The 288358-nt window shown below is 43.5% G+C and overlaps 1 protein-coding gene and 1 non-coding gene across 2 annotated transcripts; both read right to left on the reverse strand.

Annotated features, from left to right (window-relative positions):
- Positions 1-3212: 3212 nt before the first annotated feature.
- On the reverse strand, positions 3213-216813 carry LOC126191413 (uncharacterized). The gene is made up of 10 exons (XM_049932282.1): positions 216678-216813; positions 46568-46821; positions 32061-32217; positions 31859-31991; positions 26887-27081; positions 25392-25614; positions 18649-19414; positions 16992-17563; positions 13893-14025; positions 3213-3811 (listed from the first exon to the last, which is right to left on the reverse strand). The coding sequence occupies exons 1-10, from the start codon at positions 216764-216766 to the stop codon at positions 3763-3765; spliced, it is 2571 nt and encodes an 856-aa protein (XP_049788239.1). The 5' UTR covers positions 216767-216813; the 3' UTR covers positions 3213-3762.
- Positions 216814-234109: 17296 nt separating this feature from the next.
- On the reverse strand, positions 234110-234182 carry Trnat-agu (transfer RNA threonine (anticodon AGU)). The gene has a single exon. It is a non-coding gene; the product is annotated as a tRNA-Thr (tRNA).
- Positions 234183-288358: the final 54176 nt, after the last annotated feature.

Genomic DNA, 288358 nt, shown 5'->3' on the forward strand with positions numbered 1-288358 from the left:
GCTTTGAGGGATGAAGTAGTGAAGGCAGCAGAGGATCAAGTAGGTAAAAAGACAAGGGCTAGTAGAAATCCTTGGGTAACAGAAGAAATAGAGAATTTAATTGATGAAAGGAGAAAATATAAAAATGCAGTAAATGAAGCAGGCAAAAAGGAATACAAACGTGTCAAAAATGAGATCGACAGGAAGTGCAAAATGGCTAAGCAGGGATGGCTAGAGGACAAATGTAAGGATGTAGAGGCTTATCTCTCTAGGCGTGAGATAGATACTGCCTACAGGAAAATTAAAGAGACCTTTGAAGAAAAGAGAACCACTTGTATGAATATCAAGAGCTCGGATGGAAGCCCAGTTCTAAGCAAAGAAGGGAAAGCAGAAAGATGGAAGGAGTATATAGAGGGTCTATACAAGGGCAATATTCTTGAGGACAATATTATGAAAATGGAAGAGGATGTACATGAAGAGAAAATGAGGGTTATGATACTGTGTGAAGAGTCTCACAGAGCCCTGAAAGACCTGAGTCAAAACAAGGCCCCGGGAGTAGACAACATTCCATTAGAACTACTGACAGCCTTGGGAGAGCCAGGCCTAACTAAACTCTACCATCTAGTGAGCAAGATGTATGAGACAGGTGAAATACCCTCAGACTTCAAGAAGAATATAATAATTCCAATCCCAAAGAAAGCAGGTGTTGACAGATGTGAAAATTACCGAACTATCAGTTTAATAAGTCACGACTGCAAAATACTAACGCAAATTCTTTACAGACGAATTGAAAAACTGGGGAAGATTAGTTTGGATTCCGTAGAAATATTGGAACACGTGAGGCAATACTGCCCCTACGACTTATCTTAGAAGCTAGATTAAGGAAAGGCAAACCTACGTTTCTAGCATTTGTAGACTTAAAGAAAGCTTTTGACAGTGTGAGTGGAATACTCTCTTTCAAATTCTGAAGGTGGCAGGGGTAAAATACAGGGAGCAAAAGGCTATTTACAATTTATACAGAAACCAGATGGCAGTTATAAGAGTCGAGGGAAATGAAAGGGGGGAAGCAGTGATTGGGAAGGGAGTGAGACAGGGCTATAGCCCCTCCCCGAAGTTATTCAATCTGTATATTGAGCAAGCAGTAAAGGAAACAAAAGAAAAATTCGGAGTAGGTATCAAAATCCATGGAGTAGAAATAAAAACTTTGAGGTTCACCGATGACATTGTAATTCTGTCAGAGACAGCGCAGGACTTGGAAGAGCAGTTGAATGGAATGGATGGTGTCGTGAAAGGAGGATATAAGATGAACATCAACAAAAGCAAAACAAGGATAATGGAATGTAGTCAAATTAAGTCGGGTGATGCTGAGGGAATTAGATTAGGAAATAAGATGCTTAAAGTAGTAAATGAGTTTTGCTATTTGGGGCGCAAAATAACTGATGATGGTCGAAGTAGAGAGGATATAAAATGTAGACTGGCAGTGGTAAGGAAAGCATTTCTGAAGAAGAGAAATTTGTTAACATAGAGTATAGATTTAAGTGTCAGGAAGTCGTTTCTGAAAGTATTTGTATGGAGTGTAGCCATATATGGAAGTGAAACATGGCCGGTAAATAGTTTGGACAAGAAGAGAATAGAAGCTTTCGAAATGTGATGCTACAGAAGAATGCTGAAGATTAGATGGGTAGATCACATAACAAATGAGGAGGTATTGAATAGAATTGGGGAGGAGTTTGTGGCACAACTTGACTAGAAGAAGGGATCGGTTGGTAGGACATGTTCTGAGGCATCAAGGGATCATCAATTTAGTATTGGAGGGCAGTGTGGAGGGTAAAAATCGCAGAGGGAGACCAAGAGATGAATACACTAAGCAGATTCAGAAGGATGTAGGTTGCAGTAGGTACTGGGAGATGAAGAAGCTTGCACAGAATAGAATGGAGAGCTGCATCAAACCAGTCTCAGGAATGAAGACCACAACAACAACAACAACAACAACAACAACAACAACATCATGTAATCTCATGCAAATTTAAGACAGAAATAACCTGGATCTCTTCCTCAAGTGGTGCTGTTCCAAGTGTCCAAAGGCAAGAGTTTCTGTTTCAGTTATGGCATTGATTAAGTTGTGGTCATGCAGTAAAAAGGTTTCTGTGAAAGGTGTTGAGGCTGTCAATTAAAGTTCGAGCTTGGATTGTGTAATTATGAAGGACCAGATTGCCGAGGGTGAGAGCCTAAATGGATTTCAAATGGTGAAGGTTCTTGTGGTAGAAAGCCCAAGCTGACAGTTTTAATGCTAAGTCCACTCAGTAGGATACCACACGCCAGACAAGATTACAGAAAAATTATGCAAGACTGGCGTTCTGCTAGGGCAAATAAGCTTTTTAGAATTGGGAGAGGTAGAATGAGCAGGAGTTCATGCTTGGATGGTCGAGAGACAATACGAGTGACTGAAAAACTATTTCAAAAGAATCTGAAAATGTATGGTCTAAGTGTTACGACAGAAATAAATGATACGTGTCATAGAGAGAGCTGTTTAGGATGCTACAAGAAAGGTCAGGAAATGTTTCAAAGAATCAGGAAGTAGTTGGCTTGATCATACATAAATATTTTCAATTGCCATCTGCTTTAGTTGAGAGTTTTCCTTTCCCTTATGTTACTTGGTGTTTGTGTGCCAGCGATGAGACGTCAAGCCCCCAGGAAATATCATTGTTTAACTTTTAGTCTGTATTTGTTTCATCCATAATACATTTAGTTTGGAGTGTAGCACACTTTGACTCACCACTCTCATCCTTGTGTGATGGTGAGCAGCCCAGCAACATTCATTCTCCATAAACTGAGTCATAATTATTGTTGCCTTATAGGTATTAAGATCTACCTTGTGTGAATGGACATCAAGATCTACTCTGCTTGGTTTCCTTAATCCTCTTTAGATGCAGTTAAGGGCTTGACATACTTTTCTTACTCTGAGCTTCATGTAACCCAAGTTTCTTTTATACACTTGAAACATAATTATCCTTTTCTTTAGCATATTGACACTGGTAAAAGAAAAATAATTATTGTAAACCCGAATTTTCAAAACAGAAACTTGAAAAAATCTGTTTGTTCTACAAGTAAACACACCTGTCATCTTCAGGAAAGATCAATGAGAACTCAATTCCAGTAATAAACATCATATGGGTTATGTAATGAGGAGTAATAAAACATCACATACTACTCCATTTACTTTTTATTGGAAGTAAATTATTTTTCACTTTTACTGAAAGACAAAATTCAAACTATCACTTGCGCAGTTTGTAATACATAGTAATTACATAGTGTGCTTTTCTTTTATGCCCATTAACAGTTTATCATGACAGTGACTCTGGTACATTCCTGCTACAATATACAGAGAATTCTAATTGGTATCTTTTTGTCTTCTCCAGCCACAAAATTAAATATTTAAAATGTTACATTTGTTTTATTTGGTATAATGCCTATATATAATACACCTTATTTTCATTAAAATGTTAAAACCTATGTACAACAGTCTACTATTTTCAAATAGAAAAACTTTTTACATAATTACAAAAACTTAACAGAATTAAAGGACACACAAAAAGTCATTTAAAGCTACAGAATTATCTGTTATTTTGTCTAACTCGTTAAATATTTGGCAGCATTTGCATTATATATTTCACACATGAATGCAAAAGGTCAAGCTTCTCTTTAGGATATCACACTTGCTAGTAACTATGTTTCATGGTGTGATTAATCAGATCGTCTTTGTGGAGTACTGAGATCTTTTTGTCAGCCATTGAATTTGTCCAGATCATCACAAGATTTTGATTTGTTGGCTCTGTAAAAGAAGAAAATCACTCAGCTGCATAAACTTTTAAATACTACAAGATAAAATGCTTTGTAAGATGAAAATAGAGGACCAAAGACTTCGACACTGGATTTGGTTAAAACTTGTTGAGAAGGTAATGCAACACAAGATAAAATAATTATTCACTCACCTTACATTTAATCGTACACTTAAAACATAGCAAAATGGTTCTGACCCACTTGCTACCATTCTACTACTTTTAATAATATTCTTTTCCAAATGTATGTACTAATTTAATCATTGTCAATTTCCATGATGATATTAGTTTTACAGAAAAATTCTTTATTTGAAATAAATCAGTAATTGAACTTGCCCCAAATTTTATTTGAAAGTAGGGAATGTACCATGTAGGTATACAGTGTATCATACAAATAGCACCTTCAGCTTTAATCTTGGGTGGTTGTAAATTATGTGCAGCTGCTCAGGGAGGTCCATTGTGAGCTATAGCTATCATATGACAATGAAACTTGGTAGTTATGCTAATGCACTAATATGGAACCAATTTATGCTGGAAAAAACTGTTCCAATTGTGGTCTCCAGGTGCAAATCAGGTGCTGTACACTGTTTGTATGATAGTATGACAACCACGTTGTCATTTGACAAACCGTAACATGAATGAACAAAATGGCTATTGAAAAGGAAGACTGTGTGCTGATAGTGAAACTCTTATGTTAACAGCAGTAATTACCATAATTTGGGTACTGTTGGACTATGTGCTGTGCATGAAGAGCCACTACACTCATTCATTGTGACTGGTGTGGATTCACAAGCACCTTTATTCTCTGTCTGTTCGTCTTTGAAGTCAGGTGTAACGTGAAGTCTGCACGTTATTGAAACGTCCTTGTGCAGCACCTGATTCATACTTTGGAAGAGTGCAACTGTGCAACCACTGTTTTCATGGAATATGGGACAACACCTCATGTTGTGTGCCCGGTAAAAAATCTGCTCAACACAACCTTCCACAAACCTGTTATTTCCAGAGGTTTTCCAAATGCATAGCCAGCAAGATCACCTGATTTGAAACCATGTGACTTTTGGCTCTGGGGATATCTGAAACAACACACTTACCGTGGACACATTTGGTCTCTAACCGATATAAACGTCAGTGTACAGGAGCTCAGATTCTACTGGAATTGCTGGGAGCAACTGTTGGTAATTTCGTTTTATGGATGCAGCATGCTGTTGATGTCTTCAGTGCTTTTCCCAATGCATGAGATGTGGAAACAATCACAGAGCTGGAATAACATGTGGTGACCAAAAATTTGAACTAATTTTTTTTTCAGCATAAATTGATTCCATATTAATGCACTAGAATATCTACAAAGTTTCACTGCCATATGGGACTTCTGTGAGTAGCTGCTCTTTAATTATAACCACCTGTTATTTTTCTAATCATCTAAAATACATTTAAAACAAATTATTGTTGGACTGAAAAGATTGACAACACTATAAACATTCACCGTGCACTATTATGAACCAAAATGTAATTATCGAACTCACAAAATATAATTATACCAGACACTGTATACTACACCACGAGCACATATAGATGTTGACTCTGAAATTATTGGTGTATCTGAACACTTCTTAAATAAGGAGATAATTCAGAGGCTTCCTTTACCAGGATACAGGTTGGCTGGCAGCTTTTCGAGGAGCTCTTTGCACTTTGGGGGAGTAGCCATGTATGTGAAAAACGGCATCCCATTTGAGTAAATTGATGTTTCAAAGTACTGCACTGAAAAGGTGTTTGCATGTTGTGCAGGTGTGGTAAAATTTAATGGAGTTAAACTTCTAACTGTTGTTATTTATAGATCCCCAGACTCTGATTTCACAACATTTTTGCTAAAGCTACAGGAGGTTCTTGGTTCACTTTATAGGAAATACAAAAAGTTAGTTATATGTGGTGACTTCAATATTAATTGTATAAGTGATTGTGCAAGGAAGAGAATGCTGGTAGACCTCCTTAATTCATATAATCTTGTGCAAACCGTATTCTTTCCAACGAGAGTGCAAGGGAACAGTAGAACAACCACAGACAACATTTTTGTTCATTCCTCATTACTAGAAGGGCATTCCGTTAGTAAAAAGGTGAATGGCCTTTCAGATTATGATGCACAAATTTTAACTCTAAAAGATTTTTGTGCTGCAACACATGTTAAATATAGTTATCAACTTTTTAGGAAAGCTGATCCAGTTGCTGTAGAGACCTTTGTAAACCTTATCAAGGAACAAGAGTGGCAAGATGTTTATAGCGCTGATACAGTAGACGATAAATATAACGCTTTTCTCAAGACTTTTCTCATGCTCTTTGAAAGTTGCTTTCTGTTATAATGCTCAAAACAGGGTACTACCACAAACAGGCAGCCTGGGTGGCTGACTAGAGGGATAAGAATATCTTGTAGAACAATGTGGCAATTATATCAAAACGTTAGAAACAGTCAAAATCTAAATGCAGCAGACCATTACAAACAGTATTGTAAGGTGCTTAAAAATGTTATTAGGAAGGCAAAAAGTATGTTGTATGCAGATAGAATAGCTAAGTCTCAGGATAAAATTAAATCCATATGGTCAGTCGTAAAGGAAGTTGCTGGTCTGCAGAGACAGGTCAAGGATATAGAATCAGTGCGTAGTGGGAATGTCCATGTTACTGATAAGTTGCATATATGTACAGTATTTAATAATCACTTTCTGAATATAGCAGGTGAACTAAATAGAAACCTAGTCCCAACAGGGAATCATATAGCGCTCTTAGAAAAAAGTGTTCTGAGACTGTTACCTGAAATGCTCCTCCATGATACTGATAAGAGGGAGATTGAGTTAATAATTAAATCACTAAAGACCAAGAACTCTCATGGATGTGACGGGGTACCTAGGAGGATACTGAAGTGTTGTTCTATGTATGTTAGCCCAGTTCTTAGCCATATCTGTAACTTTTCCTTTAGGAGTGGTCGGTTTCCTGAGCGATTAAAGTACTCAGTAGTGAAGCCACTTTATAAAAAGGGAGACATTGATAACGTTGACAATTTTAGACCTATATCTATGCCATCGGTGTTTGCTAAAGTTATCGAGAAGGTTGTATATACAAGGTTACTGAATCATTTAAATTCACATAATTTGCTGTCAAATGTTCAGTTTGGTTTTAGAAATGGTTTAACAACTGAAAATGCTATATTCTCTTCTCTTTGATTTAACGGAGGCTTTTGACTGTGTTGACCACAAAATATTACTGCAGAAGTTGGACCATTATGGAGTAAGGGGAGTAGCTTTCAATTGGTTCGCCTCTTACTTTAAGAACAGAAAGCACAAGGTAATTCTCCGCAATATCGAGAGTGGTAGTGATGTTCAGTCCCAATGGGGCACTGTTAAGTGGGGAGTTCCCCAAGGGTCGGTGCTTGGGCCACTGCTGTTTCTTATTTATATAAATGATGTGCCTTCTAGTATTACAGGTGATCCAAAAATATTTCTGTTTGCTGATGACACCAGCTTGATAGTGAAGGATCTTGTGTGTAATATTGAAACATTATCAAATAATGTAGTTCATGAAATAAGTTCGTGGCTTGTGGAAAATAATTTGATGCTTAATCACAGTAAGACTCAGTTTTTACATTTCTAAGTCACAATTCAACAAGAACCGATATTTTGATCAGACAGAATGGGCATATTATAAGCGAGACAGAACAGTTCAAGTTCCTAGGCATTCGGATAGATAGTAAGCTGTTGTGGAAAGCCCATGTCCAGGATCTTGTTCAGAAACTAAATGCTGCTTTATTTACCATTAGAACAGTATCTGAAATAAGTGACACTTCAACACGAAAAGTAGTCTACTTCACATATTTTCATACGCTTATGTCGTATGGTATTATTTTTTTGAGGTAATTCTTCCGATTCAAAAAGGGCATTTTTGGCTCAAAAACGGGCTGTTCGAGCTATATGTGGTGTAAGTTCGAGAACCTCTTGTCGACCCCTATTCAATAGTCTGGGAATTCTGACATTGCCCTCACAGTATATATTTTCTTTAATGTCGTTTGTTGTTAGCAATATTAGCCTATTCCCAAGAGTTAGCAGCTTTCACTCAATTAATACTAGGCAGAAATCCAGTCTACATGTGGAATGCACTTCCTTGACTCTTGTGCAGAAAGGAGTGCAGTATTATGCTGCATCCATTTTCAATAAGCTACCACAAGAGCTCAAAAATCTTAGCAGTAGCCCAAACTCTTTTAAGTCTAAACTGAAGAGTTTCCTCATGGCTCACTCCTTCTATTCTGTCGAGGAGCTCCTGGAAGAGCTAAAAAATTAAGCAAATTCCAGTGTTGCATTGTTGATTTTCTTTATTTAAACTTACGACTTGTCACCTGAATATGTTTTTTTTTTTTTATATTTCATTTTATCTGTTTCTAATATCGTGTTATAATTTCATGTATTGACTGGTTCCATGACCATGGAGACTTCTCCTTAATTTGGTCCCACGGAACAATAAATAAAGAAATAAATAAATAGTCGTGTCCAGTATGCATACAGTTTACATCTCTTGAAAGTTGGCAAGTAGAATTCAACCAGTCAACACCTACATTTAGCCATTCACTCTGGTAGTGAATGCTTATGCGAGTGAATTATTATGCTGATAGTTATAAGCTCATGAACTGTGACAATCAAATATTTCTGCGAACTTTGCGCAGTTTGAACTCCGAACATGCAATTAGTGTTATGTGAAAGTAATATGACAAGGGACACTAGTAATGAACTTCTTCCAGAGCTAGCACTTAATGATTGTATTACTGTCTGACATGAGTTATTAGAATTGTTAACTGATAATTGTATGCGGGACATTACGAAGAAGTGGTCATAGCTCAGTGGTGATTAAAATCATAACAAGTATGTCCCCTAAGTAACTTAGAACCCATGGTCTTGTGTTTGTTGTTTCTTATTGTTTTTCAGTGAAGTTAATAAACTGTCTGAACAGTTTTTAGCAAGAAATTGCAAGATTTAAGGTACTGCCAACGAAGAATCTACACTCACGCATGTAAATATCCTTACACACTTTGTCGTGTAGAACCTATCAAAGGACAATATTAATGGATGTGGAACAGGCCAAGGTGTACATTAATAGGAAATAAGGATGTGTCAATGGTCTATTATAGAATGGATTCACAATTAACCATCACTAATTTTGATACTAAATTTAGCAGGAAGATTGCAACTTTGAAAGGGAAATAAATTAGTTGCTGCTTTCACAGTCATTTTAAGTAGTAACTGTTCCTCCAAGTTCTTCCTACGCCATATTTATCCAAGTACAAGTACATATACCTAAAAACAAAGATGATGAGACTTACTAAACAAAAGCGCTGGCAGGTCGATAGACACACAAACAAACACAAACATACACACAACATCTCTGCCCAAACTCTTTGCCTTTACATATGTCTGCTTGTGTCTGTGTATATGCGGATGGATATGTGTGTGTGTGTGTGTGTGTGTGTGTGTGTGTGTGTGTGTGTGTGTGTGTGTGTGTGTGTGTGTGTGTGTGTGTGTGTGCGCGCGCGAGTGTATACCTGTCCTTTTTTCCCCCCAAGGTAAGTCTTTCCGCTCCCGGGATTGGAGTGACAAGTACAAGTACATTTATAATTGCCAAAGGATAGGCATTTTATACATACTGTACGAATGGGGGCTAGGTCATAAACCTGTGCAATGAGAGATTTTTTGATCTGTGCTGTGACTCTTACATATTTCTCATCTACGAGCTACAAGAACACACAGCTACACAGATTATAACAACAGAATGTTTGCTCCATGTTAAAAACAAAATCAATTCCCACAAAGAGCGGGGGGGGGGGGGGGGTGTCTGACATAAGTATCTGAATGAGCCATTACAGTTTCTATGATATTCAGGTAGAGTAAGACCTAAGAATAACAATACTATCTTCATCCACTCCTTGCCAGACATTTCCATAATGAAGGTGTACGCATACATCCACTTTTATGGGAATTCCCTTTGTCTGCCACCAATATTAGCTACAGCAGAATGGTGTCACACCAGTAATGGATTCAGTGTACTATCATGTGGTGTTTAAAAATCACTTTCTCTTTTTCCTAGGTGGAGTTTAGCAGTAAATCCATGTCTGGGGGTTGCTGGTTATCATTCGGCAACGGAGTTTCTTATTTTTGTTTACACTACCAAAAGATGAAGTTGTATGCTATACAAGGAAGATGAGTGGTTTACTATCTCTACTACACTAAAGTCTTTAGATATTCCACACTAAATGTACTGTGGAACGGAATCAGCTCAAAATTTTTTAAAGGACCGATTCCGATATTTTCTCGAAGTGAATTAGGGAAATCACAGAAAAACTAAACCTAGATGAATGGTTTAGAAATCAACGCCCAGCTCTCTTCAAGGCAAAATCAGTCTCTTATGATGTGAACCACTTCATCCAATAGAAGTGATGTAGAGAATGAACTTTTACCACATGTAGTTTGAAATGCATATAGTGAGACAAGTCCCCCTACAATGTCACTACAAATATCATCACAATATTGTTCTTCAGCTTCTCTGAGAAAAATTCATGTCAAAATATGAGGGACATTGAATAAGTACGGCAATAATTTTTTTTATGAAAGCAGGTTGCCTTTGTCAGGAGTACAGTACACCACACTATTCCCCACACTTTTGGCTATAAAGTCCTGTTTACTGACATAATCTCCATTCAGTGTGATGACCTCATGCCTCCTTTGGGAGGACCTGTATGCCCACATGGTACTACTCTATTGGCTAGCGTCTTGCTGCATCAATAATCTCTCCACCACCCATGTACTGCTTCCCATGGAGCACGTCCTTCACTGAGCCAAACCGATGGGAGTCAGAAGGTGGGAGATCTTGGCTCTATGGTGAATGAGAAAGTGCAGTTAAATGAAGCTTTGTGACCTCCCCTCAGGTGTGCAGACTTGTATAAGGCCTTGCATTGTCATGGAGAAGGAGAAGTTCGTTCACTTTTTCATGATGATAAACATGATGGAAGTCGTTTCTTCAACTTCCTGAGGGTAGCACATTATACTTCAGAGTTGAACATTGCTTCATGAGGCAGGAAATCAAACATAATAACCCTTCCAGAGTCCTGGAAGACCATGCCACTACTTTACCATCAGAGGGTGTGGCTTTGAACTTTTTCTTAGGAGGAGATGGATTGCTGTTTTGATTCCAGTTTGAAGTGATGAACCCATATTTCATCACCTGTGCCAATGTTTGACAAAAAAGTTTCATGATCAGCCTTGTAACACAAGCTATTCTGCATGTATGGTCCTTCGTTGCTGTTCATGGTCCTTTGGTAGGTGACAAGGAACCCAGCAAGCAAACACCTTTGAGTATGCCAAGTGGTGGATGAGTGTGTCAGCACCACCAACAGACACATCCATTTCAGCAGTGTCTCTGTTTGTGATCCATCAGTCACCTCAAATTAGACTGTCTGCATGCTTCAACACTGCATGAGTCACTACTGAGTGCAGCCAGCCAGCTTGCGGGAAATAGGAGAGATTTGCGTGACCTTGTCGCAGTGATGACAGACGTCTCGCCCAATGACTCAACATGCTTTTATTCACTGCCATGACTCTGCAGACATTCTACAAGCACCTATGAATATCCACAATGCTCTGTTTTTCTGCCAAAAAGAAATTAAATGACAGCTCTCTGCTTGGAATGCACCTCCATTACAGATGTCATCGTGAAGACTACATGTAGTGCCACCACCTGTTGGAACTTCATAAAGCTGTAGAGGCTGAAACAGGAATATTCCAAGAGGCTGAGAAAAAAAAAAAAAATGTGTTACGTTACTTATTGAATGACCTTTTTAAATCCTTGGTGAGTGGCTGGATGTCAGTGTCCAACAGGTACACTATTGTGGCGACTATGTTGCCACGTCAGGTGCACTGATGAACCGTTGCTGTGGAGCTGCTGTGACACTTTTATGTCCCCCCACCCTTCAAGATCTGCTTCTATAACCTTGGTTCACACCCTGGGCTGGGGGCGCATCCAGAATCTTGTCCCTCCTCGCCAAGTTCCTCCATCTGCACTGCACAACCAGGAATCCATGCTGGCAGTATTTCTGCTATTGCTCCTCGTACCCTCAAAGATAGTTCATAGTTGAACATGCCTCAAATGCCCATTTTGAGATTGGTCTTATCCTCATGATGATGATTTTCAATGAAGTCTTATGATTTCTGGTATGAAAATAAGGTTCCATACATTCAGGAAGGGAGCCAGTAATACTATAATATTTTACTTTTACAAACAGAATTTTATTTTCCAGGCAATCAAAGGTAAGATCCTATTATACATCAAGAAAATGGTTTTTGCTGCTCAGCTCTGCCACAGATTTTTTGTCAGGTCATATAGGACTGACTTTATAAAGAAAATTGACACTAATTACAGATGTGATTTTCTTATTTCTGTATTTATAAACAGATGTCAGTACTCTGTATTCCTCTATCACAGAAGATGCCACGTATCACTAATGTATTACAAAGGTAGCTTGAGAGTAATCCTCTTTAGTTCGCATGTAACACGGCAGACTGGGATATCACATCTCAATATCACTGATACCAGGACTAATGACTCTTTTGATCCTATAGTCACAAATTTTTCTTACACATTCTGAGTGACTGTCAATCTGTCTAGTTATATTTTCACTTGGTTATGAACTTTATCTTTACTTTGGAATTGTGTAGACATAATTTTCTTCCTCAAATTCATTTTTTTATAATGTAGATTTACTTTCCTTAGAACATTCAAGATATGTCCTGTTGTCAATAATTCCTGGGGTCAGAAATAATTCTTTATTTGCATCAGAGGTTTTACATACAACGGAATCCTCAGCACACAAAATCATCACAAATATGTTAGTGATAAACTCTGTAGGTTAATTAGTAAGTACTCATAATTAGAAAATTAGAACAGTCACTGTTTCAAGTACACTATTTCATTTAATTCCAGATGAAAACTTGGCACAACTTCAATTGTTTTAATGACAAACAATTTATTTCAGTTCTTAACATTATACCATGTGAAAGACCTGTTATGAAATGGAAAATTGTTTGGGTAATGAAGTTTAGTAAATATATTGTTGTTGTGCTATGTAGCTTAATGTGGCATAAACCGTACCGATTTGTCTTTGTGTGAAGTTTTCTGAACCAAGTTCTGCAGAGAGGTATGCAGGCAGTACAGAACGATTCAGTCTTTGTAGAGAATGATAATTAGACACTTTTTTGGAATAATGAAGGTAAGTGCTTTGTTCTAATGGTTTACTATGTCAAGATCAGTGCAGTTGTATGGAATTTGTTAATACAGTGAAAATGAATGTGTGTGTATGCCATTTCAGTAATTACAGTGTTATCCGCATATTCCTACACATATAATGAATCCATTAGAAAAATGCGATGCAACAAAGCAAAATCACTGTTTCCCCTATAACAATGGGCAGAATGTAAGAAAAGCAGCGTTTTACTGCAAAGAGCTCTAACTTTTGTAATATACTTTGAAGATCAGTTAGTGTCAAAAACATTTTTTTAATCTTTCATGAATTTAAAATTTTAGTGGGATGTTGTAAGTGTAAGATCATATTGCTCTGCTATAAGCATTATCATAGCCAGAAGAATTACAACTTCTTAGTGGCGAAATTATTTTTATAATTTATTTTGTGACTTTTTTTTCAACTAAAATAAGTCAGAGGGGTAAATTTAATGCCTATTTATTTTACTGTTCATACCAAGTGTAATATTTGCTGTTACTGTGTCATTAATGACTAAATTTTGTGGACAATGATTTTAATGTGTAATTATTTTGCCCAAAATTATTATCTGGGAACCTAATTTCATTTTTGTCACTATTTTTATTTGTTTGTACTTCTTATCACAGAAAACAATTTTTCTTTGGCATGCAAAGAAATTTTGTCTTTGTTGTTGTTGCAAGCTTATTTTACCTATATTTTGCAAAGATATGATACAAAGAAATGAAACAAGATCTGACTAGACAAACAAGTAGTTAGACGAAATAAATATGTCATACCTGCGTTGTTGAGGATCCCTGCGACCAACATGCAATACCACCTCTCCAGACTTGATGTTTTTGAACACGTTAATAGCTTCTGCATGTGTCAAGCCCTGCAGTGGGTTTCCATTTACAGCAAGAATTTCATCTCCTGAAAATCAAAAAATGAAAATGATAAGTATCTCATCACACTACACCATCACACTACTGAAGAATGCCTTAAGTTCAGATGAGCTATGGTGAAATATAACACAATATTTTTAAAGACAATATTTTTAATCACAATGTCTAAACAATAAAGTTTCCATTTCTGTCATAGTACGGAATCGTGCATAAGTTGCCTCATTCCATTTTCTAGGATGTATTCGGTTAAGTAACAACACTATTTTTAAAATAATTATGGTATGTCCTTTACCATATTAAATATATGAAAAAGTAATATTACAAGGCAAGTTGCAGGTAATTATGAACAGAAAGGAAACATTTATATTCAGAAATAAATGAACTTTGGAAAAGGTATCATTCATTTCCACATCTTTATCATTTTTCTCTGCAAGGAGCAAATTATTGCAGATTCTGCAATTTGCTAAGCAGTAATGTGTGAAATTGACCACACATAAATGAGACGAAATGTGCAATCTCTCTTGCTTTTAATGAGGGCAGGTAGTTGGAGTGCTGGTACTTCAAGGAAATTGCTCAAAACTGCCAGCATATCAAATGTATTCACAGAAATAGTCTCCGATTTGAAAACAGTGAAAAAAATCAGAAGAAAATAACACTGAACATAGGTCAGATTTTGATTAATCTGGAAATCTGTGCATTGTAATAATCTTTCATACTACTGGAGCAACACAATCTGGTGTTCTGTCATAATGTGTTTATGATTCTGTGTGAGCTGTATGTGACTCATGTTCTTTTAGTCATGTTTTAATAGGGAATCCATTCCCCTCAAAATCAGCTAATATACGGCTGCAACTGACCTCAAATTCCTCCATGTAGATATCTTTCACTTCGGCACATCTAGTGCCTCTATCAACTTAACAACCAAAGTGTCATTAGTACCTTGAATTGGCCCTGAGTCTAGCGCATCTTTGATGGACCCTGGCCAGTTTCTAATTTTGCTAGGATAGACTAGTTATTATAATCAGACTGATGACACAGGAGTGAGATTCCCATCTTCACTATTCACATTACACCTCTTCATGGAAATGTCTGGCGAAGTGGCACTTCATTTTGTATGGATAAAACCAAAATGTTCTGTGTTCATGATGCATTCATTATTTGGCCTTTTTGGAAACCCAACTCTCAGATTCCACCAGTATCTCAATATGCAGCAATGAAACAGAGTATTTCCCCGAGAAGTAGAAAAGAAGAGAGTGCTGCTAATTCTTGACACAGAAGTGTACAGGTCACTAGAAGATACACTTGAGTGCATGGTCCACATCAATCCGTCAGTCAGGCAGTCAAGCGGAAGTTGTGTGCCACTTCGTGGGCTAATGGATACAATATAGGACGATCATTAAAAACAACCATCCAATGTTCTTGTAACACATATGTAATCATTGACCAAGTGGGGAAAATACTCCCTCTGGTAGGCATTAAACCAGTCTATCAGAACAACAACAAAAGTAGAGGTTTGTTGGGTCCACCAATGATGCTGCTGACACAGTGCACACATTGGGAGTTGCATGTGTGGATTAATTGCCACTGGACAGACATGGTCCCTGTTCAGAACATCGCTAAAAGAACAAGTGTCACATACAGTGCTAACAACATGATGAATAAATGTGATGAACAGAAACATTGTGAATGAATTCATGTTCTGGGTAGACAGTCATTTGCCTTCAAAAGGAAGAGAGAAGTAGCACTTAAAATACTCAAGTGACCTGCCAATGTAAACCTCAGTGATGATTGTCAGATTCTATCATTTTGTCTACTGCCAGCAGAAAACAACATATGGTTGGACTGCATTCACAATGCTACCCCAACATGCACAGCCATAAGCCCTTTTGCAAAAGGCACATAATGCACTGACGCATCATAACTACCACCAGACACCACACGAGCAGCATTATATGATGGTTCCTGTTTATGCTCATTTTAATGGATTACAGGGGTTAGAGTGAAGAATGTAGAGAGAGAGATAGAGAGAGAGAGAGAGAGAGAGAGAGAGAGAGAGAGAGAGATAGAGAGAGAGATAGAGAGAGAGAGAGAGAGAGAGAGAGAGAGCTAGCTTTGTTTGACAGTCTTTTTGGTGTTCCTATCTGCAGCTAAGCATCTTACCTATATGGTGAGTAGAAACTATGCTAACTATCCTTTTCATTATACTGTCATTATTCCATCCTATATTTTCCAGTTTTTGAAGAAATTTTCACAATCAAACAAAACATTATGGCTCTGAGCACTATGGGACTTAACTTCTGAGGTCATCAGTCCCCTAGAACTTAGAACTACTTAAACCTAACTAACCTAAGGACATCACACACATCCATGCCTGAGGCAGGATTAGAACCTGCGACCGTAGTGGTCACGTGGTTCCAGACTGTAACACCTAGAACCGCTCGGCCACAGTGGCCGCCTAACAAAACATTAGATCACAATGTTTCATTTACTATCACCTGCATTTGTCCTGTTCCCTGCTGTTTTCATTAGTTTTCTTGGAAACTTTTAAGAGCAGAACATATGCGCCTATGAGTTTTTGTTCAGAATCACAATATTATCACCCCTCAAAACATATATCTTTCCTCCTGACTCATCCTGTATAAGAATTAAGTTGGACTGTCCAGCAGTATTACATACCCTGACGAATGCTCACTTATAGTAGTGGTCAAAACATTGCTCTGACGTTTTACAGGGCAACACAATCTAGAAACCAGGGAAATTTCCAATAATTTTATATATCTGAGATAAGACACAGAAAGAAATTTGCTATTTAGGAGTTTGATGGCAGCTGATAATGGTGTACTGATCAATTTTAGTGCTTCAGTGGAACACTGTATATGGAACAAGATTAATTATAAGCAGCAGTAGACAAACTATGAAGCAGTTTTATCTAAGTGCTGTTTTATTATTCATTTCTCAATCTTAGGCCAAGAAGTAATAAATGGTAATTCTAACCTTCTCTTAGAGTGCCCTCTTCTGCAGCTTGTCCAGTCAAGAACACAGTCTTCACAAATATTCCCATGCTACCTTTCGGAGAATCCTGTCCACCAACCACACTGAATCCCAGAGATTTCTTCCCAGGACCTTTCTGAAATGTGACAGTGAAGAGTTGCATGGAAAGTGATTTTGGTCTTCGTGGCAATGTACCACCACCACCACTGCTGTTGCCACCACTAACAGCGGAACCCCCTATAGTCCTCCTACTGTCAGTAGAACCTTGTGGAGCTCCTGCGGTAGGTCTTCTTGGGCGTGGATTAGCATCAAAATGCTGTGAGAACTTTTTCATTCCAGTTAACTGCTGTGCTGAGGAGAGAGGAACTCTTGATTCTGATTTGGGCACCTCAGCTGTAGGTGGTTCTGCAGGACTAGATACACATTCAGATCCAGGAGAAACTTTACGTGCTACAACTATATCTACATCTTTTGGCGTATTCTTTAATGTGGCACGAGCTTCTACCAGTGTGAGACCACGGAGCCTACGACCATTGACTTTTACAAGTTCATCACCAATTTGAAATCTTCCATCCCTGAAAGCAGAAATATAGGTTATTCATATTGCTTAATGTTTCAATTACATTGTTTAGTATTACTAGTCATGAAAGTTAATTAAGTGGAATAAATAATTTAAAATATTCCTACTTAAGGACATCAACATTATATTTTCTACATAAAAATCATTATAGCTGTAGGAAAAAATGATTGATGTGTAAATTTTAATGTAAAGCAAAATTTTCACAATGTTTAATGAAATTTTACATTGGCAAGCAGGAGCATGTGATCCATTGAAATACTCACTTTCATTCTCAAATATCTTTACTGCGTTTGGCAGATTTACTGCAGTTAAATGGTTTCACATTCTAATATGTCATTACCACAACTAAAACATACATAAGATAAAAATATAAAATTACTATTAAATATAAATACTTATAAAATATTGACCAGTGCTGCCAGCTGTACCGAACTTGTTGCCATTTAACTTTACCTTTCTCATTGTATGGTCCTTTTCTGGTAAGATCCTGTACCTTTAACTGTAATGTTTTTACTCATGTCTGGTTTCTGTGTTCTTTTTTATTTTATGTTTTTCTTAGTTACTGTAATTAAATACTATGTTCATTTCATTTTATCAGATTATTTATCCCCATTCATTGGCCTGTCTTCTGATACATTAAATTATTGTTGTTTATATTTTTGTAACATGGAAAATAATGTTTATCTTATAAATTTTTAAAACATAAATAATTTTTTACATTTGACTTCTCACACATTTAAATGTAGCCTGCTCGTGTACCTTCTATGAACTATATCCCAGTTTTAGGGTGTGACGCATGAGAAGGCGTAAAGCATAGTAAGATACTGGGTATTAGACCGCACTTATTAACATTTTACTACAGTTCATATTTAATAGTAATTTTGCATTATTTCTAAATGTTTAGTTTTGATGATGACGCAGAGATGAAACCATATTTGTCTGATACATTGAAGACATTTGTACATACAAGGATGTATTTTCATAAAGAATTACAATTATTTTGAGATTTTTATTCCATATTCTAATTCTGCAGTGAGGGTAATTGCTTGTAAGGCTAATCAGCAGTATTTTGTAATGTACCTGTCAATGGGTCCTCCTGGTTCAATATGGGAAATTATGTAACATGTTGACCTCGCACTAGGATCTTTCTTCTCAATGTAAACTCCTAGCTCACCAGAATCATCCTTGGCGAATCGAATACACTTAAATTCTCTTTCTTGTGTGTGTTGGGAATTCTGCATTGGTTGTTGCTGTTTTTGTGGTTTGCATCGGTCACAGAGGAGTGACTGTTGTTCAGTGTCATTTACATTACCACCACCAACACTTCCAGTCTTACGGCCACCGAGTGTCTTCACGTCACCTCGGCGAATTCCCATATTAATCCGAGCATTTCTCTGTCGAGAGAATGACAACTTCTCATCTGTCCCATTTTCAACTATATTAACATTATCACAATGTTCCTCTTCCTCTTCAAAAACATCATCTGGAATAGCAGCATCATCATCACAGTTCATAGACTTTGTAGTTTTAGTCTCATCATCTTGTTCGGCTAAAGACGATGCATTTGATCGCTGATGTTGCAATGGCTGCCTAGGTTGTACACTACCAAATATTGCTTGTATATGATTTCCATTAATCATTGAAGGAAAATCTGATGCAGCAGACTTTATGGAACCTCGAGGAGAATCTGAACCAGCTCGCGTTGAATCACTTTCATAACCACTCTCATCAGATTTTACAGCAAGTAAATTACTCAGGAATGCACACAGTTCATCAACTGACAGCTGTTGCCCATTTGCTGTTGTGATTGACAGATTGTTACCGTTTACTGCAGTAGGCAACACACCTGAAATATAAAATATTCTGAATAAGTAAATTGACTATACACAATAAAATGAATGTTATGTATAAAAAAATTGACTGTAACTATTGAATTTTGTAGAATTCAGTGTCATCTACTAACACATCCATATGTTAGTTTTTAGGGGCAGTTGGGGTCAAGACCTGGAGGTATGGAGTATTTTTAATATTCCAGAAGATGAATGGTGACTTAGCCACAGAAAGCACCAGTTATGACCCTGTTAAAACCTGCATAACACTGACTTTTAAATCATTTCTTGAAAGACAATCACCTGACTACATTATATTTTTTCCTTTTCTGGGAGAGCTGGGAGGAGGGGGAGGGCTGTCTCCCCCTTGCCTCCAGATATGGGCACCCTTGCTAACCACTGAGAGAGCACATATAAATAATGCCTACAGTAACAAATGAACCATGTCAAATACTTGCTGTGGCTGGTGGGTAACAATCTGATTCAATGCATCTATGAAGTTTAATTAATTAATCACAAACTTTTATTGACTCCTGCTTTCCCTCAAGAGAACTACATTTGCGCAAATAAATTTTAATACATGTCACAGATAATATTTCATCTAATATATTTCTTTTACACGGAGAAAAGGAGAAGTCTCATTGCATGCTGTAGTGTAAAGTTAAATTAATGAACAAATATCACAATTCTATGCAGAAATGCTGCAGACTGTTACCTAGCATCAAAAGTGTAAGTAATAACAATGTATTTTATTCTTATTTCATAGTATTGCAATTTCTGCTGATCACAATGGCGTTACAGATGCTAGAATATGGAACAAGCTACTATTTTAGGATACTAATGGATTTTTCATAAAATTTACTATTGTGTATACAATACAGTAGATTCATGACAGTACTCATATCGATTGATTTTAAACCATAATACACAAAAATAAATAAGGTTGACAGTAGCAGCTCAAAATTTAGTGTTATCTTCAACGTGAGATGCTTTTAATAGTTTTCACAATGAAACTTTGTCTCAAAACCTAGCAGGAAATCCCAATAGATCCTGGTCATATGTAAAGTACACCAGTGGCAAGATGCAATCAATACCTCCACTGAGCAAATATTATAGTGCTGTTACTGGGGACAGTGTCATTAAAGCAGAGTCATTAAACTTCATTTTCCAAAATTCATCCACCAAAGAAGACAAAGTTAATTTCTAAAATTTGATCAATAACTGCTACTAACTTAGAAGTCTTCAGTGTAGTATTGCAGCTTAAATCACTTAATAAAGGCAAGACCTCTGGACCAGATTCTATACAAGTTAGGTTCCTTTCAGAATATTCTGATACAATAGCTCCTTACTTAGCAATTGCATAGAACTGCTAGCGCAACGAAAGATCTGTATGTGTAAAATTGAGTTGGACATGTCACAGCAACACCCAAGAAAGGAAATATGAGAGATCCAATGAATTACAGACCCTTATCACCGACTTCTACTTTCAACAAGAATTTGGAACACACAAGCTGTTCAAATATTACGAACTGCCTTGAAGAAAACAATTTATTGACACATGGACAAGACAGATTCAGAAAATATTGTTCTTTTGAAATACAACTAGCTCTTTATTCTCACTAAGTAATGAGTTCTATCAACAGGGAATGTCAAACTGATCCTATATTTTTAGATTTCCAGAAGACATTCAAAACTGTTCTTCACAACAGACTTCTAATGAAATTCCATGCCCACAGACTGTGGTCTCAGTTGTGTGACTGGAGTGATGATTTCCTTTCAAAAAGATCACAGTTCATAGTAACTGATGGAAAGTCATCAAGTAAGACACAAGTAATATCCAGCATTCCTGAAGGAAGTGATATAGGTCCTCTGCTATCCTGATCTACATGAATGATTTATGAGACAATCTAAACAGCCTTCCTAGATTGATTGCAGGTGCTGCTGCTGCTGCCGCCGCCATTTACCATCTTTTACAGTCATCAGATGATCAAAACCAATTCCAAAATGATTTAGACAAGATAACTGTATGGTGCAAAAAGTGGAAACTGACTCTAAAAAATGAAAAGTGTGAATTAATCCTCATGAATACTAATAGGAATCCACTAAATTTTGGCTACACAACAAATCACATAAATCTAAAGACTGCCAATTCAACTAAAACTTAGGGCAATAGTCATCAAACTACTGCCCATGATACTTCGCTGTATTTTATAATAATATGCATATAGCAACTAACAGCCAAATCCATGAACATTAACTAATGTGAAGAGCTGCTTGAGAGAGTAGTTTTCCTGCTCAGTAATGAACAAAAATATTTACTGAGACCAGTAACATTTTAAAATGTGATTAGTACTCAATTTTAATGGAAGCTGGTGAATTTGGCTATGAACCAAGTATAGTTGGTCAATTACCTCTAGGACAGAGGGCTAAGTAGGCAGCCACTGTGAGGTTAGAGGACGCAACAGAGGCATGCTTTATTGTGGGTCTTTCAGTATTCATAACTGGTGGGCATGTGTGACTAGTATCAAGAAGCTACTATGTATAAATTTTGACATTGTAGAAACATGGATTCATGATTGTGCATTATACAGTTGCTCATCTTCAAAAGTGGCACACATTTCTGGCAAGCAGTGAGAAATTAAGTTAAGGTATCATAATAAAGTGCAGTGAGAAGAAGGTAAGCTACATTCAGTTACATCGAATTACATAAATACTTGTTCCATAGATCATGAATATGATGTTTTGTAATGATGTGGAATGTGCCAGTTTAACATAAGTTTTCTGTACACCATATAATTACTTTTCTTTTTACAGCTATTACTTCCTATCAAAAAATTCACGTGTTGAGTAGAAGTAGTTGTCATTCAGAAATTCTTTTGATTTGTTTTTAAATGATGATTGGTCGGACTTCTAATGCTATTTGGCAAATGACAAAAGATTTTTGTCATGGAATAACTCACCCTTTTCTGTGCCAAAGTCATATTTAACCCAGAATAGTGAAGATCATCCTTTCTTCTAGTGGTTGTAGCTATTCACTTCACTATTATTTTTGAATTGGTATGGGTTATTAATAACAAATTTTGGAAGTAAATATGCAGAGTTCCTTAAATAATGTCTGCAAGGTGATATTGGGTGGGCTCCAACCATTATTCTGATTACATTCTTTTATGCAATGAATACTTTTTCTCTTAATGATAATCACCCCAAAATATGATGCCATATGAAAGCAGTGAATGAAGATAGGCACAGTAGGTTAATTTACTGATCTGTTTATCACCAAAATTTGTAATAACACTAATAGCATAAGTAATTGAATATAACTGTTTCAGCACATCATCAATGTGTTTCTTCCAATTTAATTTCTCACCTACACACACATGCCCAGAAATTTTGAATATTCTGCCTTCGCAACAGACTTGTGTTCAAAGTCTATGTTTATCAATGGTGTTGTGCAATTTACTGTACAGAATTGTATATACTGTGTTTTATCAAAATTTAATTAGAGTTCATTTGCAGAGAACCACTTAATAAATTTCTGAAAGAAATTATTTATGATATCCTCAGCTGATTCTTGTTTGTTGTATGTGAGTGCTATCATGAGCAATAAGAACTAGCTTTGGATCTTCACGAATACAGTGGCAAGCCATTAATATATATTAAGAGCAATAAGGGACCCATGACTGAACAATGTGAGACTCCATTCTTGATACCTCCCCAGTTAGAGGACTCTGCTGATTTTTTGCAGACTGACTGTACTGTTAATTTCAACCCTCTGCATGCAAAACATTTAGTAACCAGTTGTGCCCCTGTCTCATATTGTATAATGCATTTAAATATAAATGTAGTTAATGTTAGTAATCCATTACTCATCTGTTCACATGGACAACACAGAAATACTTCATAATGCAATTACAGAATCATAACTTTGGGATCACTGAGGTGGCAGTGCTTTAAAGCAGTGAAAACTTGACATGAAGTGTTCTAAATGTTGTGAACTTTTAATAATCAGAACTTTGGGGCTTGCGGTCAACTTAGTATAGCTAGTCTATTGGGAACCCTTAACACACCTCATTTACGTAGGTTACCAACTAATTGTAAGAACAGTACTTATGCAGCTTGAGGTACTGCCCTGTGACGTCAGTATTGGCTCCTGAGATTTAGTGGTGGAACAATTAGAGAATGCAACAGGCCTACTAAAGAGACTGCTTACACTACGCTTGTACATCCTCTCTGGGAGTATTATTATGTGGTATGAGATCTGCATCAGATAGGATTGACGAAGGACAACGAAAAATTTCAATGAGAGGCTGCTCTTTTTGTATTACTGTGAAATAGGGGAAAGTGTGCTATGAATATGATACTTGAGTTGTGTTGGCAATCATTAAAACAAAGCCATTTTTCATTGGAGCAGTATCTTCTCATGAAATTCCAATAACCAATTTTCTCTTCAGGATGAGAAAATATGTAGAGAGAAATGCCATCATAATAAAATAAGAGAAATCAGAGCTTGCATCGAAAGATTATGTTTGTTTTCCCCATGCGCTGTTTGAGACTGGAACAGTAGAGAAATAGTTTAAGGTGGTTCCATGAGTCCTTTACCAGGCATTTAATTGTGAACTGAAGAGTAATCATGTAGATGAAGATGCAGAACAAGAATCAGAATTGATATTTACCAGTACACTATAATACACTGTTATCAGCAGTATCTTAATGCTTTAAAATCAATATAATAATTTTTTATGCTTGCACTAATGATATAGATAATATATACAACAAAACTACACCCAAGCATGATTAGTTATGCTACAAAATTTACTTACTGAGTAGAATTAATTTTGTAACAGCTACTTTGTCAATTTGCTCCTGAATTCAGGATCCAAGTATGAGACTTTTGGTGTCTGTAGGTAGATCAATGAAAACTTTCATTCCAGATTAGTACGTACTGTTTCAACACTCTATTGTCTTTACAATAACGTGAGAAGTTTTCAGTCTGGCTTGCAAAGAGTGTTAACAATAGTATTTTTTGTTAATGAATACTAACAAGTAACAACAATTGCCAACTTTATTTTTGGATTCAATTTTTATAATGCTTTCTAAAGCAGTTTTGTTGTTTGCTTTGTATAAACAATTGTATTAGAATTTTGTCCCATCAAGGAACTGCTCATTTTGGATAGTTTATCCCAATCAAAATTAATCTGAAGCCTGTAAAACTTTCCAAGCATTGTGCTGCTTCATTTTTAATAGTCATGAAATGATTATCTGAATTCAATTGTTACCCAGCTTCCCTTGAAGATGATTCATGTGACTGCAACTACAAAAGACCAACAATGTGTTGTTGGACTATGAGTGATTCAAAGTGTATGAAACAGGTAATGTCATATTCGTATCAGAAGTAAAAGTATGGTGTATTTTGCAAGGGGAATAACTATGAGTAATCCATGCATAAAGTGGGTACTGCATCTATTGAGTGCTGAGAGAAAGTGAATGCAGAACAGATTTCTCAACAATATCAGAATAATTTTGAAACTGATCTAATGGAGTTTGTGCACTGATTCGTTGTTGAGGGTGTTACATGGCATTCATCACTTCATGTTTGAAATGTGTCCAATCTGCTGGACTAATATGTAAAGAACACAAGTTCTTATGACACAAACTCTCATTTAAAATATCTATTTGAAATCTCTCAAATAAATATTCAAAAGTATGTATCAGTTTGAAAATGGTGGTGGTCCACTGGGTAGAGCATTTTTTTTTATTTACCAGTGTTGCAATGGTTAGTGAAACTGAAGTATAACATGAGTGGGTCACATTGTTTATCAACAGAGTTCTTTGAATATTTAGAGAGAACTTAATAATAAATTGGCAAAGCAAGAGCAAGTTAAAAATCATTAGCAGTTTTAGAGGGAAATTGTTTCAACATTTGAAACAGCAATCCATAACATATGACAAATTCTTTTGAAATGCAGATATAATTGTAAGAGCTGTTTTAGTTACCATTTGCTACAGGTTGTGTAGGAGGATTTGTGAGAGAGACAGTACGACCAGCACGAAATCCTGATGGCTTATTCCTTTGCCTCCTTGGCTCTGGATCATCACATCCAGCAGCCAGCAGATCATCACAGCTATTCCCCCTTCGTCGTACACGAGGAGAGCTAACTGTTGTCTCCTCTGTTAGCACAGCCAACTTACGACCAGCATTTGAAGCTGGTGCTGCAGGCTGCAACACAATATTTATTGGTGTGACAGGTTAATAAATCATTAATGAGTGACTGAATTTATTGTAACTGCAGTCAGGTTGGTGTTGAGTTAACAAATGTATAGTTACTGGAGTACACTGTTTTCAGATGATGCTAATTCTAAATGATAGTCATTGCAGCAAGCCACAAGTAAGTACTGGGAATATTATAGATGACATTTACATTTATAGAATCTCTGTCGAAGTCCATTGTAGATCATTAACACAAACCAACTTTCCTGTTGCAGAACTTCCCTTTAAAATATTGTATTACACAATGAAAGATGATTGTGGGAGAAAGTTACACTTCCAAACAGGAAACTCGTGTAGCTCAAATGTGTTATATTCATGTACATGCTTTTGTCATTTCTTAACATCGATAGCGTGCCTGGGAAATTCCCACACCCCTCTTAATTTTGAACAGTAGGGGAAACAGTTGTTTTATAGAACACACTGCTTGGATGCCAACAAAACTATTTGAAATTCAAACGATTTAGACTGATGTTTGTGGATGAACTGATAACAGGGACCAGCGAGTCGCAGTGTGCTGTGCTTTTTTGGTATAATTTGCAGATTCTTTCTGTCACCCAAGAGCTATTTTCTGATGTATATGTGATATATCACAGTTTACATAGGAGGACTGTGATTTTCTAGTCTCAGAGAAATGACCGTTATGTGCAACAGTTGAAACAGAACCCACTTCATGTCATGAAAGGAGCTGGAATGCTTTTACAATTTACATTCAGGTGTTATTTTTTGAAGGGTATGTGTATAGAAATTGTAATCTGAATATGATACAAATCATGCTAATAACTCAATTTCAATGCAAGGACTTATGGACATGTGGTTACAGGAGAATGGAGCTCAGTAGACTTTGCTTCTCATATACGTGAGTTCCTTTATGAACAATTTTGAGGTACTTGGATTAGGCATGTTTCATCAACATATCCAGCCCTGATTAAAGTAACTTTTAGAGTGATTTTTCAGTGAGATGGGTGATAGGCATCAACCAAGTGCAAACTAATTCTGGATTCCCCATGATTGCTATGTTGTCTCTTCTGAAGACAGAGCATTGCGAACTGAGTCAGTTTACATGGAACATGGGGAATGATGGGTGAGTGAGAGGGTTAGCCATGTCACTCCCCATCACTGATATCTGTCACTCAGAAACTAATTTTATTTGAGCTATACTACAGTGAGTAAGATTATGTATTTAATTTGTAGCAGGCAGTTTTAATGATCATAACTTCATACCTGTGAAGGTGGAACAGGGCAGCCACCATTTGCCATTGCCTTGTGTTGCTGCAAGGTGGCTAGCAGGTCCTCACAACTCAATGTGCGGCCAGAGCCACCAGCAGCTGCCAAATAGTCCAACACCTGTTGCTCATCCAGCAAAAGAGCATTCAGCTGGTAAAGATCTGCCAGTCCACGCCTACATTCCTCCTTAACCTGTATAATAAACAAACTTTATTATAACTTTAAAGTTTTGCGATTTGACTACAATAAAAGCAAATCAATTGCAAAAGGAAGACCACAGTGCGTGTTTCATGGAAAGGAACACTTACGAAAAAGAACTTGCTGTACATGGAATTACTGAAGCCAGTAACATTGTTAAGTAAAGATGCCACCAATCAAGTAGTTGCTTTTAATATCAGAATACCTTAGTAGGCAAGTTTCTTTGAAATTTTCCTTTTATTTAATTTAGGCCACCACAGGTCAGTTATGTACAGTTCAATACTCCATTTTTCACTATCAGGTTTAGCAACAACTACAACAATGCACCCACAATAATAACATCAAAACAAAATGTATACATTATAATAAAAATGCTAATATATTTGGGAAGATGCAAAATTCATCTTGTACAGTGATGTCACCTGTGTTTATTTTTAGCTGCCTATCTTAACTGTTGTTTCATTGCCTGTTCAAGGTATTTTTTCAACAACATGTAGCACTGCAGACTAAGGGTTTATGCAATTATTTGATGCAGGTGACATTGCCTGGTCTCTCTCAATGTAACAATTGAGAAAAACAATACAGGGTGTATATAAATGAATATTGGGGGTTTTAACACTTTATAATATTTATTACATTAAACTTAGAGTTATAAATGATATCTCATATGAAAGAGCAACTCAAACAGTTGTGTTTGGCACTAGTGCACATGCGCAGCGCACACTGTTTCCACCTCAATCCGTTAGACAGGAGTAGTAGTGAAGATGGCAGCTAGTGAACAGAAAGCATTTTGTGTTTTGCAGTTTGCAAAGACCGAATCTTTAGTTACTGTGCAACGTGCGTTCAGGCTGAAGTTGGAAGAAGATTAGCCAGAGAACTTCATTTTCCAGCAAGATAGTGTGCCACCTCACTGGCATAGCGAAGTACGTGATTGGTTGAACTTCACTGTACCAAAGTGCTGCATAGGCCGCGAGGGGCCCAATGACAGGGCTAGCTTTGCATGTCCTCCATGTTCACTCAACCTAAGGCCATATGATTTTTTCCTTTAGCGCTTCATCAAGGATCGAGTGTATGTGTCTCCACTACCAGCAGACCTCCCTGAATTAAGAAACCGGATTGAAGCAACTGTTGCTACAATCACTGAAGACACACTTATCAAAGTTTGGGAAGAACTCGGCTATAGACATGATGCGTGCCATGTGACAAATGGTGCTCACATTTAACATTTATAAGGTTCTTGGTAAAACTGCTCGAGTTGCTCTTTCATTTGACATATCATTTATAGCTGTAAGTTTAATATAAAAAATATTATAAAGCATTGAAACCCTGATGTTCATTTATAAACACCCTGTATATGTAGTAATATAGCAGTGAGCGCCCTCTCTAACTTCCTATGACTGTATGTCTAGCCAGATCCGTAACTGGAATTAAATTATTGATAGAACCCAGGTCTGTGTCATCCATAGAAACAGAAATAACTCTGGATGTATGTCAGTCACAAGTGAGTGGGGCTATCATCATGTGACGCTATTTTATTGACATATGGTATGGATGTGGGGCTGTATCTAAAAGTAAGTTGTGAAAGAGCTACTGGAAAATTGAAGGACAATAAATAATTTAAACATGTCATCAGTTTAGTGGTTATTAGCTGTTTTCACAACATATTTTACCATCATTTGAAATATAAACTACTTGAAGTCTTTATTTTTTTGCAGATGACTGGATAGCATAATATATGAAAACATGTCATATGTAGAAACCATTACATCAAAGTCTGATAATTTCTGAAGGACTGACAATGGGCCTACATTTGAAATAGGCAGGATGTTTAATGCCAATGTCCTTTCATAACAACAGAAAGAATTGTAAATCCCCACTTTTCACAAAATTGTAAACATAGTTATTTTTTTGTTAATAGCTATATAATGTCACACAAATACTTGGAAACAACAGCAACAATTACAACAAGGAATATGAAAATGAAACTGTGTGTCAGTTTCAGTTGGGGAAGAATCATGTGTCTCAACTGTACGACCTGTACTGTAATTTTACTCTATTGTGTGGAGTCATTCTTTGAACAACAGGAGATAAGGCATACATGTGTCTCAGAATAGCACAAATATTCACATGGTCGTTTGTTTCATGGAAAAAGTCTCACAAAGTTAAAAAACCTGAACCAGCAGATTCTCCAAAAATGCTGAGTAGCTCACAAAAACATATGCAGAGAACTCAAAACATCCCAGTTCTCAGGGGAAATTGACAGTATTCTGCAGCCTCCCTGTAGTAATAATCATAGGAAGCATGAAAATTAAATCATCCATGCTATGCACCATCCACAAATATTACAATGTCCATAGAATTATCCCCAGAAAAACATTGACAATCATAACAAGTTAGTTTGCATGGCCACCCTCTGCAGGAAGCCCAGAAATTTGTTTTGTAAATAAAACCCCATTTTCCTGGTGCCACTTAATTTGTTTCTCCCAGACGCATTTCACCATTTTCTTGCTCTAAGGCATCATCAGTGGGACGATTTGCGGTGATCTACGTTTCAATGAAGTTGCAATATTTACATTGTAAGAGGCACTGTGTTCGATGAAATAGTTATATCGAGTGGCAAAAGAATAATAGTACACTACAAAAAGGAGGAGAAACATTGAGAACAGTGTGAGAAAGGTCGGAACTCAAAATTGTGCCTGTATGTCGGTAATAAAGAGGTAGTGCAACCTCCAAACTCGATGAGAGGAGAAACAGATCACAGCAAATCATCCCACTATAGATGCTTTAGAGCAAGAAAAAGCTGAAATACTTCTGGGAAAAGTAAGTTAAATGGCTGCGGAAAAAGACCGTTTTATTTACAAAACAAGTATTAGTGGAAATCGTGCATCATCATGTGTCTGAAGGATGCAGTAGATGAACAACAAACACGTGAACAATTGATCGCATTTGAGTATCAGACAACATATAATGGCCAGTACACACAGGCTCTGTAAAGACTGTGGGTACCCACTGACCAAATTTAAATGCCAGAAAGTCCTCTCACTATACTAACAAAAATTCTGGTCATATGTGAATGGTAATCAGTAGCACTGGAGTGAGCGTCCATGCACTGGCAGATGAGTCAGAAACAAATTGAAGGTAGCAAAGCAAAAACAGAAAAGCTTAACTTCATTTTCAAATATTCCTATACTAAGAAAATATAGCAGGTCCCAGTCTAATGACTGCATCACTGCTAACATTAGTGTCGATGGGTGAAAAATATCTGAAATCGTTAACAAGACTCCAGGGTCTGACAGAAATGATGTCAAATTCCATAAAGAATTTGTGGTACACAATTCTTCCCATGTCCAGACAGCTGTGATAATCTCTCTGTACTGAAATGAGAAGCGACTTGCACTTATTGTAGGGGAGCTTCCATTTATTGGTTCACATCAAATATGAATTCAGAATTACTGACAATCCTGATACTACCACGCTTGTTTGGAAAGACTCTGCAATGTGCGTTTTCCTCACTGTGATGTGAGAAAGTCACGATGTAGCAAACTTACATCTGAATTTATGGTCGGTCTCTTTTCGGATTAAATGTCAGTCAGTAACAATTGTGAACTAACTACTGTAGATGGATAACTGTGTTACAACAACAGAAAGGGCCTTGCTTCCGACAATGAAAAGTGACTTGCTTACGATGATTAAAAGGGCCTCAAGCCGCCCTCACAAGTGGTTGAATGATATGGCCTCCATTGCAATAAGTGATGCTCACAAACAATCCTGGGGTTGATACAGTATGTGCAGTGGATTGGATCAAATTGACAACAGCCCGCTCCAGTGGCAGTTGGTGGCTACATGTGACGTGCACGTACTCCATAGGATTTATGCAAATGGATGATGATAACAATGATGATGATGATGATGATGATGATGATGATGATTGGTTTGTGGGGCGCTCAACTACGTGATCATCAGTGCCCTTAGAAAGTCCCAATTTCCACACAGTCCAGTCTTTCTGTCCCACACAGCCCAGTCTTTCCCACACAGTCCAGTCTTTCCCACAATATAATCGAACCACTGTCACGAATGATGATGATGATGATGATGATGATGATGACTATGATGATGATGACGATGATGATACAAAACCCAGTACCTGGAAGAGAAAGTCCCCAAGCCGGCTGGGAATCGAACCCAAGATCCCGTGATTCAGAGGCAGCTACGCTAGTCTCTAGACCACAAACTGCAGACTTATGCAAATGGAAGAGCTTAAACTAGTTTTTCATTTTGTCAAAGACACACAACAATGTTTATTACGTAAATTTGCATCTTTAACAGTTGTTCTTTACATGCATGTAATACACACAACACACCATTTTACCTGTGCCCAGTAGCCACAACGCTCTGACTGCAACGATGCGAGAAGCTACCTACGGGTGACAGAGGTGGCGTTCTTCCAATGCGTTAGTCAGCCTCTGAATGCACGTTCAAAACGTCTGGGTTCGTCGATAGTGCTCTGCACTTTCAGTAAGCCTCTGTCGTACATTTTCCACACTTCGACATCGGAAACTTTTCACGTAGAAAGTTGACGTTCGAGTTAATGGCCTCGTGATGGCAACTTAATTGTCGACCAGAAAACAATAGTTAACCGAGAACTGTAGACCAAAAAGTGCATTGCTACAACGGAAAGTGAATTTTTGAGATAGTGATCGGCTTTCGGTCCTGGGAGGAGCACACTCCAGCTTGCGACTGTTGACCCATGAATGAAACAGGCAAAACGTACCCATTCGGCGTCCTTCCTCGAGTCGGCGGCGGCAGCGGCAGGAGCCACACGTTGCTGCTGCTGCTGCTGCTTGGATCGCTCGTCGCGCACGAAGAGGCTGCGCAGCGACTCGACCCTGGAGATGCGGCGGCCGCTGCGGGCGGCAGACGCGCTGGCTGCGGCGGTGCCGGTGGCGGCCCCCACCCCCGCGGCCGGCGGCGGCGTGGCGGCCGCGGAGCCGGGGGCAGCGCCGGCGGCCGGCGCCTTGCCCGGGGACCAGTGGCGCCTGCGGCCGGGCGCCACCGCCAGCAGCTCCGACGAGTCGCTGCGCTTCAGCTGCTCCCACTTGCGGCCCACCTTCTTGCCCCACGTCGCCAGGCCTGCGCGTTACCACAGACATCAGTCACCAGTCAAATTATTCACTGTTGTTCTACTCGTAAATTTACACTACACCCAAAAAAAAAACCTAAACTGTTATTTCCCGTGGTATACAACGTGAACCTAAAGCACTTAATTCATTAAATAACAAATTACAAGCAGCAGGTATTTTCTGAGTTTTGTCAAAGGCATTTGATTGTGTGAACCACAACATCCTTTTAAATAAATTAGAATCCTATGGTGTCACGGGCAGTGCTGCAAAACGGTCCAAGTCATACCTTGCGAACAGGAAACTAAGGGTGTCATTGCAAGGGACTTGTGAATTAAGTCACCAGTCATCATCAGAATGGGAAGAAATTACATGTGGTGTCCCACAAGGATCCATCTTAGGGCCATTGCTTTTTCTTGTGGACATTAATGAGGTCTCATCAGTTGCACTGCCAGAGGCAGAGTTCGTTTTATTTGCAGATAACACAAGTATTGCAATAAATAGTACGTCGAGTGTAGTTCTAGAAAGATCTGCTAATCATATTTCCATGGATATTAATAAATGGTTTAAAGCCAACTCACTGACATTAAACTTCGAAAAGACTCGCTATATGCAATTCAGAACTTGTAAGAGGTTTCCACCCAGCATATGCATAAAGTATGAAGAAGAGCAGATAGAAGAGCAGATAGAAGAGATTGTCGGTCTTAAATTCCTGGGATTACAACTTGATAATAAATTCAGTTGGCAGGAGCACACCACAGAACTGCAGAAACGCCTGAACAAATCTGTATTTGCAATTCGAGTGTTAGCTGACAGGCGACATAAAAATGAAAAAGCTTGCATACTTTGCCTACTTTCATTCCATATTGTCAAGTGAAACAAAAGTTTTCAGAGTCCAAAAGCGTGTATTACGTATTATTTGTGGAGTAAATTCACGGACGTCCTGTAGAAACCTGTTCAAAGAACTGGGTATACTAACTACTGCCTCTCAGTATATTTACTCCTTAATGAAATTAGTCCTAAATAATATATCTCTTTTTCCAACAAACTGCTCAGTGTATATATACAATACGAGGAACAAAAATGATCTGCACAAGGACTTGAAAGCACCTACTTTAGTTCAAAAAGAGGTCCACTACTCAGGAACACTCATCTTCAATAACTTGCCAGCAAACATAAAAAATTTAGTTACAAATAAAGATCAGTTTATAAGGACCCTGAAAGGCTTCCTAGTAGCCAACTCCTTCTACTCCATTAACGAATTTTTTAAATAGAAACCAATGATGTATTGTATATAATCATACTATTAGTATTATTATTTCAGCTTTCAAAAAAATTGACGTTTTCCACATCCACGAGGATCTCCTCAGCACGGATCTACGGAACGAAAAACTAATCTAATCTAAAGTGGTTCCTAACATAGGGGGATTTACCTCCTGAGGGATAAAATGAAATTTTCGTAGGGGTAAAAACCAAACAATTCCATTCTGTTGCAGCCACGAAATTAAATTATTTTCAAAATATCATTACTATTATCACAATTTTGTAAATACCATATATTGATTTTAGAAGACATCAATAATTACTTTTTCTTAATTAATAGCCTTATGCGATGGATGTTACAGGTTCCTCACATAGTCTACCCACTACACACATGTCGTGCTTTGTCCCGTACGTCACTGATGATAAAAGCGAGACATATGATAAAAGTGAGACAAATGCTAAATAGGCCAAGAAAACGTGTTCTCAAAGTTGTAGGTAGCAACTTCGGTAGTCAAGAAATTGCGTTATTTCCCTCTTCGAAACATATAAATGAATTAATTGACGCCACTACACAGCAGTAACTACATAAGAGCTACTACAGTGCTGTACACAGTATTATTATTATTATTATTATTATTATTATTATTATTTCTTTCTTTTCTCAGATGTTATGTCTGGTCAAAAATGGAAGTGACGCGGACCTTGATCAAGTGTGACTTCCTCTTAACTGTACGGCATATGTTATATTACATTTAGGAACTTTCGGGTGATTGAACATGTATCAATAATTACGGATTTCTGTAGTTGTATGTATAAGTTTGGATGTAGCTGTATTGCATTGATGTACTGGTGGATATTGTGTGGTATGACTCCTGTAGTTGATAGTATAATTGGTATAATGTCAACTTTATCCTGATGCCACGTGTCCTTGACTTCCTCACCCAGTTGGATGTATTTTTCAATTTTTTCTCCTGTTTTCTTTTGTATATTTGTTGTATTGGGTATGGATATTTCGATTAGCTGTGTTAATTTCTCCTTTTTATTGGTGAGTATGATGTCAGGTTTGTTATGTGGTGGTGTTTTATCTGTTATAATGGTTCTGTTCCAGTATAATTTGTATTCATCATTCTCCAGTACATTTTGTGGTGCATACTTGTATGTGGGAACGTGTTGTTTTATAAGTTTATGTTGTAAGGCAAGCTGTTGATGTATTATTTTTGCTACATTGTCATGTCTTCTGGGGTATTCTGTATTTGCTAATATTGTACATCCGCTTGTGATGTGATCTACTGTTTCTATTTGTTGTTTGCAAAGTCTGCATTTATCTGTTGTGGTATTGGGATCTTTAATAATATGCTTGCTGTAATATCTGGTGTTTATTGTTTGATCCTGTATTGCAATCATGAATCCTTCCGTCTCACTGTATATATTGCCTTTTCTTAGCCATGTGTTGGAAGCGTCTTGATCTATGTGTCGCTGTGTTAGATGATACAGGTGCTTGCCATGTAGTGTTTTCTTTTTCCAATTTACTTTCTTCGTATCTGTTGATGTTATGTGATCTAGAGGGTTGTAGAAGTGATTATGAAATTGCAGTGGTGTAGCCGATGTATTTATATGAGTGATTGCTTTCTGTATTTTGCTAGTTTCTGCTCGTTCTAGAAAGAATTTTCTTAAATTGTCTACCTGTCCATAATGTAGGTTTTTTATGTCGATGAATCCCCTTCCTCCCTCCTTTCTGCTTAATGTGAATCTTTCTGTTGCTGAATGTATGTGATGTATTCCATGTTTGTGGCATTGTGATCGTGTAAGTGTATTGAGTGCTTCTAGGTCTGTGTTACTCCATTGCACTACTCCAAATGAGTAGGTCAATATTGGTATAGCATAAGTATTTATAGCTTTTGTCTTGTTTCTTGCTGTCAATTATGTTTTCAGTATTTTTGTTAGTCTTTGTCTATATTTTTCTTTTAGTTCTTCTTTAATATTTGTATTATCTATTCCTATTTTTTGTCTGTATCCTAGATATTTATAGGCATCTGTTTTTTCCATCGCTTCTATGCAGTCGCTGTGGTTATCCAATATGTAATCTTCTTGTTTAGTGTGTTTTCCCTTGACTATGCTATTTTTCTTACATTTGTCTGTTCCAAAAGCCATATTTATATCATTGCTGAATACTTCTGTTATCTTTAGTAATTGGTTGAGTTGTTGATTTGTTGCTGCCAGTAGTTTTAGATCATCCATGTATAGTAAATGTGTGATTTTGTGTGGATATGTTCCAGTAATATTGTATCCATAATTCGTATTATTTAGCATGTTGGATAGTGGGTTCAGAGCAAGGCAGAACCAGAAAGGACTTAATGAGTCTCCTTGGTATATTCCACGTTTAATCTGTATTGGCTGTGATGTGATATTATTAGAATATGTTTGGATATTAAGTGTGGTTTTCCAGTTTTTCATTACTATGTTTAGAAACTGTATCAATTTAGGATCTACTTTGTATATTTCCAATATTTGTAGTAACCATGAGTGGGGTACACTATCAAAAGCTTTTTGGTAATCCATGTATGCGTAGTGTAGCGACCTTTGTTTAGTTTTAGCTTGATATGTCACCTCTGTATCTATTATCAGTTGCTCTTTACATCCTCGTGCTCCTTTGCAACAGCCTTTTTGTTCTTCATTTATAATTTTGTTCTGTGTTGTATGTGTCATTAATTTCTGTGTAATGACTGAAGTTAATATTTTGTATATTGTTGGTAGGCATGTTATGGGGCGATATTGTGCTGGGTTTTCTGTGTCTACTTGATCTTTAGGTTTCAGATAGGTTATTCCATGTGTAAGTGTATCAGGGAATGTGTATGGGTCTGCAATGTAACTTAAATAATTTTGTTAGATGTGAATGTGTTGAGGTGAACTTCTTTAGCCAGAAATTTGCTATTTTATCTTTTCCAGGGGCTTTCCAACTGTGAGTAGAATTAATTGCTTGGGTGACGTCATGTTGCAAAATTATCATTTCAGGCATTTGTGGTATCATCTTGTATGTGTCTGTTTCTGCTTGTATCCACCGTGCATGCCTGTTATGTTGTACCGGGTTTGACCATATGTTGCTCCAGAAGTGTTCCATGTCTGTTATGTTTGGTAGATTGTCTATTTTAATGTGTGTGTTATCTATTGTCTGGTAAAATTTCTTTTGGTTTGTGTTGAATGTTTGGTTTTGTTTCCTTCTATTTTCACTTTTTTTGTATCTTCTAAGTCGTTTGGCCAATGCTTTTAATTTCTGCTTCGTTTCATCTAATTGCTCCATCGCTTCTTGTTGTGAGATTTTACCTAACCTTTTTCGTTTTTTTTTCTGACATTTCATTTCTTATAAATTGTGTTAGCTGTCCGATGTCTTTTCTCAGTTTTTCTATTCTGATCTGTAGCCTGTGTTGCCATGCTGGTTTTGTGGGTTTCTTCTGTGTGTTGGTTGGTTCTGATCTCTGCCTAGTATGTATATTTAGTGTAGTGAGTGCTCCTATATAAACCAGTAGTTGTAACTCTTCCATAGTTGTGTTTCCATTTATTTTGTTGTGTATGATTGTGTTGATAGTTTTTATTGTTGTTTCGACTTGGTGGTTATTTGGCGGTCTATGCAAGAATGGTCTAATGTCTGTATTTGTGTCTTTGTATTCTATATATGTCAGCTGAAATTTTTTTCTATATCTAACATGTGTGTCACTTCGTGTTCTATTTGTGCTTGTTCTGGTGGGTGTCTTAAGATTTCGTTTTCCTCTGGTTGTTTAATTGATGCGTGTTGGTCTTTGTTTGTTTGCTCTGGGATGTTTGAGTCCATTACTGTATTTTCTTCTTCTTCTTCTTCTGATTGCACATTATTTTGTTCCAGTATTTGTTGTACTTGCTGTTTGATGTTTTCTCATTCTGACTGGGGTATCCTGTTATTTTTGATTATTACACGGATCTGATCAGCTAGTCGTTGTTCTGTTAAAAATTTTAATTCTGGGTATCTGGTAATAAATGTTGTGTATACTTGTGATCTGTATCCAGTTGTGTTGGTTCCTAGGTTTGTTGCTTGGTAATAACAGAACATGAGGTGTCGATTAACTTCATCTGACCATCTCATCCTCTGTCTTTGTTTTCCTTCTAGGGTGGTTGCAGGAAGTATATCCTGCAAAACACCTCTATTTGGTTTTAAACCATTTTCCAGTTGGCTAGCAGTGTCGTTACCATTGTGGACGGGCATAGGGTTCAAGCGTCGTCCCCGACCATGACGGCGCTTGTCCGAGGCTTCTTTAGTTCTGTCCTGAACCAAGTAATCACACTAAAAGGGGAATTAGCCCTATTAGTGGTTTGTTCTTTTCGTCGCCTTTTACGACTGGCAGAACATACCGGAGGCCTGTTCTTTTCCCGGACTCCCACGGGGTTTATTATTACTACCAGAAGTAAGCAGTCCAGCAATCTAGTGATTTACGAACAATAGGTATAATGTAAAATTTTTAATTTGGTTGATTTTCAATGAGGTTGCAGTGTGTTGGTCAAGCAAATGTTGCAATGGAGAGGAGTAATGCAGGGGAAGTATGTTTTGTAGGAAGTGTCTACCCTCGCAGTGGACAGTTAGCTTTCTTATTTGAGGAGTTGGGGGTAGCACTTGCGATGCTCCACGAATTCCCATACGAAGATAAGTCCTTTCTACAGTATAGTCAGGTGTTGAATTTGATGATAATGTGGGGGCGTGGGGTTGGGAGGTGGGGTCCTAACTAATGTGTGATTGCAATATGGCGTGGTCTAAGAAAGGTTGGGAATCACTGTCGTAGAGTAACTCTACTTAAAAGCCATTTTGCATCTGAGATGTGAAATATTAATTACAATGTACATTGGTGTGTAGAATACGAATCTACCTTTCAAAATTTTCTAGCACGTAAGATTTGTTAATTTTTTTGGGGTTTTTATTGTTTATTATGTATTTTCTGTATTTTGATGTTTGTCGTACTTTTGCTCAGATGTCTTTCTTTTCGTTTTTTTGTGCAGGAGTGCTCAAAGATCTACATATCATCAATAGACTGGAGGAGTGGCTCTGAGCACTATGGGACTTAACATCTATGGTCATCAGTCCCCTAGAACTTAGAACTACTTAAACCTAACTAACCTAAGGACATCATACAACACCCAGTCATCATAAGGCAGAGAAAATCCCTGACCCCGCCGGGAACTGAACCCGGGAACCCAGGCGCGGGAAGCGAGAACGCTACCGCACGACAACGAGCTGCGGACATTGGAGGAGTGATAAGGACTGTCAACTCTCCTCACCTGATGACAAGATAATCCACAGTGCCCCATGATCTAGTTCTTATTGAAACACGCATGCGCGCATGGTGCAATTCTTGTCATACATATATCGGCCTACCAGTGTACAGCGAGTTTTTGTTACCTCACTGAGTTTCTTGTGGGAAGTACTGGAATGTTGCGAAATTGAAAACTTACACGTGGTAAAACTGCCAACTGCCTAATGTCGTCGTTGTCTAAACACCGCTATAACTATTTCAATGATCGATTTCAAACACACCTGGTGCACATAACACTTTATCCGGAAAAAGTACTTTTTGGGGTAAGGACCACCTAACACTGGTCTGGGAGTGAAAAACGGAGTGACATAAAACGTGGGCGGTGAGAGCGAGGAGGTAGAAGTGGTCAGTGATTTTGGGGGTGGGGGAGGGGGATAGGACAAGGAGATGTGTGCGATTTATGTGAAATACGCGCACGCAGGAGAAGCCACTCGTAGAGAGTTAATGTGGTGTGAAACTGTATGATGAACTTACAAAGGAGACGGGCGTCTTTAGGAAGACAAAGTAGTGATACACCTGGGAAAATGTTGAGTACTTGGTGCAGGCAGTATTGGAGAGCGCGTGGGAGAAGGGAATTTCTGTGGAAAAGGGTAGTAAGAAATGAGGCGACGTGCAGTTGAATGGTTGAGGTGGTAGGAAAATTCTGCTCCTTGACCATTTAGCCACGATTGTCACAGAGCAACAGTGAGAGTTGTTCTCTCTCAATGTTTTTTTGTAGTATTATTAGTGTTACACATGCACGGTTGAAACCAGTTTCGGTTGAAACCAGTTTCGCCAGAAACAAACACTGTCACTTTGCTCTAATACACACAAAGAAAAAGGTTTTGCGTCACCTCGGTTACGAGAGTTCCGGAACCTCTACAGAAAATTGGAATAGAGATCAACATAACCATCATTTACGCAGTTTTTATTGCTCATGAAATCCACACATTGCATGTTGTACCACTATACAGCGATATCTTCAAAGGTGGTGGTCCAGATTGCTGTACACACCGGTATCTCTAATACCCAGTAGCACGTCCTCTTGCATTGATGCATGCCTGTATTCTTCGTGGCATCAAGGCACTGTTGGTTCAGATTGTTCCACTCCTCAACGACGATTCGGCGTAGATCCCTCAGAGTGGTTGGTGGGTTACGTCGTCCAGAAACAGTCCTTTTCAATCTATCACAGGCATGTTCGATAGGGTTCATGTCTGGAGAACATGCTGGCCACTCTAGTCGGGCCATGTCGTTATCCTGAAGGAAGTCATTCACAAAATGTGCACGATGGGGGGCGTGAATTGTCCTCCATGAAGACGAATGTCTCGCCAATATGCTGCCGATATGGTTGCACTATGGGTGAGAGGATGGCATTCACGTATCGTACAGCCGTTGCGGCGCCTTCCATGACCACCAGCGACGTACGTCGTCCCCACATAATGCCAACCCAAAACAGCAGGGAACCTCCACCTTGCTGCACTCGCTAGACAGTGTGTCTAAAGGCGGTCAGCCTCACCGGGTTGCCTCCAAACACGTCTCCGACGATTTTCTGGTTAAAGGCATATAAGACACTCATTGGTGAAGAGAACGTGATGCAAGTCCCGAGCGGTCGATCTGGCATGCTGTTGGGCCCATTTTACCGCGCTGAATGATAACGTGGTTGCAAAGATGGACCTCGCCATGGACGTCGGGAGTGAAGTTGCGCATCATGCAGCCTATTGCGCATAGTTTGAGTCGTAACACGACGTCCTGTGGCTGCACAAAAAGCATTTTTCAACATGGTGACGTTGCTGTCAGGGTTCCTTCGAGCCATAATCCGTAGGTAGCTGTCTTCACTGCAGAAGTAGCTCTTGGGCGTTCTGAGCGAGGCATGTCATCGACAGTTCGTGTCCATATCCGAACAACATCGCTTTGGTTCACTTCGAGACGCCTGGACACTTCCCTTGTTGAGAGCCCTTCCTGGCACGAAGTAACAAAGCGCGGACGCGATCGAACCGCGGTACTGACTGTCTAGGCATGGTTGAACTACAGACAACACGAGCCGTGTACCTCCTTCCTGGTGGAATGACAAACTGATCGGCTGTCGGACCCCCTCCGTCTAATATGCGCTGCTCATGCATGGTTGTTTACATCTTTCGGCGGGTTTAGTGACATCTCTGAACAGTCAAAGCGACTGTGTCTGTGATACAATATCCACAGTCAACGTCTATCTTCAGGAGTTCTGGGAACCGGGGTGGTTCAAAGCTTTTTTTGATGGGTGTACTATTTCTTGACTGACATGGCCGCTACACGTCACGCTGGATGTCGTCTTCTCACTATCTGTCACCTGGTAGAACTCCTGAGTTGCACTCACCTGTGTCAGTAAGGCTAAGAACTTTGAAGTGCTAGCAATGGAATAATATCAAGAGAGAGATCTTTCTGTTGTGAGGGCTCTCCATAGGAAGCTTCATACATACTCTAATTACGAGTTGACAAAGAAAATTAAATCCTAAGGGCATTTTTAATGAAGATGAAGTGTTAATTGTCGTAATACGATTACGTTAATATTCCTATCTCATTTTGTCCTAATACTGTATTTAATAGTAAAATACCCATCTATGAATTTTTTAGCATTTTACAAAGAAAGAAGTCTCTTTAAAGGAAGGAGATAAAAATAAGCGCTATAATATTCATCAACAACTATAACTACTACTACTACTACTACTACTACTACTACTACTACTACTACTACTACTCGCGTGTAGCTTCCAGGCTGTATCGTGTTCCATGAAACCTTTTCTTTGCTGTCTTTTCTTCCAGAGCTGCGTTGGACATCTTCAGAGGTGCTGAGACTTGCTACCGGACGGGAAGGGCTTTTACACATGTGAATTTCTGCCCGCTTTTCACGGTACTGATATAGCAACGTTGAGCTCCTCTGAAGATTTCCACCGCAGCTCTGGACGAAAGTTTCATGGCCCGCGATCATACATCCCGGAAGATTCGCTGTATTCTCGCATGGTAACATAAACAACGCTGCCAACTTCTGCTTCAGCATTTCTGAAGAGCATTCTGGACACCGAAGTTACCAGCAGTGGATCGGAGCAGTCCAAGTTTGCTGTCCCTCACGAGTACGCGTCGTTTGTTTATCCGCGCAGAGCGTGAACCCTGAGCAGCCATCGGTCTGCTCAGCAGCCTTGGGGATCCCTTTCACCGACGCCATTTCGATGCGACCTACTAGCCAAGTGATCTTTCGCCAGATCCCGACGTACAATTACTCCTCGAGCCGAGCAGGGTTGTAACAACATAAACCGACAAGAAATTTTACTTAAGCGTATTGTGAGCTTGAACGCTGCGTATACCTAGACCAGGGGTGTCCAACACGCGGGCCGCTTGCGGCCCACGAAGTGAACGTCTATCACATGATCGGTTACAAAAAATAAATAAATAAAAATAAAAAATCCGTTTACGTAAAATAATAATACTTTTTCAATCTGAAACTCTCGCCACACGATGATTGTTTTTCACTGACCCAACCGTAATTTTTCCTTCCTCGGTGGTTATTGTTAAGTATATTATGTATGGCCCCACAAATACCCGTGTCTTCGAAAGTGTTCCAAGTAAACTGAAGGGTTGGTCACCCCTACGCTAGAAACACTGGGATACGGAACGGAAAGGCGTGGGAGGGGTTGGGGATGGGGTGGGGTAGCGCTAAGCGAGGCGCTTGGCCCCTATATAATCTGCGGATGTACACTTCTTTTTCCATCACAAAATACTAGAGTATTTCTAGCGACACTTGTTTGTAGTTCTGTTGCACCTCAGAGTTAACGTTTGCGAGCGCGGCTACGAACACCTGTTGGTATGGCTGTTCAATGAAGTCTCCGACTGAGATTCAGACGTAAGTCTGTTAAAAGCCGTTTCTACAGGCCAATTTGAGGGCTATTCCGCGAGATTTCCGTAATTTATACAGGTAATGCTAGTTCTAGGGTACGCTTTACTCAAAAAACCAAAAGATGTAACTGTCGAAGCACATTTTGTTTGACTTTAAATATTCCAACATTACGTAAGAGAAGGCATGAAAATACTGCAGTAAATCCATTAACACGGTTACGTGAGTCGTTCTGTATGAAAACCAAATGTTTTCGATGACATCAAACTTGAATAAGCCTTTTTAATCTTTATTTCCTGTTTCTCTAGCTCGTGGGGTATTGATGTGGCGTTTTGCTGATTATGTTTGTTGTAATCCAACAGGATTTAGTCACTAGTTCTTATTGTTTCTACAATATCAGTTTTTAATTTTCAGTGTGAACTAAACATCAATGGCCTATGAAAAAAAAAACATTTTTGTTAGTAAATAATTGCACGGATTTAAGCACAAGAAGGATGTAACTGCACATTGATTTGTCAAATAGGTAGCATGTAATAACAGAAATATATGTGCTTTATGAGGAGTGCCATTGCCATCTTGAAAATAACAGTGATTCAATGTTTGAGAATCAGCGAAAACCAAAACGTTCTAGAATCGCAGTTTTGCTTTATTCACTGGCCAGTTTCGATCGTTATGGTCATAGTCAGGTAGATCTGTCTCCATCAATTTAATAAGAGAAGCAAATAAATTTATAGCCATGGCTGATGTCACAAAATATAATAAACACGATAAAATTGTAATAAATACTCAGGACCCGCGACGGAGGGCCCACGGTAACACGACACTGCATCACGGGCCTTGAGTGTTTATTACAATTTTTTTTTACTGTATTATGTGACGATAACAATCCTGGTTATAAATTTTATTTGCCTCTCTTATAACCTTTAAGGAGGCAGATCAATCTCATTATCGTAACGATAGAAACCGGCCACTGAATAAAACAAAACTCGATCACAAAATGTTTTCGTTTCCAGACCTGCTTTGGATTTACTAATGAAATATGCTTACCATTAGGTATGAAAATAATGTACCTACCTTTAAAACTTTGAGAGGGTAGCTGCTAAGAGTTTCGTGTAGAGTAAGGTTTGTACGCTCCCTGGCGCAGTGGTAAGACACTGGTCTTTCACTCAAGACAATGGTATTTTGTATTTACGGTCTGCGATCCAGGTTTAGTATCTGTGTGACGGTTACTCTCAAAGGGCACGGTCGATTTCCTTCCACATTATTCCCCAACCCGGATGTCCCCAATGACCTTCTCGCCAGTGGGACATAAGACCCTCGAGTTCGTTCGTTCCTTCGTTCCTTCCAGGAACATGGGAATTTGTGCAAGTGACAAGTTTTCACATATGGTGAATGTACCAACATCTTTTACTTTAAATCCCTCGGTTTGAGTTAAGTAGACAGTTTCTAAAATATGGAAAATGAATTCGCTCACGTCAGCATGGGTATCGAAAAAAAAAAAAAAAAAAAAAAATATGTACGCAAGAGCTGGTCAGACTACCGCCTAGCAAAATAACGGGATAGATTCTATTCGTACGTAAGAATTAATGATCACTCAGTCTATTTAAGGAAATCAGTCAACAAATTCGTCACCGCCGGGAGAAAGTAAGTTAGTACCAGTGTAACTATGTCTAGCATTGATAATGGCCTCGATTTGGCGAGCGGGATATGCCACGAACTTCTTTAGACATGCATATCTAGCTGAAGCCCCAGAGCCACCAAGCTGCGGGGTTGTGATTACTACGTTTCACCTGACGTACGAAGAGCCCCAGACATTTTCTACGGGATTTAGTTCATGTGGTTTAGCAGGGCAGTCGAGGTGCGAGAAGTTGTCTGAACGTTCGTTAAACCTGGAACACATGCGTGCAACTTTATGAGCACGGCTGTCGTCATTTTGGAATATTAGATCCATAGCGTACTCATTGTTAAGATCTAGAACAAAGGGCAACACTTGGCACCGAGGATGCTGAAACAACGTCCTGGTTCATACTCACGGCAACTCATTCCGCCAATTATTCTGATCACACTACTCGCCTCCAGTCAGCTATTATCCAGGATCTGTTTAGTTTGGCACACTGAAGACATGTAACTTTGTGTGTCGCTCTAAGCAAAGGTATTTTGAGAGATACCGATGTCCATTGTACGTAGTTCCCGTCGCATTATTCGTTCTGAAACTGGTTGACGCTGACGTGGGTTCACTGGCTGGAGCAATTCCAGTTGGGTTTGAAACCAGTTAACATTGGCACGGTGTGACACGCTTCTCCTGTCCCTGTAGCTTAAGATATTTCTACGTCCACTGGTCTTATGATGTGTAACGTGCCTGTCAATGACACAGCACTTCTTGACACACGCTGGACACTCCATGTTGATCAACAAATCGAGCAGTTTCATTTACGGTATTGTCATGGACATGTCCCAAGACGATAGACCCATTCTGCCATTTTATCTTGTCTCCGCGTCGACCAATTTTCCTGCACTGATTCCACACACACACACACACACACACACACACACACAATTCATTAGCCTGACATGTTCGGGGATGGAGGATCGCCGGCCGTTGTTGCCGAGCGGTTCTAGGCGCTTCAGTTCGGAACCGCGCTGCTGCTACGGTCGCAGGTTCGAATCCTGCCTCGGGCATGGATGTGTGTGATGTCCTTAGGTTATTTAGGTTTAAGTAGTTCTAAGCTAGGGGGCTGATGACCTCAGATGTTAAGTCCCATAGTGCTTAGAGCCATTTGAACCAATTTGATGGAGTATCAAATGGTAGCAGTTACACACCTACAGCGCTCAAATGCGACCAGTGTACTGTTTTAAGAGAATGACTATTATTTTCTCCTGTGACGTTACACGCTCCACAAGCCGTTGTGCTGTGTATGATGGATGATATTTCGCACTAATATTACTGATTTTCTGTCCTATTCCATTTGCATACTGAGGGAGGGAAAAAGGTCTTATGAATCCTTGGACGCCCCAATCTCGTGCTCTATTCTGATGACCTCATCGCGAGATATGCGATAGTGGTGAAACAGTCTTCCTCGCATACAGGACCTCTAAAATCGGTCAACAGGGTTTCACGAGAACTATTTCGACCTTCTTCAAAGGATTCTCTAACACTATCCTAGCAGCGCGTCTCTGCATTTGGTCGGTGTCTGTTGTCTCGCTTCGCAGGATAAATCTCTAAACTCTGAAATAATACTATATTCCACAGCATCACTGGCACACTGCAATGTCAAGCAGTGAATGTCCTCATCTAAGCGAGAGAATATGCGTATGAAGTTTTGCGTCCTTGAGCATAACTTTCTCATACGACAGTAACAAAAACCCGTCCGTCAAACACTGCAGCACCAATATGATAACTGAGTGTTGTTTAGCTTCTGATTTGTCGATTATTTTAAATGATAATGGCACGAGTGTGATGTGGGTCTACAGGTTGTGTGTGTTGTCAGGCACCCTCTGCAAAGTATCTGGAGGGAGGCTGTAGTGTTTCAGAGCGGGTCAATCATTACTATTAAATGGTTACTCAGCAAGAGTAAGTCGACAATTATTCTGATCATATTTGCCACCTGTACTTCGTTTTCCTATTTTTTATTATCTTTAGATCATTGTGGTATTTCACGTCATGTCATTGCGTTCATTCGCATTTTTTATTTGGTTGCACAGTGTATTGTCGTCTTAAGTAGTTTTAAAGACATTTATTACTACTTTATGGTGACAAAGCAGCTTTTTAGTTCATAAGCCTATAGTAATAGTGGTGGTAGTAGTAGTAGTAGTAGTGGAAAAATCTGCCAGCACAGCCACCAACCATCGCCACAGCCACCAAACATCGCCACAGCCACCAAACATCGCCACAGCCACAGCCACCAAACATCGCCATGGCTTACCCTTCCTGGTGGCCTTGGGCGACGGCTGGTCGTGCATGCTGCGCGGCCGCTCGCGCTGGTGCGCGCCGCGGCCGCCCGCGCCGGCGCCCGCCGCCGCCCCTGCCTGGTGCCCCGTGGCGGCGCCCAGCGGCGGCGGCTGGTCCAGCGAGCAGTCGGGAGTCGCCGGCTGCGACTCGCACGCGTCCTGGCTGAGCGGGCTCAGCGACACCAGCTGCGGGCTCGGGTCCGAGCAGCGCCGCTTGAACAGCCGCATCCTGCAACATCCGGTCGCCACATCAAGTCCTCTGCCGGTACCTCGAACTACACAGTTGGCAGCAATTCACAATACAGCAACAGAGTTAACTCTACAGGCTCGTCTAGCTCCTGCGAAGGAACCATGTCCACTTAGAGTTTTGATACGTACCAACAGATCGCGCCGCCTGCGGAACGAGAGGTGTGGATGAAACAATATGGCAGTGCGTTCAACTATGTGCAGTATAGGAAAGAGAACAGCAATAATTTTGTGGTCAGAGCACTCCCAGAAGAGTTATCTAAAGCAGAAGCCATATCAAGTTTTTCAACGATACTGTGTCGAATTTAGCTAATCCAAGATCTGAGCTGAGGTGGGATGGGGTGAGGAGGGGGGCACAACATGTTACTTTTGCAGGTGACAGAGAAACAGTTTTCAGGTGTCATTTACGTGTTCTGGCTTTCTTTAAATTCATACTGAACTGATGTATCTACAAATTGAAGGTGGTGCGGGGAAGAAAGGAAAGGAGAGGGATCACTGTTCCCCTTTCCTTTGCTTTCTTCCCCGCTCTACCTTCAATTTAGATTTATGTTTAACATCTGCGGATTCTGCGTGGTGTCTGTTCTTTCAGACCTCCGTGGGAATCTCGGACGAGTGAATGTGAAGGAAATAGACAGGGGCTGCGGATAGGTGGCGCTCGATGGAAGTTTGGATCGGTTATGTTGCGAGCCGAGATAGTCCATGCAGTTGCGATAACTCTGTGTCCAGGATGGCCCAGTGGTTACCGCAGTTGCCTGGTAAGCAGGAGATCCCTGGTTCGAGTCCCGGTCCAGTACACATTTTTATTTGTCGCCGTCGATTCCACGCAATTTCTCAATGCAGCTGATAGCAGCGATCCCTCCCCTTTCCTCTCCTTTCTTTCCTTTCCTTCTCCACCTTCAATTTACATATAATGTATAACAGCTGAGGATTCTGCGTTGTGTCCGAAAAAACAGATACCAAACATTCATATGATGTGTGTGTGGTTTGGCCTGGCAGGATGTGCATTCGGCTTGAGACCAATTTGTACATTATGGGAGAGGGAGGAGGTGGTAAACTGCCCTCCATCAGCCCCTCACTACGTACGTTCTTGAGTTTGTCGCTAACAATGAAATAAAACGTTTATTTTAAATAAACAGCCTACGCCATTAATTGACTTCTCTTAAGAAACTGACATCGGCTGTCGCCACGCACATGAGGACGACTACCCTACAAGAGTGTAGCGGAAGTACGGTGGCAACGAATTATTGTACGGGGTGTGCACAAATGCATTTAAAAATGAATTTGCGTGTGACGCACGAGCTGAGCATCGGTCATCCCAGTAAAACCTTATCTTCAGAATGTGGGATTCGTGAGAACTGGCACACTTTTCCAAAATGTTTTAGCCAATGGGTTGCAAGTCAAATTCGGATTCCCTCGTAACTACGGATTACGGAGGTCTTTAAGGATAGTAAACTATCTGTAACGTACGTATTTAGCATGCTCAGAGACGAAACCGACATGTGATACGCCTGCCGAAGCTTCCTGTAAAGTGTCGTCACAGTGCACAAAACACGAATGCGTCATTTAAACCAGAAAGCAGTCTTCAGAAAGGCAGCAAACGTCTCCTGCCGAAAAGAACTTCTCATATGACTACTCAGCCGTTAAAGCCGTCCTCACACGATATTGTGTGAAAACGAACGTTGAGCGCGACGAGATTTGTGGTGCTGCAACGTGGCATTTCATCTTACGAAGCATTTACGAGCAAGAACAACAAAAGAGGTACCGGCGTATTTTCGCATCGCTCTGTGAAATATGATCCCACGCGACGAAGGATCGCTTTCTTCATTACGGGCCGAGTTGAACAGTCATCACTCACTGTAAGGTGCTTTTGCAGAAAACAGATTTAGAAATATTTTGGAAGCTTAAATGACAAGGTTTAAGTATTTCAATTGGTGTTTTTTTAGTTAGAGTTTGCGTGCTTTGAAAATATGCTGTTCCAAAACACCGGCACATCAAAGCATTGTCAGAAACTACTCGTTTTTGGTATGATGTGTTAAAATATCGGAGAGATGTAGGTCCAGATCCAAAGACACGGTTGGGAATATAAGCTTGTCAATCTTTTTCACTCAACGGAAGTCAGTCTGTATCCCCAATGATGCTGCTGAAGTGAAAACTTTGTTCGATGTGAAGTTTGAAGCTTTGGAGGCAAATGAGTCAGAAAGAGAACTTACACGATCGTGACAAGGCACGCACGAACAGCGTATTAGTCACATTCAGTTTCTGCAGTCTGGGGACGTAGGTGAAAAACTTAAGTTTCATTGTTCTAGTACATTGCTAATGGCTTTTGTCCGTCACCATAGCAGAGTTGTCTAATGTACGCGCATGAGGAGGCGCTCGACTCGGATGTAAGCCAGTTCGAATCCTGGCGGTGGGTGAAATTATCACAGCCATTTTTTAACCAGGAAGGGAAGGAGAGGTGGTGTAAATTCCGTGAACACTGATCTTCGTGCCAATGTCTTAGATTAAATTTCAGATCTCTCCATTGTGTCTCGTGAAGTGAGGGCATGTGACACTGTTCATGGTAATCTGTTTGTCGGATGGCGACGCTAAACTAAAAATGTTCAAATGTGTGTGAAATCTTATGGGACTTAACTGCTAAGGTCATCAGTCCCTAAGCTTACACACTACTTAACCTAAATCATCCTAAGGACAAACAAACAGACCCATGCCCAAGGGAGGACTCTAACCTCCATCGGGACCAGCCGCACAGCCCATGACTGCAGCGCGTTAGACCGCTCGGCTAATCCCGGGCGGCGACGTTAAACTCGGCGGGTCCCTAGGTCATATTGGGGAGCAGGAGGCCATGCGTGCCACCTGATTTCTTCTATCATCATCATCATCATCAATATATAAATACCCAATACACGGATCCATTACCTTCACCTAAACGCCACAAATACACATGCGACGCATTCTCATATATCCGCAAGGAAAGGCGCTCATATGTGCGGAAGAAGAACCCCAGTTCCCCTTGGCAGCTGAACCCACCCCGTGGCCTATCTCAAACAACAATGTCAAACAACCCTTAAAATTTTTAATGGCTTATATCTCGGATAAAATTTAATTTTATTAAAGATCTTTAGGTTACTCGAGATTTCCTTATTTCATGTTCGACAGCGGTTAGTGAAGTTAGCAGCTATTGCAAACTGTGTACATTTTCTGAAACAAATTCTGGGAGGCGGGGAGGGAGTGAGGGATGAATCACTGAGGTACACGATGTAATCTTCGTCGTGCTGTAAATACGTAAATTTAGGTGAGATGACGAAGCCAGCCATATATGATCATGACGCCAACAATCTGCGTACAGATATGCCTGCATGTAGGTGGAGAATTTAAGTATTATGTTTCCAGAATGCACCATTCACTCTGTAGATAGGACTATTCTGAAGCTTTCTGGCAGATTGAAACTTGGTGTAGGACTGGAAATCGAAACTGAAACCGTGTTTGTCACAACCAATCCTTTCACCGAATAAGCTATCCAGGTACTTACAATTTTAAATAAGCCTGTGAGACAGACAACTCACATTCTTATACGGTTGCTAACACAGCCAGCCGATCGTAATAAGATTTAGCTTGACCTGGTTTCGACACCGATTATGGGTATCTTCATCAAGAAAAAAAGAAAAACCAAAAACAATTACCTATTAAAGGTTAAAAACTCATTAACAAAGAGGAAAACCCAATAATAGATCGTTATTATATTGAACAAATTTATGAGGTGACTATACTCACATGTAGTACCAGTTGAACATGCGTTTAGGAGCAAGGTGCTCTCGTCATATAAAAACTTCTTAAAATCATATTTAAAACATTATAAGAATTACAGATATTGGAACTGACATAATAATGGTACTTCTCAGTAAAAATTGCTGTGTCAGTTACAATACCTGTAATTTTTATAATGTTTTAAATATGATTTTAATAAGTTTTTTTTATATAACGAGAGCACTTTCCTCGTAAATGTGTTGTCAACTATGACTACCTCTTAGTACAGTCACCTCATAAATTTGTTGAGTATAATAACCGTCCAGTCTTCGTTTTTACTCTATATTGATGGTTTCGTAATCTGTTAAAGATAATTGTTATAGTTTTCTTTTTGTCATGAAGACACCCATAGTCGCTATCGAAACCAAGTGAACTTATATCTTGTTGCAACAGGTTGGCTGTGTTATACAGATACTATTCACGTAAGATGGACTATGTTCGAAAACTCTGTATATATTAATTTTAAATTAACAACAGCCTCAGTTGCAATGTTTACCTAGGTATCAGTTGGGATAAGTACGATTTGTCCATAACCGTAGTTCCTTTTATTCTGAAGAAGGTTGGGTTACCCCAACTGAAACCTAGGTAATTCTAGGTGAACATTGCACCTGAAGCTGTTGTTAATTTAAAATTAATGTTTATACAGTTGCTGACAGGGCCGCGAAATGATGAAAATATTAAAACACTCTACATGTATCCAGACTACGCAACAGGTCTCCTGCATTGCTTGCGGTACTAACACTTTCTGTCGAAAGTAGGAAGACAGTACTGTCGAATTAAAGTAAGTCGGCGAGAGGACTGGTTGTGACAAGCGAGGATCCGGGTTCGATTCCTGGTTCAAAAAATGGTTCAAATGGCTCTGAGCTCTATGGGACTCAACTTCTGAGGTCATTAGTCCCCTAGAACTTAGAACTAGGTAAACCTAACTAACCTAAGGACATCACACACATCCATGCCCGAGGCAGGATTCGAACCTGCGACCGTAGCGGTCTCGCGGTTCCAGACTGCAGCGCCTGGAACCGCACGGCCACTTCGGCCGGCTCGATTCCTGGTCCGGCACAGTTTCAATCTGCCAATAAGTCCCGGTCTGGCACACGGTTCTAACCTGCCAGGAAGTTTCATTGTTACAAGTGCGCAACGACCAAACGCTATGGCTTGTGACGTAAAAATATCTGTCGCTGTTTATAAACGACTATGCCGCAAATGCAACAGGATGAAACGCCCACAAAGGTTGTAGAATTTAGTGCATACGGACTTACCTGTCCCACGAGGCAGCATCGTCAGCTCTTTGTACGTAATAGATATGCATCATCATTCCTGGTACTGTATGTTCCACGAAGTATGTATACGTCATTCCACGGTCGATTCTTTTAACAGGAACACTTTTTACACATTCCGGAAAGTCTGTAGAGGCTACGAATTGTTAGGGAACGCTAATTCTTTAATTTAGATACTAATCAGATGCCGAACTCTTCGGAAGAAATCCTTTCAAAGGAACGAGTAACCTTACATACAAGGAGACTCTCGCGGTAGCGACCTACGAACAGCACATCACGATCTATGTAATACAGCTGCCGCCTAGGACACCTCGTCTCCATGACGAAGCGTCCAGACCGCCCGCCTGCGGGCCTCGGACGGAACAGAACAGAACGTCGGTGCTACACTCCGCGGCGCGGCTCAGGACACAACTAAGGCGGCGGCGGTCTGGGAGAGACGCTGCCGGGAGAAAGCCAACCGTGGCTTTTCACTCTCGACTGAAGCGTCGCCTAGAGCTTCTTCGGTGGTAATTGACGTTCTCCTATGACGCGGCGCTGTCGCTGCCCAGGGCGAGCGTACTCTCTCCGGGAGCGCGGCCGCCTCTCCGGCCATAAATCGAGACAGGGAACCTCGACCTGTCCCGACCTGCTGCCGTGCTCTACCAGACTGACAAAAAACGCATTCTGCGGTCTCCGCATCGGATTTCTGTCGGTCGCCCGACGCAGGAGACTGTTGGCGTGGCGGCCGAAGGACGTTTTGTAACAGAGTACGAGCCGACGAATTCCGATCGTTTGCTGCTGCGGTGACGGTCTGCTCTGTTCTTCCGAGTTTCTTGTTGCCACGAAACGGCTGTCGTCGGCTCCTAAGGAATGCTGTCCGAACAGTGGGCTTACTGACGCCTGCGCGGCACCTTGTCCACAGTGTTTTTACAGCCGTTAGGAGTTGTGCGACTGCATTTAGTCACTACGACTGCTGCTGCACTACTGATTAGTTTCTAACTCTGTGTGTGTGTGTGTGTGTGTGTGTGTGTGTGTGTGTGTGTGTGTGTGTGTGTTGGGGGATAAACAGGACATGGGTGGGGGATGGGATATGTGCATGGTGAACTCTACTTTCACTGACATTTTTCGGAGGTTGTTCAGGGACATATTCTGAGTATTATGCATTACTGCCAACGTTCGCAAACCAAAAATAGGAGGTTCAATTTTGAAAATCAGGAGGGACGAATGATTAAATGGTTCAAATGGCTCAAATGGTTCTGAGCACTATGGGACTTAACTTCTGAGCTCATCAGGCCCCTAGAACTTAGAACTACTTAAACCTAACTAACCTGACATCACACACATCCATGCCCGAGGTAGAATTCGAACCTGCGACAGTAGCGGTCTCACGGTTCCAGACTGTAGCGCCTAGAACCGCTCGGCCACCTACTCCGGCCGGCACGAGTGATTAAAAACCGTGGCTTATTTTCAGTAGAGTCACGAGGCATGCAATTTGACACTCTCCCTATGACGTCAACAAGCTACTCCATGAATGCAATGGGACAAAACGTCCGCAACAGGTTGTAGAACTTAGTGCTTACGGACTCACCTGTCCTATGAGGCAGCATCGTCTGCTCTTTGTACGTAATAGATATGCATCAATCCTGGTAATATGAATTCCACAAGTGAAAACACAACTACCCAAAATGTTGACGCCATGCCCCTTGTCTGTGGTGCAACTTATTGGTAAATCGAGTTTTAAAATGGCAATGTACGTAAGCATTCAGATTTCATCACACCACTACTTTCACTTTTTTAATTTAATTGAAGAAAGGAGAAATTACAAAAATGCAGCAAATGAAGCAGGCGAAAGGGAAAACAAACGTTCAAAAAAATGAGACTGTCATGATCAAAATTGCTAGGCAGGATTGGCTAGAGGACAAATGTCAGGATTTGGAAGCATATTTCACTAGCGGACTTATCTGACAGGAAATTCATACCGCCACGAAGCAAAGAATGTCTCAGTTTGCGAGAGAGATCGGACTGAAAAGGGAAAAAAAGTAGCACCAAATTCAGAACCAGAGTCATTTTGAAGAAGAATACTTCTGTGGACCTGGGATCTTAGATTAACCGTAAGTTGAGAAACAGCGGTTTCTTCTTCTTCTTCTTCTTCTTCTTCTTGCTCCGAACTTCAGACACGTTTTTCTCGAAACAAAACTTTGCAGTGGGCGAAGCTCTGTGGAGCTGAAAGATTAACCGATTTATTTGTTTTTTTTAATGAAAGAATTAAATTTAGTGAGTCTTAGAGCTTTTTTGTATTCAAATTTTAAATATTTCTTTAAACATTTGAACTTAGAAAAACAGGCGTAGAAGTTAACATGTTTTTCAAATAGTTGCCATTTTTGCTTCGAGGTATTTTTCAAAACCCCATCGTGATGGTCCCTGCATTCCTTCTAATTAATGAATTTTCTGTTTTTATGGGTGTCAGAAATAACAACAACGCTTCTCGCAAACCAGGACGTTCTACGAGGCGCATACTTTCACAAGTGCTGCTTCCTTCGTTTTTCATTTGTTACTATACGTATTTTTTCATCCATGAACGCATGTGTAATGAAGAGGTAAATCTCTTCTATGAAAATTTGTAAAATTCACCCGTTTTTTCATTTCTATCGATCAGAACTCTCCTTTACCTTTTGACCACCATCGGGACGAACTCTATGTGATGAAAATATCCGGACACTCCCAAAAACATACGTTTTTCATATTAGGTGCATTGTGCGTCCACCTACTGCCAGGTACTTCATATCAGCGAACTCAGTAGTCATTACACATCGTGAGAGAGCAGAATGGGGCGCTCCGAGGAACTCACGAACTTAGAATGTGGTCAGGTGATTGGGTGGCGCTTGCGTCATTCGTCTGTACGCGAGATTTCCACAGTCCTAAACATCCCTAGGTCCACTGTTTCCGATGCGATAGTGAAGTGGAAACGTGAAGGGACACGTACAGCACGAAAGCGTACAGGCTGACCTCTTCTGTTGACTGACAGACACCGCCGACAGTTGAAGAGGGTCGTAATGTGTAATAGGCAGACATCTATCCAGACCATCACAAAGGAATTACAAACTGCATCAGGATCCACTACAAGTACTATGACAGTTAGGCGGTAGGTGAGAAAACTTGGATTTCATGGTCGAGAGGCTGCTCATAGCCGCACATAACTCTGGTAAATGCCAAACGACGCTTCGCTTAGTCTACGGAGTGTAAATATTGGACAACTGAACAGTGGGAAAACCTTGTGTGGAGTGATGAATCACGGTACACAATGTGGTGATCCGACAGCAGGATGTGGGTATGGCGAATGCCCGGTGAACGTCATCTGCCAGCGTGTGTAGTGCCAACAGTAAAATTAGGAGGCAGTGGTGTTACAGTTTGGTCGTGTTTTTCATGGAGGGGGCTTGCACCACTTGTTTTGCGTGGCACTATCATAGCACAGGGCTACATTGATGTTTTAAGCACCCTCTTGCTTCCCACTGTTGAGAGCAATTCGGAGATGGCGATTGCATCTTTCAACACGATCGAGCACCTGTTCATAATACACGGCCTGTGGCGGAGTGGTTACACGACAACAACATCTTTGTAATGGACTGGCCTGCACAGAGTCCTGACCTGAATCCTATAGAACACCTTTGCGATGTTTTGGAACGCCGACTTCGTGCCAGGCCTCAGCGATCGACATCGATACCTCTCCTCAGTGCAGCACATCGTGAGGAATGGGCTGCCATCCCCCATGAAACCTTCCAGCACCTGACTAAACGTATGCTCGCGAGAGGGGGTGTTGTCATCATGGCTAAGGTTGGATCCACACCATACTGAATTCCAGCATTACTGATGGAGGGCCCCACGAACTTTTAAGTAATTTTCAGCCAGGTGTATACTTTTCATCACATAGTGTTACCACAACAGGTTACGAGAGAACCAACTGGAATTCGTTACATGTTACTGCTATGTGTGTATCCCACTGATAAACGTAAGCCTACTAATGGTTGGCAGAATTCTTATAATTACAGATTGCACCTTTAGGTTGTGCTGTCCTCAGGTTTCATTGCTGACCCTCGTCTCGGCATTGTCACATCGAATTAGTTCGCACCTGCAGATAGGTAATCAGTTGTTAATTTCACAAAGCGGACTGCCTTCGCACCTTCCCGGGCACATCGCGCCAACGACATGCACCCACGAATTGAAACTTGGTTCGTCACAAATGAAGTCCATATTGGGCACCTGTAGAGGGAGTTACAAACTTTGAGAGATGCTCTGTCCATTTATGTGCCTCGTTTTTCAGTATATCTTGTAGATTTTAGGCGGTCGTCTTCTGAAACCCTGGAGGTAATTACGTATAATCCTGTTTGTCCTGTCCCCCGCATCCGAACTCCCTTGGAAAACTAAACGGTGCGAAATAGTGTCTTAATATTAATACTTATGAGTAAGATATTAATTAAAATAACCATACTTTAATGTTTTTGAAATAAAATTTGTAGTCAAAGAGTAAGACTCATTAAGACGTGTGAAGAATGTGGAGATCCATTTTCATGTTGAAGACGTGAACGCCGAGCTATATTGTAGTGGTTGGGTGAAGACAGCCTGACCATACATGAATTTGCAATTCCAAGTTTTCAAACACCCAATTTCGAAGACTCCAGTGAAAGCAGATGTGAATCAGGTACGTGTGTAACTTCGTCATGGGTTCGAGATGTACTTGTTGTGCAACATTTCCAGTTGGTGACACGAACTGCAAGTTCATTCAGTACGATAATTCTGCTCTCTCAAGAAAGTAGTTACGGGAATGGTAACAAATGTTAACTGCTGAAAAATATTTCGTTCTATTCTTACGTTGTCAATATTATAGAATTTTTTTCAGTGTATCAAGGGAAATTTCTGTATATCGTGCCTTTGACACAAAGGTGTAAGTTGCCTAATGACGACGGAGACCACGCATATGGCGACACGCAGTGAGAAACTGCAATATTTCCTTCTGAAGCTGTTCAGACAGAGGGTGGAACTCTGTGTAGAATCACGGTCGAACTTTATTGCAGACATCTTTCTTGTGCGAGACTCATTTCCAGGCGATCAGGAACCCACGTGCCGTTTTCTCCACAAGTTCAATCATTTGGGAAACGAAAAACAGAAGAAATTCCGGGCGTTGTTGAAACTCAGTAAAACAAGACCGGTAACTAACTGCAGATATTACAGTGAAATCATTTTATCACTGCTGTCATATCTTAAGTACTTTAATCATTTTGATTTCCATACATACAAATAAAAATTTGAAAATAAATCTATTTAAGTAGCCCTCGGCGTATTAAGTGCTGAGAATAGAGTGGTATATGGGTAGCTTATTCAACGGTACGTTGTCTGAGAAGAAAATGAAAAAGAAAAAGAAAGAAATAATGTTACTTTGTGCTCAATATTTATCACTATACTCTTGCGGGGTAGTGCGACGATGCATATCTGGAACATGAAATTAATGTTTCAGCCGCATGCGCAATGCACCGAGAGATGGATGGCGGGGATTTCTCCTCTTGCGAGTGTCTGCAGTACAGTTACGGCCAGGACTATATTTACGATGTCCCATACACAAACGACAATTCCTCATCCAGATAATAGCGCGTCCGTAACTCCTGTCAAACAGGTATAAGCCATTTCTCATCAACAGTTAGCCTGTTTCTCACTTCTTCGAAAATTTATGTCACGTTTGACTCTCCTTAACTACGTGTTGGCTAACAGCCAACTACCTATACTATCGAATTGAACCATTTTTTACTTGCATTTTACTAGTTAATTAGGTGGTTTGTACAGTTATACTCAACTTCAGAAAATTTGTTGTGGGAAGTTCCATGTTATATCAATTTCTTAATTATTTGTCAATTACGTCATGATTCACTACGGATTACAAGAGCATTAATATGCGATGTGATGTGAGCGATTGCCCTCATCACGTCTATGATATGCTGAAATATTATCCAGTTAAAGGTACTGTTATGCCACAGAATGCAAAAGGGGAAAAATTAAAATTTTTCTTAAGTTTACGCTAGCAATGCCACCGTCGACATCAGGCAGAGGTGGTGACTTAGGTACACAGCAGAAAGCAACAATTACCTCAAGTCTGCTGCGGAAATGAGCAGACACTGTTACATCGGCACCAATCACCAAGCTCAAGTTACGTATTAAAAGCAAAACGTGCACAGACGGGAGGAGGGGGGGAGAGGGAGAGAGAGAGAGCGCGAGAGAGGGGGAGAGAGAGAGAGAGAGAGAGAGAGAGAGAGAGAGAGAGAGAGAGAGAGAGAGAGAGAGAGAGAGAGAGGGGGAGAGAGAGAGAGAGAGAGAGAGAGAGAGAGAGGGGGGGGAGAGAGAGAGAGCGAGCGAGAGAGGGGGGAGAGAGAGAGAGAGAGAGCGAGAGAGGGGGGGGAGAGAGAGAGAGAGAGAGAGAGGGAGAGAGAGAGAGAGAGAGAGAGAGAGAGAGAGAGAGAGAGAGAGAGAGAGAGAGAGAGGGGGGGGGGGAGAGGGGGGGGAGGGGGAGAGAGAGAGAGAGAGAGAGAGAGAGAGAGAGAGAGAGAGAGAGGAGGGGGGGGAGAGAGAGAGAGAGAGAGAGAGAGAGAGAGAGAGAGAGAGAGAGGGGGGGGGGAGAGAGAGAGAGGGGGGAGAGAGAGAGAGAGAGAGAGAGAGAGAGAGAGAGAGAGAGAGAGAGAGAGAGAGAGAGAGAGAGAGGGGGGGAGAGAGAGAGAGGGGGGAGAGAGAGAGAGAGAGAGAGAGAGAGAGAGAGAGAGAGAGAGAGAGAGAGAGAGAGAGAGCTGGAGAACTGCGAGCTCTCGAAGTGAAAAGCAAACTCGTTTCTACAAAACCAACCAATGCTTCATGAGACTTTGACCACTAGTAGAGAAGCGGGCCACATAGGGTCCTAACGAACAGAATCTCCACGGTATAGCCTCTCATCCGTCTCCAAAAATACAGCGATCCTCCGGCTCTGGAACAGTTCATCATTAGAACCGATGGCGTTCGTAGCGAAGCACTCGATTCAACGATTATTAAGGTGTAGTGACAGCCATGTATTAGATGTTCCAGTACTCTTCATGAACATACTGCTTCTCTAGATGCAACATCCCAGTAACCATGACCTGCCACTCATGGGACTTCGCATTGTCTGCCTACCTCGTTGTTACGTTGTTGATGGGGATACTGAAGGTCTTCCAACAGCAATACATCTCGTGGTGTTTATCGCACTAACATCATCGTTACTGCTGGGTGAGATGGCCAATCGGTGCTCTGTTCCTGATCATCGCTGCAGGCGCTTCCGGATACTAGGGCCTAACTGTACAAGGGGGCCAGGATCAGCCGACTACACAACATCCGATAGTGCGGCACATTCTGACGGGACACCGTGCGCCATCAACATCTTCCGCAACGAGACTGAGTGTGCTGTAAGTCAGTGTGGGGCTAAAATCTAACGCTACGGCAATACTTGAGTATTGCTCATCAGTGTGGGATCCGTACGAGATCGGGTTGACGGAGGAGATAGAGAAGATCCAAAGAAGAGCGGTGCGTTTCGTCACAGGGTTGTTTGGTATCCGTGATAGCGTTACGGAGATGTTTAACAAACTCAAGTGGGAGACTCTGCAAGACAGGCGCTCTGCATCGCGGTGTAGCTTGCTCGCCAGGTTTCGAGAGGGTGCGTTTCTGGATGAGGTATCGAATATATTGCTTCCCCCTACTTATACCTTCCGAGGAGATTACGAATGTAAAATTAGAGAGACTCGAGCGCGCACGGAGGCTTTTCGGCAGTCGTTCTTCTCGCGAACCATACGCGACTGGAACAGGAAAGGGAGGTAATGACAGTGGCACGTAAAGTGCCCCTCCGCCACACACCGTTGGGTGGCTTGCGGAGTATAAATGTAGATGTAGATGTCAACGGTCCCATCGGATTAGGGAAGAGTAGGGATGGAATTCGGTCGTGCCCTTTCAAAAGAACCATCCCGGAATTTGCCTGAAGCGATTTGGGACAATCACGGAAAACGTAAATCAGAATGGCCGGACGCCGGTTTGAACCGTCGTCCTTTCGAATGCGAGTCCAGTGGGCTAACCACTGCGCCACTTTGCTAGGTGCACTGCGTGGGTCGAGTTTGTTTTTGCTACAAGGTCTTATCCAGTATGGCTTCCACGCTACAGTTAATCGGCAATAGGTTGTCGTGTTGATCCAACGTTATCGTAAAATTCTTATTGCAGAGCGCATAGGAATATCTAGGTTGTACGGTGAATCAGTGACATCGTATCACCTGGTAGGATGAATCATGTTTCTTATTACTCCTGGTCACTTCCGGATACGTCATCAACCGTCACAACGACTTCTCGAAACATGCACCGAGACACGGAAGCAGACCAGTGGGGGCAATATTATGCTGTGGCGGACCTTCACCTGGGCTTCCATGAGACCTGTGATGGTGATCAACGGCACCATAACTGAGGACTGCATGGACACACTTGTAGAATACGTGCATCCGTTCACGCTTGATGTCTTCCCTGAAGGCGATGCCACCTCACAGCAAGACAATTGTCCGTATCATAAGGTCAGAATTGTGCTGCAGTGCTTTGAGAAGCGTGACAGTGAACTCACGTTGAAGTCTCTGCCACCAAATACGCCTGATCCGAACCCGAGGCAGACCTGGGATGCAAAAAGGCACCTGCTCCGCACCCTGCTTCGGAAACCATGCATCAGAATCCTTGCTGTATTGCCCCTAAAAGGCGTACCAAAAAGCTACTAAGCAGATGTTCTCTAATTAGTTTGACTCATCGGTGTGTTATTTCCATATCAAATACGTACAATGGTCTTGTAAGATTGCGCTGAGCGCGACGAAAATCTGAGGAAATGGTCTTCAAGGAACAAAACTTCCACAGAAGACGGACAATCGCCGTGGGTTTCAGGCTGCGAGATTGAGCTGGCCACTATGTACTGACTTGATTTCTAATGTTCGTCCTGGTTCATCAGCTGTAGCGCTCTTTAAGATAAAATTATCATGTATTGCTCTGGCATATGAAAATGTACACAAGAATCAAGGAAGTCATCCTTTGAGAGTTTCACAGTCGGAGTTCTATGTTAAAAGATGTGGATATCCGTGCGTGTACCCAAATATGTTCAAATTTACACACTTAACTCTGGTTCGTCAGAACGCTTTCTTCTAAGGTTGTTTGATAGGCAATAAGTGCTGCTCGCTAAATCAGGACGCATGATGTCACTCGGCAGGCTATATCGGAACAGATCCGCGAAGGAAACGGTCACCGACTGATTTTCATCCAGTGCACAACTGTGCGTGACCACTGCGAAGTTCCCTCCAGTGACGGTGCGTGCGTGACTGGTCGCCGCGGCATACAAATATCACGTTCCTGGAGCTTTCCGCGCACAGTACTCGTTGACGTCATTCTTCTGTTTGCTGCAGCAAGGATAGTATCTGGGATGGGTCACCCGCTCTACTCCAGCTGGTAATAGCAAGAGTCGCGGTCCATGCGTAGTCCATAGACTTATGAAGAGAAATTTTGAATGCAATCAAAGTTCAGGGACAAGATTTAAAAACGTCCATGTTTACTAACCATATTGCTGTTAGGAATGTGACAGAAAAGGACATGGAAGATCAGTCGGATTTAATAGATATCTTTGCGAAGAGGTCAGAAGATGTAACTTTAAAATAATGGAATATAGTCGATTGTATCAAATGATGCTATGAGAGTTATATTAAGAAATGAGACACTAAAAATAGATGAATTTTGCTGTTTGTGCAGCAAAATGACTGAAGATGGCCGAAAGAGATATGGAATAACAATTTGTTAACATGTAGCCTTGTATGAAAGTGAAAGGTGGACGATAAACGGTACGCAAAAAGAAGAGAATAGACGCGTCTGAAATACTGTGCTACAGAAGAATGCTGAAGACTATGTGGGTAGTGTTAGCATAGAGAATTTTACTTAATTAAATTCGAGATTTTCTCCACAGGCGTTAGGGTGAGTGAATTTTTCTGTATCCTCGTCATCTATAACTCAGCAGACGTTCGTAATTAATAATAGTATAAATGTTATGAATTGTTGTTGTGGTCTTCAGTTCTGAGACTGGTTTGATGCAGCTCTCCATGCTACTCTATCCTGTGCAAACTGCTTCATCTCGCAGTACCTGCTGCAACCTACATCCATCTGAATGTGTTTAGTGTATTCATCTCTTGGTCTCCCTCTACGATTTTTACCCTCCACGCTGCCCTCCAATACTAAATTTGTGATCCCTTGATGGATTATGATGTTTAAATACCACAAAAATGAGTTTTTTCTGTGTATATGATATATTGTATTAGTTTAGATACTTGTTTTGCATTTTACTTTCATTAATGTATTTTTTACGTGTCCATTATAATTATCCGGGCTGTTATGCCGTCGTCGGTTGATGAATTTTGTCTCAATTCCCAACGCTTCGTCTCCGACTACGGGAGACATCTTCAAGGGGGTTCGTAGATCGATGGAAGGTCCAACACACCCACTGGCTCGCTACTGACACGTTGGGAATTGAGACAAAATTCATCAACCGACCACGGCATAACAGCCCGGATAATTATAATGGACATGCTATTTCCGGCCGTGAAAGTCTACATTTTAGTATTTTTTACGTGCCCCTTGGGCGTCTCGCGGCATAGTTCGTAAGCAGACGTCTCTACGTCACAGCAGATGCTGCTACGCGGAGCTACTAACGCCGCGCGTGGAGCCAAGGATGGTCTCGCAGTTTTGCAGTACGAGAGGTACCTAAGAAGACTAAACGAAACATTGCCTGTTAGGCTGATGCTAAAAATATCAAGAAGACTAAAGTTGGTGTGAGCCTAGCATCGCCTCAGTACACATGCAATTAATCGATGTTGACTGTGGTACGTAACCGTAGAAAATAATTTTGAAAATGTACAAATAGAAGAATACGTAAATAAAAAGTATTCAATGAACTGTGGATGAAGCCCGACCAACAGGCATTACATGCATTGATAAAAAATGATAGTGCATTGAGAACGGCTAGTTTCTAGCTGAAATCTAGATCTCTCAGTAACATTAAAAAGACGACTCAGAGCTGAAATCTATTATTTACATGTCAATGTAACAGTCGCTGTGTGCAACAGCCTTCTGATTGGAAGGTAACCTGAAGAAGAATATGTATTAATTAAGACACTGTGAGGAAACCCAGAAGGTATGGGTTGACAGGACACAGTTGGGCATCAAAGAATTGTCGATTTGGTAACACAAGGGAGAACCGTGGGGGGAAGGAAATGAGGGGGAGGAGGGGGCGATCTGTTTTACTTCGTGAAAACTTTCTACAGCCAATATAACAAGAATATTTCTTTATTTACAACAGCAGGTTTCGACAGACTTACATGAAGATAACAGCAAAGTCATTCGAAACCGGTTGTTGTAAATAAAGAAATTCTTATGCGATCTTCGTTTTACAAAGTTTTTACCGAGGTTTGAATACAGTAAGCAGCTTCCAATGGATGTAGGACGAAGTAGGTGTGAAGAGATGAAGAGTCTGTTACAGGCTAGAGAGCAGCACACCGGTCTTCGGGATGAAAACAAGGTTTGAACAACGAAAGGAAGAACTTTTAATCACCTGGTTATTTATGCGATTAAACAACTGCACATTTCACCGATGACTCAAACGTATTGTGGCGCCATTAATAAACTTTTAGTTGTTTTGTGGAGTACTACAGTGCTTCGGAAACCGAAGCCGCATTCTTACCTTTCAGGAGTGTGTGTTCTTACCGAGTGCAGTATCCATGCACTACATTAATTATCTTTTTTATTTATATCATTTAAGTATGAAGACAGTGCTCCATTCCTTTTCATGGAAACTTACTCTCATTTTCATTTCGCGAGAGGAAATTTTGTCGAAGGATAGCATTTGTAATTTAATAAATAGTGATTAATGTGTAGTTAAATTATAGACGCTAGTCAAAATATTTGAATAATTTCTCTTCCGATTTTATCATACATGTTTCATCGAAACAAATTCACACAGTAGCCTGGAAAAAATATATTGCATCCTCTCAACAATAATGGCCGATACCAAGTCTCTTTCACGTCCTCTCTCATCTAATGGTAGAAATGAAGTGAACGGAACCAACTGTCTTCTTCCCCGTGAGAAAGAAGACAATTGCCAGAAAACAGATGCAGAGATGGATGCAGTAACAGTTCTCTCACCGTAAATATTAAATTAATTTCAGAATTAAAAATTCTTCCAGAGCAGCAAGGAACAGACGCCATCTTGTACGAGGGGGCGAAGAATACATATAGAACCGAATGTTAATAAGAGGTATTTAATCGAGTTGGAGAAAAAAAGAAATTTATGGCACAACTTGAACAAAAGAGCAGTGTCTGCGAAAGCCAAAATCTTGGCTTCGGGTTCTGGTACACAGTCAGGAGCTTTCAGAAGAGAAATTGCATTTCGTGATTGTTGTCGCAAAAAAATTACTTTTCCCTACTTGGTAGTATTCCAAATTATTTTTCATTTTTCCTAGTTGAAGGAAATTATATAATTTTTTTCTAGTTATCCGAAGTATCGCAACTTGAGCTTGTCTTCACTCTCTCTCACTGCAGAAGCAAATCGACAAGCTGACTAATTGGTAATGCCTTAAACGTGCTCTTTCAGTGCGTCTTCGTGCGCAAGAACATGAGCCTAATTTTTCGATAAAACAGTTAGCGCCCGTATTATTCTTAGCTGCGGAATCCCCATTATCGTCGCTCCTATTTGTGTTGATGAAAATGATGATAACCACTGTTCTGGGCTCTCGATGTGATCGCCTCTTGTTGTTTCTGATAACTCATCAAACTGTATACCGAGCGTTCCGGTCATCTGTTACAGATTTTACATTTGGGTCTATTTCGAGTCTGAAGCGTCATCGAGCAGCGGTTTGCTCGCTAGCTGGCGCTCACTGACTCATAAAAGAACACGTTTTCTACGATGGACGTAGAATTTTGATATTGCTTCACTGGTTGCTGAGTGAGTTATCTCAGTGGAATGGACTACTCGACTCTCTCACTGAATCCGTCACTAGGCCGTCACACATTCGCAGTAATACGCTAATCTGGAGTTTAAATTGTCTCACTGAGCATTTTTGTGGTCTTTCTGCGGACACGCTGCGGTAGGTGGATCTAGATCGTGGAAATGGTCAGAGAGTCATTGTCATCGAAAAATACCCCGCTAATACTATCTGAGACAACAAGGGAGAGTAGTGAATTACTAATGTGCACCTGAAGCATGTAATTTTCATTCCGTTTAGGATAATTAAAGTTTTCAGATGAAATGGTGTGCTTAAAGCTTTGAATAAGAATCGGATGCGACTAAATTGCCGGCCGGTGTGGCCGTGCGGTTCTAGGCGCTTGAGTCTGGAGCCGCGTGACCGCTACGGTCGCAGGTTCGAATCCTGCCTCGGGCATGGATGTGTGTGATGTCCTTGGGTTAGTTAGGTTTAAGTAGTTCTAAGTTCTAGGGGACTGATGACCACAGAAGTCAAGTCTCATAGCGCTCAGAGCCATTTGAACCATTTTTTGCGACTATATTATGCATCTTGTAAATTGCAGTTCCCGAGAATCAGAGGGTTACGAAGCTACTTACTGAACCTTGTCAGCTGTGAGCTGGTATATCGAGATGCTCGTCACGGTGCAGACGGACGCAGGCAACAGGTACGAATCATACGCAGTAAATGGCGAGAGCAGTGGGTAAAGAATGATGCAGTCGCTGATGAACACAGCCACTGCAATGAAGTCTGAACAAAGGCAGCGTATCCAGTGTTTAGCGCTTAATAAATGTCTGCCTGTGACAGAGTACAAGCGCAGCTCGTGTTTAATGGATGCTCCATACACATTAAGGCGCTTACTGGTGTAGGACATTTCCCCCTCATTAGTGGCACCGCAAACGCGGTAGCAGCTGCGGCTTTTTCATAACTGATGGAAACAAAACCTGGAACGCGTTTTAGGAGAGAATGGAACCCCGTTCTTGAATTCTGAGAGCTGAACGTCTGAACACGCCAAATAAGGCGAGGAGAGCTTGGGCGTAGCTGCAGAAAGTTTGGTCGAATGCGGTAGGTAAGGAGGTAATTATTGTGCAAAGGTAGTGCATTGTAATTTGCATACATTTTGCGAGGTACTAATACACATTGATGAATATTGGTTAAAATATTGTGAATAAAGATACCTTTCATATTTAAGGTCGGAAAACAACAAACCAGCGTTTCTGTTCCATTAATATTTATTGTTTCGAACCAGTCTTCAGCTTATTGTTCCGTCGTAAAGAAACTATTTCTACGACACGAGACAATAGTGTTTGGGAAACCGAATATTAGTAACAAAAATGCTGTCAACAAACACAGAACTTTTCTTCATGATGTTAGGCGAGAAATGTTAAATCGTCGTGTTACGTCCCCACTATTAAGCTACACATGATTCAACCAACCACCCACATACACACTTAGACCTCATCCTCAATGATCAAATCCATCTCCACAAACGTGTACTACAGTATAATTGTCATTACACCTCACTTTATGTTTCCTTAGTGGTCGAGCGGCTTTAGGCGCTTCAGTCCAAAACCACGCGGCTGCTACGGTCGCAGGTTCGAATCCTGCCTCCGGCATGGATGTATGTAATGTTCTTAGGTTAGTTAGGTTTAAGCAGTTCTACGACTAGGGGACTGATGACCTCAGATGTTAAGTCACATAGTGCTTAGAGCCATTTGAACCCGTCTGAACTATTTTTTGTGTTTCCTTACATCTTTTGGTATTACTATCACACAATTTGTGTAGTTCAATCGTGTGTTCTTTCGTTATCAAATTTGATATTATTCATCTTTTATACTGTAATTTAATATGTTTGGCACACAGCAAGAATGATGTGTACTCGATTTCGCATGTATCACATTAGGTAACACGCGAATATTATGTGATTGCTGGTAGTATTTTTTTTTAACATCTGTTTTCCTACACACGCTTGTGAGTGGTTTTCTGAAACATGGCCCAATAAGACGAAACTCAATTCGAAATAAGTATTAGCGGAACTAAAACGCTGTTTGTTTATCGACATTAAATATGAAATTATTCTACTAGTCCGTAAACATAAGACTTTTCAGTTTAATATTAGCTGTTAACTAAAAGTTCACATGTGTGTTTTTTTTTTTTTTTGTCATCAGACTGGTTTCATTGTGCGGTCCGCCACGCCGTTCTCTACTGTGGTAATATCTTCATCAGAGAACAGCATTCACACCCAGCTTCTTCTCGGTAAGCTGTCAGTGCAGCTATTGTGAAAGAAGGGCAATAGGCAATAGGAACGAGAACCAAGAGGAAACAATAAGAATGAGAGTATATAGAAGCGTTTGATTAAAACGGCACAAGGTGGGGCTGAAGTCTTTCTGTTCTACAGTTAAACTTTTGTAAAAAATAAGAAACGAAGAAAATAAAAGAGACGTTCAGAAGTGGGATTAAAACTTGGAGAGGATATCAGTGACAAGACTCGCTGATGACATTGCTGTCCCATGTCCTGAAGGACCTGCTGAATGGAATAAACGGTCTAAAGCGCACAGAATACAGATGGAGACTAAACCAGGGAAAACAGAGTCTTGTGGAGCAATAGATACTTTATAAACTCAGCGTCGATATTGTGGACCATGCAGTAGCTGAAATGAGTGAATTCTGCCTTGGAAACAAAATAATGCACTGCATGATACTTTTATGAAGGAAAGGGGATATTACGAGTAGAAGCAGCCTGTCACACTCAAAGAGAGCATTCCACTGCGAAAGAAGTGTATTAATAACAAACATTGGCCTTATCTGGAGAAATACGTTGTTAATGATGTACACCGGAACACAGCTTCTTATGGAAGTGAATCATGGACGGTGGGAAAACGGGAACGGAAGAGAATCGAAGTGTGAGATATGATACTACAGAAAAATAATGAAAATAGACGTATTGTTAAGAAATTAGATACTCCGTAGTGTCTATGAGGAAAGGAATATATGAAAATTACTGACAAGAAGAAGAGATGGAGGGATAAAGACGTTTGCTATAGTTTGCCGGTTTTAGTTGTGCTCTATGCCTAACAAGTGCTTTAAAGTGAAGGCATATTTATTCTGGTGTGTTTTTAGGAAGTAGGGATTTCTTAAGTAATTTTGTGTATGAAGAGACATTAACTCCGCGTGGCATATTGAGCAGACCAGTGACCAAAAGCTCGAGTGCATTAGACACCGATAAACGTACAAGTGTGGGGAGCATTTTCATTTAAGAACAATCCGTGTTTAGTAGCTGATCAGATTTCGGGAAATATGTTACCATAAACTTGCTAACGCGAATGAAAGGGTTTGTGCATGACTGTTAGGATTAGCACGGGCTTGACAGTTAACTTTTAATTCAAAACTTCAGAATATACCGAAGTTTTGCCAGTATTTCCACCTTTCATTCAAAATTAAAACCTTTTTCCGATTCTTAGAACAGTTACATTGTATGCAGCCTGGTGCGAGTTGCAGTACGGTAGGTTTCTGCTCGGCTTTCCTACCGGCGATCTGCTGCAACGAGTTCACAGGTAGGTGCTGGAAAATGAACGAAAAGGAAACGCACCGCCACAAGTTTGGTGATTCGACCTGCTGTGCTACCATTCACGAACAGCATTTCAGAGAATGTTTTCCAACAGTATAACTCAAGTGTAACCCAACTTGCTCTACAGATCACCATATCTGTCTCCAGTCGAGCACATATGGGGCATCACCGGACAACTCCAGCGTCATCCACAAACACCATAACCGTCCCTGTACTGACGGACGAAGTGCAAAAGGCATTGAACTCCATCCCATATAATGACATCCGGAACCTATACAACAGAACGCTAGCACGTCTGCATACTTGCATTGAACATTCTGGCGGTTACGCCAACTTGTCATCTTGCAACGTTAATCACTTAAATGTGTCACCTAGACAAATGTATTTCCGAAGTTTCATTAGTCAATATTGTTTATTTTATGGTGTTGTGATTTTTTTTCCCGTCAGTGTATGTATGATCAGTGAAGTTCAGATCTCAAAACATCAACCAACTGAATCCGCTCGATGCAACTCTGAAACATTCTCGAGAAAATCCCATTTGAAGTTTAGCGGCTGCCTTTAATTCGCTAATGTAGCACCTTTTTTTCAATGGCCCACACGGATCTGTGATAGAATGCACACTTGCCGTGTCGGTGGACTGGGTTTCATTACCCGGCGATGCAAATTTTAAAAGAAAGGTGCATATTCCAAGAATATTTCTGTGATGCATAAAATACATATAGACTAAAGAAATCTGTAGCGCTCGAGAGCGGTTATCATTGGTCCGAGTCTTGATTTCGTTACTTTTTCGTTTTTCTCAATTCAGTTCGAATACCTACGTCATTTAAATATACAGTGTATCAAATATACGGTAATTATCACATTTCTAATGGTCATTTTCGTGAAAAATTGACGTCTCCTTATTTCTAGTTACACATTGCCATAAAATTCCAGTTTTTATTTCAAATGCGAACTCTTAACTTCCGATCTTTAATGAAAGACTATCAACAAAGATTGTTTACATTAAGAATACATTACCAACTATTTTTTCATCTTTACGTATTTTGTTTCACGGATATGCTGTTAGAACATAAATCTTTGTTTGGAAGTTTGCGTTGGGCGGGAATCGAAGCCGGGCCACCCACATAATGAGTGAGCAGCCCATCATAGATTCAAGGCACATAAAAACGTCAAAGACGATTTCCTCTGAAGTTTTTGAAATTTACTTCAAACTGCTTTCGCAGAAGTTCTGAAGTTCGTGTACCATAAACATTAAACAATTACCAACGTCCTGTTACCGAGTGGCCTATTTGTTAGATGAACAGGTTGACACAGGTGGGTAAATCGTGGCGGGCCGCATAAAACCTGTAGAAAAACCAGTGAGACAGTCGTCAACCTCTCCGTCCCGCAGACATGCACATAAAGATAAGAAGGTACTCACCAGATTCAGCGAGTACGAGGCAGTAGCAGTATCGATAGTTAGTTTGCTCCGCTGCGGGTCGCTTTACTTGTTACTTGTCGTTTCAGAACTAGGGCGAAACCGTGACGTCACGTACAAAGCCGGGAATTGAGCAGCCGTAAGTGAACAGTGCGCATGTGGCTTTACAGGGGCCACTGCAGACTGATCTCGACAGCTGAAACGCGTCCTCTAAGCTGACTGCAGTACCTGTCTACAACAGCGTTAACGACTTTACACTGAGGTGATAAAAGTCATGAGATACCTCCTAACATCGTGTTGGGCCTCCTTTAACCCAGGTAGCGCAGCAGGTCGACTTGGAATGGACTCAAGTCGTTGGAAGTCCCCTGCAGAAATATTGAGCGTTTCTGCGTCTATAGCCGTCCGTAATTGCGGATGTGTTGCCGGTGCAGGAGTTTGTGCACGAACTGGCCGTTAGATTATGTCCAACAGACGTTTTATGGGATTCATGTCGGGAGATCTAGGTGGCGAAATCATTCGCTTGCGTCGGTGAGCTGCTTTAACGTCTCGTCAGTTATGACAGTGTTTGGGTGTGGGATATTAGCGAGGGAGTGTTTAGACCCTTCTTAAACTGATCCCAGTTCACCTTGCCCAGGTGTCGCCGTCTTTTTTAGGTGGCTCTACCCTAGTAATGTCTACGTCAAAAATCATTCGTAGGTGATGTGAGGGTAGAGTTATTCTACTCGCTGCAGTAGTGAGGTGTCCGACACCCCTCATTATTTCTATGTCGAGCGCGTCTGGGTGGCCAAGTCCGACATCAGGGTAGCATGTGGTGTCATAGGGCCCCAGGGCTACGGCACTGTGCTGCCGAACTACACGTAGAAGGCGGCGATCATTTGTCACCCTGGAATTCCACTAGAGTGTTTGGCATTGAAAACTTCTACGATATTGGTGTTTTTCCTGCTACGGCAATAGTTTCGATCGTAACAAGCAGTGGTAGTTGCACGAAATGGTGTTTGAAAGAGCTTTTTATTTAGAAGGTGCACGAGGTGAATACGTGCGAGCTGCCTGTTGGAGGAGGTGCGAGTGGTGTGGAGTGGAGCAGTTCGGAGGGTGCCGTGCCGTGTCCCGTGCTGGCGGCTGCACCGCCGGTCGGCCTTGACCCCGGCTGCAAGGCTGATGCTGCGGCTGGGCCGGCGCCGCTGGCCACGCCACATACCGCGGACGCCGCTGCGCTCGCGTCGCCGCGCCGGCAGTCTATCTGCACTCCCCGTGATGGGGTCGCTCTCCAGGCCCGCTGACACCTACACTCCTCACTGGCGGCTCCGACGCTAGTTACATCATGCCTAGTCTCGTCGTCACTGTCTTGTGTTCCCCATGTCCGGAGGTAATTACCATTACCTGTTCTAAGTAGTTTTAATCATAGAAGCCTTCTGACAAACTTGATCGGCATTGGCGGGGATAGTGGAGAGGAGGGAGGGTTGGAAACTATTTCAGTCTATTGCTGGGACATTCGCCCATTACCGCAGAAAAAAATTCAATTGTCGTGTGCAAGTGTATTCGCTGATATATTACACACTCCTGGCCATTAAAATTGCTACATCACGAAGATGACGTGCTACACACGCGAAATTTAACCGACAGGAAGAAGATGCTGTCATATGCAAATGACTAGCTTTTCAGAGAATTCACACAGGGTTGGTAACAGTGGCGACACCTACAACGTGCAGACATGAGGAAAGTTTCCAACCGATTTCTCATACACAAACAGCAATTGACCGGCGTTGCCTGGGGAAACGTTGTGCTGCCTCGTGTAAGGAGGAGATTGGTTGGTTTGTGAGATTAAAGGGACCAGGCTGCGATGGTTATCGGTCCCTAAGGAGGAGAAATGCGTACCATCATGTTTCCGACCTCGATAAAGGTCGGATTGTAGCCTATCGCGATTGTGGTTTATCGTATCGCGACATTGCTGCTCGCGTTGGTCGAGATCCAATGACTGTTAGCAGAATATGGAATCGGTGGGTTCAGGAGGGTAATACGGAATGCCGTGCTGGATCCCAACAGCCTCGTATCACTAGCAGTCGAGATGACAGGCATCTTATCCGCCTGGCTGTAACGGATCGTGCAGTGGCAGGCATCTTATCCGCCTGGCTGTAACGGATCGTGCAGCCACGTCTCGATCCCTGAGACAACAGATGGGGACATTTGCAAGACAACAACCATCTGCACGAACAGTTCGACGACGTTTGCAGCAGCATGGACTATCAGCTCGGAGACCATGGCTGCGGTTATCCTTGACGCTGCATCACAGACAGGGGCGCCTGCGATGGTGCACTCAACGATGAACCTGGGTGTACGAATGGCAAAACGTTGTTTTTTCGGATGAATCAAGGTTCTGTTTACAGCATGATGATGGTCGCATCCGTGTTTGGTGACATCGTGGAGAACGCACATTGGAAGCATGTATTCGTCATCGCCATACTTGGGTATAACCCGACATGATGGTCTGGGGTGCCATTTGTTACACGTCTCGGTTATCTGTTGTTCGCATTGACGGCGCTTTGAACAGTGGACGTTACATTTCAGATGTATTACTACTCAGATGTATCACTACTCTTGATGAACTGTGGTATCGTGTTGAAGCTCCATGAGCAGTTGTACCTTGTACAAGCCATCCAAGCTCTGACTCAATGCCCAGGCGTATCAAGGCAGTTATTACGGTAAGAGGTGGTTGTTCTGGGTACTGATTTCTCAGGATCTATGCACCCAAATTGCGTGAAAATGTAATAAAATGACAGTTCTAGTATAATACATTTGTCCAATGAATACCCGTTTTAATATATATATATATATATATATATATATATATATATATATATATATATATATATATATATATATATATACACACAGGGTGAGTCACCTAACGTTACCGCTGGATATACACTCCTGGAAATGGAAAAAAGAACACATTGACACCGGTGTGTCAGACCCACCATACTTGCTCCGGACACTGCGAGAGGGCTGTACAAGCAATGATCACACGCACGGCACAGCGGACACACCAGGAACCGCGGTGTTGGCCGTCGAATGGCGCTAGCTGCGCAGCATTTGTGCACCGCCGCGTCAGTGTCAGCCAGTTTGCCGTGGCATACGGAGCTCCATCGCAGTCTTTAACACTGGTAGCATGCCGCGACAGCGTGGACGTGAACCGTATGTGCAGTTGACGGACTTTGAGCGAGGGCGTATAGTGGGCATGCGGGAGGCCGGGTGGACGTACCGCCGAATTGCACAACACGTGGGGCGTGAGGTCTCCACAGTACATCGATGTTGTCGCCAGTGGTCGGCGGAAGGTGCACGTGCCCGTCGACCTGGGACCGGACCGCAGCGACGCACGGATGCACGCCAAGACCGTAGGATCCTACGCAGTGCCGTAGGGGACCGCACCGCCACTTCCCAGCAAATTAGGGACACTGTTGCTCCTGGGGTATCGGCGAGGACCATTCGCAACCGTCTCCATGAAGCTGGGCTACGGTCCCGCACACCGTTAGGCCGTCTTCCGCTCATGCCCCAACATCGTGCAGCCCGCCTCCAGTGGTGTCGCGACAGGCGTGAATGGAGGGACGAATGGAGACGTGTCGTCTTCAGCGATGAGAGTCGCTTCTGCCTTGGTGCCAATGATGGTCGTATGCGTGTTTGGCGCCGTGCAGGTGAGCGCCACAATCAGGACTGCATACGACCGAGGCACACACGGCCAACACCCGGCATCATGGTGTGGGGAGCGATCTCCTACATTGGCTGTACACCACTGGTGATCGTCGAGGGGACACTGAATAGTGCACGGTACATCCAAACCGTCATCGAACCCATCGTTCTATCATTCCTAGACCGGCAAGGGAACTTGCTGTTCCAACAGGACAATGCACGTCCGCATGTATCCCGTGCCACCCAACGTGCTCTAGAAGGTGTAAGTCAACTACCCTGGCCAGCAAGATCTCCGGATCTGTCCCCCATTGAGCATGTTTGGGCTGGATGAAGCGTCGTCTCACGCGGTCTGCACGTCCAGCACGAACGCTGGTCCAACTGAGGCGCCAGGTGGAAATGGCATGGCAAGCCGTTCCACAGGACTACAACCAGCATCTCTACGATCGTCTCCATGGGAGAATAGCAGCCTGCATTGCTGCGAAAGGTGGATATACACTGTACTAGTGCCGACATTGTGCATGCTCTGTTGCCTGTGTCTATGTGCCTGTGGTTCTGTCAGTGTGATCATGTGATGTATCTGACCCCAGGAATGTGTCAATAAAGTTTCCCCTTCCTGGGACAATGAATTCACGGTGTTCTTATTTCAATTTCCAGGAGTGTATTTCGTGAACCACATCAAATACTGACGAACCGATTCCACATACCGAACGTGAGGAGAGGGGCTAGTGTGATTGTTTAATACAAACCATACAAAAATGCACGGAAGTATGTTTTTTAACACGAACCTCCGTTTTTTTAAATTGAATCACGTTAGTTTTATTAGCACATCTGAACATATAAACAAATACGTAATCAGTGCCGTTTGTTGCATTGTAAAATGTTAATTACATCCGGAGATATTGTAACCTAAAGTTGACGCTTGAGTACCACTCCTCCGCTGTTCGATCGTGTGTATCGGAGAGCACCGAATTACGTAGGGATCCAAAGAGAACGGTGATGGACCTTAGGCACAGAAGAGACTGGAACAGCACATTATGTCCACATGCTAACACCTTTTTATTGGTCTTTTTCACTGACGCACATGTACATTACCATGAGGAGTGAGGTAAACGTACACACGTGGTTTCCGTTTTCAATTACGAAGTGGAATAGAGTGTGTCCCACTGGAAACGCGTCGACGTATGTGGTATCAGCATGATGGTGCACCTGCACATTCCGCAATCAACACTAGGCTGACCCTTGACAGGATGTTAGACGGGCGTTTCATAGGACGTGGAGGACGCATAAATTGGCCAGCCCGTTCTCCTGATCTCTGGACTTCTTTTTGTGGGGTACGTTAAAGGAGAATGTGTACCGCGATGTGCCTACGACCCCAGAGGATAAGAAACAACGTATTGTGGCAGCCTGCGGCGACATTACACCAGATGTACTGCGGCGTGTATGACATTCATTACGCCAGAGATTGAAATTGTATGCAGGATATGATGGCCACCCACACATTGAACATCTATTGGCCTGACATGTCGGGACACACTCTATTCCACTCCGTTATTGGAAACGGAAACCACGTGTGTACGTGTACCTCATCCCTCATGGTAATGTACATGTGCGTCAGTGAAAAAGACCAATAAAAAGGTGTTGGCATGTGGACGTAATGTGCTGTTCCAGTCTCTTCTGTACCTAAGGTCCATCACCGTTCCATTTGGATCCCTACGTAATTCGGTGCTTTCCGATACACACGATCGAACAGCGGAGGAGTGGTACTCAATCGTTAACTTTAGGTTACAATATCTCCGGATGTAATTAACATTTTACAATGCAACAAACGGCACTGATTACGTATTTGTTTATATGTTCAGATGTGCTAACAAAACTAACGGGGTTCCATTAAAAAAAACGTAGGTTTGTGTTAGAAAACATACTTCCGTGCATTTTTTTTATGGTTTGTATTAACCAATTACACTAGCCCCTCTCCTCACGTTTGGTCGGTGGAATCGATTCGTCAGTATTTGATGTTGTTTACGAAATATATCCAGCGGTAACGTTAGGTGACTCACCCTATATATATATATATATATATATATAGAGAGAGAGAGAGAGAGAGAGCTTCACAAATTGAGCAAGTCAATAACATGTTGGTCAAACTTTGGCCATTATGCAAGCATTTACTCGGTTTCATATTTATAGTGTTGTTGGATGTCCTCCCGCGGGATATACTGCCAAGTTATGTCCTACTGGCGCTTTAGATCGTGAAAATTCCGAGCTGGATCGAGGGCCTTGTCCATAATGCTCCGAACATCCTCTGTTTGGGAGAGATCCGGCGAATTTGCTGGAAAGGTTAGGGTTAGGGTGTTTCATGAAGACGAAGACAAGCAGTAGAAATTCTCGCCGTGCGAGGGCGGGTATTATCTTGCTGAAATGTAACGCCGTGATAGTTTGCGAAGAAGTGCGGCAAAACAGGGTGTAGAATATCGTCGACGTACGGCTGTGCTGTAAGAGGGTGAAGCGGTACTGCGACTACCCTTCGTGAATAACCCAGCGTTATTGACATGAGGAAGGCAACTACGTTTTTTTTATTTCTATTAGCTTTTCAATGTGTAACACTTCCTCGTCCTCTCTGTACCTTTCGAGTATGTATGAGAGCATGCATTGTGAATGTGCTGGGCTTAGAAAGGTGAAGGGCTGTTTAAAAGGATTGTCAGTAGATGCAGTAGGCTTCTCAAAAGAGAAACTAGGGAAACTAAACACAGGGATTGCTTCAGTCACTCCGGAAAGATCGGTTCTGAGGAGTGTAGATGGCAGAGGTTAGCCTTCAGCCAACGGGAACTTGTCAGTTCGAACAACGCCCGGGGTGCCTGGTCGTTAGCGTGGCGGAGGAAAGGTAGCCAGGACGTGCTGAGCAGAGGACGGAGGGTGGAGACGCTTCGTTTGGAAGGTGGCAAGATGCGTAATGCAATGTATCATGGTAGATACAGTTCGCGGATCAAATCCGCCACACACCGTCAGGTGACTTGCGGAGTATGGATGTAGATGTAGATGAAATTTCCCTCTTTGGCTCGTCTCACGAGTGTACTTGCAAATTGTGTGTTCAAGCATCTCCGTGGGTAGCTTCCCAGCTCTGTGAGGTCATGCTTGTGCATTAATTTAGGTAGTAGTGGCATTTCCCGCAGTGTTCCGAGGTGTGCTTCAGCGTGGCAGTGCATTGAATGGTTGTGCCCTGGTGCATGACAATGAATTCCCTTCGGCCTACCTATAGTGTGACCACCGATCAGCTGATAATACGAGACCAATTAGCTGTTTCAATACTTTTCAGCACTGATAGTAGTATGGACCAGTGATTCCAGATTATATTCAATTATAAAATCTAAAATTTAATCACCTAAAAAACCAGAGTTGGAATTTTCAAACAATTACCTTCCATCTCTGAAAGCTCAAATCCATAATTGTAAAAGTAAGAACCCCCTAATTACCTTAGTAAATATTGCCAAATCGACTAGCATTCTCCCCTTTGATAACCAGTAAGAATATGGGTGTAGGCCTGAAAAAATGCTAGCGGTTACGACCCTCGTTACTGAATGCGCTGGTTTTGGGTGTGTGTCTTGTCATCTGTTGCGTGTCTTGTTATCTGTTTTATCAGTAATTAAAAATCAGGGTCGTACTCACACGAAATATTATCACGCACATTGAACCACAGTATCCAGTTGGGGGGATAAGAATACTGTGTCATACTAGTGTATGAGAACCAAGTAGGCAAGCAGCACAGGCAATCAACGCAGGCAAGAAAGACGGTTACCGAGCAGTGGCAACCAAAGGGGTCCTGCTATGAACAGAAATGGATCATCACTCCTGGTTGACGGACCTTACGGCGGGCGACAGTAAGGTTGGTATCCCACCACTTTCCTGGACGTCTTCGGCCTGGAATCTCATTGACTGGAGTAGAACTGTCTTCAGTGATAACTTCCACTTGGAACTGAGTACCAACGGCCAGCGAAGACTCGTCTGAAGACGACACGGACAACGAGTAAACTCTGTAACTCGGTCGATGAATGAAGTGTACATGACGTCCTGCAAGTGGACAGTCCCTCTAATAACAGCTGCCGAGGTAAATGACCGTGGCATTGAAAATCAACAAAAATCCTTCAAAGCGCATGAACAGAGGGAGTACTTGTCTAGTTTTGAGGACTACATTCTTTAGAAATCAAGACGCCGCTGTAATGTCAGTGCTTAAATGGCTGCTTCATATCCACTGTTGTCCCGTTAATGTGAGGAGTCTCAGAACAGTGGTTCAACTATCACTTCCTACTCGTCCACTCGTTCTCTCTTACTGGATCCTGCAGGGGTGTAGGCCACATAGTAACTTAGAACTGAAGATGTCTGCAAGATCAACCTACTGTAATGTAGCACAACAGGGCGAAATGACAGATTGTCGGGATCAGATGGACACTGACGAAACTGTGTTTTGTCCGGCTGCGGAGGGTACAAAACGAAAACTACGAATAAGTGATGCAGTGTATACAATAGCAAAAGTGCTCCATTACAGGAAGAGTGATGTCTGGAATACTGTACTTTTCTGGAATACTGTACTTTTCAGACGCAAAACACACAAAATTCATCCAATGCAACAAAATGGTTGTATTCTTGTTTATTCCCTCTCCACTATAAGAAAACGTATGTGCTCCGTCAAACGAATACAGGGTACATAGCGTCACTAACGTGTCCATGCGACCAAAAAGCGGGCTATTGTGTTTGCTTTTACTCCTGGAAATTTGCGTTAATAGGCTAATAGCAAGTTGTGTAGCTGATAGTGGTGGCGAAGTACCCTCCGCCACACCGCGAAGTGAGTCGTGGAGTATAGATGTAGATATACATAAGGCATCAGGTAATGATAAAATCGGGTAGTGTCTGTCTTTTTGAGTTTGTGCACGAGGTCGTCAGTAATGACGAAACGTCCTCCATTTCGTTTATCATCTTGAACATTTTTGCGGCCATCTTTAAATGTTCCACCCCATCTTCTAACAGTTCTAGTGCTCCTTGAGCTGGTTCCATATAATTCAGTGATCTGCCGACGAATGTCGGCAGCTTTCACGTGTCTTGCTTTTAGGAAACGAATAATATCGTGTACTTACAATCGGTGGCATTTTCAATTGGCTGGCCCATTTTGAATATGTATAATTAAAGAAACGTGAGGGAAACCTGCCGTAAAGGTGTTTATGGATAACCAACAGCTGAACGTAATCTGGGAACATGCGCAGTGCGGCGACCACAAAACTATCAGCCGTATTTCGAAATGGTACTTCCTTTAAAAAATGCGCCTCTTCGTCAACGAAGTTAGGTATCTGAAGTCTTTCTCTACAGCTACTGCGATTAGTTTTCTTGATCAGGTGTCACCGCACCCGACTGATCTTTCATTTCAGAATCCTATCATGATCTTTATTCGCACGAAGTAATGGCCGCTATCGACAGGGGATCTCAAATTGATTCCGTATTTCTAGAATTCTGGAAAGATTTTGACACCGTTCCTCACAAGCAACTTCTAATCAAGCTGCGGGCCTATGGGGTATCGTCTCAGTTGTGCGACTGGATTCGTTATTTCCTGTCAGGAAGGTCGCAGTTCGTAGTTATAGACGGCAAATCATCGAGTAAAACTGAAGTGATATCAGGTGTTCCCCAGGGAAGCGTCCTGGGACCACTGCTGTTCCTGATCTATATAAATGACCTGGGTGACAATGTGAACAGTTCTCTTAGGCTGTTCGCAGATGATGCTGTAATTTACCGTCTAGTAAGGTCATCCGAAGACCTGTATCAGTTGCAAAGTGATTTAGAAAAGATTGCTGTATGGTGTGGCAGGTGGCAGGTGGCAGTTAACGCTAAATAACGAAAAGTGTGAAGTGATCCACATGAGTTCCAAAAGAAATCCGTTGAAATTCGATTACTCGATAAATAGTACAATTCTCAAGGTTGTCAATTCGACTAAGTACCTGGGTGTTAAAATTACGAACAACTTCAGTTGGAAAGACCACACAGATAATATTGTGGGGAAGGCGAGCCAAAGGTTGCGTTTCATTGGCAGGACACTTAGAAGATGCAACAAGTCCACTAAAGAGACAGCTACCACTACACTCGTTCGTCCTTTGTTAGAATATTGCTGCGCGGTGTGGAATCCTTACCAGGTGGGATTGACGGAGGACATCGAAAGGGTGCAAAAAAGAGCAGCTCGTTTTGTATTATCACGTAATAGGGGAGAGAGTGTGGCAGATACGATACGCGAGTTGGGATGGAAGTCATTACAGCAAAGACGTTTTTCGTCGCGGCGAGATCTATTTGCGAAATTTCAGTCACCAACTTTCTCTTCCGAATGCGAAAATATTTGGTTGAGCCCAACCTATATAGGTAGGAATGATCATCAAAATAAAATAAGAGAAATCAGAGCTCGAACAGAAAGGTTTAGGTCTCCGTTTTTCCCGCGCGCTGTTCGAGAGTGGACTGGTCGAGAGATAGTATGATTGTGGTTCGATGAACCCTCTACCAAGCACTTAAATGTGAATTGCAGAGTGGTCATGTAGATGTAGAAGTGTGGCAATGAGTACAAATTACCCAACATATTAACGGAACTTTAATCAACATCTTTTTCAAGAGGTATTGGCACAAATAACATGTTATATAGCGTTATCTGTCGATTCTACAAGGAAAGACAGTCATGATCGACTCTGGCACTTTAGTGCAAAGAATGAATGATCAATTCTTCGCAAGACTTAGGAGGAATTTCTGCGGGAATGAAGAAGCAGCTTCTTGTGTCGCTCCACGTCATTGAAACAGAGAGACTGGAGGACAGTTTGTACAACAAGTTGATCAGTTGGTGCCACAGGTCAGACCCGCACACCCTCATCATGATAATGAAGGCTCAGCTGTAGCCGCATCGGCCCGTACACGACCACGGAACACTCCCAGAGGTCTGTCCCATGATCTGCAACTGGACGAACTGTTGTGCCGCCGCATGCTTCACAGTTTCCCGAGACTAAAACATGAACGTTCAGGAAAATACAGTGCAACGATCATGTGTCTGAAATTGATTACATAAGATGGTACAAGCAAGAACGACATTAGAAACTCACTGGCAATCCCGATGGAAGTTGTGGCTTGGCAAATGACTATTTAGAGATATCTTATACCGACGTGTAGGTCCAACTGAACCAAAGTAAGTCCGAAAAATGTTCAAATGTGTGTGAAATCTTATGGGACTTAACTGCTGAGGTCATCAGTCTCTAAGCTTACACACTACGTAACGTAAATTATCCTAAGGACAAACACACACACCCATGCCCGAGGGTGGACTCGAACCTCCGCCGGGACCAGCCTCACAGTCCATGACTGCAGCGCCTAAGACCGCTCGGCTAATCCCGCGCGGCAGTAAGTCCGATATTGTTTCTCTGGAGAACAATGTATGGAAATGGAACTGTCGTCATGGAATCATCACAGTGAGGAAAAAATTTAACCTTTTGCTATGTGATACATCAGAATGACTTTAAAATGTATGAGGACAAATCATGTGCTAATTGAAAAGGCACCAGCACCGGTTAAAAAAAAAGGCCGGAAGGAAAGCAATATGTCGGAACCGTTACCCAAAGAGAGGGGAAACGTTTGGTAGGATTTTGGCTGTATCCAAGCGTCCGTGGCTAGCTACGTTATCGTTGGAGCGAGCAGTAGATGGGAGAATGCGGACAGCTGGAACACGGGTCTGACAAGCCTCAGATGCTGAGTCCCAGATGGGAGGTGACCACGACGCACCGGCAGACGAGTGAAGAGGCGCGTCTGCGCTAGCACAACACGCTCGTGCATACGTAGGCACGCCCGCTATCTCGATCGCCAAGTGCACGCCGACTGCAACTAGTCTTACTGGGAATGCAAGACGCGGACCCGGAATGCTACGACCAAGGCCGCCGGCGCGAGGGAGCGGAGGAAGTTCCTACGAGGAGGAAATGCCAGCGAGGCGCGGTCGCACAGCAGCTACTTTTACTTTTTGCCTCTTTAGCAGTTATTCGCCGAGACGATGTATCTTCGAGATTTTCTCACGCTGTACCAACAACAGTCTGCACAGTTGTCAAAGCTATGACTTACTAGCATCTTGCACTTTCAGTATTTTGCTGTTTTATCAAAAACTGACAGTGTGTGTGTGTGTGTGTGTGTGTGTGTACGAAATCCAAGTTGATTCTTGCAAAGAAGAAGCACCAACGAGCCACTGTTAACACTTTGCCGTCCGGCGACACCACAGTGGTGTCGTGAGCATAGTGTCGCGCAGCGGCTGGTGACAGCGCTTTAGTATCTTTTTCATTCTGTTGGTGTTTTGGTTAGGTAAGAATAAGTTACAGAGGTGAAAAAGTTTTTTTGTTTTTATAAGTGCTTGTGCACTTTCATCATGGCAGACGAAAGAGACCATACGATTATTTACGATGAATGCGCGGACGTCTTGTCTGACGTTCCGGACGACTTGGACGATTGGGAAGAAGACAATGGATATAAAAAAAAAAGAAAGTGAATCGAATCGTAGGAAGATGGTGAAATACGTCCAAGAAGAATTCGGCGAACGCTACGGTTGCCAACTGATTCTGATGAATCAGACGAAGAGGACAGACTATGATTTACTGAGGACCAACAATAAATTTGAAGGATCTCCGGGTCCACAAATATTTCCCGAAGATACACAGAGCGTCGTGGATATCGTAGAATTATATATTGGGAACGATCTATTTGAATATATTAGCAACGAAACCAACAAGTATTACAGTCAAAGTTGGAATGGAAGGAGACTGGATTAAAAAAAAAATGGCAAATCTGTCGACGTTACGGGATCCGAACTTAGAAAATGGTTTGGGCTTGCTATTCTTATGGGAATTGTAAAAAAAAGCGAGGATCGATGATTACTGGTCAACGAATCCGTTGATACACACACCAATATATCGCAAAATGATGTCCCGCAACCGATTCAGACAAATATTATCATTTTTACATTTTTCCGACAACAACAATATACCGGATAATGCCGACCGGCTTTGCAAAGTGCAATTCGTAATTGACTATTTTTCCATAAAGTTTAAAGAAACGTTTAATCTAAGTCAAAACATATCAACTGATGAAGGACTGATACAGTGGCGTGGACAGTTAAAATTTAAAGTTTACAATTCGTCGAAAATTACGAAATATGACATACTCATTCGGATGCTGTGTGATTCGAGTACGGGATACATTTCGTCATTCAAGATATATTTCGGTGCCGGACAACCTGTAACAAAAACAGTAATGGAACTAATGACACCTTCTTATGGAAAGTGGCATCACCTCTACACAGATAATTATTATATCAGCGTAGAACTCGCAGAGAAGTTACATGAAAAGAAAATTCGAGTTTGTGGAACGATACAACGAAATAGAGGAATTCCGGAAAAATTAAAACGTGCAAAAGTCGATGTGTTTGAAGCTTGTCATCAACGGAAAGATGACAAGCGGCCGGCGCAAGCCAAGTAATCCGAATTAGCGCTGCCGGTGCCAAGCGAATAAATTTCTACGAGACGTGCCGACGGCAAAGTAAATTTCCAGCGACTTGAACACTCACGGCTGGTTAAAAACGTGTACCTCATCGAGGCTCTGTTACAGGTTATTAGGGATAAATTACTTTATTTCATTTCAATTCCACCAAGAGCCGATTGCAACAATTTGATCATTATCAAGGGTGCCTACAAGTACCGGTATTCATGTGTATCCTTGTGCTCCGTATACACACGACGTAGCAAAGTATGGAGGGTAAACCTACACTCAGTTGGAACAGTGACTCGAATGCCGCACTGCTTTAATAGGCATGGTAATCTCTGACGTGATGTGCCGTTGCTTTTTGTGGACGTGAGTCGCGGACTGTGAGAAAACAGGAAAAGATGAGAATTTAAGCGTTTAAGATGTGGTTCTGTAGAAGGATCATGAAAATTAGGTGGACGATAAGGAATGGGGTGGTTTTCCACACAGTCGATGAGGAAAGTAGTAGGTGGAAAACACTGACTGGATGAAGGGACAGAACGAGAGGACAATTCAAAGCAACATTTATGGACCTCCAGCACACGCTGAAGGTGAAACAGGACTGCAACATTTTTTATTGAAATAAATGGTTGGAATTTTGTCGGAAGTTGCATTAAGAAGTATCCTTAATTTATTGGTCGTGATTAGTTTCAGACATTGTGTCTGTTCTCAAAACACACAATAAAACAAAGTTATAGTAGATGTTATAATAATTATACCAATGAGGCATGAATATTGGCAGTAGTTTCTGTTACAGTAGGTTATATAGCATCTTCGTAAGTAATTTAAATACAGTCATGGATCAGCCACAGCTGAGAATCCAAAAGGCAATGCACATAGTTTAAAATACAATAAGCTGGTAAAACTCAACAGTACGAACAGAAATGAGAGGGGCAGTTACGACTAATAGGCGGTTCTAATTTATTTTATCGTGTCATTTTGTAACTTTTAACGTCAACATTATAGTATTAGAACTTTTGGATTAGATGAATATTTCCTTCCTATGTGTATACCACTACTAACGGTCTCTGGCACTCATTTGGTAACTGCTGATGTCTTCCAGCATCACTTCTCCTCGTACTGTTTCTATAGAATGGACACGGTGCTCGAAACTGATCACCATTAATACGTAAAAGGTACTTCTTAATGCAACTTAAGACGGAATTCCAACCATTTATTTCAGTTACGCCGTATTAACTGTTAATCGACCTTGGCTGTTTGTATTTTTTTTAAATTCTTTATTCAAATTAATTTACAAGGATCATATTAACTCACCACCTTACTACATTAGTGTGTCCTAATATTACAATCATATTACAACTATTGCAGCTTAATTGTTAACTATAAAGATACGCAGATTCTACTCGTACTATTATTTCTCTACAGTTGTTATTGTTGATGTATATGCTACTATCTATATTTAACTAATCTACACTACCTGCAGCGTTACAAGTGTGCCAGCGTGTAACAAACCTATGTTGTTGGCCTTGCCCACCGAGCTAACCCCAGTGGGTGTGCCCCTAGCACTGAGCTGGCTGGAGACGTTAATCGCTGCAGTACTATCCTAAGGGATTTTCCTAGTTTATCCTACAACTAACATATTTCTTATCTGTACTGTCTTTGTCAGTGCGTGTCATGTTGAGTGAAAAGTGTGCACCTCCCCCCCTAATCCGAGAGATGGCGGATCCCAGCCGTGAAACGGCTTGGCAAGACTATGTCCCGGCAGAACAGGATGGATGCACCGAGTCTAATTCGGGTATGAAATATTATCGATTGTTCCGTAGAAATTCTCTGAGAACTTCACTGGAAACTGCGTCTGAAAGTTTATTCAGGATGTGAAAGGTGTTCTCACGCCTGAGCAGATGGTGCATGTCGTGGTTGGGAAGTAGTTGTCTTCCCCCTTTCTTTTTATTCCAGGCTCATCCCCAACGTATACCTCCATTACTTCCACTATCTTGTCCCTCCTTTGCTTCTTCACCCAGTACCAGGCGGCCTGTTCTCTCATTTTTATGTCAAGGGAACAGAGCCCCATTAGTACTAGCAGTGTTGTGTGATGTCCTTAGGTTGGTTAGGTTTAAATAGTTCTAAGTTCTAGGGGACTGATGACCATAGATGTTAAGTCCCATAGTGTTCAGAGCCATTTGAACCATTTTTACTAGCAGTATTCGCCCCCCCCTTCACCACCACCCCTCCGGAGTTGTTCTGTATGCCCCGTGGCTGTTTCAAAAATATGAAAAGGCTTTTCAGGGACCGCTACCAGTCAAGTTTCTTGACCTCCTTAAATTACTTAAAAAAAATCATATTTCACCTCACAAACTTCATCTTCAGGCTAAAATGGCGTTACAAAAAAACATTTTACGAAACTACACGTAGATGTCAGAGTTATTCTTTACACTCTGTGGCCGTCTTTGTTCAGATGAAATGGCTATTCCTGTGGTGTGTTCTGTTACTTCAATTTCTATGGCTGCTTGGGCCTTGTTAACCATTGTTCACAATACACTTATAGCGGGCACTTAAAACGTAGAAAGAAGGCCTTTTATACGAACATTTGTCACAACTGTAAAAAAGAACTTTGATATCTGTATACAGTTTTGTAAATTATTTTTTGTATTAGCATCGCAGCCTGAAGGTGCGGTTTGTACCTCAAAACATGTTAAATGGCTCTGAGCACTACGGGACTTAACTTCTGAGGTCATCAGTTCCCTAGAACTTAGAACTACTTAAACCTAACTAACCTAAGGACACCACACACATCCATTCCCGAGGCAGGATTCGAACCTGCGACCGTAGCGGTCGCGCGGTTCCAGACTGTAGCGCCTAGAACCACTCGGCCACCCGGGCCGGCACAAAACATGTTATTTTTCTATATTATTTAATTAACTCAAAATTAGCGACCAGTTGTATTCTCTGGAAAACCTTCCCATAGGATGATAAGCTAAATGTAAAGACATAAGAGAGTGACTTACATTGTAGAAGGAGTCATAGAGGGCAGATACTGTAACGGAAGACACAGACAAAAATATAATCCACGACTGATCGAAGCGTCGTGGACTGTGGGGGGAAACTGGAAAAGAAGATAACTGGAACAATTGGTGTTTGGAATTGGTGTAGCCGGCCTCTGTGGCCGAGCGGTTCTAGGCGCTTCAGTCCGGCACCGCGCTGCTGCTACGGTCGCAGGTTCGAATCCTGCCTCGGGCATTGACGTGTGTGATGTCCTTAGGTCAGTTAGGTTTAAGTAGTTCTAAGTCTAGGGGACTGATGATCTGAGATGTTAAGTTCCATCGTGCTTAGAGCCATTTGAACCATTTTTCGAATTGGTGTAAATGCTACTCTGTGATGATGAGGTTGGCACTGAAGAGGAAGCAGAAAGGTCACATCGAACCAATCAGGAGGTTGTTTGAAAAATTTGACCTCGCCTTCCTCTGATCTTCTAACTGATCTACCAAGCCATTTGTAAGGGAGCCTACAGTTCAACACGGGCTGCTAACCATGGTGCAGCTTGGTATTTGTCAGTTTGAACCATCATTGTCAGAGGCGAAAGAAGCATTAAACTGCACATAAAAATCTTAATATTAAGTGGGGACTGAAGTGCTGATGTTTAGATGGGTAATCTGATGCTCGCATACCCACCGACGCATTTAGAAGAATGAACAGCCATACTTCGTAACGTTGGCGTCGCCCTGTGCAGGTGAGGCGAAACACTTGTTTTCTCTATCAAACAAGCAATTATCAATGGGAGAACATGTGGTATAAGATTGCAATTTAACATAAACTAAAAGGAAGGCGCCAAAAGGACACCACTTAGTGCGGCAAACACAGTTGTAATGTTCTTTGGTCGCGACATCGCAGGCTGGAAGAAAGCTGAACTTCAAAGACGAAAGGAATGCGCAGTAATACCAACCCATTGCAGATGAGGTCTCAGACAGCCAAGACGGACGACGGACTAGAAAGATATAGTTATGTATGTTAAGAGGCAATTTGGCAATGACTAGTTTTGTACAGTGAGTCGGAGAAAATACACTTTAAGCTCTTACAGTACACAGCACGATTGTCTTCAGGATTCAGTAAAGTGATTAATGTCGTGTAGCAAGTGTACCACGCAATTCTAGGGGACAGAGTTCGTCGCAACCGAGGCGACACGAGATCGACGTGAGCAACAACTCGATTGAGTAGGTGATGACGTAAGAAATGTTACTGGCACGTCGCTATAAATTATTGAACAGATGGTACACTACAGTCACTAGAGTGAAGACCAACTTTGCATGGCAGAACAGCATGATCTGGTGTGCTCGCGTTAGATAAAACGTGCAGTTTTTTTGATTGTTTAGTTCTTACATTTGACGGAAAGACATCAAAATGACGAGATTTGTTCCAATAACTTCATAATAGTTGTGGGCCGAAATTGCATGAATTGTCAGGTACATGATTTTAGTTAACCTTGATCTTTCTGACAGATCAAGTGCGAATTTCATCCATTCACCAAATCCACCTTCAGAATTCAGATTTCGCACAGTGTCTGCGTTGATCACTGATTGTAGCCGATAGACTCAGGTGAAAGATTACTGCCTACTAAAGGCAACCTCCATGAAGTAAACAATTACTGAAAGTACCTTACAAATACTTATCCTTATTGCTAAATTTCAATAAGCTGTTTGCAAATTCTTTTAGAAATGAATTTCTGTTGATCCCGTGGCAACAAAACACGAATGGAAAATACTGGAAAACGTACAGCCAACATCGAGCACATCAAGAACGTAATACAACCTGTGGTGGCCAAATTGGCCGGATAGATACTGGAACTTTGCGCCGCGCGGGATTAGCCGAGCGGTCTTAGGCGCTGCAGTCATGGAGTGTGCGGCTGGTCCCGGTGGAGGTTCGAGTCCTTCCTCGGGCATGGGTGTGTGTGTTTATCCTTAGGATAATTTAGGTTAAGTAGTGTGTAAGCTTAGGGACTGATGACCTAAGCAGTTAAGTCCCATAAGATTTCACACACATTTGGAACTTCGCTCTTTACCATTGCACAACGTCATCCGGTGATAATACACTGTACTTTCCGAGGAGGTAGTTAGAGACTGAAATTTCGTAAAAAGATCTCGCCGCAAAGAAAAACTGTGTGTTAATGACAGCCACCCCAACTCGCGTATCGTATCCATGACCCTCACTCCTCTGTTTCGCGATATACAAAACGACGAGCCCTGCTTTGAGCTTTTTCAACGTCCTCCGTCAACCCCATCTGGTAAGAATCCATACCATTCAACAATACTCCAGAATAGGACGGACAAGTGTACTGTGATGCAGTGTCCTTAGTAGCCCTGTTGCGTCTTCTAGGTTTCTTCCAATAAAACACAGTCTTGGTAGCCTTCCCACAACAATATCAATGTGGTCATTTCAATGTAAGGTATTCGTGGTAATTCCTTGGTATTTAGTTGAATTGGCAGCTATTAGATTTGTCTGATTTATCCTGTCACAGTCATTAAGTGGATTTTTTAAATACAGAAGGATAGTTTGGTTGCCCAAGACAGGTTTATTTAATTTCAAATGTGACACGTTCGCTTGTCTTCTCGATTGTTTGACGATGTCTAGAAAAGATAAAGCGTATCAAATGTGAAGACTAAATAAACTTAGCTTGTGCAACTAGAAGTGTTTTTTCTGTATCTAAAGATCCATTACGGTTGCTGTACTTGTGCCATCCCCGTAGTCATGGAGTGGAGTGATTGAAATTTAGCGGATTCGTTTTATTACACAAATGGATGACTTCACACTTTTCATTTTTAGAGTCGCAATACAAATATCGTGTCTGAATAATTTTACAATTGGTTTTGATAATGTGACGATTTTACAAGATGGTAAATGACAGTATCATCCGCCAACCATCTAAGTGGCCTGCTCGAATTGTCTCCTAAATATAGATCAGAAACAGCGGGGGCCTGTAGCACACTTCCTTGGGACACGCCAGATATTACTTACGTTTTACTCGATGACGTGCCGTCAATTACTACGAACTGCGACCTTTCCGACAGTAAATCACGAATCCAGTGGCAGAAGTGAGACTTCGTTGGCACGCAATTTGATTAGAACCTCCTGTGAGCAACGATGGCAAAAGCCTTCTGGAAATCTAGAAAAACGGAATCGATCTGAGATACCCTGTAGATAGCACTCATTACTTTGTGCGCATAAAGAGCTATCTGTGTTTCACAAGAACGATAATCCGATCGGATTACTCCTCTGTGTGTGACCTGTTCAACTTTTCAGTCTTTTGGTATGGATCTTCCGTTGAGCGAGTGGTTGTATAGAATTGCTAAATTAGAGATATTGTTTCGGAATACTCAGAAAGGAACTTAATTGATGTAGTGTCTCCTATCTTGAGTACTAGTGCGTCTGTTGTGCTTATTATGTTCAGCCACACTGAAAATATTATTGAGTTTATACTGCTTAATTTGCGTTGTTGACCCAAAAACGGCGTGCGTGGTGAGTGTAACACTGCCAGTAGTATGCTTCTCTAGTACCAGTCGATTATGTACCACGAGTGTTTCAGTACACCGTTAACACCTGGATGAGCTATTATAGGATGTCTAATCACCCTGCGTATTGCGAAAGGCGTTTGCTGTTGTTACCAGAACGTGAGGCTTCAGTGTACATCATACCGGCATCGGTCGGGAGAGCAGCGTTGGTGGTGGGGTGTTACATCGTTTGCCAGCTTTGGGACCCGTGCACGGTTGCGGCTCCATAGCGGGTAGAGGCAGCAGCAGCAGCAGCAGCAGCAGCAACAGGTGGGTAACGAGGTTGCGGCGGGTCGCACAGTTAGCCGCCGCTGGATGGCATACCTCGCCTCGCCCGGGATGCGGGTCACAGGTTCGCCGAGCCGGCACACTTCGCAGCGTGCCGCTCCGCCCAGTTACACCACACTCCTCCGACAGCCAGTGATCTTATTAGTTCTCCTCGGCCAATGGGTAAGGTAAATGTTGTATTGTTGCTAACTCCAAATGGAAAATGGTTTCACGGGCCAGCGTTGGAAGTTTTAGATTATTGGAAGAAATTGAAGTTGTAAGATTTAGGAGCCTGTTCAAGGAGGAGATTAGTGTTTAACGTCCCGCAACAACGAGGTCATTAGAGACGGAGCACAAGCTCGGATTAGGGAAGGAAATCGGCAGTGCCCTTTCAAAGGAATCGTCCCAGCATTTGCCAGAAGCGATTTAGGGACGTCACGAAAAACTTGTGTCAGGGTGGCTGGACGCGGGTTTGAACCGCCGTCCTCACGAATGCGGGTCGAGCCTGTTCAGTGTCATATGTGAGCGCCGATCGTCCAGCAGCTTCGTTAAGGCGACAGGCTATGGTGGGACACTACGAGAGCGTGCTGCGAAGTAACGCCTGAGAATGTTTTATTCTGTTCTCAGTATCGGTTGTGGCATTACATGTTATGCACATTACTTGCCAGACTTTCACCACTTCGCTGACGCAAGATTCCAACCCCCTGTCGCTAGACAGCTCTGAATTGTAGCGTGTAACATGGCTATGTGTAACGTAACTGTGCTGGTGCTTGAGTAACAGCAGGCTGTAATCCAATCTCTAGCTGCAGAACACGTGCCTCCACTTGAAATCCACAGAAGAATGAAAGCTGTGTATCGTGGTGATTATATAGACATCAGAAATTTGTGACAATATGGTGTCCGTGCTCATAACCAATGCATCACAATTATCTCATTATTTATTCCTATACTAGTCTTTTCCCCATGGCATCGCCCATGTATGCATCTGACATATTGAACACACTTCCCTCTCGCCCCCTCTGTGTTTTCCACCTCTTCCTCCCTCTGTCTATCTCTATCTCTCTCCATACCTTCCTCCCCTTCCCTCTGAGCAAATTCTCCTTCCCCTCTCTCTTTCCATCTCTGCCTCCCCCTCTTCCTTTTCCACCTCCCACTATCCCTCTGCACCTTCCACCTTCCTCATCCATCTTCCATTCCTCTCTGTGTCCACTTCCTCCTCCACCTCGTTCTGTCCATCCCATCCTCCACCAAGTTTAAACTATTCACAGCCATCCTCCTCAACATGTGTAGTCCCTGCATTATCATTCAATAAACTGGGCATATACTACTTCCACTATAGGTCAGTCATGCATGAAGGCTACCCATCAGGGGCTTGAAAATCAATTATTTACCCCTTACGTAAAGGCTGCCATACACATCAGGTCGATAAAGTGTGCCAATACTACTGAAACACAACACTCCTGTCATGCATGACAGCCTACATATTGGAGCCTGAAATACTTATTCTTGCACCTGACTTGTAGACTGCCCTGCAAAGCAGGTTGCTTTGGTAGGCCGATACTGTTCCACACACAAAATGCCTGTTTGCAGGGCAGCCTATACTCCAGGGGCTGGAAAAACACGTTTCTGTTCTTATCTCCCACAGGAGCTAGATAGTTATAAGCCCTGCAGTGCTGATACTTGTCAGGCTTGTTGTTTCTGAGCCAAATTAGGTTGAAATCGATTCAGGAGTTTCGGAGTAGATCCCAAACATACAAACAATCTGCTTTTTTTATATATATAAAAAGAACAGTTAATAGTGAAATCAGATCACTATGGTGAATTCCATATTTTCACTATCTGGACACTTCCCATGCATTTCTTCTCCATCCAGAATTTCTTCACTCTTTCGCTGAGGTGGTTCCTCCTTCATTCAGAAAACCTCTTTACCCCAGATCTCTCTCCGATTACAATATCCTCCATGACCTTTCTTATTTCCTCATCCCATTTTGTGGTCGCCTTTCGTTTGGTGATGCAGTTGAATATTTTCTTTGTTAGTCTGCAGTCGCTCATTCTGAAGAGGTGCCAATAAAACTCTAGCCTTCTCTTGCGTATAGCGTCTGTGATCCTCTCCATCTGTTTACACATACTCTGATTTTTTCTTCTTTTTTGCGGTCTGAGGGCCTTCCGTAAAATTATTCTTATTACCTTTTTATTACCTTCTTTTCGAAGAGACATGACACGCTGTAGTGATACAAGTATTTGGTTGAAGTTTAGCACAAATACAAAATAAACGAGATTGGACTGAAGTACAGGCGAATACCTATTTTGCTTGCCACCTTCGATAGTTGCGCTAAAGCCGTTGCTCGACAGACAGCAGTCCCGCATGGGATTCAGCAGGCTCGTACGATTTTGTAAAATTTTGATTCTCGATTTCTCGAAAACATAGTTAAGTCGGTGACTGGCAGGAGTATTCTATTTTAAGTCCAGTAAGTTCAGCTAATGACAATACCAGGTGCTTCTGAACTCCATAATTTCTGTATGGGTTGCACAACTGACAACTATATGGATCAGATTGGTCCTCACTAAGAGCTCTCGTTTTTTGTGAGCAGTTAGCGTGCAGCATTGCCCCACACGGTGTTTGCTCCGACTTCTTGTCAGTAATCACGATTTCAAACATTTGTCCTTAAATTCGGCACTTGCATCAACCACTTGTGATACTTTAACTGAAATTTATTTTCGAACTCTCCCTGATAACGCAAACATTTGTGCGAAGTTTTTCAGTGTTATGGCCACTCCACATGGCGTATGAGAAGTTACTCATTTACAAACATTGAAAAATAAACTCAATTTATCTATTTACGTAATTATAGCTGTATCTTTACTTCGTACTGTTTGTGAACGCTATTTTCTTCAGTCTCTAGTTTGTTACCAAACCTTAGACACGTTTTAACTTCCTATTTCCATATTTACTTTTGTTAAGTCTTGTCGTTAATTTTGATGTTACGTTAATAATTGTTGCGACATAAATCGATAACTTTTTGCCATGCATTGCTTTCAATGTTATGTAAAAGAAGATGCGTTTATATTGAGGACTCTAAAGGCTGTACATGTTGCAAGAAGCGGCCTGGAGACCCTAATATAGGAAGCATTACAACTAACTAAATAACTGTATTAAGTATGCAGTGGTTCTGTTGCGCTGAAGGACCATCAGTTATCAGGAAGAGACACGAGAACATATTCAGGTATAGTGAGGGACCTGAGGAAGCCTACTTACAGAAATCTGTAATTGTTCACATTGTATTCGCCGAACAGCGGCTATTTGACAGTCGTTTATAGCTTCCTGGACCTCTTACAATATACTTCTGCCTTGTAAGGGTTCTTATAACCGTTTTCATGTCATGGCAATTTTCATCGGATATATACATTCCATTCGTTCTGTCCTACTTTCTCTTCTTGCTGTTGGGATATAGTGACAAGTTCTTTGTGCTCTCTTTCTTTGAATGAACGTCTTATGTAACCACAGTTACTTTCTCTCTGTTGAATCAGTGAGCGGTATCTTAACACTCCATCTCCTCCTAGTACTGTAGTTCCTTGCTTTAACTTCGCTGTGACACTACAGTACTGCTTACAGACGATGCTCTCGGAGCCTGTTTTCTTTTAATTTAAGATTTATTTTCAATTTCGAAACTTCTGATTTCTCATACTGATCTTAGTCCTCTTTCCTGCGTTACTGCTCCACAAAATGGAGTCCAATTCTTCTGAAGAAGTAGATGTTAGAAAACCTACAACCACGATCTCTCTCCAATTGTTTCTGACTCTAGTGACAGCTTTCAGTTTGTAATACTGAAATTGGTTCCAGAATCTGAAATACAGCTGTGGTAGATTTTATTGGCATTATTCAGCAGTGAAATACAAATTAATCAAAATATCGCACAAAATATTTTCTGGAGAATCATTTATATCTTGATTATACGAGGAGCGATCAGTATATACTGCAACACTTTTCTTTCTAAAAGCAGGCTGGTTTTATTAGAGATTCCAGTACACCATATTATTCCCCAATTCCTAGCTACATAACCCTATTTTCTCAACGATCTCCGTTCAATGCGGCGACCTTTCGCCACCTTACTGTGAGGGCCTGCGTGCCTGCGTGGTACCACTCTAACGGTAAACATCGGAGCCGACATCTTGCTACAGCAAGGACCTTCCCATCATCTACTGTATGAGGGTACGTCAATTATTATCCGCAATTTAGTTATATTTTTGTTTATTTTGGTAGTACTTTCGTTTTACGTTGATGACACATGCTTTGTTTATTTGTTATATTTTTGCAGTTTTCAAGCTGCTAGGTTAGTTTCGTTATTACTGCCGTGCTGTTAATCATGGCTGCTCCGCTATCTATTTGCCCCAAAGAAGAGCAACGTTCAGTGATCTGTTTTTTGTGGGCGGAAGGCGTATCAGGGACCGAAATTTATGGAAGACTTTCGGTATAGTACGGGAACAGCGTTTTGCCACAACAGAGTATCTACAAATGGATTGAAAAATTCCGAAATGGTCGTACAAGTGTTATGCACCATGAAGAGCCGGACGACCGTTTACCGCCACAAATGAAGAAACCGTTGAGCGTTCACGTGAAATGACAGACGATGAACTATTCACAAAGTGGCACATCGTCCGCAAATTAGTCACGGTTCTGCCTACGAAATCATCCACAACGGACTTGGGTTTCACAAAGTTTGTGCAAGATGGGTCCCAAAACAAACCACACTGTTTCATAAACAAACGCGCTTGGACATCTGTAAAAAACATTTGGATCGTTATGGTAACGAAGGGGACAACTTCTTAGACAGGATCATTACTGGTGACGAAACATGGATCCGTCATTACGAGTTGGAGAGTAAACGGCAGAGTATGGAATGGAAACATCCAAATTCGTCGTGCAAGAAAATGTTTAAGACCCAAGCGTCCGCAGGAAAACTGATGCTTACGATTTTTTTTCAGATGCACAAGGTCCAGTACTGGAACATTATGGGGAAAGGGGCACAACAATAAACAGTGTACTTTACTGTGAGATGCTTACTGCCAGGATAAAGCCTGCAATTCGAAGCAAACGCCGAGGATTGCTGTCAAAATGTGGTGTGTTGTTGCACAACAATGCCCATCCGCATACTGCTGCTCACACTGCTGAAACGCCACAGGAAATCATATTTGAAGTGCTGGAACATCCTCATTAAAGTCCCGATCTTGCCCCCTTCTGACTATCACTTGTTTGATCAACTCAAACAGGCATTAAGGGGCCGCGATTTGCCTCGGACGAAGCAGTTGAAGAAACGGTGCATTCCTGGCTCGCAGCAAAACCGAGAACCTTCTTTTACGAGGACATCAGGAAGTTTGTACAACGATGGACCAACTGCGTTGAAACGAAAGGAGACTATGTCGAAAAATGATGTTCTTATAAGTTTCCTATTTGATGACAAAATTTTATAATAACTTTGCGGATAATAATTGACTTATCCTCGTATGTATTGCTTCCTGCGGAGTGCATCCGCCGGCCGCTGTGGCCGAGTGGTTCTAGGCGCTTCATTCCGGAACCACGCGGCTGCTACAGTCGCAGGTTAGAATCCTGCCTAGGGCATGAATGTGTGTGATATCCTTAGGTTATTAAGGTTTAAGTAGTTCTAAGTCTAGGGGACTGATGACTTTAGATGTTAAGTCCAATAGTGGTTAGAGCCATTTGAACCATTTGGACTCCATCCTTCATTGGGCCTAACAAATGGAAAACGGAAGACGCGAGATCCGGCCTGTTGTGTAGATGAGGAAGAACAGTCCAATGAAATTTTCTGAAGTCCAGTCGGATGCGCAGACTTGCGTGGGGCCTTGTTTTGTCGTGAAGGAGGAGGAGTTTGTGGCAACGAATACGCTGTAGTCGTTTCTTCAATTTCGCTAGGGTAGCACAATACACTTTACAACCCACAGTTGCATCGTGAGGCAAGATATCGAACAGAATAACCCTTTCAGATTCCCAGAACATCGTCGCCATCATTTCACCGGCATAGGGTTCGGCTTTCAGCTTTTTCTTCGGCGGGATGGTGGTGTGGCGCCAGTCCACGGATTGAAGTTTTGTTTCAGTTTGGAAGTGATGAGCCCACGTCACATCTCCTCTGATGATGTTCGACGAAAAACTGTCACGATCAGCCTTGTAACGCTCAAATGATTCCCCGCAGATGGTTCTTCGTTGTTTTTTATGGCCTTGTGTTAGGCGGCGAGGAACCCCATTCGAATATTCCAACTGGTGGAAGAGTGTGTCAGTACTAACAACAGGCGTTCAGTCGTACAGCGAGGTGTTCGATTGTGAACCGTCTGTCACCTGAAACGGCAGTGTCCGAACGTTCCAACATTGCAGGACTCTCAGCTGTCTCCCGTTTGCCGGCACGCGGGACATCGGAGAGGTTTGCGCGACCTTGTTGCTAATGTCGGATGCCTCGCCCAATGATTCACCGTGGTTTTGGATCTCCGTAGACATTCTACACGCGCCTATGAATATCTATGATGCTCTGGTTTTCCGTCAAAAGAAACTCTGCTCAGAACAGACGTGAGTTAAAGACGGCATTTTGGAGGCTACGTATAGAGCCTCCATCAATGGGAACTTCATGAAATTACAGGGACTAAAGCGGGAACAATCCACGATATTCCACAACAAATTTTGCATTTTTTTTCCACCGAAACTGGTCGAAAACAAAATGTGTTGCATTACTTATTGAGCGCCTCTTCTCTTAAAACCACAACTGACGTCCTGTATTTGCCTATCCTAACCCCACCGAACATTTTGTATTACTACTTGTCGATGCATGTGGATAAGTTGAGAGCTTATTTTCAGTACAGCAAGAAGATATTCTTATAGATGAATTTTATAGATGATGGTTACTGGGTGTGCATGTTGATGAGACTTTTCAGTTGGAGATCGTAATCCAACACGCCCGGAGGATGTACACGTGCTGCTTTTCTCCATCTTTCCAATTTTGAACAAGGTCGAATTATTGACATGAGGGACATGGGAGCATCTCATCGACTGATTCTCTAGACAGTTGGCTGTGGTGCAATGATTGCAGAACGAGCGATGAGAAGATTGAGTCTTGAGGACGCTGTGGCAAGAGGACTATGCTAGGATCCTTTCAGGACTACAGCATGAGAAGATCGTGGGTTTTTAAACTGGATCTGAACTCTCCGGAATAGATTATTGGAAGCAGAGTTGGGATTTTGAGTTGCCATGCTTCGTTTGACGCTGAAAATATACCGCAGAAAACAGAGTTTTGCCTTCAGTACAGCCAGCGGCTACTGGGACACAGACTGGCATACTGCGATGCTCAGCAATGAGCCGTAGTTCCGTTTGTGATGGACAGGTCGATGCCACGGTGCCCATAATGACCACAGGAAACACTGACTCTCGAGACTCATACACGAAGTCATGGGACATATACAGACGGCTGTAGTATCGCATACGCAAGATATAAAAGGGCAGTGCATTGGCGGAGCAGTCTTTTGTACTCTGATGATTCATGTGAAAAGGTTTCCGATCGTGATTATGACCCGAACGCAAAAGGATGGTTGGAGCTGGATGCATGGGACATTCCATATCGAAAATCGTTCGGAGATTCAATATTCCGAGAGCCACAGTGCCAAGAGTACGCCGACAACACCAAATTTTAGGCATTACGTATCTCCACGGATATCGCAGTGTCCGACGGCCTTCACTTAACGACCGACGCCAGCAATATCTACGTAGAGTTGTCAATGCTAACAGACAAGCACTACTGCGTGAAATTACCGCAGACATCAATGTGGACATGCCAAGAATGTAACTATTAGGCGAAATATGGCGTTAATGGGCTATGGCAGCTGACGACCGACGCGAGTGCCTTTGCTGACAGCACGATATCGCCTGCAGCGCCTCTCCTGGACTCCTGACCTTATCGGTTGGATCCCAGAATACTGGAAAACCGTGGCTTGGTCAGGTGAGTCCCGATTTAAGATGGTAAGAGCTGACGGTTAGCCATGACCCAAGTTTTCAATAAGACACTGTGCAAGCTGATGGCGGCTCCGTAATGATGTGGGCTGTTTGTACAGAATGGAGGGGGTCATCTGGTCCAACTGAAGCGATCGTGCTTGGGGACCACTTACAACAGTTGACGGTCTTCATGTTTCCAAACAACGATGGAATTTTTGTGGATGACAATTTGCCTTGTCACGGGGCGACAGTTGTTCGCTATTGGTGAGAAGGACATTCTGGACAATTCGAACGAATGATTTGGGCACCCAGATCGCCCGACATGAATCCCATCGATCTTTTATGAGATGTAAACGAGACATCAGTTCGCGATCAAAACCATGCACCGGCAATATTTTCGCAGTCTGGGACGGCTGTAGTGACAGCATGAGTCAATTATTCTACAGAGGACTTCTAACGACTTGATGAGTCCATGCCAAGTCGAACTGCTGCACTACGGCCGGCAAAAGGAGGTCTGTCACGATACTAGGAGGTATCCCATGACTTTTCTCACATCAGTGTATTTAAACGATGTGACTGTCAAGCAGGACACTGCTAAAGCTGTATCCGAACATTACGGGTTTGTTTTTCCAACTCATCCGCGTTAACTTACATTTTTGTACAGTTAGAGGTGCCTGCCATTCATCACACCAACTATAAATTTTGTCTACGTTACCTTGTATCCCCCTCCTGTCACTCAACTTCGACATCTTCCCTAGACAACAATCAGCAGCAAGTAGCCGCTGATTGCTGCCCATCCTGTCCGCCAAATCATGTATCTATACAGAAACTATAAATAATATATAATTCAGACACCGTTATACTAAAAATATGTTGAACAATTTGTCCTTCCTTCTTCCCCCTCATTCTTCCTTGGATTTTTAATTCTGAGATAACGGAATGACGATTTTGTATTTATTTTTGCAGTTATTCGACGTGGTCATTTTATGTGATCCCTCTTTAGATTGTCAACCAACATTTGGCTCTGAGCACTATGGGACTTAACGTCTGAGGTCATCAGTCTCCTAGAACGTAGAACTACTTAAACCTAACTAATCTAAGGACATCTCACACATCCATGCCCGAGGCAGGATTCGAACCTGCGACTGTAGCGGTAGCGCGGTTCCTAGAACTGCTCGGCCACCTCGGCCGGCTCAACCAACATTTCTCGAAATTTTTTCGGGAGACACCTCAGTACTAGATCGTCCAATCAACAAGGCTAAACTCTTCCCTGAAAGGTTCATAGAAGTGAACCCTGAGTATGCTGTACGGCCACCTACCTGTCCACTAGTGTCATGAGACTGTTTTTTCGGCGAAGTGGCGTCCCATTCTCAATCCCAGGGCTGTTGGAAAGCTCTGCAGCGTCTGGTAACGAAGCCCCCGGTTTCCTTCCAAAGTTGCGCCACACGCTGCGGCGGTAATTGCGAGAAGAGCAACCAGCTGTAATCTGTGTTGCAAATGCGAGTAAAAGCGAAAACTCGGCAGAGCTCACTGCTCCGTGAGAGAACGGGGCGCGTTCGCTCCGCGCGTGACTGTAAACAAAACACGGCGAGACTTGCAGGCGTCAAGGACGGACGCTGAACTGGTTGCGGTGGCCGGACTCTGGAAGCTCTTTCGACTCTGCGCTCTCGTTCCGCCGTCGATCCGTCGCAGTGCCCGTGGGTCGAGATTAATGCCACTGCACGCCGGCCCACACTCTCTGTGTGAAGCTTGTCAGTGAGCGAGGGAGATTAGGGTGTACGTACTGTCAAACACGAGGCCATCACAGACAGCATAAGCTGGGGATGGAAATCCGCTTTACCCTTTCGAGTGAACCATGGCGACATTTGGCTTAAGCTCCTTAGGTAATGCAAGGGAAACCTAAATGTGAATAGCTGGACAGAGATTTGAACTGCTGTCTACCCGAATGCGCGCCCATTGTGTTACCAGTGCACCATCTCGGGTAGTCGCTTTGTGATTCGCTAGTCCTAAGAAAATGAATATATTAAATCACAAGTTCCTTAGGCTCGGTGAGAAATGTCTCCGTTACACAGGGTGTCTCAAACCATGATCAAAATTATAAACGATTAAATACTTAGAGATAAAAAAAGTCGAAAATAAAATTTTAATTTGCTATTCAACGGAACAATTTACATTTTATAACAACTTACGCTTGTAGCAGCTATTCAGTGTTAGGACCACCAGTCGCAATACACAAATTACAACGTAATTGTTTGACTGAAATGAGTTCTGGATTCCGAATCATTTGACATCTACACCGACATCTAGAAGATTAATGTGCAATTCATACTTAAAGTGTTTGGAACTACTTTCAGACTTCTCGACCGTTCCACTCTTGAATAGCGCTAGGGGAACTAATACCTTAACCTTTCCGTGCCAGCTCTGATTTGTCTTATTTTATTACGATGGTCATTTCTCCGTATGTAGGTGATAATCAACGAAGTGTTTTGGTATTCCGAGGAGAAATTTGGTGACGAATTTCGTGAAGAGACACCACCACAACGAGTTCGCCTTTGTTTTAATTCAAATAAAGCTCTAAATTCCAAAGTATTGCTTTAAATAACAGCTGAATGTTAACAGCTGTATTTACATAACATGGCTGTAAGGAACAACTTTAAGCAAGGGGAATCTTTTCTTCCTATCAGAGCAATGCATAGAACAATCCTATCTGAGCTTTGATACTACAGTCTCAATAATAATAAAAAAAAGAAAAACAACGCTGCTGCCTTACTTACTTACAAAGTTCCCTCACAATCGCAGAAAAACTCGCAAATAACCTCCTTAGCTTCTCTCTCCTAAGTGCATAAAAAATTTCATACTCCAATTCCACCCATCTCATATGACACTTACAAACAAAATTTTCTAACCATTTTTCAAACGACACTACTCCATTTAGAATGCGTGTAACTTTACTGGCGCTCTCAGGCGAAGGCGGTTGAACAGCAGAAAGCTATTGTAGCAATAGTATAACGGTGACTGTTGGCTTTCTCGGCGTAAACTGTTGAAGGAGGTTTCTCGGGCCTGCAGCCGGGTGGTAGCGTTGATATCTCGCCAGAGATTCTGGCGAAGATGGGTAGTATGACACTTCCCGAAACGTCGCGAGATATCAACGGTATCACCCGGCTGGACACCCGAGAATCCATCAATAGTATAATCATTTTGCTCTGTGAGAGCTATGCATATCGATATTCATGTAAGAAACAGAAATTACCGAGTGATCAAAATAATATGTATACCTCATAAGTGTACATTACAGAAAGGAAACTAACTATATTTCGAGTGGTAACAAGAATTTAGAGCGGCGTTCACGGAAGATGATGATGTGGGTATACGTTTAAGTTGTTGCGAGTACTAAATACTACAGTAGGGTCTCTGTAATAACTTTGTTCTCATGAAATTTTACGTCAACCGTGTATTCGAGGTAGAGGATATTTCTGATGTTTAAAAATTTTACTGTAGACGTAAGACACCACCTACTGAAACTCTCATGGGTGCAGAAAGAAAAAGGAACAGCCTTCTATAAACAATATACTGAGATTAAATTCTTGACCAATAATAAATTTTTCTCCCGTATTCGATCGGTTATCCCGTGTACTGATCTAATCTTTAGCTATTCTTCTGAAGCGTCACATTTTGGAACTTCTATGCATTTCGTCTCTGGACTGCTTACCGTCCACTTTCCACTTCGTACAATGCCACATTGAAGACAAATGCTTTCAGAGGAGACTTCACAATACTTATAATTGCTTTTGGGTTGGGGCTAGGAAATTTCTCTTCTTGAGAGACTTTTTCTTGCTGTTACCAGTATGCATGTTATATCCTTTCTACTTTGGCTAGCGTTAATTATTCTGCTGTCCAAAAAGCGAAACACATTAACTAATATTGGTTTCATTTCCTGGTCTAACTCCATCAGCACCACCCGATTATTTCGACTATACCCCTTTATACATTTTTCTTTCTTTTTTCTTCGTGTTCACCTAATAGCCTCTTTTGAAGACAATATCCATACAATTCAACTGGTCTTCAAATTCCCATGCTGTCTCTCACAGTTTCACTGTCATCATGAAACTTCTTATTTTTATCCCTGAGCTTTAATTCCCTTTCCAAATTTTATCTTCGTTTCCTGCTTGCTCCACGTGCGAACTGAGAAACATCTGTGGCAGGCTACAACCATGCTTCACTCCCTTCCGATTTCGGCTTCAATTTCATGTCTTTCGGAAGCGCGTAACTACATTGGTGGTTGCTGTACAGTTTAAGATAACCTGTCGCTCCCTGTATTTTATCCCTGCTGCTTACAGAATTGCAAATATTATGTTCCAGTCAACACAGTCAAAAGCTTTGTCTGAATCTATAAATGCAATAAATGTAGTTTCCCATCGTGTTCGTTCTATCTTCTGAGATAATTCGTAGTGTCACCATAGCCTCGAATGTTCCTACATTTCTCCGGAACCACCATGTACTCCAAGAGGATGGCATATGAACACTGACAAAAAAATAAATTCGAAGTGATATAATACTAGCAAAAAATCGTTTTTCCATTCTGAGGTGGTTTGCTTCTGCCGTCCAGTGGCAAATTAACAACCCGATTTCACGTTCTACACGTTTTTACTTGACAATTTCTTGTCAGGTCTAGAAAGAAGCTATTTCACTGAATACGCCTCATACAGAGCTAATGCTATTCTGGAGCAAAAAATTCCGTAATGCCTTTAAAAAAGACGTTCGTATTCTATCCCGAGTGAGCATATTGTTTTAGAGAAATACAATGGCCATCTCGTAGAAGATTTTTTTTATTATATCTTTCATCCTCAGGCACAAATGGTGTCAAAAGTGGTTTTGACTTCTTCGCAAGTCATCTGATCTTTTGAATACCTTACACAGTAGTTAGCAGAGAATATTTGCCTAGAAATCTGAAGGTTTGAATTGTCATTTGTGTGATCTGAGGCTGAAAGATAAGAATTCGGAGGTCATCAGTCCCCTAGAACTTAGAACTACTTAAACTTAACTAACCAAAGGACATCACACACATCCATGCCCGAGGCAGGATTCGAACCTGCGACGGTAGCAGTCGCGCGGTTCCGGACTGAAGCGCCTAGAACCGCTCGGCCATCGCGGACGGTACACACACCGTATCTAGACATTTTGTGTTACCGTAAATAAACACCGACATAAAAGATAAATTGTAGCAATTAACAGTTGCAGTCACTCACTTTCTCGTACGACGCGTTTCAAGGGCTTAGACTCTCACATTCAAGTGGACCAGTGGATGCAATGAACTTTTTGTTTGCTGGATGCAGCCAGCTGTTCGTTTTGAACTTCATTTCGATACAAGTATGGTATAATACGCACTTGTCATCGTAATGTGGTACTGGAATTACAAATTTTGAATAATAATGAAGGTTATTACAAAATTTTACCAGCAGAAAGAGCCCTGAAGTGTTATGAATATACATTATCGTCCTTTGATGCCACACGAAAACGAGAAAACAACACAAGGCTAGAAATATGGAATGATGGTATGACATTAATTGCCGGGAGACCCTATCGGGGTTGTTCGGCCGCCGAGTGTAAGTATTTTATTGTATTGTATTACTTACGGTGACTCGCTTATTGACGATTATGAAATGATGATCACAACACAGTGGGTATGATGAAAATTAATGTAGTCCTTGCAGGTGTGGATCCAATAACGTCTTGGTGTACCCCATTACCAGCTTTTCTGTGAGAGGAAGTGCTAAGACTGCTGGTGCCACGAGAAGGCTGTGGCACCAGCGAAGCGGGCAGCGGCTTCGAGGCGGCGGCGTGGTTCGCTCTGTGTCTGCCCGCTGCTTGCCGCCTGCTGCCTGCTGCGGCGTGCAGACTGGCAACGCCAGCCAGACACCTGCAAGGGTCAGCGCCGTGCCGTGAGAACTGTGGCCCGCCGCCGAGCACAGCCTCGATTCATTCCAGCCCAGCACTCCAGCTAATCAAGTTCTCTCTGGCAGCTGTCTGCGACCACTTCCACCAACACTTTCAATGCTCTGTTGCAAAAAATTCCGTCCCTGCTAAGCTACAGACGGTTCCCTCTGCTTCCTGCCTCACCCACATCGACAGACACTGCCTACTCCCTCGACACAATTAGCTAGTTGCGTGTGGTCAATTTCTCCGTAGTACTGTGATATCGTTTTACTTCATAGTACAGTACGATACCGAAGAACAAGGGCCTGGACGTATTATACAATCTAAAAACGTATTCTTTCGAGAAAGTTATAATTTTATGGGTTTTCATACCGCATCATTCTTTCCAGAATCTTCGGACCCAACGTTTCGGTCCTCTCGCTAGCGCTTCTTCTGGGAATAAACTGCGGCAAGATTCCCGAAAGGTAGGATTCGAAGATTCTGGAAAGAATCGATACGAAAACGCATTTCAACTTTATGGCATATAATTGTTTTAGAAGTTTCACTTTATACTGTGGCATTACGAACGGACTTCACCTTTGTATTTTGTTCTTCTATGGTTCTACTATATTGCAGTTGCCTGCTTGTTTCATCAAGGGATTTTGGTATTTACAGTGATATGTACAAAGATACGTAGTCTGTAATAGCCGGAACTATTTTCGGAAGCTACAGGATATTATTCCTCTTATTAAGGATACGAACCGTCGAGGTAAGCTATGTGGTATGTGACATCATGGTGAGCTCTATTACGAATAAGTCGCATTCCTTGGTGGCACGACAGAATAGTAGTCTATCACACGCTACCAAAATTAAGTATTTTGTTGACACCTTTCACACTGGAAGTTTCTGCGAGATCAAACAGAACACAGTTTCATTTGCGTGTCTTTCATAATTATATTGGCAAAATTATTCGTCATCTTACATAATTTAAATTTTTATCTTTAAAGAATTTTACGTTTTAATGTTAAAATATACACTGCACAATTTGTAAATCTTGTGAATGTTCCACTTTTTTTTCAGATTACTTTTATTGATGCATGGGTTTCAACAGGTCGCAGCAAGAAATCGTTTAACGCTTGTGTTTTGTAACACTAGGTTTTAATCTTTTTCGTAACTAGTAGCTAAGACTTTCCGTTATGAAAATGTTGCACGATTTTATAGGCGAAACAGACCAACATCTCTGACTTTAATATTTGAAATTTTCGCTAAGTTGTGTTGATATAACCACCACCACCACAACCAGTCAACTTACTCATTGCTGGGCGTAGTGGTTACATATGCTTATTAGCTTCTGTGGTGTCACTGCCAGACAGGTGGTAGCCTTTAAATCGGCCGCGGTCCGGTAGTATACGTCGGACCCGCGTGTTACCATTATCAGTGACTGCAGACCGAGCGCCGCCACACGGCAGGTCTAGAGAGCTTTCTTAGCACTCGCCCTAGTTGTACAGCCGACTTTGCTAGCGATAGTTCACTGCCTACTTACGTTCTCAATTGCCGAGACGATAGTTTAGCATAGCCTTCAACTACGTCATTTGCTACGACCTAGCAAGGCGCCATTATCAGTTACTATTGATATTGTGAATCATGTACCGTCAAAACCGACGTTCATCATTAATGGATTAAAGTTAAGTATTCCAACAGCTACGTCCGTTTTTATAAATTCTAATTTCCTTGTCATGTTCTAGACCTCACGCCAGCCTGCGTGAGCTAAAACGCGTGCATTTCGGCCTCCTTTAGTAAAACGGTGTTGGCTCTCTTGCCAACCACAACAGCTTCTCTCAAAGCCTGATTAACAGTAGACAGGAGAGCACTTAATTTGATCTGTGCACCTGTTCGTTGCTCTCTCTCTCTCTCTCTCTCTCTCTCTCTCTCTCTCTCTCTCTCTCTCTCTCTCTCTCTCCCCCTCCCCCTCCCCCTCCCCCCCTCTCTCCCCCCTCCCCCCCGTACTCTTTCCCTCGATATTTCCATCTACAATTTTTTTCAGATTTTCTTCATCTCATCTCACAATGTGGCCAAAGAACTAGAGAATTTTTGGTGTACACATAAAGAAAGACTTCTAGAGTTATGAAGTTGCTGAATAATGGATACGTCGCATTCTCTTTCGGTCCATTTTAACCGGAACGTCCTGCGCCAGCACCAGATACACTGCTTGTCTCTGGCCTTGAGGATCCGTGTTTCGTAAGCGTAAAAGAAGGCGGAAAACAAGAGTGTTTCAACAAGCAGATCTTTGTACTGTTCATTATCGTTCTGTTCTGACATATCTTGGTGAGCGTCTGCATACCAACTCGCCCTGGCGCGATCTACCTCTAACTTCACATTTTCCGTATTGCATCTGATTGCCCCAAGACAGATGTAAGATCGCACGTCTTTCAGTTCCTTCACTCAGTCTTGAACTTCTGCTCTAACATTTATCACGAGTGTGGACTTTAGGAGATTGATATCTAATCCGTATGATAGACTAATGTAGTTTACTTTTAGCCGGCCGCTGGGGCCGAACGGTTCAGAGCGCTTCAGTCCGGAACCGCGCTGCTGCTACGGTCGCAGGTTCGAATCCTGCCTCGGGCATGGATGTGTGTTATGTCCTTACGTTAGTTACGTTTAAGTAGTTCTAAGTCTAGTGGACTGATGACCTCAGATGTTAACTCTCATAGTGGTTAGAGCCATTTGAACCGTTTTTTTCGTTTACTTTTGTCAGTAGCTCAGCAGTTTATCCTCCCTGCTGGCTATCTACATGGGATCATCGCAAAATCCACCAGATCAGAGACTGTTGATAGTGCTTCCACTAATTGAGACGCCTTTACTCCAACAATCGCGAGCTTTCCTAATGACAGTTTAGTCACAGATCATATATAGTTGGCGCGGGGGTGGAGAAAGGACAACTTTAAACACATTGAAGAAATCGGACGTGTTAGCACTTCTCTTCACAACTGTGATTATTGTATCAGTGCATTCAAGTGTGGTGATACACCGAACTAAGCTGGGACCTGACAACTTTTCCCAGACGACAGGCTCAAAGGCTTTCCTATAGTCAAATAAGCAGATGAAATAGCCACAAAAAAGCTCTGACAATTTCTCAATTACTTGTATGTTGGGGGTATGTTTACGAGTTCCTTTAGCTTCAAGAAAGTCTTGCTTGTTCTATGGATACGTGAGGCTGAATGTGCACCATCAAACAGTGGTTCAAGATACACACCAAAATTTTATTTGCGTAGTATAGTTCGGTAGGCGGAGCAGTTCTCGACTGACCCTTTCTTGTGTAAGGGGATGAAAATAGAGAATTCCACCAGTCTTCCGGCCAGTCACCAGCTTCAAATAATTTCTTACGCAATGAATGCAGCGGATCAGCACTTTCCTGCCGGATTTCTTTGATAGTCTTCCCAGATATACCGAATACACGACTAGACTTACAGCTCAGGTGCAGAAATGCGTCCTCTGTTTCGCTCCGTAGGCAGGTGAAGTTACATTTATGTAGTGGCTTTCATGACAAGCACTATACTTTGTCGGAAAGTCTCAACAAAGCGGAAATTTTTGACCAAATGATTTTCAGCTCATGGCGCGAAATGCTTGTTGCATCCCCTTTACGACATTGTAGTCTATGTAATGTCGGACCGATGTGGGAAGCAGTAATTACTTGGTTGATGCCAGCCGTTGTGGCCGAGCGGTTCTAGGCGCTTCAGTCTCGAACCGCGAGACCGCTACGGTCGCAGGTTCGAATCTTGCCTCGGGCATGGTTGTGTGTGATGTCCTTAGGTTAGTTAGGTTTAAGTAATTCTAAGTTCTAGGGGACTGATGGCCTCAGATGTTAAGTCCCATAGTGTTCAGAGCCATTTGAACCATTTTTGAACTTTGTTGATACAGTCCTCGTCTATCACGCGGTGTGGACGATACGAGCCAGATTCATCTCTCCCTGTTTCTACTAGCGGCCACTATGTCGCTCACAGACAGCCACCTCTATTACCGTGCTGCTTCTGTTCCATTGTTCCACTTCAGTGACGCCCGCCATGAACTTATCTTGCCCTCTGCTTTTACACTCAAAGCGTACAGCCACGGCTGTAACGCACCATGGGCCCACATCACACTCACACACATTATATATATATATATATATATATATATATATATATATATATATATAAAACAAGGGGAAGAGGGATCACATGTACAAACCCAGTTACGAGAAAATACGGGAAGCGGAACAGGATAGCAGGACGTATGCTAAGTCACGTATGGCCAAGAAATATTGGAGGGAGAGGGAGGTGGGGTGATGTGTTGTGGCATGCTAATACCCAGCGTAAGGCAAAGAAAATAAATCTCTAACTATTCTACATCTACCACTACCACATTCTGAAATTGATTCAGCAATAAACAGTGCTGCTAAATAAATTCTTTTCAGTTACGTCATCGTAATTTGCAGAGGTCACATACAGACGTGAATAAAGTCAACGGGTTCGCTGCAGGCAGCCACCGATAGCCCGGAAAGACAAGGAGCGGGCGTGGCCGGTAGGCATTCACACAGTCGTTACGCAAGGACAGCACGGAGCGGCGTATAGCATAGGCCGGTGAGAAAGCTGGGGCCAGGCGCGGTGCCGCCGGCTGATCGGCGGCCGTGTCCCGACGTAAATCTCGGCCCTGTCCGCCATCACTGCCTGTCTCCACAATCTGCATTCCGCAATGCAATTATAGGGTCACTTTTTCGAGCCCTCATACTTTTCCCCCATTGCGAAGCAAAAGTTTGATATTTGGCTCAAAGATGCCTACAAACATCCTCTGTAACGGTGCAAAACCGAGGTGCCCTACAGCATCACCCCTGGGCTCGGAAACTCTTCAAATAACAAGGTGTTGACACCTGCATAAGAAGGCCATAGCTCAGACGTTCGCGTGAGGTGTAAGGTGGGTTAATTCAGCCAAACACCGCCGTGCACGTGTCGTACGATTGCAAGGTTGTTACACCCCCTCTTACCCCCGCCGAGAAAAACCTTTCACACATATCGCCGCTCAAAATCGACACAAAAATGCTTCACGGGTTGGCACGAAGGGCTTTAATGAAATCAAAAATCCTTTGGGACGTTGATTCCCATACAGTGCAATGAGCAACACGATGACGGTCTCGGCAACCTTTGACATTGCTCACAACTCCCCAGACTACTCAACCATTCTCGAAGGACCTTTTCTGGGGCCTGCAGCTCCACTGAACGCGATCACATCCCTTTTGGAGAACAGCGCGATCGCAATTTTTTCTCTGGTGTGCAGGGTGAAACTGCTAGGGACAGTTCAAAACCAATCGAGCAAATCTGGATGTTTTACAAAGAAGGAAAGGCCGTTTATGGTTTTTCAGCCTTCTTGTTTCGGCACTCCTGTATCGTGATCACGGTGGCGGGCTGTGACATTGACACATGCGTTAGTAGTACGACAAACCGTTCCTCTAAGACCCCCGAAGTTTAGCAAACCCTCATGCTACCCGTGCTTCTTTGTTCAACGCTTTAAAAATGAACCTGAACAGAGAGAACTCATGACAGATTCCTAGGTGTGCGCAGGCAGGCAACCCCCTCGACACCCTTCAGCTGAGTGGCGCTACGCTGCTGCTCTAGCGGCTGCTTGCAAGCATTCAGAATCTTTAGAACATGCCTGCATCTTCGTAAGAATTTGTCAAGGACTTTCTCTACACAGGAACATTTTTAAAGTGCTCAACAAAGTCGTGTGGGTGGCTCCGAGGCTGTTGTCGACCTGAGGGTACGGGGGGTTGAGTGACTTTTTTTTGCTGTTTTATTTACATGTGTGTCAATGGCGCACTCCCTCCTTCCCTCCTTCCCCCGCCCCCTACCCTTCTCTACGAAATAGGAGGAGTGAAAGGGAAGGGGTGAAAAAGCACGACACTCCTTTCTGCTTTGGAAAATCCCGGAAAACCTAAATCAGGATGGCCGGACGCGGGATTGAACTGTACACAAGAACAAATATTGCTGTCGCACTACATTCCAAAGGGGTGCGAACACGATCAGTGGAACTGCAGGCCCACGACGTCCTTAGGGAAGAGAGAAATCGTCCGGGGGCGTCAGCAGTATCAAAGGGTGACACGGGCGTCGTCCTGTGGCTCCTCTCACTACAAACTGTCGTTTCCGACCACGGAATGTGCGGAAATCAACGCTCAAAGGGAAGGGATAGTTTCATTGACTCCTAGTATTCCACCTTGTCAGGCGTTTGTGTGTCAGTTCTGAGCCGCTGTGTTTCTGGAATGTTTTCCTCGGCCACCCACCAAAACCCGTGTAAGTTATGTGCTGGGCGTCGCGGTTCAAGAGAAGGGTCAGAATGGGGTAAGGGGTAGTGTGCCGGTCTTCCCGTCGTGCCCCATATCCCCGGTAATGTTGAGCAGGATTGTGGCGAAATTTGGTGCCACTGTGACAACTAACACACTTTATAAATCACATGTACTTGTCGACTCTTACCCTTTTTAACAGGTTTTTTTCAAGATCGCTTTCTTGTCTGTTCTCCGTTCGGCGATTTATTTTAAAATAGCTTATGTAGTGTCTTGAAACTTTAAACATAGCTCAAAACTCGATGAGAATGCGATGTTAACTCGCTTTGTGCCAAGTGTGTTGCGGAGGATACTTTCTGTACCACTGTTATTACCGTTTGCGCAAAGAACGATTGCTGGGGGACGTCCGTGTGAGCTCGACGTTTTTTAAGTAAACTTTTTTATCTTCACTGTCTTTTCACGAGATGTACGTAGAAGGAAGCGATGTATTGTTTGACTCGGATGAAAAGAAACTGAAATAAACCGTAAATTTACCACAAGAGGTTGTTGTAATTTCGCCAAAGTGTTTCAAATCGACTGAAAAATTTCGCACAAACAAGACTAAAAAGCAGGAAATAATAACTAAAACAAAAAGAACTTTTTAATATACACGTTTTTAAAATGGAATAACAACTAGAAAGTAATTTCTCCTAGATCCATAAAGATGATTAAACCCATACAGACAGTCCCAGAATTTGTGGTTGTGAATTTTTAATACCTATGACAATAGTTGTAAAATTTAAAACGAAAAACGTGGAGCTATGTAATGTATAATAGTATGGAGTGTAGGGAGCAGCGGTCGTTGAGAATAATCACGCAACACTTCATATCATTTGCACAGTAATAAAATTGTTAGAGTCTTAGGTGAACTATTCATGCATCCGTTATCTGCTGCATGGGCCCAGGTTTTTCGTTTTACGTTTTACAAATACTGTCACCGCTATCAAAAACTCAGAAGTAAAAATTTTCAGGGCTATCCGTATTGGTTTAAGAATCTGTATGGATCTACGAGGAATCATTTTATGCTTCTCAGTCCGTATTAAAAACGTTTTATATTAAAATACTTTTGGCTTAAGTAATTATTTTGCTTGCGTCGACACGTTGCTGTTTGAAACATCGTTGGGCCCGATGACGACGTCGCATGGCGCCACCCTTTTCCAACACTACAGAGAATGGCATCTTCGAGCCAAATTTCAAACTGGCAACGTAGTCAGAGAGAATTATGGGGTTTCGTTAAAGTGAGTCTTTAATTGTGTTGGGTAGTGTCACAGAACCCACAGCTGCCATACTTCTATGACTGGTTTTATGCTGTTAGCGAAATACCCGAGGAATGTTTATATACCAAACTGGATGTTCTTTATTTTGCAGTAAACAAAGTAATTGTTACATTTCATGTCGTTATTAGTTCTACTGGTCTGATGTACTAATTATCTGCTCCCATCTTGCGCTACCCTGTCCATTCCCCATATTTGTGTTATTCATTATTTAACAAATTTCCTGGCCGCCCCCGCGACCCCGTCCTGATCGCAGTTGTAAACGCCAGTGCTAGTTTTCTGTTTCGAGGGTGAAAGGGGACTTGCAAAGAGTTAACCCTGAAGATGAGAGTTTTTCGTGTTCATAAATTCTTAGTAGTCTGGGGATATCACGCTGATCTCGACAGATACTGATTTTCCAATGATGATAAGTGTTTTCGAACACATGGTAGAAATCCTGACAGGAACAAGCACTTTCAAAAACAAGTTCTGATAATGGGAGCGGTAACTGGTACTCAAAGTGCGCATATTCTGATCTGAAGGCTTGATTGGCTGGCTGAACGTTTAATAAATTCGTGCAGCGGTCTAGAGCTCGCGAAGCGGAGGATTCGGTCGATGGCCTGCTCTTGGTTAGAGCCAAGTCTTGTGCCCTCTAGGGGCACAGCTGGTATTTTAAAATGTTCACCTCTGTGAAGTCGGTAGCGAGTGATCCCTCGTGATCAACAAAGCTATTCCTCAAATACGAAAAGACCACAAGAATCAGATATGCTTTTTACATATTTTTGCTAGCCGGACCTCTGTGTTCTTCCTTCAGCTATTCTACGACAGAGTCAGGTTCTGGCGGAAGGAGATTTTCTTCGGCCTGCAGCTGACTGGCCGGTCTTTCCAATATTCGCCTAGTCGGATGTAGGAAACGCCCTAAAATTCACATCCAGGTTGACCAGCACACCTGCCTTGTGAAAACGTAGGGCGGATTCCAATCGGGGCCACTTCCCGCTTTTCACTGGCTGTCTCAAACCACCAACGTGACGAGCACTCATGGATCACCAAATTCCCTGCTGTCCTCCTGTGTCTCTTGTTGCTCCCAGATCAATGTCCCGGAAGGGGTACGCTAATGCGCGTGAACGAAGCTGACTTTGCGAGATTTCACTGAAGGAAAAACAAATTATGTTTCTTCCAGTGGAATTTTTAGTTTGGTGTTTGTAACTTTTCCCCCACTGACTTTTAGCTATATATCTCTTGTGTTGTTGCGGAGATTTACCGGCGAAGTTTGCTAGGTGCCAGATGGAGGCGGTGCATGAACTGTCAGCAGCTATCTATTTCCAGTCGAGTGGTCCGATCTCTTATCTGCCTCGAAGTAGATAGTTACAAGGCTTTAATTACAAAGCTTTGAAACAGCCAGAATTTTAATCGTGACGCAGAATAAAAGCGAGGATGGCACCAATTAGACTGATTTAATGGTGTAGCACGGCAGAGGATTAATCCGGGTCCGCTGGAAACTTTTCCAAGTAAAGCTACGGAACAGTGAGTCGTTTAACTTGTCTCGCGCACCGCGATTGTGAGCTCAGTCGACCCGACGGTAGTTCAGAGTACGGTAGAAACGAACATCATCCTCTTTCAATGTCCCCTCCCTTAAATGCTGTACTCCAGCAAGTTATTGCTATAGGCAACCTTTAATACCAATCTTTCAACACCCATAACTAATTATTTTGGGTCGCCAGCCGCACTATAGAAGGTTCACCTCGCAAGACAAGGGAAATGATTCTAAAAGGAAACCATTGGCCCATTTGACAGTTCAGACGCTGTGTCCGTCCATACAGATCGTCGAACTGTACAGAAACTAATTCAGAAATACAGACGCTATACATATAAACATACCCTAACATCACACAAAGATTAAAGCGGACCCTTAAGAGAAGTAACGACACACAGGACATGTAGCACATACAAACGGAGAGATCGACTGTTGAAGGACTTGGCAATATAAGTTAAAAGACAAGAGTGTTTTAATCACATCCTTTAACTACGATTTCCATTCTTCTACGCTTTTACGATGAAGTCTTTCATCAAATCTGGGTAGTTACAGTGTCTATGACAAATAAGGTTCAATCTAGCCTCTTTTATACCCTTAGACACTTCTAGTCCTCCTTGACAACTGGTAAAAGCGATGAACTACCTGTACTCCAGTCTTTGACCCATCAGTTACTTGGTCCCACCCGTAAATGAAACTACAGGAAGTTTACTACGGCTCTGTATCTTTGACACTGAGCACTGGGCCTCTCCGTTCTCCACCGAATCTTGTCGGAGTGCCCTCTCGTCCTCCGAGTTGCCTCCAGCTCCTCACGCCGCTGTCACCGCTTCCATGCGACACTACCGGCCGCGACCCCTGACCGACACCTACCGCCTCCACTATTCTTTTCGCTCCTGTACTGCGGTACACCACTCTTCGCCACTTCCCTCTTTTCATTGGCTGTCTCAAGCAACCACAGTGACGAGCACTCATTGATCACTCAATTCCCTGCTATCCTGTGTCTCTTGTTCCTTCCAGATCAATTTTCCAATATAACTGTGACCTAGAAACATGGCCTAATTTTCTTTCGTACACTTACATACCATCGCCGGGTGTGTAAATTATTAACTGTACTTCTCTGTGACAGGCGTCTGCAGCTTGTGGTCTTGCGGTGGCGTTCTCGCTTCCCGCGCACGGGGTCCCGGGTTAGATTCCCGGCGGGGTCAGTGATTTTCCCTGCTTCGAGATGGTGTTGTTGCGTCGTCATCATCATCATCATCATCATCATCATCATCATCATCATCATCATCATCATCATCATCTATGACAGGCTGAACGGCCACCACAGTGCATCATGTCGTTTGTGTTTGCTGCTGTTATGTCTGGCAGAGTATATGTAAGGGTCATGAAAAACGCAGATGTCGAATAATCACTGTAAAGCACACGGAGATGTTGCATATTCGTAAAGAGAGAGCGCTGTCAGCATCTGTTAAGAGATCCTCACTGGAGATCTGTTTGACCGGTTGGTCGAACCGTGCAGTATACAGATTTGTGGAACATTCGAACGTGACTGTGGTCTGATGTCTGACTCTATACGAACGTGAGGGCAAGCATACTCGCCGTCGAGATGAGACCACCACAAGGGACTATTGCAGTATTCCGCATCAAGCACATCTGTGCTTGCCACCCGAGAACAAGAAATGGACTCCCTTGAACATTCTGTGTAACTCGCACCATTGGTCGGAGGCTAACAGCAGCCGGACCAGTGTATTAACGTCCAATGCCTAGGTTGCTGTTACAATGCAACACAAACGGCTGCGTTGGGAAATGATGCTGTAAAAGGGAAGATTGCACTGCTGATGCATGGCGTCGCAGTGTGTTCAGCGGTGAATCAAAGCTCTGCACTATCGTGGATAGCCATCGTCGGTGGGGAGCCATTGGGTACGCCTTCAGGTCACGGCTGATAAAGGCTGAGGGAATTCTGAAGGTACAACCGTATGTCATGGACATCCTCCGTTCTCATATGTTACCTCTCACGCTATAGCAGCGTTGTGCCATTTTTCAACAGGACAGTGTTCGTGTAACATATGACACCTGTCTCTATGAACTGTCTTCGTGACATTGAGATATTTCAGTTCCCAAGATGATCCCAAGAACCGTTCCCGATAGAACATGCGTGGATCCAGCTCGGAAGTTAAATCCGTCCAAGTGCTATTGTCGAATATGTGAAGGACCAGTTACAACAGCTGTGAGCCAGCGTCAACACAGGTCAAACGGGATGTAAGCATCTGTAAGTGGGTTCATGCTGCCGAGTTCTTTGTAAATTTGACTCCATTTTGTTATCTCTGAAACAATATCACATACCTTCTTACCTGTGAAGTTTTCTTTTCTCCTTCCCTTTTGAGTATTTCATTTTTTTTTGTCAGGCAGTGCATATTCACTTCTATACAATGGTGTGTTGTTCGTGTACTTTACACCTTTCTTCTTCTCCTGTATTCAGTATTTGATACCAGCGGAAATGTTCTGCTGAAGAAAGCTTCGTTACTCACCAACTGTAAACTTCTGATGTTCCCTGGCACGACCATTTTTCGGATGTTTGTATCAGCCTCATGGGATTTCCTACGCACGGTCCTATTGGGCACGTCATCACCTGTGCTAAAAATGGTTCTCTCTTCTAAATGTGTTCTTTTTTAACGTGTTGCTCTCTTTGCTAGGCATCATCATATTGGTTATAGCGGCGTCGTTGATTCCGTGGCCGTGTATATTGTTATGCAGTTGTTCTTCATGCGAGCCTATGAATTAATTCATACAGCCTAGTACGGGTACACCCATCGTCCAATGCGAGACCTAAATAGTTGTGCAGTTCGGCATCTTTGCATATACTAACCACACCTAGTGATGAATGTAGCTAATTGACATGAAAAGAAAACGGTCAGTAAACACAGACAAAGTTATTTCTATCACTATGACCCATTGTAGCTTAATATCTTAAATCAATGTAAAAAAGTAAATTAAAAAATCTTTTTCAAGTAATTACCATAGATTGCAAATACTTCTCCTTGGTTTTATCTATGAGGTGGGGAGTAAAGAAGGATAAGTTCAAATCCAGGCCCACCCATTTGTAGCGGAAATACAACATGTATTTGACTTTGCTTGCACGTAAGCAGTGTAAGCAGGGAATCAATACTTCAGCGCCTATGTCTGGTTTCTGTAACACCAGGTTCCTTAACAACTCTAGACCATTCAGGAACCCAGTAATTAAAAAGCGAGTTTCACTTAAAGGTCACCCTCTCATTGCTCCTCCATTTCCTGTTCTCGCTGTAGCCGCTTAACAAGGTAACAGCTGCAGGTAATGACGGTAAATGCTCAATTGCGGCGCGTTGCATCACCGACCGCCTGGTATACAGACCGAAAAGCTGGATGCTCGGCTGCACGAAGTCTTTCTCTGGAACGGTTTCGCGCTTCCTACCAATCCGGCGCACTTTCGCCGGTCTGCCTGGGAGATCACAGCGGAACTACAATGAAGATGCAATACGGAAGACCCGTGCTTTCCCAGCCGCGAAGTACGACACGTTAGCGACTTGTGTTTACACGCTACTTGTGGAAGGAGACTGCAACAGCCATTAGTTCGTTATTTATTTGTAAATGGAAAGTAATTATAGATTTGTGGACGAATTCGTAATGCCCCATTATCACAACTCTCGACACAAATTTACTGTTGTAGGGGAATGTATTATTCGGAGCCATCCAAAAGCGTAATACTGAAGACATTTGTTGCTAGTCCTGTTAACGCCAATATCTCTCAAGCAGGTATAGTGTGATGCTCTCGTTGACTGTGGTAACACACCTCCCCATTTCTGTCAACGTTAGTGGAAGTAAACATTGTCTTCGACAACACCAATCGCTGAGTTGCCCAACGACAGAAATCCGCTCCTTGGTCAGGGCCCCATTCCAGAACAGCTGTGTGAACGTCCATGTAGTTCGAAAATCTCTTTCTCCTTAGATGTTCTTCCTGCTTTGTCTGAATATTGTTCTCTGTGGTCAACGTCGATGGCCTTCCTTCCCGAACACTGTCACCAATGTTTGTGCCGCCTCTATCATGTTGTTCATTTTTCACTACGGCTGACGCGGCAATGCGTCTGGTCCATGTATTGCCAAAATTTCGCAATGCATCTGTGACATTTTATCCATAAGAATCGTACTCTCATGCAAAGTTCACCTTGGAAGAACGTTTCCAGTTGGGCACCATTTCGCTACAACGCTATGGTGTCAACACAGTATAATGTCTTTGTAGGAAACCCGAAACCACTGACAACGAACCACTATTGTTGTACAATGGTCATAGCGTGGGAAGACGCGTGTAACTGTCTCTGAAGCACCTACGTACGACACTTCTTGGACGCTCGATTGTTGTTAATGGTATCTCCATGTACGAGGAAAAATTGATCCCGTGCGTCTCATCCTGCGCCATGGGTCATTCCAAAATGAAACATCCTAAAGTATCCATGTACACGCTTCCTGTAGCACATTTCGATGAAAAAGATGACGTAAATTGATACCAAATATTTACAAAAGATTGCCATGATGTCAAGTGGAGATGAATTTATAAAACAATTATTATTCGAGTATTTTTTATTGCAGTCTGTTGTCGATTGCCGGTTTCGTTCAAATTCTGATCGTCATATCTATTAAAAACAAGAGCCACGCTAACGTCGAATCTTAGGTACTCAGTCTTCCTCCTTGACGACAATGTCATTGGGTAACGCTGTGCTCACGAACTGTTGATTTAGACACAGGAATGTAATAACGTATTTCAGTTCCATTTGCGATGTGTCGTGCCATACGTTTGACGAAACAACGTCAATGTTGGGGAGCCATCCTGAACGATGACAAATCCGCCATCCACAACTCAAGGAGATTAGTCGATGCTGTATCGACGGCGTTCCAGATGTGCTCAATGGCACTGAAGTCAGGGTACGTTGGGAGGAAGTACTCTCATTTACTTTGAGTGTTTCTGAAAGCAAACTGACACTATTAAGGGCATGAAAGGGCGATGCATTGCCCTGTTGACCATTAAAATTGCAATACCATGAAGGAGCATACAAACCGGCATGAAGTGTATACTGCATGCTTGGATATGGAAACGATTAGCCTTTCAGGGAACCGCATAAATTACATAGGAGTAAGGCCTTACAAGTTCTGTGTAACTTGAGAGATTATTAGCTAGTGGGTTTCCCATTGAGAAATCTGAAGATAGAGTTATGTTTTATATAAGAAGCACATTTCTGAAATCGAGAGTGGTGGTATTATGACCTACCGAGACTACAGTTTATTGTTCTGGACTATTGCTGCGATCCCACGACTGTCATGTGCATCTGGATTTGATGTTTGCCGAAGGGCCATACTTGATACCAGGCAGGATCTCCAACAGCTCCCGTGACTAGCGCCCGAGAGGACAGGGACACTGTTCGCCTTGCCGAACGAGATTGTACCGCCACGTCATGTACAGGGGAAGTGATCCTGTTTGCATCAATTTAAGAAGCCAAACAAACAGTGGGACGACGTCTGGAGCCAAGCGGACTCTCAACACGGCGACCATTGTTGCAGCTTCCCTTGTCACTGCAGCAGAGGGAGGCGCGACGGTGAAGGAACGTCCAACGACAACACTGGACACAGGTGGGATGCTACGTTGTAATTTCAGGCTAGTCCCGTTTCTTGGACGTAACTCAGTGTGAAGGCTCCGAGAACTTCGAACTTTGCCAGATTGCTTTCGTTACAAGGACTCAGCTCCTGGATCATTGGTATGCGGTGCCTCTGAGTACAGAAAAGATCATATATAGTTCGTACAGTAAGTAATTTGGACAGCAGGTGTTGCGTTTCTAATGTACTAATGAGGTGGCTGTGCCCTATCTTCGTCGTCTACGTGAGGTTATCTTTAAACCAGATAACTTAATACTGCGTTTTGCCCATGCCATTCTGACCACCACAATGTTTTCCTGGCCGGCACGTTCTCCGCATCTCCCAACCATTTAAGACATGCGGACATGGACTGTCGAGAAACTGGCACGCCGGTACTCGACAGCTACTACGACTGATTAATTCTGGATAGAGCTGAAGCAGCATAAAATGGCATACACGTATTTCTGATCCACGCTCAATTTCGCTCTTTGTCCAATGGCGTTAAAGTCATAGTTGCTAACAGAGGTGGTAGCTTCGTGAACTAAACTTTGCATGCTGGTAACCCCAAATCACTTACATATTTTATCTTTTACTCCTCTTAATTGCTATGCTTCCTGGTGTTGCAATTTAAATGTGCAGCAGAACAATGTGAGAATCTCAAATCTTCCTCCTCCCCCCCTCCCCCCCCCCCCGTCCGCCCATTTGATGCTTGAAATTATTCATCACACATTAACATGCCTACTCTGCAGTTACCCCGACCGAGCAGGCTCTGTGCTGAGCACACTGGACTCGCTTTCGATAGGACGACGCGACTGTCCAAATCGCCTTCAGTCCACCGACATTCAAGTTTTGTATGATGTCCCCAATTCGCTTAAGACAAATGCCGATTTGCTATCTCGTCTTTCCATATTTCTGGCTTGTGTGCGTCGCTAATAAACTCTTTGTAGATGAGACGTTAGCCTGTAATTGTCCTTCCTTGCCTCCTTCCTCACTCTGAAATTTACATGGAAGCGCTTGGAAAAGGAGTTAATGAGCCACTTTCAGACACTCTTTTCTACGTGAAATGTATTCACTGTTGTGAATATTTACAACTATAATGGCATGACGACAGTGAATTTTGTGCTGCACCGGGACTCTAAGAAGGATTTCTCGCTTATCGCGAGCGGTCACCGTAAATTTGGCTACCCGAGGACGCTCCACGGCCAGATCTAAACTTCCGTATGTCGTCAGTCATATGTATACACCTGCACTCTTATATCCATTATGTATATTCCGTACACGGGTGATATTTTCATTCAAAGTCTCTTGCCAGGCGTCGGCGGACAAATACAATACTGTAGTGCCTGTCCAAACGAACACTGCATCGTACTTCTGAGCAACACAGGCACTACAGTATCGTGTCTTACACTGGAATAGCATGGAAAAAACGGAAATCTAAATCTTTCCGCGACAGCTCTGGTTTGTCATATTTTATTGCGATGATCATTTTTCCATATGCAGGTGGAAGTCAAATAATTATTTTAGTATTCGGAGGAGAAAGCCAGTGATAGAAATGTCGTCAAAATATATCGCCGCAACGAGAAACCTTTTTTTTTTTTTTAAATGACGGTCACTCGAATTCGAGCATCATGTCCGTAAAACTCTCTTCCCTACTTCTGCGCAGTACAAAACGAGTTGCCTTCTTTAATTTTTTTCCACGTGCTCCGCCAATAATACCTGCTAAGGATACCATAACGTGCTGCAATACACTCCACAAGCGAATGAAGAAGTATAATTGTAGTCCTTTGAAATCGTCTAAGTGTTGTGCCAATAAAACGCAGTCTTCGGTGCTATTTCTCCACAACATTACCTATGTGATCGATCCAGTTTACGTTGCTCGCAATATTGTGATTCCTAGGTCTTTAGTTCAACGGACAGCCTTTAGATTTGTGCGATTTAATGTGTAACCGACATTTAACGGATTCCTTTTTGCACTAATGTGGATGACCTTACAATCTGTACTGTTCAGCGTCAATTGCAACACTTCGCGCCGTAGAGATATCTTGCCTAAATTACTTTGCACTTGCTTTTTACCTTCTGATGACTTTACTAAACGGCAAACATCAGCATCATCTGCAAATAATCCAACAGGGTTGCTCAGATCCTCTCGTAATCCATACATATGTATGTTTCACATCTCCTTCTAAACCACTGGACAGATTACATCCAGATTTGGTACACACAACTCTTGCTGACAGAAAATGGTTCAAATGGCTCTGAGCACTATGGGACTTAACATCTGAGGTCATCAGTCCCCTAGACTTAGAATTACTTAAACCTAACTGACGTAAGGACATCACACACATCCATGCCCGAGGCAGGACTCGAACCTGCGACCGTAGCAGCAGCGCGGTTCCGGACTGAAGCGCTTAGAACTGCTTGGCCACAGCCACCGGCAGGTAACAGTTATTGCTGGGGAAAGAGCCATGTATCATATTTTAGAAAATATGACGTCATAAACACTGAGATGCGTGAAAAACTGACGCATTGTGCATGACGATTAAAATTATTATTTCTTTGCTACTATCTATTCGCAACACATTTCGCAGACAGTATCGACATATACCGCTGGATGTACCAATCTTCTTGTAAACACACGAAAGATCTGTACGTTATGCATATACCTTTGTACGACTGTTTTATTATGTTAAAGATATTGTCACGAATGGACAGAAATGGTATATTTTGGATGTTACACTATAAACGCAGTTCATTTTTTGTTTCTGCTTCTAACAGAAAATTTGCAAAATGAATACCCGGGTAATGCCGGGTTTGTCACTGTTTGTTATAGCCGGCCGGAGTGGCCGAGCGGCTCTAGGCGCACGGTCTGGAACCGCGCGACCGCTACGCTCGCAGGTTCGAATCCTGCCTCGGGCATGGATGTGTGTGATGTCCTTAGATTAGTTAGGTTTAATTAGTTCTAAGTTCTAGGGGACTGATGACCTCAGCAGTTAAGTCCCATTGTGCTCAGAGCCATTTGAACCATTTGTTATACAGATTATGAACAGCAGAGGGCCTGTAAAATTTCATTGAGGATCACCAGACGAAGTCTGTTGCACTGGAGGACTTTCCGTCAATTGCTACAAACTGCAAAGTTTCTGCAGGAAATCACGTAATTTGAGTGGAATCCGCATGTGAGGAACAGTGTCAAAAGCCTTCTGGAAATCTAGAAATGTGTAATGAAGTTCAGATCTTCTGTCAACAGCAGTAATTACTTTATATGAATGGAAGTAACTAACGCATCATCAGGTAGCTGCAAGGTTTTTCTTTATCGTAATACCTAGGTATCTAGGGTGCGAAAATTGGCAATTACCCTGAATAAAGAAAAGTAGGAAGTTATTTACATGAGTACGAAAAGAAATCAGCTAAATTTTGATTACACGATAAGTCACACAAATCTGAGGGCTGTAAATTCAACTAAATATTTAGGGATTACAATTACAAATAATCTAAATTGGAACGATCACATAGATAATATTGTGGGTAGAGCAAACCAAAGGCTGCGATTCATTGGCAGAAAACTTAGAAGGTGCAACAAACAGGTCTACCAAAGAGACTGCTTACACTACGGTTGTCCGCCCTATTCTGGAGTACTGCTGTGGGGTGTGGGATCCGCACTAGGTGGGACTGACGGATGACATCGAAAAAGTAAAAAGAATGGCAGCTCGTTTTGTATTATCGCGAAATAAATGGTTCAAATGGCTCTGAGCACTATGGGACTTAATACCTGTGGTCATCAGTCCCCCAGAACTTAGAACTACTTACACCTAACTAACGTAAGGATATCACACACATCCATGGCCGAGGCAGGATTCGAAGCTGCGACCATAGCGCTCACGCGGTTCCAGACTGAAGCGTCTAGAACCGTACGGCCACACCGGCCGGCTATCGCGAAATAGGGGAGAGTGTCACAGACATGATACTTGAATTGGAGGGGCTATCATTCAAATAAAGGCGATTTTTGTTGCGACGGGATCTTCTTATGAAATTTCAATCACCAGTTTTCTCCTCCGACTGCGAAAACATTCTGTTGGAACCCACCTACATAGGGAGAAATCATAATCACGATAAAATAAGAGAAATCAGGGCTTGCACAGAAAAATTTAAGTGCTCGTTTTTCCCGCGTGCCGTTAAAGAGTAGAACGATAGAGAGAGAGAGCATGAAGGTGGTTCATTGAACCCTCTGCCAGGCACTTTATTGTGAATAGCAGAGTAATCACATAGATGTAGACGTAGTTCAACTGACACCTTTATATCTGTTGTTTGTCGTGTAACCGAAATTTAACAGATACGTTTTGGTACTATGCCGCCTTTGGCATTACAGTATAGCCCGTCGTTTCGAAACCAAACGTCTTCACATGTTTTCTGACTGAATGCGCCACAGCGGAGCGTCTGCTGTTTCCTCCAGATGTACGGACGTTCTTCTGTATCATCCTCAGCTGCCGTTTCGCCTAACTGAGGCCGAACGATCGCGTGTGGCGCTTCTTCATTTTACGGCGTCCAGACGGCGAGGAGAGGCGCTGGGCTCTGCTGTGCGGTGCGGTGCGTGCGGTAATTGCGAGCGCCTTTTACAGCCTGCCGCCACCGCCACCGCCGTCGCGGGAACGTGTTCTTAATGCCGGTCTGGTAAATTTGGCGCGCTTTACGTGCCAGTGCGGTGTGCTCGGGCAGATAGCCCGTCGCTCTCGGCCGGCGATACTGCACGGCTGTGGGCAGCCACTGGCCGGCGCGTACTCAAGTCTCGAAGCTGCGCAATCCACTCGTCCGCGTCGCGAAACTCATCTACGCCCGAGCGCAGTTCATTTCCGTGAAGGTGAGGTCAGCGTTCAACTCAGTGTCCGCTTAGTGGTCATTATAGGTGCGAACGTTGCCATTTCCTCTGCTCTGCTGCAGCCACGAGATTGCGCTGCGACTTACGAGCTTGATTAACAGCTGGAAATGCGGATGCGGACTAGACCCATCTACCACGTGCCGACTAATACGATCCGAGTCTGATATTACCAACTTGTGTATAGTTTTTTTCGGGAAATAACATTTCTACAGCTACAATTCATTTTTTATTTGCCTTTCTTCTTTTCCACGAGTTTCCGGGTCACAGCTCATGTCTCAAAAGCGCGTTCATTGCATCGCACTTCTTAATAACACAGCCCATGCTATTTAGTATTTATTCGTCAATATCAGGACCTCGACTCTCAATAAGTATTTCCTCTCTGGACGGGAATATACGTAACGTACGAGTGCAGTTGGTGTCTTATAGGTGACGACGTATGGAAGTGTGGGTCTGGACGTGCTTAGTGCACGGATATCCGAAGCACTTAAGGCAACTACTCGCGTAAAGCGCGAGATCCGGCACTAATTTTCACAGTCCTTCCAATATACAGCCGATAGTGGTCCATATTCGCAACTGCGAATACCTTTCCTGTATCTAAGTTAAGTAGCTGTATTGAGTACATCCGAGGAGTGTACGGGACGCACTGAGCGACACGTTACTATTACTTCCACAGTAACAGAAGTAAAGTCTACATTTCACGTTAATTAGGCCTCTATTGCTGATATTTATTGTTTTCTGTATACATTTTTCTGTTTCACAAATTTCACTATTGGGGTGGTAAATTTTGTGCTTAAATATGATATGGCTGCCCCACGTTGCCAACATTTTTTGACATCTGGAAACGATAGACTTGGAAAGGTACAAAAATAATCGATGTTAAAATAATCCAGGAAACTGATGACAAACTGTATTGTTTCTCACGTGACTTAAAACAAGTCTCCCAAAAACGTGAATTAAGGATATTCATTGAAAAAACTGTGGCCACTCTGAGCAGCCCTCTTACGTTGTTAGCAGATGATATTGTCGTGCAGAGTCTGGTGAAGTTATCAGAAGGTCAGAATCAATTAGAACACGATACACAACACACCGGCATGGTGTAAAAAGCGACAATCACTCTCAGCAATAAGAAGGACGAGATGCTCCAGACGACTACTACAAAATTCCGTTCAAATCTGGTTAAAAGACAAATCACAGAAATGTAATGGGGTCTAAGGATGGACTAAATACCTAGGGATTACAACTACAAATAACTTAAACTGAAATGATCATACAGAAAATTTTGTGGGGAAGGCGAACCAAACACTCCATTTTACTGATAGAATATACAGAAGATTGAACAGACCTGCTAAAGGGACTGCCTACAGTTGGCTTGTCCATCTTCTGGAATATGTACTGCTTACGATACAGCACAGGCAGAGCACATCGAAAAAGTTCAAAGAAGAGCACTTATCGCGGTATAGGAGAGAGCATGTTACGGATACGCTAAGTGGGCTGGTGTGACAATCATTGAAACAAAGGTGTTTTTCGTTGCGGAGAGATCTTTTCATGGAATGTCCATCACTCTGAACGCGAAAATACTCTGTTGACGCTTACTTACATGGGGAGAAACCGTCATCGTATTACATATTGAATTTAATGTAGGAGAATGGGTCCAAACCAAGGTACTGGATAAAGAGCCAGTCAGAGTACCAGCCAGAAAATTAGACCTTGGTTATAAGTTAGCACAGAGCAGGTGCAACAAACTAGCGATACCGTAAAAAGCCAAAATCAGACACTATAATTCAGTTGTAAAACCAGGAAGACTGTGCTTCGGAATGTCTTATTTTAAATGAAAAGGGGTAGTTGGAAGATATTGAAAAGAAGACGCTCAAGGAAATTTTGGGATCCCAGAAGACTATGATGTGGCGAGGAATAAGAAAAACGAGGAGCTAGGAGTTCACCGAAAAGATCACGTACACAATGAGGAAAAGGTGGTTGAAATTTTATGGACGAAATCTGACTGAGCAAAAAGATGATCTATTATATCACATCATTAAAGTCCGTCTCTAAGTGGGTAGGAGGCGGTCAAATGGCATGCACATGAAACTAGTATTCCATTAAAGCTGATCTACAATAACTTAGACCAGAGAAGAATTAGAAGCAAAGTCAACAGCTTAATGTCATTTGAAGAGAGACCTCTAAAAAGTCACTACGTATCCGAGGACTTTTGAGAGGAGAGGGGAAAAGAAAGGCCTGGATGGCTTAAGTTCTACATACTCTATAACTGGCGAAATTCGGAAGGAAAAAGAAAAGGAAACTGGGTGAACCGTTAGTTCTCCAAGTTAACAGCAAGCTCACTTCTGCAAAACCAGCCAACGCCTTGCACAAGAGCATAACTCTTTACGAGACTTGAGTATTAAGAGTTGGTACCCCTGCTTAAGCTCATTCACTATACGGTACGACTGATGGCTCACAGTGGACCATTTCCCGCGCGTCTGACCGGCCACTTCTGGTCGCGGGCGACGAGTAACCTGAGCCGGCCGCGCTCGCTGGCTCGCTCTTTGGGCAGGAAGGGGCCAGGCGGCGCCCTTTGAGGGGCGGGCAGCTCTCTCTTTCCAAGGAGACTTCCAACTTCGGCGATCGTCGGTCGCTCCGTCCAGACGCTTGTCCTCTTAACCCGCGCTAACCGAGCGCCGTTCGTTATACGAGCTCTGACGCAACACTCTTCTCTCAAGGGACTTTGCGACAACCTTACCCAACTGCTGATGGGTTTTCCGGGCGCTGCTTTCTCCGTCACCAACTAACGACACGCTTCATTCCCAACAATTCACTTGGAAATAATGGACGAAGAAGGAAAATGGGATCGTTGACAGAATGTTCTTTTTGTCATCAGTCATAGACCCTCCATAATTTCATCTCCTGTCCTAACCTCCTCTCACAGTTGCACTTACAATTAACGTCCTCATTTATTTGTTCTGTGTGTTTCAAACCGGCCCTCCCTTACAGTTTTTGTCCCCTATGGCTCCTTCTGGTATCGTGAAAGCTGTTCCCTGACATGGTGCGTCCTTCCGTTCTTTATTCTACATTTCTGTCCGTTAAAACTACATTAGAAAGGACCATAAATGGCGAAATTTTACTCGTTGCGCGAATTTAACTCTTAATAGGAAGAGTAATTTTTATTACTTAACTGGAAATGTGTGTGTGACAGACATGGTAATGAAGGAAACCAAATCAATCTACATCTACGTGATTACTCTGCTATTCACAATATTCACAATGAAGTACCTGGCAGAGGGTTCAATGAACCACCTTCAAGCTCTCTCTCAACCGTCGCACTATCGAACGGGATGCGGAAAAAACGAGCACTTACATTTTTCTGTGCGAGCCCTGATTTATTTTATAGTGATGATCATTTCTTCCTATGTAGTTGGGTGCCAACAGAATCTTTTGCTTTTCTCGCAAAGTTATATATATATATATATATATATATATATATATATATATATATATAATGTGTGTGTGTGTGTGTGTGTGTGTGTGTAATCTTATGGGACTTTACTGCTAAGGTCATCAGCCCCTAAGCTTACACACTACTTAACATAAATCATCCTAAGGACAAACACACACACACACACACACACACACACACACACACACACACGTGCCCTAGGGAGGACTCGAACCTCCGCCGGGACTAGCCGCACAGTCCATGACTGCAGCGCAAAGTAGTACTTTAATCTGTTTGTACAATGAAGAAACTGAATACTAACTCACTAAACACCCTTAACAAGTAACAATTCCAGTATGTACTACTTTAATGAACACTCATATAATGGAACTCTACAAAAATAAATGAACGTGCAAAGAAATGCCAGGAACAAGCTTCAAATTCATAATAACTTTTGTCTGATTAACTCATTAAACATTTAACACACTTTTTTCTGAAACGTTCCTGGCGATCGATCACAATTCACGTATTTATATGCAGATGGAAGACAGCATACAAGGGGCCGTAAGTGCTTTTATTTCACGCAGATCAGTAGATTCGTCTTTACTTTGCTGATGGACTTCAATCCTGTTTCTGTACTGTTCCAGTTTAACGTGTGCCCATTTCACAATTACTTCTATGAGTTCATTATCAAATATCAAGGACCAAATATTTTCTATCTTAGGATTATCACCTGAATTTTTAATAGCCCTTGTTATACCCGGTATTCGTCAGATTATGTTAGCACAAGATACCCGTCTAGCTTTAGTTAGTTCTTTTGATTTCCAACAAAATACGTTTTTGCCTTTGAAAATAAAAGGCACTGACCTATCGTTATTTGCTTGCTCGCCTGTGCAGGGAAAGTCAGCGCCTGCAACGGAGTCTTGTTCATCAGAGGAAGACCTGGACGTTGCTTTTTTGGTTAAAAGGATCACAATCGGAATAGTCAGAAAATAAATCTTCTACATCTATGTCAATCGGAATCGTCAGAAAATATGTCCCCTCCATCTATTTCTTCTCACATCCTTTTAAGCTTCTCTCCAAAATTTGGATCACCCACTCTCAATACTTCTGTCTGTCTTCTTTTTCGTGACGTAGGTGGAACATGCTGCATTTTTCCCACATGTACAATGTATTACAAAAATGGTGGAACTTTTAACTTAACAGAATGTCTAAAAGAAAAAGCAGTTAGCTGCATGTAGGTGATCAACAGAAGTAAACGTACAGATTTTGCAAATACGTGTCTAATAGACACGCAACAAAACTTGCGTTAAAGGAAGTATGTATCACATACATTGTAGCATTTGAGAAAACAACAATTACTTCACGTGTAACCATTGCCGTCAACAATCAATCACACCACAAGACCGACAAAGAAATTGTGAGAAGCTACAGAGCGTTCATGCCAGTAGCGCAAACAGTCTTGCCAATCAAAATGGTTCAAATGGCTCTGAGCACCATGGGACTTAACATCTGAGGTCATCAGTCCCCTGTACTTAGAACTACGTAAACCTAACTAACCTAAGGCCATCACACACATCCATGCCCGAGGCAGGATTTCAACCTGTCACCGCAGCAGCCGCTTTGTTCCGGACGGAAGCGCCTAGAACCGCTCGGTCACAAGGCCGGTAGTCTTGCCACTCCAACAAAATAAAAATGCATGCGTGTCCCTCAGACACATACTTCCTTTTTCAAGGGTTAATAGAGTGCGAATAATATACGATTAAATATCTGGGCGATTTTGAGGTAAACAGGGTGCGGAATATAGAACACAGAGACGTCATCTCTGGCAGCAATAATGGCTTTATCTCGGCTGGGGATCGAGCTTGGATTCCATGTTGCTTCAATTCTACGCCATAACTCACCAATAGTAGTGACTGGAGAGTGATGGCATGCCATTCTCTCTGCAACCCCTGAGCATATATGTTCAGTGGGAGAGAGATTTGTGAAATATGTTGGCCAGGATAAGAGTGGAACACCCTCTGTGTAGAGGTGGGTCAGAACACAGCGGGCAACGAACTGTCTTGCGTTATATTGTTGGAAGACAACGCTGCAGCTACCACAAAGGAAGGACATAGCCACATTCACAAACGTAACGGCTCCTTTTCTAATTACCAGGTATGCGAACCAAAGGACATCGCCCTGTGTAATCATTAGCACACTATACCGTAACGCCAGGTGATCGCCCCTTTACGACGATAACAAATTTAATACGGCAACATTCGTTCTCCTCGCAGCCTCCACACACAAATACTCCACAATCTTGATGTAGACAGAACTGCCTATCGTCTGAAAAGATTATGTGATGCTCCTCCTGTTTTCAGTACTGTTGTTTCTCGCCGCAAGTGGTGCTCCGGAGGCCGTCGCTTTGTTTATGTGGACGACTGTCTTCTTACCAACATACCACTTCCTGAAGCAAGTTACGTGTATTACGATCCTATACGGCCGCTAGAAGATTATGTATGCCCTTTCGGGCGCTAACCAAATGGGGTCGTTGACATCGTGTGTAGCGTCACACCTGAATCCATCGATTCCACATTCAAATGACAGTCGAGATAACCGAGCAACACGAGTAGAAATTCGCGAAACGATAAACCGCAGTACCAATAGTCAACGATCCTGTCCCCGTGCTCCTACCGGAATTCAGACACGCCATGGTAGGCGTTCTTCACTTTCGCAGTTGACAGCTCTGTCATCAGCGTATCTTGTCACCGATATCCTTTCACCTTGTTCCTTACTCCCATTTATTTTGATCTATTTCATTGTCTCGTCGATATAAATATTGCACAGTAGAGTAGACAGACTGCGTCCCTCCCTTAAGGCTTTTTCTCGTTACCTTCCATTGTTAAGAGGGAATATTTCAGTTCTTGCACATATAGTATATTGTATTATCCGTCCTCCCTAATAACACGTACCTATTTTCTGAGAGTTTCAAATGAGTTTTAGTAAAAGGGTGTGAAACGAATAAAGTACTTACACAGTAGCTAAGCACACTGAAGAAATTCTTCCATTACTTGATTACTAATTAATGTGTTCATAGTGACACACTTGTAATTGCAAAGTGATCTATCAAGCCATTCTCCAAAGGCCGTCGTAAATGATAATACAGCTTTTAACCGCATTAACTTGACAGTTTCTTCGATGTGCCAGATGTTATAGTGATGTAAATGCTTCAGATTTTCCCCACCGAGTGACATATTTTGTTAGAATCCTTTCTTTACAATAAACTTCATTTTCAAAATATCAATTACGTTCCTTTTAAGAGTTCTTATTTACAGCAAATGTTTCATTTTTTATTTGTACCGTAATAAGCTCTTATTTGCCATCCGTACATTTCGACAACGGCTATATCGATCGATCCAAGGACTTAGGACCGTACTATGCATGTATGTATCTATCTATACACATCAAAAAACGTTTTGCATCACCTTGATTCCGAGAGTTCCGGAACCTATACAGAAAATTGGAAGAGAGATCAACATAAACATCATTTCCGCCCTTTTTATTGCTCATGAAAACCACACATTGCATGTTGTACTACCATACAGCGAGACCTTCAGAGGTGGTGGTCCGGATTGCTGTACACACCGGTACCTCTAATACCCAGTAGCACGTCCTCTTCCATTGATACATGCTTGTATTCTTCGTGGCATACTATCCACACGTTCATCAAGACACTGTTGGTCCAAATTGTTCCACTTCTCAACGGCGATTCGGCGTAGATCCCTCTGGGTGGTTGGTGGGTCACGTCGTCCATAAACAACCTTTTTCAATCTATCCCAGGAATATTCGATAGGGTCCGTGTCTGGAGAACATACTGGTCACTCTAGTCGAGCGATGTCTCATTCTGAAGGAAGTCATTCACAAGATGTGCACGATGGGGTCGCGAATTTCGTTCATGAAGACGAATGCCTCGCCAATATGATGCCGATATGGTTGCACTGTCCGTCGGAGGATGGCACTCACGTATCGTACAGCCATTATGCCGCCTTCCATGACCACCAGCGGCGTACGTCGGTCCCACATAATGCCACCCCAAAACAGCAGGGAACTTCCACCTTGCTGCACTTGCTGCACAGTGTGTCTAAGGTGTTCAGCTTGACCAGTTGCCTCCAAACATGTCTCGACGATTGCCTGGTTGAGGGCATATGCGACGCCCATCGGTGAAGAGATCCTGAGCGGTCCATTCGACATGTTGTTGGGCCTAACTGTACCGCGCTGCATGGTGTCGTGGTTGCAAAAATGATCCTCGCCATGCACGTGGGGAGTGAAGTTGCGCATCATGCAGACTATTGCGCACTGCTTGAGTCGTAACACTACGTCCTGTGGCTGCACGAAAAGCATTATTAAACACGGTGGCGTTGATGTCAGGGTTTCTCCGAGCCATAATTAGTAGGTAGCTGTCATCCACTGCAGTCGTAGCTCTTCGGCGACCTGAGCGAGGTATGTCATCGAAGTTCCTGTGTCTCTGTATCTCCTCCATGTCCGAACAACATCGCTTTGATTCACTCCGAGACACATGGAAACTTCCCTTGCCGAGAACCCTTCCTGGCAGAAAGTAACAATGCGGTCGCGATCGAACCACAGTATTGACCGTCTGGGCAAGTCTGAACTACAGACAATATGAGCTGTGTACCTACTTCCTGGTGGACCGACTGGAGGCGCTGCTCATGCATGGTTGTTTACATCTTTTGACGGGTTTAGTGACATCTCTGAACAGTCAAAGGGACTGTGTCTGTGATACAATATCCACAGTCAATGTCTATCTTCAGGAATTCTGGAAACCAGGGTGATGCAAAACGGTTTTTGATGTATGTAGGTATGTATGTAAGTATGTATGCATGTCTGTAGAGACGAAAAATCGATGCAGAGTGAAAAAACTTAATTTGAGCGCGTCATCGTTGCAGCAGGAAGACCTATATGATATTATTTACGAAGTCTATGAATATGGGATCTAAAGATTCGCTTGGATCGTCTATGACGTTGTAATTGACGTAATTAGGCGCATGTGGAATTTCTACTGGTCTAGGTACCTCCTCCACGTGTTAACAGCTTCGTGTTTTCTTCTTTGGGCATACCGGCTCGCGAGACCTGCATTTGCAATGTAAACTCGTCTTGCCTTACGTACGACAGCTTGTCGCCGGGAGATATGCAAATGGTAACCGACCACTCGGAAGATGTTGCCCCGAGGACTAAATTTAAATAAAATGCCTGGGTAGCGTCGTTACGCGGCGACCAGCCTTACCGTAAGGATTTGTGACGGAGTGCGAGGGGCTGCTTAGGGAGCCCCTGACACGACGGTGGGGCCCCGAGCTATCTTTGCTGCCGTTGTTAAGTGAGGAAGCACAGCAGTTACATGCAGTTAAACGCTCGCTATTCCCTATGTTTACTGTCTGAGAATAGGTACTCAGCTTACGTTAATTTTTTCTGCACTTTCTGCAGTTAGAAGAGAATCTCCTATACTTCTAATTCAGGCTGACACCAAATACAAAGAAGAACCTTACGAGACACGTAAAGAACATACAGTGTCACGGGACATTTTCTGATCTTACAGTCAGATGCCCTCCATCGAAGTGTCTATCTGATATTCATTTGAAGGCTTCTAACGAAATGTACGAGGGACGTTCAATAATTAATGCAACATTATTTTCTCGGCCAATTTCGATTGAAGAAGTTCTGCAATTTTTTGTGGAACACTGAACTATTCCCTCTTCAGCCACTACAGTTTAATGAAGTTTAAAAAGATGGCGATGCTATACATAGCCTTCAAAATGGTGTCTGTGACGAAATGAGGAAATACACAGTTACGAGCAGTTAAACGCTCGCTATTCTCCATGTTTACTGTCTGAGAATAGGTACTTAGCTTATTCTATTTCTTCTGCCCTTTCTGCAGTAGAAGAAAATATCTTCTATCTCTAATTCATGCTGACAGCATATACTTCGTTATCAGTTAGAAATGAATAGTGTAGCCCCACTGTACAGAAACCAGATAGCAGTTATAAGAATAGAGGGATATGAAAGGGAAACGGTGGTTGAAAAGTGAGTGAGACAGGGCTGTATCCTATCCCAGATGTTACTCAATAGGCGCATAACAAGCAGTAAAGGAAACCAAAGAAATATTTGGAGTAGGAACTTAAGTTTAGGGAGAAGAAATAAAAACTTTGAGGTTCACGGATGACACTGTAATTCTCTCAGAGACAGCAAAGGACTTGGAAGAGCCGTTGAAGGGAATGGACAGTGTCTTGAAAGGAGGATGTAAGACGAACATAAAAAAAATGCAAAATGTGGATAATGGATTGTAGTCCAATTAAATCAGGTGATTCTGAGGGAATTAGATTAGGAAATGAGACACTTAAAGTAGTAGATGAGTTTTGGGCTATTTTCGAAGCAAAATAACTGATGATTGTCGAAGTATGGAGGATATAAAATGTAGACTGGTAATGGCAAGAAAGCGTTTCCGAAGAAGAGAAATTTGTTAACATCGAGTACAGATTTTAGTGACAGGAAGTCTTTTCTGGAAGTATTTGGATGAAGTGTAGTCACGTATGGAAGTGAAACATGGACGATGAACTCTTTAGACAAGAAGAGAATAGAAACTTTTGAAATGTGGTGCTACAGAGGAATGCTGATAACGAAACTAATGAGGAGGCACTAAATGTAATTGGGGGCGAAGAGAAATTTGTGGTGGAACCTGACTACAAGAAAGTATCGGTTGGTGGGACACTTCCGAGGCATCAAGGGATCACCAATTTAGTAATGGAGGCAAGCGTAGGGAGTAAAACTGGAGAGGGAGACCAAGAGATGGACACAGGAAACATATTCAGATGGACGTAGGTGAGTAGTGTGGAGAGCTGCATCAAACCTTTCTTTGGACTGAAGACAACAACACCAACCAAAGGTGGGTTCCAAGAACAAAGCTGCCATTTACTTTCTTTTGATGGAAAACCAGACCGTCGCAGGTACTCAAAAGCGCTTGCAAAATGTCTACGGAGACCTGGCAGTGAACAAGAGCACGGTGAGTCGTTCGGCGAGGCATTTATCATCATCGCAACAAGGTCGTGCAAATCTCTCCGATCTCCCTACAAAACACATCTCGCACCTTCCAACTTCCATCTGTTTGGCCCATGAACGATGCATTTGGCGATAAGCGGTACGTGGACGGTGGGGAGGTTATTGACGAACCAAGACGTTGACCAACAGACTGGTATGCGGCATACACGCCCTCCCACTAAGGTGGCGTAAGGCCGCAGCACTGGAAGGCGATAATGTTGGAGAAAAGGTTAGGCAAAAGAGTGGGGATCCTGAATAAAACCAACCGCTTTCAGAAAAAATATGTTTGATTATCTACTGAACGTCCCCGTAATTCATCCACGAAGGGCCGGCCGCTGTGGCCGAGCGGTTCTAGGCGCTTCAGTCTGGAACCGCGCGACCGCTCCTGTCGCAGGTTCGAATCCTGCCTCGGGCACGGACGCGTGTGATGTCCTTAGGTTAGTTTGGTTTAAGTAGTTCTAAGTTCTAGGGGACTGATGACCTCAGAAGTTAAGTGCCATAGTGCTCAGAGCCATCTGAACCATCATCGAAGGGCATGGCTTACAAAATACTCTCTCTACGAATTCTTCAGTATTTCTGTCAGCGGAAGTTCTTTATCCGGTAAGATTAACAGAAGTGATAGGGAAGATCGAAAGGAGAGCAGCGCGTTTGATCACTTATCCGTTGAATAACAAAGTTACAGGCATTTTCCTCAAACTTCAGTGGTGGACCCTATAAGAAAGGCAGTGTACATCACTGAGAGCTTTACTGTTGCAATTCCGAGAGCGCGCTTTGCAGGAAGAGTCACACGATACGTAACTTCCTGTCAGATACATTTTGTGAAATCAGAGTGGAGCACTCACGAAGCGAAAACGAGAGTCGTTCTTCCCACGACGATTCGCCTTGAATAGACCAGGAAAAGGGGGAAATTACAGTGATGACAGAAGTATCCTCCGTCATCGTCCTACCACCCCGTCACAACCCAGTCACCGTCTGATATGTGGCTCATGTGTATGAGGATTTCATGGTAATAGGGAAATATCAGAAATTGGTTGCCGATTTGCGGCCTTAGTTGATAAACAAAACAAAAACCATCAAACCACCTGTTTATTAAGGCACCTCTTATATAGAAGGTGGTGCATCTTGATACATTTGTCCGCTCGCTGAGCTAGTATTCTGCGCGCAGATCCGATGTCCCACTCGGTGCAGCTAACGCGGTAGCTGAATTGTCAACTGTCGACGATTGTCCCATAGGGACTGCAGTTTTGATTGCTTTGAGTGGTATTGTGATGAATCTGAACGAAAAGAACAGATGCTAAAAAGTAACTAGATTTCGAATAAGATTAGGAGCTACACATTGTTTTCAGGAGATACGTATTGTTAGAGCAGATCCTAAGTATTTGTCCAGTTGCTAACATACAGAGGTAGGCTAAAGTGCGTGCGTATCTTTTTAATCCTTTACAACAATAGTATAAAATAGATAATGACAATTTTTCAATACACGTTCCTGATTTCCAATAGCTCTGTAAGGAAATTTTTCTGCTGAGTATATAGCACATTCTTGCAACCTTCACCCACTGATCGGCGACGAATTTATGTCCTCCTAAACCGTCTTCGGGTGGCCCAAACAGATGGAAATTGATGGGTCGAGATAAAGACTGGATGCACGATGCTAAAACATCTCGAAATTCATTTTCTGAAGTGTTTGAACAGTATGGGCGGTGGTATGTGTGCGCTTTTGATTTCCAAGACTAAGGAACGCCGTTTGACAGTAGATCTCTGTGTTAGTTTTGAATTTCACGTTTCAACTCTCCGCTAGGTGTACCACTGTAATGTTGACTGTTTACTGTTGAGCCTTTTCCAGGCAAAGTTCCACAATATGCCCATGTGCGACCCCAAGTAGCTGAGCATCACTTTTCCTACAAAATGTTTGCTGAAGAATATTTTTTTTTTGTTTGCCTGGAGATCCATGGTTTTTCTATTCCGTGCACTGGAGTTTGTTCTCTGGTTCACAGTGATCATCCCAGACTTCATCTCCAGCTATGATTCGTTTCCAAAACTATTATCCTTCATCAACATGATGGTCCAACATCTGCTGACACCTTCTCACACTTCATTCAGTTATATATGTTTCACACTGCGTCAGTTTGGGGTCGATCTGAAAGATTATATAAAGTTTTCCAAGATCGCTATCAAATTTTTTATTACTATGACCGGTTCCCGCAGTTCTATGTTGCCGTCATCGGATCTTTTAACATTATTAGTTGTACATTACTAGTCACACAGTGATGTTGCGTGAAATAAAACATGGCAGGGAACACCAGCATGTCACAAATAAAGTAACACAGAATTAAATCATACAACATGCTGTGCTGATATACCAGCATACACTATATGGGGACATTAGCCCAACTTCTCATGTTTTAATAATGTGTTATTTTAATTGTGACATCCTGGTGTTATCTGCCTCGTTTTATTTCACACAAAATCACCATGTGGCTTTCAGTATTTTAACAAATATGTGCAACTAATAATGTAGAAAGATCTGTCGAAACCGGTCATAGCAATAAAAGGAATGGCTATCGATGTTGACAAACTTTATTCTTCGAGAATAATATAGCTTCTTTCAGTTGTTTTAGGAACCACATTTTATTATTTTTACGAAAGTTAAGACATTATGGATGATGTCATACGCAGAACCGTTACAGATGTTAATCTGGATAGCCACTACTTCAGTTAGTGTTCGGTTATTCAAAATCATTGTCCTTCAGTCTTTTTCGGCTGCTTTTCAATGCAATGGTAAACATTTCGCTGTTAAAAAGATTGACCCCCGTATAATTCTGGAAGTCTGCTGCTGATTTCAGTTCTTGGCACATCTTCAGACCACAAAAAAAGATTACAGAACGCTGTTCTTCACTGCGCAAGCGTAGAGTGACACACCCAAGTTTAAGTAGCACAATCGTGAATCGATGTGACAAAGCAGAAACCTGCCACATACGAAGATAAAGGTACCATTTAGCGTCTGGTACTAAGCCATGCTCCCAACGTAAAGATGCTTTGAACGAAAGGGGGCAGGAAACAATTTCTTCTATTGGTAGACATCAACATCAGGACAGGAAAGACCTCCCATTTTTCAATAGGGAGTTATAGACAGACAGAAAAATACGGAGAAAATACTTTTATCCGTTAACTACAAATACTAAGATATTTTATGCTCGTTGGTTTTAAAAATTATGTTCGGTAAATGGCGTCCTCCATTGCTGACACATTATTGAAGCCATTCCCAGAAGTTGTCCACACTTTCGTCATTTCCGATGGAATGGCAACCACTTACTGGGTAATTGCCTTCTTATGTGCTTGCACGGTTGTGGAGCGAGGGTTGTACACTTTAGCCTTTAAATGGTCCCACAGAAAGAAAAAAAAAGAGAAGAAGACGTCCAGGAAACAAAACTCTCAAATTTCTAGAAAATACGAAAGGTGTGAGCTGTGGTTCCTTATCGTTGGAACCGAACGTCTCCGTCTTTATGGTCAGGTTTAGCTTAGGTCTCCAAAATGTAACAGTAGTAATTTGAATTAACAGTTATCGTTACTATATCCATTCGAAAATGTTCGGGTTCTAACACCTCATTCAGCAACGGTGCACCGAACTGTCACGAACGTCTGGGAAGTGGTCGTTGGTGAAGTTCCTGAGTGTTTTTTTACTGGCAGTAGCGGAAATTTTGTTTACTTACAGTATCCGACAAGTGGACTTGGGTCTCATCAAAAAGGGATCAAACAGCGGCTACGGGACTGCTCTGCAGAATTTCGTCACACAGAGCCCTGCGACCTTCTCTCATTTCTTTCTTAGGGAACAACAATTTTGTATGTGTGCTTGTGACGATCTCTGTGCAGAAACTTCTTACACTTCTATGGGACAAGCTGCATCTGTAAGTGGTGAGCTTATTAGAAACTGCTGGAAAGACGCTCTCACATGCGCCACATTTTCGTCTTTTCCAAGGTCGACCAGTAGATTTTCTTTTCAGTGCAGAACCCGATGCTCTGAAGTTTGATACCTAAACTCGAATGGTTTTTCTTTCAGGGAAAAGAATCATGCTGGCCAAGTTCGAACCGTAATGCTCGCTGAGTAGTAATCACAGACCCACCATTACAAAACTACTCTTCCGCAACAAATACACGATGCTCACGTAGTCAAGCAATTGCGTCTGCGGAAAATGGCACTTACACTGCTATCGATCGAAACCTCATCCACATCAGTAATCCCACCACAACATACACAGCGGCCTCTCTAAATACGAGATGTCTTTTTGCCGGACCCTTCAACTGAGGAAGAGTTACTCTGATACGAGTACAAAATGAATCTCTTGGTTGTGAAAATAAGGAAAGTTTTAATGTAATTATAATAAACTGTTTGTTTGCAAGAGCCAGCGACCTTGACACAGTGATGACAGCGGATCCGCTCCATCACCGGAGGTAAGTGCCGTCGAGCTTGGCTAGCACTTGGATGGGTGACCGTTCTTCATCTACATGGTTACTCTGCAATTCACACTTAAGTGCCTGGCAGAGCGTTCATCGAACCATTTTCATACTACTTCTCTACCATTCCACTGTCGAATGGCGCGTGGGAAAAAAAACACCTAAATCTTTCCGTTCGAGTTCTGATTTGTCTTATTTTATTATGATGATCATTTCTCCATACGTAGGTGGGTGTCAACAAAATATTTTCGCATTCGGAAGAGAAAGTTGGTGATTGAAATTTCGTAAATAGATCTCGCCGCAAAGAAGACCGCCTTTCTTTCAGTGACTGCCATCCCAACTCGCGTATCATGTCAGTGACACTCTCACCCCTATTGCGCTGTAACACAAAACGAGCTGCCCTTCTTTGCACTTTTTCGATGTCCTCCGTCAATCCTACCTGGTAAGGATCCCAAAATGGTTCAAATGGCTCTGAGCACCATGGGACTCAACATCTTAGGTCATAAGTCCCCTAGAACTTAGAACTACATAAACCTAACTAACCTAAGGACATCACACACACCCATGCCCGAGGCAGGATTCGAACCTGAGACCGTAGCAGTCCCGCGGTTCCGGACTGCAGCGCCAGAACCGCTAGACCACCGCGGCCGGCTAAGGATCCCATACCACGCAGCAATATTCCAGCAGAGGACGGACAAGTGCACTGCCAAATAAGCGCAGTCTTTGTTTCGCCTTCCCCACAATATTACCTATGTGGTCTTTCCAATTTAAGTTGGTCGTAATTGTAATTCCTAGGTATTTAGTCAAATCGACAGCCCTTGGATTTGTGCGATTTATCGTATACCCAGTATTTATCGGATTTCTTTTAGTACCCATGTAGATGACCTCGCTCTTTTCTTTGTTTAGTGCTAATTGCCACTTTTCGCACCATACAGAAATTCTCTATAGATAATTTTGTAATTGGAATTGATCGTCTGATGATTCTACTACACGGTAAATTACGGCGTCATCTGCAAACAATCTAAGGGGGCTGCTGAGATTATCACCTAGATTATTTATATAAATCAGGAACAGCAAAGGGCCTATGACACTACCTTGCGGAATGCCAGATATCACTTTTGTTCTACTCGATGATTTAGCATCTATCACTACGAACTGCCAAGCACTATTGGCAAGCGGGGTGCCCTCAGTCCTCGTGATACCGACTGAATAGCTGCTTGATTCGGAAGTAGCGGTTATCGTCACCGTAACTGTCAACGGCCGTTAGAGCGATGTACTGACCGCATGCCCCTCCAAATTCGCATCCAGTTACGCCGTTCCGCTGAGGATGAGAAGGCGCTCTGTCGGTACTGCTAGGCCTTTCGAGCCCTGTGCGGAAAGAGTTTTGTTTGTATGAGTACACACACGTCAGTTAACATAGTGAAGTCTAATCTTTAAACAGTTTTCCTTTCTTCACAGAATCAGAATTTACGACCAATCGGATGTGTTTTAGATTCATAGTACTGTTTGCCAGGAACGTTTTGTGTAAAAGCCAACGCCACGTCTATCGCGCATTTCTGCACTGAAGTTCTCCGTGTCGCACTGTCACCGTTGTCTCCATGGCCAGAAACGTACAGGAGACCTTTACTTCACTGTATGCTAATGATCAACCGTGAGCAGTGGGCAGAAACAACAGGGCTGTTGACTTCAGTGTGTACCCAAACTGTGTGCGGAGGGCGATAAGCAGTGGCGCACACACGACTGGGACAGCAGGCGGCTGGCTGCGTCCCGTCAGAGGGCTTCCGTCTGACTCTGCGTAAAGCGACTAGCGGCGAGCTCACTTGACAAGTTACGTAGCGGCTACAGAGGGTCGAACGATCTGCTGTGTCATTTGAAAGGCTTGAAGTTCTATGTAAAGCGAATAACTTCACCCATCTGCATCTGAAACAAGTTTACAGAGAAAGCGGCATCGTTCGTTACTCGTATTCCTGACCGCAAAATCGATCGTGTCGGTGTTCAAATGGTTCAAATGGCTCTGAGCACTATGGGACTTAACATCTATGGTCATCAGTCCCCTAGAACTTAGAACTACTTAAACCTAACTAACCGAAGGACATCACACAACACCCAGTCATCACGAAGCAGAGAAAATCCCTGACCCCGCCGGGAATCGAACCCGGGAACCCGGGCGTGGGAAGCGAGAACGCTACCGCACGACCACGAGATGCGGGCGATCGTGTCGGTGTTTCAGTGACCTTGACAGCATCAGTATCAGCCTCGTTCTCAGTATGACCTCAGGTAATGAACAAGACAACGTGACGCCATCGTCCATACAGCAGGTTGTGAATGAACCAGTGAGTATTTACTGGAAAGAACGTCAGATTTAAACGCATCTTTCGTCCGTCCCTTGGAGCTTCCGTGACGTCGCACAAAGTCACAGCCGTTGACAGACGCCACGCCGCGGGAACGAAACTACACTCCTGGAAATTGAAATAAGAACACCGTGAATTCATTGTCCCAGGAAGGGGAAACTTTATTGACACATTCCTGGGGTCAGATACATCACATGATCACACTGACAGAACCACAGGCACATAGACACAGGCAACAGAGCATGCACAATGTCGGCACTAGTACAGTGTATATCCACCTTTCGCAGCAATGCAGGCTGCTATTCTCCCATGGAGACGATCGTAGAGATGCTGGATGTAGTCCTGTGGAACGGCTTGCCATGCCATTTCCACCTGGCGCCTCAGTTGGACCAGCGATCGTGCTGGACGTGCAGACCGCGTGAGACGACGCTTCATCCAGTCCCAAACATGCTCAATGGGGGACAGATCCGGAGATCTTGCTGGCCAGGGTAGTTGACTTACACCTTCTAGAGCACGTTGGGTGGCACGGGATACATGCGGACGTGCATTGTCCTGTTGGAACAGCAAGTTCCCTTGCCGGTCTAGGAATGGTAGAACGATGGGTTCGATGACGGTTTGGATGTACCGTGCACTATTCAGTGTCCCCTCGACGATCACCAGTGGTGTACGGCCAGTGTAGGAGATCGCTCCCCACACCATGATGCCGGGTGTTGGCCCTGTGTGCCTCGGTCGTATGCAGTCCTGATTGTGGCGCTCACCTGCACGGCGCCAAACACCCATACGACCATCATTGGCACCAAGGCAGAAGCGACTCTCATCGCTGAAGACGACACGTCTCCATTCGTCCCTCCATTCACGCCTGTCGCGACACCACTGGAGTCGGGCTGCACGATGTTGGGGCGTGAGCGGAAGACGGCCTAACGGTGTGCGGGACCGTAGCCCAGCTTCATGGAGACGGTTGCGAATGGTCCTCGCCGATACCCCAGGAGCAACAGTGTCCCTAATTTGCTGGGAAGTGGCGGTGCGGTCCCCTACGGCGCTGCGTAGGTTCCTACGGTCTTGGCGTGCATCCGTGCGTCGCTGCGGTCCGGTCCCAGGTCGACGGGCACGTGCACCTTCCGCCGACCACTGGCGACAACATCGATGTACTGTGGAGACCTCACGCCCCACGTGTTGAGCAATTCGGCGGTACGTCCACCCGGCCTCCCGCATGCCCACTATACGCCCTCGCTCAAAGTCCGTCAACTGCACATACGGTTCACGTCCACGCTGTCGCGGCATGCTACCAGTGTTAAAGACTGCGATGGAGCTCCGTATGCCACGGCAAACTGGCTGACACTGACGGCGGCGGTGCACAAATGCTGCGCAGCTAGCGCCATTCGACGGCCAACACCGCGGTTCTTGGTGTGTCCGCTGTGCCGTGCGTGTGATCATTGCTTGTACAGCCCTCTCGCAGTGTCCGGAGCAAGTATGGTGGGTCTGACACACCGGTGTCAATGTGTTCTTTTTTCCATTTCCAGGAGTGTATATGGCGTACTGCTTCATGGATTTCACTGGAAACGTTATTTTGGCGGTCTCCGATGAATTATCTGCTCCAGAACACAACCTATAATTCTACATAATGGTCCAACCTCTTTGACCCGCGGGACAGAGTTAAGCTTTTCACAACTCCGAAGCGAATAATTAAAACCCCTGTAGCTATTTATTTTATTTATCTATCTATTTATTTACGCTACCGTTTTACATCACATTTACCTAAGAACTTAAAATATGACAAATAGTATTAAAATTATTTTAGTATCTACAGTGACAATGTGAGTAAATTATACTGGCTATGAACTAACAAAGTTAATACTACCAGTACCTCTCCAACTACTGCTACTTCTGTAATAATGACAATCATAACAATGCTTGTGGCAGATATTAAAAGACGTAGTAATTGTAGAAAATAATTGTTTTGTGAGGAAAGGAAATTTAAGGAGTCAGCACGAGCTAAAAATTCTGGGAAATGGAAAAGATCTGGTTGGAAAGAAAGAGGTACAAGGGTGACGAGCATGTACAAGGACAATGGTAATCATTATTGTGGTTTAGTAGATATGTCAAAACAGTCTTCTGCAGCCGGAGATAATGTTCAGTTCTCTAACATACTGCGAGAGTTATTCCAGAGTCTAGTTCCTGCTACGGAGAAGGGCTTCAGAAAGTGGCTGAACGATGGAGTGCGACAGAAAGGATTTTTCTGTGATGGGAACGGGTGGTGTTCAGCCAAGAGCGTTAAAGTCGAGGAGAGATATGGGAGACACTGTACGTTGATAAGACAGTAGAGAAGGTGGAGGGTATGGAAATCTGCGCTTGTCTGCAGAACGCCAGTACAGCTGTGCATAGAATGGTGTAATCTAATCAGAGTCCAACGTCACAGATGTAAGGAACATAGGCATTGGTAACTAGTTCCGAGCGCCGTGAGCTTTCCTATGAAAGGCGCCACAGGATAACATCGCTGTATACTATAACTGGAAGTTTTGTGCGAGTTTCTTTTGCAGGTCAAGAGGGAAGAACTTTTTGCATTTTGAATGGCATGGAGAGATGCTGATGCCTTCTAGCACATTGCAGTTACGTGCTCAGTCTAATTTAGATTTTTATTTGTTATCACTCCTTGACTCTTTCCTGAGGAAGAGAAGTTAATACTTGTCCCATTTAGGGTTAAAATTGATATGAATTCCCGATACTTCGGGCTAATGAGACTAGAGTGACAAACCTTTAATGCTTAGGTTTAGGATGGGTTGACAGTGTGATTCGCCATGGCTATATTGGTTTTCACCTTGCGTATAAATGGTTCAAATGGCTCTGAGCACTATGGGACTTAACATCTGAGGTCATCAGTCCCCTAGAACTTAGAACTACTTAAACCTAACTAACCTAAGGGCATCACACACATCCATACCCGAGGCAGGATTCGAACCTGCGACCGTAGCGGTCGCGCGGTTCCAGACTGAAGCGCCTAGAATCGCTCGGGCATACCGGCTGGCACCTTACGTATAACTGCTTTCAAGAAAAATTTCGAGATCCGACCAGTCGTCTGGGAGAGATACACCACTAACAGTTCAATGCACCGCTTAAAACTGACCACTAATTCCTATCGCCAATAATCGCCACAACAACAAAACCGGAATACGACTCACAGTCAATAGGGAAAGGGTCACATAAAAATACCTCTGAGATTTGCACTGGAACTAATGACATTTACTCGCACGAGTTTGGTTTAGACAAGGCCGTCACTTATCTACCACGACGTCTAGTCAGCTAATGGCTTCACGCTCAGCTCCGAGGCTTTTTACAGGACAAGTCCCAGCTCACTGAACCACAGTACTCGCTGACAAAAAGCAAGAAAGTGCCAATGCAGAATTCGATGCCGCGCACGGGAATGCACTTTAAGAATGCTTTAACGCCTTTCTGTACTGGAAACGTAATCTCGTTAATCACGGAGGATCATTGACTAGAACCCTGAGATGTTGACCACTGTAGAATACAAACGTCACCCCAGAGGGCTCACGACCCGCCACGTCAGTCCCACGAGAGCTGCCGGCCGACTCCTCGATTTCGCGAGTTCCAAACCGCTCCAGGAAATTATTCAATATGTACGGCTTTTAGGCTGTGTGAACCTGGAGCACAAAGTACTCACTCTCATTAGCCGTTTCCTACTCCTGCTCACAGCGCTGCTGTAAGGTGCTGCCTCCTCGCAGGACTTTAATATTTTCTGCAGACGAAGTCTGAAACACTGACTGTCACGAAGAAAATACTCGCCCTATTAGACAGCCTATTCGGTTCCGACTATCACCATTTAAGAGGATTATGGAAGCCCAGCGCATCGTCTTCAGTAGAACAAACAATCCCTTCACCCTGAAAACGAAAACTGGCTCAGACGATTGCAATATCTAAACAGGATGGCAGTAAAGGATATGTTACAAGATCTACCTACGTTTATTTCAAACTGCTTTTATTAGTGGCGGCGCACTTAAATGTGGAGTCCCAAATCCCTAATTCCTGTGGGTATATTTATCTTATAGTCGTTGGTTGTCCACGGTCGCAGGTCCACGGCTTCGTATTACGTTTGACGTGATGTTAACTTAAAGAAAACAAAAAAAAAGTGTAACATTGCTTTATTATTGTTCACTATCGAAATAATATTTCGCCGCATCACTGTTGTCATCTTCACACTGAACAAAAACATTACAGCGCCATCTTGCAATATATGCCCACCAGCAGGTGTCGCAGCGCCTGCTTACTGCACTCGTCGGCATCATGCGAAGACTTCCCACAACCGCTCGTCTTCAGTTCAGGCTGCTGGTGGTTAGCGACTCATTCCCATTGGGGCCAAACAAGCCCTACGTCAGAATTAAGACGTGTCTTATGAATCCAATTTTATTTCATTTAATTTTAATTTATACTGATGGCCACTTGTACCTAAATGACATTCGGAGTCGCTCGCAAATCGTCAGTTCTGTTAGCTTTCACATCATATCTATAACATACTAGATAACGCGGCACAGTTTCGCAATTTTCAAAAATATGTATGGGAATTGAATGTGAGTCCTAATTTAATTTTAATTTATACTGATGGCCACTTGTACCTAAATGACATTCGGAGTCGCTCGCAAATCGTCAGTTCTGTTAGCTTTCACATCATATCTATAACATACTAGATAACGCGGCACAGTTTCGCAATTTTCAAAAATATGTATGGGAATTGAATGTGAGTCCTAATCTCCCCCCCCCCCCCTCTCTCTGTCTGTCTGTCCGTCCGTCCTTCCAATTTCTTTCTCCATCTCATTCCCTTCTGTCCGTTCCCTCCTCCCACCATCTTTCTGACCTTTGGCCTTGTTTAGCGTCATGACAAATAAACGTTAACTGTAATACATATTCCACAGATACGCGATAAATACAAAGTCTATATTAAAACTGACTGCAAGAAAGAAAATTTTACAGCACACTTCTCAGTATACAGTTTTTGTTTAATATTTTATATATAAGGAAAAAAATATGTTGAAGAAACAATTTGTTGGGTATAACTTGTCGGAGTAAATCCAATTACGGGAACTTGCACCACATGAAGGAAACTGATAAAACAAGCGCAAGTAAAAATTTCGGTATTCGATGTCAAAATAGAGGAATAATTTCAACCAATTTTATGTAGTGAGCGAAACTTTCTCTTATATTACATCAGAACCTCTTTCTATTGCATAAAAGTTTAGAATATACCTTATGTAAATGAGTTATCATCTGAAGCAATCTATTAGGAATAAATCGAGTGCTCACGATCGATGGTAGGTTTCTGAAAAGCGAGCCGAATTCAATGGAATTATTCTGCAGAACGAACACCCCGGAGATGATACGAACCTACCAGGTGCACATGCCGAAGTGTCTGAACCAGGACACCCATTTACATTTGCATACGAAGCACTAGCTGCAACATCTGGAGCACATAGCTCAATTCCATAGGGTGAACATCTTTAAGATGCTTTTACGTGATAAAGTGAGCGACTGGCAAATAGTACACCGGAACGACCGAAGTGAAACGTCAACTGAGATACTTTTTGTCTTAAGCACTGGTTCTAGAGAACTGTCAACTTAGTATGTTCAATCAGCGTTATCGGCAGTATTTCTTGACAGCAATTGATGATTGTTACATGTACCTTAAAATGACAGTCGACATTACATTCTGACAAGTCAGTGGATAGTTGGATTGCGTGACTGTGGAAGGGTGGCTGAATTGTACGGTGGGCTCTTCTAGCAAGCAACTGGCAGGCAACAGGCAGGCAACGGAGACTCTACAGTAGTCACACAGGAGCGTATCTACTGAGCAAACGCAGCGCAGTACTCTGGTGGCCGGTAACTTTTATTTGTCAACCTGGGTATTGAAGAGCTGCTGGCAGGCGAACACAAACGGCCTGTATGATTCGGGGAAAAGGCCGTGGGAACTTATAGCCATTCCCTTTCATATAACTGAGTCGCTGAAACTTAACACCACCGAAAAACTTTCAGAGCCTGTTCAGGGGTATCTTCTGAATATTTTGATATAAGGGACTCTTTGTCTCTGACGGTTCGTTACAGATTTATTGCATTTCGGTTCGTTTCTTGTCCTAATTAGGTTTGTATCTGTATAGCACTGAGTACAGTGCATAACAGTGCAAATGTCGACGGTATGCGCTGTGTTTCTTCTGTTTATTCGCTCATGGTACATGCTGTTGACAATAGTGATGCCCTTTTAGAGTTTTGTTGTCTGGCAGCGTAGTTACCAGTTGACAGCAGTATGGATACGTTTATTGATGAAGAGTTGGCCGTTACGCACCTCGTGTATGATTTCACTGAATGCAGTGGAAGAGCGGCATAAACGATGCTATGGTGAGTTGTTTCCGAACCAAAGCTACCGCATCACTGTACATTTGCGTCTATACACAGGCGGCTACCAGAAAATGGATCCTTCCGTATTAGAATAAAAGATATTAGCTATGTGAGGTATCCTACAACACCGAGGTAGAAGAGAATGTGTTACACGCTGTTGGAGACAATCCTATCTCTAGTAGTGGGTTCGTTGCACGAACTCTTAATACAAGTCCCTTAACTCCTCTCACACTCTTGATGTCAACGATTTTCTGATTGGACCTTACGTAATTCCTGATGCACTAAACGTACCGAGCGAAGTGGTACAGCGGTTAGTACATTGGACTCGCATTCAGGAGAACGACGATTAAACCGGCGTCCGTCAATCGTGATTTAGGTCTTCCGTCATGTTCCTAAATAGCTTCAGGAAAATGCCGGGACGGTTCCTCTGGGACTGATAACCTCGCGAATCGAACAACCAGTAAACGTACACTATGTGATCAAAATTATCCGGACACCTGGCTGAAAATGAGTTACAAATTAGTGGCGCCCTCCATCGGTAATGCTGGAATTCAACACGGTGTTGGGCCACCCTTAGCCTTGATGACAGCTTCCGCTCTGGCAGGCATAAGTTCAATCAGGTGCCAGAAGGTTTCTTGGGGAATGGCAACCCATTCTTCACGGAGTGCTGCACTGAGGAGAGGTATCGACGTCGGTCGGTGAGGCCTGGCACGAAGTCGGCGTTCAAAAACATCCCAAAGGTGTTCTATAGGATTCAGGTCAGGACTCTCTGGAGGCCTGTCCATTACAGGGATCTTATTGTGTTACCACTCCACCATAGGTCGTGCATTATGAACAGGTGCTCGATCGTGTTGAAAGATGTAATCGCCATCCCCGAATTGCTCTTCAACTGCGGGGAGCAAAAAGGTGCTTGAAACATCAATGTAGGCCTGTGCTGTGATAGTGTCACGCATAACATATGGGGGTGCAAGCTCCCTCCATGAAAAACACGAGCACACCGTAACACCACAGCCTCCAAATTTTACTGTTGGCACTACACACGCTGGCATATAATGTTCACCAGGCATTCACCATACCCACACCCTGCCATCGGATCGCCAATTTGTGTACCGTGATTCGTCACTCCACACAATGTTTTCCACTGTTCAATCGCCCAATATTTACGCTCCTTACAACAAGCGAGGCGTCGTTTGGCATTTAGCGCCGTGGTGTTGGCTTATGAGCAGCCGCTCGACCAGGAAATGCTAATTTTCTCATCTCCCGCGTAACTGTCGCAGTACTTGCAGTGGATCCTGGTGCAGTTTGGAATTCCTGTGTCATAGTCTGGATAGATCTTTGCCTATTACACATTACTACCCTCTTCAACTGTCGGCGGTCTCTGTGAGTGAACAGACGAGGTCGGCCTGTACGCTTTGGTGCTGTACGTGTCCCTTCACGTTTCCACTTCACTATCACATAGGAAATAGTGGACTAAGGTATCTTTAGGAGTGTGGAAATCTCGCGTGCAGATTTATGGCACAAACGACAACCAATCACCTGACCACGTTCTAAGTTTGTGAGTTCCGCGGAGCGCCCCATCCTGCTCTCTCACGATGCCTAATGACTACTGAGGTCGCTGATATGGAGGACCTGGCAGTAGGTGGCCGCACAATGCACCTAACATAAAAACGCATTTTTTTTGGGGGGGGGGGGGTCCCGATACTTTTGATCACATTCCTTCAACGTGTCATCTCACAGCTCCTAGAAGATTTGTCACTGACAATTCGTCGTCTTATGTGGTTTCACTATGACGGGGCGTCGGCCTACTTTCACTGTTCGTGTGGGACCGTATGGAAATACAGTTTGGACGGCAATGGCTTGGTCGCGGTAGTCCTGTTCCACGGGCAGATCGGACATCAGACATGACGCCAACGGACTGGCCTGAGAAGAGTCTAGTTTTCGAGACTCCAGTCTATGCTCTCGTTGCTAGGATTCTTAGCCGCGCATTTACTACGCCTAACTCCTGTAATTCTTGAGCCTGTAAGGTAGTGTGTGGCGCGTCACTGTGATCACGGTGGTCGGAATTTTGAACAATACCTGCAGGAGTACAGCTCTGTACTTGTTGCATGCGGTGCTCTGTACATTGACAGAACAGACTGAACACAATGCCATAAGAGCGTAAGTGTTTCGTCTGAGGGTTAAGTGCTTAAAGTCTCGGTTATTGCATATTACAGGCTGCTTCACTTTTGTTAAGGTATTTTCACAAAAAACTAGTGTGACTGCAGTAACAGACATACTAAATCATAGTTACATTGTTGATCTGTAGCGAGCCGCCGGAAACTGTGGATCCCTTATACCATAATACTCAGAAAGTATTCCTCTACAACATCTGAAAGTTTATCGGTGGAGTTCTGGTTCTCCCTGTATATTGGAGGAACACAGCAGTTTACTTACCCTGAAGAGGAATGCTGCAAACACGGGCGAAACGTCGGCTCTGTAGCTGTTTTGGTGTTCACATTAACACAGCTTAACGCACAGAACGAGTTGATTCAAACAGCTATGGAATTGTATGACAGAGTTGCGTAATCTTATGATCGCTCCGAAAATCTGCGCGAGAAGAATCACTAAGTACATTCACAGGATATGCAGCTAATGTTGAGAGGATGAACTAACCTTAAACAGTGGATGAACCGAATGCAGCGGTATTCCTGTGCGTATTGTTATTGGTAATCTGGCCAGAGAGGCATTGTGCTGGCGGAGAGGCGAGGACATTAGCATACAGCGTGGGCAGGCAGCGGCGCCCGGCGGCCTGCAAGCAAAAGCGGAAGAGGCGGCTGCACAGGCAACGAGTTACCCGGGGGGGCGCCCACCGGATTCCCAGTAAATTTACGGTCTCAGGATTTCGTAAGCGCCGCGGAGCTCCTGGGCGGACGCGTGGGGAGCAGCAGCACCACACGCCCCGTCGTGCCGTGAAATTGCCAGATTTTCTATTAGCCACACTACGCCTCCGTTCGCACGCAATAGCAGCGTCACTGTAGCGCCTTATAGAGCTGCAGTAATGCGGCCCGCAACACGCTGCTAACTACACGTGTTCATTCACACGTTTCTACAGTGAAGCTATAGCATCTACATATACATCTACGTGATTACTCTGTTATTCACAATAAAGTGCCTGGCGGAGGTTTCAATGAACCACCTGTTCCACTCTCAAACGGCGCGCGGGAAAAACGAGCACTTAAATTTTTCTGTGCGAGCCCTGATTTCTCTTATTTTATCGTGATGATCATTTCTCCCTGCCGGCTGGTGTGGCCGTGCGGTTCTAGACGCTTCAGTCTGGAACCGCGTGACCGCTACGGTCGCAGGTTCGACTCCTGCCTGGGGCATGGATATGTCCTTAGTTAGGTTTAAGCAGTTCTAAGTTCTAGGGGACTGATGAATGTTTTCGCAATTGGAGGAGAAAACTGGTGATTGAAATTTCATGAGAAGATCCCGTCGCAACGAAAAACGCCTTTGTTTTAATAATTGCCACTCCAATTCATGTATCATGTCTCTCACACTATCTCCCCTATTTCGCGATAATACAAAACGAGCTGCCTTTCTTCGTACTTTTTCGATGTCATCCGTCGTCCGACCTGATGCGGACCCCACACCGCACAGCAATACTCCAGAATAGTAGACCTGTTGCACCTAAGTGTTCTGCCAATGAATCGCAGTTTTTGTTTTACTCTACCCAAAATATTATCTATGTGATCGTTCCAATTTAGGTTATTTGTAATTGTAATCCCTAAGTATTTAGTTGAATTTACAGCCCTCAGATTTGTTTGACTTATCGCGTAATCGAAATTTAGCTGATTTCTTTTAGCACTCATGTGAGTAACTTTATACTTTTCTTTATTCAGGGTAAATTGCCACTTTTCGCACAATACAGATATCTTATCTAAATCATTTTGCAAGTCGTTTTGATCATCTGATGACTTTACAAAATAACAGTGAAATCTCTTCAAATGGTTTTGGTGGTGGCCGTAGTGGTAGTGGCAGCGGCAGCAGCAGAAGATTAATAGCAAACAGTTTAAGGGCACTTCGAAAAAACCAGCAAAAAAGAGTTTTTGATCGTACGTTTACGGAAAAAAGTATCTCAGCACGAAATTTCGCGCCAGTCGCAAAAGAGTGCCGCTGGCAGCGCTACTACGAGGATACAAATTACGTTTGGTTTAAATAAGCGCGTTAACGGTCCTGAGCGTTATCTGCCTTGAGATATGACGTAGTGCCTTGATGTTAGTCAAGAATGCCTTTAAGACAGACGACGAAGACGCCATTTTTCAACACCTCATTGGGTTCGAAGAAGGTCGTGTAATTAGGTTACGAGGAGCTGGATGTTCCTTCCGCAGTATTGCAGGAAGACTTGGCAGGAATGTAACGTCCGCACATGTTTGCTTGCAGTTGTCTCGGGAAGGTACGGTCGCAATAAGATCGGTCTCCAGACGGCCACGTAGCACTACCGAAAGGGAAGACTATCGTGTTCAGTGTTTGGCCCTAGCGCATCGTACTGCATCTGTAGCAGCAATTTGAGCAGCAAGTGGCACCGCAGTGAAACAAGAAACTGTTACACCTCTGTTACTCCGAGGACAGCTCTGAGCCAGGCACCCTGGAGCGGAAAGTCCACTGATCTCAAAACACCACGATCTGCGAGTTTAGGGGTGTCAAGCGAGAGCTCACTGGCGGGCAGGGTGGAGGCCTACTGTTTTTTTCTGATGAAAGCTTGTTTCTGCCTCGGTGCCAATGGTGGCCTTGTGTTGGTTAGCAGGCCAGTTGGTTGCCTGCATCCAATCTGTCTGTGTGGCACCTGTAGTTATGGTCTGGGGTGCGATTTCGTATGACAGCAGGAGAAATCTCGTGGTTACCCCACGTACCGTGACTGCAAATTTGTACGTCAATCTGGTGATTCGACATGTTGCGCTGCCATTCATGAACAGCATTCCAGGGGGTGTTTTCCGAAAGGATAACGCACCCCCGCATACCGCTGTTGTAAGCCAACATACTCAACATTGTGTCGAGACGTTGCCTTGGCCTGCTCGACCACCAGATCTGTGTCCAATGAAGCATGGATGGGACATCATCGGACGTCAATCCCAGCGTCATCCATGATCAGTATTAACCCGTTCCTGTGTTACCGACCAAGTGCAACAGGTATGAAACTCTATCCCCACTTGTACGAAACATTTCATTTCACGCACTTTTGCGTTCCGGTATTAACATTGTGGCGGTTAAATAGGTTATTAAAGTGCCAGCATTTCCCATTTATACGCCTTTTCTCGCGCTTACATTAACCTGTGATCTTGCAATGTTAATCGCTTAACTATGTTACCTAGGCAAACTACTCCCGAAATTTTATTACTCTACGTTAATTATTTCTTAGTGTTGGGATTTTTTTCAGTGTAAATAAACCCACAGGGTGTTCTTAAGTCTTTGCAACAAACGTCCACGAGTGACAGACCCAGGTGGGGAACAACTTTATCAAAAGACAAAATGTTTGTCACTCAGAGATGGCACGGTGTAGACACACTGCGGCGTTCGTATGCGGTGTTTGTTGCCTATCGTCCAGTCACCTGCTCCGTGTGGAAGGCCAGCAAAATGGATAATTCTGATTCGCTTCTAAAATCTCTTTCTTCGCCTGGAGGCGCTTATACTTGAAGTTTTCTTGTTGAAAATCACTATCGCATGTGTAATAGATCCTGCTAATTCAGTGAAATCTCATGGTCCCTGAACCACGGAATACTAAAGGACACACACAGCTTCGGTCGGAAGCGTCAGTAAATGTTCTGTCTCCAACATAACTTGTCCGACCATGGCGTGATCTATCACTGCGTGTAAAAATTTGAGTAGTTATTAGACGAGATAAAAATAAAAACTTTAGTTACATGACAGGAATGTAACTGTGCACCGTTTCTCAGCTAGGTTTCTTAGAAGAGTCTGACTTCGGACTTCCCACAGTTGTTTCGATTGCTTCGCATGCATCTCATTGACATGGAATGTGATTTTCAACTCAACTGCATCTTATTACTACGAAGGGCAAGATTACATTAACAATGCCCACCTCCCTGGATAAACGATAGTTCTACTGATGATTAATTTTTTTGTGATGACACATTAAGCGAGTTAGCTGACAGGCACCTCAGTTACGGGGAGGCAGGGTCCAACATTCGGGTAGCAAGGCACCTGTACGCAGAACTATTTCCATGGAGCAAGTTCCTATCAGATTATTGCACATTTCAAAGACGTCATGCTCGTCTTCGTGAAACAGGACCCCTTAGAGTAACGCGACAGGAAGCTGGAAGACCTCGCAGTGTGCGAACTGTTCAGTTTGAGAAAGCTGTGTTACAGTGAGCCGAGGACGGCCCCACTACTAGTACACGATCCACAGCCGAAGAACTAAATACAAAATACTTGCAAAAGATGGGCATGCATCCACTCAAGTATCCTAAGGTGCAGAACCAATCAGGGACGACTTTCCCAGTGGGTGGAATCTGTCAGTGGTATCTATACTAAACTGCAAACATCCCTGACTTTCGAACTTGTGTTTTGTTTACTGACGCGACTGCTTCCACAAGGGAAAGGGTATTCAACAGCCACAGTGGCCATGTCTGGGAGCTCAAAATCCTAAGGCTATTCGTGTGTTCCTGTATCAGCAGAGATTTCCCATAAATATGTGGGCTGGTATTTTTCACGACCACGTCATTAGACCGTGTCTCCTCTATACCACGCTCTGTGGAGGAAATTACCGTATCTTTCTCCGGGAAGTACTGCCAGGAATTTTGTAGAATGTCCCGCAAACTTTCAGACAATGATTCAGCACGACGGGATGCCGAAGCACACACGGAGTACATTTCAACAAGGCTTCTCCGATTATGGATTGGGAGGGGTTCGCCCGTACCGTGTCCACCAAGTTCTCGGCACATCCCTTGTATTGATTTCCATTTGCGAGAGCAGAAGCAGCATTTGGTGACCGAGACACCGACAAACACCACAAAAAACTGGCCGCCCGTTAGGCTGATAATGCAGCCATTATTAATGAAGCACTTTGTTACTTTCAGCGTGTTAGATAAGAATTAGCACGCAAATACCAATTGTGCGTTAATGTAAACGGAGGACATTTTTCAGCAACATCTCTCAAGCAATATTCATAACACGGCTGTTTGAAAACCGTTTCTCAATTTCGCTTGCGGCAAAACCTTCATGGACATCTTGCGTCATTTTTTCACATAAAAAAACATTTTTATCTCCCCTAAACATACTAAAATTTTGCCTATGACGTTTTTTATACGCTATATGTAATTGGCAGCAGAAAACCGAAGGAAAAAGTAAGTAAACTGTTTATTATTTCAAAAGTAATCGTCGTAACTGCTAACAATATATAGCACGCCTTCGTGGAAAAATGTTTGCTATTGCCTACAGAACCACGATTGTACCCAGGCGTGCATCTCTTCGTACGCAGCAAATCTACGGCTACGAATGAGTTTTTCAGGGCTCTAAAGATATTGAAATCGCATGGGGAGAGATTGGGAATGAATAGAAGATTTGTAAGAACTCCGCAGCGAAACTACTTCAGAAGGGAGAGGACGACATGCATACAGGAAACAAATGGGAGGGAGATTAACAAGGTGAGAGGCAGGATGAGGTGTACAGAGAGGGATGAGGAGATGGAGAGAGGAAAGAACAAGATGGAGGGGGAGGGGGGTAGAGAGAGAAAAAAGGGGGGAATGAGGAGATGGACTAATAGAACTTGAAATAAATACGTATCCGGCCAACGCTGAGTATTCAGCTAGGAAGTAAATAAAAGCATTTAAATCATTTAGATGGAATATTCTGCATCGTACCAAGTGACTTTCATACCATTACTTCTGCTGTCACAGAGCCGTAGTTTACACTGACAATGTTGACCTGATAGAACAATTAAGATTACAGAGGTGGTGTGCACATAGCACCAAAAGCGTTTGGTCTCCATTAACTGGGAAGTTCAGTATTAGGTGGACAACATGTTTGAAAACCGCCGAATGAGGTCTCCACACGAATATGAGTGCCAGTATGCCTCGTGAAGTAAGAAAGGGAGCAATATTTGCATGCAAATGGAATTTAATTGGGTATACTGCTCAGTCTATGGGAAATGGAAACATAATTCCATGTCTTAAGGTTCGCACAGAATTTGCTATTGACAAACTAAGGCCACGACGTTCCGACCACGGATTTTACTTCGAACTTTGTGCACTTAATAGCCCATTAGGGCTACATATTGCTCAAGAGAAGTTTTGCGTGTCGACCATGAGAACGAGATGTCGTTAGCGTAAGAACTCCGTAATCCCTGGGACACTGGATGGCCTGCCACTCATTTTTTTAAATTTACTTTTTCAGCAGTAGTCATAATAGATTATACAATCTCCTAACGCGAAGACAAGTGTATTTGCATTAACTTCCACTCAATTTCCAATGTTATTTGGCTGCTTTCTTATTTTTCTTACTACAAGAAATATTACTCGACTTTTACTTTTATAGGCAAGTTAAAAACTTTATCAAGCGCCTTCAAACTTGATCATATCTGACTGAAAACGAATGAGACATTGCTTCTCGTGAAGACGCTATTAAAATACATTCTATTGTACATTGCCAATTTTCAGCACCGATATTTACGAAAATGTTTCGTTACGAATGCTTTGCATCCAAATAGTCAGAAGCAAGAGAAGTTTTAAAAAGTGTCAATGAGCTTTGTTTTTCCTTAGAAACCCTACAGTTTCCTTGCGCAAGTGGAAAAACTGCATTTATTCGATGTAGTAGATGCCATTTCAATGTTTTTCGTATCTTTGAAATATATCGTTCCGAGATTTGTACTGTCGAAAACACTTTTGATAATTAATCGTACATTATCCTCATATTCTGGCACATTATAGCTCATTGTATTATTTAGTTAAGGTATGTACTCCTTTATTTATCGATTTTTGACTTGGGTTCCCAAAGCGTTTCCCTCGTCCTTGAAACTGTGTCTGCAGATATAAGGGTCCAGGTGCGAACCAATTCCCGGTACCGTACCTTAGCCGATGGCTGGTATAAGCAATAACTTTATCTTGGAACTCTTCCATTTGGTCCGTGTTTGCATGGAAAAATAACAATAAGGGAATTGTGAGTTCGCCTTGATGCAAAACAATTTGTAATTTTTTTACTTTATTACCCAAACTACACTCATGCTCATAAATAAAGGATGATGCTGATACATAGTGAAACAACGGTCTAGTGGGCGGTTTGCCGATTTAAATCACCTCGGGGTATGACCACGCGGTGCATTTCGCATTCGGACCTCGCACGGTGGCGCTGGCAGCAGTCCACATACGCAGAGGTGTGTTGGTGCATATCAGAATACGGTGCAGCGAGTAACTATGCAGACGTTTTCAGACGTGCTAATGGTGACTGTGTGTTGGAAATGGCTCAAAGAACACATATTGATGACGTTTTGAGGGGTAGAATACGAGGGCGACTGGAGGGCGGTCAAACGCAGCAGGTCGTAGCATGGGCCCTCCGTGTGCCACAACGTGTGATCTTAAGATTATGGCAACGATTCCAGCAGACAGGAAACGTGCCCAGGCGCTACAGTACGGGACGTCCACAGTGTGCAACACCATAAGAAGGCCGATATCTCATCAGTGCCCGCAGACGGCCACGGAGTACTGCAGGTAGCCTTGCTCGGGATCTTACCGCAGCCACTGGAACAGTTGCCTCCAGACACACAGTCTACAGACGGCTGATCAGACATGGTTTATTCGCCCGGAGACCTGCAAGGTGCATTCCACTGACCCCTGGTCACAGGAAATCCCGTAAAGCCAGTAAAGCCTGGTGTCAAGAACTCAGTACATGTTCATTGGAACAGTGGTTCAAATGGTCTGAGCACTATGCGACTTAACTTCTGAGGTCATCAGTCGCCTAGAACTTAGAACCAATTAAAGCTAACCTAACTAACCTAAGGACATCACACACATCCATGCCCGAGGGAGGATTCGAATCTGCGACCGTAGCGGTCGCTCGGCTCCAGACTGTAGCGCCTAGAACCGCACGGCCACTCAGGCCGGCGGAACAGTGGTCCCAGGTTATGTTCACGGATTACTTCAGGTACATCCGAACACTGATTCTCGCCGGGTTTTTATCTGACGTGAACCAGGAACCAGATACCAACCCCTTGATGTCCTTGAAAGGGACCTTTATGGAGGTCGTAGTTTGATGGTGAGGGGTGCGATTATGATTGGTGCACGTACATGCCTGTATGTCTTCGACAGATGAACTGTAACAGGTCAGGTGTATTGGGACGTCATTTTGCAACAGTATGTCCGCCTTTTCAGGAGTGCAGTGGGTCCCACCTTCCTCCTGGTGGATGATAACGCACGGCCCCATCGAGCTGCCATCGTGGAGGAGTACCTTGAAACAGAAGATATCAGGCGAATGGAGTGGCCTGCCTGTTCTCCAGACCTAAACCCCATCGAGCACGTCTGGGATGCTCTCGGTCGACGTATCGCTGCACGTCTTTTCAAACCCTTAGGACACTTCAGGAGCTCCGACAGGCACTGGTGCGTGGTGATCATATCCCATATTGATGTCGGGGTACATGCGCCGGAAACAGTGTCGTTTTGTACCATGTGTGTTTCGGGACGATTTTTTCAACTTATCACCGATGCCATGGACTTACAGATCTGTGTCGTGTGTGTCCCCTTGTGGCTATGTTATTAGCGCCAGTTTTGTGCAGTGCCACGTTGTGTGGCGCCACATTCTGCAATTGTCCTTAATTTATGAGCATGAGTGTAGTTTCAGCGACAAATATCAGTCATCAGTGGTTTTTTTAAATCTAAAATATTCAGAAAATATCGTAGTTACACAAAACACAGTAACACAATGTCACATTTCTACTATTAGTTTTTTGAAATATAGTTTTCTATGGATACTTTCAGTCTACCTTATTTATTGTATGTTATGGCATGTTTTTAAGAATTACTCTCGCTGTTTGCGGCATATTTTCTATGCTTTTTTCTGTTGCCGTTTTTTCTCAGGGTACATCATGTGATCTGCATCTGTGTGAGCGGCTGTTAGTAAACAAATACTGAAAGGTGAACTTAGTATGTCAGCAATATACACTATGCTATTTAAGTAGTGTTGTTGAATCCAGATTTGCTGTGTACTGGGCTGTTAAGCCGGCCGGTGTGGCCGTGCGGTTCTAGGCGCTTCAGTCTGGAACTGCGTGGCCACTAAGGTCGCAAGTTCGAATCCTGCCTCGGGCACGGATTTGTGTGATGTTCTTACGTTAGTTAGGTTTAAGTAGTTCTAAGTTCTAGGGGACTGATGACCACAGATGTTAAGTCCCATAGTGCTCAGTGCCATTTGAACCATTTTTTGGGCTGTTAATGTTATTCGTGTACTCACGTTTGTTGGACGGCATGTAGCTGATTCTCTAGGCAGAAAAACAAAATTCTCGCACTTTTTGATGATCAAGAACATTAAGCCATCTTGCTGTTGGCGTGTGTCGCGAGAGGTGTGTATCGCATGTTGCGAGAAGGCTATGAAAACTAGAGCGGGAATTACGACGACTTCTGAACCTTATTTGTCTCTGTGTGTGATGGGGAAGTGGTTCTTGTGTGTGTGTGTGTGTGTGTGTGTGTGTGTGTGTGTGTGTGTGTGTGCGCGCGCGCGCGCTTTCTGTTCTGTGTCCTGGGTCAGTTCTCTCAGAGCCGTAGAGTGTGTGATGTGTTTTCGTTTAGAGCATTTTGGCCTTCCACTATAGCCTTTTGCACGTAGTAATTTTCTTCTATCGTTGGTTGTCGGTATATAGTGTTGCTGAGTTTCAGAATGTGGAGATCGCTACTTGCACGTTATGTTGTCCTAATGATTCGAAAGTCACGGTGCTCAAGTGGAACATTAGTCCGTCCGCAGCTCGTGGTCGTGCGGTAACGTTCTCGCTTCCCACGCCCGGGTTCCCGGGTTCGATTCCCGGCGGGGTCAGGGATTTTCTCTGCCTCGTGATGACTGGGTGTTGTGTGATGTCCTTAGGTTAGTTATGTTTAAGTAGTTCTAAGTTCTAGGGGACTGATGACCATAGATGTTAAGTCTCACAGTGCTCAGAACCATTTGAACATTAGTCCATAACGGTGGCCCAGAAACGGCGGTGCTACCGAGGGTTCTGACGCGGACGGCGCCACGACTGCAGCGCTAACGGTGCGCCCAGACCTGAGCAGCTGTTTGACAAAGACACGGCGGCCCGCGGCCGGAGCAGCGGCGTCCGCCACGGCAGGCAAGCTGTCTGCGGCGCGTTACGGTACTGCACTGGACGGAGCGCGCCGGGGTCGCCTTCCAGCTGGCCCGTTACCGCAGACCGCCCGCCAAATCGGAAACGATGCGCCCCACTGCGTAGGCGACCGATCCCGGCTCCTCCGGCCAACGTCTTCCGCTGAACCGTTAGGCTCTGGGACTGGGAGGTACAGTGGATGGCAAGAACGCACGTAACAAAAAAACGGGATCTGGAGCGAAGTCTACTTTCTAAGTCATCCAAAGGTGTTCAGTTGGGTTCAGGTTGCGACTCGGTATCCCAGTCCATTTCATTTCAAGAACGTTACTCTCCACAAACCATTGCTTTAAAATTTTTACTTTACGACTGATTTAACTGATATTTTGATACACACAATCGTCGTCTACGAATTTTCCTCTACTTTGCGCATTACACAACGCTGTAATACGTGTTAATATCTTTCCGCATTTAGAGTTTTCTAAAGCGAAACAAGGGACCGCACCCTAGCCAAGAGAAACTCCCCCATACCCTACCACCATCTCGTCCGTAATAAACGGCTGGAGCTATAGGCATGTAACCCAAACCATTCCCTCGCCAAAACCAAACTCTTCCGTCGGAGTGCCACAGGGTATGGTGTTTTCAGTCATCCATTTTCCAGTGGCGTCGATGTTCACGCCACCTCAAGTGTCGGTTAGCATGAACTACAGAAATAAATGAATTGTGTGTAGCTGCTCTAATACTGTACGCCATTCTTTTTAAATCCCTACACACTTATCTTTGTGGTAGTTGGATTACTGGTAGCACTGTGGCACTCACGAGAGATTCCTTCCGCTGACCTCATGTGATTTTTTACAGGCGCGCTCCGTAATACTCGACGGTCCCCGTCCACTAGAACGTGAGGTCAGCCTGATCTTTGTTTAGGTGTCGTCGTCCCTTTGCATTTCCACGTCACAGTCACATCACTAACATTTGACGTGGGGTGCTTTAGAAAATTTTAAAGGTCCCTGATCGATTTGTTTCTCAGTTGGCATCCAACGACCGGTCTACGATCGAAGTCACTGAGCTCTCCTGATCAGCCCAATCTGCTCTTACTGCTTGTCTACTGACAACACTATACTTTCCGCCTCTCGTGACGTCTAATCGTCAGTACCTCATTAGGTGGTGGTGTACTGATACTTCTGATAGGCCGGCCGTAGTGGCCGAGCGGTTCTAGGCGCTACAGTGTGGAACCGCGCGACCGCTACGTCGCAGGTTCGAATCCTGCCTCGGGCATGGATGTGTGTCATGTCCTTAGATTAGTTAGGTTTAAGTAGTTCTAAGTTCTGGGGACTGATGACCTCAGAAGTTAAGTCCCATAATGCTCGGAGCGATTTTTTTAACTTCTGGTAGCTACGGAATCATTTTATAGACAACTGATGATTGCTATACAATTGATTAAAAATGATTGGTTGATAAAATAAACGTTCAGTTGCAAAATACACAATGTTTATTCTTACCTACATGATAAAAATACTTTACTAAATTCTTTGACCCACTTTCGTACAGCTTTGCTTATCTGCAGATGTAAGCTATGCGGAAAGATACGTAATAAATACATTTAGTATAGTACCCAAGAGAGAATCAAATTGATGGTACTCGAGGAGAGAAGTGATGGGATTAAAAACAAGGTGCAAGGAGGAGATACTATTGTCTAATTGTTTATTGGAGGCACAATGACGGAAATGAGTGAAAGATGAAGGAGTGGCATTCAGATTATGCGTGGAGGAATACCAATTATAAGATTTGAGGAACTTTCTACCTCAGTGAAAGTGAGGAAGAATTACAGGTCCTGTTAAATGTAATTAACAGTCTAATGAGTACAGAATATGGATTGAGTGCAGACTGAAGAAACATGAAAGCAAGAAAGAGTAGCAGAAATTATATTAGCGATGAAATTATCGAAAATGGCTAACACGTTCCTGATGAAATGAAGGAATCATGTCACCTTCCAAGCAAAATCACGCATCTCGGACGAAACGAAGGTATTATGAACAGGCTAGCACAAGCAAACAGGACGTTCCTCGCTATGAAAGTCTTCTATTATCGACCACTTACCCTACTCCGAGGAAAAAATTTATGAGAATGTACGTGCTGAGAGGCATCCGTCGTCAGCTGCAATGAATTAGACACTGCATTTTGTTACATTACGATACAAGATCGCTGTTGTTGTAGTAGTTGTTGTGGTCTTCAGTCCTGAGACTGGTTTGATGCAGGTCTCCATGCTACTCCATCCTGTGCAAGCTTCTTCATCTCCCAGTACCTACTGCAACCTACATTCTTCTGAATCTGTTTAGTATATTCATCTCTTCGTCTCCCTCTCCGATTTTTACCCTCCACGCTGCCCTCCAATACTAAATTGGTGATCCCTTGATGCCTCAGAATATGTCCAAGCAACCGATCCCTTCTTCTAGTCAAGTTGTGCCACAAATTTCTCTTCTCCCCAATTCCATGCACTACCTCCTCATTAGTTACGTGATCTACCCATATAATCTTCAGCATTCTTCTATAGCACCACATTTCGAAAGCTTCTATTGTCTTCTTGTCTAAACTATGTATCGTCCATGTTTCACTTCCATACATGGCTACACTCCATACAGATACTTTCAGAAACGACTTCCTGACACTTAAATCTATACTCGATATTAACAAATTTCTCTTCTTCAGAAACGCTTTCCTTGCTATTGCCAGTCTACATTTTATATCCCCTCTGCTTCGACCATCATCAGTTCTTTTGCTCCCCAAATAGCAAAACTCATTTACTACTTTAAGGGTCTCATTTCCTAATCTAATTCCCTCAGCATCGCCTGATTTATTTTCCACTACATTCCGTTATCCTCGTTTTGCTTTTGTTGATGTTTATCTTCTATCCTTTCAAGCCACTGCCCATTCCGTTCAGCTGCACTTCCAGGTCCTTTGCTGTCTCTGACAGAATTACAATGTCATCGGCAAACCTCAAAGTTTTTATTTCTTCTCCATGGATTTTAATGACCGTTCTAGTTATGACTTCAAAATTATTCGAAATTCCTTGTACTTCATTCTGAACGACAGTGCGGGATATGGACAGGACGCTGTAGATTCTCCCAGCGAACGTTATCTGGTGTGATACCAGATGAAAGCCTTTGGACACGTCTGAATTGGAATGTAGTATAATACGACAGTTGTCTACGACGAAGTACAGCCTGAACGAAGCTGTGCAAATATTCAGTCAGAACTTGATAAAGTTTCAAAGTGGTGCAATGATTGGCAACTTGCTTTAAATGTTCAAAAATGTAAAACTGTGAACCTACAAAACGAAAAGGCGTAGTATTCTATGATTACAATAATAGTGAGTCACAGTTGGAATCTGTAACCTGGTCAAGTACTTTGGTGTAACACTAAGTACGGATATGAAGTGGAAGCCTCACATAGACTCAGTCATGGGTAAAGCAGGTAACAGACTTCGGTTTATTGATAGAATACTAGGAAAATGCTATCAATCTACAAAAGAGATTGCTCAAAAATCACTCGTGTGAGCCATCCTAGAATATTGCTCAGGTGTGTGGGACCCGTACCGAATAGAAATAGCAGGCGATATTTGTAGCAGCACACATGGTGTCACAGGCTTGTTTGACCCGCGGGAGTGTGTCACTAAGATGTTGAAAGGGCTGAAGTGGCAGACACTTTGAGACAGACGGAAACTAATCCGGGAAAATCTATTGACAAAATTTCAAGAACCGGCTTTAGATTTTTAGTCTAGCGATGTACTTCAACCCTGTACATATCGCTCCCACAGGGATCGCGAGGACAAAAATTAATTACAGCAGGCGCAGAGGCATTTAAACAATCATTTTATCCCGTCCTCCATACGTGAATGGAATGGGAAAAGGCCCTAACACCTAGTACAGTGGGACGTACCCCTCTCCTACGCTCTTTACAGTGTTTCGCTGAATATATAGACGTAGATGTAGATATAGATTTAGCATGCGTGCGCTTTCATTTGTCGGCAACTAGCTTGCGACACTAAACCAGTATGAAATTTCATTAATCAGGTCTACTATATTCATTCAATTCCTGTTTGTTTCTACTTCATGACTCTGAATTTCACTCAGTACTGGTTTTAAGCGTACAGACTGCTTTACTGCTCTGTAATTTTTTTTTCCAAATATCTCTCTCGGACATTCGAAGACCAGCTGTCAGTTCCCCACAGTCGTTTAATGAACAAAGTAAGAGCATATGGACTATCAGACCAATTGTGTGATTGGATTGAGGAGTTCCTAGATAACAGGACGCAGCATGTCATTCTCAATGGAGAGAAGTCTTCCGAAGTAAGAGTGATTTCAGGTGTGCCGCAGGGGAGTGTCATAGGACCGTTGCTATTCACAATATACATAAATGACCCGGTGGATGACATCGGAAGTTCACTGAGGCTTTTTGCAGATGATGCTGTGGTGTATCGAGAGGTTGTAACAATGGAAAATTGTACTGAAATGCAGGAGGATCTGCAGTGAATTGACGCATGGTGCAGGGAATGGCAACTGAATCTCAATGTAGACAAGTGTAATGTGCTGCGAATACACAGAAAGATAGATCCTTTATCATTTAGCTACAAAATAGCAGGTCAGCAACTGGAAGCAATTAATACCATAAATTATCTGGGAGTACGCATTAGGAGTGATTTAAAATGGAATGATCATATAATGTTGATCGTCGGTAAAGCAGATGCCAGACTGAGATTCACTGGAAGAATCCTAAGGAAATGCAATCCGAATACAAAGGAAGTAGGTTACAGTACGCTTGTTCGCCCACTGCTTGAATACTGCTCAGCAGTGTGGGATCCGTACCAGATAGGGTTGATAGAAGATATAGAGAAGATCCAACGGAGAGCAGCGCGCTTCGTTACAGGATCATTTAGTGATCGCGAAAGCGTTACGGAGATGATAGATGAACTCCAGTGGAAGACTCTGCAAGAGAGACGCTCAGTAGCTCGGTACGGGCTTTTGTCAAAGTTTCGGGAACATACCTTCACCGAAGAGTCAAGCAGTATATTGCTCCCTCCTACGTATATCTCGCGAAGAGACCATGAGGATAAAATCAGACAGATTAGAGGCCACACAGAGACTTACCGACAATCCTTCTTTCCACGAACAATACGAGACTGGAATAGAAGGGAGAACCGATAGAGGTACTCAAGGTACCCTCCGCCACACACCGTCAGGTGGCTTGCGGAGTATGGATGTAGATGTGAATTTCGACGATTCCTCCATTGTGTTGCTATTTGCAAATACTCTGTACTCTGTTGATATTTGTAGCGCATGCAGAAATCATGGAAGGATATGAACAGTAACAATTCTTTCTTTTATTCGAATTGAACGTTCGTGGTGTCTGTTTTGTCCGGAGTTTACGCTAGCAATGAAGCCGTACCTACGCTGAACGAAATGGGCAGCGCCTGATGCGGAACCCGTCCGGTTTAATGAGACACGAAGTAGACGAATCGAGCCAGCTAGCACTACACATCAAGCCGTCCTCTTGGAGAACCGGAGCTTTAACTCCTACACTCCCGCGCGAGTAATTAAGTCTGCGCCAGGCCAAGACAATGGGAGCAGCACCTGGGTAGACGTTATCTTTCAGGCAGTGAAGCAACGATAGGCGAGGAACACTAAGGGGGCGAGGGTGCCCATTTAGTGGGATGCGAGCTAAGTGGTGTAACACACACTGAATCTCTCTCTCTCTCTCTCTCTCTCTCTCTCTCTCTCTCTCACTCACTCACTCACTCACTCACTCACTCCTCTAACAATAGTATTGTGCAGTATAGAAGTGACGCACCTAACTTCGATACGATGATGTTTAAATTTCCAAATGAAAGGTTGATGTGTTGCCACGGGCTGATAACGTTTATTATTTCTTGGAGTGTTCGCAGTCTTAAATCGAAAGGAAAGTATCAAACAGGAGAAATGTTTTAGTTTGGGAGAGTTTTGATGATTAGTTTATGCAAATCTTAATCGGAAGGTTTAACTTCACATCGATCGTTCTTTAGTTACAGGCCAATGTGGAAAACCTGCTACGGACATGGTGAAGCCGGAAGGCAGGTTCACCTACGCGCTAGGGTACTCTGACCTAGGCGATGTAAACCCATGGCAATGCTTACTAGGAAGATTGTGCAATACCTGTAGTCATTAAGGAAACAGCCGGCACGGTAGCTCAGCGTGTTCGGTCAGAGAGCCGGTTGGCCTTTGTAATAAAAAACTGAGTGGAAGGATCAATCACCGAACTTGTACAGGATGTCTTGTGACGTCCGCAACGACCAAACACAACGATAAATAACGAACAAAATGCAAAAAAAGGTGGTCAGCGCGACAGACTGTCAATCCTAAGGGCCCGGGTTCGATTCCCGACTGGGTCGGAGATTTTCTCCGCTCAGGGACTGGGTGTTGTGTTGTCCTAATTATCATCATTTGATCCCCATCGACGCGCAAGTCGCCGAAGTGGCGTCAAATCGAAAGACTTGCACCCGGCGAACGGTCTGCCCGACGGGGGGCCCCTAATCACACGACATTTTTTTATTACGGAAACAGAGCAGCTCCGGGAAGTCATACTGTTTGTGAAGAAGAGACGAGGGCTCTCATCTGCTTTCTTTTTGTAAAGTAATATTTGTGATTTCCGGACGAGTGTATCGTAAATTCCATCTTCGAGCACATAGCATGACAATGTGCTAGGCGACGAGGGAACCGAGTGGCCAATGGGGCTCACTTTTATGGACTGAGCTGGTACAACCTGTGGAAAGAACAATAAGGAGACAACCGCGTTGGGGTGTAGGAAAATGGGTGTAGCGTAGGCATTCTGGTGAAGGTGGCGTTGAGTGCGGACTGCGGCGAGAGGCGATGTTAGTAATCTGCACGAAGTAATTGGGTAGGAGTTCTACTTGGGGCAGTGGAGAGACGCACTGTGTGCAGTGAAACCGTGTGCCGAATGTGATTCACTGTAGTTTGTTTACGGGTGGTGGTGGTGGTGGTGGTGGTGGTGAAGGGGAGGAGGGGGAAGAAATTATGCTAGGAAGAAGGCTGGAGGAAACGAAGTTTTCTGTTACTATAACTAACATCCAGGAGGTACTTTGAGTTTCTAAGGATGTTACTACGTTTACGCTAAGCTTCACGTTTCTATGGTCAAAACGAAGCTGCCGATTATTTTTTTTTAATTCTTTGACTTATTGAACAATTTGCAGCGATGCAGATTAAGCGGCGTCCGCCACTAAACGTCTTCCGAGCAATTCGCCATAGGAATATGTCGGGTAATTTGTCTCGCGCGCCTTGCATTGTAAAGAGAGAATAGATTATGGCCGTGTGTATGCCGTCGCTTGGCAACACGGAAGCTCCAGTAGGAAAGTTTCAGGCTTAACAGATGTCTCCGCCTGCAGAAGCCTACGTATTTACTCAATGACATCGTTCAGGCAACTATGGCTCAGCGCAAAACCTCCAGTATACTGTCTGATGAAAAGTGTACGGACACTAATTACAGGACGCCTTTATGGCGGGTTGAACTCTGCTGGGGACACTTCCAATTGGGGTGTCTAAATGTGTGAAGTAATGGTAGACCATTCTTCCTCAAGAACCAAAACCAGGGAAGTTAGTGATGTTGGGGCTGGGGCCTGGAGAAAAGTATAAGCTCTAACTCGTCTCGAAAGTGTTCCAGTTCTTTCTGGTCTGAACTCTGGGCAGGCCAGTCCACGTCAAGAAAGTTGTTGTCTACAAACCATTACCTCACTAATGCTGCTTTATGGCAGAGTGCATTGTCACCCTACTATGAACAGTCGTCGTCTCTTTACTGTTCCTCTACTGTACGCAGTACACAATGCTGCGGAAAGTGTTCATATCCTTTCGCATTTAACGTTTCGTTAAGCGCATTTAAGGGTTTCACACCCTAAACACGAAAAACACACCCATACTGCATCACCACCTCCTGTGTACTTCACTGTTGGCACCGCACGTGATGACAGGTAACATTCTGTAGGCATTCACCAAACCCAAAACCTTCCAAACGGTACAGTACGATTCATCTCTCCATATGACTAGACTCCAGCCATCCATTGTACAGTGGCCTCGCTCTTTACACCACCTTAAGACTAGCTTTGCACTGACTAAAATCTGCGGCTTAAGAGGAGCTACTCAGCCATTGTACCCTATTTATTTAATCTCCTACTCGGAGTCATTGCACTAGCTGGATTCCTGGTAGCACTTTAGATCTCACGAGCGATTCCTACCGCTGATTTAATGCGATTTTTATTTTTCTTACAACCACCCTCTGCAATGCTCGACGGTCCCTGTCCATCTGTACCGGAGGTCTGTCGGGTCTTGGTTTAATTGTGATTATTCTTTCGTGTTTCCACTTCACGGTCACACCAACAACATCCGACCTCAGCAGCTTTAGGAGGGTTCGTTACTGAGGTGACATCTTACGACAAGTCCACAAAGGAAGTCACAGAGCTCTCGTAACGAACCATTCTGCTCTTATTGCTGTACTGACAACGCAATATTCTCTGCCCCATTTTATACTGGCAGGCCCGCTTCTCGTGACATGTAGTGGTCAAAACTCCATTACATAGCGATCTCCGTATACGTATCCACATCCAAATCCAAATGCAAATCACACTTAAGTGCCTGGCAGAGGTTCATCGCATCACCTTCACAATAGTCGGCAGATCGTGGTCTAGTGACCAGCGTTGCTGCCTCTGGCCCACTGGGTTCCGGGTTCGATTCCCGGCCGTGTTGGGAATTTTCTGCCCGCGGACTGGATGTTTGTGCTATCATCATCATCATCATCTTTCGTGACAGTTGCAAGATTGGGTTGACTTAAACATTGGACTGCGCAAAAATTCGGACTTTGTACGGGCGCTGATGACCGCGCAGTTGAGCTTTCCACAAACCAAACATCAACACCTTCACAATAATTCTCTATTGTTCCACTCTCGAACACCTACATCAATAGTATTTCCCTTATTTTGTTACGATGATCGTTTCCCCCTATGTAGGTCGGCGTCAACAAAATATTTTCGAATTCGTAGGAGAAAGTTGGTTAAAAAATGGTTCAAATGGCTCTGAGCACTATGGGACTAACTTCTGAGATCATCAGTCCCCTAGAACTTAGAACTACTTAAACCTAACTAACCTAAGGGCATCACACACATCCATGCCCGAGGCGGTCGCGCGGTTCCAGACTAGCGCCTAGAACCGCTTGGCCACCACGGCCGCCAGAGAGTTCGTGTTTGAAATTTCATGTGAAGATTCCTCCACAAGGACAAGTGCCATTGTTTTAATGGCGTCCACCGCAAATCTCGTATTATGTCCGTGACACTTTCCCCTATTTGGCGATAGTACGAAAGTGCTGCTCTTCTTCGAAGTTTCTTAATGTACTCCGTTAATCGAATCTGCTAAGGATCCCAGACCGCGCAGCAGTACTGCAAAAATAGATCTGTTGCATCTTCTAAGTGTTCTGCCAATAAAACAGTCTTTCTTACGCCTGCCCCACAACATTTTTTGTGTGTTATTTTCAAATTGCATTGTTCGTAACTGTAATTCCTAGGTATTTACCGTGTAACCGAAGTTTAGCGGATTCCTTTTAGTTCTCATGCATATGACCTCAAACTCTTAGTTATTTAGGATCAATTGCCAATTTTCGCACTATTTAGATATCATTTCTAAATCGTTTTGCAATTTCTTTTGATCTTCTGATGTTTTTACTAGGCAATGAACGACAGCATCATCTGCAAACAACCTAAGACGGCTGCTCAGTTTGTCTCCTAAATTGTTTATGTAGGTAACGAACAGCAGAGGGCCTATCACACTACCTTGGGGAACGCCAGAAATCACTTCTGTTATACTGGATGAGTTCCAATCATAAAAAAAAGAGCCGGAGGCATAATTACAGAAACCAGTACTTGTATGTTAGAAGTATTGACCCTGGGTGTTGAGACATTTGTTCCACTGTGAAGCGAGGCGGTGAATGGCTGTCTCATAAAATTCCCGGAGCTGCGATGTTAACCCGTTCCGCACGTACAGCTGGACGTCGTCGTCCGAGGTGAATCGTTTGCCCCTCAGAGCCTTTTTAAGGGGGACCAAAAATGGCGTAAACTTCTCATTCACTTCCTGCAGCACCTGACAACAGTGAATGCCCAGCGTTACTCGCAAACCTTTACCACCCTTTGCCAAGCGATCAAATCAAAACGACCAGGCAATCTCTGCTCCACGACAATGCAAAGGCTCATACGGCCAATAAGTCGCGGCACTCTTGCAGAAATTCAAATGGGAGGTTCTCGGCCACCACCCATACAGCCCGGACCTCTCTCCCTGTGATTACGCCATTCTTAGTGCTCTTAAAAAGGCTCCGAGTGGCAAGCGATTCACCTCGGACGACGACGTCGAGCTGTACGTGCGAAAGTGGCTAACATCGCAGCCGCGGGAACTTTACGAGACAGCCATTCGCCGCCTTGTGTCACAGTGGGACAAATGTCTCAACAGACAGGATCAATACTTCTAACATACAGCTACTGGTTTCTGTAATTATGCCTCCAGCTCTTTTCTTTTTGAACGCCCCTTATACTTTTGATCAGCTAGCGCAGTTGCTGTATTAGTAGGTGAGGAAGTAACAGGCTAGTCTGTGCGTGGTTCTCTTCGGCATGGGCAGCGCCTGTCGCAACGGTACCGGCGCGCACCAAGTCACTCGTGGCGACAAGCGAGGCTCGGCAGTCAAGGCGAGCAGGCTCGTTCCACGCCACGCCACGCCACGGCAAAGCACAGCACGCGGGGGAACACGCCCCGAGAGGCACTGCCGAGAAAAGAAAGCAAAAGGCGGCCGTTCCGTTATTATTTCTCTGCGCGGGACTCTTGAGTCCGCGACGCGGACTGGACTTCGCGTTAGGCACGCCGGCTGCGCGGCGAATGTGCTCACTTAATGCTCGATAGCCGCCGTCGCGAAGGCGAAAGTGTGGCCGATCGAGAGGCGCCGTGGACGCGGTGTGACACGGCGAAAGTATGCCCCGGGGCGTCCGGCGCACACTGTCTCCGCACTGCGACGGGTCGATTCTCGTGCCTTATGACACACCACACATGGCGGAGATTTTTCCTTCCGCTTTTATAAGCGGGTGGTGAACACACGGAGAACATATATTGTGAAACATCCTGGCAGATCAAAACTGTGTGCCGGACCGAGACTCGAACTCGGGACCTTTTCCTTTCGCGGCGGGCAAGTGCTCTACCAACTGAGCTACCCAAGCACGACTCACGCCCCGTCCTCACAGATTTACTTCTGCCAGTACCTCGTCTCCTACCTTCCAAACTTTACAGAAGCACTCCTGAAAGAAAGGATATTGCGGAGACATGGCTTAGCCACAGCCTGGGAGATGTTTCTAGAATGAAATTTTCACTCTATAGCGGAGTGTGCGTTGATATGAAACTTCCTGGCAGATTAAAACTGCGTGCCGGACCGAGACTCGAACTTGGGACCTTTGCCTATCGCGGGCAAGTGCTCTTCTTTCAGGAGTGCTAGTTCTGCAAGGTTCGCAGGAGAGCTTCTGTAAAGTTTGGAAGGTAGGAGACGAGGTACTGGCAGAAGTAAAGCTGTGAGGACGGGGCGTGAGTATCTCGCTCTACAGCGGAGTGTGCGTTGATATGGAACTTCCTGGCAGATTAAAACTGCGTGCCGGACCGAGACTCGAACTTGGGACCTTTGCCTATCGCGGGCAAGTGCTCTTCTTTCAGGAGTGCTAGTTCTGCAAGGTTCGCAGGAGAGCTTCTGTAAAGTTTGGAAGGTAGGAGACGAGGTACTGGCAGAAGTAAAGCTGTGAGGACGGGGCGTGAGTCGTGCTTGGGTAGCTCAGTTGGTAGAGCACTTGCCCGCTAAAGGCATCTGCATCTACATCCATACTCAGCAAGCCACCTGATGGTGTGTGGCGGAGGGTACCTTGAGTACCTCTATCGGTTCTCCCTTCTATTCCAGTCTCGTATTGTTCGTAGAAAGAAGGATTGTCGGTATGCCTCTGTGTGGGCTCTAATCTCTCTGGTTTTATCCTCATGGCAAAGGTCCCGAGTTAGAGTATCGCTCAGGCACACAGTTTTAATCTGCCAGGAAGTTTCATATCAGCGCACGCTCCGCTGTAGAGCGAAAATTTCATCCTAGAAACGTATATTGTGTTCTAACATTATCAATTACCTCTAAGAGAACGGTCTATTGACACGCAATCAACACGGATTTTTTTTTAAAAAAATCGTTCTTATGAAGCACAACTAGCTCTTTACACACACGAAGTTTTGAATGCTACTTGACAAGGGATTTCAGATTGGTTCTGTATTACTAGATTTCCAAAAGGCTTTTGACCCTGTACAACAAAACTGGCTTGTAGTGAAACCTGCGACACTCGAGTGTTTTCACATTCACAGTGGCGGCGAGCTGAACTCTGCATTCAGGCGGTACTTGTTTACTTTGAACAGTTTGTGAGAGATACTCTGACCCTTAGCAAGATGCACAGAATGACGTGTTTGATGAACAGCTTCTTCTACTGACCTACTGACAACGACTACCTCATAACCGAGATTTTCGCTTTGGGATCCGCACTGGTAAATGAAGAATCCGATCAACAGGACGTGTATAGTGTTCACTGTTGTCGATATAAGCTGTCTTATGCAGTGCGAAGATTAGTTAAATGCAGCAGCTCTCCACGCCAGTCCCTACATCGCTACGTAACTACTTAACTACAGCAACCTCCTTGCTGATGTCAGGTCTTAGTCTCTCCCTACAATTTTTATCCCCCGCACTTCCCTCCATTACCAATTTGACAGTTCCTTAATGTCTCAGTATGTCTGCTGTAAGTATTCACAACTCGAATAAGCAGCTTATTCAAATACTGGCAGTAGGATCAAAACAAATAACTCTTATTACTAATATAGTTTTGGGACTGAAGTTTACAACGTAATGCCACAAAGGCTCTGTATGGAGCCGTATCTGGACGGTAAAATCCTTAGACTCCTTGGAGCAGATGAAGTACGCCTAACAGTCTCAGCAGCGTTTAGTGTGTCAAAAATCATCATTTCATGTCTTCCAAGGGAAGGTTAGATTAACATCCCCTCGATGACGAGGTTGTTAGAGGCAAGTTGCAAGGGTGAGGAAAGGAAACTGACCGTGCCCTTTTCATAGGATCAGTCCTGGAGTTCTCTTAAGTAATTTAAGGAAATTAGGGGCAACCTACGCCAGGATGGTCGGACGGGGATGCGAACACTACTCATTACGAATGCTAATCTAATATCTTAGCTACCTAGTTCGGTTCGCGGTTCCAGTACCAAAAAAATGTTCGTCACTGCCCAGTTCAATGTCGATCAACTGTAACAGTTCCCCATGAAATCTAGTACCTTGCCTAATTACATCATGAAATCCAATGATGTCTGCGGCTGTCTCAAAAGTTGCGTCCGAGGATTCTACTGTACACAAAGTTCCACATGGCTTCTATGTAGCAATACGTGTTCAATGTACAAGGAGCAGAGTGTACCAGTCGTAAAACTGCCTATGTCTCTCTCATATCTGTTGCGGATTTAGCAAGTTTGAGTTAGACGACTTTCGTGCTATGGGCTCGTGATGTGGGTAGAGATCGTGATGGACAGGGGTACAGTGTATATTTTCGTTAGAGGGTTTCAAGTAAAACCGCAGGTACAAAGCTCAGGTTCTTCAACCACACAAGCTAGTCTTCAGAGGTGCAAATGGTACATATTTCTTCTGTGTGAACTATAATGAACAAAAGAAATAAAATGGAGAGAGTGTACCTGTTGTGAAAACGTCTATTTGTGGAACAAATACTTTACAGCTAAGAATCCACCACCTACATTCCTCTTAAAAAGGAGACAATTTTTTTTTCTTTTTTTTTTAAGATAGGAGATCAAACTACGACGTGATGAGTCCCTCGGTCACAAATCAAGCCCAAAAAAGGTAGTGTCGCTGGCTTCTGGGAGCGACCTCCTAATTGAACTGCCGTGGCATGTAGTAACAGTAGAATCGAGGTATTTGGGACATTAACGACGCTTGAGATTAAAGTAGTTGCGTAGGACGTGAATGTCGGACTGATGCGGCTTGAAGGCCAGGAAAAAGATGGGGAGAGGGGGGGGGGGGGGGAGTCTCAGGGTTCATATGCGGTGAGAGGCATCACTCCCACGCCCAATCCCCAGCCTGATTGATGATGAATCTCATTGACTGGAGTAGAACTGGCTTCAAACTGAGCCTCGATGACCTGCGAAGATATGTCTGGAGACACCGCAGACAGCAATGGGATACCAACCTCACTATCGCTCGCAATATGGCCCGACAACCAGAAGTGGTGGTCTGCAGCACTATTTCATTTCATAGCCGGAACCATTTGGTTGCCGTCCTCGGCGCTCTAAGAGCACAGTGTTTCGTCAGCGATATTATACACCCTGCTTTGTTGCACTTCGTGGCAAGTAATCCTGGCCTGACATCTCAGCAAAATATTGCCCGCCAGCACAATGCGAGAGTTTATGCTGCTTGTCTTTGTGCTCGCCCAATTCTACCTTGGAAAACAAGGTCGCTGGATCTCTCTCAAATTGAGAACATTTGGATCATTATCCGCAGGGCCCTCCAACCAGAAAGGGATTTTGACGATCTAACGCGCCGATTGCACAAATCTAGCACGATATCCCTCAGGAGCAGATCCAACAACTCTATCAGTCAATGCCAAGCCGAGAAATGCTTGATTAAGGGCGAGCGGTGGACTAACGTATTATTTACTTGCTCAGTTTGTGAAGCTTTCTCTCTTAAATAAATCATCCGTTTTTACTGAAATTTTACTCATTTGAACATATACATCACATCTACTGATTTCCGTACCATATGGTTGGTTGGTTGGTTGGTTTTGGGGTTTGATAGGGGCTAAACATCGGAGTCATCAGTCCCCAGTTCCAAACAGACATACTTGTAAAAGGCCTACACAGTAAAAGCGTAACCTCTGCAGCCATAGGGAGGGAACACCAAGGGGTACAGAGCTAAAATGAACACCGCCGTAACACAAAATAGAGGACACTTAAAAGGAGCAGAGCAAATACACTCCTGGAAATGGAAAAAAGAACACATTGACACTGGTGTGTCAGACCCACCATACTTGCTCCGGACACTGCGAGAGGGCTGTACAAGCAATGATCACACGCACGGCACAGCGGACACACCAGGAACCGCGGTGTTGGCCGTCGAATGGCGCTAGCTGCGCAGCATTTGTGCACCGCCGCCGTCAGTGTCAGCCAGTTTGCCGTGGCATACGGAGCTCCATCGCAGTCTTTAACACTGGTAGCATGCCGCGACAGCGTGGACGTGAACCGTATGTGCAGTTGACGGACTTTGAGCGAGGGCGCATAGTGGGCATGCGGGAGGCCGGATGGACGTACCGCCGAATTGCTCAACACGTGGGGCGTGAAGTCTCCACAGTACATCGATGTTGTCGCCAGTGGTCGGCGGAAGGTGCACGTGCCCGTCGACCTGGGACCGGACCGCAGCGACGCACGGATGCACGCCAAGACCGTAGGATCCTACGCAGTGCCGTAGGGGACCGCACCGCCACTTCCCAGCAAATTAGGGACACTGTTGCTCCTGGGGTATCGGCGAGGACCATTCGCAACCGTCTCCATGAAGCTGGACTACGGTCCCGCTCACCGTTAGGCCGTCTTCCGCTCACGCCCCAACATCGTGCAGCCCGCCTCCAGTGGTGTCGCGACAGGCGTGAATGGAGGGACGAATGGAGACGTGTCGTCTTCAGCGATGAGAGTCGCTTCTGCCTTGGTGCCAATGATGGTCGTATGCGTGTTTGGCGCCGTGCAGGTGAGCGCCACAATCAGGACTGCATACGACCGAGGCACACAGGGCCAACACCCGGCATCATGGTGTGGGGAGCGATCTCCTACACTGGCCGTACACCACTGGTGATCGTCGAGGGGCACTGAATAGTGCACGGTACATCCAAACCGTCATCGAAACCATCGTTCTACCATTCCTAGACCGGCAAGGGAACTTGCTGTTCCAACAGAACAATGCACGTCCGCATGTATCCCGTGCCACCCAACGTGCTCTAGAAGGTGTAAGTCAACTACCCTGGCCAGCAAGATCTCCGGATCTGTCCCCCATTGAGCATGTTTGGGATTGGATGAAGCGTCGTCTCACGCGGTCTGCACGTCCAGCACGAACGCTGGTCCAACTGAGGCGCCAGGTGGAAATGGCATGGCAAGCCGTTCCACAGGACTACATCCAGCATCTCTACGATCGTCTCCATGGGAGAATAGCAGCCTGCATTGCTGCGAAAGGTGGATATACACTGTACTAGTGCTGACATTGTGCATGCTCTGTTGCCTGTGTCTATGTGCCTGTGGTTCTGTCAGTGTGATCATGTGATGTATCTGACCCCAGGAATGTGTCAATAAAGTTTCCCCTTCCTGGGACAATGAATTCACGGTGTTCTTATTTCAATTTCCAGGAGTGTAGTTGACTACAGTAATACAGACTACAGTGGTTGATGGATCAGGTAAAAGGTCCAACACTGAACGACAAACGAAGAACCTCCAGCTGGAAAACGATGATAGAGGTACCAACACAACTTGTTACCATAAAAGACACTATTTTGGTATCCACGTCACAATTAAAAGTCGCTGGAGTGGGTGTAGCCTGAGAAATCATGTGAGAGCGCCCACACTAGAGCGAGTGATAAAACCCAGCTGCACGGATAAAACGTAAAACTGCGTCAGCTATAGCGGCATCGTCACTGAAAATTAAAGGAAGTGCACCTGGTAAATTCACTGTCAGCCCTGCATCACAGCGACACTTGAGCGGGTTCTCACGACGAAGGAGATAGCTGTGGGTCAACCGTGTATGTCCAATTCGGAGACGGCAGAGAACAACTGAGTCTCTACGCGTGCACCTCAAGGACGAGTTCCATACGACCGTGGACGACTTGACCATGCGGAGCTTATTTGGCGTGTTCAAGACAGACCAAGACAGACCATTCAGAGCTCCAGACATTGCGGACCTTGCGATGTAGGGCTGACCGGAGGTCTCTATCCACGAGACGAAGCTCCAGGGGTGGCGAAATGGTGGCCTGCTTGGCCAACCGATCAACACGTTCGTTTCCTGGAATGCCGATGTGGCCCGAGGTCCACACAAACGTCGCTTAACGACCACACTCGGCCAAAGCAAAAACAGCATCCTGAATACCGAACACCAAAAGGTCCCGAGAAAAACACTGGTCGAGTGCTTGCAATCCATTCAGGGAGTGACTGCATATGACAAATGACTCCCCTGGGAGGTGGAAAGGTGAGCGAGTGCACGATAAAGATCAACCAGCTCCGCAGTGAAAACACTGGTCCCACAAGGCAGGGAATGCTGCTCAACGTAGTCGCCGTGGATGAAAGCATACCCAGTGCGTCCATCGACCACAGAACCATCGGTGTATACATCTGCATCGCCAAACGCGGCAAGAAGAGCCAGAAATTGGTGACGAAGACTGGCAGGTGGAACGGAGGACTTGGAGTCGCAGGAAAAATCCAAGCAAAGCCGCAAGCGAGGGAGGGACCAAGGAGGGCTAGAGGAAGAGGGCCGGAAGGATGGAGGAAGGGGAAAGGACTCCTACCATATGGACAATTCCTACACGGTAGCTTTTGTTTGTGTATTTCGATTAAGCCGTATCTTGTTCTATGCTGTTCGAGAAAAATTAAATAATATCCCGATTTTACAGGACTTTTGGACAGAAGTAATGGACCTGATCAGGTAACTAACTGCGCCTCAATGTCAGCTGAACTGGCGACAAACGCAGAAGAACCTGCTAGCGACTCACTTTCCTCGGCATCTGTGAGGAGCCTTCCAAGTCCAGTCCTGAGAACTGGAGAGTGTGGGCCGTCGCCCACGTGGCCGTCCTGCAGGCGACCTTGACCCTCGGGGCCGGAAGAGGACTAAACAGCTACGTGCGCCTCGCCTCGCCGCCGTCTCGTTGCTCGTGTTGGCAGCCAGCCCCGACCGTCGCCCTGGCGCCGCCACCTCCTCCTCCTCCTCCTCCTCCTCCTCCCCCCCCCCCAGTCCTGTTTGCATAATGAAGGCTCTGCGCGCCCGATAGCGGCGTGGAGGCGTGAGGTGCCACTCCGTGACGAAACGCTCCACTTTGTATTATGCATTTCATGCCCGGCGCTCTCGGCTGTAACGTGTATAACAGCCGGTAGAGGCACCGCCCGCTACAGACAGCGCCTAAAATAATAAATGACATTCTGAAATGTATATTTTACGGCGGGTAGCCGAAATTTTATTTATCACCTCGAAAAAACCAAGTTTACGACTCTGACATTTGGTGATGGTGTCCTCCACGTATTTAGCCTCCAATGCGACATGTTATTCCCATCAATGGATGCCACAAAATCCTCCGTGACATCGAATTGAAGAACGTCTTACAGTATTTCAAAGCATTACGAGTACTTTGTACCAGAGTAAGATAAACAGCACGACTGGCTGTAGCTGAGAAGCTCAAGTAAGATAATCCACCTTTGTTCAGTGGAGAAGACTTCAAGAGAAGGGCGACTTAGGGGTTGGGTTGTTTGGGGAAGGAGACCAGACAGCGAGGTCATCGGTCTCATCGGATTAGGGAAGGACGGGGAAGGAAGACGGTCGTGCCCTTTCAGAGGAACCATCCCGGCATTTGCCTGGAGCGATTTAGGGAAATCACGGACGTGACTTAGGGAGTAACTATTTTGAATCAAGTGGAGTTACACTCTTTAAACATTTCTCGCAACATGGGGATCAAAAAAATGGTTCAAATGGCTCTGAGTACTATGGGACTTAACTTCTGAGGTCATCAGTCCCCTAGAACTTATAAATACTTAAACCTAACTAACCTAAGGACACCACACACACCCATGCCCGAGGCAGGATTCGAACCTGCGACCGTAGCGATAGTGCGGTTCCAGACTGTAGTGCCTAGAACCGATCGGCCACCCCGGCCGGCACATGTGTATCATTTTTAAATACAGGTCTAGGTTTGCTGTGTAGCAACGGTATGAAAAGTAGCAAAGTGCATACCGAACTATGGATGACTTGGTCTTGACTGTTCAACTCAACAGTTTTGGCTGTTCAAGAAGCTTTAAACCTCGCAAATCACACCGTGGTCATTCTTGAAATGGCTGTCACTCAATGGTCTCTTCAATCGAGGAAAGAAGTAGTCAGTGGGCGCCATGTAAGAAGTATACGGTGGTGAGGCAAAATTTGACAACCCAAAGAAGCAGCAAGTGTGATTTCTGTGCAGAATGGGTTGGGATGTTATCGTTGAGCAAAAACATCTCCTTCGACATTTCATCGTGACAGTTTTGATAGCCTCCTGCAGCCTCATCAAGTGATTTCGTGAACATGTTCCTGTGACGATTTGCACCTGAGAAGCGTATGTACAGATGCTGGGAGAGGGAGGCTGTTGCATACCCCAAGTGACGACAGTTGTACAGATGGTCGAGCGGTCAGGACTTATCAGGTGGGCAATCCAGGGCTGATGTGAAATGACAGAACAGGAAATTAAGTTGAATGAAGAGAATATATTTCAATGTACAGGATGTGAGGGGAGCGCCTAGTGTAGGAAGTTGCCAGATGTAGGCCAGTCTTGGAGGTCAGACGAACTGAACAAAGTGGGCAACGGGAGGGGAGGCGGTTCCCGTTAAAATCTGTTGGTGGCCAGTCACGGGGCGCAGAGCTGGAGGCTCCTGCCTCTCGAGGAGACGTCTGTTCTACTCGAGGTATGGATAGCAAGAGAGAGACGCAAATGCGTAGAATCCCTCCAGCGTGCATATGCGCGACCTGCCTCCCACGCACGCTATTAGCCAAACCGATAACATGAATCTGCTAGCAACTTCTGCGGAGCGCTGAAGGGGCGTCTTGTCAGCAGCTTTAACCTGACAGAACCACCTCGGTTCTGAAAGGCAGGCAGCCTGTATCACGAAGTCACAGCCGATGTTACTGTGCAAAAGTCTTTTAAGACTTGACTGGGGCCTTTGAAATAAAATATTTTTAAACCAACGCAGTAAATATTTCTTGATTGGTTGCCACCCCGTACACGCTGTTAGCATCACATAACCCAGTCCCACGGAACACTCAGCATCACCTGGTTTGGTTTTCGCCTTTTCCTTTTGTGATGGATCTACTTGTTTCGAATGCTTGGTCTGCTCATTTGTGTCTGGCTCATACGGAAAACTCAGCACTCCTTCACGTTGAATACGCAGCTGAGGATGAGATCTGGACTGGCCTGACATAGCTGCAGTACTGAAGCTGCTGAATCGCCTTGGCAGGTATTTCGTAAGGGCGTGTACAGTCGCGAACCCAGTGGGTCGTGACCTATTTCATGTTCTGAACGACGTGAAAGATGATGAAAACTTGATCCATCACTGTTTTTCACTTTCTCCACTATCGCTTCGTTTATCCAGATTTAGATATTCTGTGATTTTCCTAAATCGCTCCATGTAAATGTCGGGATAGTACCCTTCCAAGGACACGGCCGTATTCCTTTCCCATCTTCGAAAACAATTCGATTTTGTCATCCGTCTCTAATGACCTCGATGTCGACGGCTCTTAAACCATCAGCTTCCTTCCTTTTCGAACACCAGAACCTCCACTTCTATGGAGAATTCCCACCGTTTGACAGAGAGGTGGTTTGCAACTTCGGTCTTTCTCAATCGGAACTGTTTGATTAAGTAAGAACTTGTGCGCCACCTGAACACTGCATCAAAAAAGTCGTGCATTGTCGCCTTAGAATTCCACGAACTCAAAATGGACTGTTATAGCATTGTTCCCTTTCAAATACAGAAAACGAAGCACCAATATGCTGCCCGTTTGGTTTTGGCTCCACTGCCCGGCGAACTGTCTTACAGTAGTGCGGGGATTTCCATGTGTACCACGTCTGAACATTAGTTACGTAACTATTTATTTCATGCCGATAGTTAAAACTTTACAGCTACCTCTCGTACTGAAGGTTGTACCTTCATCCCTGTTCCTGAATTACTTCTACATCTTTTAACTGCCTACATTAAGTCGCAACTACAGTTATCAAAACAGTTAGGCTATCAGACAAAAATTATACCACTTTTTCTACTTAAAAATTACTGTACTGTGAGGATATATTTGCAGATAAAGTACAGTAAAATGAAGACTTGTGTACTGTTGCAATTCTTGTGTGTATGACATAAGACCAGTTATTGACATCATTGCACTGTTCTGATAGCACATGAGCAACTCAGTCAGCAATATCACCTAAAATGGTGTTCAATGAACACGAAAACCGACCTTGAAACGCACTTGTTTTGTATGTTTTCACTGAGTTTATTGATGGGTTCGTCGAGAATCTTTTCTCACTCCACCAGAAGATGAATCTCCATCTATGTCGTAAGACGTATATGTATTCACAACGTAACCATGGACAGCACCATCTATGTGAGGAGAGCAAGAAGTGTACAGCATTCAGTGCCACCTTCAGTTGAGCTCTAAGGGGAAGATCATCATCCATAGAAGAGAGAATCGCAAATGTAGGTGAAATTAATCATCAAATGGTGGTCAGACATGGTAACCGCGAATCTAGGTGATGGTAAGCATCAAAGGTGGGTCAGACATGGTAACCGGACGCTTCCAGAGACCGCTTGTATCAGGAGCTGTAGTGGCTGAACCCTTCACAGGCGACTTGCAGAATATTTTTATCTCGTTATTGTCATGAGGCGAGACTTCAGTTTCACTGTTACAGAATGGGATCAAAACTTGTGCCAGAAAATTTTTCGTGTGACATTATTCTGAATGTCTTCGAGCACGTAACGTTTTAGGGCTCCGAGAGACAAAGAACCCCGAACCTTTCGAATCAAAGTGGAGGAGTACATCAGTAATGATAAGGGTGTGATGACGTTAGTGAGTACCGGAGTTCTAAGCAACCTTAAGGAGGACACGAAAATGTCCTGTTTAGAAAGAGTAACAGCAGACAAACTGCAGAGTATCTAAGCAGTTAAAATCAAACATCCAGTTCCGAGGACGAAGATCTGGAGCAAAAATGGATGAATTTGAAAAACATCGATATTTTTTAGACAACTAAGTTCCGAGCAGAGTTTTAAGGGATAGGAAAGACCCACCGTCGTCTCATAGCCGTGTTAGGAAGTTTCTTCGGAAGCGAGGAGAGTTTCGTCAAATATTTAAAAGAAGTCTAAACCTAGTTGATACAAAAGCCGAACGAAGCGATAATTAGAGTAAGGATGTGAAAAAGAGAAAGTATGAATGAATTTTAAAGTTAAATTTTGTCAACAGATCTGACTAAAAACCCTAAGAAATTTTGATCTTACGTAAAAATCAATAAACGGGTCGAAATCGTCTATTCATTCATACGTGTCAGTATGCTGACACGGAAACAGAAAATGACACAGCCGAGCCCGAAATACTGAATTCTATTTTCCGAAACTGGTTTACCGCGGAACATCGTAATACGGTCCCACCTTTCAATCAGAGACTATGAGAAACAACTTGTTCCCCTGCTAGCAGCAGATTATTGTAGGTCTCTAGAGCAACGATGGGTCCCTACCGTCTGGAAAGAAGTGCAGGTAATTTCCGTTTTCAAGAAGGGACATGGGCCAGATGCGCTGTATTATTGTCACCTTTTATGTTCAATTATTATGAATTTTTTGTGAACGAAAATCTCCACTGCGAAGTCAAAATGGATTCCGCAAGCAGAGATCTTGCGAAACTCAGCCCGCTCTGTCCGTCGCTGTAATCTAGAGCGTCGTAGATATCGGCGCTCAGGTTCATCCCGTATTCCGTTACTGTAGGAAGGCAGTTGATACGCACCTCTCATTTACTGAAAAAAATACAAGCTTACCGAGTATCGAACCAGATATTGCAGACAGAACGAATCACGCCGCTCTTAACGGAATAAAATCGACAGACGTAAAGGTAATTTCAGGAATGTCCCAAGAAAGTGTGATGGGTCTTTGTCGTTTGCGGGTAAGCTCTTTTACTTCGTAGGTACCCGTATGAGTAATTTATGAAGTGAATAATTTCTCGTGATGTTCTTAGGTAATTGAGCTTTGTGTTACGTAATGGTCTTTGTACTAAATGGATGTAGGACTGTTTTCGTAGCATAGAACTGAGGCATGCTCGCAGATCCTTGCCGTGTGCAGTGTCTGCCGTATTGCATCTAGGGGCAACGTTCCCATCGGTCTACATACTCTGTTATGGGTCGTTCACTTATTTCTGGTTGTGAAGCTTTTGTGATTTACAATAACAATGTCTCAAGCAGCTAAGAGTCAGATTGCACAGTATTTAAGTGCTGTATTAGAAGTCACACGCACATCTAGAGTAATTCCCATCATCACATACTGTAAGCTGCTACTTTTACAGTCACACTTGTCGTTTTGTTTCTGCAAAATTACAACAGAAAATTTAGCGCTCAAGATTTGTATGTTTGCAGTAATTATTCAGGGGTCAATAGCAAATGCTTGTCTGTGTTATTCCCGAATTTCGTTGACTGACAACTTGCACGAGTATACATATGTTGTGGAAATACATGAGATGTAGTGTTCAGAAATGCTGATAATCTTCAAGGTTACTTGATATTTAATGTCCCATTGAAAAAAAGTACATTGTTGCGTTTGCAATAAATGCCTCTGTTACTGAGTTGGAACGAAAGTTCGGAGACAAGTGATAAAGTTGTATGTAAATATTTACTTCGCTTAGATTTAAAAAAAGGGGTCCAGCGCACAGTTCAATATCATTTTATACTTAACGATTACTTGCTTAGTTTATTTGTAATTTTTGTGGGCAGTAGCGGTGGGTCTGAGGAAACAGTGCCAACTTTGTTGAAGAGACGCCTGCATTGTTCACGACGCTTGATTTAACGAATTAAATGTACCTAAAGGTTTGGATGCACAGTACGGTTCGTCAACGACGATGTCACCTGGCGATTGAGCACGATTGCACTCTGGGGAACGGTAGGGAACGATACTGGCCTTGCCTTTTTCAAGGAAACATGGCCTTAAGCGACATTTGGAAATCATGGAAAACTTAACTCTTCGATGTACGATGGGGATTTCAAACGCGACACTCCAGAATGCCAGTCCAGCTCATTCAGACCACGCTACAGTTTGGAAAATGATACATCAGGGAACTCATCAAATTTCGCATTAGTTTTGAAACCACTTTGTTCATCTCCATAAATGTTGAACTTTTTAAATGATTTATTGTGATCTAATGAAGTTATTCAGGGTGTTCGGAAATTCCCATTACAAACTTCAACGACTTGTAGCGGGGAATGAGTACATGGTACGTATTTTGAATAGGAACTCTCATCCGGAAACGTCACCCAACAACGCGAAAGGGTCGAAGTTAAAGGCGTCGGTGCCTGTAAATGTATGTGTGTATGTATGGCGGTGATTCCGTGATGAAGTTACAAACTTTCTAGGGTGATGAAGTATGTATATATTAAACTGATATAAGGGTCCCTGTACCGGAAACAAATGAGTCGAAAGTTATAAGCGAAAACCTTTCTGATACACTATATGATCAAAAGTATCCGGACATCTGGATGAAAATGACTTACAAGTTCGTGGCGCCCACCATCGGTAATGCTGGAACTCAATTTAGTGTTGGCCCACACAGCCTTGATGACAGCTTCCACTCTCGCAGGCATACGTTCAATCAGGTGCTGGAAGATTTCTTGGTGAATTGGCAGTCCATTCTTCACGCAGCGCTTCACTGAGGAGAAACATCGATGTCGGTCGGTGAGGCCTGGCACGAAGTCGGCGTTCCAAAACATCTCAAAGGTGTTCTATAGGAATCAGATCAGGACTCTGTGCAGGCCAGGGATGTTATTGTCGTGAACCACTCCGCCACAGGCCGTGCAATATGAACAGATGCTCGATTGTGTTGAAAGATGCAATCGCCATCCCCGAATTTCTCTTCAACAGTGGGAAGCAAGGAGGTGCTTGAAATATCAAAATAGGCCCGTTCTGTGATAGTACCACGCAAAACAAGGGGTGCAGGCCCCTTCCATGAAAAGCACGACCACACCATAACACCACCGCCTCCGAATCATACTGTTGGCACTACACACGCTGGCAGATGACGTTCACCGGGCATCCGCCATACCCACACCCTCCATCGGATCGCCACATGATGTACCGTGATACGTCACTCCAAACAACGTTTTTCCACCGTTCAGTCACCCAATGTTCACGCTCCTTACACCAAGCGAGGCATCGTTTGGCATTTGGCGGTTTGGTGTGTGGCTTATGAGCAGCAGCTCGACCATGAAGTCGAATTTTTCTCACCTCCCGCCTAACTGCCATAGTACTTACAGTGGATCTTGATGCAGTTTGGAATTCCTGTGCGATGGTCTGGATAGATGTCTGCCTATTACACATGGCGACCCTCTTCAACTGTCGGCGGTCTCTGTCAGTCAACACATGAGGTCGGCCTGTACGCTTTTGGCCTGTACGTGTCCCTTCACGTTTCCATTTCACTATCGCGTCGGAAACAGTGGACCTAGGGATGCTTAGGAGTGTGGAAATCTCGCGTACGGACGTATGACAGTAGTGGCACCAATCGCCTGACCACCTTCGAAGTCCATGAGTTCTGCGGAGCGCCCCATTCTTCTCTCTCACGATGTCTAATGACTTCTGAGGTCGCTGATATGGAGTACCTGGCAGTAGGTGGCAGCATAATGCACCTAAAATGAAAAACTTGAGTTTTTGAGGTGTCCGGATACTTTTGATCACATAGTATACCTCTGACTGTGGAATACGTGTACTGGTTCTTTTGTCGCTAAGACAGTAGGGCAGACAACTTTCAGATGTGGTAGTATGGACCAAAACAAGGAAAAAATGTCCAGTAAAAATGGGCTCTAAAATGCATACCTGATGGGCTATGTGCACTTGTTCATCACGTCTCCTTTATTCAGTAAGTGCTCATAGATCCCGAGGTGAGGATTTTACACTACTGGCCATTACAACTGCTACACCACGAAGATGACGTGCTACAGACGCGAAATTTGACCGACAGAAAGAAGATGCTGTGATATGCAAATGATTAGCTTTTCAGAGCATTCACACAAGGTTGGCGCCGGTGGCGATACCTACAACGTGCCGACATGAGGAAAGTTTTCAACCGATTTCTCTCATACAAACAGCACTTGACCGGCGTTGCCTGGTGAAACGTTGTTGTGATGCCTCGTGTAAGGAGGAGAAATGCGTACCATCACGTTTCCGACCTCGATAAAGGTCGGATTGTAGCTTATCGCGATTGCGGTTTATCGTATCACGACATTGCTGCTCGCGTTGCTCGAGATCCAACGACTGTTAGCAGAATGTGGAATCGGTGGGTTCAGGAGGTAATACGGAACGCCGTGCTGGATCCCAACGGCCTCGTATTACTATATGTCGAGATGACAGGCATCTTATCCGCATGGCTGAAACGGATCGTGCAGCCACGTCTCGATCCCTGAGTCAACAGATGGGGACGTTTGCAAAACAACAACCATCTGCACGAACAGTTCGACGACGTTTGCAGCAACATGGACTATCAGCTCGGAGACCATGGCTGCGGTTACCCTTGACGCTGCATCACAGACAGGAGCGCCTGCGATGGTGTACTCAACGACGAACCTGGGTGCACGAATGGCAAAACATTTTTTCCCGATGAATCCGGATTCTGTTTACAGCATCATGAAGGTCACATCTGTGTTTGGAGACATCGCGGTGAACGCACATTGGAAGCGTGTATTCGTCATCGCCATACTGGCGTATCACCCGGCGTGATGGTATGGGGTGTCTTTGGTTACGCGTCTCGGTCACCTCTTGTTCGCATTGACGGCACTTTGAACGGTAGACGTCACATTTCAGATGTTTTACGACACGTGACAGTACCCTTCATTCGATTCCTACGAAACCCTACATTTCAGCAGGATAATGCACGACTGCATGTCGCAGGTCCTGTACGGGCCTTTCTGGATACAGAAAATGTTCGACTGCTGCCCTGGCCAGCACATTCTCCAGATCTCTCACCAAATGAAAACGTCTGGCCAATGGTGGCCGAGCAACTGGCTCGTCACAATACGCCAGTCGCTACTCTCGATGAACCGTGGTATCGCGTTGAAGCTACATGGGCAGCTGTACCTGTTCACGCCATCCAAGCTCTGTTTGACTCAATGCCCAGGCGTATCAAGGCCGTTATTACTGCCAGAGGTGGTTGTTCTGTGTACTGATTTCTCAGGTTCTATCCACCCAAACTGCGTGGAAATGTAGTCAATAGTCAGTTCTAGTATAATATATTTGTCCAATGAATACCCGTTTATCATCTGCATTTTTTGTTGGTGTAGCAATTTTAAATGGCCAGTAGTGTAGAACCCGTGTTTATTGGACACATTTTGTTTTGGTCCATACTATCACATCTTTAAGTTTCCTACCCTACAGTCTTAGCAATAACAGTACCGGTACACGTCTTCCACAGTCAGAGGTATCGGAACTGTTTTCGCTTGTAACTTTCGTCTCGTTCGTTTGCTGTACAGGGACACTTACGTCAGATTAATACAATTCTCCGTTATCCTAGAAATGTTTTTAATGTCATCACGGAGTCGCCCTGTATATAAATAAGTTTACGGGCGCCGGCGCCTGTAAGTTTCACGATCTATACCGTCGTTGGATGACTGAACATGGGTTTCTATTCAAAGTAAAGTGCTTATTCCCTCTACAAGTCTACATCTACATCTACATTGATACTCCGCAAGCCACCCAACGGTGTGTGGCGGAGGGCACTTTACGTGCCACTGTCATTACCTCCCTTTCCTGTTCCAGTCGCGTATGGTTCGCGGGAAGAACGACTGTCTGAAAGCCTCCGTGCGCGCTCTAATCTCTCTAATTTTACATTCGTGATCTCCTCGGGAAGTATAAGTAGGGGGAAGCAATATATTCGATACCTCATCCAGAAACGCACCCTCTCGAAACCTGGCGAGCAAGCTACACCGCGATGCAGAGCGCCTCTCTTGCAGAGTCTGCCACTTGAGCTTATTAAACATCTCCGTAACGCTATCACGGTTACCAAATAACCCAGTGACGAGATGCGCCGCTCTTCTTTGGATCTTCTCTATCTCCTCCGTCAACCCGACCTGGTACGGATCCCACACTGATGAGCAATACTCAAGTATAGGTCGAACGAGTGTTTTGTAAGCCACCTCCTTTGTTGATGGACTACATTTTCTAAGCACTCTCCCAATGAATCTCAACCTGGTACCCGCCTTACCAACAATTAGTTTTATATGATCATTCCACTTCAAATCGTTCCGTACGCATACTCCCAGATATTTTACAGAAGTAACTGCTACCAGTGTTTGTTCCGCTATCATATAATCATACAATAAAGGATCCTTCTTTCTATGTATTCGCAATACATTACATTTGTCTATGTTAAGGGTCAGTTGCCACTCCCTGCACCAAGTGCCTATCCGCTGCAGATCTTCCTGTATTTCGCTACAATTTTCTAAAGCAGCAACTTCTCTGTATACTACAGCATCATCCGCGAAAAGCCGCATGGAACTTCCGACACTATCTACTAAGTCATTTATATATATTGTGAAAAGCAATGGTCCCATAACACTCCCCTGTGGCACGCCAGAGGTTACTTTAACGTCTGTAGACGTCTCTCCATTGATAACAACATGCTGTGTTCTGTTTGCTAAAAACTCTTCAATCCAGCCACACAGCTGGTCTGATATTCCGTAGGCTCTTACTTTGTTTATCAGGCGACAGTGCGGAACTGTATCGAACGCCTTCCGGAAGTCAAGAAAAATAGCATCTACCTGGGAGCCTGTATCTAATATTTTCTGGGTCTCATGAACAAATAAGGCGAGTTGGGTCTCACACGATCGCTGTTTCCGGAATCCATGTTGATTCCTACATAGTAGATTCTGGGTTTCCAGAAATGACATGATACGCGAGCAAAAAACATGTTCTAAAATTCTACAAGAGATCGACGTAAGAGATATAGGTCTATAGTTTTGCGCATCTGCTCGACGACCCTTCTTGAAGACTGGGACTATCTGTGCTCTTTTCCAATCATTTGGAACCCTCCGTTCCTCTAGAGACTTGCGGTACACGGCTGTTAGAAGGGGGGCAAGTTCTTTCGCGTACTCTGTGTAGAATCGAATTGGTATCCCGTCAGGTCCAGTGGACTTTCCTCTATTGAGTGATTCCAGTTGCTTTTCTATTCCTTGGACACTTATTTCGATGTCAGCCATTTTTTCGTTTGTGCGAGGATTTAGAGAAGGAACTGCAGTGCGGTCTTCCTCTGTGAAACAGCTTTGGAAAAAGGTGTTTAGTATTTCAGCTTTACGCGTGTCATCCTCTGTTTCAATGCCATCATCATCCCGTAGTGTCTGGATATGCTGTTTCGAGCCACTTACTGATTTAACGTACGACCAGAACTTCCTAGGATTTTCTGTCAAGTCGGTACATAGAGTTTTACTTTCGAATTCACTGAACGCTTCACGCATAGCCCTCCTTACGCTAACTTTGACATCGTTTAACTTCTGTTTGTCTGAGAGGTTTTGGCTGCGTTTAAACTTGGAGTGAAGCTCTCTTTGCTTTCGCAGTAGTTTCCTAACTTTGTTGTTGTACCACGGTGGGTTTTTCCCGTCCCTCACAGTTTTACTCGGCACGTACCTGTCTAAAACGCATTTTACGATTGCCTTGAACTTTTTCCATAAACACTCAACATTGTCAGTGTCGGAACAGAAGTTTCTAACGGGAATTTCGGAACATCTCGTTTTATTAATTCACTTTTGTATATTCGAAATAATTTGGAACGTTATGAAGTTAACTGAGGGTAGGTGTTATTGGGAAACCGACTCCGTGCAGAAGGGTGCGTCCTGCGTCCGTCTGCCACAGCTTCCTACGGTCCCAGTTCTTGACACACCGTGTTGCTGTGTCTTTATGTTGACAGCAGCCCATCGGGTTACTTTGTTGTTGTTGTTGTTGTTAAACGTTTTGTTTATCAGCTTGGTTCCCGAGACCCACCATAGTTTTTTGAAGACTGTTTCCAGCGCAATGACTGAAATTTTCGTGAAAACTTCTTCGTATTTTGGTAAACTCGCTGTAATAGATTCATGCGTTTGCGGATCAAAGCATGCTAGTTTGCAATCTAGTTACACTTCGTGACCGCTTTGGCTTAGTTTGGCGAGAAACGAAATCCGTGGGTCTCTGGCAGAAACGTTCAAAGAGCAACATCTATTTTAGGTAGAGAGTACTTCTGTTACCTCATATAACCAACTCTCCTTTAAAGCGCGTAACTTTACAGCTCCTTCCCACATGGCGCCGATATTACGCAAGAGCATATCCGACTGGTATGAATTATATCCGCTACGGCCTTGCGAGTCGACCGACCTTGGAGCTCGCATTCCTGAATGTAATATGGCAGGCAGACAGGCAGGCAGCACTCACTTCGACAGCCACTGCCGCGGCTTAACCTCTGGAGCGGCTCCACGCAGCCAGTCCCCACTTACCTTCAGCAGCTGCAGCGTTGATCGGGGATCCGTCTAACAGCGAGCATTATTTCTCCGCTGTTGTGCCAAATGAAGACGTGCACCATAAACAATCCGAATGTAGTTTTTCTTTATAAATCTCCTGCGAGCTGCATGCGAGAAGAACTAGCCAGTTTGTCACACGATTCTTGGTTCGCGCAGTTCATCTCCATCTACACGCATATTCTACAAAGATTTGTGAAGTCCATGTCTGAGGGTACTTTCGAGAAATAATATCGATTTTCTGTCCAATTCCATTTGAGTATTATAGAATAAATGATTTCCTATATGCATTTGTACGTGCACCAATTTTCCTCAAACGATAAGATTTTGGCCGCCTAATTTTCGCACAATATTTTTCGAATGCAAGGTCTTCAAATTTTCGCAAAACGTTTCGCAAAAATTACGTCGTTCTTCTTTCACGAATTCTCATGTAAGTTCGCCGAGCGTTTCTGTTATACTTTCCTATCAATTACAGCGACAAATTACGAACCCAGCAGCACGTCTTTAAATTTATTGTGTATCTGTAATGCCTACCTGACAAAAGACTCCAAGTACTGCAACAAATGAATTGGTCACACCAGTGTATTGTATGCTATTTCTTGAAGAGATGCATCCCACTTTCCAAAAACACTCCAAACAAATCTGCTTTCCTTTCGCCTTGCCTAATTTTGGTTTTACGTGATCGTCCCCTTACATATGGCTGCATATACAAGGTGACTCACCTGTAACTTGCACCGTAATTATCTCATGTACCTAAGGCCCCCATTGATATGCGGATTTCACATATTGAAATGGTGGGCAGGATCCGCCTTTGCAGACCATACACCGAGTGTCATCATTTCTGAATGGGTAGTTATTTACAAAAGGTACAAATATATCTCTGAAACAATGCCTATTCACAGTACCACAATCAAAGTAGAGTAAATTGGCATGTCAGTGGTATTTGTTTGATGTGTCTAAAGCAAACAGTTTACGAGATATCGTAGTTCGAAAACTGTAAATACCGATAGTTGTTTGTTCCATGTGGTAGCACAAGCGAATGTGAATTAGACATGGGTGCTTATGTGCAGACCTACACAGAAGTTATTACGTCTGCGGAGGTGTCGTGTTGTTAAATGGGGCATTGCCTAGGAAAAACGAAAGACGAAAAAAGATGAATGTAGTATCTGTGTGGAATCTGACACGTAAAGAACCAATATACCCTCAAAGCCTGTACTAAAAATGAACACCACCAACGTAAGCACAAGCTAGCAGTCTGCACACGTTCTAGTATTTCTTCGGAAATTGCACTGTCTTTCAGCTTCAAATAATGGTTCAAATGGCTCTGAGCACCATGGGACTTAACTTTTAAGGTCATCAGTCCCTATAACTTAGAACTACTTAAACTTAACTAACGGAAGGACATCACACACGTCCATGCCCGAGGCAGGATTCGAACCTGCGACCGTAGCGGTCGCGCGGTTCCAGACTGTAGCTCCTAGAACCACTCGGCCACCTCGGCCGGCTCTTTCAGCTTCCCCAACAGTAAAAACCCAATGGCATCAGATCTGACGAACAGACCGGCCAAGGTACAAGTCTTCTTCGTCCAATACATCGATTTGAAGAAAAGACACGCAGTCGAAATTAGTGAACTGTGGGTCGGACATCCACTATGATGATACTACAGGTTTCTCCTACTTTGAAGGAGAACGCCGAAAATGCGTAGAAGATGGTCCTTTACGAACAACGGACCTATGAGGTGATGGTGCACTGTTCGACACCACTATTCCACATTGGAACTCGACACTGTGTTCCTCGAACCACTCCATCACACTCCTGACCTTGTGACATGGCGCATTATCTTGTTGAAAAATGCCACTAACGTCGACAAACATGATCGTCAAGAAGGGCTGTACGTAGTCTGCAAGCAGGGTACAACACTCCTTGGCCATCATGGTGCCTTACATGAGCTCCGCTGGAACCATGGATGCCCAAGTGATTGTGTCCAGAGCATAATGAAGCCGCCGCCAGCTCGTCTCCGTCCCGGAGTACAGGTATCAAGGAGCTGTTCCCTTGGAAGACGACGGATTTACGCCACCCCATCGGCATGATGAAGGTATCGGGGTTCTTCAGACCACGCCGAGCTCCACCATTGCGCAAACGTCCAGTATCGATGGTCACGTGCCCATTTTAGTCGTAGTTCCCGATGTTGTGTTCGCATTGGCATATGCATGGGTCATCGGCTGCGGATGCATATCGTTAGAAGCGTTCGGTGCAATGTGTGTTCAGACACAGTTGTACTCTGCCCAACCTCGAAATCACTGTGTCCTCCCCAGAATCGAACCCAGGATCAGAGTCTGCGAGAACACAAAACTGCACTGTAGAAGCAATTGTCCGCACGATAGAGACATGCACTTTGTAGTACATAACGGCTCGGGGGAAGTAACAACAAGCCATTTCCACAAGGTACTTGCCCAAGCAGGAAGAGAGGAATTACCGGATCTGCCCACTTACCCAAAAATGCTCACATCCTGAGAATGAGACCAATTTCGACATAGATGACATTTAACTGAAATAATTAACTGTGACCATGTGGACTGCTTGTGGATTATTAATACTGTACACCTTTATTATATCAGTTTCAGTTCCACATTCCACCATTATTCAAGTGAGCGTTGGAGAGAACTATCACCACCAACAATGTCACATGCCCTGACATCGTGACAGATGATGGAGAGGCCTGAGATTTTTTACCCAGGGTAGTGGGCCAACCTATTGTCATGAGGAACTTTACGCCGTACTCTTTGCCCTTTGCGTGATAAACCCTGACAATGAAAGTACCCTTTACAACCAGTTTTCTAACCCCTATCTCCTAGATCAAGCACCACTGCACTACCATTCGTTACTTTGATATGGAGGCTACACACGAAATCATCTTTATCTGTAGAGAATTTAGTTCTGCAGTTTTATCTGACCGCTGAGAAAACTAATTCCGCCTGGATAAAAAGTATGCTAGCAGTTGCGGACAAGGCACTTTTTAGAAGTACAAATTAAATAAAAAATGTTCATGTTTGTTAACAGGGTAAAAATTTCATCTGATTTTTACCCTTCAATCATGTTACTGTTTTTATTTAAATTTTGTTTATCGCCAGAGTGAGTTAAATAAAGTCGATGAGCTCTTTATTTGAACTTACAAACAATAATCTAAAAACAAATGAGGTTTTAGTGTTAGAGAAACATTCTTTGAACGTTTAGTGCTTAATTATGCCTTGCTCCTGCCACAGAGCCTTCATCTATCTCTTGATGTTCATATTTTATGAAATGTATTTGTAAAATATCGAATGTTTCATTTTATATGTGGAGAATAGAGAAATACCACTAGGTCGTATGTTTTTACATGTCATCGATTTCACGCCCATCCCCAGTTTTAGGGGTGCTTGGGATGTTCTGCAATCACAGTAATTTTTTTTTTTTCAGGTAAGTGATACGAGTGCCAAGAGCGATAAAAATTTCTTCAGGCGTTTCTGAGAGATGCTGATATGTTACTCTGTGACTTTCACCCACACTCCGCTCCTTGTGGTGAAACGTCGGTTGGTATTGAAGGGACTCAACAGCGAGCCACCAGTCCCTCTATCAAGGGAGACTTCATCTGGAATTAGCGACGCCACTCAGAAATTTAAGCAATTATTAAATCATCGTCAGGGTGCTTCATAACGTTAACGTCGACTGCTGATTTAACATGAAGGAGTGCACTGCCTTACACAGTTAATATATAGACCGTGTTATTTACATTACGGTGTGACAACATTGACGAAAGATAATAAAACAATGAATTTGTCAATTTTTTTTATATTCGCGTAATATGATGCTGCAAATGCTTTTAAGAAGCTAGTGATGGTCTATCGACAGAAACTGATTGTTAAATAAAGAAATTTATCAGCAGCTCGAGGCGGTGATTACGACGTTTTTGAAATATTTACCAGCTGTGGAGGACTATCTCATGAAAATACACTCGAACGGAAGGACCTGTGATTCGAGAAGCGAACATAATCGTCGGAATGCCATCTTTTCAAACAGTTTGCAAAGGACGTTGATGAGGCTAATCGGTCGGTAGCTGTCAATGAACGTTGGGTTATTGCTTGGTCGGGCGATGACACGATCTCAAAAAATGGTTCAAATGGCTCAAGCACTATGGGACTTAACATCTGAGGTCTTCAGTCCCCTAGAACTTAGAACTACTTAAACCTAACTAACCGAAGGACATCACACACATCCATGCCCGAGGCAGGATTCGAACCTGCGACCGTAGCAACAGCGCGGTTCCGGACTGAAGTGCCTTGAACCGCTCGGCCACAGCGGGACACTGTCTCAAGGCCGGGGGAAACATCTATCCAAATAGAGTAGATGGAGTCTTTGAGCAACGTACTTATGTTGGATCATGATCATCTGAATCTTATCAGGACCTTGGGCCATATGTTGTGACGAGCCAGGAGCCTGAAACAGTTCCCATTCGAAGGTTCATTATATAATTTGGTGTAGCAGCTGATAAAGAATAGGGAGGATGAAACGTCATAGGGACTGACACTGATCTGCCCAGTGAGCTCGACATCAAAATCGGTCGTTACCGAGTTTTTTCACATTTCACGGCTTCTCCCTTCCATTCTCATCCCTTGGTGTGGTAGTCATCCACATTGTTTTCACGCGAATATGCACCACGTCTGTACAATATCTGGCTAAAAAGGCTGCAGACGTTCCGGAGTAAGTTTTCTATGTCATCCCTTTTCTCCCTCTCAGCTATGAGAAAGATGTGGTTCTTATTCCTACAGAGCTTTTTTGTAGACTGTAAGTGATACGTTTACTAAATTTGGTTGTAATCGATCCTGTACAACAGGATATTTGTCGCCCACTATAAACGGTATAAAATAAATAATAACTAATTGTTCTCCGCATAAAATTTTCTATGTAGTTAATTCCACTGTGCGCAGATTGTGAACACTATCATACGTAGCCAGCTTCCTATGCGGTGATAATACGAGAAATCACTACAGTCAGACGGTGACACACAAGGTAGCAGCATTCCTCGACGAACTCGAAAATACGCCACTTGCTGCTTCCGAAGAAAGGAGGTGGGCTTTTCCTGCCCAGGTCCAGTTAACTTAGCTGACGTGATCCATTGAGTCGTGGACGTAGTCGACACGGGAATTTTTATTGGCCCTTCCTGACGCGTATTTTTAATCGGCGTCTAGCTGCCGCTTCCGTTCCGGCGCGCCCAGCACGTGTGCCGGAATGTTGTTTACTGGCGAGGAATGGTCCACGTGCCTAACGGCATAGAGCGGGCGGTCTTAATCTCCGGGCGCGTACACTGCTGACAACATCTCACCGAGTATGATAAATTGGGATGCTGGCGCTTTAGATGTAAAACCACGTATTTATGCTGCAGTAAAATCAGTTATTTACGGTCTGAAGTCGTTATGACAGTCGGAAAATTAGGACACGAAGAAAAGCAGATCGTAAGGAACAGATATACCCCCATAGGAGATCAGGGTATCACAGATGACGTTCTTAAAGGCTGTAGGTCTTTCGAATCTTAGCTATTAGCAGTTTTATATCTAGACTAGCTAATTAGCTGGTGTTAGCTTGTTTCTTATTTTTCACTCATGCTAAGTCATGTGGACACCTAATCTGTCTGAAATAATTCCACACTTCAAGAGTTAAACCGCCGTTTAACACCATATCTAGCATTGATTATGCCGTCAGTTGAGCGTGGAGGGCGGGTCGATAAGTTTCTCCGGGTGTGCCACGTCCAGCTAAAGCCACTCACTGTTGAGTAGTTCTCAAGGAGTTACCAAACTGCGGGGATGTTCATTGCTATGTATCACTGACTGTTCGAAGTAGTCCCAGATATGGGATTAGGATGTGAAGCTTTAGTGCGTCATGTTCGTGAAACTGGTAACGTACGTATGCAGACATGTGTACACGGTCGTTATTTTGGGAGAAGGTATTCATTCTCGATATAATCATTGGAAACACACACACACACACACACACACACACACACACACACACACACACACACACTACAATGACTTACAGGGTAAGTCAGTTGATCACATTTCTGGTAACAGTTCTATTCCAACTAAAACTCTCCAAAGCATCAAGTTTGTTCTTTTAAGGGGGGATTAATAGTTTGTTCGCTGAGCTTATTGACTGCGATTTCATGTACAGAAGAAAAGCAGCCAAGTTTTAGACCTACGCATTTCTGTCACGTTGACGTGACAGTAGTAGTGCGATAGTCAACTGAAGCCCTGAAAATGAAGCTATTTTCCGCCATCTACGTTACTGAACAAGATACCCATTCTCTGTGTCGGTTTTGGCAAGACGTCGCTGTGATTCAGACCAAATGCAAATCATCTTTGAGAAGCTTAGCTTCTTTTTATTTCTGGTATCATGTAGGTTACCTACAGGTAGGTGTACTCTCGCTGTTAAACGTTAAATGGCATCACAAGCTTGAAGCAGCCAGTCACGCTGTGTCACAAGGCTCTATTTCGGATCATCTGTTGCTGATTTATAACAACGCTCTTCCGTTTACAGTTGCAGAATATCACTTTTTCCAGACTTTGCATGTGTGGATATAAAAAATAGGAGACTCCTTACTGAAGAAGTAACCAAAATGATTGAAAACGTCAACAAATGGTCAAGTCAAATATATTATTGAATTTTGTCAAGACACTGTACATAAAGTTCAGTACTTCTAACAGGAGAAGCTACAAAAATAAGTTTCTCTAACCTTAAATATGAGAAGTAGAAAGTGTTAAGTTCTAGAAATCATAAACAGATCATAGCCTTAATTGGAAAACCCACTGCCTAGAATTAATGATGCACCTTAGTTGAGCTACTGTTACGAGACCGCTATAAGTAATTTAAAAACGGAAAAAATTAACTTGTCCGGCATATTTCCGATTACTAAAGAGTTAAGCAATCGTTTTGGGGACACTCAATTTAGAGAGAGAATATTTTCAGAAAACAGAAGATCATTATGGGAATTACATTTGGTGCAAATTCTAAAATAACGTGCAGGACCTGTTCAGAAAACTTTGTATTTCTTGCTCTTAACCGTAAATATAATTTCTCTGTTCTTAAAAAAACAGCGAAATATGTGGTCCTATCAGTACAACCGAAAACATTCTGCGTAAAAATGTATTCAGATACCAATCTTCCAGTGCATACTGAATGTTATGTACGTAATGTGGTGGAGGACTGAATTAAAGTTGGGAAAATCCCCCTACTCCAGTGATGGCAATCTCCACAGAAATTATTAAATATAATGTTTCAGAATTTTTAAGTAATTCGCGATGGTTTATTACGCCACTCAGAGATAATGGAAGACTTTTACGAATAAAAATCCGTCCACTGTCTGTATTTTGGGGTTTATTTCCAGTACCTTATTTCAAAGCGTAAAATCCAGTGTTTCCCAGATTCATACGAGATATTCAATTATCACAAGGTGCAGCAATAGCACGTTACTGTTGTTATATACGCGTAAAAACTTATGAGTGGTAGTAAAAACGTATGAGCGTTGTAAAATACAGCGAGGAGCCGCTGTCACATGTTGAAATTCTTCTGGGCCACCAGCGAATGAGATTCTTGCAATACGCGGGTGTGTTATAGCGCTGTAATTTGTTTTTACTAGAGCTCTTAACGTTTTACCTTTATATAACAACGTAAGTGCCAGTGGTGGTCCAGCGGGTAGAGCACTGGACTCTGTCCTGGAGGTCACGGGTTCAACCGCGGATGGGCACAGAGAATTTTGCTCGTTCCAGTCCTTCGGGGACTCTCCCAGGTCCACACAGCTTGCTATCCAGTGACTAACCGGGATTTTTCATAGTGGTAAAATGCAGCTGGGGGAGGGGGGCGTCACCCTCACCCCAAAGAAAACTGAGTACAACTTGCACTGAATGCCCACAAATAGCATATCTTATTCAAAAAATGGCTCTGAGCACTATGGGACTTAACTTCTAAGGTCATCAGTCCCCTAGAACTTAGAACTACTTAAACCTAACTAACCTAAGGACATCACACACATCCATGCCCGAGGCAGGATTCGAACCTGCGACCGTAGCGGCCGCGCGGTTCCAGACTGTAGCGCCTTTAACCGCTTGGCCACCACGGCCGGCGCATATCTTATTACATGAGTAGTATCGATTTCCCATGTAGTTCTGTTCTCGAACACTTTCTGCACTTCGGCGTTACGGTGGAGTTGGACTGCCACGAGTGCATCTGAAGACATAACTGAACCAGTTGTTTCGGAAAGGACATCAGTCACATTTTTGTAAGAAAATGAGCTTAGGAGTTGAACACGTTCTTCACGATTGTACCAACCAATCTATTACTTATTATCATAGTTACAATGGTTTAAAAATTCCATATGTTTTGTTTTGCTTTGCTTTACGGCGCAAAAAACAACTGGGGTCACACGCGCGCAAGTCAAAAATATAGAACACGAACAGAGAGAGGAGTTAAAAGACTATGCGTGAGTCCCAATGGACAGAATAGGAGACAGCTAAAAACAGGCACATGGAAAAAGGGCTAAAAAAACACCATACAGAAATGGAGGTCCAAAAATAAAAATTAAATGGTCTTCGCCATATTGCTTCGGCAGATAAAAAGTAAGACTCTGTCGACAGCCTGCCCGTCATTCGCTAAAACGGCTGATAAATCATACAGCAAAACCAAGCTGGAACGTAAATTGTTAAAAAATGGGTATTCCAACAGGAAGTGCCGGACAATTAAAATTTGGGCGCAATGTGTACAATGGGGTGGGGTAGCGCCATTTAGCAAATGACGATAGTTGAAAAGGCAGTGCCCAATACACAGCCGAGTTAAAATAAACTCCTCCCGGCGGGCGGGCCGAGAGGAAGTCATCCAAGGCGCTGGGAGAGGCTTAATAAGCCGAAGCTTATTCCCGTGAAGGGAGGACCATTAGCGATGCTAACGGGACACCACCTCCTGACAGAAGGCAAAGCAGATATCAACGGAGGGAATAAAGGCACTCGTGGGCTGAGGTATGAGGACTGCAGCCTAGGCAACAGCGTCAGCAGCCTCGTTTCCTGGCAGACCAACATGAACGGTGACCCAAAGAAACGTGACGCTGGCTCCACGAATAGTATGCACGTGACAGTTTTCCTGGACCCGCTGCACTAAGGGATGAGCAGCGTACAGCGCACATAGACTTTGAAGGGCACTGAGTGAGACTGAGCAGAAGACTCAATTGGAAAGAATGTGTCGCCGGCTGGACTCCGTGGCCTGATGTAAGGCGAAGAGCTCGGCTGTAAATACTGATGAGTGAGCCAGAAGCCGATATCGAACAACACGGGTGCCAATAACGAAGGCACACCCGATCCCACGGTCAGTCCGAGAGCCATCAGTATAAACAAAAGTATTATCGTGAAGTTCCATGCGAAGGTCGTGGAGGTGATAGAGCGAGGCCGGTGTAGGGTCCTTAGGAGCGAAAGAAGGCCAAGGTTATCATGAGCCACTTCACGAAGCCAAAGTGGTTAAGGGTTCACACCCACTGGGAGTGTTGCAGGTAGTGTGAAGTTAAGCCGCCGTAGCAAGTGCCGAAAGCGGACTCCAGGACGTATCAGAGAAGAGAGACGAGCTCCATACTGACTAACAAAGGAATCATCAAAAGAGGCGGCATAGGAGGGGTGGCCACGCATGGCAGGAAGCAAGGGTGGTAGGACAGTGGTAGTTCAGCAGCTTCAGCATACAGACACTCAACCGGGCTGGAGTAAAAGGCGCCCGTGGCCAAATGGATGACATGATGGTAGATAGTGTTGAGACGGCGTAACAGGGATGGGCGTGCAGATGCATAAACAAAGCTCCATAGTCGAGTTTCTAACGAACAAGGGACCGGTACAAACGGAGGAGGGTGCTTCGATCGGCACCCCAGAACACGTAGGAGAGTGAGGGACTGCATACGGCGGGTTTCCTGGTGAGAGACGGAAGTGCAACAGGTCTAAGATGTAGAGATGGTGAGAGAAACCATTTGCGCCTCCAGAAATTCATACAGACGGTTTTGTCAGTGGAAAAGCGGAAGCCACTGTCGATGCTCCAGGTTCAAATGGCTCTGAGCACTATGGGACTTAACATCTATGGTCATCAGTCCCCTAGAACTTAGAACTACTTAAACCTAACTAACCTAAGGACAGCATACAACACCCAGTCACCACGAGGCAGAGAAAATCCCTGACCCCGCCGGGAATCGAACCCGGGAACCCGGGCGTAGGAAGCGAGAACGCTACCGCACGACCACGAGATGCGGGCATGCTCCAGGAGTAAAGATGATCAAGACAGCGCTGAAGACGCCGCTCAGTGAGACAGGACCGTGGAGAACTGCAATAGATGGAAAAATCGTCTACAAAAAGAGAGCCGGAGGTGCCTAGCGGGAGACAGGCCATTGTAGGGTTAATGGCGATAGCAAAGAGGACGACGCTCAGGACGGAACCCTGAGGCACTCCATTTTCCTGGATAAAGGTGTCCGACAAGGCAGAACCCATACGCTCCTTGAAAACTCGGTCTTGTAAAAGAGCCCGAAGAAAACAGGAAGCCCCACGTGTAACGAGTACGGAGGATACCAGTTCTCCAGCCGGTGTCTTAGGCCTTCTCCAAATCGAAAAACACGGCGATAGTCTGGGATTTCCCATACATAACATGGGTGGACAAAGTAACAAGATGGTCAACTGCAGACCGCCGCGCTCGAAATCCACACTGTGCATTCGTTAGTAAATGGCGAGACTCGAGCCAGCACACCAGCCGGGCATGAATCATATGTTCCATCACCTTGCAAATGCATCTGGTAAGAGAGATGGGCCAGTAGCTAGAAGGAAGGTTTTTGTCCTTACCGGGCTTAGGAATGGGTATGACGGTGGCTTCACGCCAGGAAATGTGCCTTCTGCCCAGATGCGGTTGTATGTGTTAAGCAGAAAGTGCTTGCCCGCAAGAGAAAGGTGCTGCAACATCTGAACGTGGATGGCATCTGGCCCTGGAACGGAGGATCAGGATGAACTAAGAGCATGAGCTAGCTCCCTCATAGTAAAGACGGTACTGTAGCATTTAAGATTTGGAGAAGAGAAGCATCCTCCGCTCGTTTCCGATGCAGGAAGGCAGGGTGATAGCAGGAAGAGCTCGAAACATCCGTAAAACGGCGGCCTAAGGTGTTGGAGATAGCAATAGAGTCAACGATGACTTCGTCAGCGACTGTCTGGCCGGAAACTGGGGAGTGGATATTGGTTCCAGAGAGCCGTCGGAGGTTGGTCCACGCGAAAGAGGAAGGTGTGGAACTGTTAAAACAACTAATGAACGAAATTCAGCTACCTCTTTTGCTATCCCGAAGAACGCGACGACACTTTGCACGCATCTGTTTATAATGAATGCAGTTTGCCAGCGTAGGGTGGCCATTAAAACGCGCAGAACACGTGTACGTGCGCGAATTGCGTCGCGGCATGCCTCAGTCCACCAAGGGACTGGGACACGACGTGGTAGAGAGGAAGCGCGGGGGATGGAACTTTCTGCAGCAGTAAGGATAACGTTTATGAGATATTCGACTTCGTCATCACAACTGGGGAAATCTTGTTCTTCGAAGGTCGCCAGGGAGGAGTAAAGCTGCCTGTCAGCCTTAGGAAACTGCCATTTAGGCGTGCATGCGGATGGGGTAGAAGTCAGTAAAAGGACAGCACACGCGGGAAATGGTCGCTCGAGGTGTCAGAAAGAACTGACCACTCAAGACGATGGGCAAGATGGGCAGTGCAGAAAGATAGGTCCAAATGGGAATAAGTGTAAGAGCTGTCAGAAGGAAAAGTGGGTGCTCCAGTGTTAAGGCAGAAGAGGGTAAAATGGTTAAGGTCAGCCAAGAGGGCTCCTCTCTGACAGGTCCTGGGAGAACCCAAAGGGGATAATGTGCATTGAAGTCGCCGAGGAGCAAAAATGGGCGAGGTGGTTGCCCAGTAAGTTGAAAGAAGTCTACCCTGGTGACAGCAAATGATGGAGGGACATACATAGTCCAGAGGGGAAAACTCAGGTGGGGAAGAAAAGGCGATCTGCAACAGCTTTAAGATTGGTAGTCAGGGAGATGTGTTGACTATGAATGTCATCCTGTATGTACAGCATGACGCCTCGTGGAGAGAGAATGGCAACCTCAGGGGGAAGGTCAAAACGAATCAGTAAGAAATGTGAAAGCTCAAAGCGGTCGTGAGGGCCCAATTTCGTTACCTGAAAGCAGAGTACAAGGACGCTGTGACTCTAAAAGCAACCATAAATCCTCTTTGTGTGACCGAAGGCCGCTAACGTTCCACTGGAGGAGAGTCATGATGAAGAAGAGATGTAGGGGTGTCACCTCAGCGGCTGCCGAGTGACAGCTGGAGAAGAGGCGCTACTAGAGGGCACAGAAGCTGGATGATCCTGCTCCATGGGATCCTGAAAAGCGTCAGTTTGCTTGTGTGGTCAGTCTGTGGAGTCCAACGCCGAGAAACGGTTGTTGGTGCACACCAGCGACTTGGAGGCTGGCCGGGCTAAGGTATCATGTGCCGACACCATGGAAGGGGATCTTCGATGTGGCGAAGGAGGAGACAGTTTGCCTTTGGTGGACTTCTTCGAGCCTTTCCGGTTAGATGAAGACTCGGGTGTTGTTTGGCTGGAGGGACGGAGAAAGTCTTCACGGGAGTACTCCTCCTCTCCTTTCCGGCCTGCCATTTGTGTAACTGGTCGTTTCGCCCCTTAAGGCGAGAGTAGGGATGGCGATACGACCTTGACACTGGGCGATTTCACATCATCAGGGCCGAATTGGAGGTCACATGTCCGCATGGCCATGTCCTTCATGGAGCACGTAGTAACAAGAACAGAACTATAGGTACCAGACGGGAGAACGCAGGGTTTGCGACTAGCAATTAACTTAGGCACCTTTTCCTTTACCCAGATCTCTTTAACAGTCCGCTCATCTGGATACACTGGACACTCCCGAGAGGAGGTGGCATGGCCGCCATTGCAGTTAATGCAGCAGGGAGGAGGAGGTGGACAAACGCCCTCGTGCGCATCCCTACCACAGGTGACGTATGTGGGTGTAGACTAGACGTTCAAGTATGGTTAAAATGATGACACTGGCAGCAGTGCATTGGGTTCGAAATTTATGGCCGGACGGTGGTAATTTCATAACCTGCTTTGAGCTTGGATGGAAGCACTACTGTATCATACATGAGAAAGAGAGCGCAGGTGGGCACTAAGGAGGAATCTATCTTTTTCATTACACGATGAACAGCAATTACACCCTGAACAGAGAGGTAAGATCGTATTTCCACTTCGGTTAGACCATCAAGCAGCCTGGTGTAAATTACACCACAGGAAGAATTCAAAGTTCTATGGGCCTCGACATGAACAGGGTAACCGTGGAGAAGCGAGACAGCAAGCAGTTGTTGTGTTTGAGAATCGGAAGTGGTCTCCAAAAGCAAAGTGCCATTCCATAAACGAGAGCAAGATTTCACAGGGCCAGCAACTGCATCTACACTTTTCTGAATAATAAATGGATTTACTATGGCGAAGGACTGACCGTCTTCAGTACATGAGACCACGAGGAGCCCTGGTGCAGCAGGCAGGGTCTTTGAAACATGGGCCTCCTTGCTTATACGTTTTGTATACGTTGAGTGGGACTCATCGCGAGGAAATTCCCATGATTGACAGCATCTGCGATGGCGAGATGGCCGCCTTCAAAAGGGGGCGCACCCGCATTAGGCGATTGTTTACACCTCAGGTCACACCTGACGGTGGGACCAATCGGCAATTTGGGAGGGTTACAGCTCAGGCAATCACCCATTCCTGGGCCTGGCCTGTTCCAGGGGGTACATGCGAACCCTACCTGTCGACCCGGGGGTTGGAATTACGCGTTACCCAGTTACCTGTTATACGTCAAGATGCGTGGACTGGCCTTCAGTAGCGCACAGGGAGGAGGAAGAAGAAGAAAAAGAAAAGAGGAGTCTCAAACGCCGAAGCGGAGGAACGAGAGAATGGAAACAAAGAAAGGAAAAGGGAGCGAAAAACAAAGGTGATACTGTTTGCACGTCAGTGACAAAAAGCATAACATTCCCAATAATATCCCAGACTTGTTCCCCAAGGGAGGGGAAAAAGAACAGCAAGAGAATAGACATGCAGCACGGAATGGAAAAAAAATTCTGAAAAGGCTGGTGCTCCGTGGTAGCCAAGCACAAACCTGCCAAAGAGGGGCAAGCCCCATGACGGGAGGGGGTGGGGGGGGGGTGGGGAAGGTGTTTTGAAAAGAGGCATCAGTCCATGAGCTGATGCCCTATTCAGAATAACTACATTAGTGCTCTCATATGATAATCCGACGAGACTCCTTGCAGCTAGTATAGCTATTTTTATTTTTGTTAGATTATGTTTATCCGTTTCAGGAAGATGGATTCCGACTTTGATTTACAGGAGGAAATAGTTCTAAAAACGTAAAAGTATAAAAAATTCTTCCAATCAAAATCTGATAAAAAAGGTGCAAAATCAAAGGAATCTAACACAAACTACAGTGTTAAAACTGTGAAGGAAATGAAAATTTTTTTGTTGGTTTCAAAAGCTGGAAGAAATTTTATACAAAAATTTTTTATCTGCTGAATCTGTATGGCTGGATATTCCTAAAGAAGAATAATTGCAGCTCGGTATATCAAAATACTACATGTTTGAATGCAACAAGCACAACGAGGGAGTGCTGAAAACTTATGACTAACGACCGATTAAGATCAAATAGTTTTAAGTTGGCAAAATGTGAAAATATGCCATTCCCTAAAGAAAAGGCGTAGCTGGAGAATTGTCCGACTAACTCCAAAAAAGTGGAGGACATTAGAAAACTCCAGCAATATATTCCGCGAGAGCTTATTAGAACCTTCTATGAGGATATCTGTGAGTTGTCAGCTAAGGACGTAGAAGAAGCTGATTAAAAGGCATTACATCAAACCTTATGAAGACAAATGTTGCACATAAATGTATTTTTTGTGAAAATATGGTAGAATATGTCTTTTCGCAACACGTAACTAGGAAGAAAAGTGATGTCTGCATTGTCGAAATTTTTTTGCGAAAGAGTTTTTTTTAATTTTCCGAAACTTACGGCTTTTGGACTTATGCCCTTTTAGGAACTACTGGTTCATATGTGTAATATCTAAATCGACGATCTGAATCCAATAGCATCTGTGAAACGGATGAACGAAATTATTATTATTATTATTATTATTATTATTATTATTATTTACATTTGGGCCGTACTGGCCATGCGATAAACAACAAGGGGAATTTTAACAATTTTCTTTTAGCTTTCTTTGTGCCCACGTTAGTTTCACTGTTTCAATTTTAGCTTCACTGCGAGTTTCGTAGAATTCCACAATATGTGTTGTTAGTCTAGTTGGTTTCATTCTTTAAATGTACTCATAGAATTTCAGCGTGCGTTTCTTTATATTCCAATAAATGGTGCTGTGGCTTTCAATTTCTCTATTCCTTCAGTCTGCATGTTACTTTTTCAGCTAACCTCACTTTTTCGTGTCCACTTTCCGACCTCTCATTGAGATTTCTTCGGCGTCTGTTTCTCTGCTTAAAAACGAGTACTTCAGCCACACCATTTTGACGGCTGTGTTGTTGTGACTCAGTTTTGTGTATTATGAGATGAAATTTTATTACATTTAGAAATTTTTTATGAATAGCAGTAGTTTCTATTCTGTGAAAATTAATTTCATTACTAGTCTTTTCGCTGGCCGGAGTGGCCGAACGGTTCTAGGCTCTTCAGTCTGGAACCGCGCGACCGCTACGGTCGCAGGTTCGAATCCTGCCTTGGGCATGGATGTGTGTGATGTCGTTAGGTTAGTTAGGTTTAAGTAGTTCTAAGTTCTAGGAAACTGATGACCTCAGAAGTTAAGTCTCATAGTTCTCAAAGCCATTTGACCCATTTTTGACCAGTCTTTTACAGGCCAGTCTCCTAAAGGGTTTCGCCTAAATATCTTAAATGGGCTACTCACTCGGTTTACCAGTATTTACGTTTTAGATTTTTGAGTGCCAAGTTGTTGCTATCCATATAATTTGTTCCCCTTCTGTTTATTTATTTTTGTGCTATTTGAAAATCCTGACACAGAACTACTGAGTCCTATGAGACAATTGAAAAGTTACTAAGACAGTTCGTTAAGTTGTTTCAGTCTGTTTAGAGCAATGTTCCAAAATTTCTCCCCTGAATTTTTCCGAAGACTTTGATCCATTTAGTTTATCGCTAACAATTTCACTGGTTTTATTTCATGATTTCGAAGAGACACTTACAGGCCACTCCGTCAGAAGCGTTTCTAAACTTTGCAAGCGTAGGAATCACTTTTATATGGTGTCTGAGAGTTTCAAACCTGAACAATATATGAATGGAATATTTCGTTGTATCGGACACTTAAATAAAGTGTGTATCGTTGACATGTTGGCACATCTCACAGACCACTCTTGCGGGATTCACGGAATGCGACTAACGTGATATAACTTTAAAAAGGCTTGTCGCTGCCAGAGTAGTATTTTGCCAGATTCCTTCTCACGAGCAAAACGACCTTGGCTGGAGAACAGCACCTGTTGGCGAATCCGGATTCTTGTCGTCCGGAGTCTGGCCACTGGCCACTGCCCACTGGCGAGACAAGTGTCCTTCCTTGGCCGGTGGAGGGCAGGGCCGCGAGCGGTGCGGGGCAGGGCGCAGCTCAGCGGTGGCAATTGGGAGCCGGCGGGAACCTGTTCTGGCCGGCCCAGGTGCGCTCCACTCTGCACGCACCGCGCCTCGGCAGCTGACCCACCCACTGCTGGACGCGCAATGCGTCAGCTCGCGCAGGCCACCGCAGCTCCGTCCACTCCGAACGTTGCTGCCTCAGCGACAGAACCTCGTGCCCCACAGGAAACCATCTTCCTTCACACCTTAGGCAAAGGCCATGTACAGCCATTTTGGTTTAGGTATTAACACACTGAAGAGCCAAAGAAACTGGTACTCCTTAATTATGTAGGACACGCGTGACCACGCAAAAATGCCGCAACACGACGTGGCATGCACTCGACAGATGTATGGAGTAGTTCTGGAGGTAACTGACACCATGAATCCTGCAGGCCTGTCCATAAATCCGTTAGAGTAAGAGGGGGTGGAGATCTCTTCTGAACAGCACGCTGCGAGGCATCCCAGATATGGTCAATGATGTTCGTATCTGGGGAGTTTGGTGACCAGCGGAAAGCCGGCCGGAGTGGCCGAGCGGTTAAAGGCGCTACAGTCTGGAACCGCGCGACCGCTACGGTCGCAGGTTCGAATCCTGCCTCGGGCATGGATGTGTGTCATGTCCTTAGGTTAGTTAGGTTTAGGTAGTTCTAAGTTCTAGGGGACTTATGACCACAGCAGTTGAGTCCCATAGTGCTCAGAGCCATTTGAACCATTTTTTTGAACCAGCGGAAGTGTTTAAACTCAGAACAGTGTTTCTGGAGAGACTCTGTAGCGATACTGGATACGTGGGGTGTCGCATTATCCTCCTGGAATTACCAAAGTTCGTCGTAACACACAATGGACATGAACGGATGCAGGTGATCAGACAGGATGCTTACGTACGTGCCATCTGTCAGAGTCGTATCTTGAAGCATGAGGGGTCCCATATCACTCCAACTGCACACGCCCCACGCCATTACCCAGGCTCCACCAGCTTGTACAGGGTTCATGAATTCATGAGGTTGTCTCCATGCAAGTACACGTCCATCCGTTCGATACAATTTGAAACCAGACGCGTCCCACCAGGCATCTTGTTTCCAGTCATCATCAATCCACTGTCGGTACTGACAGGCCCAGGCGAGACGTAACGCTTTGTGTCATGCAGTCAGCAAGGCACACGAGTGGGTGTTCGTCTCAGAAAGCCCATACCGAAGATGTTTCGTTGAATGATTCGCACGCTGACACTTGTTGATCGGCCAGTATTGAAAACTGCAGCAATTTGCGGAAGGACTGCACTTCTGTCACGTTGAATGGCTCTCTTCAGTCGTCGTTGGTCCCGTTCTTGCAGGATCTTTTTGCGGCCGCAGTGATGTCGGAGATTTGATGTTTTACCGGATTCCTGGTATTCACGGTACACCCGTGAAATAGTCGTACGGGAAAATCCCCACTTCATCGCTACATCGGATATGCTGTGTCCCATCGCTTGTGCGCCGACTGTAAGTCCACGTTCAAACTCACTTAAATATTGATTAACTGCCATTGTAGCAGCAGTAGCCGATCTAGCAACTGCGCCAAACACTTGTCTTATATAGGCGTTGCCGACCGCAGCGCCGTATTCTGCCTTTTTACGTATCTGTGTGTTTGAATACGCATGTCTATACCAGTTTTTTTGGCTCTTCAGTGTATTTTTCCAAATCAGTCTCTAGGAATGCGATGACGATTCTGTAAAGGAAATATTAAGTTTTTGAGTTAGCTCGCATCTTGCTATTCCGGTCGCAATAGCTTTATTTATCGATTCTCATATTTTGTTTGTAATTCAGTGTTACTATTTGATTTTATATACTGTCATTTTGTCAGTGGAGCTGTGAACGCTACAAAATGGAGTGCCAAGTCGAGAAATCGAAACACCTCCGAAATGATGTTCTGTTCGCTCTCAGTGCAGGTGTGACAGCAGCAAATGCAGCCAGAAACATTTGCACATGAGGCCACTGGCAATAAAATGGTTTCTCGTTTTAAGGAGCGTCGTTTTGACATTAGTGACTCTCCACGTTGAAGAAGACCTGCGGGTTTTGATGAAAATCGTTTAAAAACATTAGTGCACGTCAGAGTAGTCGAGAACTGGCAAATGTGATGAAGGAACAATAATCATTCCACCGTCGTGCGACATTTGCATGCAATGAGGATGGTTCAAAAATCGGGGCATAGGTACACTGCTCTATGCCAAAACCACTAATATGAGGGGGCATTATATGTGCGTGTCTGCTTGCTCGTCATCATCTAGCTCGTGAACACCATCAACCATTCCTAACATTTATCATTATTGGTGACGAGACATGACGTCTTTATTATGATACGTATTCCTTTACCTCCACCCCCCCCTCCCCCTCCAGGGGTGTCTTTTGAGGGATGCATGATTGCATTCGGCCTTTATTTCATTTTTGTGGTCGACAGTGCTCGAGCACATTTAACAGCGAAGGTGGAGCAGCTCTTGTAACGAGCGGATATTTGTGAACGGAATGGGCCACCCGTTGCCCCGACTTAAATCCCATCGACTGCGGGTAGGATGCTTTGCGGATACGTGTACCAACGACCACCCAGCAGTTGTCAACAGCTCATTCGGAGGAATGGAACGCACTGCCACAAGAACTCCTTACCGAACTTGTGGCCAGCATGATAAGTCGCAGAGCATGCACTGCCGTCCGTGGTGATCAGATACACTATTAAGAACCATGTAGTGTCCATGGGACCATAATTATTGTCTTTGAATAAATGTGTCATTTCTGTTTGTCTCACTGCGTATTTACTTCAGTTACCTTCTGTACTATACTGTGGCAGTTATTTCCAAGTGTAGTTCGAGTTTCATCGAGGTTTCCTACTTGGTAGTGACGAATCATAAAGTTCTGCACACCAGAAGAATGGAATAATACTGTCAATCGTCCCAGAAGAAAGTTAATGCGCGAGTGTGCGCGTGGACTCCATTGATGAAGTTCTTCACGCTCGTCTACCCTGTGCAGTCTCTTCGTTTATGATTAATTACTACACCTTACATTATTCGAGCAAAGTAATCTTCAATGACGAAAGTAGGTAGACTTTATGGCACAGATCGACTGAAGGATAGGTCGGTTTGTAGAGCACGCTGAGACGTCTAGGAATCGTCAACATGGTAATGGATACGCACAAGTTAAGCAGAGATGTAGAGGGCACAGCCTAAATTACCGAGGGGAGCTGCACGAAACCAATATTTCGGGATGGAGACCAGAAGAAGAAACAACACTGTTTCGTGTCCTTCCATCCGCACACGCCGTGTACTCAGCCACATATGCCGTCGGCAGTATGTTTCCGGTAGGGCTTCAGCTTGCACTACCCACAACACAAACGAGGTAATTACTTTCTCTTTAGTTTTGACGCAGGACGTATGCGTAAGGCCTTGTTCAAGAACTTCCGTGTCAATACTGCACAGCACTGAACTGCGGAAGCGGCCACAGCGTATTAATTGAGAACCATTTACTTGTGGACAATATATCCAGAAAAATAAAGGAGAGAATGTACGGTTCTCTGATTGCCTAGTATCGTTACGTTACCCTAGGCGAAAGGGCAAGGAAGTTTAGCGATACAAACTCAACGCTGACGTAACACTGATCATTACGTATCTGGGGGTCAACATGGGAGCTGTGCGGCTGTACCACAGCCGTATCTCTGTGTGTGCCTCCGCATAGGCCGTGATGAACTTCCTTACTGCTACCAGCTACAATATGAGCAGGTAAGTTAGGATATAGGAACTTCACAATTTTAGACACTCCTTACTTCAATACAGCGAAGAAGGATGCGTTGATGAAACCAAAGAAGGGACTGGTCTGGTAAAAATATCGTTTTAGTTTTGGATTCAAGTTTTCTATACAATGTACGAATGAAAAGGATGAAAAGCGATCACTATGTCTCGAAACAACTGAGCAAATGATTCAGTGAGGAATTTGCTTTCAATGTAATAATCTGCTTAAAGTTGCGGTAAATGAAGTGAAACATCTGTTTTTCACGAACGTAGTACATGGAAGGACTACAATAATTGCTCAACTTTCTCCCATGCTTCTTTCTGAGAAATATTGATATGATTATTTCATTTGAAACTATGTCGTGAAATTGAGTAACACTTTGTAAAAGAGGAAGAAAATAAGTACGTAAAAAAGGGCTACAAGCCGTCTACGTTTAGCTGTAGAGGTGTACCAAAAGCTGGTCGAACGAAAAAAATTCACATATATCTCATGACAGGTTCGCATCTGACACGATAAATAATACACATTTTGAGTTTAAGAAGAATAATTAATTTGGTAACAAACTGTGGAATAATAGGTGCTAAGACTATGCCGAAAACAGTATGTGAGATCATTACTGTAGAATACTAAACGTACTGGGCTATTGCAAATAATTTTACAGACTTTGGGAACGGTTTTCCTCCCATTGAAACAAGGAAGAGCGTCTTGTTAACATTTGTCCGAAAATGTTTCGTTTTTTACTAATTACATGAGAAATACTAGACTTGCACATTATCTTCGTGTCACGGTGAACTTTTAAAAACTGTTAATCACTTGATTGTGTCATAGGATGATATCAACCCTTCAAAACGTATATTACAGCAACCTTTCAAGGACCTCCGAACATTGTCTAGTCTGTTCAAAGATCTCCAAGCCGTCTCGAATATGGGTAACATACGTAACTTGTGTTTCCATGGATAAAACACTGGACTCGCATTCGGGAGGATGACGGTTCAACCACGTGTCCGGCCATCCTGATTTAGGTTTTCCGTGATTTCCCTAAATCGCTCCAGACAAATGCCGGGATGGTTCCTTCGAAAGGGCACGGCCGACTTCCTTTCCTAATCCGATGAGACCGATGACCTCGCTGTCTGGTCCCCTCCTCCAAAACAACCCAACCCCAAGGATAAACAGAAATGCAACGTTTTCCACTGCGATTTAGTGGCCCGTAACTGGTAGTCTGGTACCTATCTCTATCTGGAGATCATTCAGTGTATCTGAATATTGGAACTAAATAAGCCAGAAACAGATTCCTTAGAAGACCTTCTATTATGCAAGGAATTTGCCACATACAATGATTTTACCAGGACAAATGAAACAGACTAAATATCAGTAACTATAAATGTAATGGCATCTGGCCGGAGCCCATTTCATTTAGAATCACAACAAAAACCGGCTGCGTTTTCACAATCCACTGCGATGCAGATTCAAGAGAGATTCAAGAGAGATTCAATATTCTTAAATACAACGTTACTTCTAACATAGCATCTCCTCTATATATGTGCATCGATGTCCAGCATAGTAACACTGTACCGGCTAGTTCTCACGCACCCACACACTCGTCTACTGAAAGCAAGTTACGGCCACAGAGGCTATGATGTTACACCTAACCGCTTTCTTGCGGCTGTTTGTATAAAAGACATTGTACAACCCCTGGTATGATCGTGACGACTCGCTAAAGTGAAGTGAGCGGCCTCTCACGATATAGATAATTTTAGTTTGCTTCTGCTGTGCGCGAAGGTGTTATCTTTTCTTTCATTTTTCATTTTGATGACCAGATGGAGACGTCAGCTGGTGTATTATTGCATGGTTAACTATTTATTCTCCGTTTTGAAATTATTCGAAGTAACTTAGTGTGATGAGCCTTTATCATCAAAATCTATTTCGTAGCTCTGATATCAACATCAGGCACCTAGTAGGAAAATACAAAATCAGCACACTCGTCTACATAAACGTTACTATAATTTGATGAATAAAGATTAGGAAGATGTGCATATAACAGCATTAAGTCAGTCACCCAAATTATATTTTTTTTTGTCCAGGTCCAATATTAAAGATGGAAAAATAATAGAAAGGTATGTTGTTTTTCTCTAGCGTTCTGTTAAGATGAATAATTTTTAGAGACTAATTATTTACTTTATATTAGAGTAGTTCCGATTGCATCTGGCGATGATCCTTCACAAATCAAATTTCTTTCTATTATTACCACGTGATAGTGCACGGCTACACGATATAGAAAAGCGTCTAGCGGCACAAACCGCCAAATTACACGCCTGATTTGACGTGTAGAGGTAATGGGAGAACACCTGAAACTGTAGATGGTTCGGTACATCGAAAGAAAGTACTCAACAGGATCAGTGTTTTTTTTGTTTTTTTTTTTTTGTTTGGGTTAGTTAATGTATGTAACTTTATATGGCATCACACTGAAGCCGGTATGGCTTGTTAGTATCATATGTATTTATTAAAACCGTAAGTGTTCTTTTGTGGAGAGGAATAGAGTGGTGAATCCTTGGCGATGATGCTATACTTACAAAACTGACGAATTTAAAGAAACTAGTTTCGGTAGTCAGAAATGTTACCATGATATACACACAAGATAACTAGGGTCTCCCGAAACAGTTATCAAAAACCGTTACAAAATTTCGATCACTTTTGAAATATTACAGGGTCTAACGTAGAGGCCAAGGAAGAAAATAGCACCGGATTCCATTGTGCCTGGTGGGCTATTCGTCGTTAAGAAGTAATGATATACTTCATAGCATACAATTACCTTCTAGCAGCCGCAATAAAAGCTGCAACCGACATTAAGTTGTAAAGCATGGATGTCATCGCAGTTTTAACGAACATTCCTAGAAAGCTGTTTCCCCTTACGCGAAAAACACTTTTTTAATGAAATGTGGTATCTTCTTTTGTTCAAATTATACATTATGAGAACTAACACTTATCTATTATTGATAAAGGGTAAGATGTCGGAAAGCGTTCACCTTCAATGTCTATAAAGAATTATTTGTGTGTCCTTTGTAAGTATCAGTTTATACCTTAAGGGAATGCTTTTTCGAGTGTTTCCTTGGTTACCCGTCAGCTTACTTGTCAATCTACAATAGTTGCGCCGCAGCTACAGACTCTTACATTCCGTGAAAACTTTGAAGAACGAATAGAATGTTTTACTCGGAAAGTAAGTACTCGCTTCAGTTGTCATAAATAAATTCGCCAGAGGCGAGGGATACAATCTGAGATACGATTGTGACGAACTATGGACTTCACCTGGTGGAATGACAGGCTATCACTCAATACGACTTATTTGCCACAGCCTGTAGCGAAGGGAATTTGAGGACATATAGTACTTAAGTTTTATTTAAGCAGCTGTTTTGGTACTAGCTCAGAAAAGATGCTACATTTCTTTAGTTTTCTTTATTTAACAAGATTAAATTCCTAGATAAAAAGTTGTTTCAAGAACATTCAAAATTCTAGTTTGAATGGAGCCACGCAAAAGACTTTTTTGTTTTTTTGCTTAGAAAGACACGAAATCGTTTTCGATCCACTGAGTACATTATCACAGATTTACTGCTCTCGTCTGAGTAAGTACTGTACGTTCGTTGCGCGTTAGTTTCATGAGAGGAAGTGGTCGTTCTGAGGCTGATAGTCGAGGTTTCTCGCTTTTAAGTGTGTTTGAGAGTCGTCAGTTCGAATTTGACAATGTTCAACTGATTCGACTGATTGACGCTGAATGTACGAAAAACATCTATGTATATTAACTGCATACGCACTTTATAAAGGTCGATACTGACAATATTGCGAAATTAACTATCGCTTATCGAGCAGGTCGTTGCGGCAATACGGGTAAACCCTCATTCTTCACAAGACTGCACTATTAATTTGTTCATTATTTCATGCATTGAGCAATGAGTATCACACCATCGATAAGAGCCTTCTGGAATGTGTGATGAAACTGTTTGAGTAAATAAGGGGATGGAGCAATCGGAAAATAATTACGTAGTAACAACTACACAATAATTGATGGGTAAATGTAATCAAGTAACTGTACAGAGGAGGCTTTGAACAGGAAAAACTTGTTAAGAGTTATTAATTTACATAGTAAATGAGCTCCCCGCAATGTAGAGGTACCTAAACATTCAGAACCCGGCGTAGGTGGTTCTCAGCGGTAGGCCGGGGAGGGGGGGGGGGGAGGGGACCGCAACTCGTAGCAGCACGATAGCTTGTGTAGTGTAGAAACATATTGTTAACTGAGCACAAGTGCATCTTAGACAAGTATAAACAAGTGAATAGGCTGTTATCTAGTTTCAAAAAATTTGTTCAAATGGCTCTGAGCACTATGGGACTTAACATCTTAGGTCATCAGTCCCCTAGAACTTAGATCTACTTAAACCTAACTAACCTAAGGACATCACACACATCCATGCCCGAGGCAGGATTCGAACCTGCGACCGTAGCAGTCCTGCGGTTCCGGACTGCAGCGCCTAGAACCGCACGGCCACCGCGGCCGGCTATCTAGTTTCAGAAATCAAACGTGGCAGTCACTTGAAGTGACTTAGGGAAAGCATCGAAACCCTAATCGGTAATCTAAAAATGGCAGTTTTTTCCACCTGTGTATTATTCAGAATCGCGATATCAGCTACTGAGCCAGTCTGAAGTAACAGCTGTAACTTTTTTTTTTTTTAGTTGTACCATTTCCTACCACACTGAAGGGCAACAGTGCATATTCGTTCCTCCTAAGAGGATATAATTCTCGTGTCAACCATGTTAATATTTTTTGTATGCATTGTAGGACTCCTCGTCGTCCATATAGAGGGATTAATTTATCCTTTTATATTAATGCTAAGCAGTTTCAGTTTTTTAGTTACACAGAATCTTAAATTAAAAATATTTAATGTATACACCGAACTGACTTTAGTAGTATTCAAGCATAATTCATTCACCTCAGACGTAATTTTCCGACGTAAGCAAACACGTCAGTCGGCAACATGGCGGATACTACGCTGTTTCTGTGTGTGTGTACGATACAAAGGAGAAGTGTTTGTCCCACCATAATATATGCGGAAAATTGGAGCAAAAAACAAACAGCATAGAAAGTAGAGCTGACGAGCAATGTATTGAACATATGTAACTTGCGAAGTGCAAGTAGTTTGACACAATATGTGTTTTGCACAGGGCAGATGTAGCATTCAAATTGCAATCGATGTTTTTAACGATTTACTAACTTAAGATTTATATATACATTGAAGATAGGCAATAGCCCGGAACGCCTACTGGCATAAATACAAATACATAAAAATATGACTGTTTGTTGTATTTCTTAAAATATTCTACAGAAGGACACAGCAGTTCACTAAAAGCCAGAAAATTACGCAGAAGTAAGTATTTTAGCACAATACTACGTCTACATCTTAACTTAATGTCTTAGACATTACTTGCAATTGTTTTCTGCAATATGTTGAGTGAATTCGTTCTTAACGACTTGGTCTGACATAATCTTGTATTTAATGAAGTGCTACGTCCTTTCGGGTAGACAACGACGATTTCTGTTCTACGAAGCATACAAAGTACGTTCGCGCGGTTGACGCGAGAACTACGTTCTCTTAAATCATTGACGGACTTACAAAGTTTTGGGAACAGTGTTTCCCTAAAACTGAAATGGTCGTTTAGCAATTTATGTTGTTACAGCTGCTACACGAGACTGTCACGGCAGCCGAAATAGTTATCGTAAATAAGTAAACATGTTTAATAATGGCCAAAGCGGAAAAAGCCGTCATTTCTAAAATAATATAGAACTGTCGACGAAGATAACAAGAAAATAAATTGAATATGCATAGAATTTGTGATTAACCTCGTAATTGCGAATAAGGCCGAGAAAGGTTTTAGTGAGTTGGCATGGTCGAATGGCTATATATAGTACGATGCTAACGCTGATTGCAAACACTTTATACATGTATATATCATCAGCTCAAGTCCCTGTCCTCAGATTGGGCCCGAAGTAAGGCAGTATTGTATGAAACTGACTGCGGACCGAGACTTACACGTGCGTGTGGAACGCCGCGTCGCTTCCTGCACCAGCGTCGCCGCCGTCCATTGGCACGGCGCCCCGACGCGCCATGATGGCCCCCATGTCGAGGCGTCCTCCCAGACTAACAAAGCGACGCAGCAGCGGCCGTCTGCGTGGTGCACAGACCGAGGCCTCGACTCGTTACGTCCCACTTCTCTTATCAGCGTTTTTTTCGTAGCCTCCTGTCTTATCAGGGACGTCGCGTTATTAATTATGACGTATGGCTTATTTTTGACATATGGCTTAACTTCATTAATGCTCGCTTATCTTCTGCTTTTACAGAATGGCACTATGGCTCTTTTCGCCATTACCCTTTAAAAATGGACAGTAAAAAAAAAGGTTAGCTAAGAACTTCGTTACTTATGAAACGGAGTGTTTCTTCCACATGAACATACGTAAATTTACATGAATTATTACTCTTCCCTAGGACCCAGAAAAGTGTAGAAACCCATATCCTACTCCTTTCAGTCTTCTTCCGCAGTTTGAAATGTATTAAACTCATTTCAATACAAAATACGGTACGCCAATAAAATGCGTATTACTCTGCTAGCATTCTAGAGGCACTACAAACCCTATCAAGGATATGAGTAGCCCAATCTTGAACACCATTTTCAGTGTCTAATTTAGTTCCACTAACAAAATATTTAGCATGTGACCGCATCAAAAACATCGATTTGCAGAGGTTGACTGAAACTGTCAGTCGTGACAAGCTCAGTGCAGGCTGTGCGTGGAACATGTTTCTTACAGACCATGTAAATGGCGTCGTTCATCTAGACAGAAAACGGCTGGTGCCACATCATCCAAAATGATCCTATAGGATTTGTTAATTGTAGTAACAGGAAACTAAAACAACGGGTCTTATGAATAGATAATCACACATCAAATGTAAGTAACGTTGAATACCCTTCAGCATTCTAAGTAGGCTGTTTAGGTTTTTCTGTTGGTAACGCCAAGTGGCGCTTTGTATGAAACTCACTCACTCACTGTGCTGTGTGCAGTCTGTGGCTGGTTGGCATTGTTGAAATATTCGCTATTGTAGTGTTGGGCAGTTGGATGTGAACAGCGCATAGCGTTGTGCAGTTGGAGGTGAGCCGCCAGCAGTGGTGGATGTGGGGAGAGAGATGGCAGAATTTTCAGAACGGACGATCTGGACGTGTGTCCATCAGATAGAGTAAATTTGCCATACTGTATATCATGAAATGATTATATATATATATATATATGATGACTTGAATATTAAAGTAAATACTTTGTTTGTTCTCTATCAAAATGTTCCATTTGCTAACTATGAATATTAGTAGTCAGTGCCTTCAGTAGTTAGAATCTTTTATTTAGCTGGCAGTATTGGCGCTCGCTTTATTGCAGTAGTTTGAGTAACGAAGATTTTTGTGAGGTAAGTGATTCATGAAAGGTATAGGTTATTGTTAGTCAGGGCTATTCTTTTTTAGGGATTATTGAAAGTCAGATTACGTTGCGCTAAAAAATATTGTCAGTTTAGTCTTGATCAGAATAAGGGAAGAGAGAAATGTCTGAGTACGTTGAGTTTTGCTCAGCTGTTTAAAATCAAATAACGTAAGAGGTTTATCAGCACAGTAATTCATTAATTTTTCTACGGGGATGTTTTAGCATCACTCGTCACCATTTTGTTTACAACCGCACTCACGTACGCTACACACCCGCAGTCCATGCGAGTGAATAACGAGGTAGCGTTCAAACCTCTTTTTCCATTCAGTATGAAGGGAAGCAGAAGAAAATTCAGAACCAGGCCTTCCCCTCGTGTGAAAACTCCTGGTGAGCTATCCTTCGTTCATATGCACACTAGTAATGAATAAAATACGCCGCTTTAAAGACACTCGCGTGTATTTTCACGTTTTTTTCACAGGTCTCACTGTCCTAAGTTGTTAATTAATACGTAGTATGATTACCGTGAAGACATCACCACCTATAATTTTCGATGTATAAAAAAACCTCCCTCCCTCCCTTCCTGACTTCATGAAGTAAGTTATACATTATTACGGGAGGGTAAGTAACCTCTGTTGAATGGTGTGCTACGCTTCAAAGTGACACAGATTAACGACATTATTTTTCAGTTCAATCACCGTGCGTCTGCAAACAACGACCGCAACGAAACTTCCTGGCGGATCAAAATTGTGTACCGGTCCGGGACTCGAAACCGGAACCTTTGCCGGGAAAAGGCACTACGAACTGAGTTACCCAAGAACGACGGAAGACCCGGCCTCAGAGCTGTTCTTTCGCCAGCACCTTATCCCCTACCGTCCAAACTGTACGGATGTTCTCCTGTGTAACTTGCTTGACTGGGACTCCTGGACAAAAGGAGTTTCTTGTCAACGCACACTCCGCTTCAGAGTAAAAGTTCATTCTGGAAACTATTCCCCAGGCTGTGACGAAACCACATATTGTCAATACCCCTTCTTTCCATCAGCGCTAATCCCTCTAGTTGCACTAGCGAACTTCTTTGAGGTTTAGATGGAAGGACAAAAACAATTAGCTATTTTTACACACACGAAGTGTTGAGTGCTAACGACAAGGGTTGTCAAACTGATTCTATATTTCTAGATTTCCAAAAGGCTTTTGATACTGTGCCACACAAGCGGCTTGTAATGAAAATGAGTGCTTATGGAAAATCGTCTCAGTTATGTGACTGGATTCGTCATTTCCTGTCGGAGAGGTCACACTTCGCAGTAATTGACGGAAAGTCATCGAGTAAAATTTAAGTGATTTCTGGCGTGCCCCAAGGTAATGTTATGGGCCCCTGTTGTCCTTATCTATATAAACCATTTAGGAGGCAATATGAGCAGCCATCTTAGGTTGATCGCAGATGGTGCTGTTGTTTATCGTCAAACTCATAAGGAAATCAAAAGAAATTGCAAAACGATTTTGAAAATAGGTCTGTATGCGAGAAAATTGGCAATTGAACTTAAACAATGAAGAGAGTGAGCTCATCCACATGAGTGCTAAAACAAATCGATTAAACTTCAGGTACATGATGAATCAGTCAAATCTAGAGGCTGTAAATTCAACTAAATACAGTTCAAAACTCCTTAAATTGGAAAGAACGCAAAGAAAATGTTGTGGTCCACGGTTCGAGTCGCAATCAGACATACAGTGTTAATCTGTCAGAAAGTTTCACATCAGCGTACACTCCGTTGCAGAGCGAAAACTTCATTCGAGGACCGCTTTGTGAACGTCCTCATTGTTTGAAAATGTGCGATTGCTACGAATCATTTCCTCCATTGCCTGCCATCTGTGGTCGATGTTCATATACACCCCTCCTTCCCTATGATCACCACCCTCGTCTCTGCAGTCCTGGTTACATTCTTGACACTATCTCTCTGCGGCTGGACGTGAAATTCCATTTTAACCACATACTGACAGAATTTCACAGTTAATCTGTGTGCAATGTGTACGTTTTTCCCACAAGAATCGTACCGTCTCTGGTAGTACAACTGTCGAGTAAGTTCACAGTTCACACATCATTCACTGCCACAGTATTAACCGTACCGCAGCAGAACTAGGTCTGCAGGAAAGCCGAAACACGTACTCCTTTCTGACGATGTGTCTCTCTTGTTGGTCTTTGCCTGAGATGACGCGAGTAACTTACTTTATGAGATCCCCTAGTAAGAGAGAGACTGCTAGGACGAAAAGAAAATTACTTTGCTGGCACAAAAGAAAACTTCTGTCCGATCACCGGAAACAAACTGGGGTACTGTGTGGCGGGCAGCCGGCACGCTATTGACGGGGGCACCTGTCTATGCGTCAGGCGCGGCCACAAAGGGCTGGTGATAATTACGTGGTGGGAGCGCAACATGTTGCCGCTGGCGAGGCCGGCAGCTGGCGCCCGCCATATGTGCGACACACACACACACACACACACACACACACACACACACACACACACACCTGTTGTCTGTCCGCCTCACAGCTACTGCAGCCCGCCAACGTCAGTCCTTTGGCACGGCCGAGCGGGAAGATCGTCTCTGCACATGATCCACGCAGGCAGCAGACTTACCTGAGAAAAGAAAGAATGCTGTCAGTTGTAGCAAAGATCTTATCTGCAGCACAAAGCTTCTTTCATTAAATACAGTGTATTATAAAAGTTCGATTACAACATTAAATCACTGATGTAGAAAGTAAGAGGACAGGTCAGTAATGTGTTGAAGTCTCGTCACCACATTTAGTTGTGGTGCTAGTGGCTGATAAGTGTTGTTCTGAGGGAGTACAGTGCGAATGGGTGATACTGAATCTATCCACGAAAATAACACTGTTGCTTTCATCTACAGTGAGTCCTAAAAGTATTCGTCTAGCTGCATATCTTTTAGAAAACACAGTCTGTGTGACATGGAAAGTGTACAAAATCTTAAGAGCCAGTCATGTAAGAAGTACCTCGGTAAGTCATTTTTGTTGAAAAGCAAGGAAAGAAATACATCCAAATCGACAGCAAGGTTAACAAAACAGAAAATTTAATACACGAGCTAGTTCATGAAGTATTCGTCCACTATCTGAACATGCCGAAATTCAGAGCGCAGTGATTAAACGCTGACCCACTGCACACACTACAGTCAACCGTGCGCGGCCCCACTCTACGGCCTGTTGTGGTTCTGAACGGCACTAATAGAGTGCAATTAGCACCATGGGCGTAAGGGTAGTGAGACGACGCTGCTCGAAAGGAAACTTATTCTGCGCTTACATAATGAGTGAGAATCATCTTACGAGATTGCTAAAGTAGTCGGTAGACCTAGATCGACAGTTCAGTCGATAATAGATCGATTTTGCGCAATAGAATCATTAAGAAACCAACCACGCACCGGACGCCCTCATACTTTGACTGATGCAGACGTGAGATTTATCATGAGGGAAATGAAGAAGATACCTAAAATCAGCGCTCGTAAGTTGGCTGAGGAGTTAGAGTCTAGGGGAAAGAAGGTATATGCCAACACAATCAGAAACACCTTCAAGACGTATGGGTATCACGACCGGGAACCGCGCAAGAAATTTTGAGTCAGTGAACAGAATCGAAAGAGACGTCTTCATTTTGCGATGGGACATAGATTCAAAAAGGAAGACTTCTGGAATAGAGTAATATTTTCTGATGAGAGTAAATGCAACGTATTCGAGTCGGATGGCAGGCAAACGGTGTTGCGTAAGAAGAATATGGAGATGTTGCCACGCAGTCTTGTGCCAGCGGTTAAATACAGTGGTGGCTCCCTGATGGTGTGAGGCTGTATGAGTGCTGCAGGTGTTGGAAAATTGCATTTCATAGAAGGTAAAATGGATCACCATATGTATATTAACACTTTAAAGGGCAATATGAATTCTAGCGCCGAAAAATAAATTTGGTCTGCAAGGAAATTACATTTTTCTACAAGATAACGACCCAAAGCATGCGGCTCTAAATACAAGATTGTCGCTCCTGTACAATACCCCAAAACAACTTAACACCCCTTTTCAGAGCCCAGACATTAATCCTATTGAACAGTTTTGGAAAGTATTGGAAGATAGCATCAGGAGAAGACATTTCTAAGGAGAGAGACCTAAAAGAAGCACTTCAAGACGAGTGGGACAAAATTACAGCCTCTCTGACGGCAAACTTGGTCAATTCGATGGCCAGACGACTACAAGCAGTAATAGTTGCAAAGGGAAACCCCGCTAGATATTAATTTTTGTAATGAAATCATATTTTCAGATTGTAAATTACAAAAAAATGACTGAAGGAATAATTTTTGAGGTAGCCGTTGAATAAATTCGCCATTTTGTCAAATTTGTTATCGCTTTGGATGTATTTATTTCCTCGTCCATCAATAAAAATGACTTACCAAGGTTCGTTGCATATGACTGGATGCTCACGTTTTATGTTCCCTTCCTTTCACATGACATATACCTAGTTTTTTTTTAAATTACAACTAGACGAATACTTTTTGGACTCACTGTACACACAAACGCCGCAAGCCACCGTACGTTGCGTGGCGGAAGGTACCCCGCATCACAACTAGTCATTTTCTTTACTGTTCCCTCTCAAACAGACGGAAGGTAAAACGACTGTCAGTATGCCACCGCAAGAGCCCTAAATTATCGAACCTTATCTTCGTGATCCTTAAGCGAAACTTATGTTGGCGGCAGTAGAGAATTTGCAGTCAAATTCAAATGTCCATTCTGTAAATTTTCTGAACAATTTTCCTGCAGTATAAAGTCGTCTTCCCTCGAGGGATTTCCATTCCAGTTGCTGAGCCATCTCTGCAACACTAGCGCGTTGTTCGAACCCACCGATAACAAATCTAGCAACCCATCTCTGAACTGCCTCAGTGTGTTCTTTTATCCGACCCGGTGCGGATCCCAAAGACTCCAGCAGTACTAAAGAATAGATCACACTAACGTCCTATATGCAGTCTCCTTTACAAATGAACCACGGTTTCCCAACATTCTAACAATAAACCAAAGTCGACCACTCGCGTTCCGTACCGCAATCCTCACATGCTCGTTCTATTTCCTATCGCTCTGCAACATTACGACTTTCATTTTTCTACATTAAAGCTAGCTGCCATTCATCACACCAACTAGAAATTTTATCAAGTCACCTTCTATCCTCCTGCAGCCACTCAACTTCGACAGCTGCCGGTACGCCACAGGAACATCAGCAAACAATTGCAGATTGCAGCTCATTCTGCCCGCCAGATCATTTATTTATTTAGGAACGAATACCGATGCTATCACACTTCCCTGGGGCACTACCGACAATACCCTTGTCTCTGATGAACGGTCACCGTCGAGGACAATATACCGGGTTCTATTACTTAAGAAGTGTTAGAGCCAATCACAATATCAGGGAACCTATTCCACGCGCTCGTACCTCAGTTAACGGTATGCAGTGGGCATCATGCCAAATCCTTTCCGGAAATCAAGAAATATGGGAACTGCCTGTCTTCCTTCATCCATAGTTCACAGTGTATCACGTGAGAAAAGGGTAAGCTGAGTTTCGCATCAGCGATGCTTTCGAAGACAGTGCTGATTTGTGGACAGAAGTTTCTCGGTCGCAAGGAAGTTTATTATATTTGAACTGAGAATACAGGGTGCGGCGCTAAAATCCAGACAAATTTCAATTTGAGTTTCCCGCCATATCTTATTTCTACCAGAGGTCGCAATTGGAGTTCTTGAAAGCCATAGGCATCTAGTGAACTGTCACGACCTCAAAATGGCCGAGATGTTACGGACAAATGCGGAGAACAATCGAAGAGCCACGATTATCCGAAGTCTTCGCTCTGGACATTCGCCCACTGCAATAGTTCGATTCTTCGGGTACCTTCCCCAGCCTTCTCCGAAGTTTCGGAACTTCTTGCTAAATTTCTGCGTATGTTACCTGCAACTATTCCGCCAACAGGCTTGCTTCGGCATGACGAAATGAAAATTCACAGGAAGCTGGTAAATGGAAGCTGGCTGCAGTGACGAAAGAATACGTTCTGTTGTAAACTGGAAGTTACGACCCTACGCTAAATTGTAGAAGAGTTGCTATCTTATTAAATGTTATGTACTGAGAACCAAGTATCCGACTGGTCATTGCGATATTCACGCATGTTAGTCTTGCCTTGAGGACCGATGTGGCTTTGTAAATTAATTCCATCGTGTTAGTAACAATATATCTGTAATTACTGAACTTCTTTCTGAATTATTTCTGCCTAAATCCAGCCGCTTCCTTGTCGCTTGTACGTAATAATCCATGCTACTGGACCGCCATATCCCTTTTAACTTGTTAATTCTAATCGCGGACCGCGAGTATCCTCATACCTGCGGCCACTCACTGAGTTACGGTTGCAAGTGCTTAGCATTAGTAATCATTATTTTATGCTGATACGAAATTAAGGTTGCAGAGGCTAAAAGGAACGTCGGCGACTAAAGTTCCGGCGAACGGTGCTTATTTAAATGTGCTGCGACCTAATCTGGCATCTTACTCAAACATTAAAATCAGTTCATATTATTAAATTGTGTCTTAATAACGCTGTATCAACTATTTTTTCATGTTTAGCGCTCATGATTACATGTTTGAGGCGCTATAAGCAAAAGGACATCACTGACTTAATTCTTGGTCAATTTCTTGATGTATCATTGCTTACTCTAAGTTCAAGTGATAGCTACGCAAAATCTAGTCTCAGCTGCTTGTGAATTTGCGCGCGCGCGTTTGTGTGTGTGTGTGTGTGTGTGTGTGTGTGTGTGTGTGTGTGTGTGTGTGTGTGAGAGAGAGAGAGAGAGAGAGAGAGAGAGAGAGAGAGAGAGAGAGAGGTGGGGGAGGGGGAGGGGGAGGGAGAGACTTTTCCGGTAATAATTGTGTGTCAAATTGCGTTTCCATTAATATTCTGGGGCTTAGGTTCATATTTAATTCACAGCTCAAACTTCAGGGCTTTCCTATCCACTGCTCATGGGAATAATTCAGTTTTCTAAAAACACACACACACACACACACACACACACACACACACACACACTTCCAAGGTGACTGACCGTAACAATGGCTCGTCGCTTAACCGGTCATATACCGTTGATGAGAATTTGGTTTATTACTAAGGTTCGAGCCGAGTACCTCCAAATCAAGTGCCGCTGTAAAGGCATGTGTTAGCTACTTCGTTATGGTGGCGGATACTGTGATAAATATATCGTACATTAGTGATTCTAAGGAACAAGAACACCGAAACTCCACGGAGTAGGGAATGGGCAGAGCGGCTACAATATGAAACCGGAACGAAAAGCGTCCCCCATTAGGAGCAGTTGATTGCCTCACGTGAGCATCCTTTGTCGGCGGCCCCACGCGTAATTCACAGTGGCAGGGGACGGCGCTAGGCAAACATAAAGCCAGCCCGCCCGTGGCCTGCTTTACGAGAACGTAATGGCTCGGTGGGCAGCCACGGGCGGCCCCGAAGATAAACGGTTGTGGCGCCGGCTTTAATTACACCTGCCGTCCATGCAGCTTTCCTATCCTCTCAGTGGCCAAGTTCATCTGAGGTCGCTAAGCATCATTCATACAACGTTACATGGAAAGAGACAGTGCTTTTCGCGGGTAATGTTGCCAGTGGCTAAGCAAAAATGACTGACAAAAAACGAAGTACTCATGCGATAAAAATACACTCTGTTCATGAAGATTAACTTAACTGAGTTTCCCTCCGCTCCTTCTGTTAAGAATGCTGAAAATTAAAAAGGAAAAAAAAGGCTTTTAAACTAAGCTTCTAGAAGTCAAATCATTATTTTCGTGAATGCAACTATGAAATTTGCCAAAGTAGACTTCCTTTCGAATATGTAACTTTTACGAGTAGACAATGGGAGGCTTTCACTCCACCATCTAAACGCCGATCTCGTATTGTTCACAACACAATGGAAGCCACTTGACTTGCAGCGTCTACCTTTGGGATTGATTTCATTCTTTCCAACTCTACATAGAAGCTTACTTGGTAGTTTTTATACACTCATGCTCATAAATTAAGGATAATGCTGATACATAGTTAAACAACGCTCTGGTGGGGCGGTTTGCGGGTTCAAATCACCTCGGGGTATGACCATGCGGTGCATTTCACATTCGGACGTCGCACGGTGGCGCTGGCAGCAGTCCACATACGCAGAGGTGTGTTGGTGCATGTCAGAGTAGGGTGCAGCAAGTAAGTGTGCAGACGTTTTCAGACGTGCTAATGGTAATTGTGTGTTGAAAATGGCTCAAAGAACACATATTGATGAATTTATGAAGGGGTAGAATACTCGGGTGACTGGAGGCTGGTCAAACACAGCAGGTCGTAGCATGGGCTCTCTGTATGCCACAAAGTGTGATCTCAAGATTATGACAACGATTCCAGCAGACAAGAAACGTGCCCAGGCGCTACAGTACGGGACGTCCACAGTCAACAACTCCACAAGAAGACCGATATCTCAGCATCAGTTCACGCAGACAGCCACTGAGTACTGCAGGTAGCCTTGCTTGGGACCTTACCGCAGCCACTGGAACAGTTGTCTCCAGACACACAGTCTACAGACGACTGAACAGACATGGTTTATTAGCCCGGAGACCTGCAAGGTGCATTTCACTTACCCCTCGTCACAGGTCAGCCCGTAAAGCCTGGTGACAAGAACACCGTACATGGTCGTTGGAACAGTGGTCCCAGGTTATGTTCGTGGACGAGTCCAGGTATAGTCTGAACAGTGATTCTCGCCGGGTTTTCATCTGACGTGAACCAGGAACCAGGAACCAGATACCAACTCCTTAATGTCCTTGAAAGGGGCCTGTATGGAGGTCGTGGTTTGATGGTGTGGGGTGGGATCATCATAGGTGCACGTACACCCCTGCATGTCTTTGACAGAGGAACTGTATTAGGTCAGGTGTATCGGGACGTCAGTTTGCACCAGTATGACCGCCTTTTCAGGGGTGCAGTGGGTCCCACCTTCCTCCTGATGGATGATAACGCACGGCTCCATCCGGCTGCCATCGCGGAGGAGTACCTTGAAACAGAAGATATCAGGCGAATGGAGTGGCCTGCCTGTTCTCCAGACCTAAACCCCATCGAGCACGTCTGGGATGCTCTCGGTCGACGTATCGCTGCACGTCTTCAAACCCCTAGGACACCTCAGGAGCTACGACAGGCACTGGTGCAAGAATGGGAGGCTATACCCCAGCAGCTTCTTGACCACCTGATCCAGAGTATGCCAACCCGTTGCGCGGACTGTGTACGTGTGCATGGTGATCATATCCCATATTGATGTCGTGGTACATGCGCAGGAAACAGTGGCTTTTTGTAGCTCATATGTTTCGGGACGGTTTTCTCAACTTATCACCAGTATGGTGGACCTGCAGATCTGTGTCGTGTGTGCCACGTTGTGTGGCACCACATTCTGCAATTATCCTTAATTTATAAGCATGAGTGTAGATTCTGATATGATTCTTAGTTTCCTATTTTTATCTACTGACAATCAGTAGATGACTGGTCGAAATATGTTACTGAATTGTGAAATGACCGTTTGGTTCTGCCGTAAAAAAACAAAAACAAACATAAGAAATAAACAAAACATTGAGGAACCACTACAATACAGTTCTCTCGCACTCGCAGCGGCAGTACGGATTCGCACTCTTCGGGATGATTTGATTTTGAAACTCGGTACACAGTTACCGAATACTCTGTTTGGGCTTGAGATGCGCCGTATCACAAAAACAAAACTTGCGTAACAATGCAAGAGCAAAATATAATCGTTTACCAAATCTGACAAGCAGAATGTTGTAACACCACGTTTTACGAATAATCCCAAGACCTCAACATGCCGTGATGTGGACATAGGCGACCGCACGAGCCCAAAAACGAAGGATGAGTGGAATAGGAACCAGGTGACAGATCACCGATCGTGGTCTTGTACACTGGCCGGACTGTTGTTTTTAATCTGTTTCCCTAGTTGGTTCAGACTTAGCTGGGGTGGGCCCTAAATCCCTCTTCCTTGAGCACTATACACAGAGAGTTAAAACACGATGACGCAGAACAAAGTTTACACGATTTGTTGACAGGTGGCGCAAACTATTACCCTGCCTCGTATCAGCTTGGATGTGGAGTCTCGTTGGGCAGCCGGTCACAATATTGAAGAACAAAATCAGTTTACTAAATCCTGAAAAAAGCAGGCTCCGTTCTAGACTGGGTAAAGCTACGGGAAGGACTGAATCAATTTAAGCGATAGAGCAAAATAATTCACTGCTGCTTAGCTGTTTAATATGAACACAAGTTCGACTGTGGCAGTATTATAAACGCCACGACATATTTTGATGGGAAGTACCCAGTAACATTGTGAATTTGAATTATTTTTTACACAACACGTTTCAGAAATGGGATAGCGTCATCGAAAACCCTGGTATTATTAAACACAGTTGCTGTATTAGGTCAACACCAGTGAGAGAAACACCCGTTTTTACGTTTTGTATGTACCTTATTCTCCTGAGGTTTGTTGACCGCTCCAGACACGAATTATGTAATTAGTAATTTAAGGCACAAATGGGTTCAAATAGCTCTGAGCACTATGGGACTTAACTTCTGAGGTCATCAGTCCCCTAGAACTTAGAACTACTTAAACCTAACTAACCTAAGGACATCACACACATCCATGCCCGAGGCAGGATTCGAACCTGGGACCGTAGCGGTCGCGCGGTTCCAGACTGTAGCGCCTAGAACCGCTCGGCCACTCCGGCCGGCAATTTAAGGCACAGTGTTGTTGGTAAGTAATAATTTTCTCCATTATGACGTGGACATGCAATCCTGGTTACAACATCGAATGCTTTGTATAGATACTACGAGTAGTTACTTTGATATATTTTTTTATAGTTCTTGAGTCAGGCAGCTTCCACTGCACAGCAAATTCGTCTTTAGAAAGCAGGAATTTACAGGCACCTTTTTCTATATCAGATGTAGTGGAAGGAGGTTTTTTTATTTTTTGTATGTTAAATTATGAACTGACCGATCGCAGTATCTGCACAAAACATCAGATCTAATGATATAATGTACTGTTGTATCTGTATGTGTGTACGTGCGCGTGGCTGAGGGAACTGGAGAATGAAGAATGGCGGGTTGGGGGGGAGGGGGTGGAGAGACGGACCTCTTGGGCACGTGGCACTGCAGTGACCCAAGAAGCGGCGGCGCGCCTCAGTGCGACAGAAATACCCGGCAGAACGGCGGCAGCGGCAGCCCGGTGCCGTGTTCCTGTCCTGTTGCATTCCTGGCGGGGCAGACACCCAGACGTCCGCGGCCGCCGATGCCTTAACGACCCTGTCTGGGCTAACAGCAGCTCGATCCGCCCAGAATTGTTCAGCCGCGTCGGAGGTGGTCTGGGATGCTGAACCTCGCAGCTCAGCAGCCGATCAGTGGCTCTCGTCTTTAGGTAGTCATCGACCAGTCCAGTTTCTCCTTCCCAAAGCGAAGTATCCAAAAAACAGAGGGGCAGATTCGATGTAATTGTATAGCCGAGGTGCAGGGACATCAAATGGAAATGATATGTGATATTTTGTTTACCCATTAACTTATTTATTACATGAATATGTACCGAGTGGTTATAATTAACGTCTCCCTATTTAACAGGCTATAGCACGGAAAGTAATTACCGTACGAATACCAAACTCAATAGCATTAATGTCCAGAGTAACGGTTCTTTATTTCAATGCGTCACAACCCCATCGTCCAGTTCCAACTATGAACACCAGGTGCGGTGATCAGTCATCGTGATTCGTAGTCAACATGAGCTTGGGCAAAAGGAGCAAGGCATTATTGGTGAAGCTCTATTATCAAAACAACACAAATGCTGCAGCTGCTCTTCCAGAATATCGCCGGCTGAAAATATTACGGAAGAGTCCTCTTACTCCACCTGCGGCGCGGAGCATGATGAAATTCGAATCAACTGAAGGGCTGGGCGACTCACAGGGAAGAGGCCGAAGACCGGTTGCACCACACTTGGTTGATCATATCGCTGTTGCTATGCAGACAATGCTGCACGCAATTCCCAATCGTCAGGCAGTGCTGTGTCACGACAGTTGAACATCCTGTGATCCACTGTACGGAAGGTGCTTCGAACCATTCTCAATTGGTATCAGTACAAGATCCATATCGTAAAGCAGCTTGCACCACAGCACGCACAATGACATGTTGACTTCGCTCTCCACTTTCTAGCAAGGAATGAAGCTGACGAGGGCTGGCACTGGACCATCCTATGGAAAGGTGAAGCTCAGTTTTCGCTGACAGGTGAGGTGAACACACGTAATTGCCGAGTGTGGGGATCTTCACCTCCAGTCACTGTGCATGAAGTTCCTCTGTATGTTGAACGTGTCGGCGTATGGTGTGGCTTCACGTCTACGTTCATCATTGGCCCATTTGTTTTTGAACAGGTTGGCGCTCAAGCAACAAAAATGTGCAGTGTGACTGGCCAGCATTACTGCGACATGCTTCGCTAGCACGGCATACCCGCCCTACAGGAGAGAGACGCATTGAACTCAGCAGTTTTCTTGCAAGATGGGGACACACCGCAAATTGCTCTTGAAGCTCACCTGCTTCTCCGAAACACATTTGGAAACGATAGAATTACCAGTCGATCCTTTCCAAATGCTTGGCCAGCACGATCGCCTGATCTCACTACCTGTGATTTTTGGTTGTAGGGCTACCTGAAGAACGGGGTTTACCAGGGGAACATCCACACAGGTGCTGATTTGAAGCCCAGAATATCAGGAGAGGTAGCCAGCTTATCTACGGACGTGCTTCGTTCTGCTGGGCAGGATGCAATCCTGTGCTTTCAGTGTCTTCTGGACACTGGTGGGCGCCATATTGATCCTCTTCTGTAGCAGTAATGGTACTGGTATGTAATGGTATGATGTGCCGTAGCAGCACATTAAAAGTGTTTCAACTGAACTGATTCATTATTTCTGTTCCCCATGTCCTTGAGATTAATGCTACTCGACTAATGTCTGAAGTAGTGCGGGAGGGAACTGATACCATAAATCCTGCAGGGCTACCCATAAATGCAGGATTGCACACCTGTCACGTTGGATGATTCTCTTCAGTCGTCGTTGGTCCCATTCTTGCAGGATCTTTTTCCGGCCGCAGCGATGTCGGTGATTTGACGTTTTACCGGATTTCTGATATTCACGGTACACTCGTGAAATGGTCTTACAGGAAAATCCCCATTTCATCGCTCCCTTCGAGATGCTATGTCCCATCGCTTGTGCGCGGACTATAAAACCACGTTCAGACTCAACTACTGATAATCTGCCATTGTAACAACTGCGCCAGACACTTGTTGTTTTATGTAGGCGCTGCCGACCGCAGTGCCGTATTCTGCCTGTTTGCATACCTCTGTATTTGAATACGCATGCCTATACCAGTTTTTTGCGCTTCAGTGTATATTATTCTTTTACTTATCTAATTACTAAAAACAGGGTTAGAAGATCAACTCTATTAAATGCAAGGGGCTTTAGAGCGACGTTGCATAAGGAACTCATGATGTAATGAGTCAAGTCAACAAATTAGGTATTGTATTGACCACGCTCATAGGGGCATATAAAACCGCCGCTGCTCTCGTGAAGAAAAAAATCATTAACTATAGAGCCGCGCGTTTGGAAAAAAGCTGTACTACGTTTGCTACTGTCGAAAAGAGTAAGTTAAAAATTGAGGACAATAGAAATAGGATAAAACGAGGTGAAGATGCAGCACCACGTAAAATCGTAAAATTAAATTTGAATCCCATATGTTGTTAGAGATCTGATTGTGTTTTGATGAACATTACAAAAGTTATATTGGTAGTACTAGCTACCCAAGTAGGTTTGTAAAGGGGTAAGGTGAAGCCCCGTGTGTTATGGTTTCTGTAACTTAGACCTGTAAATGCAGTTCAAAACCGTTTTAGACAAATATTTATCGCAAATATAAGAAAAAATGAAAAACACTGCTTACAATGATGTAAAGGATATGTAACAATTACACTGCGGAATACCAAAGAAATGTACAATAAAGGTTTAACGGCGGTAAATGTTTCATAGGAAGCGTGTTTATTACAACCGTGTAACTTACTTGTGTCAACAGGCCCCTAACGCAGCAGAATTACAACACTTACATTTTTGAATTGTATTATAAAGCTCCGTTTGTTTTGGAAGAAACAAAAGGAAAGCTACAAATGCAAAATATACAGGGTATGAACGACAATTGCTTACAACATACAGCAGATGTGTAGGTGAAGCCCAAAACTTAAACAGCCTTAAACTGGCATACAGAAGCCACGCGCTGAGAGAGGTTTTGGCTAAAATCATTCTTTAACATTTAAAATCTCTTATTTGCGCACTTCCAACTTTAAAACTGACGTTTGTGTAAATGTTACCTCACAACATTTAAAATTCTAACAATAAAAAATTAGCGTTTACATCGTTTTTCTGGCCTTCTTACTATGAAAATACTGTGCTTGAGGAGGTTTAAATTTACGTCTAATTTGCTATTACTTTTTGCAGAACCTTTTCAAAAGCTTTTTTCCGGTATCCTCACGAGAAGCTTTAACGATGTTAGCGAAACAGCCAACTTAGACGGTGGTTTTAGAAAGCAAGAAAGTCCTGGTTAGCCGTGCGGTCTAACGCACGACTTTCCGGATTGGGAAGGAGCGCCTGGTCCCCGGCACGAATCCTCCCGGCGCACTTGTGTCGAGGTCCGGTGAGCCAGCCAGTCTGTGGATGGTTTTTAGGCGGTTTTCCATCTGTCTCGGCGAATGCGGGCTGGTTACTCTCATTCCGCCTCAGCTACACTTTGTCGGCGATTGCTGCGCAAACAAGTTCTCCACATACGCGTACACCGCCATTACTCTACCACGAACATATAGGGGTTACACTCGTCTGGTGTCAGACGTTACCGGGGGGGGGGGGGGGGGTCCACCGCGGGCCAAACTGCTCAATAAGCCTGGAAGAGTGGTTCGGTTTGGGGCGGTGGAGGGGTGAAGTGGACTGCGGTAGTCGTCGTGGATTTGTGAACCACTGCGGCTGCGGCGGGGACGGAACGTATCCGTCGTTTCTAGGCCTTTGGTTAACATACAATACAATACAGGCGAGAAAGTAGTCAAAATCTCGGCGGCACGCTTGCGCTGTAGGCCAATTCTGGGTTGTTTCCCGGCTTTATTGATCGTAAATGTCGTATACCAAATCGTTCCTTTCGCCACTACTGGTCATCGCGGAAACGAACACTTCTCAAGTACGAATTGGTAGAGGATGAAAGTACGAGATTTTTGAAATTTTTTGACTCATTTAAGGGTCACTGTTTATTCTCTTAGAGTCTGCAGTTTACGTCATTCGATCGAAGGTTTAGATTTCTAGTCCTTATCGACTCCAAAACAGCACTCAGTCAGCTGCAAAGTAAAAGATTATTTATGCACAGCCTGTGATCTGTTAACGACATTATGTTGCAAACAATTATTATTCCGACTGCGTATACATCGCATATTAAATGCTCTTAGGACATATGTAACAGTGGTATAATACAAGGGCAGATAGAACCTCTCATTTGGGCAGTTATCTGAACTAATAACTAGTAACTCACCGCTTGTGAAAACATGGAATTCCAATACTTGGTGGATCAGATGAAGAGCCAGAGCTCGCATGCTTTCTGGAAAAAGAAGTGTCACCTATTCTTATAGGACGTAGTATTGGCCAAAACTGAAAGAAAATTTCCTGCTATGATATGTCCGTAAACCAGCTAATATATGGACCACTCTGTCATACATAGAAGCAGACAATAGGCAGAGTTGAATGTGGTAACGGTGTATGTATGAAAGACAGACACCATTTTGATCCAACAGCCACTATGAATTAAGACACAGAAATTATAGGCATTAGGTGCGAGCGGGCGTTGATCTAAATCAACGGGGAAATCTAAAATTTGTGCCGGACCGGGATTCGAACACGGGTCTCCTGCTCACTAGGCAGATGCGATGACCGCTGCGCCATCCGGACACAGTGGTCATTCGCAGCTGCACGGAGTACTCTAGTACGCTTCCCGCCAGACCCAAATTCTCGACTTATCCGCACACTACTAACGTAGTGCCCCTCGCTTATTATTCTCATTACTCGCGGCATTTCGCCGATTCCCGTTTGAGTTCAGGTGTGCATCCGCCATCCGATTACTGGCCATCCTCGCCTTAGGTATACAGGGCGAACATTAATAAAACCGGAAACTGCATGGACGGATACCTGACAGGAAACGGAGGAGGAAAAGATCCTACGAACTAGTGTCCGGAAATGGACGGTGTGCGTGCAACGATAGCAGATCGTCTTGGAACACAGTACAGGGCTGCGCCGCATCCATTTCACAACAGACGTTCAAAGTGGCCACCATGGAATTGCAGGCGATAGCGATAGTAGTGGTTGTCATGCACGATACACATGATCATACTTTGGCTTGCACAGTGCTGGCGGACCACTTGCCACTTGCTTGGAGATTGTACTAGGGTTCCTCTCAATATCCTGTAGAATCTGGTCCTCTAAGTCTGGTGTGCGCACTATCCGCCGCTTCCATACACGTTCGTCCGTCTGGAAGGACTTACGATCACACAAACGCCCAAAAGGGCTTCAAATATTATGCAATCTGTTTAGTGTCTGTGCGGGTACTTGTTTCGGTGTAGCCACGCTGCCTGTCGACCGTTTCCATCTACTTGGCCGTAAACAATCATCATCTCTCCTTATTCCACACGTAATACCAGACCATTCTGCTGCTTGCAGTACTCTGCGTCAATCACACAACCTGCAACACCCGAGGAACTGTCATTCATCAGCGCAATCTACTGTGTAGCAATGACGCATTTCCGGACACATGTTCATAAGACCTTTTTTCCTCTATTTCCAGTCAGGAATCCGTCCCTGCAGTTTTTTGGTTTCATTAACGTTCAGACTAGACTAGATTTACTTTCATTCCAACTGATCCGTAGTGAGGTCCTCCAGGATGTAGAACATATCAGAAAAACAATAATACACGACAAATATTTACAACTAAAACAAATAAGCTAATGTAACTTGCACAGGTCCCAAGTAGAATGATCGTCTTTTTTTTAATGAACACTATATGAAAGGCTCATACAACAACACTCACTCAGTAAGATCGCATTAGTACACTGAATTAAAAAAGGTTTTTGTTTATAGGGTAATAAACATATAATATAACTGCATTAATCCACTGAAGAGTAGTTACAAGAATGAGCGAGGGGCACTACATTAGTAGTATGTTGGTAAGTCGGGAATTTAGGTCTGACGGGAGGCGCACTGGAGTAGTTGGTGTACTTGCGATGACTACTGTGCCCGGATGGTGAAGTGGTCAGTGTATCTACCTAGTAAGCCGGCCCGATAAAAATTTTCGCCTTTCCGCATTGATTTAAATAAATGCCCGCTCGCAGCCAGTGTCTGTAATTCCTTTGTGACTTTCACTTCTGTTGACAATGCCGTGCAATAGCTGTTCGGGATCGTGTGAATTAATTAGCTTCCAATGTGCCTATGTTTTGAAGGACAGTAGGAAAAGAGAGAAAGAGAGAGAGAGAGAGAGAGAGTGAACGAACTCTGAGAAGGGTTAAAGGTCGGGAGTGATTTAAAGCCTTGCTTGCATCAAGGTCACTAGGAGACACAGGAGGAAAAGCATAATGACCTTCCTCACATAGTCCTCTCGGCAGTTGAAACTTACCAGACTTGGGGATTCGCAGAAAGTTTGTCTCAGGTAGGTAATTAAACAAAAGGGGGAGAAACCAAACTAACGGCGTGTTAATGTGAGGCATCGCTTACACGCTTTTCTACCGAAAGTAGAGAGAGAGAGACTCATCGTGACCCCAGGAGAAAATGTGTGACATCGGACAAAGCAGCAAGAACTTCGTCGCAAGTACTGATTTCAGCAACCGTTGCTAACGAGCTTGTTAGAGGCAACACAGCAGTTTCTCTATTAGCGGTCCCGCCACGCCAACATCCACCCCACCTATACGGAGGAACTTCCATAAGAAACTTTTGGACGATATCAGCAACCACTTTCGCCCTTACGATCACGCGGTTGAAAATCTAGCAAATGGAATGCTGACGTTGGTGTCGTGGTTTCAGTGTGACGTCGTCTGCTTCCTTTTGATCATTTTAGAACTCTCATGCTAAAAGGTCTGCATCTACAGCTATGCACTACAAACAACAGCCCGTTGTGAGATGAAGGGTATTTTTACCGTATGATACTTTACAGTTCTACCCGTTAATTTCACCATTGTAACATGAGAACCATGCTTATTTGAACGCCTTTATGATGAATCTTTTTAGTCTATTCTCACGTTCACGCGCGCTTGCTATAGCGACGTGTATGTTAGTGAAGTTCCTTTCCACATTTCTCATTGGAAACGTGTTCTTGTAATCTTTTGAGTAGTTTTCTCAGGGTGTGAGATGAATTTCTTCGCGCTTTGTCAAGTTAAGATTTTTTTCAGGATTCTGTTGACCTCTCCGTCAATAGTGCATTACCACTCCATTGCCTGTTCCTTAAGCTAGCACCATCTGGTTCTCCCACACACAAGCAAAACTCTAACAGAAGTCATAGAAATATTTTATAAGGAATCTCTTTTGTAGGCAAACTGCAGTTTCTCAAATTCTTACCAATCAGTCGAAGCCCGCCATTTGCTTTTCTTAAATCGCATGTTAGTGCCACTTCGATTTTTTAAGTTTATGTTGTGAGGTTGGTTTGATACGTTTGGTAAAACAAAATAAAAAATGTTTCGTGAACAACTCACCTTACTTCTCGGCAGTCTCATCTGAGGTATATTCACTTGATCCAGCGATCCTCCAGTTTTTTCATCCCAGCAGAGAAACGGATCTGTCAAACTCGGCAAAACACTAGTTGACTACAAGTATCACCACCTCATTTGATGACAATTTTTTCCTAACAAGCCAAAGTTTTATGTCGGGGAACAGAAATAAGTCACTTTGAGCTAAGACTGGTGAAAAGGATGGACGACAAACCAATTCAAAGCCCAATTAATGCACTTTCACCATTTTTATTGCTGATGCGTGGGACGGTTCATGATCCTAGTGTTTTGCGTGCCAACCTTTGTCTTTTTTCAGCCAACGCAAGTTTCAAAAGATCTAACAACGAAGAATAATAGGGTCCAGTTATGGTTCTGCCTTTTTCCAAGTAATCTATAATGATTATTCCTTGGAAATTAAAAAAAAAGGTAAGGTATCCATCACGTTACTAGCTGACAAAGTGGTCTTCGCCTTCTTCGGGCGCCCTCTCACCTGTCGTTGACTATTGTTTTGATAGCCGTTTTGACTCTGGTGTGTGATGAAGGAACGAAGTTTCGACAACAGACGCAAATAAACGCAAATAGTTTTGCGAATTATTATCAGACATCGCCAGACGTAACGTTTAACTGCCGTGCCGGATGTGCTTTTGGTCGTCTGTGAGCAATCGCGACACTCACTTCGCACACAGCTTCTTCATAGTCAGTTCTCCAAGCAGGATATTATGGATCCTCTCATTTGAGATGCCTACTGTCTTAGTAATCTCGCTAATGTTTATTTGGCGTCTTTGCATTACCACATTGTGGATTTTGTCAATGTTTTCTTTCGTGGTGACCTCAGTTGGACGGGTGGAGCGCGCTTCGCCTTCGGTGCTTGTCCGACCACATTCAAATTCATTAATCCAAAAGTAAATGTTTTTCAGCCGTGATGTCGAGTCCGCGTGAACTTCATCCAGTTGTGTTTTTATTTGTACGGTGGTCCAATCCTTCAAATGCAAATGTTTAACAACAGCACGAAACTTCGTTTTCTCAATTTTCAGTCGCAATCGACATGACCAATTCAGACGGCTGTCAACAATGACCTGCGAACTGTACGTGGTTTAAATTCTTTAAACGATCCTTGGAATAATCAAGCGTACCACCATGAAGGCGCAGCAAAAATCTTCCATTCTTTCATGGAAATTTACCATACTTATCAAAGCATCGTCGTATATTGCTCGTTTCTAAAAGATTCTCCCAATTTCACAAGATTGTATGTTAAGTATAAAAGATGATAGGAACTTGGGGTGAATTTTAACTTACGCACAGAAACCACAAGTTTACCTTGGTCGAGTTTTAAGTTAACGGTCCACGTGGCTGCCGGTAGATGTTTCCCTGATCCATCTAGATCGATCGATCGCTCGCTCGCTCGTTACCCAATGTGCGCAGAATCGAGAGGGCTGTAACTCAGCAATGAAATATGTTTTTCTTTCTTCGTTTAAACAGGTGCACTCCTGTCACAACTATGCGTCGTTCTGTTCGTCGAAAGTACGGCAGTGCAACTACCACAGTTTAAAGCATTTGATGATGGCACCAGCAGTTTCAAGGGGGATTTGACCTGGCACTGCACGAGCTCTTAGTGTCCCATGATCTCACAGTAAGTGGTAAGTGAATTCTCTCTTTTTGAGAGATTCTGTGGAAGACTCCGTCTATGTGCCTCCCTTTCCAACGACTGTGAATGATCTAAGACGCCGCATAGCTTGAGAAATGATCACAGAATAATATTGGACTAGTTTGACTACCGGCTGGATGTTTATCGCGCATCCGGTTGACACATTGACCATTAGAGAAAGTTGTATGAAAACATGATCCTAAAAACAAGTGCACATGCCTTGTAAAAGCGGATGGTGCTTTTTAAAAAGCAAACTTTCTCTTCTTTGCCTGAAGTTTCTATTTTCGTTCACATAGACTCCTGGGAAATCGGATGCAACTTTTTTTAAAACTTACGGTTTTCGCCAGCTGTGATTGTGTCTTATAGGCAGCGCTGCTACATTAGTATGGAATAATCAGGCCAATTAAAGTTGACTTGTTACCGATTCGCAGTATGTTGTGTGCGCATCACCAGCAGTTTCGCATTGCAGGCTGATCTCTAGCCGACTAAAACCATTTGAAACAATCAACACACTTTGTATCACTTTTCCAATAGTCACGTCATATAAGTCGATCTAGAACCGTTTACTATGAACAGACTTCGCAACGAAACGTTTGTTGATTCTCACCCATTTGTGTTCGGAGGAGCCAAGACATGCAGGCAACGGGGGCGGTGTAACACCGATGCGATGTAGGGTCAGAAACTATTTAAACATCAGTAGTCGTACTACAACTCTACCAACCAAAATCGGCAACTCGTTGAGTAAAGCTACGCGACGCTAACGGACTTAATTTCAAGATTCGATAACGTCAAATAAATTCATGTCTTTTTTTCATCGACACCAATCTTTACAATGAACGTAGACACTGCTCTATTTGCTAATACGCTACAGGGTTAGAGGAGCTGGATACAAAAGTCTGGGTTTCACTGCGAGCTGTTCCGCTGTAAGGTGTAGTGTAGCTTAGCCAGGGACAACATCCGCTTCAACCATGAATAACACGTGACAAATTGCAAATTCCACTTCTGTAATTAAAAATGTTGCCATTAGTACGGTCACGCCACGTTTCCAGAGAAATATCATGTGCAAAGTTAAGAAATATATACAGATCCAAAAATAGTGCAATATTGTAATATCAGTGCACGTTCCCTTTTGCTATTGGGACATATCATTTCTTTTATCCATAACTTCAAGTAGAAAATTAGACAAACTACCTGCGTCTAGTACACAAATTTCGACAATGAATGAAGGAGCTTAACTGCCGAATTTTGAAAATAGGTTTGAAAATCAATTACAAGAAGAATAGTATAAAGTATAGCCAACACAGCAAAATAACATACTAGAAATTGAGAAAGTCACGGAACAAGTTTTTGCATTTTGTATTCTAGACAGAAGCAGACAATTTTCTGGAGAGAAACTTAAATAATAGAAGAACATAAGTGGCCTCGATTGATTTTGGTAAAGGATTTTCAAAACAAAGCTGACCATGTTCCCCAAAAAGGAAATTTTCAAGCCATGTGCGTTTCCAGTTTTTATTTATGGATGTGAGAACTGGACCTAGATTTCGGAAAGCACTGTAACCTGAGGGTTACTAAGCGAGCAATGGAGAGGTAAGTGTGTGGGAATAATTACTTGGACAGAAAAGACAAGTAAATTGAAGTTCGGTAGACTTTTTTATATTATATATAAAGACTGACCGTGATGCGTGAAAAATCTACAAGAGACCCTTATCCAGAGAATTCAGCACTACTCACCAGCGAGTAAAACGATTGCAGGCAATGAGTTAGTTATAGTGTATACATACCTTTCCAGAGCACACGACATGACACAAAGTAGTGAGCTAGGAGTCTTGCAACCGTAGTTCTGAGATTCCTAAAAATGTTTACTTTTGTCAGAATTCATGTGATAATTATAGAATTATTGTAATCGAGAAGTGTGTCGCGCGAAAACTCTCAAAGGAAATGCGAGATTATAAATACGGGTGTTGCGCACCAGTTCATTGAATCTGATTTTGATCTGTGAAGGTACTATGCCACTTATCTGAAGATAATTGTCTCATATGTCTGTAGAAATTGTGACGTTAGAAGATGAAGAAAATGGCGAAGAAATGTGATGGTTCAAATGGCTCTGAGCACTATGGGACTTAACATCTATGGTCATCAGTCCCCTAGAACTTAGAACTACTTCAACCTAACTAACCTAAGGACAGCACACAACACCCAGCCATCACGAGGCAGAGAAAATCCCTGACCCCGCCGGGAATCGAACCCGGGAACCCGGGCGTGGGAAGCGAGAACGCTACCGCACGACCACGAGATGCGGGCAAGAAATGTAAATTAGTTATCACATAACAAAACGCGACCTTAGACAACGAGCAGGACGCAAGAGAGAACACAAGTAAAACATTTTGAAAGTGGTTATTCCTCCCCAATGATATTTAATCAGTGCAAGAGGGTGAATATTTAGACTCAAAATGCACTTGCTTTCCTTTATGATTAACTTTGTTGCATACAGATTGGGATGCAGTTGTACTCTATGCAGTAAATTTGACTACAGCATTTCAACACACTTCCGCGAATTTTTCATTGAGATATGCCAATGTGCTTATTTTATCCTACGAAATGTCTCTGCTAAGCACAACGTAGGCCAGGTTTTCTCAGCCAATGATTCGGTTTTTACTATGTGGAACAGAACTATGGATTGTACTTCGAAGTTTTGTTCTATACATTTCAAATTTTAGCAGAGTGCTGCAATAATTTATAATCAGTTTCAAGACAGCCAGCACAAGTCAACGCCTGCAACGGCGGGAAATTGTTGTGCTTGGCCGGCCAGAGTGACCGAGCGGTTCTAGGCGCTACAGGCTGGAACCACGCGACCGCTACGGTCGCAGGTTCGAATCCTGCCTCGGGCATGGATGTGTGCGATGTCCTTAGGTTAGTTGGGTTTAAGTAGTTCTAAGTTCTAGGGGACTGATGACCTCAGAAGTTAGGTCCCATAGTGCTCAGAGCCATTTGAACCAATTGTTGTGCTTGCCTGTAATCAGAGCGAGGTAAAAAATTTTACTGTTCCCAGATGCTGAAAGCAAGAGGAAGTGCACCCGGCAAACCTCGTTTCAGTGAAAAACAGTTAGGTCTGTAGTGGTCCAAATTTTCGAGTATTTGTTATTCGTAAACAGCGAGTTTTCCTTGCTGTGTGTAGTTTAGGCGTGTTTGTATATCTCTCTTTCCTGCTTTTAGCAGCCACTCGCAGACAGCAGTTCCCAGTCTGCATGGGAGACAAATTAAAAACCTGCTGGGATTTAAATGAACTTTCAGCTCAGTCCCAACCTCGGAAAGCATCTGCCTCGTAACTACAAGTACACCGGGGTACCTGATTAATTGGGCGACTGAAGCAGGCGAATACGGATAACAACTCAGACTTAAAAACAGGTTAATGATTAACTATGAGATACGTTATAATATTACAAAGACACAAAATAAGCCAAGAGCTGGCTTCACTAACGTTTTAGCAATACAGAAAAACATATAGTACATTGATAGGTACCTTAATCAGAGACTAATAGGATCTACATAAAAATGTGCGAAGCTGTTTACACAAAAGTAACACAAATACTGTTCTTGGGAGCGAATGCGTGAATAGATACTGTTATACCAGAAATAGAGTACTGAACCTAAACAAAAAAGATTGTTGGGTGATTTGTTGCTATAGTTCGATTAACGTTACTTGATAGTTCACACTTCACGCGCTGGAGCTGTTTTGCTCCAATCAGAGCACTCAACGTCACGCCCGAACCGTTGGCCGTTGCCACATTGCCGCAACAATTGGTCGATTCACTTAAAATTCCTTGTGCGATATTCTATCATGTTGGGTGTTTTTATTCAATTAATTGGTTTCAATATAATTTCTTTATTTCTAATTCTTTGCCGCGTCATTTTCATCACCGTATTGACTTTTTATTTCTCTTATTTTTCTTTCGATCTTTCTGTTTTCCAAAGATAGGAAGAAAAATAAGAGTAAATAAAGAGTCAAAACCATGATGAAAATGATGCGACAAAGAATTAGAAATAAATAATTTTTAAACCAATTAATTCAATAGAAACACACAACATGAAAGACTGTCACACAAGAAATGTGAAGTGAACTCACCAATCGTTGGGACAGTGTGGCAACAGCGAACGGTACGGGCGTGTTATTGAGTGCTGTGATTGGAGCAAACCATCTCCAGCGCGTAAAGTGCTTAGAATGTATCTGCCTGTGTCGCCTATTATCTGCAATCAAATGCCAACAATGACTGCACATCGGCTGGTAACGTGGCAGCTCGTATATAGTGTGAGTATACTTTCAGCTAACCAATGATAGAAATTGTTGGTTGCATTTAGCGTTGAAACAGAAAAAATTCTGTCTTGAGTTTGCTCTTAGAGCGATCGCGATTTTAGTCCTGCTGCAAATTGTCGACCGCCATTTTCTCGGATACACAGGAAATCACGAGGTTGTGGCTAACTTAGGATACCAGTCTACGTTCAGGGTTACAAAACGCGTTGTCTGCCGCAATTCTGTCACTGGTCACTTAAAATCAGCTGCTGAGAGGGCCTCTCGCATTTCCGACGTAAATAGCGCCGGTCCCTGCCAACATTGCTCCGCGTTACACATTAAAACCATTTGTGAAGTGACTTGTGTGTTTGTGCATCACCTAAAACCGTACGGTAGCCAGTAGCCGATGTGGTAACACTGCAGCGGCGGTGACAGACGTCAAGTATCAAGTAATTCTAAACGGACTATATATGGCTGGCGCCGTTGGTGTTTGGCCGAGGAGCGACGAAATCGTGCACGACATGTAAACTCAATGACGTCTGTACGTGACTGACATCACGACATTCTGGTCGAAGTAGTGAACAGTCAAACTGTGACTTGTCTGCGAGGCGGCACGTGCCAAGAGCAAAGCGCATTCGCGTTGGCGTGATGATGATGATGTTTGGTTTGTGGGGCGCTCAACGGCGTGGTTATCAGCGCCCGTACAATTTCCCAACCTTTGCTCAGTCCAATTTCGCCACTTTCCTGGATGATGATGAAATGATGAGGACAACACAAACACCCAGTCATCTCGAGGCAGGTGAAAATCCCTGACCCCGCCGGGAATCGAACCCGGGACCCCGTGCTCGGGAAGCGAGAACGCTACCGCGAGACCACGAGCGGCGGACTCGCGTTGGCGTGACTCGAGGCGGTTGTAGGTCCGAAAGCAAACAAATAGAATACGGGCTGGGGCAACTGAGTCCCGAGTTATGGCCTCTGAGTCTCTGCGCTTCAGTGAGCTTCCGAAACTAATAAATATGGTTGTTGGAAACTACGGGGAGGAACAGAGGCCAAGGATTACTTGCTACTGAACATGTCTTTTGTTTCCTCAATTCCAACCGTCGGAAACTGTCATCATCACGCATCCCTGTGACCCCGCGACGCAGATGAAGAAGCAGTTTGAAACATTTTTTAACGGTTGCCGCCATGTTGAGCAAATTATCAGCTTTTCTCCGAATGACCGTAACCGAAATCTGCACCCGTATTTCAGTTCCTCAGTACTTTAGGACTCTGTTTATTTCAGTCTCCCTTCTCTTGAAATTTTAACTAACTGGGTCAGTTTGCAACTAAAATTTAAGGAAGGTTGTAATAAAATGAACAGCCCTGAAACAAATTCACTCAGGGATTCGTCATTAGTAAAGGGTCCAGAACGCGTAATTAGATGGATGGACTTAACTATTAGTCTACAGTTATTTTATGGAAATTAAATAATAGAGCGGAAGTAAACAAAATGAGTACACATTACTGAATATGTTTTCTATGAGGATATTGTGGTGGTGGTTGCAGTAACGAGAGTCATGTAATGTCCATGTAGAGCCCCAAATGGAGTATGTTACGTATTATACTGTAATTATCCAGTACAGATAGTGATACGACGGTGTGAATGACCTCGTAAAGTTACACGTATGTTAGAAAAATCATTACAACTGATTCCTGGATCAATTTTGCAGCCCGCAGCTCTTGCGCAGTTATTTTACTTTCGCTCCTGATGAAAATTCTTCCGACGTCTGTTTACAGTCATGATGTATCTCTTCTTTCTTGACTCTGTAGCCTCAAATTAGAAATAAGAGCAATAAATTTTCTTCTCAGGACAGCTTAGCGGGAGGGCCGAACTTTATTTTCTTTCATTTGCAATTATATTGTTGCTGTAAGTACAGCTGCGATACCTTATAGTTGACGTCTTTATCATTTCCGTGAATAATAACTTTTGTTTGTTATTCAGAAATGACTTTTCGTGTGGTAACTTCAATATTGCTCACGAAAATAGCTTAAACTCTGTAATACGGAATTCACAAGACTTCATTTAATAGCATGTCTTCTATGTGGAAGCGGCTACAATATAATGTATTCTATATCATTAATTGTTCTTAGACATGGAGTGTTTATGCTCAAAGCACAGCAAATTTTATATTCTGTAGAAGTAAAGGTTAAAATTTTCTTATTTCTGTTTCTCAGTGTCTCATTTGAGATCTTTTAGCACTTGTAAACACGAATTTCATAATTTTAAATATCAACATACAGAAGGCGTCATATGCTTCACTGATACATTATATACTGAAGCGCCAAAGTAACTGGTATAGGCATGTGTATTCAAATACAGAGATATGTAAACAGGCAGAATACGGTGCTGCGGTCGGCAAGGCCTATGTAAGATACTAAGTGCTGGCGCAGTTATTAAGATCGGTTACTGTTGCTACAATGGCAGGTTATCAATATTTAAGTGAGTATGAACGTGGTTTTATAGTCGGGACACAGGATATTCGATATAGCGGTGAAGTGGGGATTTTCCAGTACGGCCATTTCACCAGTGTATCATGAATACCGGGAATCAATTAAAACATGGAATCTTTGACATCTCTGCCACTGGAAAAAGATCCTGCACGAACGGGGCCAACGACTACTGAAGAGAATCGTTCAACGCGACGGAAGTGCAATCCTTCCGCAGATTGCTGCAGGTTTCAATGATGGGCCATCAGCAAGTGTCAGCGTGCGAACCATTCAACGAAACGTCATCGATATGGGCTTTCGGAGCCGAAGGCCCACTCGTGTACCCTTGATGACAGCACGACGCAAAGCTTTACGCCTCGCCTGCGTCCGTCAACACCGACATTGGACTGTTGATGACTGGAAACGTGTTGCCTGGTCGGACGAGTCTCGTTTCAAATTGTATCGAGTGGATGGACGTGTGCGATTATGGAGACAACCCATGACTCCATGGACACTGCATGTCAGCAGGGGAGTGTTCAAGCTGGTGGAGACAATGTATGGTGTGGGGCGTGTGCAGTTGGAGTGATACGGAACCTCTGATACGTCAAGATACGATTCTGTCAGGTGACACGTAGATAAGCATTCTGTCTGATCAACTGCATCCATTCATGTCCTCTGTGCATTCCGGCGGACTTGGGCAATTCCAGCAGGGCAATGCGACACCCCACACGTCCAGAATTGCTACAGAGTGGCTCAAGGAGTTTTAACACTTCCGTTGCTCACTAAACTCTGCAGAAATGAACGTTATTGATCGTACCTGGATGCCTACTTATGATCAGCCATGCAGGATTCATGGTGTCAGTTCCCTCCAGCACTACTTCAGACATTAGTCGAGTCCGTGCCACGTCGTGTTCCGGCACTTTTGAGTGCTCGCGGGGGCCATACTCGATATTAGGCAGGTGCACAAGTTTTTTTGGCCCTTCAGTGCACGTTATAGTATGTTAGTGAGGCAGCCACTTCTGCATTGTCACGATTTACAGAGTGCGGTTCTGAAGTACTCCCACTAAACGTCTGTGGTACTGCGGAATGTAGCCTCATGCACGATAGGCTCTCTGACGAGAATTATCTCCGGAGGGCAAGGCCATGATTATGCCTACAACGTCTCATGATATAACTTACTCGGTCACTCACCCCTGTACCCTCCCTGTTTCCTTTTCAGTACGTCACAGGGCTACAGCCTTCCCCAAGCGAAGTGCTATTGCTGGCAGTAATTGGCGGCCATTACGCCCGCCAGCGCCATTGTCTCGCTCTGTTTCATTACCGCTGCTGGCACAGACTTGCCTTCACCCGCAGCTCACACGTGTCGCAGCCTCCTCCGGAATGTCCGCCAACCGGTGGCTGGACCGGGCGTCACGGCGACTCTTGCTGACTGATCAATAAACACACTGAGCTATTTCAAAGGCGTCACGTGACCAACATACTATTGCTACTACTACTGAGCCTTGGACAGCACCAAATCATAAATATCTGACAGCATATGCTACTTTATTGAGTTGGATGATCAAAAAACAATACTTCGTGTGCGACGGAGGATGAATGATCTGTGACGAACGTGTACCCAGAACCTGCGTTAAAGGCGATGTCGTTGCAAATGGTTCTGGGTATACTTTTTACTCGACAATGAATAAAATGTTTCGGTTTTCTTCGAGCTCTTACTGAATCGATGCGTTTGTCTGTCTGGCGGGTCAGGATGTGTTTCCAGTTTGTAAAGCTATTTCTTTTGCTTCGTGGGGGGTGGGGGGGGGGGGGGTGGAGGAGGGAGTAATCCATCCCCTGACCCTCACTGAATACGCCCTTGATCTGAGCAATGAAGAAAATGAAACGTGATGTCCTAACCATAACGTAAGGTCAACTGCTGGAAGTAGCCTAATTTTCCTGGATTCCAGCCTCTCACAACACCTGGAATATTCCACATAGAGAATGTGCTGACCTCCTTGCATGCTCCTCCCAATACTCTTTGAGGAATCGCAAGCCAAACCGAGTGCTGTGCTGGCAGAAATGTGGAGTCTGTTTAAGAAGTGCATGTCGTAAGTCATACTCTAGTGGGCTAACAAGACCGATTAATCCTACGTCCACATTTCTTGCATGATAGGAATCGTGCCGTCGGCCTCCTGGACTCAGTGTGGCGTCGTACCCCGTGACGCTGAGGTCGCAGGCGTCCAGGCTCGGGCATGCACGTGCACTTCAGGTGTTCCATTAATACGTGTTCATAAAATCCAAGCTTTCACAGCCGTAAACGTTAGCTATTAAAATTTTCCGGGATTTTATGCCACTGTCGAATGGATTTTATTGTTAAAGCCAACCTTTCGTCTTCATCTGCGGTAGACATAACTGGGGGAGTGGGGAACGGGTGGAGGTGGAAAGCTGTGTATGGCTTCGTTTATTGCACGCAGCGGATGCCTGTTGGTTGATTTGAGGCACATACGATCCACTATGTGTAAAAAAAAAAGTACTCAGCGTTTCTTATAACCATCCACGGTAAAAGTGAGAGAGCAAATAAACTTCAGCAGAAAAAGCTAAATACATCTATGAACCGGACTTGAATAGATAACAAATGAAGTATCTCCTCACCAACGCTTTGTTAAAGAACAGGTACTTACCGTCGAGCATTTGAAGAGAGTTACGATGGTCATAAAGAGACCAAGGTAGGGTACAGGTGTGTGCAGAATCCGACGGTTCTGTAAACTTTTCAGAGCTATCACTCTAGAAAAATGGCGTATTGGTGGAGTATACAAGTCGACAAGCAAATGTAAGCTTTTAATGCCTTCCCAGAATGCTCGCTGACAGCTGAAAAAAGTAGGAACGTACAGAAAACCATGCAGTTTTGGATACTATAAAGAGAACGGTGGGAGGGCTAATACAGGAACATAGAGGCAACTGATTGTTCAGCTGTACACGAACACGCGTTTCAGTCGGGAAACCACAAGGATTCAATTTTGTAAGACGCACGTCCCAGCAGCAAAGCGCAAGTACTTTAATAGCTGCACGACAGGCAATAGAGTTTCTTCAGAATGAGAATTTCATTCGGAAAGTGGGAGGTGTTAACAGTAATGGTCCTGCGTTTTCAGCAGTGTAGAGGAAATGAACCGGATCGCAGGAATGGGACAGTAGGGGCAGTCCGCAGATGGGGGACGAAACCATGTTAAGAAGGCCGTCTTTTCAACCATGCTTAATAGCCAGAACATTTTTAATAATACTCGCTAGTGCATGTATTGCCGTAGAGGTATTACAATATGACAATATTTACTTCTGTGCTTGGGAAAACTTAAGACTGATATACGAAGAATATATTAAAAATAAAAGCCGACAAATGACGTAATGATAAAAACTGTGTGACGCAAGTTTTCTGAGGATGTGGCACTAATTTCGACACGCATACCATCCACCTCACGGGTGGGTAACTGGCGGTCCGCGAGCCCCAATCGTTCTGCGATTGCTTTCTATCCGACGCGCGGAAGAAATACCAGGCGAAGACAAAATGAATGTACTCCCAAAAGTGTATGCTTTGAGCCATATTTTGTTGGCTTGGAGTGGTGTGTCGCAACAAGGATTCCATTCAATCGGTGAGTTACCTTGTAAACATTAACGTCACGGACGCTACGGTTTTGATTTTATGTGCTTGGAGCAATGCTGTTAATCTCGCGTCGTGTGACTAGGCGGCCCGTGAGCTTAAGTGAGTATGTAAATCAGGCCAGACAATTACTTTGGAGATAATAAACAAAGGTACAAATACTAATACTCAATATCTGAAGAATATCGATTACGAAGAATCTTTTTCTCGAGAAAGCTTTTGGGTAACTGGTTCTTGTCGTATGTTCGCTGTGTGCGCGCGTGAAGTATCGGTTTTGCAGCAGCATATGATGCAGTCTTCCAGTTCGTCATTCTTCGATTGCAACTTCAGGGCGTCAGTGTCCTCGGTAGTGCATTATTTTGACTAAGTCGTGGCATACATTTTTTAAAAAACTGTCACACATAATTGCAATTTATATTGCACAAAAACTACTGCGGAACATACTGCTCCGGTTTTACGGCTCAATCACTCCTACCAATTTTTCGTGTTTTCGATATGAATGATCGCTTCAGTTCACGAACTAACTGACGTCGACTGGAGAAGCACAAGTAACGGGCTGCTTAGATTTGCGATTTGGTATCTTTCTACGTTGCTCGTCGGTACTAGGTCGGTAATTTACTCGCTGACTGAGAAGAATCCTCATGAATTAAAGTCTTGAGAAGGGGCAGATTGTCTCCTGCACGGAATGCTGTGCTCATACTAAAGAGACCCTCTCAGATACAACATATCCATTTGTTTGCTGTATTTTCTCGAATTGCATGCTCTCCATGGACGGCACAAATCTTCTGAGGTAAATAAATTGCCTTTCTTCCTCAACTACGCTTACAGAGAAAAAATATTACTTCATTGATACCACATATTTTCGCTGAGAGCCTAACTTCAACCCACGAAATTCAAGTCGTATTACATAAACAAAGGATCAAATGGCTCTGAGCACTATGGGACTTAACATCTGTGGTCATCAGTCCCCTAGAACTTAGAACTACTTAAACCTAACTAACCTAAGGACATCACACACATCCATGCCCGAGGCAGGATTCGAACCTGCGACCGTTGCAGCAGCGCGGTGCCGGACTGAAGCGCCTAGAACCGCTCGGCCACAACGGCCGGCCGACACCACTGGGCAGTGGATGAGTGGAAACGAGTGAATTGGAGTGATCGATCGCCATATACCCTGCATAAATACAATGGAAAGGTTTAGATTTGACGAATGTCTGGGGAACGTTACATGCTGTCAGTAATGCAGCGACGTACGGAGGAGGTCGTGTTACTGTATAGATGTGTTTTTCATAGTTATGGTGTGGTCCTATTATTGCTCTTAAGAAAATGCTAAATGCGTAAAGGTGTGAACACATTTAAAACACTGTGTAATTTGTACTCTAAGGGAACAGCTTGGAGCCGCTAATGCCCCCAGCCATCAAGCAGTCTCTGTGAGGCAGTGGTTTGTGGGCAGTAACATTCCTCAAGTGCATTGGTCTGCTCACACCAGACCTGAAACCTTTGCCATGTGTTGGAACCTACAGTTCGCTTCAGATCCCCAACGTTCAACAGCACCACCTTCTCTGGGTTCGGCTGTTGAAGGATGTGCTGCCATTTCTCCATAGACATTCAGAGACCCCAGTGAAACTGTCCCCAGCAGAGCTCGCGCCATCGTAAAGGCGAAGTGTGGACCACCCCACATATCGATGTCCACTATCCGGAGGTGTATTTACACAAATGGCAAGCTCGTAGCTGTGCGAATCAAACCTCTGCGAAGCTCCATTTTCATTCTCTCTGTTCTGGGAAGAAAGAAAAGCCAATTAATCCTACATCAATGAGTTTAGCCGTGACTTAATTTTTTTGAAAAGAACTAATCGATTTGTCCCGTCTGTGGCGAAGGGAGAGCTTTATGAAGTATTATTGGACGAAGCTTCCGCTACAGTCGTCCTACGGTTCGCTAATCTCATCATCATGAGATTAAGTACTTCCTCGTTCCAGTCAACAGTAGTGTACACTGTGACCACCACGAAGTGCAGTAAATGAAAGTGATGTCGGGAAATGTAACTGCGGATCTGCCGCAACAGCTTTCCATTAACGTCATTACATTAATTGAGGATGAGAAGTATGAAGAGATGAAAACGCTGTTTGGAAAGAAGGCGGTAAGTGAGAGCAAAATGTATAGTTGAGTAAGTCGACGGTGCTCATATTCCAGCTGGAGGGACAGAATGGTTAGCGTAATAAGAATCTAGTATCTACTCCAAAAAAGAAAACAAGGAAGTGTAAACAACATATATGCATTTGACAATAAGGGTACATGTAATCTTAGATATTTATTAGTGGGACATTAACAGTGCAGAGATACATCAAATACAAGAAAACTTAAGAGATTGTTTCGCACTTGACTGTACTACGAGGCTAACAAGGAAACACGTAAAATTATTCTGGTTTTTGGGATTTAGTATTGAAAGATGTAAAAATAAACGAGTCACCTTTAGCGAAAGAGACTACACAGTTTCAAGGAGGGCATACTACATTAGCATTTAACGAAAAAATTAAAGATAAGAATTAAAGCACCAAGTGGTTTATTCACGCATATCGTGGTTTATTATCATGATAAATTGTACCCAAATGATTCTCTGCGACGATAAATGTAATGTATTGCGAATACATAGAAAGAAGGATCCTTTATTTTATGATTATATGATAGCGGAACAAACGCTGGTAGCAGTTACTTCTGTAAAATATCTGGGAGTATGCATGCGGAACGATTTGAAGTGGAATGATCATATAAAATTAATTGTTGGTAAGGTGGATGCCAGGTTGAGATTCATTGGGAGAGTGCTAAGAAAATTTAGTCCATCAACAAAGGAGGTGGGTTACAAAACACTCGTTCGACATATACTTGAGTATTGCTCATTAGTGTGGGATCCGTACCAGGTCGGGTTGACAGAGGAGATAGAGAAGATCAAAAGAAGATTGCCGCGTTTCGTCACAGGGTTATTTGGTAAGCGTGATAGCGTTACGGAGATGTTTAGCAAACTCAAGTGGCCGACTCTGCAAGAGAGGCGCTCTGCATCGCTGTGTAGCTTGCTGTCCAGGTTTCGAGAGGGTGCGTTTGTGGATGAGGTTTCGAATATATTGCTTCCCCCTACTTATACCTCCAGAGGAGATCACGAATGTAAAATTAGAGAGATTCGAGCGCGCACGGAGGCTTTCCGGCAGCCGTTCTTCCCGCGAACCATACGCGACTGGAACAGGAAAGGGAAGTAATGACAGTGGGATGTAAAGTGCCCTCCGCCACACATCGTTGGATGGCTTGCGGAGTGTAAATGTAGATGTAGATGTATTTTGGAAAGAAAGTGTCGGCCAAAGTTTGACTTACGCTATATATGCGTATGACAGGACTATACTAGCGAAAAAACTGGAGTTTACGCTGTAACGCCCTCTACCTGTGTTTACACTAAACACGAAGATGCTGTCTTCCTAACATGTTCTTCAGTTCGCTTCGCCGGGCAATACTGATTGTTTTTTTTGTTGTAGGAAAGCAGCGGTAATTTCCATCAGCTATCGCTTTCGTATTTCGAGTAAAATACCTAGAAAACCGCGGCTTGCGAGTACAGTTTACATTGTGGCTGTGAGGCGCTATGCTGTGTGTGTGTGTGTGTGTATATAGCTTGCGTGGTGGCAGGTACGGCCTGGAACGATCGACGCCTGCCACCGCCAGCAGCCACGTAGCAGCACTGCAGCTGGCAGCTCGCGCGCTACGTTCTCGTTCTCTCTCTCTCTCTCTCTCTCTCTCACTCACACACACACACACACACACACACACACACACACACACACACACACACACACATTTCGTACTACAGTACTGCGCTCTGTCAATCATTACGAAGTACTTAATGGAAGGTATTCTTTTGTTGCACGACTTTGAGGTTTCTTCTCGTTTCATTCATATACAGGGTATCGCAAGAACAATAGCTTACATGCTTCTTTGAGTGCTTCAGAGTCTCTTCGGGATCGGTAAGCGAGAGGTTTAAATCCGGTTCATTTTTAAGTACGTTTCCGAGAGATGTTAAGCGGATTCTTTCGTATGTCTGCCACCCAATATAAATAGCATTTATTTTAGGCCCTTGCGCGGGTCAGACAGCTGTGATCATTCGCTGTCTATTTAGTTTAGCTCTATATACTCTGTAAGCCATGTCTGATAACTATTCGCCCCCCCCCCCCGCCCCCTCAGCCACCACACACACTTCACTTCAGAATAGTATTCCAGTACAGGCAACACGAATGTTTTGGAAGAATATGTCTGTTTCTGTTATCCGTTGCCTTACACGTAATAGCTGTTGTACGCCAAGCAGAGAGAGAGAGAGAGAGAGAGAGAGAGAGAGAGAGAGAGAGAGAGAGGGGGGGGGGAGTATTGGAGACGGTGGTAGATAGCAATTTAATAATGTTTGCTGATGAGATAGCAGTGACAGACACTTTTTGTATTTGGGTGCAACGAATAGCATCTTGCTTCAAAAGTAGACAAAATTTAGTTAAGGTGGAAGAAGAAACATTCCCGTAATGTTCGAATGCAATTAATGTTATGCTCATTGACTCAGTTACACAGCGTTGCGAAAATACGTGAAATGTAAGGAGTATTAAGGTCAATTGTAGGTAAAGAGAATGGCCGGTTAATGCTTACTGGATTTGTCTAGTGCAGCTACAAGGGACAATTCCTGTGTTTAGCACCCGAATCTGGTCGAATTAAGTGCAGACTTCGAAAAATTTCAGAGGCGTGGTGGTAGAGATGTTACCTTTTCGCAAAACGTTATTGAGGAACTTTAGACAACCAGTATCTGCGGCGGACTGCAGATCGATTCTATTGCAGCCATCGTCTCTCTCACGTAAGGGTTAGGGAGATTCTTGCAAAGAGCCACACCGGCGAACACATCACTCTTAATATTAATATTATAAGACAGTCCTAGGCTGCAGAAAGCTCCTTATCAGAGCAGGAAACGGGCATTTCGCTCTACTATTACATCGCTAGGTTATCTCGGGCAATGTGTTATTAGATATAGCACCGCTAAGTGAGGCCACGCTCAAAAACTGTAAACATGGTCCCGGGCGAATTGCTGGTGGCCGATCCGTGCTCTCACAGTGTATCAGTACTCTGTGTACACTGTGGGAGCGCGGTTCGGCCACCAGCAATTTGCCCGGGACCATGTTTACAGTCGTTGAGCGTGGCCTTACTTTGTGCTGCTGTGACTGATGTACTAAATTGCACGAGATAAACGGATGATTCTCTATCCAGGTGAAACGAGTCGCGTTTGAGCCAATAAAGAGCTTCCTGCAACCTAGGACTATTTTAATATTAAAATCACCACAGAAGATGCTGTACGATCGAGCACGATGGACTGTAACAAATTTTACATTACCCTAGCGGTAGAGTATCAAATCAGTGGCAAAATGCAGTGTACTGTGTCTTGTAGAGTATTTATGTAAATGAGGGGTAGCAGTTGGAGAGATATGTTTATGATTATAGGAATTAAAAGCGAAGCACGCAGGAGACATGATCAGATGCCAATCTAACTTCCCGCAAATACACACCACTGTTGGGTATTACAATGATTAGATTTACGATTCTCTGCGACAGCTATAACGACCAACCAGAGTTCACTAGTGACGTCGGAGTATAATGCTGTTCCCGGGCCTGGTAGAGTATTTAAGAAGCGTGAACAAAGTCACATGTTCAGTGATCAGTGGAGGACACGACTTTGAAAGGGGGCTCATTATGGGTCTCAATGTGGTCGGCTGATCGGATCGTGCTGTACTGAGATTCGTGGGTCTTTCGGATTGGACAGTGGCCCGATGTTGGACAGCATGGCAACCTGGGGGCAGGCACACTCATCGTCAATTCCTGTAGACAATGTCTGATCGCCTCAAGCGGAGATCGCTGCATTGTGCACCAAGCATCTGCGCCTTTGTTCCGAGAACTGGGAGAGAACTCCATGTTAGATTCTTTGTTATGGTCGCAGACTAGAAGCAGCTGGACTAGGGAATTACCGTCCATGCATAGGCTGCCATTAATACCGCGACACAAACAGCTGTGTTTGTTGTGGTGCTGATGAGAGGCGTCACATTGTGTTCACCGATTAATTGGAGTTCAATGCTACCCCGGATGACTATCGTCGGCGAGTATGACATTGACCTGGTGAGAGGTACCGTTCTTCCAATATTTTGGACACCAGAGTGGTATTACTATTGGTGTCCTGATGCGGGGAACCATCGAGTATGAGTCGATGTCACGGCTGAGGACACTGGTGGCACAATGGTACGTCAGAGACATGCCCTCCTGTGTTAGCTCTCGTGCGACAGTATCGTAGAGCCATTTGTCAACAGGACAATACTCGTTCATATATGGTAAGTGTCTGTACAAACTGTTCGCGACATGTTTGGCTACAGATATGACCAGCTGAGGCTTCAACTGTGTCCCAGGGATCCCAGTATCAGCATACAGGAGATAAGGGCCAGTCACAAATACTGTGGGCCTGCTTGCACAGGTGATGATTCAACAAGTTTATGACAACCTTCACAACTGAATGAGTGCATGCAGCCAGACAAGTGACGATGGAACGTGATAGTACAAAGCCGGCCATGGTGGCCAAGCGGTTAAAGGCGCTACAGTCTGGAACCGCGCGACCGCTACGGTCTCAGGTTCGAATCCTGCCTCGGGCATGGATGTGTGTGATGTCCTTAGGTTAGTTAGGTTTAAGTAGTTTAAGTAGAGAGTGTCTGATGTTAGTGCGAACTTTGAAGTATGAGCCCACTTTGTACTATCAAAGAATGGTTCAAATGGGGGACTGATGACCTTAGAAGTTGAGTCCCATAGTGCTCAGAGCCATTTGAACCATTTTTTGATAGTACAAAGTGGGCTCATACTTCAAAGTTCGCACTAACATCAGACACTCTCTATTGTGTCCGGCTTCTTGCACGATGAGGTGGCTCGTAATGAAACATTTAATTATAACACTAAGTAATATTCTATTAATCGCAACAAAACTTATCTTTGCTCGCCAGGATCGGTTGTCTATGAAAATGCACACGTGGACTTGCGGTTCAGCGAATTGATACAAATTCAAAATAGCCGTACTGTGGCTTCACTACAGTCACTAGAAAAATCAAGTTCGTAGACAACTGTTCTGTAAGCAATGCAACCCCTTTTTTCCTTGGTAGGTTTCCGATGAAAATGCAGAATTTGTTGTGGGATATCGTGGAATGATTGCGCGTCAGCCATGGCAGTTTCATCAAGTGGGAGAGCTATACGTAGCCTTCAAAATGAAGTCTGTAATGGGTTTCGCGCTCCAAGCTGTCAATGAGTTTACTTTGGTGTAAAGCCACAGCATCGATGATATTAATCGGAGCCTGTAGACTGCCTGCGGAGACGTGGCACCGGATAAAAGCACGGTGAGTTGTTCGGCGAGGAATATCATGATTCCAACGAGGTCGCGCAAACCTGTCTGATTTCAGGCGTGCCGCTCGGACGCACACAGCTGTGACTCCTGCAATATTGGAACGTGCAGACACTCTCTTCCGAGATGATCGATGTATCACAATGGAACACCGTGCTGCACGACCGAACGTTTCTGATGATAATGCTGACACTGATCTACCAGCTGGTTTAATGAAATTCGTGTGCCCTCTGGATTCCTCGCCGCCTAACAGAAGGCCATGAAGAGCAACGAAGGACTATCTGTGCGGCATTACTGGTGCGTTACGTGCTGATCGTGGCAATTTTTGTCGAACTTCGTCACAGGTGATGAAACATTAGATCATCACTTCGAGCCGCAGAGTAAACGGCAAGCCACAGAGCGGCGCCACACCACCTAAGAAAAAGTTCAAACCGCAGCTTCAACCGAAAAGTCATGGCAAACGTATTCTGGGTCTCTGGGGGTTTTTCTGTTTGGTCTTCTCCCTTATGGAGCAACGGTCACCTCTGATGTGTATTGAGATACGCTCAGGATGTTGAAGAAACGACTTCAGCGTGTTCGTTACAACAAAAAAGCAGGCGAACTTCTCTTCCTACATGACAAGTCTGCGCATCCGAGGGCAGTTCACACAGCTTCATTGGGTTATCATTCCTCATCCACCCTGTGGCCTGGATCTCGCACCTTCCGACTTCCACCTGTTTGGCCGAGTGAAGCATGCATTCTGCTGGAGGCAGTACGGGGATGATGGGGAGGTTATTAATGCAGCAAGACGTTGGCTCCAACATCGACCGAAAGAATGGTACCATGCGGTCATACAGGCTCTCCCAGTAAGGTGGCGTAAGGCTGTCGCATTGAACGGAGATTATGTTGAAAAATAGTGAAAGGGTCCTGCAGTCCCCTTTCATTATCATTTTATTTGCTTTCTAGTAATACAGAAGTCTCTGGCATGCGTGAGTGAATGAATGTGGGTGTGTTTCATTTTGCTATACGGTCGTTTAGTCTGCTACAGAGAACCAGCGGTAGTCGTACAGAATGTCCAACCCTCGTAGTTTTCAGGTAGACAAAGAGGTTTGCTCCCCTTGTGTGAAAGTTACCGGTGTTAGGTTGGTGGGGAAGCCTCATCTCTAGGTTTTCCTGGCCACGGGGTCGCGTGGGAGACGTTGGAGGGTGTGAGACGGGCAGTCTGCTTGCAGCACCCCGAGGGTCTGCAGCCGAAGTCTCTTCGTACAAGGGTGAGTTGACTTACCGCATGGCGTGTTGTCTCATAGCAAGAGGTGAGCTTTTAGCATTTGGTCTCGCGTTTCATCTTATAAAGATTGATTTGCTGGGTCGCAGCAAGGAATGCAAGGCTTTTGCAGACTTTCAATCTCATTCCTAATGCAGACTTGACTTTGATCCGTAAGAACAACGTAGCACAAAGGTATTGTATATGTTGAAGCACCCTCGGGACAGTGTGAATGTGTGTGCCTGCAACTCCGTGTGTATGCATTCTAATCTTTTCCGAATCTTGGTAATTTTTGCTTCTTCGTCAATGTTCTGTATCTCATTAATTCATGTCCGGTGGAAACCATACACTTGGGTTAATATTAAGAGTTTGTTGGCCCTCTCCCATTATCCGTTGTCTATTCAAATGTGTCCTCTGTAAAATGTTAATTGTTCGCGACTGCGTGGTTTGATGTTACTAAAATTTCGCCACGGCAGGTAGAAAGTGTATCTCCGCGAACCACGTGGGCACACGAGTCTGTTGTGAAACGTATAGCGTTTCACAGACAATTTTACTTAGTTACCAGGCAACAGCAGTTCTATAGATGCATCACTTCAATGTTTTAAGGAATAAATAATTTTGCTTCCAATCTTATCCAGTGTACCGATGTTACGTCTACGTTACCTACGCCATTCACCTTGTACCTTTCCTTGCTAGCTCATCCATAGCGTTTCCATGCACACAGGTCCAATAATTAGTGTCCTTTTCTTATTTAAAATAAATTCTCTGTAATAGATCTTGCTTTCTGGAATGTTGCTGCAAGCCGCACTTATGCACAGTGTACGCGCACACTGTACTTTATTCAATATTTGATTCACGGGAACAATGCCTGGATCATATTAATAATTACATCCCATTCTTTATCAGTGACTTTACAATGAATGTTCTTTTATGAGTTTTTATAATGAATAAATTAATTAATTTTCCGACTCAGCCCAACCTATTATTTGTCGTGTGGCTAGAGTTGGTGGCGACCCAATCTTTTGCGTGGACTTCAATGTCAGATAGCATTTTCTTAAAGTGCGCTTCCCGCACCTTACACATAGCGACATTTTATTCGCGCTACTTAGAAAAGTATTTTGTAGCCAAAAGAGTGGGAAATGAAACAGTGTATTGGAATCCCGACAAAAACAACCCTCCTACAGAAAAAAAGGTGTTGCATTATTTATTGAACGCCATTCGTATTAACTACAGTGCCTGTATCCCCAATGCCACTTTAGAAATTAGGAAATGTTTGGAATTTGGTGCAGAATGTTAGTGCACTGTTTTCTGATCAGAATTAGTGTCGATATGGCTCACTGCGTGGATGCTCAAATTTTACTGATGAAGACTGCTTTTACCAACTGAATCCAGGCAACTACATTACAAGGGCGAACAGTTCTCCCACGCGGGAGGATTGCAGTCGAAATAAGGCCCAGGATGACGCAAGGGCCAAGTGCGTATGCCGGTGCAGCAGGACGTGACACTTTGCAGGCCGAGTGCGCGGCGCGGCTTCCGAGAAGCGGTCCGGGGCCGCCTTGCGGTCCACAGCGGCCGGCGTGATGTCACAGGCAGGTAGTATGAGAACGGCAAACACAGCTGTCCCGCGTCCTGCGCGGACAATGCGCCGACGCGCTCGCGTGCTCACAGCCTTTGACCACCTGCTTCTCTGGTAAACAAGCGCTCTAGGAACGACGCCCCTGCGCTTTGTTACTAACAAGGGAACCTCCCCATCGCACCCCCCCTCAGATTTAGTTATAAGTTGGCACAGTGGATAGGCCTTGAAAAACTGAACACAGATCAATCGAGAAAACACGAAGAAGTTGTGTGGAACTATGAAAAAAATAAGCAAAATATACAAACTGAGTAGTCCATGCGCAATATAGGCAGCATCAAGGATATTGTGGGCTCAGTAGCGCCGTGGTCCCGTGGTTAGCGTGAGCAGCTGTGGAACGAAAGGTCCTTGGTTCAAAACTTCCCTCGAGTGAAAAGTTTAATTTTTTCTTTTGAGACAATTAGCAAAGTTCAGGTACTCACACGTAATCAACTTCGCTCTCCAAAATTCCAGGACATGTTCAGATTTGCTTGGACATATGCAGGATTTGACAGTCTATACGCAGAAAAATTTGAAAACGTTAAAAACATATGTTTTGACAGAGCACAGGGAAAACTGTGCGACTGTGAAACTGTTGCATTTGTTTGTAGCAGTTTATGTGACAAACTCTTATGTTTTCATCACTTTTTTGGGAGTGATTATGACATCCACAAGAAAACCTAAATCGGGCAAGGTAGAAGAATCTTTTCACCCATTCGTCAAGTGTACAAGTTAGGTGGGTCGACAACATATTCCTGTCATGTGACGCACATGCCGTCACCAATGTCGTATAGAATATACCAGAGGTCTTTTCCTGTGGAGGAATCGGTTGACCTATGACCTTGTGATCAAATGTTTTTGGTTCCCATTGGAGAGGCACGTCCTTTCTTCTACTAATCGCACGGTTTTGCGGTGCGGTCGCAAAACACGGACACTAAACTTATTACAGTGAACACAGACGTCAATGAACGAACGGACATATCATAACTTTGCGAAAGTAAAGAAAGTAAAAATTTTCACTCGAGAGAAGACTTGAACCAAGGACCTTTCGTTCCGCAGCTGCTCACGCTAACCACAGGACCACGGCGCTACCGAGCCAACGATATCCTTGATGTTGCCTATCTTGCACATGGACTACTCAGTTTGTATATTTTGCTTATTTTTTTCATAGTTCCACACAACTTCTTCCTGTTTTCTCGATTGATCTGTGTTCAGTTTCTCAAGGCCTATCCACTGTGCCAACTTATAACTAAATCTGACGGGGGTGCGATGGGGAGGTTTCCTTGTAAGGGAGCCTTTTCTCCAGCAGCACAATAATCCCAACAACCGAAATTCCCCCAACACGATGTACAGCTAAAGAAATCATTTTTTTGTTTTCGATATGAATCGATAACCAGTTCTTTACCGCAACATAACGTAATGCAGGCACTACTAAGCCACAGTAATATTTGTTCCCCGAATGAATTTTCGCTCTGCAGTGGTGTGTATGGTTATTTGAAAATTCCTCGCACATTAGAACTGTGTGTCGGACCGGGACTAACACAGAACAGCTTTGCCTCTCGCTGGCTATTTCCTACTGACTAACCTATGCAAGCACGATTCACAAAGCATCCTTGTTGTCTGAATCTTCCAGAAAGCTCCGTATCAGCACACTCTCGGCTACAATCTGAAAATTCATTCTGGAAACAATCTACTATGCCAGCGTTTCTCAGCCTTTCAGTATACGCGGCCTAATTTTCAATCTCAAGTTTCAACGCCTCTCCCCCTCCCAGCCGCGCGGTCTTAGGCGCTATATGCGCAAACACTGTCTTCACGTACGCCTACATCATATTTATTCTACCACGCAAACATTTAGGTTTACAATCGTCTGGTATGCGACGTTCCCGGAAAGGGGGGGAGGGGGGGTTCACTGGGAGCCTAACCGCAAACCGCACAATAACCCTGGGTTCGGTGTGGGGCGGCGGTGGGGTGGGTGGACTGCTGTGGCCTGTTGTGAGATTGTGAACCACTGAGGCTATGGCGGGACGAAGCGTCTCCGTCGTTTTTATGTCCCCGCTTAAATAAGCACACAAGGCCATTGGGATTCATTGATAGTTACTAATTTAAAAAAAATAGTATTAAAAAGAATTATTAAACGCATTGTGGTATACCAATCCAGTCCTCTTTATAACTGCATTATACCGGTGTCGTTGCAAATTAAAATTTTGTTGTTGTGTCAAAATGTATATTTGCTTTGCTTTCCTTACAGTAAATTGATTTTGGAATTCTTATATCCTTTCTTTTCAGTAAGCTCAGGTCTCTCATTTAGTGTTATCAGGCCGCCCTAGGTGGGCGCGCCTCAGAAGTTGACAATTGCCGCCCTAGGCTGTGGGTAAGTCATTTCTGTGTAATATAGTTTATTTCGGGAGTACTAATATCACAAAGCATGAATGAGAAATTCTATGAAGTGTGGAAGATATAAAAGGCACTGTCAGCGGTGGGGCTGGTCGAGAGTCGTGCTTCGGCAGCTCATTCGGCAGAGCAGCAGTTTAAAGGTGAAAGGCTGAGGTTTCAGGTTCGAATCCCAGTGACTACCAACACGTTTCAGTGTCTGTTCACTTTTTATTTAGGTATTACAGACGAGTGAGAAAAGGGACTCAGTTACTCCCGTGACACCGGCGGACAGCGAAGAGAACGGAGGCAAGTAAGGCACTCCTTCCTTTGGAGCAAATATCAGATTTGAAACTGACTTGCACTGGTAACGAAAGTTTAAATATTTGTGGTCAACTGAAACAATTATTCCCTGAGACACATAAGATACATTTCTCTACGACAGGTCACATACAACAATACAGCAACTGAAGCTTTACTCGTGTCGCCGCGGTGTTTATTCACAAAAGTTGACGAAACCAGATACACATGTACAGCTTGCCCGAAGACCCTAGTCCATCTTATTCTGACCCTGTAAGCACATAATTGCAGAAAAAACGAATAATCAGTAGACGCCGGATGTCGTCACGCACAAACCCGATGTTTTTCCCTTTTCTATTTGAAACTGAATAAGAATACAACAGAATCTGTAACAACCTTCTATTTGTTAGATTCCGTGGGACCACACGGGCCAAACTTATTTCGTCGTGGCACGATCTAATACATAGTTTACAGGATGCTGATTACAAAATTTATAAACAAAAAGCAAAACGAGGATAATGGTCTGTAGTCGAATTAAGTCAGGTGATGCTGAGGGAATTAGATTAGGAAATGAGGCACTTAAGGTAGTAAAGGAGGTTTTCTATTCGGGGAGCAAAATAACTGATGTTGGTCGAAGTAGAGAGGATATAAAATGTAAACTGGCAATGGGAAGGAAAGAGTTTCTGAAGAAGAGAAATTTGTTAAAATCGAGTATAAATTTAAGTGTCAGGAAGTCGTTTCTGAAAGTATTTGTATGGAGTGTAGGCATGTATGGAAGTGAAACATGGACGATAAATACACTCCTGGAAATTGAAATAAGAACACCGTGAATTCATTGTCCCAGGAAGGGGAAACTTTATTGACACATTCATAGGGTCAGATACATCACATGATCACACTGACAGAACCACAGGCACATAGACACAGGCAACAGAGCATGCACAATGTCGGCACTAGTACGGTGTATATCCACCTTTCGCAGCAATGCAGGCTGCTATTCTCCCATGGAGACGATCGTAGAGATGCTGGCTGTAGTCCTGTGGAACGGCTTGCCATGCCATTTCCACCTGGCGCCTCAGTTGGACCAGCGTTCGTGCTGGACGTGCAGACCGCGTGAGACGACGCTTCATCCAGTCCCAAACATGCTCAATGGGGGACAGATCCGGAGATCTTGCTGGCCAGGGTAGTTGACTTACACCTTCTAGAGCACGTTGGGTGGCACGGGATACATGCAGACGTGCATTGTCCTGTTGGAACAGCAAGTTCCCTTGCCGGTCTAGGAATGGTAGAACGATGGGTTCGATGACGGTTTGGATGTACCGTGCACTATTCAGTGTCCCCTCGACGATCACCAGTGGTGTACGGCCAGTGTAGGAGATCGCTCCCCACACCATGATGCCGGGTGTTGGCCCTGTGTGCCTCGGTCGTATGCAGTCCTGATTGTGGCGCTCACCTGCACGGCGCCAAACACGCATACGACCATCATTGGCACCAAGGCAGAAGCGACTCTCATCGCTGAAGACGACACGTCTCCATTCGTCCCTCCATTCACGCCTGTCGCGACACCACTGGAGGCGGGCTGCACGATGTTGGGGCGTGAGCGGAAGACGGCCTAACGGTGTGCGGGACCGTAGCCCAGCTTCATGGAGACGGTTGCGAATGGTCCTCGCCGATACCCCAGGAGCAACAGTGTCCCTAATTTGCTGGGAAGTGGCGGTGCGGTCCCCTACGGCACTGCGTAGGATCCTACGGTCTTGGCGTGCATCCGTGCGTCGCTGCGGTCCGGTCCCAGGTCGACGGGCACGTGCACCTTCCACCGAGCACTGGCGACAACATCAATGTACTGTGGAGACCTCACGCCCCACGTGTTGAGCAATTCGGCGGTACGTCCACCCGGCCTCCCGCATGCCCACTATACGCCCTCGCTCAAAGTCCGTCAACTGCACATACGGTTCACGTCCACGCTGTCGCGGCATGCTACCAGTGTTAAAGACTGCGATGGAGCTCCGTATGCCAAGGCAAACTGGCTGACACTGACGGCGGCGGTGCACAAATGCTGCGCAGCTAGCGCCATTCGACGGCCAACACCGCGGTTCCTGGTGTGTCCGCTGTGCCGTGCGTGTGATCATTGCTTGTACAGCCCTCTCGCAGTGTCCGGAGCAAGTATGGTGGGTCTGACACACCGGTGCCAATGTGTAGTTTAGGCAAGAGAAGCTTTTGAAATGTGGTGCTACAGAATAATGCTGAAGATTAGTTGGGTGGATCACATAACTAATGATGAGGTGTTGAAGAGGATTGGGGAGAAGAGAAGTTTGTGACAACTTGACTAGAAGAAGGGATCGGTTGGTAGGACATGTTCTGAGGCATCAAGGGATCACCAATTTAGTATTGGAGGGCAGCGTGGAGGGTAAAAATCTTAGAGGGAGACCAAGAGATGAATACAACAAGCAGATTCAGAAGGATGTAGGTTGAAGTAGGTACTGGGAGATGATGAAGCTTGCACAGGATAGAATAGCATGAAGAGCTGCATCAAACCAGTCTCAGGGCTGAAGACCACAACAACAACAACAAAGAATTAAAGAATTGATAAAACGCGGAAGCAGAGTCTACGCACTAGTTTACACATTACAGAGAAACGTTCTTTACTCCTGCCTGGGACACCTGCACAGAATACGAATATGACAAAAACATCTAAATCAGGATCTGAATTCTTTGGGTTCGCTACACAATTTTTTAAGCTTTGCTAGTAGCCTGTTTAAAATAAAATCTGCTGGAAAGTACAAAAATTTCTGTTCAACGCTTTAGACGGTATTATCTAAAGTATGTTTCGTTTTGCTGTCTAGTGATCACTGAATGAATGTTGCAGTTTCTTCTGAATTTGTCTATGTTGTGAACAACAAATCCCAAGAAGGAGGGAATATATGCACGGAGACGACAGAGTCAGAATTCCAAGAAACCTGAACAACAGCCTACACGAAGTTCGCGAACTGACACCACAGATCAGGCTGACCCCTGGTTGCTAGGCTAGGAATACTGTTGGTGAGCGTACAGCCACGCCCCAAAATTTACCACCATACGAGATAGAGTGAAAGTAAGCTAAATAAACAAGCCTTCATGTTTCAGTGTCAGAGACAGTAGATATCATTTTTGCAGTGAAGATAGCAGCATTCAGTTTCTGCACAAGATCGGGAAAGCCTTCTTTCCACCTTCAGACCTAAGAATATTTAGAATGGTAGACTTTGCTGACTGACGGATCACTTTCAAATTTTCGCTTTTAAAAGAATTCTTTGTCAGGAACAGTATGCACTGCGTTTTGTTATAATTAAGAATTGATCTGTTCCATGAAAGTCAAGCTCTGAAGTTGGTTACTGCCCTATTACGAGGGGAATTCAGTACATAATGCAATACTTTTTTGTGAAAGCAGGTTAGTTTTATTCAGGATTACAAATACCAAATTATTTCCCACTCTTTTGGCTATAAAGGCCTCCTTTCCAAGATAATCTCTGTTCAATGCGACGACCTTACGCCATCTTACTGGCAGGGCCTGAGTGCCTGCATGGTACGACTACTCATCGACGTTGGACCCATTGTAACCTCCATACCGTCCAAGTACTGCTTTCGCCGAGTGCCTCCTTCATTCGGCCAAACAGATGGAAGTCGATAGACCCAAGATCCACGCTATATGGTGAATGGGGTGAGAACATTCCAGTAACGTTCTGCGAGCTTCTCTCGGGTCGCAGAATTGTTTGAGGACTTTCGTTGTTAAGGAGAATTTCGTTTGCATTTTTGTGGCAACGACCACGTTGAAGTCTTTTCTTCTATACACTTCAGAGTTGATCGTTGCACCATGAGGGAGGACACCATACAGAATAACCCTCCGAGATGCCAAGATAACCTTTTTCATGACTTTACGGGCCGAGTGTGTGGCATTGAACTTCTTCACAGGAGACGTGGTGCAGCGCCTCTCCATAGATTGCCGTTTTGTTCCAGGTTCGAAGTGATAAACATACGTTTCATCACCTGTACCGATGTTCGACAAAAAATTGTTATGATCAGCCTCTTAACAAGCAAACAATTATGTACAGATGCTCATTCGTTCCTCTTTTTGGTTTTCTTGTTAGGCGACGGGGAACCCATCGGACACGCACCTTTGAGTACCCCAAATGGTGGACGAATGTGTCAGCACTACCAGCAGAGGACCACTTGAGCAGCGAGGTGTTTGTGATCCATCGATCACCTCGAATGAGAGTGTCCACACGTCCCAACGTGGGAGGAGGCTCGGCTGTGTGCGGCCGGCCGGCTCGCTGGAGACCGGACAGGTTTGCGCAACCTTGTAGTGATGATGACGGGCGGTTCACCCAACCACTAACAGTGCTTTTATTCACTACCAGGTCTCCGTAGACATTCTGCAAGCGCCTACTACTATCTGCGATGCTCTGTTTTTCCGTCTAAAGATTCTCAGTGACGGCTGTGCTTGGAACGCACCTCCTTCACAGACGCCATTTTGAAAGGCTACGTATAGCAACGCGCGATACCTGAACTTAAAGGGACTGAAAGAGCTGACGAGCGGATATTCCAGGCTCTCCCACAGCAAATTCTGCTGTTTTTCAACCGAAGTTGGCCGAGAAAAAAATAAGTGTTGCAATACTTATTCAACGCCCCCCGTACATACATCGCTTATATTACTTCCACGTCTCTCACAACAACAGTTGTATCATCTGAATAGAGAATTTTTTTTGAATCGTGTTTGATGTGTAGTTGTGAATCAGTGACACATATGACGAAATGCAACGGATCCGGGACAGAGCTATTTGGCATCCCTCTCTCCTCCTCCTCCTCCTCCTCCACCTCCCCCCCCCTTTCCTTATTTACACGACCCGAGACAGATTCAGACCTCTTCACTGATTGTTGAATTGGCACTGAAGGACTACCGTCTACTTCCTACTTTCCAGAAATGAAATTGACCTCGTTGAGTTCTTACCCCAATCCTATGATGTTACAACTTGTTGCTAAAATATTGTATGACCGACAAAACCAATTTTTATTTATTAAATCGACGAAAATAGTTGCTGCTATTAAGCTATCATTCAGCCCTGCCTGTGCATCACATACAAAAGAGAAGAGAGTATATAATATTCTGTGGATACTCCGTTACTAAAGCCCACTAAAAGGAGAGTTTTGTTTACAGGAAATGCTACGTGGTGTCAAGGAATAGTTAATTTGGTAACGTTGGGTACTATTTATGGGTTGGGGGAGGGGAGAGTAAAAACTGAAAAGAGAGATCAAGGCTTCAATACAACAAGCAGTTTCAAATGGAGACAGATTGCAGCTGTAGTTATGCAGAGTTTAAGAGGTCTGCACGGGATGGACAAGCGTGTAGAGTTGCGACAAACGTCTTCGGACTGAAGACCACAACAACAAAAATTTAATGATTCCATTTTACTTTAGGGTCTGTGTTCATTAAATTGCATTTATTGCTCATGGTGTAGTCACGTAGCTGTGAAGTTCGCTGAATTGGTTTCGTCAGGACGAAAGGGCAATGCCCAGGAGCGCTGAATAATGAGACGTCATAGGAGGCGGTCCGTTGCTGGAATGCTGGGACATAAGTCACAGGGTGGCGGGGCAGTGCTTGAGTGGGACAGGGGTCTCCACGTGCCGCCTCCCGCAGCGCGCGCCCACCAATACAACTGGCCGTTGTCCTCTCAATGTATCGTCATTTTCTCCAATTCCTCCTCTACTACTCCTAATTATACCATTTCTTGTTCTTACTCCTTGCTTGTCTTTATGTCTAACAACTGAATGAAATCCAACAACTAGTTCAAGTAACATTCGAACTTCACGTTGCAGAAGATCATATTCAAGGTGTTTACAAATTAGTTACACAAAAGAATCCCGTGATTGCGAGAAGCGTAAGTAACTTACATAAATGTCTGATAAGCTACTGAATGCAGTGTAACTTTCAGATTTTATTCCCGCCTAAACGTTTAGTGCCCGACGTTCCCGCTAGTTGGCATGCCCAAATGAGTTACTCCAACACTCATCATGGAGTCGTGTGACGGTGCAGAGCGTGTTTATGGTTTCTTAAATCCAAATCCGGTACTACAGTTCAGAAACAATTCAGGAAGCCACTACCTTAAGCACTAGCTGTTACTAACTGATACAATCGTTTCACCAAAACTGGCTTTGTGTTACAGAAGACGCGAGGTTAGGGACGGCCAGCAGTCTCCGATGTAGCTGCTACACAAGATCTGCGGTCTTACATTCATATTCTGGGTAAATCAATCAGAGCTGCCAGTTTCCAACTGAATATACCGGGTGATGAAAAAGTCAGTATAAATTTGAAAACTTAATAAATCACGGAATAGTGTAGATAGAGAGGTACAAATTGACACACATGCTTGGAATGACATGGGGTTTTATTAGAACCAAAAAATACAAAAGTTCAAAAATTTCCGACAGATGGCGCTTCATCTGATCGGAATAGCAATAATTAGCATAACAAATTAAGACAAAGCAAAGATGATATTCTTTACAGGAAATGCTCAGTATGTCCACCATCATTCCTCAAAAATAGCTGTAGTCGAGGAATAATGTTGTCAACAGCACTGTAAAGCATGTCCGGAGTTATAGTGAGGCATTGGCGTCGGATGTTGTCTTTCAGCATCCCTAGAGATGTCGGTCGATCACGATACACTTGCGAGTTCAGGTAACCCCAAAGCCAATAATCGCACGGACTGAGGTCTGGGAACCTGGGAGGCCAAGCGTGACGAAAGTGGCGGCTGAGCACACGATCACCACCAAACGACGCGCGCAAGAGATTTTCCACGCGTCTAGCAATATGGTGTGGAACGCCATCCTTCATAAACACCGTACGTTCCAGCAGACTGGGTATGATGCTGCGACTGCTGGCGCATCTGATTCTCTCTCTCTCTCTCTCTCTCTCTCTCTCTCTCTCTCTCTCTCATTACAGCTCCTTTTACACACGATTGTCATGCGTAGTCACTGACGTTTTGCTGTCCAGCGCCATCTGTCGGACACTTTGTGATTTGTTTTAATTCTAATAAAACCCCGTGTCATTCCAAGCATGTGTGTCAATTTTTACCTCTCTGACTACATTATTCAGTGGTTTATTAAGTTTTCAAATTTATACTGACTTTTAGATCACCTAGTACTTTCTGTTACACTGTGGAACGTATGATGGAAACGCCTGTCATTCAAACCCTACATATAGGAGTTGTTGCTAACCTTAAGAGAATGTGACAAAAACAAGTTGAGTTTTGTGCAGAGATGCATAACAAAATGAAGTTGGAAGATGATTCTCTTATTAAACTTGTCACTGATGATGAAGCCACCTTCAGTACCGGCGGTAAAGTGAATCGGCATAACGTTCTGATATGGGGTGAGTAGGAACCATATCACGTAATCGACTCGCCTAATGTAAATGTTTTTTCTGCAGTAAGCTGCAATAAGATTTACACCCCTTTTTTGCCATGTAAACTGTAACAGTCATATCGTACCTGAACATGCTTAAACATTGTTTCAAGCTTCTATTGCAACAGAATTTATTTTACAGAAAGATGGCACGTCACCACATGATCACCATGAAGTTTTACGTATCTCCGTAGGTACATGCCGCACTGGATCGGACATGGTGGAACAACATTCTGGCCATCACAGTCACCTGAGTTAACCCCAGTGGACTTCTACGTCTAGCGTCACATTAAAAACAGCGAGTTTGTTCCTCCGGCTCCGGGAAATGTCTACGATCTGCGACAACGGAGACCACAAGCAGTTGCCACCCTACAGTAAAACTTGCTTCATAGGATTTGCAGGAAACTACTTATTAGTGGAACATTTATCGTGTTACAAAAGATAGCTACATTGGACATTTGTAAATAGAGCTTTAAGATATACTGCGCTGAGTGCTGTATCAGACATTTCTGTATGTTATTTATCTTTTGCGCAATTGCAGGTTGGTTTTGTACAACAAATTTTTCAACACCACGTATATTATTTCTCAAGTCAACCTCCCTTTTTCTCAACGCATATTAATCGTGCAAGGATGAATGTGGTATCGTTAGAAACTTTTATTATCCGGCTTCTGACAATGTATACGATTTTGCGCAAAATATTACTATTTGTGGACAATTTTAACATGAGACTTTATCAGAGGCAAAAGGACATAATGGATGCCCAGCTTCACACCTGTATTTTACTAGGCTAGTTTATTAACCACGAATAATAGATTCCCTTTTCATATTATCTTATTACGAATACCAGTTTACTCGTTTTAAAGCACTTATTAACTGGATAATTTCCATACAGCTTTGGCACAGATAATAACCGTGACCACTGCGGTAATCTATTATCTCTGTCCGTCGTACGAGTTGACTTTTCCTTACGAATATACTTTCTCAAATGACAAACGTATATTTCATTGTCGCGTTGAACTGATTTATCTCTTGATACTACGGTCTAACGTGCTTACTGTACCTGAAAATTTTTGTAGAGAAAAAGTTATAGATTATGTGTCCCTACTGAGAGTACCTGATCTCTGCTCATCTTAAAAAACCAGGACGAACATTCTGAATGCAAAACATTTTTGGACGCATGGATATGCATATCCAAGGATGTATCATGACTTCTAGATTGTTTCACTTCGTTCGGTTTATTTTTAAAGTTATTCTCTCTTCATTCCTGCAACTACCTTTAACCGAGTCACTACACTTATTCCAAATGTTGTCATTGTTTAAAACTATTAAAAAGTGCAAAAGTTTCGCAGAGGTGCTCTGGTCTGACATTACCGAGTCTGAGTGTTGTTATATTTCAGCACTGTTATTTGCCGAAGAATTCAGGGAGTAATATTCTTGAACATTGAATCTCATAAAAGCAATATTTTCATTGCCTGCAAATTTATTGTCTTTTTCAGAAAGTTGCCATTTATTACATTATCTCCAAGTACGTGTATTCCGAGGAACAACACAACAAGTATGTCTCCAGAGGTCATACGAAAGGCGATGGTGTAGGAAGGATGCTTCACAACTGTCTTTAGGACAATTTATACTGCCGGAAGTTTTACAGTGAAAGTTAATTGGCAGAGCCAAGTGTCTGTTACTGATACTGGTGTAGGCTCTTGTTTAGCGGTGGAAATACGAAAAATCTTTAGTTATGACTCTCTTAACTACCTGGTACCTCGGCTTCCAACGATATCTACATTAAAGGAAAAGTCATGTTTTTAATGAAGGAAACAAATTGCGAGCTAACATCCCATAGATGTTCGGGCTCACATGACGTTCCTCTTCGTCGAAATGTCTTGGCTCAAACTCGTCTACGGCTTGAACCGCACGTGACGCATTATACGACCTAATTTAGACACTTGTGATCCTTTGGTTAAATTGTCTGCCTGATGGCAAGTTTGCGAAATACGTAACATATGACAACAGTAATTATAATATCGGGAACTAAATTAACGGCTCATAAATGATGTAGGCCACACAGTTGCGATTTGGTTAGAATAATGTTTATTCACAAAGCAACTTGTGAAAGTGGTCGTATTTAGAGTTACTGTTACACTCGAGCGCGTATCCATTTGACACAGTTCGATCATTCACAATCTCATAGCGAAATACAAGTTCACTACTGCACCTTGTTAACTATGCGAAAAGTTAAAGTGTTCACACAGGCGCGCTGCTGCTCACCGCTCAGAGACTAAGTACCGCGATACCACACAACGCGAAATTTTGCAAGTCGTTTCACTTCGTAGCTGCCTAAAGACCGACTGTCTGCTTTCGCGTCTCAATCTGAGCTGTACCCTTTGGTGTCTCCAGCCAAACTGTCCGCATTTGCGTCTCCACCAGCACTGTCTCTGCCCGTCCCCGGCCGCCGAACATCTTCGCTCAACTGACTCGTGCAGTTCCCTTTCCTGAGGCCGTCCATCTGATTGGCTACAGCTTATTCTACATTATTTTACATTTTAACACATTTAAATAATCAAAGCTTGACAACTTTCACGTTCTAAATAAGTAACAATAGTATCCATTACATAATAAACGTTTAATTCTTTTACATAAAACCAACGCAATTTCCTTCTTAGCTTTGAATGTCACGGCCAGTAGCCTTGCACGAATGTGCTTTCTGATAAATAACAAAAGTAACTATTATGCCCTAAACTTTACAACAAATATTCTATTACCTAATTATCCAAAAGGTGTCATGCTGTCATCGTTCAGTGTGTTGTGTGGAGGAAATTATGATATGATGCTTAACTGAAAATACTCTTAATTTAAATTTGCTATATCCTTTAAACAAACAAAGTTACAGAGTTGATATTTACAACATTTGTCATTTTAATGATGCGTTCTATATGAAATGTCGGTAGTTAAGTTCGACTAAAGCGTTCAGATTTTAGTATTCAGGCCTTTGTTACAAAACTTGTAAATTTCACTTTAACAGTAAATCCTAAACTATTATAGATATGATCGATATTCAAGTTTTATTGGGATCACCAAGAAAATTTATGGAGGATGGCACATTAAAATTACTGTGGCTTGATTCCCTGCACTACTACAGAATTAAATAGTTTTTATACATGTTTCCCTTTATGGCCGACCTTAGGTCCGCCATATTTAACACTACTACGTCTCCTTGGCTATTAAAGCCTTCTAATGGATTTCCCTATGACGTAGGTTCTCTTCTGTCTCACTCGCACACTACAGCGCTTAGGCCTCAATAGACAATAGACGCCTGTGAGTTTCCCCATCCCGTGGTGAATCTGTGCCCTTTGCGGCACGCGGTCCTGGACGACAGGGTTCGTTTCACAATTCCTGAAGGCTGACCCTTTCGGCCATATATTTAAATGAGAGCGCAATGCTAGTTAAATCACAAAACGATTTGGCGAACACATTATTCGCTGTTGTCTACAGTCGTATTTTTGTGTCAAATGACTACCAGTTTTGGTCACAAGTCTGAGGCGCAGTATTCAAATTACCTTACTAAGGTATGTCTGAGTATTAAGGCATACCTAGTTGGACAAGCGAGTTTTACGACTGACTTGATACTACTTGGTACGGGAAACGGCAGTTATTTAACAAAATAAAAGTTCAAATTTAGACTAATGCAAATAATTTTTTAGATTGTCCTGGCCGCTGTTCGAGTCGAAAATATGTCGGGAACATGCGGAGAATCTCCCTCAGTTCAATTATTCTAAGCATCCTTAGGCTAAGTAGTTCTGTGCTGCCGTTTCCATTTAAACCAGTCAGTTTGAAATAGTGACTCGTCTACTGTGACACTTTCGGTTATTAAGAGTCCTACACAGTGGGTGAATAAAATGAGTACACACACCATTAATAAACAACATTACACTTACAGGCACTTACAAGTTTATGTTACCACGCGATGTAATTAGATCTTAGTTGAAGGCAATTGCTTTGTAAGCTGTGAGTGTAGGGCCAAGAGTACGAACAGCCATATCTGGGGCAATGTATCAGATGAGAAGTTATTTTAAGACTTTCAGTATAGCCAAACTTGCTGAATACTTAGAAAATCAGAAACAATATTTATTATAGAATTCTTTTGCCTTGACCCGTATTACCCTCGTAAAGGTATCTGTGATCTCCACTGTTAAAGTATACTGAGAATTTAGAAAGTGGTTTCTTAACACTGGTGCAGGTACAGCTTTTCCCTTGAACAGTTACTGAATTAACGTGTTTCGAGCCTCAATAAGTCACTGTAGTCCTATTTAAGTTAGTTGGCATCTTAAGAGAGTGTTGGGCTGCTCTGCCAAGCAGTACACGAAAGGGAGATGCATCTTCGGCTCCCATTGTGTTGCTACAGTGCAAGCCATTGAGCCCCACCGGTTGTCAACTACCGAACTTATATTGTAGCTATCTATACTACAACTGTTTACAACCTTTTTTTGTAGATGACAGAATTAATTGTTAGGAGCTGCTTATTGCCAAAATTTAAAGAAAAGTACCGCTTTCCCCGTAGCTTACCCATAGCAAACACAATACGATGCGAAACTTAGGATAGATCCGTTGCAGAACGAAATAAAGTGTGGGCAAAAGGTCACGAAGGAGATGTAAATGAGTAACTTCATTCTTTTCTTCTTCCTTTTGTTTCAGATTCTGGCAGAGAAAGAGCAGGAGATTGACCACGGACAAATTCAGCATCGTTTCAATGGTAACTCATGAGAATGTAGGATTTTTTAAAGGACAAATTCACCGTTGCCTCACTATTGCAGCTTTGACCCTGGGTCCATTATCAAGAGGTACTGTAAAATATTTTGCTTCAGCACATGTCAGACTTCAAAATCCTCCTACATGTATACATGTCATCGTGGGAACCAGCCTTTTCACTGTAGTTCGTACGATGAAATGTATACAGTCCGGAGGATTTTGAAGCCTGACATGTGCTGAAGCAAAATCGTATGCAGTAACACTTGATAATGTCCTAAAGTCGAAACGCAAATAGTGACGTAAGTAATTTATATAGTCAACGACGGAAATGTTGATCTTTGAAACCTTAAAAATGTTATTCACAGTTATAACAGTTTCGTGACGTTTGGCCCACACAGTATTTTGATAATAAAAAAACTTATTTCAGTGAGATCAGTAGTTTTCGAAACACGATGTGTTAAGTTTTAAATCATTTCCTAAACTAGAAAACTTCATTCGTTTACAAAGTTAACCTTAATCCGGCTCTAATTAAAAAAATGAAACTCTTGGAGACACTATAATGATTTGTAGCAAACATTAATTACAGATTTCTTGGTAATTTTTTTAAAGAAAGATTTTCTATTAATGCGTATCCTTGCTGACAGTACTTGCTACAACGAACCAACTTCGAACCTTAAACATCAGACGCCGACTAATTATTGAATCTACAACTTTGCTTCCGGCGTTTTTTCTCGAAGTTCGAGGTCTTATTGTGAAAAACTTAGACAAACCTCACGATTCAAAGTACTGGCCGTCGGTGGCCACTACTTTCCACCGTCTTTCGGGCAACATGTAATCCCGCGGCGGAAGAATTGGGTGTCTTTTGAGGAGACCCATGTATCGATCCAGTTATGCACTTGTTCATATGACCGGAAGTGCTGCTCAGCCAAGCCATGTGCCACTGACGAAAAAGGTGGTAGTCAGAGGTAGCGAAGTGTGGATAATACGGCGCTTGCTGTAGGACTTCGCATTTCCGAGTCTGTTTCCACGGGTTTTGCAAAATTGTAGTCGAGCATTGTCATACTGGAACGTCACATTTTCATACCTCTCACTGTATTATGGCCGTTTGTCTTTCAGTGCTCGGTTCAAACGCATGAACTGCCTTCGATAACGATCTCTTGTGGTTGTTTCCGTTGGTTTCAGTAGCTTTGAAAACCTTCTCTCTTCCACCGCCATGCCGGTCTGCGACGTCAAAAATCACCGTTCTTGAAGCGTTGAAACCATTCTGAGCACGTTATTTCACTAGCAGCTGTCTCACCATAGGTCTTACCCAGCTTTTTATGATTCTCAGGCGCAGATTTCTTCGTGTTGAAGCAGAAAATTGAAACTTCCCGCAAATGACAACTGGGCTCGTAAACCGACATATTCAGTCGAGAATAACTTTATTATGTAATTACAAATCGAACAATATTTTGACTGCGCTATGTTCACCAACGCCTAAGCTTATTATATGACGTTTACAAACTACCACCTGCACCACCACTGCCGCTACTGCCATCTATTGCGAAACGGTGGAAGCAAAGTTGTGGAACTAATACATTAAGCTACAGGGTGATAATTCTGCGAATATTTGAGAGCGACATTATTTCTGCAATGCAAGAAGAGCGTGTATTAGTTTTATTGTAGTATCAAGCACAATATTACCAAACACATGACAGCATTGGAGACGCTGCGTGTAACATATACACGACTGCGTTCTGAGCTCTCCTTCACATTAAAATATTAAACGTGTCCGGAAACTGGTCTCGTGTATTTATGAATGGGATACACACATCATCGCAACACTTGGCTGGAGGATGCTTCAGGAGACACGAATGACTAGCCGTAGATACCCCGCCGGTCGTGGTGGAGGTAGGCGCGTGCCTTAGCTAGCTCGCCGCACCGGATACCCAGGCACCGAAATAGCGCTGCGGCTAACACACCGCGATGCTACGCCGGAAGCCACCGTCGTCGTACCGAACGGCGTGCGACAGCAATCGCTTCACACATCCCAACCGCGAAAATGAGAGCGGAAAGTGGTTTTACTTTTGTCCTCAAAGTCGTCTCGAGCTAGGGCTTTACAGTCTGACGGCCGGAGATCACAATGACGCTGTAAAAATTGACAAACCATGGAGAAAGTACTCTGCGATATCATTAACAAACGATATCTTGTACACTGAAGCGCCAAAGAAACTGGTATAGGCATGCATATTCAAATACAGCGATACGTAAACAGGCAGAATTCGGTGTTGCTGTCGGCAACGCCTATATAAGACAATTGTCTGGCGCAGTTGTCAGATCGGTTACTGCTGCAACAATGGCAGATTGTCAACATTTAAGTGAGTTCGAATGTGGTGTTGTAGTTGGCGCACAAGCGATGGGACACAGCATATCCGAGGTAGCGATGAAGTGTGGTTTTCGCTTACGACTATTTCAGGCGTGTACCGTGAATATAAGGTCTCCGGTGAAACATAGCTGCGGCTGGTAAAAGCTCCTGCAAGAACGGGAGCAGAAACGACTGAAGAGAATCGTTCAACGTGACAGAAGTGCAACCCTTCCGCAAATTTCTGCAGATTTCAATGCTGGGCTATTAACAAGCGTCAGCCTGCAAACCATTCAACCAAACATCATCGATATGGGCTTTCGGAGCCGAAGGCCCACACGTGTACCCTTGATGACTGCACGACACAAAGCTTTACGCCTCGCCTGGGACCGTCACTGGACTTTTGACTGGAAACATGTTGCTTGGTCGGACGAATCTCGTTTCAAATTGTATCGAGCGGATGGACATGTACGGGTATGAATCCATTGGCCCTGGATGTCAGCAAGAGACTGTTCAAGCTGGTGGAGGCTCTTTAGTGGCTTGGGGCATGTGCAGTGATATGGGACACCTGATATGTCTAGATTCGATTCTGACAGGTGACACGTACTTAAGCATCCTGTCTGATCACCTGCATCCATTCATGTCCATTCAGCATTCCAAATGCGACACACCCCATACCTCCAGAATTGCTACAGAGTTGCTGGGTTTAAACACTTCCGCTGGCCATCAAATTCCCCCATACGTGAACATTATTGTGCATACCTGGGATGCTTTGCTACATGCTGTTTAAAAGTTATCTCCACCCCCTCGTACTCTTACGGATGTACGGACAGCCCTGGAAGATTCATGGTGTTACTTCCCTCCAGCACCACTCCAGACATTTGTCGCGTCCATGCCGCGTCGTGTTGCGGCACTTCTGCTTGCTCACGGGGGCCCTACACGATATTAGGCAAGTGTATTAGATTTGTTGGCTCTTCAGTGTAATTTTTCTGGCTTTGTAGCCATCATATTCAGCAACTAGAAGCTCTTACAGCAGTTGAGAAGGCAGCAGTGGGAAGATAATGTGATGCGAGCTACCGGTTGTGAGGTACCTGTCGCAGATGGTTTACTCGGTACGTGTATTGTGAGAAAGACCGCTTAAATTGTGGTCCTTCTCGACTCACTGCTGTGTTCGGAAACAGCACGCCAAAACGATAAACTTCTGCTACTGATATTAGAAAAACTACACGGTGAATTTACTTGCATTTCATATAAAATCGTCTCTCAATAGCAGGCTACGAATCCAATATTTTGTGAGTGTTAGTTACTATAATAACTACTAAACGAAAAGGCGCACTGTGATCTTCGGATCGCGCTTAACTTGGATGGTGAGTGAAGTGGTTCGGCTGTCTCGGAAGACCGGCATGTTGTGTGCCTTTTGATCGGTATCGGTTAAGAACTTAAGTCATCCCTGGTTATTTGGATATGCAATTGAAATGAGTTTGACGGTAATTCCGCAAACACGCATATCATTGTTTTATTTTCTATGGAAGTGTGAAGAATGGGAATTATTTATGATTCATTAAGTGGGATATAATTGTGCAGTTTCTCGTGTTCTGCTAATAAAAAGCAATTGCCATCCCTCGTAAACGAAGGAATTGAAAATTTAATTATTCATACAATCTCATTTCCTCGCTAAGAATTTATTACAGCCTCCAGATAACGGTTTCACGTCCTACATGCTGTTTCATGCGCAGGGGCTAACTATAGAAGACTGCAGACTGGTGAACATTGATTAGAACTCATGCATTCCACTCAGGGTTGAGGAAGCAAATAGGCACCAGCGTGGATTGCGATCTTAGTACAAATGAGATCAGTGATGTGTCATTTGTGATAGCACAGAGGAGGTATGAAGGCGAGAAATTGTCAGTCTTCCTCGCCATCTCTCTCTCTCTCTCTCTCTCTCTCTCTCTCTCTCTCTCTCTCTCTCTCTCTCTCTCTCGTCCATTTGTCATATTCCTATCGTTCCATTAGTGTATCAAAACCAAATAAGCCACAGACTTTTATTTAGTCGATTGAAGTTACTGAGACGCCATTTTATTACTTAGCTCATGGGAAGGGCACAGGGGTCGGATTCAGTAAGGTGCCTGCTGCCTGCTAAAAAGACAAGCTTTAGCCTCCCCATCCTCAACATACTGCTTTCCCTATTTAGATGATTAATTTTCACACTTGTGTTTGAACACACATATTTAAATAAGCGAAAGTAAGTAAGCGTACCAAGTATCATTTATTTCTGGATTACAACTGACGTCTGTGCAGTAAATACTGGGGCAAATTGAACTGACAGTTGTAAACAACATATGTTCATTAGATCAATCAGGTGAGAGATGGACGTACGGCCGGGATGTGTCAACATTATTGATGGCTATGGATCTAAAGCAAGTGTTCAACTCATTCTCCAGAATGTTTTGAAGAGGAGAGAAGAGTGGGCACAGTTTGTTCTGCACATCTCGTCTCCGGAACAAAAACGAAGCGTGGACGCCTGCCACCGACTTGCTTGAAGTGCAAAACGCGGACAATTGTTTTACTGAAAACTGCCGACTGCAGAACCAAATCAAAAGGAAAACTGAATAATGAAATAATTTGCAATCGAGGTACAACTGTACGTGTGAGTGCTAAAATTAGTAGCTGGACTTAATTCCGATTTTGTAGTCTGTACCGTAAACATGTGTAATCGTCTTTATGATTTCTCTGGAAGTGGAATGTGTACATTTTAGTACCTGGAGCGAATTTTCTCCATTTCATTTATTTTCCTGTAAACTGCCTTGCTTAATGCAGAATTTTAACCGGGGTTAAAATTTTGCGGAAAAACCTATGGTAAAGGAGGGTAATATTAACGGGAGATAACAAATCAACCATGTATTAAAATAATCGATCCACCATCAGGATCTGGTCGATATGTTTTCTGAAACTGAAAATAAACAAAAGCACTAATAAATGGAGAGAACTATCTGCACGAACCTGTGACTAGAACAAGAGACATTCTGGTCCTCGTGTTAGTCCAATAAAACTCCAATTCACGGAAAATTTAATGTAAAAAAAGTTGGACGAAAACTGCTTCAAAAATGACATGGAACTGTTAACAAAAAGTAAGGAAGATGGAAGACATCAACAATTTGAAGAGAACTTAGAAAAAGTTGTCTAGTACGTAAGATTTTAGAAGCAGTATAATAGGAAAGGCAGAAACACACTTTTACCGTATGGAGAAGACCATGACTACCGCAGTTTATAAAATTGTTTCATTTTCCAACAAAAGCAGGATATTTTTCAGGTAACCGATTTCGTGCGTCTTATTTGGGTGTCAGAATCAGTTGCTGAAAGGGAGAGGCATGCTTTGTCTCTGAACTACAGAAGCTGAAACAGTTTGGCAGCGACTTTATACCTTTGAACAATGTGCGTAATATCTCAAAGCTGCTTATTATTCACTAATTCGCATAAAAATGCCAATGGAATGTGATATATGGACATAAACATCGTTCGGATTCTGAAAATAGTGGTGGCTGTGTTCTCAAGTACGCAACGCAAGCAGAATTTTGAATGTTTCTAGCAGATTTTGGAAGATACTTCAAATGCGCGGTAGAGTCTCTCATAGAACTATACATAGCTGCAATGTACGGTGAACTGACAGAATGTTTCACTTTTCAGTGGCGGATATACGGCAGCACGCGTTTGGCTACGATACCCACACATTTGCGTCAGCACTCACAATCGTGCATATCATTATAACGGTGCGCCTGGAATTCGGCGTAGGAAGCCGATTCTAAAAACTGGCGAGTGACTTCATTGCGAAGCTGCTGCCTTGCTACGTAACTGCACTAAAAATAATGTCACCTCGAGGTCACAAATTAACATTAATCGCTCTAGCCATGATCTGGTAACTCGGAAACATTGTGTCCCACTCTAGTCATGTTCCTTTAAGTGACACCATAGAGCTACTTCTTAATTGTTAGGCGCTTAAAATAATTCGGTGTCATATTTCCGTCTAAATTCACCCTAATTGATCCAAAAGTATGCTAATTTACTGAACTTGTATTATTACTTTATGATCACGTACCTACAACGGATCTAAGAAAACTCTTTAAAGATCCACACGATCTCCGTGGTAATTAAGTAACGTCTGAAGAAATTTCTTGTTAGTGAAATAAACGTGGGTACATGGCGACACACAAATTATTATTATTATCGAAATGCACATTATTTCTGACTCATAGGATTCAACGTAGCTCAATGTAGCGTTGAAGTATCACATATTTGTATGACCTCACAGAAAGTTTTCTTTCTTTATGCTTATGAAACAGGAAATGCATGGAACAGAGAGTTCTCAAATGTTATTAAGTGCTTGTAAGACTTTCTGTGATGATAAAGGAAGTTGCAGCCTTCCTATGTGATTTCTGTGGCCAGCAAGGAGATGCCTTGCAGTTTCGCATCGTCTTTCATCCTTCAACTTTCGCTGTGTAATCGTCTATCTGATTAGCTCTTCTTGTTGTTGTGGTCTTCAATCCAGAGACTGATTTGATGCAACTCTCCATGCTACTCTATCCTGTGCAAGCTTCTTCATCTCCCAGTACTTACTGCAACCTACATCCTTCTGAATCTACTTAGTGTATTCATCTCTTGGTCTCCCTCTATGATTTTTACCCTCCACGTTGCCCTCCAATGCTAAATTTGTGATCCCTTGATGCCTCAAAACATGTCCTACCAACCGGTCCCTTCTTTTTGTCAAGTTGTGCCGCAAACTCCTCTTCTCCCCTATTCTATTCAATACCTCCTCATTAGTTATGTGATCTACCCATCTAATCTTCAGCATTCTTCTGTAGCACCACATTTCGAATGCTTCCATTCTCCTCTTGTCCAAACTATTTATCGTCCATGTTTCACTTCCATACATGGCTACACTCCATACAAATACTTTCAGAAACGACTTCCTGACACTTAAATCTATACTCAATGTTAACAAATTTCTCTTCTTCCGAAACGCTTTCCTTGCCATTGCCAGTCTACATTTTATATCCTCTCTACTTCGATCATCATCAGTTATTTTGCTCCCCAAATAGCAAAACTCCTTTACTGCTTTAAGTGTCTCATTTCCTAATCTAATTCCCTCAGCATCACCCAACTTAATTTGACTACATTCCATTATCTTCATTTTGCCTTTTTTTGATGTTCATCTTATATCCTCCTTTCAAGACTCTGTCCATTCCGTTCAACTGCTCTTCCAAGTCCTTTGCTGTCTCTGGCAGCTCTTAAGAACCGCAAATATTTTAAGTATATTTAAATTAATATATTTCGAATTTATTTGCTTAATAACCCCGGCATGTCCTTCTGTATTATTTTTTTTAATTATCGGATTTGTTTGCAGCTTTCCGTGAAAGAGTTTCGATAGTGCTGACGTGGAGCCCGTTCGCCATTGGCGTGATCCAAATACTGATTAGTGAGTTATCTGATCTTATATCGTGCACCAATGAACCTCCAGTCTCTCAGAAACGAAGTCCGATTCTCAGTTAACGATACAGCAAAACGCATCTGACCGATAGCTTTAAGAACTTTTCAAAATTACATTGGGCCAAGTCTGTAGCTTTGCGTTTCTCTCTAAAACCTGTCTTAAGTAACAGATAATTAGAACAGGAATTAACAAGCACTACTCGGCTGATTTCAGCTAACATTAACTTCGTGCTGGAAACTGGTAGATGGTTACGACTATATTGTTTACACTATCATCTTTGCACCTTCTTAAGTGGGCAAGGTAGCGGTTACATCTCATCTCACGTTTTGCAGTCAGAACGGTGTGGTGTTAAGAAATTGAAGAGGGTAGGGAAATATTTCTGAGAAATATACCTCCATCTAACTTCTACGCAAGCAGAAGGTCAACAGTGATTGTTGCAAGATGGTAACGGGTAAGTTGTCGACCAACAATATTCCAACCCTGTTCTATAAACGACATCTCAGATGAGCTTTTAGGCCAGTGAAGGGGTGGTTCCCCCATCGTTTTCGAGAAGGCTTGCACATCCTTCGCCACATATTTCCAGCCATTATCCTGCTATAATACGACAGGTTCGGTTGTCCGAAGGAGGGATAGGACGTCGGGCTGGAAACCGTGACAAGAGCGGTTGCTGTTCGGACTGCCCGCAATACGCCGAACCCGGTAGCACATTTTACATCCAAAAGCGACAGATTTCGCCACACCTGGATTTTTCCACCAAGCAGCTCAACAACACAGGCAGACAGACCGCATTTGTGACTAACTTCCTACGTGTACCATACGTGAACAACAGTGTCGTTGCGTGAGGGTGTGTTAGCGACATGTCCTGCACGCGCCGAAATGTCGCGATATGATCGATGTACGTCACAAACTATCAGTCTGACGTTTTCGCTCTTTATCACTGGCGAGCCAAACTGCCCCCTGTTTTCAACTTTACATTTGGTTTGAGAGAACATCGTTGACAGATTTGCGCAACACTCATGAAAGAGAGGGATTGCAAGGCCTTCTTTCGCATCATTTTTCTGCAGTTTCAGTAACTAACTACGCGAAATTATCTTTATATTCAAGTAGCAACACATTTGGGCAGAAACTTGAGCTTGTAATTAATAGCCCAGTCATCATCTTCACAAGATGACGCATTGTCGGATTTCAAACTGTCGGCTAAAACTGAGTGCCACGCTTAGACTCGAACCTTGGACCCTTGCTTTTCGCGGGCAGGTGCTCTACAGACCGTTATTCAAGAACGACTCACTAGTACCGCTCCCTCTTACCTTCCAGACTCCAGAGAAGTTTTCATTCTTCAACTTCTTCTGGTATAACTCGTGACAAAGTACTTCGCGGGTGAACGGCCGGGGGATGTCAGCGTCCAACGGGCACAACATTTCTGCAAGCGACCACGGTATCATCATCAGGTGCTCCGATGAACAAATTCTCTAGATGTTGGCGCAGGGTTTTCATCATCTCCTCCTCCCTGCCCCCCCTCCCTCCCTCCATCCCGGTCTTGCGCTCTCTCCGTTGACCGGCCCCCTCCACCGACGTATCGCTCAGATCGCTCAGTACGAGGTTTGCGCCCAAGGACGTTCGCTGTCGGTGTCTGTGCTGTTGCTCCCCAACCCCTCGAAGCCAGTTCACTACGGGATATATCCTTCTTTACGTAAGTGCAGATTCCCAGGTGTTACCGACGATGTAGCCAATGTCACGATTGATCAGCATTTACATTGCTAAAATGTCGATACTTTCTTGAACAACACTGTCCCAGAACTTAGTTTTTCTGTCAGAATCTTCGTATGGTCAGAATCCGCTGCGCGTAGTTCCCATAGGCACTATTCCGCGACTCCGACTTATTACGCTGCTACAGTCTTGTGTTCCGTTGGTGTTCTCGGCAACAATTATCGACAGTACGCACCATCTGACGTGTGTGTTGTGCTACATTGGCAGCGGATTTGATTTACCACAGACTACTGTAGTCCAAGGCCGACTTTGGCACTACCAAGTAGTGCCCATGTTTCAGCTTAGGCGGAGGGGGGGGGGGGGGCGGGGTGGCGCAAGACAACCTGCACTCGGTGTTTCTACTGAAGAATTCGTCCTATCGTTCCCGATAATGCACCACAAAATGGAATAAACGCAGTGGTCACATCCCCCTGAGATTCCTCATCTATCCTGTCGGTTGTACCGTCAGCGTACGACGGAAGACGCTCCAGATTTGTCGCTCCGTGTACCAGTTCTTCCCGAATATTTTCTCCAGATGCTCAAGCTCTTGGTTGCGGAGACACTCATTGCCGTTGACGAGGATGTGATCTCTGAAATATCGTGCCCGTCAGCCGCTCACCCGTGAACTATTAAGTTCACTAAAGTTTTTCTGCAGACTTTGTGGGACTAACACTCCTGACAGAGCAAGTATTACGGAGAAATAGCTTAGTGGCAGCTTAGCGGACTGGTCCAGAATGAATTTTAAAGCTGCAGAGGAGTGTGCACTGAAACTTCTAGGCAGAATAAAAATTTGCACCGGACTACTATTTTCTGCCGGTAGTTCTAGCTCCACAAGGCATGCCGATGAAGTAGGAGAGAGGTATAGGGGGAAGTGGGGCTATGAATTCGAGCCCTGAGTTGTGCTTTGCTACCTCAGTCCACTAAAGTTCCAAGTTCGAGTCCCTGAGAGCTGATAGTGAGGCAGAGGCAGCGGATCTCCAATTTTGGCATTAGCTTTAAAACTAGGGAAAACACCCGGAAACTTACGTTGGTATCAGAGATGGAGACTATTTTTATTTTAATTACGCGATATTATATCTGAAATGAGACTTTCAAAGCCAGGCGTATGTACAATTTATTTGTACACAAAGTCAATGTTTTTCTCAAAATGTGCCATGTAACTACATAGATCGTAGTTTGTGCTATCGACGGCTACCGATTCTTGTTGCCGCAATCAAAGTGCACTATTTATGCAGTGAAATTCTGCGTGCTGGAGGTAAAGTGATGTAATATGGGGAAGGGAGACCAAATCCGCATGTGGAAATGCGGGAGATCGGCACTCTAAGAAATGGACCAGCATTGTGAACTGGGAGGGGGAAAAAGATAAAGCTCCGAACATCACCTACCCCTTTGACCCTTTGACATCGTACTCAAATATTCAAATTACAATGTGACTGAAAGAGCGCAGTTGCGAGAGCCAGTGTTGCCGGCTTGGTGTGTGCCACGCTTCGAAAGGCACTACACAAACCTACAAAACAGGCAACACAGCGAACACTTGGGGCTCAGTAATGGCTACGATTGGCACCTACCACTCGACTCGCTGAAACGTCACTCACAAAGCAAAGTTAGTCCGAGTGTAATTGCAAGCTTTAAATTTTCGCTCTTTGTGAGTATTTCAACTCTAGCTCCGCGTCAGAGGCGTCCGGACGATTGTACCCATTGTCTCTGATAAATGTTGTGATTAACCTCAGAATTTCTACTACTACTACTTTTGCTATCTTAGTGAACAAGTATCATCATTAGAGCTGTTAATATAAAGTTCCGTAAAATGCTAGGAGGGAGGTGTCTTTATTTCCTTTCCGTTCCATATTTCCGGCCCAGAGAATGTTGATCGATTTGTGTGTGTGTGTGTGTGTGTGTGTGTGTGTGTGTGTGTGTGTGTGTGTGTTTGTGTGTGTGTGGGGGGGTGAAGGCTGTGCCTACTTCATTGCTAATTTCCTGCACTTGTGCATTCTAATGACAATCGCCGCCTATTTTCAGGTGACAACACTATCTATAGTAACGCAGAACGAAAGTAACGTAGGACGAAACTACATAAGAGGCGCCTATTTGTTTCAGCACTGTGTCGTTTCCCGACGACGGAAATGGTGCTAATCTTTTGAAGCTTGAGTTCTTGCTCAGATCTGATGCAGCGTAAACACAGAATTTTGTAGCACTGACCAGAAATTGCAAACTAAAAAAAAAAAATGGTGCCGTGATGACTGACTACTGTTTCCGCGTTCCACGCTTACTCTGTGAGTTTGCATGGATTCACCTCAATCTTTCCGGTGATTTCTGAAACGTTAATTGATTTCTTAATTTTGAGGGATTTTATAAATTCTGTGTTTATTGTTAGTTTGCTTGCTGGGTTAGGCGGATGAAAGAAATGCATTACACGGATCCTTTTCCTGTCAGCGACTGGAATCAAGTATGTTTTATCGAGAAGTGTTTTTAGTCATATCATAACTGTGTTTTGCTGGTAGTGGCTCTCACCAGGTGTGACCTAACAGGTACCGACTGCATGCACCAAGCTGTTGGCTGATACAAGATTTCAGTCCACACAGATTAATATCAACTATTGTTGAAAAATAGCCAAATCTACGTTGATTGAGAAACTGCTATCACGAAAGCAACGTGAGTATAGACCTTACTTTTCCGAATTCTGATTAGGTGACTATAACGCGCGCCTGCATAACGTTATACTGTTTGCGGAGTATTATTGGAATAAATGAAAGCAATACGCCTATACACTTCAACGAATTGTTGAATGTTGGCACTTCATCGTTAATATTACGACCAAGTCCAGTCTTTCCATTTGTTATCGTGGCCTTATCATATTCGTATCCAATGGCATGTCTATTAGCGATGAGCCTTTGATAAGCCATTTGTGTATTGTACATTCTACATGAATATTTCCGAATTTACTGAGACGATAACTTTATAGGATTTAAGTTTTCAGTACTACTTTATCGATAACGAAGATTATGATGTTCAAGAGAACAGTCTCTACTAGTTGTACTGTATTCGAAAGAGAAGAAGGGCACCGCGAAGTTGAAGCTGAAGAATAATACGAGGATTCTGTGGCCGCGTCTAATGAGCACCCTCTGACGACTTGGCGAGAGCACTAAGAAACGGCGCCAGGTGGCTGAGGGGAATCCTCAAGATATGCAGCCTACAGGGGGCGGTCTGGTTCCGCCCTTCTGCACAGTTGTTGGAATTAGCGTTGAGCCAAGGTGAGGTGAGGTGAGGTGAGCCGAGGTGTAGCTCATTAAATCCAGCCCGTAACGAACCCGTCCCGAGTTATGGCAGCCTCACTTCGTGTCCCTACAACGCATTCCACTTACGTGCGAGGCGGGGGACAGACGGTTCTAGGCATGCTTCCTTCTCCATGGAGTTACAGCCATAAGCCGAGAATTTATCAGGGCGAGTAACACAGTAATGTCTGGATAATTCCAACACACACGGAGAGGATAGTCCGAATGAATGCTAATTCGAAGGAGTGCAAGGGAACACCAATACACGGTTAATGCGACACTTCAGACTTTCTTCGGCGATTATGTTGAATTACTAACTATTTTTCCACGACGTCAAAATCTGACACCAAATTTGAGTGCGGCAGAGTAATCCGCCACCAAGAAAAACCCTCGACATCCTACTACGACAAAGTTTCATGTGTGGGATCGTTGGACAGGGAAGGAAGGAAAGAAGGAATATCTAGGCGTAAAGCTGCAAAGCGACACGAAATGGAATGAGCACGTCAGGTTGGTAGTCGGGAAAGAGAATGCTCACTACGTTTTATGGGGAGAATTTTCGGGAAAAGTAGCTCATATATTATACAAAAAGAGACGTCGCATAGAACGCTAGTGCGAGGCAGCCTTGAGTGCTGCTCTACTGTTTGGGATTCCCACCAGGTCGAATTAAGACATCGAAGCAATTCAGAAGTGTGCTGCTAGAGTTATTACCGGTAGGTTCGACCAGCACGCAATTTTACGGAAATGCTTCGTGAACTCAAATGAGAATCCCTGGAGGGAAGGCGACACTCTTTTCGCGAGTCACTATTGAAGAAATTCAGAGAACCGGAGGCCGATAGCTGATTCAGTCTACTGCCGCCAACATACATTTCGCGTACGACCACGAAGATAAGTTGCGAGATATTAGGGTTCGTACACAGGCTTATAGACAGTCGTTTCTCTTCGATCTATTTGCGGGCGGAACACGAGAGGGAATGGCTAGTAGTGGTACTTGGTACCCTCCTCCACGCACCGTACGGTGGCTTGTGGGGTGTGTATGTGTAGAAGGAAGATTAAGATTTATCGTCCCGTTGGCAACGAGATCACTACCGACCGCAAGCTTGGACTGAAGATGGGTAGCAAAGGGAACCAGCCGTTTTCTTTTCAAGCAATTATCTCGGGATATCCCCTAGGCGATTTAGGAAAACCACGTAAATTCTAAATCCGTATGGCTGGACTGAGATTTGATCTGCTGCCCTCCGAATGCATGTCTAGTGTCCTACTTCTTTTCCATCTGGATCGGTTTGGACAGGAGACTGTCTCAACAGATACAGGCAGAAACTGGACTGTGTGCTGTGACTACGGTACGGAGTGACTGCTCTCTTGTTGGAATGGGT

This window comes from Schistocerca cancellata, chromosome 6, assembly GCF_023864275.1.
Source record: "Schistocerca cancellata isolate TAMUIC-IGC-003103 chromosome 6, iqSchCanc2.1, whole genome shotgun sequence".
NCBI lineage: Eukaryota > Metazoa > Arthropoda > Insecta > Orthoptera > Acrididae > Schistocerca > Schistocerca cancellata.

Excerpts from the sequence above, each read along its gene's own strand:
- LOC126191413 (XM_049932282.1), bottom strand. The coding sequence starts at position 216,766 with ATGGGGGCCATCATGGCGCGTCGGGGCGCCGTGCCAATGGACGGCGGC. Across the intron at positions 27,082-31,858 it reads CGAGGAAGGACGCCGAATGG|GTTAAGGAGGAATGTAGGCG; the intron begins GTACGTTTTGCC and ends TTTATTATACAG. Across the intron at positions 25,615-26,886 it reads GCCCTGTTCCACCTTCACAG|CCTGCAGCACCAGCTTCAAA; the intron begins GTATGAAGTTAT and ends ATTGTGTTGCAG.